This window comes from Aythya marila, assembly GCF_965140915.1.
Source record: "Aythya marila genome assembly, chromosome: 2".
In the NCBI taxonomy this organism is placed as follows: domain Eukaryota; kingdom Metazoa; phylum Chordata; class Aves; order Anseriformes; family Anatidae; genus Aythya; species Aythya marila.
Genome location: NC_139043.1, coordinates 81,376,842 through 81,661,004, shown reverse-complemented (window position 1 = coordinate 81,661,004; position 284,163 = coordinate 81,376,842). Strand labels below are relative to the sequence as shown.

General features: G+C 39.5%; 2 protein-coding genes across 3 annotated transcripts; one reads left to right on the top strand and one right to left on the bottom strand.

The window, feature by feature from the left end:
- Positions 1-16,990: 16,990 nt before the first annotated feature.
- IRF4 (interferon regulatory factor 4) lies at positions 16,991-30,855 on the top strand (the record flags this gene model as incomplete). The annotated part of the gene is given in 10 exon segments (XM_082754426.1): positions 16,991-17,069; positions 17,072-17,181; positions 18,443-18,736; positions 19,019-19,205; positions 19,917-20,005; positions 20,573-20,714; positions 22,513-22,620; positions 23,821-24,174; positions 27,084-27,196; positions 29,000-30,855. Coding segments are annotated over 10 exon segments (1,620 nt in total). The 3' UTR covers positions 29,144-30,855.
- A 25,010-nt stretch (positions 30,856-55,865) lies between these two features.
- Positions 55,866-188,203, bottom strand: EXOC2 (exocyst complex component 2). 2 transcript variants are annotated; one of them, XM_082753103.1, is made up of 28 exons: positions 188,108-188,203; positions 174,672-174,827; positions 170,222-170,398; positions 168,665-168,791; positions 158,567-158,680; positions 154,180-154,304; positions 142,344-142,424; positions 138,303-138,448; positions 138,118-138,199; positions 137,503-137,605; positions 134,244-134,362; positions 123,077-123,202; positions 118,722-118,846; positions 114,509-114,577; positions 114,072-114,229; positions 110,888-111,009; positions 107,340-107,401; positions 103,679-103,759; positions 102,605-102,664; positions 101,699-101,760; positions 100,726-100,792; positions 98,511-98,627; positions 93,618-93,759; positions 67,795-67,850; positions 64,478-64,600; positions 61,890-61,951; positions 59,988-60,047; positions 55,866-57,801 (listed from the first exon to the last, which is right to left on the bottom strand). In XM_082753103.1, exons 2-28 carry the CDS (start codon positions 174,787-174,789, stop codon positions 57,708-57,710), a joined length of 2,778 nt encoding a protein of 925 aa, XP_082609229.1. In that variant the 5' UTR covers positions 174,790-174,827; positions 188,108-188,203; the 3' UTR covers positions 55,866-57,707. The 2 variants fall into 2 exon arrangements, with proteins under 2 accessions (XP_082609229.1, XP_082609230.1); XM_082753104.1 differs by lacking the exon at positions 188,108-188,203 and adding an exon at positions 186,885-187,366.
- Positions 188,204-284,163: the final 95,960 nt, after the last annotated feature.

Sequence of the window (284,163 nt, the reverse complement as noted above, 5' to 3'; positions counted from 1 at the left end):
CTCAGGCACAATGGGTTTGGGCCCTCTCCTCCCCTGGCCAGCTCCTGCTAGTTTATAGACTGCTGGGAGGCTGGATGTTTCCTCAGGGATTTCAGGGGTCCAACCAACTAAAAATATTCTCCACTAGAATAAAGTTTTAAGGGGTCTGTAGATAGCTTCAAAGGTACAAGATTCACCTTTTTCTTAACACGTTTCAGTTCCAGTTCTTCAGTGTAAGCGGGGTGGCTCGGACTTCATCAAAGGTTTTCAATCCTTGTATTTTCCTGTAAGACTTCAAATGCAGTGCAGCCTGTTATTTATAGCTCATAGTATAGTATATAGCTACAGTTAGCCTGTTACTTTTAGTTTAATTATCTTGTTTCTCCTATGCTATCTGTAGCAATGTCTTAGAAATACGTACTGTAGCACTGATGAGACAGAAAATGTTTAAACTGTAATCCCTTGTGAATTATGAAAATTTCTGAAGTTTTAGAGGAGGCTTCCCACCACCCCAAGGGACAACAGGTTTCCAGATGAAAAACGTGCTGTTGCTTTGGCTTCCTTTTGACCATTAACACCTCTCAATGGCAATTTCTATCCAAATTAGACGTAAAAGTTAATTGTGGTGTGGCTGTGGTGCCATACTATGGTTCCCAGATGTGTACACTGTCGTGTTCAATGTTATATGTAACCGTAATGAGTTCTGATTTGGTTCGTGTCGTCTTGTCCCTCCTTGCAGGGAAGCAGAGAGCAGCACCACGTGTACTCAGATGTGCTCAGAACCAGGCTAAGGGGAAATCAGGAAAAAGAGTCCTTGCATCACGTCGGGGTGAACGTATTGGTGGAGGGAAAATGATGGTCTCTAGAACGTAGGCAGTGTGAGGAAGGTGATCTTACACCTTAGAGTGTTTCTGTGGAAACCCCTGGAGACATAACATGGGGCAGAAACAGCAATTTTCACACTTTGTTCTCAGTAGAACTCAAAAGGTCCCTCTGATTTTCCATCTCTTCTATGTTTGACTGTTTCATTGCTACATTTAGTAGCTCTCCAGTGTTTTCTGCCCTCACCCAGGGAAGAAACTTTTGTTTAAATGTGTTTGAGCACATACAGGCTTAGCTTTGCTGTTGGTTTAGTGAATTATTCAAACTGCTGTTATATCAAGAGTGAGCAGCTTGTGGGTAGCAAGATGGCTTCCTGGAGTTTCCATGTAGTTTTTAGTGTAGTTTTTAGGAGTAGGCATCTAATGAAGACACTGAAGTGTTTTTAGGTTGTTCATTCGCTTGGTCGTCCATTGCACAGGCATTAACAAAGTAGAGCTTTGCTTCTGCGCAGATGCATTTACAAACAGACCCTCTAAGAGTCCCCTCTCAACTTTCTCTGAAAGCAGGTGAGTTCTTATTTAATTTGGCAGATACAGGGGATAGGATTTTTGTTACACTTTTTCTTGAAGAATCTCTTCACACCCTTCCTCCCATTTCCTTTATTTCTGTCATTAAAGATGTTTTTTTTGGTACTAACTGGTATTTATCCCAGAACTCTTGAGCCAGGATAAGCGTCAACGTGTGGCCTGCAAACAATTTACTTGTGTAAATGTGTGTCAATAAAAGAGCTTATGTTAAAGCCTGCTGACTTAACCGTGTTAATACAATTCTGCTGTTCATGTATCTATCCTGATGCAGTGGTGGTGTTGGCTGAGCCGGCCGTGATTTCCTCTAGATGTTGGTGCCTTTTTGTGCCAAGCTGTTGGTGGCTCTCAAACAGCACCGGGTGTTTTGGAGAAGTAACGCTGACCTAGGACACAGCTGTGTGGAACCTGTCACTGGAAAAATTAAACACATTTAACTTGTATTCTTTCGTCAAAAAGCGATGCTCCCTGATGGACCAGCATCACGTGGAGGTTATCGATTAGTGTTTGGACTGTTTCTCACTTTTTAAGGCAAGGTGGGACTTTGCTGAAGGCATGTAAGTAGGGGAAAACTCTACCCTGTGTTGAAGGAAAGTATGTGTTGGAGATGCCAGAATAACAGCTGGGTTTATGCATGGTCACTGCAGATTTTCACAATGGTTGCCATCTGGAAATCTTGCAAGTAAGTTAAGTGTGCAGCACGTAATTTTACCTGCAAAGCTGCTGAGATAATCCCCGGATAACTTTAAATAAATAAAAGGGGAGGGGGAGGTGGTGGTGTACAAGCTTCGGTCAAATCCTCAGATTTTAGAGATGAGATTCATTGGTTCTTAAGTAGCTTCTTTACTTGATAATGTCTGGTTTACAATAAGATTCTCATTCAATTTGATTAAGATCTCTATCCCTCTGGAAGATAGGGTATGCCACACAACGATTTCTGCCATCTGAGTAGTAAGGCCCTATTTTTGCAGAAGCCAGTGACCAGGGCCCATCTGCAAGGTGCTGAAGGTGCCTCTGTTGTATACAAGAGAAGTGGTTGGGCTTTTACTGACTGATGCTGCCATTTACCCCAGGAAAAAAAAAATGCTGCTTGTTTGAGAACACTGCAAACCATTTATGCTTCTGCAGATCTTGGAGGCTGTGTAAGGATGTCTGTCTTATCTCAGCTGTGTAGGGCTGTATGGCTCTAAAAATACTCAATAATAAGTTTGGAGGAGTATGGAGAGCTGCGGCATGATACGAAGACCATCAAGGTGTTTTATAGTGGGGCACCAATTCATTGCAAGTGGACTCTGGACTTTGCTGTCAGTAGAAGGATCTTAAATGTCACATTTGCTTTCTTAACCATATTTTTTCTTGCAAGGAATAGGGGTGAGCTTGTAGCATGTTTAGCATTGACTTTATTTTCCCCAGGCTGGTCACCTTACATAAAGTTGATTGCACTGGAGGAAATGTTTGTCTCATGAAAACCAACTTATTTCTAGTTGGACTCTGCTTCTTAAAATTTTTCAGCCCCGATAGGCACATAAATGCAGTAAGACAGGCTAAGAAGTTCAATAGTCCCTTTTCACCTAAAAATGTTGTAGTCTGAGCTTATCAAGAAGGCGTACCGGGAGACTGCCACCTCTCTTCAATCCACGAAATACAGGACTGAGAAGCATTTGGGTTTCTGTTCCCAAATCTCTTAGAGTCTGCTGTGTGACTGGGCAGCTTGCTTCATTTCCCCAGTAAAACAGGGGAGAAGGAAGCGTCAGGGCTCTCCTGGTACAGCTCTGTGAAACCACGGGTGAGAAGCACTGCATGAGTGCTGGTTGTGCACGGTTAAACCCGGTGTCTGCTCTAGATCTAGGTGTTGAAATACCTTTTGCAGGAGAGATTCTGGAGCAGCGCATGGAGCTGTGGTGCCTTCTTGCTAGTTCTCAGCACCTCAGAACTGCACCTCAGTCTGCCTGCAAGGGAAGTGCTGTGCTGCTGGGAACAGGGAAAAATCAAAGTCTGATTCCCTAGGTGTTGTTCCCCAGGTTGCTGCATTTCAATGTGAATTGCATAAAATGCAGATGTTATTTTTATGTGGAAGAGGGAGTGAAAAGGAAGAGCTGCAAAACGATTCTGGTTATGACTGCCCTAGATGAAATTCATCCCACAGGCGCATCTGCTGAACATGAAATCTCAGGTAAAAATGAAATAGTAGGAATATGCAATATGCCCGTGATGTCAAGCATGATAGGACTGAGTGGAGGAGGAATAGCACATAGAAAACAAAACCACCAGAGTACCTGAAGGTAATATGGGAAGGATCTGTGATACATGTGCTGAGATATGTTCTGTGCACTGCAGGAAAGAGTCTGCAGATGGAGGGAAAAAAATAAAAATCGAAAGGGAATCTCTGCTATTTCCTATACTCTGTATATATGGTTAATACGTTAGAAAAAGTGGTGTCCTGATTTTCCCCTAGTGTTTTTTTTTGTGGAAAGAAAGTGCATATGGAGAGTACGTCTAATAAAAGCCGTTCTGGCAGATGAGAGCTGGAGGAGGAACAAAAATAGCATCTCCTTGGGCAGGCCGCAGCTGCTGCTTTTGGACGGCTTCATGGAAGGCATGAATTTGATTCATTTCCAAAGACAACTTGGAAACTCCAGGCAGCAGAGAAAGGGACTCCCCCTTGACTTAGCTGTTTTTCTCTGAATGTATTGCACTTGTGTGAAATGCAGTCAGCGCCGCTTCTCAGGTCATTTCGGGGGGGACGCTGGTGGGTAGGGATTGACCCTCTGCTCCTCGGTTCAAGAGTTTTGGGAGCATTGGTGCCTCGGAACACATCGAGTTTCAAGAGGGGTCGGGGAATTTGCAGCGCCTGCTGCGGGCACCTCAGTGGAAAAGGAAATTTCCCTCGAACTTCAAACCGAAGTCGATGTGAAGCCTCTCTCTGTACTGATGGCCACCATCTCCTTTGTCTGCCTCTGGTTACCTCCAGCACTGATGAGGACTGTCTTAGTCCCTCTACACCCCTCTCCGTCCTCCCAAACTGAATGAAGATGGTACCCAAACTCTTTGCTCTTTCGTTCAACAAAGTCACGTTTTACCCGATTTTAATTCGACCACCCTAGTATATGAGCTTTGGGAGCTAACAGACAATTTACCTCACTGAAAGCAACCTGTGTGAGGGCTGGGCTGCAGAAAGAGCCTAGGTAAGTGTAGGGAGAGCACGGTTTGGTGATTTCTCTGAGCATAATTTGCCAGCTCTGATGGGAAACAATAATGGGGAGGAAGAGACGGTAATCAATGAATCAATCCGCACGGCTCACTTAAAAATACCTCCTTTTTTGTGGCTTTGGTTACAAGAATGCTTTGTGGGCCACGGCAGAGAGACATTAGCCGTTGTTTTAGACTGTATTCTAATTTCTTGCTTTATGAAGTCTCATCAACCACTAAGCAGCAGAATTTCCACCGCTGTACATACCGGGGGGAGAGGGAGAGCAAAGGGACAGTAGATATTTTAAGCTGTTGCAGCTGAAGTGATCAGGAGCTTCTGTAGCTAGCAGTAGGCTGCGGTTCGGGAGTGCATTTGCTTGAGAAGGGACAGGATGAGACACCCGAAAACCTGCTTCAATAGGAGCCACTGAAATGGCCCTTGAAGGAAATGCTTGGCCGTGAGGTTGCACGTAACAGCCGCCTTCTCCTGACTAACCCACGGCAGTCTGGTTGTTCCTCCATCATCTGGGATAAAACCTGCACAGCAAGGAGTGCCTGCTTGTGCATCCCAATGCACGACACATTGACGCGCTGCATGCCCTGGCGTCCCAGAGGGCTCCTCAGCTCACTCACAGCAAAGCCCAAGTAAGAGAGGTATTATTTATTTTAATGAGCCCACTGATGATGTGGATCTAAATCTTAAGGTTTCAAAAGAGCTTCCACCAACTTGGTGTGCCTAAACTCCTCCTGGCATCTGCTGACTTGACCGACACACAGAACAGTTGGACTTAAGCAGACATCCACTGCAGTTGCCTTTGGAAGTAGCACACACAATGCAGGGGAAAAGAAAAGATCACAGTTGCTGTCTGGGTTGTCATTAAATTTCTTTTTTCTTTCACTAAGCTCTTCCAGTTTGCACCAACAATTCTCAGTTTGTGTCATTATTGGTGTCTTGGACAGTCGCAGTTCATGGCTGTTAAGACTCTGAAGGTGAAGAGTGGTAACAGATAATGGGATCTCAATGAGGCTTCTGGTGGCCTGGCTCATGAAGGTAAGGGAAAAGCATGATCATGTTTTCAGAGGGAAGCCAAGCAGGGCTTTGATTTTGGTCTGTCGATTTCCTGCTGCTTTAGTGCAGGAGGAAAAGCAGTACAAGCAAACAGCGGCACCTGTGGGAACTGGATGGAAAACTTGGAGGAGCTTTCGGGAGCTGCACCAATTTCTTGAGAAAGATAATGAGGCGTGGCTGCGTTTTGTTCTAGATTTTCTGCGGTGGGAGAAAAGACAGTAAATACTGCATGCAAATGAAAAAAAGGGGGTGGGGGAGGGGCTCTTAAAAAAAGATAAAATAAAATTGCTGTACATCAGTGTGCCAAACGATGAAAACAAGCTGACTAATCAAACTGATGCTTTTAGCCCGAAGCTAAAAACCTAATTCCTGCAGGTGCAACAGCGGTTCCTTTGTGCAGGTTAGTGGCACCAGCATTCATCCTCATCACAAGGCACTGAGGGCACCTACATTTGTTGCTGTGTCCTGTAGGTGCGTTGTGCATTCATAAACTGAAGTAGGAGGTGACTACGTATCACTTCTCCATGCTGGGACAGCCCTGTTCTGCCATACAGACCTTCCTTGCACGGTCTCTGTGAGTTAATATTTTGAAGTGTGAAGTCATATCGGGAATTCCCAAAGGGATCCTTTCAAGCTCCGTTGAGCATCAAAACTATGGGAACCTGGCTCAAGGGGACCTTTTAGAGGAAAGATGTGGGCTCTAGTAGAACTGGAGGGGTCCTTGCAATACAGGTTCCCACATGAGCCTCAAGCAACAATAATGAAATTGTCAAGTTCCCAGTCCATTCTGACCTTTTTTTTTTTTCCCCTAATGAAGTCAGCTTGTACTGCTGCTTCTCCAGCAGTATGTTATGGCCTGTATTTATCGCTGCACAGATTAAACAACCGTCCTCAAAGGTTTCCCAGTCCTTAGTAGGGAGGAAGGACTTTATCTGGCTGTCTCCAGTGTGGAAATGCACACCCACCCCAAGCAGGATTGCCAGAGTATCCAGACTCTGCTTTCTATAACTTATTGAGACACGTTAAAAACATATTGCACTAGGTTTCAGGCCAGAGTTGAGGTAGATAAGGAACATCACCGGAACTGTATCCTGGGGCTGCTGTTGGCAATGTGGTTACAGAGGCTAGGAGGTAACAACACGAGGGGAGTCTTCACCTGAAAGGTGCCTCAGGGGCCCCAGCACGGGGGTGATTTAATGCATTTACCATTACTTGGGAACCAGCGTGCCAGTAGGGATGCCACTAGGCATAGACATCAGTCTGTGCCCCTCCAAGGGCTGCTGTCTGCCCTTTTCCCTGCGTCTTTGCAAAAGTCATTGCCTTGCAGCTGGGGAGGGACACCTCATGGTTCACAGCTTTTTGGGCATCACAGGACTGGGGCTCTGTCTCTGTGCACCAGTTTGCTCAGTGCCCTGGCACTTTGCCCCCATAAAGCCAGTGGGGAAAGTCCTCCTGAGATCAGTGACAACGGGATCAGTCTCTCAGTGCTTTGAGTAACAGTTTAAGGCCACCAAGTGGCCATTTCTTTCTTACTTTTTTTTTTTTTTTTTTTTTTTTTTCCAAGGCAGGCAGAGGCAGCACCAGCCTCTCAGAAAGGCTAGCATAGTAATAAAGAGATGTAACGGGGTTTTGCCTTCCATAAGACAACCACATCACTTCGGTGCTTCTCATACCACTGTGCTATCACAAATTCTCATATCTGCAAGGAAAAAAAGGATCTGTGAAGGAAATGGGTTACAGCAATTTTGATGATACGCTCTTTACAGCAAACACTGCCAGCTAGTTGTATGCTTTTCAAGGACTGAGAGCCAGGGAGCACTACAGACAAAATTTGGTGGCCTTTGTAAGTCTGTCAGGTCTGGATATCCAGATATAAAGAGGAAGGAGCTGACCTGTGATGGGGCTGTGGTGCTGCAGGGTAGCCAGTCATTTATCCGTGGTCGGCCTCTTGCTCTGCCCAGCAGCCCATGGTACCTTCCCGCTCAGTCACAGCCAGAATTGCATTTACTATAAACAAGCACAGTGGCCAGTTCTGTGCTTTTTTTTTTTTTTTTTTTTTTTTTTTTTTTTTAAGCAGGCAATGTATTTTTTGACCCAATCCACAGCAAAAAGAAAAAAAAAAAAAAAAAAAAAAAAAAAGAAAAATTATGCAACCAAATGAGTAATGCGAAGTGGGTGAGGGAATTTCTTGGTGTTTTCTAGCATGCACAGCCTTCAGTAGAAGCGTGTGTGGCTAAGTTTGCATCACCGGCAATGTGAAAAACTTTATTTTGCTTCTGAAGAGAAGCATTCGCCCATGCTAGTAAGTCACCCTTCAGAGTATCCTTCCTGTTCATGCTAACCAAGGGTAGCCATGCATGCAGAGGTCTCTATTTTTTTATTTTTTTTTTTACCCTTAGAAAAGATCAGCTTGGTGCTGAAGTTAATGAAATAGGCCATCCAGCCTGCATCAGCTGCCAACAGCCAACAGTTGCAGCTGTTAACTCATCAGAAGTTACCGTGGGGCAGCATCAACCACCAGACAGGATTCGGAGGCTGTTCACAACCTGTCTGAGAGAAATGGAAACGAAGCGAGGGGGATGCTGTGCTTTAGGAGGGGAGTTTTGCCATGTCACTAGAAGCAAGCAGCACTTCGCTGCCACTGGAAACATCCCTTCCTACCTTTGCAAATCGCTCCTTGGTGTTGTGCTTTCTTTCAGCCCCTGAGAAGTGAGCTTAAAACCAAATGCTGGCCATAGGAAACCCTCTGTCTGAACACAGGCTTCCCCAGCTCTTCTGGCAGCAGCTCCGGTGTGCTTTGTAAGGTTTTCCACCCCAAATTCACAGAGTCCCAAATGTTATTCTACTGAGGAGATGGTTCTGGGCTGCCCTTCCTCACACAGCAATATCAAAAGCTGCGGTGATCTGGAGTGGAGAAAGGCAGGAGGTGGCCCAGCAACATATTCTTACTGTAATTTAGCATAATCACTGCTTCGGAAGATGTTTCCAAAAGCAGCCAGGTCTCTTTTTCCAAAGTAGCCACAGCATTATGAAGTTTCCTGCTGAATTCTGATGGCATTTTGGCTCTTTGTTACATGTGGTACTTTTATCCCACATCACCTAGGTGTCTCTTCGTTCTTTATCAATGATGGTGTGCTCTCAGCACCTTTGGAAACAAGACTTGGCTAGCATTGTGCCCCTGGAGGAAGGAGCACTTACAAAGGTACCTGGCAAGCCAGCCTGCTCCAGCAGCGTGTGCTGCCCTGTGCTCTGCTCGCTGGCTTGAACCTGCTGAGGATCCAGTGGTTCACCTGGCTCTGTGCTGCAAAATGAAGTTTAATTGTGTTTTGTGGTGCAGCTGATGAAGGTGTTTTGTGTTTCTGAAAACCCTCAGAAAGCCTTGGCTGATTTATGTACTTGCTAGACTGCTAATTGATAGCAGGAGAAACTCTGACTGGATGTACTTGCTACTCTCCATTCTTGCCCCCCACCGAAATCTGTGTTTACAAAGACTTGTTTCTTTTTAAATCATTCCTCTGCGCACCTAATAGGGCTGACTCGCTTCTTTTCGAAGTGAAATACCACTGCACATTCATTTGGGTTGCACATTCACTCCCTCTAGAAAACAGCCAACCTCTTGCATTGTGCTGGTGTGAATGAAGAGAGTCAGATCTCTACTCAACAGAACAATGCTGGCATGGTGTTTGTGTTGCTGCTGAAGAAAGAACAATTAATAAGTGGATTTTTTTTTTCTTTAAGTTAAGTAATAACCTTCCTTGCTCAGTATATATTTTTCCTTCGGGGCTGTGAGTTCCTCTTTTGTCTATCAAAAAGAAGAAGGTAGCACAAACTGCTAGACCATCAACACCACCTCCTTCTCTCAACCATCTGCAACTCATCAGCATCTGCTCAGTAAGTCCAGGCCGAGGGTTTACCCCTCACTAATTAAGATAGGAGGAAACAAAATCATTTTAAATTGTGCAGGCCATACTCTACCTATGGTCTCTGAAATATTTCCTTCCAAAGGGATGCGTGTACTGCAAGTGACTTCTGAGCCCAAATGGCCACAGACAAGAAGAGAGCCTTCCAGTTTCTTTAAGGCAGGGAAATGTCAGTGTCAGTGGCATCTACATTATAAGTGAAAATTCACAAAGCTCCCTTCATTCTGAGTCCTTATCTCTACCATTTAAATTCCTGCTTTGCATTGCTTTTCTCAAAGATGCTTCCATAAAAAAGACAGAAATACCAGACAGTTTTATGTTTAATTGAACATCGTAGTAGGTAGTGGGAACAGAATGGTCAATACTTATGTAATATACATCTTGTGAATTTTTTTAACGTCGAGTGTTTAGCTTTCAGAATCTTTCATTCTTCTGTCACACTGATCTCTTCCCTCTCCAAGTCATTTTCTGATTTAATTGAGCTCCTTGCAGCCCATTTTCTTTGAAGTGGAACCTCAAACACAAAATGCACAAAACCAAGCTGATCTTTTGAACCCAGGAAATGGTGTGGGTTTGAAGTTAGACACAGACAAGCCCAAGCACAATACTCACCCTATGCTGGTGTGAAAGCAGGCAATGATTAGTTAAAGCAAAAATACTCGAAGTGGTCCCACAACGTACCGGGAAGTCCACCGGTTGGCACGTTACCCAGCCGCAGACCCTTGGCAAGCTCCAAACCTACTGGGAATTGATCAAGATGCTAGCCACAGCTCAGTATTCTCTAAATCCCTGGATGTTCACTTTCACCTCCCTTCTTGCTGGAAGAAAGGACTCAAGAAAGTGACCCCAGGGGGTCCCACCGCAGCCCATGTCCCCAGTCCCACCTTGTCACCAGCTGCATCCTCGTCCCACTCCTGCAACAGCCAGCATGACCCTTTCCTTGCATGTCTCACAATACGAAAATACACTCCAAAAGAAGTTTTCCTGAAGGAATTAATTCATCCTCTACCTTGTTCATTATTATAATAAATCATATTTAGATTGGGTGCCATTGAATGGTCCTGCTTCTCCACTCTGGTGAGATATCAACCCCAGCTTGGTTTACCCATGCCTATAATCAAGATCCAAGAAGTGGTTTTAGTTAGTGTTAGCTGTTTGGGATGTCTTCATTTGAAAATTACATTTCTGAGCAATGCTCTGAGGGCACAACTTAGCTGAAGAAATTTGGCCAGGTGGGCTGATGGTCTGAAATCTCAACTGCTGTCCACCCAGGCTTTTTATGCCAAACAAAGAACGTTGGATATGGACAAACCAACAATATTCCTAGATGATACCCTCTGCCCCTACAGGATAAAGCTCAGCATGAGCTCCCAGAAAGGAGTGGGACAGACGGGTCACTCGAGGAGTGGGGGATGCACGGCCATGCCATGGAGATGCAAGTCTCAAATTATTTGAGTTAGCGGAGAGGTTGCTGCCAGCATCTTGTGGCCAGCACCACGACGTGAGACAGAGCAGGCTGGATTGTTTCCTGGCGGTCAGTAGAAAATGAATCCTTTTGCACTTAAAAGCAGAAAGACTGCAAAGCACCAAAATCAAATTTGACAGAACATCGTCTGCAAATAAAAATATAACTTTTACAGACCCTCTGAAAGAGAATGAAGAGATTTTTTTTTTTTTTTTCCCCAAACAATGAGCGTGTTGGGTTTTGAGCTTTCATATGAAAATTAGCAATTTTTTTATAATTGTTTTTCTAAAAAAGAAGTTCTTCGTTCTTTCTTAAAACTAGCTGGGAAAGAGAGTTGGCTTTTTTCTTGGCCTGCTCTCTGTGCTGCAGCGAGTCTTGCCCCCAGCATGGGTGCTCCCCTGGGGCCAGGGGTCCACATGGTCGCTGTCACTTGTATGGGATGGGCTTTGGCAGCTGGGAGAGTGACAGCGAGCAGTGGGTTGGCTGCCATGCCACCAGGGGAGTGTGTCTTTACTACATCAAACTGGGAAAAAACCCACCATGGAGTCAAAGTCCAGGTGTATGCACCACCACATTCCTAGTAGATCCCCAAGCTGACTGTAGGTAAAACAAGACCACCATCGTTATTTTAATGTATGCTTTACAAAGCTGGTCAAATGCTTTTTTCAGTGATGTCAACCAATTCTTTCTTTATTTTTCACATTGAACCTACTTGCATTTTGTTTCCATTAACAATTAGACAAATAACTGGTGCTTGCTGGTGAGAGTGGCTGGACCATCACAGGTTGAGCTCCTCCGGGAAGATGAAAAGGGAGGACAACACTGTATTCAGAAAAAGGGCCAACAGAGAAAGAGAGAATGGGAAAAGACTCGCTCTGGAGTACACTTCTGCACTTCAAATCCAGCCTCAGCCTGCACCGAGCCCAATTTCTCGCTCATTCAGCAAAAAGCTCCCTTGTTATTGTTTTTGTTCATAATGTTGGATGATGTGATTAGCCACACTGCTCATTCATGTTTTCATTTCCTCAACGTGGTGGAATCATTAGATTCATGTATCCAGCACAAATATGACTGCAGGGGTTTTTCATGTGTCAGAGATCTTCACCTTTTCTCACTGTGATTGCTGACAAATGAGGAGTGATATGGAGCTGCCTTGTGGCTTCTCAAGGACTGCAGAGCGACCTTTAAAAAAAATGTTGGCAATGTTACCAGTACCCCACAAAATGCAGGCACGTGCACAAATACACACAAACTTACAAAATCCAAGCTTTTTGCTCCCTTATGAACTAACGAAATATACAGCATCTCAGGAGTAAAGCCCTCTCCTCCTACTAGTTTTGTACTGGAAATGTTAAGGCTTTTGGTTCTAGATGGCTACACCAGGCAGCTTGGTTGCTGGAGGAGTTTCCAAGTCCTATCCTTCACACTCCTCTTTACTCCTCTAGTTTCCAAAAGGCAAAATCCTTTTTTTTTTTTTTTTGCCTTGCTATTTCCTCGCATTCTCCCAGGGCACTTGGCATTTTCCTCAGATGGCAGTATTAATAACCTATTGTACTGCAATAAAGAAAAATACATACTAGCATAAACAAATGCATACAACAGCTCTAGCAGCTGTCGCCCTCAAGCATATGCAATCTAAAAATGCCTGTTTTCATGTAGTACCAACTTTCATGCATTTCTGCATAGTGATAAAAAAAATCAATAAATCTGAACATTGGTTATTCCTCATTTCAAAAATCTGTTCAGAAGACATACTGCAGAGCTGGACTTGCATCTCCTTTCCCAGCCAACGTGGGCAGCGTCCGAAGGCATCAGGAGGAGTTCAGGAATGAGATGTCCCATTAGATGTGAACTCATTGATTGTGTTATTTCCAAACCAGCCTTCATCAGGCAGCAAAACGGCATTGCTCGAGGTGGAGCCCTCCCTTCTAGAAGCCCTGTGCTGACCACGTAGCCTTTTCCTTCGGATGCCCAAAGGGGACCTGGGCATTTGGGGCACAGCTGGTGGGCTCCCGGGGTGCTGATGCTTCACAGGGCTGAGGCCTTGCACCCCCTGCTTCCAAGAGCACAGCCAGCCTGACAATGCCTGAAGGAAGTCCTCAAAAGCTTTGCTGTTGGCTTGTAGGGGAAGGCATCAACCCAGGGCTTCTGAGCTGAGTCCTGGTCCTTCTGCCCCGTGTCAGAGGGTGGGCACGCCACGCTTCCCTCTTCAAAATAAAGTTGCTTCAGGTGTCATGACACGTGGTGAAAGGCTATTTTAGTCCCAGACACAAGCTGATGTATGGAGACATGAAGGCAGCCGTATGAAAGGCGGTTTGAAATATTCTTGTCTTTGAAGCGGAGGGGGAAGTACACGAAAAGGAAACAAAATGTACACCAAATCCACCAAAAATAATGACAAGCGGACCGTGAGACTTTTCTGCTTAAAAGTACAGAGACATGGCTGTGCTGGCTGCTTTGCTTTGTTTCTGATGATCTAACGTGAATGTTTAATTAATAATACAGAGGATTATATGTGATAGACTAACATTGTTCTAGAAGTCACTATTTTAAATGTGGGAACTGCAGACACTATCCTGAAATGAGAGGGGAGTGCCTATGACACAAGAAGTCACCACAACAGAGGATGCTTAAAATCACCTGCGGCGACTGCAGGTGCTTTACTGGAGTTAGTCAAAGCAATTGGGAACCCGGTCCAGATTTCCACCGTGTCTTCGCCTTCTCTCGATGCCTTACACGGAGACCTTTCTTCTCATGACATGGTAACTCAGCCATCGACTGAAGTGCGGGGTGGTCAGACTTTAGGGGTGCTGTTTACTTTGTGTCTGAATTCTGCCGCTGCTTTGGGCAGCTCAGGGCATCATCTCAGATGCAGAGATAGGGATTTGTGGGGACTTCTGTAGGAAGGAGACACCCAGTGGAAACCGGCGCCAATAACGAGGCATTAAGCCCTTGAAACGCCCCTGTCTCAGGAAAGGGATCTTGGAGCAGGTAAAGGTGTGCTTTTCACACCCACCTTCAGGGCCTTAATCCACTTCTGACAATGCATTTGCTGATGTTGTTTCTCAAGGGCTTCAGTACCAGCTTTGTTGGGCTCCAGGAGACCTGTGAAGCCTGGTCTGTGTGTGGCAGTGTCTGTTCCCACTGGGGTGGCCCTGATGCTGGGTGACAGAGCAACAGAGAGCCCTGTGCTCCCTCCTGCTTCCTGGGCCAAGGGAGATGTGCACCAGCGTGGCCAGATGATGTGCAGGGCCATGAGCATCAAGGCAGGACAGAAAGCAAGGAGAGATTCCTGGCTGACAGCACACATTGGGTGTCTATTGCCTTCATCCAAGGCCAGAAGGTGATTCCCAAGGCTGGGAACCAGGCCGTGGGCCCTGCCACCACAGGCACATTCACCCCGGTGCCGCATGACGTGCCATGCAGCCAGCGTGGCCCTCTCAGCCCGGCAAGAGCAACGCCAGGGTGAGCTCAGCCTGCGCCCCCCAGGCAGGTTCCTCTTCTGCACCCAGGGGATTTCATGGTCTCCAGTGTGGGGAGAGCCCCTGAATGAGCAGCAGTCCTCAAAGGGCCCCTTCGGTGTGGCATAGTGCTGCTGGCATAGCTCCGGTGGGTCCTTCTGGCTCATGCATGGGGCTCACCACACGCCTCTGCGAGAGGCAGACCAGCTTTGCCCCGGGGAAGCGGCAAGGAAACCTTTCTGTAGGATTGCCTAGGCAGTGTGAGGAGCCAGCTCTGGAGTCACAGGCGAGCCTTCGAGCCCAGCACTCAACCCTTCCTCGGGCACCAGCCTCACACGGCTCCTGGTGGCTGCTCTGAGCCTGTGCCTCCTGGCTCGTCGTTCTGCCTCGGGTGCAATTCCCACGTGAGTCAGCTGGAACTTCAGAGGTTTTTGGTGAAAGCAGAAGCCAGCTTTCTATGCATCGAGCGACTGTTGAGAAGAAACAGTCACTTTTCCTGGCATGCCTTTAGTCAGTGTGACCTTCAGAGTGTGAATAACAGGGGGCCTGGTGGTGAACGCAGTGGTTAAACAGCAGCAAGAGCGTTTCACAAGAGGACTTCAATTCAGTCATTGACACAGAAAACTTCCATGTAGACAGCGGGGCTTTTGGGCAAAGTTTGAAGAGTTAGGTGCTTGCAGTGGTGTGGAAATCACTAGAAAAGTCGAACAGGCTGTGAGGTGCTGTAACTGTTCAGATCAGGAGCAAGACCAGTTAGGGAGTAATCGTCTCAACATATGCAAAAAGGACACTACGAAAGTCTACTGGCGTGCTGCTGCAGCATTTGATGCAGATAACACAGTTGCGTTATTGATCAGAGTTTTCTACTTTGCAGACTGAAATGGTGGTCCTAATTTTTTTTTCCCATCTAAATTGAAATGGCTGATGTCCAGAAACCCCAAGCAATGAAGTCAGCAAAATGAATGACACTGTCATGGCTTACTCACGAGAAGACTTACTTGCAGGGGCCAAGTGTGCACTTGAGAGTCTGGCTTTAAGCATCCGAAGATTTGGGCAAGTGCAGATAGTTTTCTGGCAGAATTTTATTATTTTTTTTTTTTGCACAAAGACAGCAACCAACCACCCAGCCAGAGAATTTCCCAAGCAATCTACTGTCTTTTTTTTTTTTTTTTTTTTTTTTTTTTGGTAAAAGCTTATGATTGTCTTTGCCTTCTCTTAAAGCTTTCTTAATGTGTAACTCACCTAACTCTCTACCATGAATTGCATTGGACAAGAACAAGTATTTTTTTTCAAGGTATTCTCCAGAAGTTGAGAAAGACGTTATTTTATCCTGAAGGCTTGGATCTAATGCAGATCAAATCTGCATGTTTCACACTGGTTCAGACTTAAAAAAGCTGTCTTAAAAACTGCAAAAAAAAGATGTGGTAGTAGAAATCTTCATTTTACAGAGATGTGTGTCGAGCTGTTTTCGGGCTTGGTGAAACCACAGTCGGTGCCCTGAGTGCCACCCATACCTGCCTCTGGGAATCGCACCTTGGATTTTTGGGAAGCCTTTCTGATGCCTTCTGGTAGAGCTGCGGTTGCTCGTCTTGATTTAAGGTGGCTGTCACCTGCAATCTCAAAGGCGTGCCCTACTCTTTTAACGGTGCCTTAGCTCGTGACTGAAGAGATTTCTGGTGGGCTCTGCCAATTCTTTTTCGAGAGGATGGCGTGTCATAAACCCAACACCTAAAAATGGCTGCGCTTCTCACTTCCCCCTCAAAACGTGGCGATAATTGCATTTAAATTTCAGAAGATGGCGTTGAAGATTTGCAATTAATATCCTAAACTCTGCGGGTACCCTCCGCGCCGGCGGCCTGCCAGCGCAGGGCGCGATGACTGGGTTTTTCGATCTGACACGTTACGGCAGAAAGGATGTGGATGTGTTGGAAACGTTAAAACAGAACAACAACACGAAAGCAAGCGGCGCGGCATGGGACACGGGGGTTAGAAACCTGAAAGGCGCTCAGCCAGATTTTGGGGCCAGCCCGGACCCCCAGCTTCTGTACTTTGCGCATGGGGGCTGCTGGAGACGAGCACGGGATGGGGTGGGGGACAGCGGCCCCATGGGGCTGCGGACAGCCGGGATGAGCCGTGCTAAGGGAGAAAACCCCTCCGGCCGTGGAGGGCGGCTCCCGGCCCCCGCTTGTCGCCCTGCGAGCCCCGGGGCGGTGGCTGCGGGGGGCTCCTCGTTGGCCGCCCCGGCCGGCGCCGTCTGGGCCGTTTCTGGTGGGTGTAGCGAGCCGGCTCTCTTACAGTAAAACCCAGCCGGCTCTCACAGGTAGGAGTTTCCCCGTGCTATTTCTAGCCGCGCGTGTGTCTGTCTGCACAGATTGAAAGAAAAAAAAAAAAAAAAACACGCGCGGACGCCCCGAGGGCGCCGAGCCGCGGCCCCCTTCCCCCCCTCCCCGCCCTCCCCGCGGCTGGTGTTTACCAGCAATGGGCATGTGTCACTGCCTCAGATGTTTTCCAGCTCGCAAAGTCCCCGCTCCCCTCTGCCGGCTCCACCTCCGGGCCGGGGCCCGCCTCCCCCCCCGCCCGGCCCGGGGCCCTCCATCATATAAAGAAACTTCCCGGGGCAGCCGGCCCAGTCGCGCTGCGCCCCGTCCGAGGCAGCCGCCGGCCCCAGCCCGCTCCCAGCGCCGCCACAGAGGTAAGCGGCGGCCACCCCGGCCCCCCGGGTCCCCCTCGGTCCCCTACTGCCACCCCCGGTCCCCCACTGCCACCCCCGGACCCCCGGTCCCCGGCCCCGGGGCTGCCGGTGCGCCCCGACGGGTGGGCGCTGCGGGCACCGCGCCGTGAGTCCCCCGCTCGCCAGGTGCTGGTGGCACCGCGATTTTCTTCTAAAAAAAATGTATTTTTTTTCCCCATCTTTTTCCCCTTTTCTTTATAATTTAAAGAAAATTAATACCCGTCCCGTTTTGTGCTCCCGAGGTGAAGGCGTGCACCGCGCTTCTTGCTGCTCGGGGTAAAAGGGTGGGCTCCGTGCCGGGGGACGAGCGCTTTTGGGGCGAGAAGCACTTTTGGGGGGCTTTGCAATTGATCCTGCGGGCACGGTTTGGGGAGCCGCAGCCTCCGGGACCGCGCTGGGTGCCCGCGGGATGCTGCCACCTGAGGAGGGCTGTGAGGGATGCGGTGCTGCCTGCACATGCTGGCTGTAACTGTAAGGCAGCGACCCAAGGCAAGCTTTAGGGGACACGACCGCTTTTGTAGGTCGAGGGGACAAAGTTAGTGCCCGGTCCCCTGCCACCCGTGGTCTCCTCACCTGAGGAGCCCACGGCCGCGCTGCGGGGCGAGTGCGGGCACCTCCGGGGCTGCCCGCGGTGGGACAGCGGGAAGCTGGCCACCCCTTGGGATCTTCCCACTTTTCGGGACTTGGAAAGTGTGGATCCGAAGGCTGTAATGCGTGCGTGTTGGGGGCAGTTGGAGGGGAGGTGTGCGTGGGACATCACGCGTTCAGATGTGCCCTGCTTACGGGGAGCTACTTTGGTGTTACGGTGAAGCGCGGCGCAAAGCATAAGCGCACGCGGAGCCCTCCAGTTTGTGTGCATGTGTCTGCCCTTGCATATGTCCTCTGCCATGTGCAAACGCACTTTTATGATTTTATTTATTTATTTATTTTGGTTAAAAAATAAATAAATAAATAAATAAATAAATGAGATGTAACTCAGAGCCGGACAGGGGTTTGTGCCTGAAGTCACTTGCACTGAGGGTTTCAGCCACCCGTGTATGCTCATTCAAAACAGCACCGGGCTGGGGGAGAGCCTGCCAAAACCTGCAGCCTGAGCAGTGCCCGGGGAGGGGTGTGAGGGGCTCTGTCCCATTTGCTCATGCTTCCCGGGCCCTCTTGGCACGCTGCATCTGACCCCTGTGTTTCCCTCACCCCGTCCCGTCCCTCTCGCCCTCCTCCGCAGCCCCCCGAGAGCTGGTGCTTGGGTGCGCAGTGCGGTGGGCTCCGTGACGCACCCCGAAACCCCCCCCCCCACCCGACCGACGTGAGTGGCATGAACTTGGAGCCGGGCGAGTGCGGGATGAACTCGGTGAGCTGCGGCAACGGGAAACTCCGCCAGTGGCTGATCGACCAGATAGATAGCGGCAAGTACCCGGGGCTGGTGTGGGAGAACGACGAGAAGAGCATCTTCCGCATCCCCTGGAAGCACGCCGGCAAGCAGGACTACAACCGCGAGGAGGATGCTGCTCTCTTCAAGGTAGGGCTGCCTGCCCTCTCCCCCTTCCCCGTGTCAGAGCTAAGTGGGGCGGCAGCACGTCGATTGCCTCCACGTCCGTGCCGGGCACTGTTTTAACTTGCCACGCTGCTTTTTTTTCTCAGCCTGAACCTGTAGGGAGTAAATTCTTGCACGTATAAGCACAGACATATATGCTGTTGTAAGCGTTGTGAACTTTGTAACTTGTAGTTGATTCTTTTTCTTTCTTTCTTTTTTTTTTTTTTTTTTTCTCCTTGCTCTTTTGATTACCTGAAATGTTTCCAGGCTTGGGCTCTTTTTAAAGGAAAGTTCAGAGAGGGCATTGATAAACCAGATCCCCCTACCTGGAAGACAAGATTAAGGTGTGCTTTGAACAAGAGCAATGACTTTGAAGAGCTGGTGGAGAGGAGCCAGCTGGACATCTCAGATCCCTATAAAGTGTACAGAATAGTGCCAGAAGGAGCTAAAAAAGGTAAAACATCTTAAATTCTCTGTGAACAGAGTGCAAAGATCTGTCTTACTGTAAGCACATGAGGACTGAGGTGTGCTTGTCTGGAATGGCCACGCAGTCTTTTTAGGTGTAGGAGCCAAAGCACAGGGCTCAGGTACATCTTACTCTGACAACTCACGCAGGGGGCTCCGTCTGCAGGGGGGCTGCTGGCACCCGAGTCAGAGCACGGCAGGGGAGCCCTTGCAGAAGGTGCAGACGGGCTCCCTGCACGTGGAAAAAAAAATAAATCAACAACCCGAACCCATCCTGCTGGATGTAGGCTTTAAATACAGGGGGGAGCAGAAGTGTTTTGAGGCAGGCATTCGGTTGCTGCTGGGGGCCAGGGATGCTCAGCCTGCAGCTCCAGGCAGATGCCCCTGGTGCCAGGCAGGGTTCGGAGGAGGCAGAGGTTTGGCAGGGTGCTGGAGGGTGTTGTCGTGAGGGCATCGTGGTTTTGGGGTTATGGGCAGCGCTTTTGGGGTTTGGCTCTGGGGAGCCCTGTGGGACAGGCTGGTGGCTGGAGCCACCTGTGAGGGAGGGCTGGGAATCCTTCCCCCAGCGGGCGCTGAAGCGCGTTTTGGTCCTCTGTTTGATCAAAGGCAGGTTGCATGGACTTGTCCTCAGCGCGCTGCTCTCAGATTTCCTTCAGATGTGGTTGATATCCTTTATTTTCATTCCCTCTGCTGAACATAGGTGCAAAACAGATCAGCATGGAGGAGCAGCCATTAATGATGAACCATCCCTTCCCAATAACGTCTCCTTACACTTCACTACCATCCCAGGTACGGCATCCGTTGTGTGTTTGGTGCTGGGAGATTGGGCAGCATCGTTTTTGTGCTCTGCAGTCTGTCTTTCTTTGCTGGCCTGGCTCTCTTGAGTTCTCTCTGAGAAAAAGAAAACTTTATTATGAAAACTGAGAAATTGAGAAGCAACTTTCCTAATGTCATATGAGGCCACAGGGCAGTCGATTTCCTTTGGTGTTGTTTATCCCTGAGTAATAGCTCTTCTCGGTTCGGCGATAGATATTAGTGTACTGCCATCCTCTTGGAGCCAGAATGTAAGCACCCGATGAAGCATTGCTGTTCCAAGCAGACATTTACCAGCAATGCTTTGACTGCCTTTTGTTATTCCACCCGGCTTGTTATTTACACCAGTGGTGAGAAGTTCATTTGAAAGCCTCATTGGTGGCGGTGGCGAAGTGCCATTCATGTAGCCTGTGCAATGCTCAGACCTCCGCGAGCTTTGGCAGGGCAAATAATGCCAGGGAGCCGAGCTGTGAAAGCTGATGCAATGCACAGCATCGCTTCTGACAGCTGCCGGGTAAAAGAATATCTCGTTAAATTGAATAGGTACCGAACTACATGGTGCCCCATGAGCGCAACTGGAGAGAATTCGCCCCGGAGCAGCCGCACCCCGATATTCCCTACCAGTGCGCCAGCGTCCCCTTCACAGCTCGCGGTCACCACTGGCAGGCACCCGGCTGTGAAAATGGTAAGACATCCATCCCACTCGGTGCTGATGGCTGGAAGGGAGGACGCACGGCCACCCAGAAGAACTGCAGGGTTTGCGTTTCCCATTCACGGCTTTCAGTGGCGTTAACAAAAGTGCCCATCCAGGAGCGTGGGGCTTCCTTCGGGGGGGACCCTCGCCCACCTTTGCCCTCTCCTTTACATTTGCTGCCAGTGTAGGAGCCGTGTGTGGGCTGCACAGTGCTCTGAGCCGATGCTCAAAAGGCAGCCCCCAAAAGTCCCGAGCTGTCTTGAAAGCCCTGGGCAGTAAGAAGGGAACCAGCCCCCCAAGCTCCCCAGATGGGAGCTTGTGTTCTTCAGCTTCGCTTCCTGATTTCGGGCCTTTTGAGGCACACATTAGTGAGGTTTTTCCCTCTAGCCCTGTGGAGTGGAATGGTATTGTTCTCCCAAGAGGGAAGCTGAAATTATGGCTTCTTTTTAGTACTGTGACGATGGGACAACTTGTCATGGATTGAGTATCTCCTGGGGCTGGCACAGCAGAAACAGAGTAAAGGGACGTTCCCTTCCCCGAAGATCTTACAGGATTAGAGCCCAGCATAATCGTAGCTTTCCAAGCTCTGCATCCTTAGAAAGAATCCTGAATAGTCAAAATTGGCAACGCTGAAGTCTGCAGGGGATAAAACACAGGAGAAAGAAAGGGAGCCGTGTGTCATTGGTACTTGCAGGACAGCTCACCTGGGTATATGGGCATTTGCTTGATGAGGAGAAGGAGATGGCTCAGAAGGGCAGACAGGGATGGGAATTGAGGAGGGACTTCTGAGAACAGATACTGAACTGTCAGGGGACAGATCTCTGGAGGCTTTCGTGCAGAGAAATAAACTTCTTATTCTCTACGTCTGCTAAATAGTAACTGCTCAGTGCACTGCAACTTTTGCTGCTGGTGTTAGAATTATTAAGCCAAAACATTTGCTTTTAGTTGAGCTATTTGCTAATAATAATAGACCCATCAAGCAGAATAAACAGTGCCCTGAAGTAAATCCCCTGCAGCTGTTAAGCACACGCGTGGCCACTTTGCTGTTTTTGGAGGCAGTGGTTAGTGGCTGGTGCTGGGTTTGTCACTGGGCTCCAAGGCTTGTCAGGAGGTGTGGGGGTTTTGTACCTGCATCGCTCCAGCTCCTGATCGTGGTGGGTTCCACCATGGGGAAGGGTAGTGCGTGCTTGTCTGCAAGGCACTTGCATCATCCTCCAGAGACTCTTACTGACATTAAGAAACTGAGGAAAACATCAATTGCCCATGTGATAATCTATGTACTGAAAGGCATCTCTTGGACTACAAGTAGTCCTGGTAATAAGAACCCAATAATCTCCTCCTGCACAATTTTCTTTCCCAACTTTTACAGCAGTGCTAATTCCAGCTTTGTTGTTATACCTGTCTCTGATAAAATTCCTTAGACTGAATGGATTGTTTTATGCCGGCAGCTTTTAAGAGCACTGTGGTGTAGTTAATACTACAAGTTATTTCTATAACAGAATAACAGATTCTTGTTAGGTAAGGAAAAAGTAAAAAGGGTAGTACTGCTATGCTGAAGGAGTATTTCTCAGGGACCCAAATAGAATTATAGTCCAGATAACATCTCAAGAGATTTGTAGAGTTGGCATATTCAAAAAATGGGAAATAAAACTGTGTTAAGAAGGAGGGGGAAGAGAGAGAGTTCCTGGTGGGGCCCAGAAAAACACTCACTTTTGCAAAGCTGTGATCTCTGCCCAAGCTTTTCTCTTAGGGTTTAGGTAGCTGACACTGACTTTTGTTTGTGAAACAGGTTGTCAGGTGACAGGAACCTTTTATGCTTGCGCCCCTCCCGAGTCCCAGACTCCTGGCATCCCGATTGAGCCAAGCATAAGGTCTGGTGAAGCCCTCGCCCTGTCAGGTAAGGTCTGCAACTCCCTGGGGTCTATGGGGAGCCTGACAAGGGGGTCCCACTCCTGACTTGCCTTGGCACTGATGAAATAAATAAATAATAATAGTAAAAAAACAATAAAGCACCCTTTTCAGTGAATGAATTTGGTAATTTGGTGTATGGGCTTAAGCCTCTGTTTGCCAGGATGTTGAAACACTTGTAGGCTTTCCCATGGGAGTTTGGAAATGTTGAAAGGGTCAGGAATGATGAGCTCGGTTTTTATCAGGGAGGAGCCCCACAAAGACTGGCATTTTCTGGGCACCTTGCTATGCTCCTGCTGGTGCCGCAAGGCTTGGCTCCGTCTTACTATTCGTGGAAATAAATTCTTCTTTTCCTTTGGGAAAGAAGAAGGGAGGAGCTGTCTCAGTCAGGTTTGCAGACATCCAGATGCCAGGGGACTTTCTAAATAACTCTACGAAAAGATGCAGGAATGTATTTTTCACAAAAATAGTGGATAAACCTATGACATGATGCCTGACATGTTTCTTGATTTGTCTGAATCAGGGTCTTGTGTGTGTATATATACATATATATATGCACGTATGTATACATAGGTGTATATATATACACACATACATTCAGTGCTGTGTGAGCACTTAGCAGGCAGCCAAGCTGACCGAATGGCCATCTGAAAGTGAGGTTTGGGATTTCAAGTACAGCCCTGCTGGAGCCGAAGCCAGCAGCTGCTTCTCTTCAGGCAGCTAAGTGCAAGTTTGCAGGTCCCCTGTGCAGGAGCCTCTTTTATGCAAAATCTGGGGAGAAACGCAGCTACTTCCTGATTAAATCTGAGGAAGTGTACTGAGCCAGTGGGTTTAATTGTGATGTGAGCCTGGAAAATGTGACAAACAACAACTTTTCTCATGCAAACTTTTCCTGTTAAATAGGAACAAGAGGTTTTCTGGGCATTAATTCCTCCTGAATTCCCACACCAGTAGCCCTACTTAATAAAATGAGAGGGCATTAATGTTAACGTACCCCAGATACTTTAGTATTTGTATTCTTTATATGATTTTTGCTAATGTGAGCATGTCTTTTGGGTGGTGGTGACTGTCTGTAGTTACAGAAGTACAGAAGTCTCATGCAAATACATCTCTTGGCCTTAACACAACTCTGAAGCATAAAACATCTGTACAAATATATCATGGTGACTCTTTATTTTTCTTCTTGTAGATTGTCGACTCCACATCTGCTTATATTACCGTGAAATACTGGTAAAGGAGGTGACAACTTCTAGTCCTGAAGGCTGTAGGATATCCCAGGGCCAAAGTTATGAGGTCAGCAGCCTGGAGCAAGTCATCTTCCCTTATCCAGAGGATAACGGCCAGAGGAAGAACATAGAAAAGCTACTGAGCCACTTGGAGCGGGGAGTAATACTGTGGATGGCACCTGATGGCCTCTATGCTAAGAGACTTTGCCAAAGCAGGATCTACTGGGACGGGCCTCTGGCGCTCTGCAGTGACCGACCCAACAAGCTGGAGCGGGATCAAACATGCAAGCTCTTTGATACTCAGCAGTTTTTAGCAGGTAATTCCCTCCGTGGCTTTGGTATCCTTTCTGGAGAGGTCACCCGCTCACTCTCCCTGTCAGCTGTATGGGAGTGCTCTTTTTATGTTAGGAATTACCCCACACTGCTACTTAAGCTATCATAGCCAAGGAGCAGTTGTGAACAATTCTGCTCTCCATGCACATGGAGTGCCACTGCACAAACAGGCAGGACTGACCCCCAAACCCCACATCTGTTCATGAAGCGTGAGGAGGAACCTGACAAAACAGTCTTTCCAAATGCTGGGTGGCAGAGGAAAGCAGGTCCTGGCCTTGGAGCTGCTCCTCTTAAGTTGTAGGTAGCCCTGAGATCTGCAGTCACGCTGCTCTCAACCTGACCCTGAGATCTGGTGTAGGGTATTTAAACACTGGCATGGATTTCAGCAGAAAGCTGCCTTTTCTGTCTGTATCCTGTCCCACTTGCACTCTCTCCATTGCTCTATAAGGTCTCACTTTTCTCAGGGCACTTGTGAGCAGCAGTACAGGGGGAGCAACAACACGGGTCGGGTCTGTCCTTTCTCCTTGCAGCCCTAAAGCCTCTGTCCCACTTTGAGAACTCCTGGGCAGTTTCCCCACCTGGAGAAACTGGTGGGAGCCTGGCGTTGCCTGGACATCAAAGGGCAACTTGGGCAGCAGGAGTGCAGGTGGCCCCTTGTTGAAGATGTGTGGCCTGGCTGCAGGTGAACTGCATGGCTGCCCACTGGAACAGGGCATCTGCACTGGCAGGAGGCTCTTAGAGGAAAAATGCCTTCCAAAAAAAAATAAATATAATAATAATAAAACAAAGAAACAAACAACAAGCCCAAAGCACCAGCTTCTGCACACTTTATATTCCAGGGTTGAGGCACCATCCTAGCAAAATGGCCAAGCAGGAAATGCGTATAAAGAGAGAGATCTCATATGGATATGAAAATTGACAGTTAGAAAGGGGAATTTGAGGTCAGGGTGCTGGCTTGCACTTCAATCACATGCTAATTTAAAGACACATAATTCTGCCTGTGATGATGGTTTTGGAAATCCCTTTCCCTTTTCTCAGATGGTTTTTCAGATGTACTCTGGGTTCGTCCAGACAGTTGACAGTACATCTCTTTTTAGAAGCCTAACCCCAAAGATAAGTTAAAAAAATAGGTATTTTTCCCCCTCCTAAATTACTTATGCACCAGTGCCTGTGCAAACCCAAGCACGTGGTTGTAGCCATAGTCTGTGGTGTGTGCAAAGTGAGGTTTTGCATGCGTTGATGCTCAGCTAGGTTTGTAAGTGACTTCTCATGGGCATATCCTATCTGCAAGTTGGTTGAAATTACTGGGGTCCCAGACTACAGGCTTAGGATTTCCCTCGTTGCGAAACTGGTCCTTCCTTGGGAAGAGACACAGGAGGCTACTACCAGGAGAGGTAGTACAGGGCAGCAGAGAAAGGTCTCTGAAGAGCACTGCGTGATAAATGCAGTAGACCAGGGCCAGGGGGAGGGTGGGAGGATGCAGAAGGAAGATTTGGGAGCATGGTGATGGCAGCTGAAGGAGGGCTGGCTCGCCAGAAGGCCAAGAAGCCGGAGCTGGAGCAGCAGGACTGAGGAGTGGTCTGGGAAACGTGGTGGGACTGCAGCACGGGGAGGCACCTGGGCATGGAAAGGCAGACGAAGCAGGTGGAGGGCTTTGGAGAAATGCAAGGCCAACCTCCATCATGAGTAAAATGGGGGGAAGAGAAAGATGGGAGGAGTTCTCCATTAGCAGCACTGAGTTGGATGGGCCATGGGTGGATCATCCTGCCCTGTCCTGTGGAAAGCAGGGTCCCATGGAAAATCTCTCCTCTCTCCTCACATATCACCAGAAGGCTCACAGCACTTTCAGGGGTTTTGCTGTGTTTTAAGTGAACTGTCCATTATTTTTCTCTCCAAGTAAGAGCAGTATTCCCAAGCTAGGGCTGGGGCACTGTTGGGGCAGCTGCTGAATTCATACCTTGCTCTGAACAGCTTGCAGTCAGAGTAGAAATGGCAGGTGTGTAGCAAAGGAAATGCTGCACTTGTCATGCCAGGTTCAAAGACTCCTTTCCCTATAGAGCAGGGAGTACTTCTTTATAAGACATTGGTTTCAATATTAATTGCCTTTGCAACTTTTCTGCAGAAAGCACAAACTGGGCTATAAATTAAAATGAACTCTCTATCGATCAGCTACATAGAAATAATTCACATAAAGCAGATTTTAAGGAGGATTTTGTATTAGATGCAGTTTTCTGTTTTGTGGAAGGAAATAGTTTCTAAAGCACAACACAGTGATTTTGATCTCTCTTATAAAAGCCTCCCCAGCTCTCTGTTGGTGGTGACACTTTGTCTGTTGGTGTAATGCTAGGATTTGACCTTTTGCCTTTATACAAGGTGTGGATTAGTGAAGAGAGTACAGGCAGGCAGAAGACACAATCTCCTTTGCTGGCTTGGTGCATGGCTTAAATAAGATCCTGTGCCTCCCTGTCCACCACACAGAACAGTGGTGCCAGTGGCTCCATGACGGTGTCTAGGTGAGGTTGAATTTGTGCCTGGCAGCACTTTGGCTCTACCAAGCCATTGGTTTCAGTGCTGCTGTTGGACGTCCTCTTGAGTGGGTCCGGGCTACCTCTGGCATCTGCTCCAGGAGGTTCTGCTGCCAAGGCCAAATAAAATTATTTGTTGGAAGACATCCCGGTTTGTGCATACGAGATGAGTTATGAGGCAAGGAAAACAGGAAGATTGCAGTGTTACAACGAGCTTCTCCTGATCTGCAGGAAAGGCTTCAAACTCAGTTTCTTCTCCTTACCTCTTGTCTTTCTCCTGACCTCTCTCATCCTCCCCTGGAGTTACTTCACTCTCTCCCACTCAGCCATCCACAAAGCCTTCTTAACAGCCCTTTCTCTCTTCCCAGAGCTTCAAGCCTTTGCTCATCATGGACGTCCACTGCCCAGATACCAGGTTGCTCTGTGCTTTGGGGAGGAATTTCCGGATCCACAGAGGCAGCGGAAACTAATTACAGCCCATGTAAGTAGGACTTGTGCCTTTGCTGAACGAAACGTGTTCCTTGGAGGAAATGAATCTGCCAGACAGGCTTTTCTGCCTTCTGAGGGAGATGATAAGTTCTTGACAATGCAGGACCATCAAGACTGGGGTTGAGTCCTCAGATCTGCCAAGGACTGCCTGGTGGCCAGAGGGCTCAGAGCACCCAATTTCCCCCTCTGTAAAGAATTAAAGGTGATCATGATCTCTTTCACAAAGCCCTTCGGGGCCTAAAGGGCACCCCGGAAGAGCTGGGCAGGGCTCTTATTGCAGGTCCCATGGTGCTGCCAAGCCACTGCAGGACACAGTGCTTTCACAGCTGCTGCACCTAGGGGTGCTCCAGAGGCCCAGCCTGCATCTCAGAGACCTCAGCACCAAGCATGGTGCAGGGACTGCTTGTGCAGCTCCAGCATGGGGGTAGCTGGCGAGCTCCTGAGCTGACTGACCACAGTTCGCACACACTCAAAGCTCGTGTTTCAGGATGTCTGAGAGAGGGTGATGATAGAGACTGAGACCAGGTACTTTCTAAATGGGCTGTATTGGCCCGTAAAACCACAAGAGAGAGAATGATGCACACGCTAGAGGTAGGGCTTAGCTTAGTGCATCTTTGGGAAGAAAACTGGTGTCTGTTTTAATCTTTCAAAAGCCCCTGGGTAGCAAGGGTCCCTAGTCAGGCTTGTGTCATAAACCTGGACTCTTAGCTGTGCAGCTTCTGTACTGCCACACTGCTGCTTAGTAGCTGTTTGGAGCAGAAGGTGGGAAGCTCACAAACCTGTCCTGAGCTGGTGAGGGTAGTGCTCCATCCCTGTTTCTCCTCAAACTCTTTGCCATTTTAGCTTTCCAGCTTCCCTTTCTAGATCCCCCTTCCCAGCCCCTCCTCCATCTCCTGCCCCACCAACTTCCCTGGGAATCTTCTGCCCTTTCAGGAGCTTTGCTTTCCCGTTACTGGTTGTTCCTCACCCTGCTCAGCTTCTCAGGCTGTCCCACCTTGTGGAGATGCTTCAGTGCAGAGCTCCCTGCCCAATCTGTCCCTGTCTGCTGGGCTGACCCGCAGCAAGTGTATTTTTCCACACGATTGGTGCCCGTGTCCTAATGTGGAGGAGCTGGCTGACTGGGAGAAGAGGGCTGTGTTGAAAAGTCTTCCAAGCCATCCAGTCCTGGAGAGTAAAGTTCAGGTTTTAGTGCTTAGTGTGCAAGTTAAATATTGCAACTGGTGCCCTAAGGCCTGGAGGGAATAGTGGTTTCTGAGCAGGCAGACGTGAAGGCAGTGTTAAATCATACAAATCCCTCCTGGCGGTGATCACTGGCTGAATAGATTCCTCAACAGAGCTTGAGGGGAAAAAAAATAAGAGTCACCTCGCAGTTAGATTGAAGTCTAATTCAAAAGGCAGTGATTTTGTGACATACCTAAGCACACCTGAGAGCTCCAGCATTTCAATCTAAGTCCTCAGAGTTCTTGAGAACAAAGATGAGTAGCCACAGACATGTCTGGTCTCTAGGCATCGCTCATGGGTGCAAGTCCAAGTACCCCATTTGTGTCACTGGTAACGTGCACCATAAGGTGTGTGTGCAGGTAAGGGGTGTGTGTGATTAGCAGAGCTCTTGTCATCAGAGCAGGCAAACACTGTCTTAAAAGAGATGTTAGTGGGAACAGGGAAGTCTTCCCATTCAGGTAAGCAGAACCATTTTGTCCTGCCCTGTTTTTTAATTTAAAAGCGCTTTAGATAATTAACACGAGGAAGATGAAATTTTGTCACGTGTCTGATTAACATTTTGTCTGTTCTTAAGGTTGAACCAATGTTTGCCAGGCAGCTGTATTACTTTGCTCAACAAAACAGTGGACATCTTCTGAGAGGCTATGATTTGCCAGAACTTGTGACTAGTCCAGAGGATTATCACAGATCTATTCGCCATTCCTCTATTCAAGAATAAGATCCTCAGAATGAGTGTTTTTAAAGGCACTGTAAAGATTGTGCAGAGTGGAGGAGCAGATCTGGATAGCAATTTGGAGATCCAAATCACAGCTGGATGTGTTCAGGGGAATCAAGGGTTCAATGATAGGAAAGTGAACTGGGACAACTATATTGTATGATACAAATGACGGGTCTTCAACGTTTGGATGCTACATCTCACATAGATTCCACTGTTGCTGGGAATAACTCAAAACTGACGAAATGATTGCTATGTTTACGTTTGCTTAATGTTCTCCTTGGGTTTTGAGGACTGACGCTTACTGAAGACTTAAATCCAGAGTTTACACTGTTACATTTGCAGGGCTATTTATTTTGGATTACTGATCTCAGGGAAGGTACATAAATTTGCGGTGTTCCCAGTTTGAAACTGTAGCTACTATAGGTGGGTAGCGAATGTAGACGGTTTATCGAGAATAGCTATAAATGTAAGTCGTTATAAATTTAGACTGGTAAGTGTGACGCCTATATTCCTGTGTAGAATTTTTTTAAAAACAATGCAAATCTTCAGAGACCTATTTTTTTAATGCCTGACTGACATTTTTCCTTACGATGAATTTTATTGCTGCCACTGTTGTTATTGGATTAGGCCCCGTAATAGCAGTTCCTAAGGTGATGAATTGATGGTACTGTGTTGGAAAAGTGACCGCTTAACCCACATTACCTGTGCATTTAGTGAATTAACCACTAAAATTCTAGAGTCACGGAGAGCAGGTTTGAAAAGAAATTACATGTTTTTCTTATAATTGTAAGCTACTATGCATTATATATATATATATATGCATTAGAATTAAGTTGGCAGACTTTGAGAAGAGCGCAGAAGTGGTCCTGCTAGCCTTTGTTCATGTGGCATGCAGGAGCCAAGCTGAAGTAGCCACCACTTCTGGCTTGCACCGAGCCAAACTCTGCTCTTCGTGTGCACTCACAGCTTCCTTCCATTGGTACTGAAATGAATGCGGAGGGAGAGTTCGAGCAGAGCAGAACTTAGCCTCTCATACTAAGGCAGTCAAGGAAATACTTGTTTTAACTTTCATTTTCAAAAACTTCACAGAAGTATCATTTCATGCAATTTGCAGCTTTTCATGCTAGGGTGCCATTATAAAGACGAAGCGAAGGGGTCTGTGGGGTCTGCATGGCAGTGAAACTTCCTCGCTGTTATGCTGGAGATCAGACTATGCGATCTCCCTGGTTTCAGCTCCAGAACATGACCTCCCTGTGATTAACATACATACTTCACTTGAATTTCTAAATGAGGAAGAAAAAAAAAATGGTACTTGGTCTGGCAGCAGACTTGTTTTCTAGGGACTTGTGATTTATACATCTTAGAGATGCATACTCTTTTGGGATATATTATCCCCCTCCTGCTCCACAGTGCCAAGCAGAACCAATCAATCATTTTTACTTTTGTGTTCTTTGTTACCTGAAGTGTTTTCCTCGCTATAAGATTTTTGTAGGGGTGACCTCTTTCATAGACATTAAAAGCACTGTTTTAGGGGACCTTCAGAGCTTCTGCATATGCTTTTTGCCTGTGCATACATTTTACTGAAAGGGCCTTCTGTGTTCAAACTGAACTGGTACAATATGATATTTGATGTGTTTTTCACTTTTTTCTAGTGGTCGTTGCTTCATATGCTCATTGCTTCAGCTCACATCTTAGAATAAAGTCCTTATTCCCTACCAATGTGATTTGTATGTGTTGTTTTCAGTAGTGGGGCAAATCTAATGGGCTCAGTACTGCACTGCTAACCTGGGCAACACTGCTGGCTAAGCCAATGGGGAATCTGTTTTAAGCTAAAAGGGCAGGGAAAGGTCAAAAGGTAAGGATTTTTTATTTTTATTCTTATTTACTTGTGAAAATGTCTGCCATACCAGCTCAGCAAGAGAGAAAAGAGCACGGAGGGTGCCCTTTGGCTCGTGCCCCCGGGCTCAGCCCAGCACCCTGACCTGCTCTGATGAAACTTCATGAGGTTTGTGAACTGTCAGAAGAAGGGGAGCATCTTTCTCTTTATGTGGAGTATTGAGGTGCATTATCATTTCTGCCTTTGGAATGAGCTTTTCATTATTTTCCTCGAAGAAGCACAATTCAAAATCGGCTGTGAAGAGGAAGGGCGAAGAATGCTGTCTAGCTCCCAGCCAAGCACAGCTTGCTCAGTTTTAGTGGTTAGATCCAGGCAAAAGGCTTACTGTAAGTAAGCAAAGGGTCTGAGGGCTGGGACAGGGGAGGATGGAAGAAAAATCAAAGTGTTGATTATTTTGCATGTGCGGACTTTCAAGGTGTGCTTGACTTTTGGAACAATCTTTTCAAAATAACTAATGGATGCGTAAAGTGGAAAAAAAAAAAAGGCAAACAAGAAAAACCCTGAAAACATTTTCTCCTTTTAGTATCTTTCTACAGTCACTACGTGAAAACATTTGAAGTACTTCCTACTTCTGTTAACTTCTGTTTATAGTTTCTGAGGTCTACTTCCTTCCTGTTATGATTTCAGTGGCGTTATAAATGACATGCTTTACTCCTGTCAACACCGAAGGCATAGCTGGTGTTTTTCAAACAATTTCAGTGTGTGATTTGTCTCAGCATTGGTTTTTCTTATTTTAATACGGCCACAGTTGGAGCTGCTTCATGAAAAGTTTCCTGCCGGAGTTCTGCAGCTGAAGTACGTGTCTCCAAAACTTGGTTCTGCTAAGTGGTTTTGCTCACTACTGTAAACTGTGTGAGCCTTAACGGGATTGTAGGTTAACCAGAAAGGAGGAGATGTATTTTAAGCTGAAATACAACGTAACAGGCTTTGTGGAAAAAACACAGGATTCACGTGAAAACCCCCGTGGCCTTTCAGGCGGGCATATGCTGTTTACATCAGCGTTTGTCAGCAGCGTGGAGGTGGGGAAACACCACCTTCGCGGAGAGCTTTCAGGAAAAAGCAGCATTTTCTCTTGCATGCTCACAGATCATTGTCTGTGTGTACATGCAGAGAGGCAGAGGGAGAGAGAGTACTTAAAAAAAAAAAAAAAAAAAAAGAGCAGAGTAGACTAGTTTGAAACAATCGTAGTATCTTATTTCCCAGGCAGAGTTATACATCAAGATCATTTGAACCAGGACGGCATGATTTTAGAGATTGCTAGGGTGTTTTTTATCTGAATGCAGAGGCTGCTGTGGCTCATGGGACTCTCAGGGTTTGCTCTTTGGATGTGAGTTTGGCCAGCTCTGAGGACAGGTTGAGAGCTCCCTGTGACTTGGAGCTGGCTGCAGTGGACACCCAGGTGGATAAATTTTGGGAGTCACCAAGAGCAAGCACCTGTATTCAAAGAGGAGCTAAAAAACCAGGTCAGATCCCTTGGTTCTGGGCTTGGATTTGGTTTTCCACTCTGCACTGGCAGAGTTTGACCCGAAAGCTGCAGTCCAGCTGAGCCTGCACGGGTTGGTGGATCATGAAAACAAAATAGTCAAGAAAGGGTAGAGCTCTGTCCATTTTTTTTTTTTTTCAGCTTTTAGATGTGAGTAGACCCATGCCTTGGAAAACAATGGGGATGAAACACAGGACTACATTTTGCAAACGCATTTTTATTGTTTCTGCAGCGCTGGCGCAGTGCAGCTGTCTCACATACATGCCCCTGCGGGCCAGCTGGCACTCTCCTGCCACTTCAGTGACAGTGTTGCTGGCTGAGCCCAGACTGGGGACCGCACACTGGTCACTCTTCTGAAATCAGTCTTCCAGGCTTTGGCTATCATTTCTTGCTCCCTTCAAAAACAAACAAACAAACAACAACAAAAAAAAACAGATCGGGCATTATGCACAAATTCTGTCTCTCAAGCCAAGAAAAGACAGATGTAGGTGACTTCTTTCCCACAAACCACAGGTGATGTGTGTTCTCCCTATTCCTGGGAAGTGTTTTCATTTTTGACCCCTGGGTTTGCTCTGTTTTCTTTTGAAGACTGCCTTCTGCATTCTTGCTCTGGAAAGGTCTGAAATCCAGAAACTTGTGGACTCGGGTTGGCCTGACTGTTCTCCCTGGCTTTTAATCTCTTTCCTGGCCAGGCAGAATTGATGTCCATGTAGCATCATTGGATCTCCACATATCCCTCTCAGAGCAGCATGTCCTGTCAACATGCAAATAAATATGGTGAGGAGCTTAGAGCATGTACATGTACCTTAGCAGCAGAAATATACTTACCAGTATCTCTCTGCTGTATCAGTGTTAGTGACACTAACTTTCTTCATGAAGAGCAGATGTTTAAATCTGAATCAGTCAGAGGGATGCCCCGATTTGTTCAGTCCTCCAAGATGTGGACTCTATGCTATTGGCTTGACTGAGCTGGGGATGGCACAGGCAGAGGTAAGACACTTTCCAGGGCAAGCACTTGGAAGTCCTTGAACTTTCTTTGACTTTGTCTCCGTAATTCATTAGTGTATCTCTATCCATAGGTAAATCCTACTCATATGTCAGGGGATTGTCTGTCTCATGTAGTCTTACGCCTTCTCCTCCTGATTTGTTATAGGTACCAGCTCTGGTACTTGCTCATCAAGAAATTTCCTTCTTTACTGGAGTCTGCAGCCATCTAGTAATGCTGTCCATTACCAAATACTTTGCTGTGTGTCTAGTTAATGCTTTTGTCTCCCTCTTGGGTCTCCTCTCAATCTTTCTTTGTGTTGACAGCAAGACCCAAAGGTAGGGAGCACTTCTTACGTATTTGCACAGTGCCAAGCACGATGGGCAATACCTTTGAAGGTAAGGCTCTGGACCACACCAGAATTGCTGTAATTGTGAGAAGGGTGTCCTTGGGTCTTGCCAGTTATGATTCTTACTCTAGAAACCACAAAGTGCTCAGCAGAATATAATCGTGGCAATCATTTATGCTAGGCTTTCCCATAGGAAGCTGGCGTGCAGCTTAATTCCGCATGAGACACCACATTCAAATTACTTTTTCTCAAGGAGGTGATTGAATCAATTGTTTCTCACGCTTATCTCAGAGCCATTCATAATTTTCTTACAAAAGGGAAGGCTGAGCATTTCCAGCCTCTAGCCTAGAGCATCTCAGTTCAGATGAAATCATTGTAGAGCTCGATGCCCTACCTTTTTGGTAGGTATTCCTTTCAAATTTCTCCTGGAGGTCAGGATTTGTATATCCTCAGAAACAAAAGTTATGGGTCAGGTCTAGCTACATCTCCAACAACTCATTTTCATTTCCTCTTTTCACACATGATCAAGAGGTTTAGCCTTCTTCATGACTGTCCCCTCCCACAGAAAAACCCATGCGAGTAGTGAGAGAGAAAGACTTCAAAAACAGGGTAAGTGACATCATCATGTATCTACTGTAGAGACGTCAGTCTCCAAGAAATAGGAAAGGTCAGAGCTGTTTAGAGCAAGGGGTTTTCACAAAACGGCTGAAAAACCCAGACCAGGTCTGAAGAAATCATGCCATCCTTTCCCTCTATCTTATCTTTCCCCCAAATATATGAAGACCCTCTGCTCAGAGGTTTGCAGCTGTGTGATTTTTTTTAATGTTGATCACCATCCTGAAGCTCAAGTTGGTCATGGTAGCCTTCACCAGGCTTGAGCTAAGTAGGAAATAACACGGGCTTTCCAGAAGAAAACTGTGGAACAAGTGACAGATATTTGCATGGGAACAGAGCAAAATGCTTTTTTTCCTTCCAAACGAAACACTTTTTTTTTTTTTTTTTTTTTTTTTTAACCCCATAGAGCTTCCCCTACCCCACCCCCAAAATAGCTAAATCCTGAGTGTTTTCATTGCACCACCTGAACAACTGCTGCCCTCTGGACTAATAACCACGGATTGTTGCTGGACTTTGCTCCACGTCTCCCGGCCATTCCACCAGCGGTGGGGCACCCGGGGTGGGCAGGATTGATGGAGGAGCAACGTGGTGCCCCCGCTCATCACTGCTTCATCACACCTGGGCTTCCTTCGTTTCGCCGGGTGGGAGCAGGCCGATGTGACCTCTGTCATGGAGGTGAGGCAGGGAGGTGGAGGACAGGGCAGCTTCCCCAGGAGAAGGTTTGGGAGGGGGTTTGCCTGGCGTCCTGACAGCCACCCATGGAGCGGATGCTGGGCACACAAGCACGAGACAGCGGCAGCCCAAAGGGTGACTCTGAAGTCTCACTTTCCTTTAAAACCATCGCTGTGCGAATAAAATGGCTCACCTACAATCCCCACAGATACAGGCCCTGTTTAAATATAGCAAGCCTTGATGTCTATCTGTAAATTACAAGGAAATGAATAAATCGAGGCAACGCAGACCGCAAAAAGGAAGTTTGAGATCAGCCCCAGGCTTTGGTTGGTCGGCTCCCGCCGAGGGAACCTGCCTAACCTTCACGATCCGCTACGGCAGCGGCACAGCCACTGAACCAAGCCCACGGCTCCCGATCCCCCGCTGCCTGCCCCCAGTCCTGAAGCTACCCGCAGCTTCGCACGCCTGCCCGCCTGCGCTCCCGGGGGCCTGGACCACGTGCGGTGGTCCGGGCAAGTGTCACGGGGGGGGCACGGAAATGCTGAACGAGCCCCTGCCGCCCAGTTTCTCAGGATCCCGGCCTTTTCTGCAAAACTACGAGCTCATTTTGGGCAGGCAGTGGGGGTGCGCAAGGGGTTGTGAAGAGGATCTGCACAGGAAGTTGGGGGGAAAGGTTTTGTTTCTTCTATTTCCTTTTTAATTTTTTTTTCTATTATTTTTTTTTCTTCCTTTTATTTATTTATTTATTTATTTCTTAAATTTAAAGCAAAGCTCCTGTGCTGCTTGCCATCCCACAGCCTGCTAGGCAGGCACAGATACTTGGCCAAGGGTATTTGGCTCAGCTTCACTTTTATTACGAGGGCTGATTTTTTTTTGTTTTGTTTTTATTTTTCTGCAAAGTTTAAAGCGAAGCCAAAATTGTTAAGGAAAAAAAAAAAAAAAAAAAAAAAGAAGATTTTTGCATACAGCATGTGTGTCTGCAGCTAGCAGGTCGTCCCCACCCCCCCCTAAAACAGCATTTCATATGATTGGCCTGTTTTGTTCCCATAGGACTGAAGGAAATGGTGCTAATGAGGTCCTAGAAGTTTTATGAAAATACTGAGATAGGGAGAGGAGACAGAAACAAGGATCACAAGGACACGTGTGAATGGAAGCCTGCTGCAGGCTCTCAAGATGTATCAGACACTCAATGTTTTACACTCCATCCAGGGGCAAGTGCCCATCGGTGCCTTAAACCTTATTAAACCACGCAGCCGGAGCTGCAGGGCACAGCAAGCAGGCCTCACTGACCGTGCTGCTCCTAAGCTCCGTGTTTCTCACAAGGTCTTGCAGAAAACAAACCACAACGTCCACATATTTGCTGCTCCTACAACAAAGGCTTTGATAGCCTAGTTTCTCCTTCTTCCACATGCTTGGTGCTCACAGAACAAAGGCAGTAACTCTGGCACCGCCAAAACTTCTTTACTTCTCACCGTGCAGGTGACTGAGCCCTGGCACAGGTTGCACAGGGACTTGGCGACATCTCCACTCTTGGAGATCTTCAGAAGCAGCCTGGACGTGGCCCTGGTGTGGTGCTGAGCAGCAAGAAAAGGCACGTCTGGCAGGCTGTAGGGTCTGTCAGCATTGCTCTTTACGGCTCAGCGGTGGCTGCAGGAGCGGAGCCGGGGGATAGGAGGGAAGCTGGCAGAGGACAGCTCATCTGCCATGTGTCCTTGAGCTGGGGATCATTAGGGCCATTTTGTGCATGCTGCCAGGGTGAGTGTGCCTTGCCTCTTGCAAGGGAAGGGGGGAGCAGTTCTGGAGTGGAGAAGTGGGTTTTGGCCAGGAGGAGAAGTCAGCTATTTCTCAGAAATAAGGCAGCACATACAGGCGTGGGGAGCAGGAAAGGCATGAAAAAAAAAAAATAATCAATGCATAATGTCAGCGCTCCCCCCTCCGCTTGCCTCCACCAAAAAAAGAAAAAAAGGAAGAGAGAAGCTAAAAATGGCCGAACAGAAAAGAGGAGGGGAGGTGTGAGCTGCTGCCTGTGGCTGCAGGGGGAAAGGGGGCTTGTGGGGCAGGGAGGATGGGGTCAGCTGCCCGGGGATGGGAGCAGGAGGGGGGCTGCAAGAGAATTGGGGTGGGACAGGTGAGCAGGGCAGCCCCAGGCCAGGAGGAAGCCTGGAGGCAACCCCAGGGCGAGTGGAGAAGAGGACAGGGAGCGAGAGGACTCCAAAGGGCAGCAGTGGCCTTAGCCAAGGAAGGCTGGGACGGGTGCCAACTGGAGGTGTAGGCAGAGGGAGAATTTGGGGATGCAGCCAGATTTGGGGAGAGAGCTTGAGGAAAGGGCTGGAGGGAGGGGAAGGGGAGAAGGTACAGCAGGAGGGATGATGCAGGCACTGTCTCTCTGTCAAGAAGGTTGAAGGGAGGACGGGGAAGAGGAATAGGATGGTGATGGTTGGAAGTTCATGGCTTGTTGTGTTTTGAGGGTTCAGTGTTGTAAGGCAAGATCTATAGGAGCCAGAGAAGAATGTTCTTGGAGGGCCTTGTCAGAAGGCTTTCGGTCACACTGGGAGAATGGGAAAAAGCAGATCTTGAACTGGGATAGAGGTTCCCAGAACAGACACGATGCCTGAGGGAGAGGAAGGCAGGGGACGCCGAGTTGTCAGAGGGGTCCTGGAGTTCAGCTGTGCAGAGAGTCACGGGGAGGCTGAAAACAGCAGAGGAGCCACAGCCAGTGATGCAGCTGAGGTCATGGAAAGGCCATGCAGAGACAAGAAGATGATGCTGAGGGAGAGGAGAGGGTGGTCATAGAGAAGGAACTGAGAGCCCAGAGATCAGATAAGGAGCAGCCTGTAGACTGAAGAACTTTTCTGAGAGGAGCAAAAGTTAACAAGTGGTCCTGATGTGGTGAAGCCTTAGTGAAAGTGGGATGTTGAATAATTCCTCAGTTCCTCAACAAAGTCAAGTGGAGCTTCCTTGGCTTCATGTAAGCATCTCCCCACAGCTACTCACGTGCTCCTGCCCAGCTCTCAGAAGCGCCTTGTTTGGAGAGAGAAGGCAAAAAGTATTATTTTTGGAGCAAAGACAGCAATTCCTGCTCAGTACACCATGGGCTCTCATCAAGACCCCAAAAGGTTTAATGGTCCAGGAAGGCTGATTTTCAGTAGCAATCAGTCCAATTAAGCATTAACTGTATTGCTAATGACACAAGGGTACTAGCTAGAATTACAGGTCAACACTTCTTTTCTTGGGAAGCATCAGCTCACTGGACTGGCAATGCCATGGCCTTGCTCCCAGCAGAAGACATCCCCGTGAGCTACACGGGTGCAAGGAAGTGCATGTGCCTAGCACAAACAGCACTGTGGTGCCTATAAAAACCTCTCCAAGCTCACAGCCCCTCTATTTTGGGTCTTGAGCAAGCATGAGTCAAGGGCCTCTGCCTAGCAAGAGCAACAACGAGGAAGGTTATAAGGTTATACTGCAGTCTGTGCACAGGGAAATGCTTGGTGATGTTGGACAAGGGGCAGACAGAAGTCTACAGTGGGTCCAGAGTAAACCCATGACCAGGGGTTACCCAAAGCCACCTGTGTGTTCCTGGAGCGTGTCTATCTGCAGGAACTTACCCAGACCTGCTTTTAAACGCACTGGGAGCAGGCGAGTGTTCAGCTAAACACAGAAAGCACAAGTGCCTTTTATCGCTTCTCACGCTGACGATTAAAGCAAAGGTTTTCTTTTCTCTCTGAGGAATATTGTGAGCTGTGCTCAGTCGTGTTGACAACAGCAGTAACAACAACGGCAATAAGTACTATTTCAGTGGGAGCAGAGGTGTTCATGTGATGCTTATAGGCTAAGAAGACGGAGTGGGGCAGGGCTGGGGGGGCTTGAAATCCTGACTTGCCTGGCTTTGTGGGCTGAGATTTCACCCCCAGGTGACAGTGAAGATTTAAACAATTGAGATGAGATAGTCACCTGGGAGCGGGTTTGTGATGTTACTTAACTTGTAGAGGCCATCCCATGAACCTCACGGCTTGTGAGCGGGGCCGCCTGTGTTGTGATGGCCAATTTCTAACCAAAGTGAGTTCTGTGGTGGAAATAATTATCTCATTGTCTGATTTAGTCACTTCGGCAAGGTGCTTGCAGAACGTAGTGGCTTTGTATAGGATAACAGAAAAGCAATGGGCTGGCTAATTTAATTAAAAGCGAATAGCTACAGTCTAGGCACTGACAGCATGTGGGAGGAAGTGGTGTTGTTTCCACTGTGACTGGCAGTGAACGACTAGCAAAAACAAGGTGGTTTGAGGAACGCTTGCGTGTTAATGGCATTTCCCTGTTCTGTTTGTCAAGCAAAGGTGGGAATATAGAGTCAGAACTTACTTGAATCAGTTCTTTTACAAGAAAAGACCAGGGGCCGCCATGGGAACGACGCCGAGCACCTGGCTGCCGCTGTGCGCAGGCAGCACTTGTGCTGCAGGGGCTTGGGCTCGGGCTTCTGTGGGTGAAACAGAAAAAAAAAAAGGCCCTTGTGCATGGGGTGCCGGGGGGTGACGGGCTGGGCTGTCTGCTGGGAGCACCCAGCGGTGTGTGGTGCCAGCGGGGCCTCACACCAGGGGGAAGGCAGCGGGCGCAGGGCATGCGGCGATGGCAGGCCCGCCTTGTGGCAGGAGGGTCTCCAGAAGTGAATCAGACACACTGTGCCTGACAGCCCCATTACGGCTTGGCAGAGCATCTTCCTCTCCCTGCCTCTGCCTGCATTCAGCTTCACCTCGTTACTGAGCTGAGCAGGGCCCTGGCAGTGGTGGTTGGCACACCACTGGGTCACCTTTAGGCTGCTAATCCCCTTCTGACCGCCTTGTCAAGTAGCCTTAAAATAAAGTTACTCTCCTCAAAATAAAGTTATAATTAATTCCAGAGTTTCAGTGACTTAACTATTCAGCCAGCATCTAGGGAAAGAGACTTTTACCACAGAGGCCCCATGGAAGCAGCACAAGGGGACTCGAGGCTGTAGCTGCCTCCCCTCCTCATCTGCTGAGAGCTGAGAGTATGTGTGCAGGGAGGGGGCCAGAGCTTTGCCGCATGGAAATTTGGCCTGTCTTTATTTGATGAGGCACTAACTAATGAGTACGTGGTGCCTGTAGGATGCAGGGACCCGCTGTGGGTGTGCATTCCCACCTGCAGCGCTGGTCCTGCAGCCACCACCCCACACCAGTACCGGGCACCTTGCTGCAGGTCAGTCTCTGCTTTCTGAGGGATCTCTTCTCTCCGCTATATAACAGCAAAAAATAAAATGAATACATCAGATATGCCACTGTCATTTCAAAGATTACAGGGGCATAAATCTGGAAAATGACATCAGGTTACTCTCCTCTTCCTATCCCCTAAGCACACCCCTGCCATAGTGGCAGCCGCTCCTTTGTGACTCAGGATAAAGCCAGCTAAATTTTTTAGCCCTGACAGAGCTGCGCCACTTGGAGCCTCCTGCCCTCCCCCTGCCTGTCTTGCTCTGTTCCAGCTTGTTTGGTAATATTACTTTATTTTCATCGTGTTACAAATCATAATCCTTGAATATGCCCAAAGCAGAGCCAGGCCATGCGATGCATGGGGCCATAACACACTGCTCCAGCTGGCCTGGGACTTCAGTCCCACAGTGCCCAGCAACAACTGCAGCTGAAATCTGAAATGGTTTTCGTCTGCTTCCCACTCTTGGGAAGTAACGGGGCTGGCATGAGCTGGGAATTGCAGTGGTGGGACCGGCATGTGTCACCTGCAGGTACAGCGCTGTACCTGCTGCGTGCCGGCCGCACTGTGGCGGCAGCTACTTGACCGTGCTCGCTCACATAAAAAAGCAGTTCCTTCTGTTCTGTGGTTGGCATCAGGAACTCCACACCAGTGATTTTTTTGTTTTCAAAAAGTCGTTGTCTTGTGGGGAGGAAGTGCAGCGCAAGGGTGCAGCCCCACAGCCCCTTGCCCCTGTCCTTGCAATCCCGCTGGACTGCCACAAGTCAGGAAACACCAAATGGACCCCAATACTTGGAAGCAAAATTGAAAGTGCACTGTTAGATGCTGGAGGTGGAACTTTTATTTATTTTATAATTTCTGAGGAGCACGAGGGGTTAGGGCCACCCCGAACCAATGAGCTGGCTGTGGGACACTGCAGCTGGGTGGCCCCACGCTCCCTGGCACCTTGCAGCCCTGTGGCCTGAGCCACGCTCATGGCAGCAGCAGCATTCTTGGGATTTGAGCTGCATCCCATGTAGGAGGGTGTTTATGTTTTTTTTTTTTTTTCTCTCGTTTTCTTTTTTTTTTTTTTTCTTTTTCCACTGCCGTCACAGGTCTGTCTGCTTTGCTTCTGCCTGTCAATAAGTCAGGGATGCTGGACAATAAGAACTCTGTTTTGAAGAAGAAGTGAGTTTTCTGACATTTGGGGGTTTGGGGCTTTCTCTTTTATTATTTTTTTTTGAACGAGAGGCTAGAAAAGAAAAATTTCTTTAAAATTTCCATTAAAATTTCCTGTGGAAAAAACATGCAACAAACAAGAAAATAAATATTAAAAAAATAATAATGAAAAACAAACAAAAACACATCAAAGATCAGCCACTCCCAGGCAAAGGCCACTGCTCCACACCAGCTGCCTCAGCCCGGTCTCGCCAGTCACCCTCCTGTGCATCACTGCAGGTGGCCCACCAGGGGCAGGGGGACACCTCTGTCCAACAAAAAGCCACCAGTGGCCAAAGATGAGCTGGGGCCACCTGCAAGGGGAGGTGTGAGCCCTGCTCCCCTGCAGTTTGGAGGCTCAGAGCTGCTGCTCCTTGCCAGCATCCGCAGGGAAAGCTGAGCCTGTGGCAAGAGCGTGGCAGTGCAGGGCAGGCTGGAGCAGCGCTGGTGCGCCTAACCCTGTTTTTCTAAAAACAGAAGGCTTACTCAGAAGCAGAATTGAGGTGCCACTCGTCTTCACTCCAGCCCTTTTTATATATAGTCCCCATTGCTCCTGATCTTACTGCAGCAGTCACCATATGAATTGCAGTGCAGAAGTGGTGGGAGGGAGGGAGGGGTCGGGGTGAGCTCACCCTGGGTGGGGGAGCTGCTGGACCCGGGGAGCCAGCGGCTGGGGAGTCCCCGCTGCAGGGCCTGCTCCAAAGAGCAGCCTTTGCCCTTCAGACTCTTGGTACGTTTTGTTGTTGTTGTTATCTTAAATGAAACCCATGTCTCTTCTTTTTCCCCCAGGGACAAAACATCAGTGTTTTCATTAATGTTTTCCTTCCTGTTTTGTTATTTCTTCTTTTTTTTTTTTTTCCTTTTTCCTTTTTTTTTTCTTTTTTTTTTTTTTTTTTTTTCCTTTTCATTTTCCTTTTACAGAGACAAGCTGCAAAATGAAGAGCTTTATTTTCCTACAACACAGAATATGCTGAGCATTTGCAATATGGGTGTGGATTAGTCTCAGGCCTTTTCAAGAGAGGTGCTTGAGGTCACCTCCATGAACTGGATTGACCTAGAACCTACACTCAAAGTGAGGGAAAGAGAGGTGCTTTGACCTTCCCTTTAGGCATCTTGGCATTGGAGACGGCAATATGCTTGCTTTCAGTTTGTCTATGACTTAGAAGATCCCCAGAACCATTAACAAAACGTCTTGAGGAACCACATATGCCTCATGATGATGCAAGCTGGAGTTGCATTTACTTCAGCGATTCCCAAACTGATGAATCAAGCTCTCTGCTTATGACAGCAATTCAAAATGAATATTACTAGGAGGCCAGTCTCTTTCAGTCTTGGCGTTTTTACAAAGCTATGGCAACATAAACAGAGATTCATAACAGCCAAAACAGAGATCACTCAAGCAGCCTGAAGTATTTTCCTAGAAAATAGTCCCATATGCATGAATCTTTGGCCCAGATGGCTATAAGCAGAGATAAACAGCAAATGCTCTTTTTGGACACTTCTTAGGCTGCTCTGCTCAGAGTAGGAGAATTTGAAAGCGAGGACCTCTTTCCATACTGGTCACTTGAATTGACCTATTTTTTCTTTTTCCAGTGGTACCAAGCAACTTCTGAAAAAAAGCAGCATGTCTCTTTCTGCAGTTTCCTACTTCATTTAACAGAAGTGGTGCATGATCAGCATGGGCGCGCACACAAATCAGGTCATCTGCATGTTGGAGCCCAAATAATAATCATAAACATCCCTCCAAAGCACCAGAGCAATGCCAGCCTTCCAAAAACTCCAAGACTTGACTTTACCTTTGGCGAAGGCGGCTGTGAAACTGTTGAGCAGATCTTTCTAATATTTGGGCGCTCGGTTTTTATTAACATTGTCCTCTACATTGCTGTCTAGACACCAAACCAAAATGAGGTTACCCAGTGTAGTAGCATGTAATAAGGGACGTTTCTTGTCCTCTGAAGCTTCCTGTCTACATCAATGAGGCAAGTGGCAGGAGAATGGAAGCATTACTAAATAGATCCCTCCTCCACCACCACCTTTAAAAAAAAATTACGCACAGAAAGGGCTGACAACGAAAAAGATCTAGGCTTTGATAAAAAGAAAAAAAGCGGCTCAAAATGTAGATGGCATTTCTCAAATGGAGTCATACGCCTAGCAGTACTGGAAATGGCACCCTTTGGCAGCCTTAGGCACCAGACCTGCATCTCTTTGATTGAAGGATGCTGCAACCAGCTGCCTGGGTAGCTGGTCACAGGCAGCCCCATTGGGAAGGCTCCATAACTCCTCCTTGTGGGCTTACAGCTGCAGTCGGTGTCCTTGCCCAAGCGCTGCTGTCCTTCATGGAGCATTTCCAGGAGCAGGCCCTGCCTTTGCTCCTTGCTTGTCCACTCTCATAGGCAGATGAGAAAGGGGGTGGGTGGTGATGCATGTAGCTGCAGAAGGGCTGGTGGGACGCTTTTCCAGCCCTGTAGTTGCTGACACCACGTATAGACATGGAGAGTTGGCAGAACCTGCTTACAACCTGGGCCTTTCCCACAGGCCTGGCTGGCCCGCTGGTGGGATGGCACCATGCGGTTGTGTGGTGTCAGTAGGGTGTGGGGCAGGCTCAGGGTTGTCTTAGGAGTTGCATTTGAATGTGTTGAGCAATTCACTACTGGTCACGGGAGAACTATTAGTTAAGCTGGGGATTAAAGCAAGATCCCTTGTATCCTTTTAGTGCCATAGGAGGAAGGTTTCTGCACTACTCGTTGGCGAGGTGGGACCAGGATGGTGCTGGTGATGATGAAAACGTACCTTTCACCAAGTAAAATGAACCAATCGAAAACCCCAACAACCTGTTTTTATGAGCAGTTTTGTCCATTACCTGAAATAAAGGGGAAATCCCAGAATTCTGGGAAAGGACTGGGCCTGAGTGGGCTGGGGGCATTACCCACCGTCTCCTGCCGGTGGCAGATACCTCAGTGGGTGCAAAAGGAGGTGAAAAGAATTGAGGAATACAACTGCAGCACATGAAATGTGTCTCAGTAGAGCTAGAAAAGAAGAGCTGATGTAAGGAATATTCTTGGCACAGGTCTTAGGGTTTAGAAAGCCCTAACGGGCTGTGACTCAAAGGTGCTGGCCACCAATGTGGCTCTGTCTGACACGGTGGGTATTGAGTTTGATACACAGGCAACTCTATTTACAAACCCACTCATTGCTTACAAACCCACATATTTACAAAGCCTGCTGATGAAAGCGTCTCTTCTTGAACTTTTGTAGGAAGTCTCTTTAATCACAAACGTTTCAGATCTCTTACTTGCTTTGGGTTAGTTTTAATTTTTTATTTATTTTGCATTTCATGTGCAATATTATAGAGGATAAAATGATGAAAGCTACTTACTTAAGAGTTAAGAACAACATTGGCCTTCTCTGTGTGGGGTTTGCATACCTGAGTAGGCTGTTTCCTTACCTTAAGGTGACAGAAATGGGAGACAGAAAACTAAAGCAACAAAATGTGATGATGTTATATCAGACCCTTTGGCTGTAGCCTCCTGCTTTAGCCCATAGAGATACTCTAAGTTGGCATCCTAATTGAGTCCCCATACAGTCCCCCATGTGCTCCAGGCCTTTGGTCCTTCGTTGCTCTTTGGCTCCTCCTGAGTCTCATTCCCTCTCCTTTTTCTTGTGTCCTTGTTTCTCTCAGCTCCCTTGAAACCAGTCTCACACCCTCCCATCTCCAGTCCACCAGTTGGTGAGGGGATGGGGGGCCATTTCCCTCAATGACTTCAATTTTTGCTCAGGTGCAGACCTCTGAGGGCTCATGTGCAGCTGTGAGACCAAACTAAAGATAGGGAAGATTTATTTTTTTTTAATCTGTCTGGATTTAGTGAGTGCTCGTGAGTGAGATGATTTTTCTCTTCAGAGGCATATTACTTGGCAAAATTTGGATGGAGGGTTTTCACAGGCAAGCAACACATTCCTGATGCACAAGCCAAAATCCTGCCACATTTCAAGTTCTTTTTCCAAAGCCTGGGGGCATGAAGAAAAGGTCACCAAATTTCTAGAAACACGGGGGGAAAAATAAGTGCATATTTTCTTCCAGCTAAGTGATCAGCAACCACTTAAAATTTCCAGGCAGAGAAAATGTACTGGGGCAGACTCCAACCTGGAATATTCCAGCCCAAGCAGCTGTCATTTGACAGCGTTACAAGCAACTGCAATTAGGAAGCAACAGGCAACTGCTGGACTTGCTGGTGCCCCCGTTAAAACATGCTTTTGAAAACATTTTTTAAGGATTGAAAATTTCTGTGCAGGTGTATTTGCTATGGCTAGGGAGAGGTAGCACTCTGTTTCCCTTCCACCTCCCCCCACCTCCTTTTTTTTTTTTTTTTTTTTTGTTCTGAATGAAAGTGTTTTACAAATGAAAAATGAGGTTTCCTGAAATGAAGGGGCTGCCTTTTATTCTGAGCTGGCTTCCATGAAATTGAGAACCTCCCATGCTTATCTCTGAACTTGTTTTGGGGTGATGAGCCCCTGTCCAAGTTGTCTTGGCTGCCTGCGTGGCTGGGCTGGAGGCTGAGCGGTGAAGGATGCGGGCTCTGGTGAGCCTTGTGGAGCACCTGAGAAGGTTCTAGGCAGCTGCAGGAAAAGAGACGGTCACACTTTTTGTTGCCTACCATCACCCAGATTTAAACTAAACTCAAAGTCACTCAGCTTCTCCTTGGGGCTGGTGGGGTGCCCTGGTTGATGCTGGCTGCAGGAGGTGAGCCTCCCCCTGGCATCGTGGAGCTGCGAGCAGCCCCCTGCTCCAGGCATGCCTCTGAGAGTGTAGCAGCAAGGATGCTCTACCGACTGCCAGGTCCTCGTCTGAGTGCATTTAGGGAGAGGCTGGAGGATGCAGAAAGGAACTGGGTGCCACTAAAGGGTCCCCTTCCCCCAGCCCAAGCAGGGATGCTGTCTGCAGACCTCTCACATCAGTGACCTCCACTTACCCCCAGAGCTGCTGGCAGACTGGCCTCCCCCACACTTTCTGACTCATCTCCATCACTTCACTCCAAGCCCTTTATCTCTCCCCCCCTCTTTCCCTCCCTCCCCAAAAGCCCCTCTTTGTGGCCTCATCCTTCTTTCACCCTCATTGCTACTGCCTGGAGCACTGCCGTGAAGGACAGGACGCAGCAAGGATGCGCACCAAGTCCCTTCCCCACTGGAAAGGGAATGCACAGGCTCCTGAAATACAGCCTGACATGCATCATGGCCACGGGCAAGATAGAAAGAGAGGAAGATGCAGGCATAAATGGGAGGCCATGGACCAAAGCCTCTGTTGCTTTATCTAGAAATAATTGATACACATTGAGGGAGGCTCTGGTATGGGGATGACAGTACCTCAGTACGCGTAGCAGTGCTAGGTTATATAGTGAGCACCAAAGCTACCCCACACAGGCAAAAAGCTTTGTTCTTGCACGTGACAAACTGCTACTTGCAGTTACGGCTCTTTGCATATATTAGGATAATATGCAAATGAAAGATTTGCATACTATTATTATTGCACAAGGGAAAGATTTGCAGGAGGTAGCTCTGGTAGCTCTTCAGCTCTTCAATCTCTAATGTTACCCTATGGGCTTGCTGCCACAAAGTACTGATGAAGCAACAGCTCAACAGAAAAGTTGAGCCCGTGATAATTCAGCCCCTTCCCCCTTGTCTTCGGGGCTGCTGGGAAAAGAGCATAACAGTGCAGCACAGGAAAAAAAAAATGCAATTTTGTTCAGATATTACATACTGCAGGGCTGCAGTAATGAAGTACTGCTCCTTGAGCCCACCAGGTATGTAGGAAGGATGGCATAAGGCTGGAGCACTTGTTCCTCCTCATGCTCAGGGAGTCACTGTGCTTTCTAGAGCTGTGCTTCCCTGAGTTTTCACTCTGGGGGGGCAACCATAAGAGGTAAAGAGTGTGTGCTGCTGGCCTGTGAGCAGGGAACAGGTCTGAGGAGCCTGAGTCCCCTCTCTGCTCCCATCTCTTCTCAGCATCACTGTCGCTGTGTCGCTGAACGTCCTCTTCTATCCTGGGGTCAAAACAGCAAAATTTCTTATCTTACATAGCAGATCACATAAAACACATTCTCTTTGGCCAGAGAGAAAATCTTTGTAATGCTGAAGTTAAAATTGAAATCATATACTGGTGGGAAGTGCAATTTGGAAAAAAAAAAAAAAAAAAAAAAAAAAAGAAACATCTTTGCCAGTGCAAAATACTCCTCAAGTAGCACCCCTCTCCAACAGATCAAATACATGATCTTGCCAATAAAAATTCAAGCAATCAGACCAAACTGAAAACAAAAGAACTATAAAACCCAAAAGGACTGACCAGCCCCAAAACTCTGACAAAAGACCAGAAATCGTGTTTCACTGGAACTTGGTGAATTTAGTAGATGAAAATCCAAACAAAACACAGATATGGAAAGTGGGAAAAACAAACAAACAAACAAACAAACAGACAGAAAAACAAGATGAAGACCAGAAGGAAGTGGATGCCTGGGGCATTGCTCCCCAAATCCTAATGTTTTGCGGTGTGGCAAGTCACTTCAGATGATCGCCCAGCAGCCCTGCAGAGCTTTGCTCCCCTCCCCGCTCGCTGCAGCTCGATGAAAGAACAGGAAGGATGTTCGACTGCAGATTGGCCAGCAGCCACTTTCAAAGGGGAGTCATTTAGTGAGATTCACTCATACTTGTATAAGCTCGAGCAAAAAAATGAACAACATTGGTAAAGCAACGAGACCCATCTTGCAAACACACTTCATCTTGGACCCAACTGATGGGAAAAACACTCTGTTGTACAGAATGTAACATTACGAATACTGATAACACCTCCCAGCAAGCCTCAAACACCTATTTCCAGATGACTGTTTACCACCACGTGGTCAGCCAGGGCTGACCATAATGTGTGCAAGTCTGATTATTACAGCCCTGGTGCTGCATTGGTTTTACTTTCCTTTAAGTAGAGGCATGTATGGAGATGTTTTTGACTACTCCTTTATTTCTGTAACAGACTGGAGCTGTTGTGCTTAGACCAAAATCTGTGAGCTGTTCAACCTGAAGTGGTCAAACTGACTAAAAAGGCTCCCCAGAAAGGCTGAACCATTTTTAACAGTGAATATTTATCAGTTACTATCCTTGATAAAAGCTAGTCAGCCAGCCTTGAGGTTGTAAAGAGAGAAACCACAATGCTTCTTCAGTTAGTTTAGCCATATACTGCTCCCAGAACTGTTGAGAATGCTTTTCAAGCTTAGATCATATTTCATTCATGAGAAATTGATTTTTTTTTTTTTTTGGTCCCTTTACGCCCATTTCACAGATAAAACTCGACAGAGTTCACCACCAGCAGGAAACTTTGGAGGGTGTGGTCTGCTGGGTCGAGCAGAGGCTCAGGGCTTGTGTGTCTCACTGCCATCCCTGCTGCTGGCACTGACTCACCGGGTGGGTGGCCGGGGCTGAGGTGAGTCACCTCCCCTCTGCGGTGACATACCTGGTGGGACAGCTCTGCTGTTGAAGCCAGCAAGCACCAGGCATGTGGCTTAGGGACTACTGAGGCCAATGGGTCGTTTCCCTCAGCTTTCACGGGTTCTGATGCTCATCCCTGTGAGACAAATTGAGTCAAATGCCCAGGGTGCTGGTGGAAGATACTTTGGATTTGCAAACCATGTTCTCCATATGCCGTGGGGGTACTGCTTGTACAATACTGCCTTCTCTGAAGTGTCAAACGCTTGCCACAGATTAGCCATCCAGAAGTATGGCCCTCCTAAAGGAGGACTTCATGGGTCCAGGTTTGTCTACAGGCGAGGAACCAAGGCTGACCTCATGCCAGGAGCCTTGGGGCACTTTGTCCCACCCCCAGCAGGGCTGCTCGTGGCTCTTCCAGCCCTGGACTGTATGTCCCTGCCCGCTTCCTTACTCAAGCCTTTGTGCTTCGGCAACCATCTTCTCAGCAAGCTGAGATGCAATTGATGATGAATTCGAGGCCATGGTAGAGAGCCAGGTCAGGGTGGTGATGGGGCAGCCTCACACTCCTTTGAGCCATGTGTTGGAGCATTGCGTGAGACTTCACAACATCTGAGCCCTGTAGAAGAACCCATTCCTAACATCTTAAGCAAAGCTCCTTAACAAGGTGTCTCGAGAGCACATAGATGGCATGGAGAGTCAACTACATTAGCCATTAGGAGAAATGAGGAGTTTGTTTTTAACCATGCCTTAGCCACGAGACTTCATCAGTCTTCACACCTGAAATGTGGAGCTTTCCCTGTCCTTGGTGATCGCCTTAGGCAATGAAACACCACTTTGCTACTTCTTTCTGACCAAAGACATCTTGAATTCTTTCAGCTTACACCATGGCTGTAGAGGGGGCACAGTATGAATTCAGCTCTGGGCTTGCAATTGCATTTGAATTCAAGGCATGAGAAAGATGCCCTTAGCTGATCAGTGCATACACACACACACACACACACACACACACACACAACAAATGTAGTGGTAAGCAGACCATAATTACCATGTTAGGCATTGCAGGCACAGATGAGGAGATTCAGTGTCACGCTCCTGCTCTTCAGCAGTTGTTTTTTGCCTACATCCCACCAAAATCTGGGATGGGAGCACTGTAAAAGTAAACAGAGGAGCTGTGATGTGCTGTGAAAAGCCAAGTACCTTCAGGAGATCGGAGTGAAATATGATAGGATTAGCACAGTTCAGATGGGCACTCAGGAGGCTAAAAATACATACAGAATGTATTGTGCTGGCACAAAGGACTCTGAAGGAGTGGAGGTTACGGAGGTTCAGAAAGAGATTCAGTGTGTGTTTGGACGGGACCCTCAGTAAAACTGTATTTTGCTTACAAACGGGAACCATATGTGTTTGTCAAGGAGCCACTCAAGGCAAGAGCTAGAAATCAACTTTCCCTTTCAACATAACGTTATGTAAAAGGACAACCTGGATGCTGCTGCTTCATGGCACAATGGTAAAACATGCCTACATAGACACCTTCCTCAGAGGTTTAGCCATGCTTAGCCCAAGTGTGTTGCTAGCTTTTCGATTTTCAAAAACATAGCACAGACTTTACCCTTGTGAGACAGAGAAATTTCCTGGGGCTTGCCTTACTCAGTTTTGTAGCATTTCAGTTAACACAGAGAAGCATCTTGCATTCTGCACCACGGTATCACCTGCTGCTGCTCTCCAGCACGGGCAGGTGGAAACGTCTCAAGAGACATGGAGGGACGTCTTCCCTGGGCAGGCTGCAGAGAAGAGGGTTACAACAGGTGTCTGCCAACGTTTTTACCACAATGGTTGAGAGCACTCTGGTCTATTAATTTATTTTCAAATCTATGTCTACCCATATTTATGTCGGGTTCTAAAAATAAGTAGCACCGTTAACATTTTGAATTTTAATTATCTCCTGAATATCTAAAAAGATAAGCTAGCAGGGAAAACCCCTCTGTGAGCAGAAGTACCATCTAGTTACATGAGTGAAATTTATCAGAAAAAGTGAGTAATGAGCAGTGAGGAAGACTGTCTCATTTTGCAAATTTTACTTTATAAATTATCTGATTTGACATTCTGCACTAAAAATCTGCTTATGAGCCAAGAAGAGCAAGGGACATACTCCTCTTGGCTGAAGCAGAATCTGTGGACAGAGTTTTTTTTTGCTGCTTTAGTACAGACCACCCCCTGCCACTGAGATGAAGACTCACAATGTTGTTTCTAGATCACCACATATCTAGAAATAGATAGGTACGCTGGGCTTTGGGTTTGAGTCCACACACACAGCCTCCTGGTTTTCTGCATTCAATCAAAACTGCATTAATTACACTGCAGAGGTGTCATCCATGCACAGAAACACACAGCCCAGAAGTGCCAACCAAAGTTGTCCTCCCTACCTGCGCACCCGAGTCCACCCCAGGAGTGAAAGAGATAACGCTTAATCCTTAACCTAATAAAATAATTCTTAATCTGTAACTTTTATTTCATACATTTTTAATGGACTGCATCAAGACTATCAACCCATGTTATTTAGGAGCATTTGCCTGGGACTGGCAGTGAATATTTTACACTGAAGTTATTTCACAAGAAAGAGGCGAAATGGTGCCAAGATAGGCTATAAAACTAAGCATGTGTTAATAGCATCTGTTACAAATAAGGCTGGATTCCACTTTCCATTGTCTTACTCCTTTTTCCTCAAGTTGTTTAAATTTTCCAATTCAAAAGGAATTTGGCTGAAGATCTTCCTTACTTGGGCTTGACCTAAAGAAGGACTGCTTGCAGAAGGGTCGTACAAAAATCTATTACAAGCCTTTAAATAGTGAGAGCACGAGGGAAAAGGAACACAAACTTCTCCTTGGACATTCAGACTAGAAAAAATAATCAGGTGCAATAAATGAACCCCTCCAGTCTCTCACTGTCTGAGCCCAAAAATAAACTGTAGCAGCTCTGTTTGTACTGCTAATCCAAATGCAGCATGTGCCTCCCTGTTCCTAATGAAAGATGCTGCAAAGTGTGTTGTTTAAGTTACTCACCAACACACATTACTTTAAAGGACTTACTCTCTGGAGCCATCAAGTAATACTGGAAGGAGTATATAATTTACTTGCTCAACACCTTACTTGGGAATAAATCTACCATTTTGGACATGCTCTCTTAGTATTCCCATTAGAGACAAGCTTTTAGAGCTCTAAAACTCAAACAGCCCCAAAAGAAGAGGAGCTGAATTCTACAGATCTCTTCAACCTGTGGCAGCACTAAATAAAAACAGAAAAAAGGCAAAGACAGAAATGGCTATCATGTTCCCTAATGAAACTGGGCACCCCATTATTACCAATTTTCCCCCTTCTACTCTGTGGGGAAAAAAAAATAAAAATTAAAATTAAAAAAAAAAGTAGATACTGCAAATTCAGAAAATAAGCTATCACCACATGAAGCCAAAATACCCTAAAAAGTTTGTGTAAAAGTACTTTACCTATAATTACCCATGTAGCATTTTTATAGTCTCCTTCAACAACCTTAAAAGAATGTCAGGAGTTAACACTGCAGAAACACTCGGGAGTCTACAAACATGCTAATAACATGCACGCTTAGTACTAGCATCTAATCCTGAAGAATATGAAAGCTGCTCATGAGGATACAGCCGGTAAATTGAACCATCTCTTCAGCAGAATATGGTCAGGCTGCAATGTAAGGGGTGATGCATGTTCAAGCAGAATTTGTGTTTTTTTTTTTTTTTTTTTTTTTTTTTCTTGAGTTGTAAAATAACCAGATTCTCTCCTAAAGTTTTTAAAACTAATTTGCATTATACAGTGACTTATTTTCCTTTTGATTTTGAGTAAGGGTCAGCACCCAAAGCTCCTCTAGGTACCTGGTTAGGCCCAAAATGCCAAAAGACTCAGGACCAACCTCCTAACTGAACACATTTAACAAATCCCAAAGTATTTCCAAGCTACCTGGAAACTTAATTCAAAACACCCTAATTTCTTACTAGTTAAATATGCCCAGGTGGCACAACATACATGTATGCATGCGCTGTTGCCTGCTTTTACAGTAGTCAGAGGCTATTACTGATTCCTGACTGATGCTAAAATCATTAGTGCCATGCAAAAACTACAATTCCTAACAGTAAGAATGAGATTGCTGTGATTTACCTACTGGGTCCCTCTTTTTGTCAGGACAAGACGCACATGACCAACCGGATCTTAGCAAGCAAGCGCTTTACCAGTGTTAAAGATCCAGATCTGAGTTTTGGAGCTCAGGCTTCCGCAGGAGCACTTCACTGTTTTTTCATTTTCAGAGTATTCTGATGTAGTTAGGGATCTTTCCTTTCTACGATAAATTTTTCTCTCCAAAGAACAAAGCAGCAGCACATTTATAGTGCTGAAAACGTGTAAAACCTCTCCTTGCTAGCAAGGGTCCAGAAACCTATTTGGGCACAAAAATCAGCATTTGCATCCACCAGTGTAATCAATATTGTAACAATCACTATTTGCAGGAAAATCACAATGCTTCATATATATTTGAGCAGGACAGGGCCAAAGAAGTTGGCTGGAATTGACTGAAATACTGTCTGGCAGCAGGTTTGGAAGTGTAAATCCCCTGCGTAGCATTGTCTCAGATGTAGCCATGGCAAAAGATTCTCGGCTCAGTGCTCCTTTTCTTCACAAGGCCAAAAGAGTATCTAGGAAACTGCGGTTTACTACCTTCTCTTGGATTATAAACTGAAAATATCACTGCTTTCAAAATCAAGGAGTTAAGTGAGTAATTTTCATGATTTTGGAGGCCTTTTCCTAGCTAAATGTTAGATGTTTGCAGGCAAGGGACACCATGCTTGTCATTCAGTGTGGGCTCAGCAAAGAGTTTCACAGATTTTCTTGTACTATAACCTATGTGTCCCCCCTCCCCCCTTTTTTTTAATATTAATTGCCATTACACCTTCTTTTATATGAACAATCAATTGTTCTTTTTTTTTCTTTTTTCTTTCTCTAAACATGTAAGTATTTAACTTGAGCAGAATCTTAATAAACAATGACTAAGTTTATCTTTAGTATTTTTTTAGCACCATGCTCTGTACAATGTTATGCCAGCTTTTATGGATCTGTTTTTATCTGCATCTCCCTACTTACCAATAGAGCCAGAGAAACATGCTATTAGTTCATAAATGCTTCTTTATTTCTGGAAGACAAAAGACTGTCTGCACCGAAGACAAAAGCCTCTCACCTTCAACATGAAGTACCCTCTCTTCAGGGAGATGCCATAGCTTTGGCTGAGGCTGGCAGACGACCTGCTTTTACAAGCCAACAGTCACACATCACTGCTCCAGCCAGAAGCGCCCCTACAAAGCACAACCCTGCAGCAGTCCAAGCACAGATTTCTCATTTCCTTCTCCGCTGTCACACAGTGAAATTCAAATGGTTTGAGCCTCACTTGTTTTTATGCAACTGGAGGAAGATGCAAGGGGTTTAAGGCACAGAATACATCTTCCCTGATCCTCAAATGCTGGGCGTTTGTGTTAAACATTTGAAGGAGGTCAGAGCAAGAAGTCTCACATCTATTCATGGGCTTGAAATTCAGCACATGCATGAAACTTAGCAGGACTGCAGTTGTTTTTAAGTTCTCTAAATTGCTTGTTAAAAGTTTTAAGAAAGTGTTTAACTTGGACAACGATGCACTATCAGTACATTCCATAAACATCTTTTCCAAACAATATCAGTTAAAACAAAGAAAGGTTGTGTGAGTGAAAAGCGGCAGTATTTTTTTCATTTCTTTATGCTACTTATTTTATCTGTTTCATTAAGTTACCATCCAGGTATGGAATGTAATGAATTTTCCTCTATTTTTTCTATCATTTTGCTGATGGATTTAAGTATTTTCTCTGTTGCCATCTTCTCCCTCCCCCTCCCCATTTCATTACATTGATACTGCATTTGTTTTTTATTACTTCTTTGCTTACATCCTGAACGCCTCATGACTACTCAAAATAAATGTTCAAAAATACAGTAACAGGAGAATGCCTCAACATCTCCAGAGGCTGAATATCTCAACACAATATATTGTGGTTGAATTTTCCCATAAGGCTTTACCTATTTTTAGCAAGACATGTTTTACAACCTTATTACTTCCTAAGTTTTTCTTTTAAATGAGAAATAAAGCTTTCCAGGTTTCCATTTCAGTGTCTTTTTTTTTTTTTTTTCCCCAGTATGAATTGGTGTTAGATTTTCTAGAGGTTCAAAGTTCATGTAATAATTCACTTTCTCTTGTACTGTTTTCGGCACTTACCTTTGCTTTAAATGTCAGAGCCTTTCACTTCTGTTACTTTAATTTCCTTGCTGCCTCCCTTTTCTCTGCGAGCCCTCATCATGTATTTTAGTGTGGTCTCCCTATCTTTTTCCACTTCCAATACTATTTTTTTAAACCTTATTGTATCTTTGATTTTTTTTTTTTTTTTGCAAAGCCACACTGACCACTTCTTGTTTTTTTTTTTTTTTTTTTTTTTTTTTTGTAATCCCTTTAGAGGAACTGTAGCATGCTGTACCTCAGCTTTGAAGTCTTGGCAGTCCCAACTCCCCTTCCACACAAATGGACTTCAACACGTTCTGTTGCTGCATGATCCTCACTGACTTACTTAATTCCTCCAGCTGGATTAATGGAACCCAGTGCTCTGGCTTGACTGTCGGCATTTATCTCATATCAGGCTGAATTTGAGTGTTTGATCCCTTATACATTGTTCTTGTTTGGTTATCAATGACACGTTCTGAAGCATTATTCAAGAAAAGCAACTAAACACAAACACATGACTTACATATTTCAGGTTTTAAAGGCAAGAAACAAACTGTTGCAACAGAAGACAGTGTTACAGTAAATAAATGCCTGAACATCTATTATGTCAGTACAGGCAATAAATTAAGTTTTTGATACTTATGAACATGTCTGATACAAATGTAGAAAATGTAGATGCTGGCAAAATTCATTAGAAAATCACATCTCTTGGAAAGCAAGGAATTCAAGAAAAAATTATGAACATATTTTTCTTAATATTTTATTATTCTGAAGCTAACTCCTTTACAGACTGAACTAACTGGATGATTATTTCAGTTAGTATCAGAAGCTGAGACTACGACAAGCTTGGAATTGACAACATTAAACAAAACAACATTGCTGAGATGTTTAACAACTTTCTCTCTTAAGCCAATAATGACATGCACTTGCACTTTTAAACTTCTATTCAACACACTATTACTATGTGCCCACAATACATGTGCATTGAATTATTTCTTGTAGTAATTACTGGAACTGTATGTTATATTTTTAAAGCACATAACTGGACTAGCAAAAGCAAAAAGCTGACAAAAAATGTTTGAAAATTGAATGCACAATTTCAAAAAGTCACACCCCAAATGGCTGCAAGTACAGAAAGAATACATCATTACTGCATGATTTACTGAATGTGTGGTTTTCAGGTATAAAATCAAACCCATCCCTTACCCGCCAAAATAAGACCACTTTATATTAGTTGCTCTCTCTTACAGCTTCCCACAGTTTTTATTAAGTCCCCAAATGAAAGTCACAGTCAAGTCTGGTCTTGACTGTTCATTGGGAAGACAGCTCTTGACTTTTGTGTAATGATAAAGTAATGGCAGCAAAACTGTTCTTCGCCTCCTGAACCCCTATTCACTTCCAAACAAATTTAATGGTGGTGACAAGAGGACTGACTAACAAGAGAGAAGAAGACAGTAAGACGGTAAGAATGATGAAAGACGAGAAGAGTGAGAAAGAAGCAACAAAATCAACGGCAAATTGTGCTCTTCTTTAGCCTCGCACATAGTCAGAAGTAGTTACTGTTCTGTTCCTTAATGCCGAAGGATATTTAGCTTAAACATACTTTTAAAGCATCTACTAACCTCAAACTCAGAGCACTTTTAATTAATTGTTAATTGCCAATGAAAGGAAAGCTTATTTCTATTGTGAAGGGTTTAACACCAATACTCAAATGAAGGGAGAAACTAAAGGGACAGGAAGATCTTCTCAGTTATCAAAGAAATAAGAAAATAAAAGCCTCCCAAATATCAGATTTAATGAACACTAAAATTGTAGATCATATCAGAAAAAAAAAATTAAATGCAGAGAAAGTAGTGTCCTTCAGCACATTGTATATGAATACTTAGGCATCTGTAGGTAGTAATGTTTATTGCATAATTCTCAATAGTTTACAGAAGCTGGGTCTTCCAGTTAATTCAGCATTGATCTACATCTAGAAAGAAACTGATACATGTGTATGTACTTAAATTTAAGGCAACAGTTGCTAAAAATATATTTCAACGTATTTTTAACAAATGAAACTGAGATTGCAGCACATAAATAAATATTTTTTCACAAACATATAGCCAAGAAGAATGTATGTAAACGAAACTGGCTTAGTCCCCTCCACAGAATGAAATACAGTAGACAGAAAAACATTTTGTCAAGATATTTACAACCAGAACTCTCACTCAGCAGGATACCTCTTATCATTACTCAGAGAGTTGGATCTCATAACTTCTTTTTCAATGAAATTCCTTTTGATTTCCTCAGTCCTCAAAGGAACTGACGAAGTACAGAAAAATGGGTGACGTCTATCGGCATTCATCTATCGAGTTGCCTGCATTGCGTCGATGTCTATGTTTTCATCATCGCTGATGAAGAAGCTTGAAAACAGGTCAGCTGCAAGTGCATGCTGCTTTTAAATTTGTTTAGCAGTTCTTCTAATAACCTGTGAAAGGAAAATATTTACAATTTTGGCAGATTCTGAAAAGGGAACAATTACCAGAAGTTTTGGTTATTCTGTCTGTGACTTCAAATACATTGCCTGCATAAATAAAGAGCCTAAAATTAGATCTAGTTTAAATATCTGAACCTTATAGATATTTAGAAATACACCAACTGTGTTGGGATGATCTGTGGTGAGAGAAGGACTTAGCCACAGAGATCTTATCAACATTATAAAATAGGCCTTTATATGCCTTTCCTTCCATATAAACACCATTTTCCTTACAGAAACATAAATGCTAAACACAATGGCAAAAGGACTGGTAGAGAGGGTCATAAGATACTGCTGTAAGGCAACTTTCAGACTGTGCCATAAAACCGGTATCCCTTATCAAGGCTACGGCATTTAGCTTGCAGCTGAATTCAGAATGTGAGTTCTCAAACTTGTCTTTGAGAGGTATTCCATAGTTTTCTCTTAAAGATTATGGCTAAAGGATCAGAAATAAAACATCTGTTCCAGGAGAAATATTAGTTCACTGGCAAGCATATGTTTTTGTCCTTTATAGATAACTAAGAAAGTATGAGCTCAATTTGTAGCATAGCAATAGTTGGATAATTGGTGCAATGGATGATATTTATTATAAACCTAACTGCAGGTTTAGGACCAACGATGTCAATAGTTCTATTGTAGGAGACATTTATTGTAGCAGTGGAGATGCAACACAAAGTTTTACAGTCTTTCCTGTATGCTTTATGTTCCTTCTATTCTAGGAAAGAACATGTTCTCCAAACTTTCTGCTCTATTTCAAAAACAAGCTGGATAGGGCAGACATGCATCACTGCAACTTTTTTGGCAAACTGTGATTATTGAACAGCCAGTAACAGAAGAAATTATACTTGAACGTTAAAAAAAATACCACGAACAACAACTTGAACCACAAAATCAGTATCTGCTTCCTCAGCAAGCCCTCTGGAAGATGCCTATGGCCACATTCATCATTTAATATCACAGTAATGACTGAATAAACTGAAACAAACGTCTCTAAATTAGTGCATAAATGTGTGTTATTTTAAAACAAATATATATTATGGCCAGTGTGGAATGATGACAATTGTCATATAGAAACCTGAGAAACAGAACAAATATTATGCTGTCTAAGGCTCAGAACTCTGAGATAGATGTAAAAATGATGCAGTTCTTGATTCTCATCTGTCCTACAAAAGCTCACACACTTGTGACCAAGTCAAAAAAAAACCCAACCCTACAGGTGTTTCGGAAAGTCTGAGTTGAAAGAGCTATCTCAAAACTGATTCCTATCTTTAATAAAGCAAGAGACCCAAGTAAGTCAAGGGGGTATCTTGAGACTTCTTGTGGCTGGTGAAGAGTAGGTTTGAACAGAGAAAAGACAATTAGTATGGGCTGCACAAACAGGCTCTACTTTTGTCTACGGAATATTCTAAATTCTGAATGTTAAGTGCAGGCTGATTTGATGCAGTTCAGTTCCTAAAAGCACCTTAATAGCAACCTCAAGTTCAAAAAAGCTATATTTATACTAATATATTCATTACAAATCTGTCCGTGTTTTACCGTACCAGCTCTTTATTAAGCTATGCTTATAAAATAGACCACCAAATACTAGGTTCAATGCAGCACAGCAGCTTGGTTGTCAAAGTTTGCTATGGTGGAGAAGAAAGAACCCCAAAGGCCTCCTCCTGATGTTAAGAAAGGACAACAGAAACTTCTTGATTTTAAAATGAAACAAGCCAGTTTTGAGAATTACCCAAATATCAGCTGACAAAAACTTGGACTTTGTTCCTTGGTCATTTTCTTTACTGCTGCTAAATTCACTAAGACAAGACAATGGACCTCACAGAAACTAAGATTAGCATGGAAGGCTAAAATGGACTGAAATTATAAAATAAATACAAAGCGATTTAGAACTGATAAGGCTAGAATGGGAGAGACATATGCCACAAAGTCATCAGCTCAGTTCCTCTGTGTAACTTAATAGGCCACAAGGAATAGGGGTTTATATTATTCTTGACTCTGTCCAAAGAGGCTTCTACTTTGTAATTTTAAAAGGTCAAATATAGCAAAAGTTAACCCTCTTCTAGCAAAGCTCAGATAGAAGAGTAAAAAGCAATGGCTCCTTAGAGCATAAGAAGAACAAGAAGCTGCAGTGTACTCACTTTTTGTCAGTTCCACTCGAGAGCTGAGGCAAGGCTTCCAAAGCTTGCTTAAAGCTTGAGCTGTAAGGAAAACAAAAATACTCATATTCCCCCGGTACAAGTCTCAACTTTCAGCTTCTCTCTATAATTTTCATAGAAATGTACAATATTTTAGCCATGCTTCTTATTTCAATAAATTAACAAAATGTTAACTTGACACCTGACATTCACGTGCAAATTATACAGAAAGTGGCCAAAGGCCCATGTAGGTCTCTCAACACTCCTGATGCGATGTACAACATACACCAACAAGAAATGTTCGATCCGCTGATTTAAGACTGAGTCTGATGTTCTGGACCCTCCAAGAATTTGAGGTAGTTGGCCAGCCTGCCTTCTGCCTAGAACTAAGTGAGCATCAGAGTGTGAAGCACAGATATAATGTTGATTTTGGCTTCCTGTGGTCAGTTGATAAGTCACTGCACTCTCCCCTAGAGAAGGGATCCTACAGAGATTTGCATTGTGCTAACACAGAATCATAGCATAATTGAGGTTGAAAGGGACCTCTGGAGGTCTTCTGGTACAACCCCCATCTCAAACTAGGGACAACTCTGAGGTTATTGAAGGTTTCTTGGGGACAAGTCAAGTTTTGAGTATCTCCAAGGATGGGGGTTGCACACCTCTCTGGGCAACATGGAACAGCCATGCAGAGAATGATGCAACTCCTGCACCGATGGGTACAACCTTCTCTCAGCAGAATTAATATTAATTTGGTAGCTTGTGGCATCTACTGCTAGTGAAGGGACCAGGAATAAAAAGGCATCTGTGAAGCTCCAGCTTCCATGGTTCACTCTGATTCGCTCCCATTCTGCTCAGAAACAATAGCACTTTCATTTTATCCAATATAAGCTGGTGCCAAATAGTTCACATTTAGGTCTTCATCACTATCAGACGCACAGTACAAAGAAGCAAATCTTGAAACTGAATGCAGTGACACCACAGAATACCATCAGCAGTGACGTGAAGACACATCAGCGCCTCAAGCCCTGCAATGTCTCCTGCAAAATATTGGTCAGTTTAGAGAGAGTTAAGACCAAATCGCAACCTGTGGGAATGGGTAATGCCAATCCTAACAAAAGTGTAGGTAATCAAAAATAGTGAATGGACACACCCAGTCCTGCATATACTCAACTAGAAATTTCAATCAATGAACTTTACTCAAAACTGCTGACAGCTACCACAGTTTGTGTTTTTACGTGTCTTGACTACACCAACCACTGATGCTGCCAACGTTTTTCTTTCTCCCCTTATATTAGCATATGCATGAGCACGTCCCCCACTGTTTAGCTCTGGTCTTTCACCTCCCTAAGAAATGATGCACTGCTGAAAGCTTTTCATTCTAATAGACAGAGTAAAGCTGAATTCACTCTCCTCAATGAGGTGTGTGGAAAAGGAGTAGGGTAATGTACAAGCTTGTGGAGAACCCTAATTCTCCATATGTTCCATTAAGGGGATCCTGCTGGTGTCTGGTTCTGTAGCCTCTTTGAAGTCTCTGGCAGACTCTCTGTGGTGTGCTTTATGGGACCTCTGTAAAAAAATGGATGAAACTCAGTGGCAACTGCTTTTGCCTTAGCAACATTTTCCTCAGTAGCTGAAGTAAGAGTCATCATCCCTCCACCTCTTCCTTTGGTAAGAATGAAGAGTATCTAGTCTTTGTCATCAATTACAAAAAACAAAACAAAACAAAACACAAATTCTTTCAAATGATAAAGCCATAGTAGTATCAATTTCCCACATATATATGTAATACATTACATATTCTATTTGTATCAATCTCTTGAAAATCCTTAATTTACACCATGTGTTTTTGCATGTTTACCAAGGACTCCACTACATGGAAATGACAGAAAATACAGCACAACTTACTTGCTCTCAGGTGTTAGGTATATGGCCACTGTATCCCTCAATGCACATATTTCAAGTCTCGCCTAAAGAGAGAAATACAAATACTGAAACAGAGACAATTTCCTTTGATCAGAATACCAGTATCCCAAAGCTTCATCTTTTTTAGAAGCAAATGCTACTGCATGCTTCAGTGGTAAGCAGCCTTGACTTCTAACAGTTTGTTTCCTGTATTTTTGGTTGCCATGCTGCTGTATCAGTTAAGAGAGTGCTAGAAGGAACAATTTCACATTTTTCATACTTTCATACAAGTCAAACTGTTTGCACAGTCACTATGTAGCAGTCTGAAAACATTGTTTTGTCTCTCAGTAACAGTAATAAAACTCTAATTCTGCTCCATCTTTTCTGTTCTGTTATAGACAGAGAAAGGGATGCTACCTTGATAGGGTATGCTTCTTTTTTATTTATTTTTTTTTAATAGTGAGCTTGACTTCTTACAGCCTGGCTTGCCCAGGAAGGAAGGAAACACAAGAGTACAAAAGTCTCTCAATACACATTTTATTCTTGGTTTTGCTGTTGAATTTATTTTTTTTCCATCAAATGAGGAAGTAAAATGGTCGTGCTCTGCTTCTTGTCTGTCACCTGGTGGGCACACAAGCTTGGGGATTTGACTCCTGCACGGTACTGTATGTCTAGGTATTGATTTTCCCCTAGTTCATTCTCTACCATACATAAGAGCGGAGAATGAACTCAAGGATTAAACCAAGTTCACAAATCTTCCTTCAGTCTTTGAAAAATATTCACTCAGATTTTTCATGTGAAACAAGCATTCCGAACGTGATCAATATTATAGCTATTTCATTTGAATTATAAATTGAACTTCATCCAAATTCAGATTCAGTTCTTATTCATCAAGGTACAATTTAATCCAGCTAGTCATTACAGAAAGTGATCTACATTTAGAACAAATTAATGTGACATTACTTTTCCAAAACAAAACTTTTTATAATATAGCATAGACATCTAATTCTGATTCCAATGAAAGCATTTGGCTTTTATGTCTTCTCCTTATCTCTCCCCTAGGTAGGAAGCCAGCAGAGACTAATAAATCTTTTTTTTTGTACCAGAAATCTCACACAGAATAGGACCTAGCTACCCACCAATTCCATACCCATAAGGAATGCCTTTCTCACCACAGAATGTTTCACCTTTTCTGTATGGTGCTCCAAACTATCTGGGAGTTCTTGAAGGTCCACATATAAGGTTCTGTAGTTTTCCCTACATGTTAGGAAGCAGCAGCAGAATATCCCAAATTGGAAGGGACCCACAAAGATCACTAAATCCAACTCCAGTACCATGTGACAGTGTCACATTCTCAGGCATCACAGCCTAAATAAACATAGTGTAAAGGCAAACATTGTGAAAGTATGGGCCATCTGATGTGGGTGTACAGATTTAGGCTTCTCTTAGGAAACAGGTCTCTTGTAAACAGACAGACACAGGCCCAGATCACTCTTATACTGCTGTTTCCTGCCTTGTGTGACACAGGGTTTTCTGTGCTCAGAGGAACAGAAAAGGATAATGAGTGAGAAATTTGCAGAAGGGAGAGAAAATCCTTCCAGTTATGGGTTTAGGCAGCAAGTTCATAGAGCGGGTCATCCAGTCAAATAAAAATAATTTACAGGTAGCTTTGTTGCTGTTCATTGATTTGGTTTTAAGCTGGCAGCCAATCTTATTTGGTTGTGATCTTCCTATATTAATTATCTGTCATGTGCAATTACTAATAGCAATTGGAAAATAAAGCTTGCATTTGGATATTTATTTTCCCATGATAATGCAAGAATGTTATCACAGACAATGAAAAATGAAGGTTGCCTCTTCCTGCCTGTTACAGCCATAGCAATCATTAGGTCAATGGAATTTGTTTTTTAACATATGTAGCTCTTCTTCTATAAACTCCTTTAAAACTTTTTCAGCAGAAAAGACAACTACTGGTGCAATCACAAATGAAGAGGGCATTGTAAAAGTATCTGTTGCATCTGTGTTATGACAGAGTGCTAACACAGAAATAGCACAACAGGCATGTGACCAGTTCTGTAAAGACTTACAAGATCCTACAATATCACGTTTTCAAGATTTTAAACCTCTAAATATTATAAAACTTTTTTTTTTTTCTTTTCTTTTAATGTATTTTTTTTTTTGTGACAGGACAATGATAGTTTAACAACAACTTAAACAGATACCGTTGTGATGGTTTAGGCAACCTTATTTAATGACTGATGTCCCTGCTCATTGCAGGGGGGTTAGAACTAGATCATCTTTAAAGGACCCTTCCTAACCAAACTGTTTTATGATTCTATGATGCTTTTTAACTCATAGGATAAGGGTAACCTTTTATGCACTTACACAACGACAACGCTAAAATATGATCAACCCAAGGACTAGTATCCCAAAGGGTATTCATCCATAAATACGAGAAAGAGATTGTATACTAATCCTTTTAACCTCCTTGTTTTCACTGCTATAGTAAATCTAACAAATACACGTTATACCTCTCTGTTATTCTAAGTTTTATAAACTCAGATGTTTGACAGTACAAATGATTCATCTACCTGTAAAGCTCCATTTCTGCTGAAGGATGAAACACACTGCATCAGTCGACTCAATTCTTCAGAGACTGCTTCCACAATCCTTGACATTACCCGAGGAACTAGGTCTTTGGAAATGGTAAACACCTGATTTTTATAAAATAAGAATCATGAGCACAATGCCTATATATTGACATAAGTATTTTATAAAGTAACATTTTGGTAAAAAGCATTAAACGCTTTGATTGAAAGGGCCATTGTATTTTTAACAATGGACAAAGAAATTCATGGCAGCTGGAACCTGAAGAATCCTTTGACGCTTGCCCTGTGCTTTGGCCAATCACCTCTGCTAACCACAGTGCTTGCTACCCGACATGTGATGCTTACAGCTTTCTTGCAATGCCTAAAAGAAAAGTATCTGCTCTCGCCTGATGCGTGCAGGTGGTCAGGTGGCTGTACATAAACTGCTGTTTTGTGGATAGCACCTTTTAAATTCAGGATTATGTCACTGACTGACCTAATTATGCATTCAGCCACATTTTACCCAAGCATTTTGCAATTTCTTTTAGAACCTTTCATATGTGGCAGAGGCTCTGCTGCACACTTGCCTCATCACTGTCAAATGGCAAGTGTCTTTATGCTTTCTGTGGAGAAGAGTCTTAAAAAGGGTTTGAGACTATGGTGGCATAATGGATTTTCATTTAGATTTTTCCCTTACTGCAATTTGTTAGCTCCTGCGCTTTACATTACATTACATTACATCTTACTGTTTTTTCCATGCATCAAGACTAGTTTTTAAACCATTTATTTGTACAACTGTTCAAAGTGGTCACATCCTCCACCTGAGATTCAGAGCAGCAACTGCGACCTACCACCACCACAGAATTAAACATTAGATCTATGCCTAAAGGAAAGCATGAAGTAACCAGTCTTCCCTAAAGCTCACTTTAAGGAAGTGAGAAACTGTTGGTGAATTGAAAAAAAATAAAGTATGGTGTTCTACACAGAATTGGGGAAAATGCAGACCAAGAGGCTGGATATAGGAGGAAGTGAGACTATAGGCTAGACAGATCAAAACTGTGTCATGACTTAAAGGTGATGATAAAGCTGCACTAAAACTGCATGAGGTTGGGGAAAAAAGATGACACAAGGAACTGAAGATAATGTGACTAGAGTGGTGCAAGAAGGAAAATGAACTGGATAGAGTTTGTAAAAAATGTTTCCCCTGATTTCCTCTTTAAAATGACCTAGAGAATTAAGTAGTTGAAATTTTGCTAGAATAGAGTCTGACAAGGAAAAGTAGATAGAGATAACAGAAGATACTCATACGTGTACGTGAAAATAAATTAAAGGGAACAAAAATGAATGTAGGATTCTTACCCACATTCCAGTGCTTGAAGAAATGAATTATAATCAGGGATCCCATAAAGCTGACCATTCAAACAGGCAAGTTTGCTTCACAGACTAAGTACACTGACCACATAGGTACATGCCAGCTATCAGTTTTTATCATTGACAAGTCGAACATGCAGCCTTTGCATGTACTTTGACTGTTTTGACCCACAAAAGCTATGTAACTGACATACTTAGCTTTACAGTAAAGAAAAAGTAATTTATGCATGGGTCATCTTATTCAGCAGCAAATATTGCTGAGCAATTCAACACAAACATACCAGGAACACACAAAAAATCTTCTACTGAGAAAAGAGTATTTGTGCCCATAACAAGCACTCTTGATGTTACTATACAGAATCCAAGAAAAAAAAGTTCTCAGCAATGGTGAATCATCACAAATTTGCAATACGATGCCCTTATTTTGATTTCAGTTGAATTTGAATTCAAAGGTAGTTTTCTTTCCATGTTCATTGTTCAGCTGATTGATAATTTTTGCTGTTTCAAACTACAGAAACTTGCAGCTTTGCTAACTAAACTTAAATCTGACCCAGCTTAGAGAATTTCAGCAGAAAACAGTGCAAATGGGAGTTTCGTCTTGACACATTTTCACATTTCTGCAATATTTCACATGTAAAAATTCATGATGCAACACGCTATTTGGGCCAAAATTAGTATCAGTCTCAATGAAGTCAGAAGCTAGTGCACCTTTCTGCAGGAGAATTTTAATAAGTATGCCTTTTATCAGGATTAGCTAAAGAAGTCAAAAATGCCTTTGAATCTTTTAATGCCCAAGCCCTCGTTTTCATTTTTATTAATTTCAACTACACTGAAAAACTGCAAAAACAAATGAATGTCATGTTGGTATCTAGTTTTGTTTACTCCCTCATTCTGAAGAATTTGGTAAAATAATCAATGCTAGTGTGAAAACTGCTGTAAGCATATATTGAAATCCAAACAGTAACATTGCAACTGATAGAACAATTTTTTTTGAAGATACTACATTTTGATTTATATGAAGCTTTGTAATTCATGGAGGAGTAAAATAAAAAGGAACCTCAGATGAATCTTATCAGGCTTTAAATAGATTAATAAATAGATGTTAATACGTAGAGCAGCTATACTAGTGATATTTTGAAAGGTATTTCTGATAATACAAAGGTGTATATGCTGGTAATACTATTACCAGCATATACACCAGGAGCAATAGTAATCTGATAACACTCTCAGTACTCAGAAGGAAGGAACTTGTAGAGCTAGTTGTAATTTGAAGTACTATAGAAAATTCCTGTATATTACCACAAGAGGCCAAATAACTGTAGCTCTGCAACCCGTTAATAATACTTAAATTTTAATATAGACTCTCTGTCATAAGCCATTGCCTACCCAAGTATTTCAAATGCTATTTGTGCCATATAGAAACTACAAAAAATTCTGTGTTTAGCTTTTCATTTTTTATCCTATGTAGAAGAATATGATATATATATTGCCTTTTCACTACAAAGGGCATATATCAAATATTTGTTTTAAATAAAGTTGAGCACAAGCTTGTTTCTATATGCTGTGGAAAATAAAGTTAAACAGAGAAAGTGAGCATCATCATCATCTTGCTTCCCCCTCCCTCCCCCCACTTTGTAAGGAAAGGGAAGAATTCAGCTTTAGACTTTGGCTTTCTTTTTCATCAGACAGTGGAAAGAAAAAGGCACTCCAAAACATGTAACAAAGTGTTACTGAGGATAAACAGGAACCGTTCATCTCTTTCTGCCTTTAAAAAAGTTAGCAGTTTCATACTTGGTTGGCTAAACCTAACCCAAAGCACCAACATCTATAATGAACACACTTCAACAGAGCTACAGTTTTCAGGGGTATGAAAGCCAGAATTTACTGAGCAAAATACACTGAAATTATTCATTTGAATGTAAGCATTGAACAATCTGAAGTTTTCTCACCTCTGCATGCACAGCAATGATATTCACTAATGCTTCTTTCAAATAGTTTCTGACACCTGAAAGAAAACAAAAAAGGGTAAATAATTACTTTCATTCTATCATCTCAACAAGGCCATAGTATTCTACAGTTCAATACTGTACTTTTTCTTTTCATTTCTTTCACTAGCACTTTTGCAATCAGAGGCAGAAAGAGAAAGTTCCATAGCCACACCACCAGTCTATTTCCTTTTTCAAATCAAATGGAGAAAGGCACATTTCCTTACAGCAAAAGGTTAAAAAAGCCAGCAGGTTCCTGTTTCAGTATTCTTCTCTGGCAACCCAATTTTACCAGCTTTGCCATTTAATAAAAGCTTCGCATTAAAAAAAAAACAATCAAACAAAACAAACAAACAAACAAAAAAACACTTCAGGATGTCTTGCTGGAATGCACTTACCATGGCACAGAACAAGCACTACAACTTGGTAAGTTATAAGGAAACAGAGAATACAAGGGAACGCTTATATACCACAGCCTTCAAGAAGGCCTTGCTACTTTATCAGCTTATCTAACTGTATATTATTATTATAGATGGAAATAGCAAGGATTCTTTTTTCTCTGAAAGTGGTTCAGAAGGTATTACTCATGACAATTTATACGGAGATGTCATGTCTTAGTAAAAATTTCCTCCTGGGGAAGGTGAAGAAGTTAAGCAAGCACTTTATTTACCAAGAAGTGAAATAATTGTCAATTTATACTATGCCCTAAACAGAAGGACATTCAGCAGGGTATGTTTTACAGTTAGGACAGGCTCTCAGTCCCCTGCACTGCTGTGGATCTGGAATAACTTCAGAGGACTGGGCAGGAAGGATCTGGAAGATCTAAGATACGGTAGTGAATAGTGTCGTGAATAGAGACAGCAATGTCTCGCAACTGCCATCTCAGCTGTGGTTAAATTTGCTTTATGAAGTGAACGCTGTTCCCACAGCCTACCCCAAGATCTAAAAAGGAGATACTTGCTCTTTCCTAGACAATCCTTATGGACAAAAACTTTATGAGAGTAGGACAAAAGGAAGACGGGATCCCCTTGCATGAGATACAAACACGTTTTTGCCTACGTCTACGCCGTGTGACACTACGCCGTGCAGCCTAGAGTTCAGATTGAAGGGTGCTTCCTGAAGCACCCCCGCAGGTCTCCTGGGGGAAAACAAGGGCATTTAGGGGAAAGTGGAGGGAGAGATGCTGAACAAGGAGCCCTTTCCAACACGTAGCCAGGATGTCGCTAAGCTCTGCACCCAAACCCGTGCACAGGCCATCTCCGTTTCAGAAGTTCATGGCGAAGAGGCACACGTCAAAGATGACTTAACAGCTCTCACTAAAAGCACTTTGGTTTCTAAACATACAGAAGAATAATGATCTTTACAGAAATAATGTTCTATTTTCACTTTGGAAGAAATGCAAATTAATGAAAAAGGTAAAGAATAAAACAAGCATTTCAGATATATTCCAAAACATCTCTAATACCTTTTGTTGCTATCTTTATTCTTTTCCTTGAAAAATTTGTCATTCTTTCCATTTAAACTAGACCAACAACAAATCAAACAACATAGTATACTAGTATGCAAGCATATAATTTCTTGTTATCTTAGTGATTTTTTTGCAACAAGGAAGGAAGGGAGGGAGGAATAGAGCAATATCAGAAATTTTATGAAACTTTTTTTTTTTTTTTCTCTCTCCTCTGTAACCTGCAAAACAAAGTAAGGATGCTACACACCAGAACTCGAACCACACCAAAAGATCACAGGTATGTGTGGAAATGCAACACCCCCTTCCTTTTTCCTCTTCTGCTGCTCTCCTCCTGCCTCACTCTGCCCCAGTTTAAATCCCCCCCCCCCCCGGGCTTCATATCACAGAGGACAAAATTTGTACCACCTCCCACAGTCATATAGACCTTGACAAGGCACCAAACGGTGGTATGCAAATCACATCAAGAGGTACAGGGCAGATTTGGGAGCTGGTTTACAGTTAACCTCAGGGTGCAAAGCGTTGATTTCAGTCTGCAAACCTATGCGGTATTCAGCTCTTGGCTGTCTACTGGCCTCATCTTGTGACAGGAGGATCTTTCATGTGGAAACTGTGTGCTTTTACGTTTGCACAAATGCCATTCAACGTTAGGACTTATATGGTCCCTTATGGATGCTTGAGCACTGTCAGAGCATGTTCATTAATCAGTCAAAGTTATAAACAGAGAGGGCAGGTGTCTGCCCTAAAAAGAGGAGGCCAGCTGGCTGAGCTGGGAAGAAGCGTTATTTGGGAGGTGAGTGAAATGCTGGGATGCATACAGGCTGACCTAGGTGGGTTGTATGAGAGAGTGATGTGGTTTGACGGAAGATTCCTCATCTTCCACCCATCCCACCAGAGCTCCTGAGATAGCGTGTCTCTTCAGGTGCTTTTAAACAGGTTGGTTCAGCACAGGAGCTGCTAATTCTGTCTGCTGCTGCTGTGAGAACATCCAAATTAAGCTGCTTTTGGCTGTTGATAATAAAAAAAAGGTTGGCTATCATCTCTGTCTGAAGAAACCTTGCATGACAAAATTCTTAAAAAATACAGCCACTTGGTTAGGGTTTACAACCAGGTAATGTCACTTTGAACGAACATGAAATACTAATGTCAGCAAAATCAGCACCAGGTTTTAAGCACCACTGCCTAAGACAGACCACATAAATGACCATTTTCACCTTGCACCCTTGCCCATAAGAGCTTACAGGAGACTGTTTCTTTGCTGCAATTCCAGCAGCTAGCACTAATGAGATGTTCCTGTGGTTCTGTTATGACTGCAGAATCAGAGGACTCAGCACAAGCTCAAATATTTCCTCAGTTTCTTAGGCTTTGCAATTTAACACCAAAGAATTCAGCACAAACTGAGCTAATATTAGTAGCAAAGCTATGCAGCTTAGAGGCAGTCCACGCATATAAAACTGTAGTTGCCTTAATTACAGCATCTAAGAGTCTGAAAGACCTTGACTTGGTAAGCTAAACTAACCAAAGGTGGAGAGAGGATGCGACTGCACTCCAAAAAGGCCAGTAAGTAGAGGCAGTCAGGGAGAAAAGAGAGAACTAGTTGAGCTTAAGAACAATATTGGCACACCAAAGAAAGATAGAAATTAATTGTCCATCAGTAAATTTAGGCTGGAAATTAAAAGTAACCATGTAACAGGTTTGATCTCACACTGCTGTTGAATATGTAGTGGTGTGAAAACCATTGCTGCCTGGGAGTCAGTTTCCTATCATGAACAGTACATAAAAAAGGTAAAAAGGGTATTTCCCCCCCCCCCCAGCCCTTCTCTTCTTTTTCTATGAAGGATTTTAGTTTTTTGCATGTGGAGACAAAGCCAAGCATATCTGAATGTCAGGACCTGCAGGCATAGTTAATGACTATACTATATTTTGAACAACTACAATTAAAAAATATCCAATTTCTGATTTATATCACTGCACTGTTTGTGGCAGGCTTTGTTGAAGCAAAGTATTACTCTTCTGGAGTATGATTCAGTGGAAATACAAGCAGTGGCATCCAACTGTGAATTTGTTGTGAAATTCATTTCAAAATGAAAAAATTCTGTCTAGAATAGAATTTTTGTGCAGCTTTCTCTACAACTGTTCAGCAGCCCACGCAATTACAGTTTTTGGGACACCATGCTGCCAGTCCTATTATATAGCACTGAAAGCTAATGCAGCATATAACTGTAGGTTGCAACTATTAGGCTAATCAAGTGAAACATAACATTCTTAAGTCTAAAATACCTCTTATTTAGCATATTGAAGCGCAAATACAATACCTTTCCATAGCTTCTGACAGAAACGTGTTAAAGAAAGTCTCAACAAGCCCTTGCAATTTCTCTCAAGAAAATGTTATTATTTTGTTACAGCATAAATGCATTCCACTCCCACTCTATTCTTAACACCAAAGAATCTGACTTACTGGAATTCTAGCTTCCACTAACAAAGCCCCACGAACGCTCTAAAGAAAATGGATGGGAAGACTTGAGACATATAAATGAAGGACAGTTTCAGCCATCAACTATCACAATGGCTGACAGAAACTTTAAAATAGCATCTTCCAATTTGGGCCCTCCACTGTACTTTTTACCAGTAAAAAAAAATCTAGCAAGATTATCCATTAAATTTAATTTCCAGTCTATATCACCTATTAACATTTTTACAAATGAAATCCGTCAGAAAGTCTACATCTACGAGCAATTTTAACGATACTACAAAGCCGTAGCAAGGATGACTGTGTGAACTATGGGAAAAGGAGAACGGAAAAAGATTTGTGGTTCTGAGGATTAGCAGAAACTGATCTCGTAGCCTGACAATGCAGGAGTCATTCAGGAGATGTTCGGAGGGGGTAGTGCTACCAGTTGTCCCACATGTGGTTCTAAGAGCTATGTTTCCCCCAAGTACATAGATGACAGCATTCTACTAGGAAACCTCCAAAGTGACTGAATAAGCATGCAGAAGTTGGAACTGCAATACCGTATGTGTAATTCTAAGATGCAAAGAAGCTACAAAAACTTGCAGGCACAAATAGAACAAAACTTACACATGCTACAACTGAACTCAACAGGATGAATTTTTTTCCGAAGCCAACAAAGTTTTTCAAATGATCCCAGTCATTCAAGAGTAAGAAAAGAGGATATGAGTAAACTTTTTTTTTTTTTTTAACCTATTCTGCAGAGTAGAAAACACAAGTTCAAAGAATGAGTAGTAGTTCTGCTAGGACAACACAAACACACAGGAAATGTTATCCCCAGCAGCTTGGGTTTGACATATTTTAAACTCTTGTGAAATTGGGGTCTCATTTGAAATGGACAGACCTAGGAGGCCTGGGAAGCTAATTTCGCTGCTGTTTCTTGCTAAACAATCCTTTCAGCCTGCCGATTGTGTGAAAAGGAGGAGGGCGGGATAAAAGCATACAACTGTTTAGAAAAAGTGGATGGTGTCAGCAGTTACCTCAATTCACTGTCAATAAGCCGCACAAGTGATGAGGATTAGAGGATACAAGGGACAGAAAGAAAGAAGGGTCCAAGGTCAACTCACAGTCAAATAAAACCAGGCAGGAGCATTAAAAGCTGCAGCTCTTCTGTGGAGGAGCGAGAAAAGCCATTAACTAACTAGACGCTCTACAGTTCAACAGCTGTCACTCAATTTTAGCCTTTTTTTTTTTTTTTTTGAAAAGCAAAGTTTTCACCAAAGAGGAAAAGCACGGTTCTTCACACACTGACCAAGTGACCATCCCTGTTTCAAGTGCGACTTGACCTAAACTCTGAGGGACTGAAACAAAAATGAGCCTTCGGCAGGCACAGAGCCACCAACTGAGGGAGCAACAGGGAGCTTTTTGGCCTCTGTAGGAGGCCAGTACTTGCTTCGGCAAGCAATTGCTGCTGAGGGGAGCAATTCTTAGTGCCTCTGAAAAGCAAGCACTGAATTTGCTGGCCTTGAGGCTTGAGCATGACTTGGTCGAGCTAGGAAAATTGATGCCCGAGAGTCTGAAATTTCAACTTTTAAGCTCATCCAGTTGTATGCAATGTTTGTACAATTTATTGTTCCGTTCAGTGAGTTATGCCAGTGACAGTCAATCAGTCTGAAACTTTTTTTTTTTTGCCTGATTACTTCTTGATAAAAACTTTCCTTAAAAGTAACATGAGACAGACTATGGTGATCCAGAGACATGAATGGTTTTCATACCTAGCTGCACTTAATATTTGATGTCTTGTTTGCTCTGCTGACAGTGAATATAGAAATAACAACACATAAAGGAGGATAAATGAAAAAAAAATGATTTCATCTGCTCTGTTTTAAGGAAGATACCCGCTTTTTAAATACCTTAATATATATTCTTAATTACATTATATCCTATTGACAGATTTAATTGAATCGATATTAGAAATGTTCATCTCCAAGCTTCAGAAATGTAGTACTTTCCAGCTGTCACGCAGTGTTTTGAACTGTCAGTTAAACTCCTGCAGCTCTTCTCTAAGTTTTTTTACTTTGCTATACGAAACTGCTGGAAAAAAAAAAAAAAAAAACCTGCACACATCTTTTGCAAGTCGTTAATCAGTGCTGCGCAGTGCACATTAAAAAAGAAACTCATCAATGGCATCCACAAAGCCATGTAACTTCTTTAAACAGTCTGATTTTAACTGTTGAATTTCCTCTAGATTCTGGCTGTGCTGTAGCTGAGGCAACAGCAATATTATTTAACAACTGCTTTAACTGCAGTTACTCTAGCATCATTTCCAGTGTGGTTAGGACGTGTTTTTTTTTCCCTCCAAGAAACACCGTGTTACAAAAACAGCAATAAGGGCTAGCAGGATACCCTACCCTGTAGGATCACAGCCTGTTTGTATTTTGGCGGTTCTTGGAACCCCAGATCACACTTTGCAACATGCCAAGCAATAACTGTCCTGCCTGGAGAAGCCTTCTTGGGAACTGGACGATTCAATGGAAGCCTCCTGACAAAGCCCGCTGCCCGATTGCCCAGCACACACCACAGAATTTCACTTTCCAACCCAACCTAACCCATAACTTCCGACTCAAAGCAAGTAACCTCTTCTTAAAAAACTAAAAATATAAACAGGTAAGACAGAATGGGTGGGAGGGGGAAGAGGCATTAAAAAGTGAAACACCATCTGAGGTCACAGCAGGTCAGCAAAGAGGTTGGTGTCTGCATGCAGAAGTTGCTAGAAGGATTTAAAAAAATAAATCAGTGCAAACACGACTCGGTACACAAACCTTAAGAGAGCTGCAGAACAGCTGTAGGCTTCCCTAACTTACAGACAACTGCCTGGCACCTTGAGCAGATCGAAGCTCTAACCATCAACTACTTTATTCTATGAATCAAACGAGAGGTAGCACAGAAGAAAAGTGGAAAGAAAAACGAATGACAAAACTTTTTTTAGCGTGCAGCATTCTGAATAAACCTGGTTTATAACACACCTTACACACAAAATATTTCAGAGATGAGCTAGAGATTCTATACCAAGGCTGCGTAGCAAAAATCATTTTATGATTTATTCTATACAAAATGCATTTGAATCAAGGTGTTTTCCCCACAAACTATTTAGAAATCTAATATTTACGATCAGAGAAAATTTGACAGTCTGTTTAATTCAAACATACTATTAACTGAAAGAATTAAAATTCCATTACAGCCAAAAACTTTTTAAGTTTCTAGAACAACAAACTCTACTCGCCTCATTAGCAAATGCCCTAACTGGTTTATTATTTCTGGAAAATAATTTTAATAGCTAGCTACTATTTCCAATTACTGCGGTGAATACAATACCTCATTTAGAAAATTAATATTTTAATTTCCAAGAAGCCAGTACCTTTCAAGATAGTCTCCTAACTGTGGAATAGAAAGAAACCTAACTTGTTTGCAGACATGAGTCTTTCATGAACTATAGCACTTGTATGTGAGTATGTCATGCTGTTTTACTGAAGTGTCCCCACCCACACAGTGTTATCATCTAACCCAACACCCTGCAGATGTTAAAAAGAAAGAAAAAAAAAGTAGATACGTGACTTGGAATTTCCCCATGGACAAAACAAAGCAGCTCACCTTTACTCTTTACAACAGCACACAGGTTTCTGCCTTCAAAGACAGTTGATAGGAAATCAGCTTCAAATTCTGTTACTTCCAGTGGCCTGTTTTCTAAATTAAAGTAGCTAGACAAGCCTGTTTCTTTCTAATTACTATAAATTTATCATCACACTTTGTTGTTTTCCCTGCATAAAAAACATTTCTAGTACACTGCAGGATCCCAACAGCAGGACACTGATGTCTGACAGTAATTCTAAAAACAGAAGAACTCCATCAGGTCACAGACTTTACCGCAACTAAAGCTGCTTCATTTATTATACTCACTCTTCCTTTTGACTCAAATAAATTAAACAAACAAACAAAAACCTAATAATTAGTTCCATTCAAAAAAAAAAAAAACAAAACACACAAATAAGGAGCAGAGCAAAGAATGGCTTTCACTTGCATGTTATTGCTTCTGCTCTCCTCAAAATAAGAAACACAAACAATACCTCTTTGGGAATTATATGGATGTCATTATCATGTTCGATACATTTTCTGCTTCACGGTAAGACTTACCCAGTCTGATTCATAAAACTACTTTTGCTACCTCCAAACATGATTTTATATCTAATACCAAAAATATGTGCATAGTATATTAACTAACAAGCACAATCCCATGTAAAAGAAAAAGGTAAAGTTGGAGGAAAGTCACTGTTTTAAAAGGAATCTAGAAGTGAGGTTACAATGACAGTGTTCAAAGCCTTTTATGGATTCATTTCATAACACCCAAACCAACCGAAATGCAATAGAAGTGCTCCAATGTTATTAAAGCCGAGAAAAACACAGACAGTGACTCCAGAGCCTCATTTGAATTTAACAAAGATTGTAAAACTTTTCTCTAGGCCACTTCCTGCTATTGCTGGAAACATTCCCTCTTTTAAGCAGAGATGGATTTCAAGGTACTGTACTTGGTGTTGTTTTGAGAGTGTATTCAGAAGAAAATGTGAACGTGTAGGCAAACTGGAAACTCTCTGGAGAGATTACCCGCTTACTTAACCACATTTCCTGTTTTTTTAACCCGTTTGTCCTAAGTCAGTCCTTAGACTACTGACAAAAATAGATACAAGCTGCTATAAATAGTTCATTAGCAGGTCTTTCTTGGTAAGACTGAAAATGTTTTGATAAACCTATTGTTCATAGGAGCTCCATTCTAATTAAACGGTGAATAGGATTAATGTTTACTTGAAATTCTCCTCTGCATAGGTCACCATCCCTGGAGGTCTTTAAGAAACGTCTAGATTTACAACTTATGATGATCTTAGAGGTCTTCTCCAACCTGGATGATTCTATGCTTATCACAAACATACAACACATTAGGAATTGTAGGAAAAGTGGGAAGAACTAAAACTGACCTAAAAATAGCTATTAAAAATTGAAGTTTAATGAATTAAGAATTACTTGTGATCTATCTAGGAAAATGCTTTTAAAAGCACAGTTCTGACACAAGACAGGGCAAAATCTAATTGCTGAGAGTCAGTCTGGCCAAATACTTTGAGAACTGAAGGCCAGAGCACTGCATTTTTGAATTACTTGCCTTGTTCTTATTTTCAGCCATGACACTATCTTGTTGTAGCAGTGAATGTCACTTGAAAGACTTGATACAGGTAGCCACAAAACTACTTTCCAAAAACATTAAACATGAAGGCTTTCAAGTCTTACATTACTTGTACTTTTTGAACTATTTTAATTCAAACAACAGAAGTTATGTCATAATATTCAAAGAACCTGAAAGTTTCTGTGTTTCAGCTGGCTGGGAGTAGCAAGAGCTCTAAAGACTGCCAATGCTGTGATTAATATCTTCATCTACGCATAGGCTTCAGTCTACAAGAAGAGGACGCTGAGAGAATTATACTGAGCCCTTGTGCATAGCCCAAACTAAGATGTTTTTAACAAAGCTGCTGCTGACATTGTGAACTGTCTGCTACTCCATCAAACCCGGATCTGAGGGACAGCTGAAGAAGCCTGCAGTTGAGAATATTTGCTGCTTTCCAATCCTTACTGCTCACATTAAAATCCACTGCTTTCTGGGAGAGAATATAGTCTGCTTTATTATTCAAAAGGTAAGCAGAAAAGCCTGTAAAGGCCAAAGGCTACAACAGGAAATACAGTCTAATAGTGCTTCACTTGGGAAGAAGAGATCTTTGCTAGCATCTAATGCTTAAAAGATGTGCAGGTAGCTGAAGGCCAGTTCAATATGTCAAAATTTTGTTAACAGATTTTGTTAGGAGATGGATTTACTTTCATTTCTTTTACCAGACACAGTAACATAAAATGTAAAGGGCATTTTACCAACCCAGACCTGAAGGTCATGAGCTAAGGATGCTACATACCACACTCAGAACTGAAACACAAAGACTTTCAAATTACTTTAATTATTGCAGAATAAACCAAATTTCAACCCATTAATCAGGCAATAAGAGATATAAATGGCAAAAGACATACAACAGAAACAATCAAAAAGCTCTACACCAAACAAAATGCCTATGCACTAATTAAAAAACAATAACAGAACACCAACAACTTAATTTGGAGCTTATAGCTATCCACACATCATCATCAAAAACATACACAGGCATCAGTTCACCCAAATCCCTCCTGTGAACAAATATATCAATAATCCTTAGCAGAGCACAGTGCTTGAGATACATGACCCATGGAAACTTGACTTTTTGTTGTCATTTAGCTATTAACAACATTGCCTGGTATGCACCAGGCAATTAACTCATGAACATAACCTTGATACCGAATAAGAATACAAACACTTCACAGCCAACAGTGTGTTCCCATACAGATTTAGCAGCCCATCAAATAAATAAATAAATAAATAAATAAATAAATAAATAAATAAATCTTACTGCATCTACTTCAGTAGTAAGTGCTGGGGTTGTTAGGTCTTTTTTTGTCTGAATATAAGTGGCTGTGTGATTTAAGAGGAAACTCAACAGTATAAAATAATCAAAGCATCAGATATTTTAAAGTAGCTCGTTTGAGGTAGATGAAAAAATTGTGCTGTGAGAGAAGACATCTCACCCAACTACAACATGACATAAGCTACCCAAAACAAAACCATTGTTCTCCCTGAGTGGGAAAAATAGGCTCTGAAGAATGAAATTCACGTACAAGTTTCTTAAATATAACAAACCCTCCTTCTTTATATAAATACATCTAATCACGCCTCAGCATTATCTGAACTTCTTCTATTAGCAATCCATTAGAGATATAGGACATCTTCTTAAGCAAATACAGTTTTATTCTCCACAAGAAAAAAATCTTAACTTTTACACAAATTCCCTCCCTATGCCTCTCTATCATTTTCAACACATTGCATTATGTATGTAAGTCCTATTATCACTAGATTTCCACCCAAAGAACAGTGTGTTTCTTTAAGTGCTGGAGCCTTTTCTTTTGATAAAGCAGAGAGTATTAATAACTAATATGTAAGGTGATGAAAAATCAGCAGAACGCACATCCCTGGTATGACTAGGTTCCCAGTGATTTCAGCAGTTTGTAAGGCAAGACTGAGATGCTTCTGTCCAAGAAAATGACATTTGACCATGTGGAAAGTGAATGGGTGTTTCCTGTCTGCAGAACATCCTTAAGTTTCCAGTGTCTGTGAGCAAGAGAAACAAGACGTGATATTGTACAGAAGAGGGCACAGACTGCTTAGCATATAGATTTGATAGACACTGCACGCATTTTCAAAAGTGCCATCTGCATCAACACATCTCATAAAATAAAGTTAGAGCAACTGACCAGGAAACTACACTGCTGCTTAAAAATTCTCTCTTGTTTTTTTTCAGACTTCAGAAAAATCAAGAAACTGCAGAACAGAGCATCTGGGGGGCAGTGGACATACTAAATTATCATCATCTTCTAAAACTAGTACCTATGTTCATTAGAAACCTGGTACCCTCACAGTTTCCAGTGCTGTGCCCGGCTCATCGTTGACCTAGAGGCTTTTCAAAATTCTTGACAAGTGAACCATTTAGGAAAAAAAGAAACCAATCGCACCCCTCTCATCTCACAATTTAGACAAAGGGTTCCAAAACCCTCTGTGTTACAACTCATCACGTTCAAGGGTCCTTGCCAAGCTGAAACACACCTCTCAATCTACAGATACTTGTGTTAACACCTGGGTGCTAACGTGACAGTGACAAGAGATGTCAGTGAGGGGTCGAAGCCAGCAAGATAAACCAACCCTTCACACTGCCACCCTATGTCCCAGTGCAGGAGGATTTATGCAGTGGCGAGAGATGACAGTTTAAGAAGATGTGTTTCACAGATAAAAAGAGCTATATGCACCATTAAGATACCAGATGACCAGTTCAATGGCAAAAGCAAGTCATTTTGTTAACCGTAAAGTATGCTAAAAATCAACATCTCTATCAAAACTGAGAACAGTTGAATCCAAAAATCTCAAGCAATATTTCCTTTCATTAACACAAACCAAGCATAGTCTGCAAGAATATTCATTTATTTCTTTCAAACACATCATTTTTAAGGCACCCTGAAGGTGTCCTTTCATGATTTTATAAAACCTAAAATTATTAAAACCTTTCAAAACAGACTCGCTCAGGAAACTGTGTGTTCTTCTCAATTCCTGAAGTCACTGTTACTGTAATAATAGCCTGTCATATGCAAAATGACAGCAATTTCATAAACGAAGAATGGGTTTAGAGATATACTATGTTTATGAATTTACTTTGCTTGTCACTCAAACATTATTATTATAAGAAATCAGAAAACTGAAGCCGATTGATCCAAAAGAGACCAATGTCACGTCAAAGTACTCAGAACAATACAGACACTAAAATTTTAGTGTCCAGTTATGTCCTGCATCCATCTGACCTTCAAGTTACAGGAAAAAAAATAATCACCCATCAACATATCCATATATCTTATGCTTATTACACTGACTTCAGACAGATATACTTTGGTAAGTACATCAGAAAGCAAACACAGAAAATGAAAGTAGAGCATGGACTTCTAAAAAGTGACTTTAAATAAGAAAAGCGATGTTTTGAGAAACAGGATTACTAGCAGCAATAAGATATACTTTTTTTTTCTGTCTTTTACTGCATAGTTTTGTTAGCAATTTAAAAAAATAATTGTACTATTGCTATTGAATTGTACCTGTAGCAAAATTGTAACAGGCAGGTCAAAGTAACTTTTTCTATGATGGGGCATGGATATAACATACAACCCCATACTTTTGTATATCAATTCTGCAAAGGTCTGTGAATGTTAACTCAAAAATATGCAAGCCATTGCCACACAGAACTAAACCACAAAACTGACTGTTAATATTTCTACATACTTTCTTCCAAACTGCCTGTGCATTTGTCAATACACAGGATTTTTATTTGTCCTTATTAATTAAATTCAGTAAACCAGCAACCAAATTAATGCCAGGGTTTTAGCTTACAGGCAAACATAGATAGGCAGCAATATTCTGCAGGCATGGTGGAAGTACAGAGTCATGGGAAAGACCTAAAGGAAGAAAGGGACTTTGGTTGCATACAGATCTAGTGTATTCCCTGGAAGATGTACAAAGGAAAATTCTCAGATTCAGTTTCTATGGTAAAATGTACTTTCTTTTTCACAGATGTGATAACCTGTGATGACTGAAGAGGTAGTCATCATTTTGACTTTCAGACAGTCCTTACTTCTACCAATGTAGGTATTGAAGACTGCAGCATCTACTGAAGTCTAAGGCCTGTGGATCGGTAAATCAACTACTCACAAGAGTATACTTTAAATTTATGACCAAACAATGCCATAAGCTGGACTTAGTGTAGAATGTTATTTATCTGTGTGTTTACATATGCAGTGACTTGGAACCATACCACAGCAGCTTTTAGAGATATTACTGCAGTAAAAAACAAACAAACGAACAAACAAAAAGCACTCACTGCCCTCTACTCTGCAAGGAAAAAGAAAACAGAAAAAAAAGATAAAAAAATTTGCTAGGCACACAGCAACCTAGTGAGATTGCATATTCATCCTATTTATTAGAGTGAAGGTGAGAACTCTCCCTGGCTTCCAAACTTACTATTTCATAGTTTTTCACTTCCAAGTTTCACTGAATCCAAACTGCATTTTGAAAAGGGCAAGAGTTTGAAATGAAGAATGTCTTTGCATGACCTGAACAATAGATCCGTAAAAATTGTTCAAGTCCAAATTTAACATTTGGAAGCTATCCGGACTCAGGAGTGACCCACAATAACTGGAAAGCTTAAGATTTTTCACAGTTCAAAGTAAAGGATTTTAATAATTTTGAATTACTTCAACCACTGAACAAGTCCAGCACTATAATTTCATCCAAACATCAATAAAGTTTAAGTGTTTCATTAAATTTAAATTGCTATTCGTTGTGTAAAGAAATTTTAAGCTAATGAAATGCTTTTTATTACAACAGATCTGCTGTACTGTTAGAAGTCTATCATATTTTCCCACTTAAAAAGTAAGAGTTCAAGGGCTTGATAACTTGGCTATACGGAGAATATGCTCTAGGGTGAATTTTGTATAGAATTTTTGTATAGAAAGCTGAGACTAAAATTTTTAACATAAAAACATACCCCAGGGCAGAAAGTGTTACCGAAGCTTGGAGTAGGCAACTATTTTCCCACTCTGCTAGCTTATTTAGCTGTCAAAAGTAACAAGGTACATTTTGGAGACGGTATTTTCATCCGTGTTTTTAAAATATTAAGAACTAAACATCCTTAGCTACAGTACACATTCAGGGATTAGAAAATGTTCGTCTTTATCACACCTTTTTTGTCCTGAATTCAGTACTTGTTTTACTGACCACAATCCCCATTTGCAGCATTTCAAGCTGTAACCAGAACACGAAGTGACCGATATCTTTACTAAATATGTCAATGCTTTTGGACCTTCCCTGATGAATCATCTTGGGCAACTTTCAGATATTTTTACATGATTCTCTGCATCTGCACAGGTGGTATAGGAACTACTGCATCACTATATATCCGTACAGCTCTTGAAGGATCCCCACAACAAGTCACTAAGCATCATTATCAGGGGGGAACGCACAGTGCTGTGGACTGTTTTTAACTAGTACCTACATGCCAAAGGTTAACATGACAAAACTATTCTTTAAGCACAAGTATCATGTATAGGAACCATATAGGAAGACTGAGTAACGTTTGTCATCATTCTGGCAGCTCTCTGCTAAGACAAGTATAGCAGTTTTGACACAGTTTAGTTTACCTAGAACAAAAGCAAGCTTTTAACTTGGGACTTTAAAGGCAAAATTTGGAACCCTTGTAATTTCAGTTAGAGGACTATGACTTAGGTAGAAGCAGCAGCAGGCACAAACCTCTACTACAGATCAGCCATTAACAGAAACGAGAGCCACAGTCACCTATGAGTAACAATAACACTCTGAAGTTTCCCAAATATTGAGACCTGTAAATGCTTCTTCACTTCAAAGTGCTCCCGTGCACACACACGTCTAAAACTGTGAGCATGGCCTTCATATGATCTGCTAAACTGTTCCCCAGTTTCTACTGCATTAGTTTCTATAGCATAGGCTGTCTTGAGCCCAACTTTCAGAACAGATGTCTTTATTTCAACAGGATTTTGTCTGCAGCACTGACAGCCTCAAAATGGGAAATCGAATTGTGTGCTGATACAATATGAAAAAATGCAACTGTTCCAAAAGAGCAAATGCATTTAAATATAATATAGCAGAAAAGAGATATCTCACTAACATTTCTGAAATGTATATAGCCAAATGCTATAGAGTAAAAAATTAGTTACATCAATACAAAAGACCATGGCACACAGACTAACTGATAGCCAAGCAGCGGCAGTGCAAGCAGGAATGCCTTTGGATTCCAGTTAGAGATTGCCAAAGGGACTTTCACATAGTTCCAGAATACAAGAAGAGAATGGTCCCAAGCTCTTTATAGCAGCAAGAATTACTCTGCTAAATATTACTGCAGAGATAGCAAAGCATCTACAGTGAGCACACCTGAGGAAAGAGATCTTTGTAGGATGAGAGTAAGCCCAAAGTAAAAAGCCTAACTGAGGAGTCTGGGACAACCCAATACAGTTTGAGACTACAAACAGTTTTTGCATGTAGCTTTCTTTCCCTCTGATTGTTTCATTACACCTCAGACTGTTGTAGTAGTTACTTCTGTAGTTACTATTGCAGAAGTTACATTGAGCATTATCAAGAAAATAATACAAATCTAGCCTCTAAGGGTAACTATTAAAGGAGCAGTCTAACACCCATTCAAACACCTCATTCAGAACCAAGGCAAGATTTTATCTTATTTTTTTTCTTATAATCAAACTCGTAATCAAATAAAAACAAGTATGAGTAACAGTAATTATTTACTTGGAGTTCTAAGCTTTTGCCTTTTTGTACAAGCAGTCATCATACCTCCCTTACCTTCCTGGTCTTCAGCTATGGCTCCCAAACCCACCTGAAATATTGACAACTTCTTCCACTCCCACCCCTCCCATTCATTCATTCCAAAAATTAGTCATTTGCCCAACCCACAAACCCAACCTGCCCATGCTCCAAAAGTTTTTCCTCCCTCGTTACAGTGACATGGGGCTACCCAAATGATATGGAGGGGAAGCATCCAGGAAAAAGCTGGATTTGAATAAAGGTCTGACTTTTCCTACAAAAGATCCTCTCCTCCATTCCCAGCAGGTTTTCTTCATGCCCCCAGAATGATTTCCAAGAAAGAGAGCTCTAGCTTTGGAAATATTTACTAGTTCATTTAATTATGTCAAGCATTTTCTAAAACCAACATGTGAAGAGCAGTTACTGGTTAATTAAAGGAGATAATCTAAATGACCCTCTTCTCTTAGATGAGTATTTCACCAGCAAAGAAAAAGACAACTTTAAAGGGATCAAACTGACAAAAATGTTTGCTCTTATGAAAGCAACCTACCATATCTGACCTTCATATCAGAAAAAAATCACATAAAATCCCTTAAATTAACTTCTAAACTCCCTTTAAAAAGTGAAAATAATGTGCTTACAAACACATGAAGCTAAACTATGCTTGATATCTTTTAGCAAATAAATACCTATTACACTTTGAAGATCATAGCTCGTATCTGATACATTAGCTTCCAAACATTTAAAATGCCTAAAAATTGGAAGATACAGAACCCAAAAGAAAGTATTCAGGAAGCTGTCTGATTTCACAATGCCTCTTTCTTCAGCGAAGGCAGTTTCCTTGATGGATTTTCAGTAGGAAATGTTTTGGTGCTCTCAGAAGTTCAAAGCCAGCTCCAGTATAGTGTGTTATTATGCAAAGACAAGGCTTTGCATACACGTATTTCTTTCTTCTCTTCTGGGAAGGCAGGTGTATAAATAGGGTGAAAAAATCTAGTTGTTCTAGCTATCACAAATTTGTTCTCAACAAAGACGTGCAAGTCAATAATAAATAATATGTTGGTTTTTGAATCTGGAGGGAAAAAAAAACAAACGAAAGCTGGCTGTCTAGTTACAAACAGTTGCAATGGTGAAAGAAAAAGTCCTTTTGCCCCTCAATAGAAAATACAGACTTTCTAGAGCTTATATTACACAAAGATGCGGTACCTGTCCGTGTTTGGTAATAAGCTCACCTTATTGAAAACAGCTTTGAACTCTTCAGTCAAATGCAGGTCTACATAAACAGTCATAATTTGCTGAATGTTGGAATTCTAAGACTCGGTGACATATTATGGGAAAATGGACACAAAGAGATTATTATCTGAAGTCTGGATTCTGCAAACACTGAAGGTCATGCTAAATTTATAGGATGAAACTATCCCCATATTCTACTAAAATCAAAGTGTCTGCAAAGGCTAAATTAGATCTCAGGCCAAAATAATTAGTGCAGCCCATAAGCTAAGAAAACAGAATAGAGGGAATAATGGTAAAAAAAAAAAAAAAAAAAAAAAAAAAAAAGAAGGCATTTGCCTGTCAAATGCCAGGTTAATGTGAAAGCATTCACTATGCCAAGGAGTTAGACGACTGAGAATCACTCTTGTGATGACAAGATTTATTATTACTCATGCTACGTTGAATGGGCTGGGGCATTATAAACCTTTGTGGTATCACCTCATTTGTGCATGTACTAGGAGGTGGTGGAAGAGGAGAAAAGATGTTTGGTCTTTCTCCTCTCTGCATTACCACAGATTCCAATTTCCAGTTTTCTACTTCAAACAAGGCACAGATCAGACGTTACTATCACTGACATATCTGAAGTTGTGATAACAATCATCTCATTTAGGTATTTACAGTGACTTCTATCACCATCAACTAAAAGGTTACATGAACAGAAAATTCTCAATCTACAAGACCAGGTTACAGTCTGATCAAAGAATCACAGTAAGATCCCTTTTTTGATATACAATCTTGTGCTCCTTCTGTTCCTCAAGCAATATACATGAAGCCTGTCTTACACCTTAAAAATTTGCACGTGAAAAATGTTTATACTGTTTTTCTTTTCAAAATACTCCTGCTTTAAAAATAAAATACGATTTACTGGCCACAAAATTTTGCAGTTTGTCTAAGAAGAATGCAGGTTCTCCAACTTTTAAACATGAGCTCTAAAGATAAAGTGGTTTTGGAGCCTGATTCCCAAGTCACAGTCTTCAGCTGAGCTGTGACAGAAATGCCACAAGACATTGCAGGAATGGGTCTGACAGGTAAAGCCAAAGTGAAGTTGGGACAGAAATGGATGACAGTCTAGTACATAACTACTAGCAGTCTTACTGGAAGAAAACGTTATAAAACAGAACTGTGAGTAAAGAAAGACATGTGCAAAGCATGACGAAACATAAGAAGTAACCTTGTTAAATTGCAGATGAAGTCCTACTGCATTCCTGCACACCTAGAGTCAGGAGTCTCCTGAGAGCAGCCAACAAGAAGCTTGACTAAAAGTCTTTAGGAGCAGAAAAATTTTCATTTAAGATGTGTGCAGAGGCACAAGAAGATACCTAATGCAGTCTACATGCAAGTGCAACTCACTGTGTAGCAGGTGAAGACATGGAGAATGAAATGTCTATCCAGGATGGATACTGGGATTTCTATAGTAGCTAGAAATCAAAGAAATGTCCTGGCAGAAGCTACAGGAAACTGGAGAAACAGATGTTTCTTTTGTTCTCACTTTTTGTAACTGTTCCCTATGACTGAGAAGGTATGATGTCCACTCCATTTCCCCAGCTCGAATGACCTTTAATATTAATAATTCAGTCACGAACGTAATATGTTAAAGAAATCTCACTGTTGCCAGAAGTAAGAAATGTAATGAAAAGTGAAGGTCTGAAAGTGAAATTGAAGAAAAATCTGAGGTTAAAATGAAATTACACAAATGAAGGTATTTTGAAACATGCATTAAAGTTTGTGCTTATGTATCAAGAAGCAAATTATTATTCTATTTTATTATTATTTTTTACAAAATGAGTTTAACAGGTATGGTATGAATACCGCTGACTTTGAGGTTTTAGTACACCATTCTACTCTGTCAAGAATTATGTGTAATATGCCAGATGAAGAAAGAGCAGTCATGCAACACATGGAGTATCATATGTGCTGACATGTCATTTAAGGATTTTGAATTCAACTCATTCTAGTAAGATTTTGATTGTTGATGCATCGTTAATATTTCTTCACTATAATGATAAAACATCAGTTTATTAATGTATGTTGTAAATGCAGTTAGTTTGAATCAAAACCAGCATAACAGCACATAAGAATAACAATAACAGCACATAAGAAGTACTGTGTATAAGAACATTAGTGTTCAAAAAAGTTTCTTCACAAACACACAGCATATCTACATATGCAATTTTTTTTTTCAAATGCTTTTGTGCAGCCCTGTTTTTTTCCCTTCACACTTCCAAGATGAGCTGGCAGCAGCTCAGTTCTTCCAGGACTTAGAAAAAAGACCCAACTATACTTAACTGCTGGATAAAAAAGAAAAAAAAAATCACTTGCTGCTGCAGTTGCTAGCAGTTAAAGGTAAGTTCCCTTTTCAGTTACCAATGTTGGCACTCTCACTGACCCTGAACACCCTGTACTTTCTGAAATGCAACTTAAACGCTGCAGTAAAACGAAATACAAACATGAAGCACAAAGTGCAAGAATGGGCAAACTGTAAGGCACGTAAGGCTTCAGCCTGCACCCTCTGCTTTTAGTCCATGAGCTGGATGAAAATAAATAACTAATGGAATATATCCATGACTGCATCACAAACAGGTAACAAGCATTTTGTAACAACAAAAAAAGCATAACTGACAAGTCCTTTTGCAGCTTTATTTGCCAATGCATAAGACATTTTTTAAACGTTAGATAATCTATTTTGTATATGTAACAGAACTGCAAAAAACACCACTGTTTTCTCTCTGTTTAACCCTGCAATGAAATAGCAGAATTTGGCTTTATTAAGAACAAAAAGAAAGACAATTCCTAAACCCAGGGCATCACTAGTTTGATCTGTGAGAATTCAAAATCATCTAAACCGAGTAAGATTAATTCTGAAACCATTCATTTGATATGTTAGAAGCAATCTAAAGGGTTACAGAGATTTAAGACCAAACTATTTTGTGCATTTCAGTCAAAAAGTAATTGCCTATTTCTCAAAAAAAAAAAAAATCTACTATATCCAAATGTTTTTTAGATGTAAATGCACTTGTCATCTTAAATGTAAGCAGGGTGCTGGTGCCCCAAATTAAACAAAAGAAGAAAAGTTCGGGTTGACAAGTATGTCGCTGTGTAAGTACAAATTAAATATGCCTTTTGATATTTCATTTTTAACTGTTGAGTACCTTTTCATCAGGCTATTGCCATTAGAAATTTTTTATTAGATTTTTAAATTAGACAAATAACAGATAAGAGATGTGACAAGTATATCAAATCTGATTTAGCAGATCTGACGCACTTAATCTTTTACTGTAAGAGTGGCATTTAATATATTTGAAATGTTTCAAACAATTCTCCATTACCGTGACAAATAAAACTCAGATTTAACTCTACTATACTCAGTTTATGCCAAGTACAGAACGAATTTCTAAAAAACCACAAACAACCAACTTCCATATGAAAGTGTGAGATTACCTGAAACTTTCAATGCAATGTAAAATTTTAAATACTACAAAAAATGCCAGTGAAACACAGAAGATACATATTTTAAGATTGGTAGACTAACCTCTGCAACTCTGTATACTGTGAATCTTGAATGAATGTTGCCTAGACTGCACAGCAGGCCAGCATTTCATAAATAATGAAGGATCACTGTACTTGAATTCCTTAGAAAAATAAACAAGTACAGTGTGGTAAGTACAGCCACACTGACTATAGTCTCAAATGTATGTAGTAGTTGTATATAAGCAAATAAAATATAATTAACCTTACCACATTATTAAAAATTATTTGACATTTGCATGCATACCACATATTGATCATCTAAAAGATTGAAGGCCCCTATACTACAAATACTTTTGCTTGTACTGCACAAACTTCAGTGCACAGAAATCTTTTCTATCCAAATTCAAAATAATACAACTTCTTCGTTAACCTTCCAAGAGGCCCTAGGCTTGGAATCCAGAACAGATTAGAGTCTGATTTTACTTGTCAGGTGACTGAGATGAAATATATGCATTTTAAATTAAATTAAAAACCAACCAACCAAACAAAACAAAACACAATGAAATAAGAACAAAAAAGATTGAACGTAGAGGGGAAAAAACCTGTACGACAAACTAGATGATTGACCTCTATACACAAAACAAAAAATAATCAAAAAACATACCTGGCAACTGTTTAACACTATGTTTCTCATTATCACCTACATCTCTCTTAATTCTGTCAGAAACATACATTAAATTAGAACAATGTTTCAAGCAAAAAAAAGATTTCATTGTTATTGCGTGTTAAAATTGAAGACTTTGTTGTAAAGACTCAGAAGTTGAAATTGAAATTATAATGAAAATTTAAATGAAGTTATTTATTAACAATAAATAAGTTAATCATGCTGCCTTTTACCACCAGCAGTGAGTTACTCCTTAGATCAAAATAAAGGGACAAATGTATAATTGCATTGTGTACAAGTTCTTACTGACATTCAGAACTTTCATATTGAAAAGGGCATATATATTGAAAAACTAAGTAATAAAAGTTTTAGCACACAGGCTAAATTAAAATTTGCCCAATGCAAACAATTTGCCCTCCCTTATATTTAAAACTGTAACAAAAAACATATGTATAAGTAAATATCTAATAATTACAGGACAACTACCTAACAGAGCAGGCCATATGCTTTTCCCACACTGAGAGAAGCAGGGTATAAAACTTCAGTATTAAACGTTTTTCCATATTTACAAAAAAGATGGGTTTCTTAATTTCATTCTAATTTCTTCTTCATAACTGTTCATTTATTACAGTATTTCCCATTCTTACATTTTCCCATGAATTATGTGATGTAAGGAAATAGTGTCTCCATACTTGCAGACAAATTACTGGAAGGGCATCAATGACGTAAAGTATAGACTATGAAGATTTTTGGTAGGATTTTTCTGAATAGTTGATATATTACAAGACTTCAGGCAAGTATATTAAATATGAATGTTCAAATAGACAGGATTCAAAGCAGGCATTTTACAAATAAAGACAAAAACGCTCAACTGAGTTAACAACAAAAAACAGAAAAACCCTGCACAGGCAGGGACACAATCCTGCCTCCACCATTTTTTCCTCCCATTTAATGCCTCATTGATTTTTCAAAATCTGTTACAGCTGAGGGTAGATTTTTTGCCTGTAACAGATCCAGTTAATTTAAAATCAATTTTTATCTTCAAAACAGCCTCCATTTTGTGAAGCAAGTCCCATGTGAAGAAGTACCCATGTTGGAAATAATGTTATTATTTGGAAACTAAATTATACTTGACTGTCTTTGTGTGTGCTTTCTGCAAAAAACTCTTACTGGCTTTTTTAAAAAAAGCTAGCAGAAAAACAGAATGGAAAACACGAAATTTGCCTTTTTATTTGCATTTCATTTCAGGGCTGTCTGTTGCTTGCAGCATCCCTTTTTATCTGTATATATATATATATATGTAGATATAGATATAGCTGTATATATATGTTCCTGTCTTAATTCTATTTCTAAACGCTACCCTAATTTATGTTTACCTTGCTTAGCCAGGCCTATTTTCTCCCTTTTTCCCACTTTCATTCCCTGGTTGATCTCAGTCTTTATCACAATCTTTCTGTTCCACTCTGTTGCTTCCACTTCAGGCACCCTACTTTCTATCCACTTTTATATTCTCCCCATGAACAATTCCATCTACCCAAAACCATTATCTTCCTAGATAATCCAGATTTGGTTCTCTGCATTTGAATTCAAGCTTCCAGTTTCTTCCTTTTGCTAGGTAACAGCAGGGGGAGCATCAAGAACAGAGTACTTGCTAGTGTTTGACCAACACAATTGTTCAGAACAGTTGCAGGATTTAAGTTGTGGGCTGGATTACCACATTATCAGGAAATTCTTAAACGTTATTTCTAACCAATTCCTGAGATTTTTCATAGTTACATTTTTTTCCAAAATGTCCTTTGCATTGATCCATGGCATCAATAGGCCCCAACTCTGGTCAAGTTTTCAGTCTCCAGATGGAATGCTTGAAAGTTTCAGACTATAACAGTGAAGTTATTTACATTCTTACCTTATCTTTTAAACATGGGCAAGTTGATGTCTTCTCCCACTGCTTACTTTTAAAATCAGAGCTGTTACTGTCAAAACTTACCCTCATCCTACAACGAGCGTATTTGAAAGCTAATACAAAATTGAAAGCTAATACACCATACAAAAAACTTCAGTGCAAACTATCATGGCTTGGCTATCAAGACTAGTTTTATCCACTAATGAACACCAAATAACTTTGTCTATGCAATACTACATACCATTTATAGCACCCCTCAGGAACACAACTGACACCTAAATGTTTTGCCTTGCCAACACCATCAACACTTTCCTTTTTTAAAATCAAGGCTACAAAAATCAAGATCTAAACCGGCCAAATGACTCAAATCAAATTTTTAAGTTTTGCAGCCATAAAGACTACCGAAACACAGATGCTAACTTCCACTAGATACATGCATTTTTTTCATCACCAAACTATTGTGTTGATCTTTTAATGAGTCCTTGAGTATGCTCGACTTGGTTATGACCATTCCCAGTCATCTGTATCCTATTTTAGTTTAATAATGTCGACACTTTTCATGTTATACTTAAAGATTAATTCTAGTTTTTTTTCTTTTTTCATTTTCCTCTCAAGGAAAAAAAAAGATGGCATGTCAGTACTGCAATGTACTGCATCTTTTAGATTATATAAGGGTACATTTTCTCAAATATAATTTTGCTGTACAATTTCATTTTGTTTATGACAAAAAGTTTATTGTAAAAATCAGCTATATGATTGCTGATCTATTTTTTTTTGGTTGAGTACAAGATTAAGTCAGATTTGCATGTGCCCCATGAAGAGGTTGTTTGTTTTTAGTCCTCTTCAATAATTAAGTCCATTTACCTCATCCAAAAGGAAGGTTTTCCCAGTCACTAACTTTATCTTCAGATCCCCACATATTTTCAAGATCATATAATTATGGCAAAAGGCAGACAAACTGAAGCTAAAGTCACACTTGTTATACCAATATTCAATACAGTACAACTGACAGGATTTATCCATCTGAAAGATGGATCATCAAGGTGAAGTTTGTAAAGAAGTGACTACATGTTCTTCTTAACACCTTTACTTTGTGGATTAACAGAAAAACTTTTTTATCACTTTAAATTGACACCTGTTGTGCAACACTACGACATGCACAGAAGGCTAATATACACCACCTTCACTTTGAATTTTGGGAAAAAGATGCAGATAAAGTATGTAAAACCAACAACGATCTGGAAAATAAACGGACCAAGGCACACCTCTAATAGAAGTTTGGTATTCTCTTTAAATGAAAAAAATACTACAAAACAATCCTAAAGGTAGTGTGAGTCGCATAAGTAGATCCCAATGCACTGAATCGGGAACTGAGCACGTAAAAAGCTGACAAAACTTTCTCATTGCTTTTGGGAATACAATCACGTCAAGCAAAAACACACTTCAAGCACAATGAGAAATTATGCATTATTCATATATAAATTGGAATGAACAAAATGAAATTTTAAGTTATTTCTGCTGTATATTGTATTAGAGCATATACATGTATTCCAAGCACAAAAGTAACAGCGAAAGATCAAAGAGATATTTTTCTCAAAAGTAACAAACCCTACGTTTTTTGCGTATTTACAGCCCAGTGAACAAGCACTGCAGCTCTTGATTCACAGATTACAAGTGTGCTTCTTGTAATTACCTCCCTATCAAAGTACCACAGAATTTCTACTAAGCTTGCTATATGCAACTCTGAGAAACAATCAAACCAAGAAAGTACAAATTGTCACGTCAATCACTGATTTATTGAAAATTAATAGTAGATCACCTCCAAACTTCCAAGTACTGTTACTAAAACTAATTTCAACTTCGTATTAGCTAGACATTCATATGGTGATTTAGCTGGATTAGTTTTAGAAATGACAAATACGATGTTCAAAGGACCTAAATGTTAACGTGCACAGTATTCACTGCTGAAAAAAATCAGATTCATATTATGCTTCCTTAAAATGGAGGTTCTTAAAGCACCTAAATAAATGACTAACATCTCAGTCATTCTAAATACCATATTCCTGCCCTTCTTCAATGGTTTAACAATTGTTGCTGAACTACTTTTATAGTATGCATTTGCTCATAATTTTACCTTTTCAGAACTGTAATTATGTCTATTACCAAAGTGGCCAGATTCTTTGGAAAAAAATTCCAAACAATCTCAATGAATTTCATAAGAAAATAGCAAAGATGTCTCTTATAATAATTTCTATTATATATAAGCAATGAAGCAAAATAATCACAAAAAACAACCATTAAAGATATTATCAATGATAAAAGCTGCTTTAATCATTCAGGGGTATTTCAAAAATTATTTAGGAACTAAGTAAAATCTGTGAGAAAAACTTATAATAAGAACTTGTCAAAAGTTAAAAACAGACTAGAGAAAAGTTTTTAATTGTACAGTATATTTTAATTCCTATCAATCACTGTTAAAATAATTTCAGAGTTTAATAAGCAGATATTTACCTGCTGGAACAAGACAATCTTTCCAGTCAAAATATCCTGCGTAAATGCCAGGTTCTAATGACCCAACTATAGGATCTGCCTTGGATTCAATGTACATTTCAAACAGTCTCTGATCCAGCTCTTTCAAGGATTCCATACTAACCTAAAACCAAACAATCAAAACATATATAGTCATTAATTATATGAATTAAATTACATACGCAAAAATGTTAGAATATCGTCTTTAATTTTCAGTAGAGAGTAGCAATTACTTACACTTTTCAGTTCATAAATACCTATTAAAAAAAGAAAAGTAGGAAATTCCATATCCTCTGTCCATCCTAGCCACTATAAAATCTTTCCTGATGGTGCTCAGCAACAAGTTTTTTTGGGAAAGGTCCATGAAATATCAAAGCAGGCAGATCATTCTATAACTGTCTGCTGGCATGATTTTCTTCTGCCTGTCCAGAGGTCTTGATCTTCCACCAAGTAAACAACTGAATTTTGCCAATGTTTTAAAATATGTCGATAATAATTATTTTCATAAAACATGAAGATTTTCTTAGGATACTTAAAATCTACCAACTGTAGCGTTACAATTTCTCATTATCAGCTGTGTACTTGAAAATGCATACATTAAGGAGCTTCTGACTTCTGAAACCATGCACGTGAACTTCCTGACTCCAAGGCATCTCCATGCAACAGATGCATAAGCTGCAGCTCACGAACACCTGCAGAATTCTATTTAACAGCTCTCAATGCATTTTTTAGTACTTCACAACACTTAGCCACACTGAAAGCTAAAGGGGTATGTACAATTTGTTCGTTGTACATGAACAGCTTTAGATTTTATACAGAATCACAGAATCACAGAATTTCTAGGTTGGAAGAGACCTCAAGGTCATCGAGTCCAACCTCTGACCTAACACTAACAGTCCCCACTAAACCATATCTCTAAGCTCTACATCTAAACATCTTTTAAAGACTTCTATGGATGGTGACTCCACCACTTCCCTGGGCAGCCTGTTCCAATGTCTAACAACCCTTTCGGTAAAGAAGTTCTTCCTAAGATCCAACCTAAAACTCCCCTGGCACAACTTAAGCCCATTCCCCCTCGTCCTGTCACCAGGCACGTGGGAGAACAGACCAATATACAATGCTATTTTATTAAACATAGTTTTAAACATAGTTACCCTTCTATAGCTACAGCTTCTAAAGCAATTCTGGAACACAACCCATATCATAAAATGTTAAAGTAGAAAGTCAGTATCTTAGTACGGCAATGTATGCTAAATAACACAATACACTGAAAATATCATGTGAGTTCTGGTTAAATGTATTTATGTTTATGTGTAAGAGCTTAAGAAATAGAAAAGCAAAGCTTTAAACTACTGCTCATTTTCCTCAACCAGTATGGAAAAAGGCAGATTTATATAATAGGATAATTTGCAGAAACAACAGGGTTGTAAATATGAGGACGCAGAGCAGGGCTCTAGACAAAAGTGGGAATTCAGAAGGAGAAAGAAAGAAAAGAACACCAACTTCTTATCATTCTTTTCTCTGTGAAGAACAGACAAAAGGTTTAATGCTACAAGCTGCAGAATTAAGGATAAAGCTTCTTCATTGCATGGATGTTTCTAAACTGTGTTCTCCTTTGGCACACCTGTATATTGCCAAATGAGGAGAAAAGTAACGTGCAATTTCTGAGTCAGGAATAGACAGACAGATAAGCCTTCAGGAATGAGCTCATGAGTGCATGGGAAAGTAGAGGTATTAATGAGATCAAAGAATCTGCTGGGTTCAGCAAAGTTGGGGTGGAGAAGTTAGTGATCAGAAGTAACAGAGATCACCACTTTCCTGGTTTTCTATCTGATGAACCTCCTCTAATATGTCACAAGAAGATCTATATATCCTGAGCACAGGATTTTCATAAAGCACTGAGAATTTGGCTCCAAGCAAGGAATCAAGACTACCTTCTCCTACTTCCTTTTCTACCTCACAGCCTGTTGACACTTAAGACTTGAAAAAGAAAACATTCAAAAATGCACTGCAATCTCACTAAACCCTATTTTAAACCCCTTACACAAAACTGCAGAAATGTAAACCTGGAATGAGTTTCAAAAGATATTTCACTCCAATTTCTTATGATTAAGGAGAGTACGAATCTGTAGACTATTTCAGCTTAGGTATGAGTCAAGGGTGGAAGGATACAACTTCCAGTGGGAAGTTCCCATCAACATTCACCATTCAAAGGACCTGTGGAACTGCTTTGAATGAAGTGTTCTAGAATTAAATGATGCCACCTTCTACTTCTGCAGTCACTCAATAAAAAGAGCATATGTATGTTCACTACAGGTTCTTTTTTCTCTCCTTTTTCCTCTTCTCTTCTCTTCTCTTCTCTTCTCTTCTCTTCTCTTCTCTTCTCTTCTCTTCTCTTCTCTTCTCTTCTCTTCTCTTCTCTTCTCTTCTCTTCTCTTCTCTTCTCTTCTCTTCTCTTCTCTTCTCTTCTCTTCTCTTCTCTTCTCTTCTCTTCTCTTCTCTTCTCTTCTCTTCTCTTCTCTTCTCTTCTCTTCTCTTCTCCCTTCCCTTCTCCCTTCCCTTCCCTTCTCCCTTCCCTTCCCTTCTCCCTTCCCTTCCCTTCCCTTCCCTTCCCTTCCCTTCCCTTCCCTTCCCTTCCCTTCCCTTCCCTTCCCTTCCCTTCCCTTCCCTTCCCTTCCCTTCCCTTCCCTTCCCTCTTCCCTCTTCCCTCTTCCCTTCTCTTCCCTTCTCATTAGTTCACTTCAACCTGTTTCATATTCAGTGCACAATTAAGATAATGGAGGGTAACCTTGTTTTTCAGCTGCTGGAAAGGTTACAAGATAGAACAATTCATCTGAATGTTATTTTGCGCCCTGGATGGAGTGTGAAGGGGAGGAGATGTCCTCAACAACATTCATTGTGTATACTCATTTTCCTGACTCCCAAGTAGGGGGAGTAAAATATAAAATGTATTTTTATAAAAATGCACAATTCTCTTATTGATTTATTTCTGCTGTGAACTTCTATTTCAATTTTTGTATTAAAGCCATTTTGAGCCTTTATCTTAGTAACTACTCTACACAATCTGAACACCAGAACTTTGGAGAGAATTATATTCAGAAGCTTAATCAAGAAGCTGTGATAACTATCTTGGGATGCACACATTTTATTCCAGTTGCTACCTGAATAAACTGATGAGAAAATCACCACGGAAGAGCAATTGTAAAACAGCTATGTAGAAATTAAATAAAATTACTGGTGAATGTTCTAAGTATGTGCAAAGATGGCATGCATTAAAACAAAGGGCCATTTGGCCATTCTTATATAACTTAGCTATTTGCACCTGTGGAAATCAAAAAAAAAAAAAAAAAAAAAAAAGAGATAAATACGTAGAATGTAAGAAAATGTCCTTGATTATCACTTTACTTTTTTTTTTTCTCTTCAAAATATGGGATAATAATGATTTCCCTTCTAATTGGAAAAAAACCCACAACCTAACAAATAGTTTTTTCCAACATAAAATACAAAGTTCAATTTAATTTACAAAATTTAAAAATTTCAATTTACAAAGCTAATAAGTGAAATATATAGTTTTGTTTCAAGTCTCCTCAGATAACAGCAAATTATATCTTTCAAGAAAATGCCAATTCCTTGCTGTATTTTTTTTAACCTAATAAATAATTAATAAACTAAGAGACAGAGAAAGCTAAGTGGCATAACAAAAAAACTGAAAAAAGCATCCAATCCTCCTAAACCTCTGTGAACTTATAACATCTCTTAAAATTAATGAAGGTTTCAACAATTGCCATCTTAAGATGATACTATTTGATTATCCAAACCCTGCAAGATAGCATTATCGCCTGATTTGTACCAGATATTCAGGACTGCATCAGTCCGTGTTTTCCAAGGGCTAAAATAAATTTGAAATTAATCTGTGACTTCAAAATTTGAATTTTGTTATTTGGAAACCTACCAGATATTTAAAGGCAATACTGTGATGTGGCTGTACAAGACAGAGTATTGAATACATAGCACGTCTCATTTGCCTATATTGTCAACATTGTTTGTAGCTCAACTCTTGATTGTCTCAGCATCAAAGAATGATGATATCCAGAGTAATTTCATATACTGCATTATCAATACAAATCATATCAGCCACGCTTAAATGCTATTCAAAATAACTTCAGCCACAAAAAATCAAACATTCAGACAGAAGAGGACTAGGGATGTACTATATAGTAGAAACATCAGTTCAAGTGAAATATTTTACTCTATACTGGAAGAGATAACATTTTACTTCCAATCAACAAATGTTTCTGGAAATACACCAACTTTATGGTCCTAAGGATTAAGTCACAACATTTCTCATAAAAAATGATTAATCTTTACAAAAAGGCAGGAAAATGAGACAGCTACTGCCGCCCACTTTGACATTTTCGTTCTTTGAAAAAGAAAAAAACACACACACAAAAAAAAACACACAACAAAAAACCTGAACTAGTTTATGAACAACAGCTATCAGTAATGTAGATTGCCAGATGAAATAATCTATCAAGTGTATTTCTGTGATAATGATCTTTTATCCTCTGCATTAAGAAAACACTGTGACATTAAACAGCTTTACTGAGAAATCTGATAAGCTTTGCCCGTGAACATACAAATCTTGAATAAGAAGTCGTATTTTCTACACTAGCTACCTAAGCCTTATAAGAATGCATACAACCATATGATCATTATTGTTGTGTCCATGAACTAACTGATGTTTGGAGTCCCACTCAGATGTAGAAGGCTCACTCAAGAGAAATTGGAACATTTGCAGTTAATTCCCACAGAAAATAAAACAAGTGCAAACGTTTCCTTCAAGCAATGACACTTCATTCCAGTGTTCTCACTTACTTGAGTTATTTTTTCAACACCTTGAAAGCCATGTTTCTCAAAATGTTCAGCTATATTTAGGAAGGTATGACGTTCCAGATAGCGGCAGTTACTGAGTGCAATTAAAACTCTTTGTTCCTAAAAATTTGTTTTAAAAGAGAAAGAGTATAACAATTAGAAAAGAAAAACAAACAAACAAACAAACAAACAAAAAAACAACCCAAAACCAGAAGTATCAGCATGACCAAAATTTTAGCACGACTAAATGTGTAGTATCTTATTGACTCTGTGTGTGATAGACATGCTGATAAATAAAGCAGAGTTTAGTAATATTTTTGTGAATAAAACTGAGTAAATATAAGGCATGATGACTGAACATCTATGCTTTTTCTTATAGGATCCGGAGCATTCACTGGAATAACTGTGACTAATACAGAACTGTGGTTAAGATTTCTGTACAAAAATTAGGTTTGGACAATTTTCCAGGAAGCTGTTTCTGGCTTTTACTTTGTTTCAAGAAATACGCTAAGAATTATGACCATCATAAAATGTAATTGAAGATCATCTTCACCTTTACATGAAGGTGGCTAAAACAAGAGAAATAAAACAGGTATGGCACAGATATACCCACCCATTCTAAAATAACGGAAAGTTCTGAAGTACCCAATGAAATTTGAAAAATTCTAGATGGTTATAACTTATCTCTGTTCTTCTATGACTTTTTTTTTTTTTTTTTTTTTACAAGAAGATCAAATATGCTCTGGTGTTGAGATATCAGAATTGCTTTTCCCTGACCTTGGTGCAACAAGGTATAGTTTCCAATGAGGAGACAACTAAAGATATAGAACTACTTTAATAGATTTGTTTTTCCCTCTTCCCTTTTCTTTCCACTAATGGAAAAATATTTTCAACCTCAGATGGGGGTTCAGAATCAACAATGACAAATATTTTGCAAACAGAATTATTTGGCAATGAAATCAGCATAATCATAGTTGAGATCTGATTAAAAATGATGTTGACTTTCAGACTCAGAAAAATTCCGGACAGTTTTGTCTTCTAGCAATATGATGATGAGTACTGAGATGTACAGTTGCCTACTACGTTAAACGCTCACGTGTTGGTATATATAATATTGACAAATAAGCATATTACAAATAGTGACAAATCTTAGAATGGTCACTCACTTTTTCTGTTCTTGTTAATCATAACAGAAATGACAGTGTTCTGTGATTTATAGAAGAAAATAAATATGAAACCATGGAAATCAAATATTTTCTAAAATATATATATATTTTTTTAATGTAAAATGGTCATACCCATGACACGTGGCAGAAAGGCCGGAACAATCACAAGAAATTATTTTGTCAACAATCAATATCGAAATCCATGTGTTGTAAGAATGAAAGATAAAGACTATAAATCAGTACAGTCTGCAATTCAGATATTGGATTTTGCAACCTGTGATTGTTTATTGTAGTGGGAACAATCATTGCTCCGCTCTTGTAAAGGAGGGAACGCCAGGATTCTGACAACATTTAAACCTGCACCAAGTAGCATTAACCTGAAAAGAGCTCCTTACTAGGTTTCTTCGAGGTAACAAGGACATTTTTTTTCTATCTGAAAAAAATGTCATCATCCCCTCTAGAAAAAATTATATTAAGCAAAGTGAAAGTACAATTTTTCAATTTCTTAAAACTGCAACAACAAACAAACAAGTTACAGAAATAATCAATACTTACACTCAGCAATGTAAGTTTTTTGGGAAAAACTACATTACTGACTATCCATATCTCTATGTATTTTTAAAAATAACTAATAACCAGACCAGTTCTTAGCATTTAAAACATGGTAATAAGTCAAAAGTTAAAGCGTCAGATGTTTTAATGCTAGTGCTATTTTCACGGATTTTAATGGTGCCATTTCTGAGGAGGGCCTGGTTTCAAAAATTGTCTTCATTACTTACTTTAAGATAGTATACTAAGATATCATACACGGTGCTTTTAAAAAATACCCTTATGCTCAAGCCTTGTAATCTTACATTCTTGTAAATATATTTCTTAATGTATATGTTAGAAAATGCCTCTATAATGCCGTCTTACTCTCTAAAAAAGAAACCTCAAAAATCTGAAACAATAAATTTAAAAAAAAAGAATAAAAGAATAAAAACACCGCCTTCCTGGAACTTTGAGAATTATTAAGTTTCACATCAGCTTTTAAAAACAGAAGTCAAACTTACTGAAGAAAGACTCGAGTCCTCATGAATGCTTCCAAACAAATCTGGAGATGAAACATCAACTGAAAGACTGGGAATATTGTTTAAATTGTGAGTAGTGCAGTGATTTTAGCTATTTGATACATGAATAATGAGTTCAAATAAACAGTTGGAACAAAAGACTAGAATTTTGTGTCAACACCCCAGCATCACCCCCTGCCTCACACAAGATAATAAAGTAGCCCACATTAAGATGTCCAGAAAGCCCGCAAGAGCTTTGTGGACAGACAGTACTGCAGACCTTTCTTTAAAGCATTTTCAATGTCTTCAAGTTCTCTGGCTTGCTCTATTTGATTCTGCTCTATTTTTACACCTATCTAGCCATCAAAGTCATCCAAATAGCAAATAAAAATAGTATTGGGAACACAGTTAATTGGCCTCATTCTAATGCATATTGTGGGTAGTAATATTTGCCAACTCTCCAACATTTCACAAAAATTATTTGTGCTCTGAAAACCCAGGCTATTCTGACTGCTTTGGTCTCCAAAATAACTGGCTGGTGAGCAATTATGGAACAACCTTTCAAGAATTTAGCAGAAATACCAATATCTAGTTGAAATGGAAGAGAAGAAAAAAAAAGGCAGTGGCTATGTCTCCATGAGTAGGTATTACTTAGTGACAAGGATAATTCATTCCACGTCAGGTCATGTAAAAAAACAACATACTTGCTTCTACAGCATACTACAAAGCCTGTCACTGAAAAAAATGATATAACAAATACCATATTAATTATCTTGTACAATATTTATTACTTTATATCACTCAATTTTTAGCATAAAAAGTATCTAATCGTAGTGTAAGCAACACTAGCCAGAGGCAAAAGTATTAATATGAAATATGTAACACCAGAGGGATAAAGTCACCACCACCACCAAAATGTGAGACCTGCACCCACAATTTCAGAATGCTACAGTTGGGTCATGTTTATTTTACTTACTGTGCTGTATCTATGTCACCATCAGGTTTGGTACTCAATAGTTCCAAACAGTCTATGAAAACCTAGGAAACAAAATACGATCCATATTTTCTGTCAGAACTGAAAAATAATCTCAAATTCACTTTTACTACAGTCAATAGAAGCAGAACGATCATCAACAACTTTCACTGTCTTAAACCTCATATACATTAGTAGAGTAGCTAAACATTTTATATGGATCACACTCTTTACTTGTGGCAAAAAAATAGGTGGTTTTCATCCAACTAAGTGATTTACATCAAGTATGGCTAAAATTCTATGATGATAAAAATCTATGATTTGCAAAGAAGGCATTGCTAATAATTTTTGTGTTCAATCTGAAGAGTTGTATTTAAGTAAACATCACAGAAGCATCACTAAAATCCAGTTTTTGCTTTTACTCAAGATTTCTTGTCTGAGAATACTATAAAAATGTTTTGGAAGCCTAAAGCATGCTATTACCTGATTTCAAATATATATGGTTTTAAAATACCAAATTTTAATATGAAGAATATTGGTTTCCAACAACAACAACAAAAAAGAATCTAGATCCTCAGCTGATGAAAATCAGCATTGCTCCTTTTATGGCAGTATATCAATGCTAGTTGACATCAGCTCAGCAAGTATCTCGATCACAATGATGGTGGTTCAGTAAAATATTAGAACACGTCAATAGCCCACACACTCAGGATTTGATATCATCAGATTCAGCTAGGAACATCTACATACTTCTCAAGTCAAACATTTGGCACGATCCCAGAGTGTATTAGAGGAACAACATACTGTCATCAACTTAAGCTACCCTTTGGAAGTTGGGAAGTATGCAAAGCACACCTTTTTGTTGTTCACTTACATTCACAATTTCATACCTCAAAACATTTGAGTTACCTGCATGATCCCAATGCTTAGCTGGCACACATCCTCCTGCGTTTTCTGTTGCTGGAACACCTGAAGATGCAAGCACATTATTTCAATGGAGCAGCTTCACAAAGCTTTATTCTCAAAGAAGGCCTGAGTGATGTGTCCCTTCAGAGACAACACAATTATGTGAATGACTGCTTGGACACAATGCTTTCTCACAGATCAACTTCAGTTTTTCCCCACCCTAAAAATGGGGAAAAAGCATGTAAGACCAAATAAGCAGCTTGACAAGCATGAGGTGTTAAAACACTAAAGGTAAGGAAGTCCTAGTAACTAGTACACATGACGCGTACTGCTGTCGGAGAATAGAATTGCAGCTAAATCTAGGATATTCAAAGATCTCTGCACCCTAACAAGAAGGATTCACCATGCACAGCATATTCTTATAAATAAGAAAACTGGACAAGCTAGTCATAAACAATGAAATAAGACAGGAGATAGAAACAATACTCATACAGAAGGTCGCAAGGGGCTTTGGAAAAGTATTAAACTTCCTCAGAAGTTTCCTCAGATCACTGAGGAAACCTGAAAGAAGATATCAGTATGACGTTCAATCATGGCCTCAATAAACTAAGTGGATGTGGATAGGCACGACTCCTGGTTTAGAATAAAGTTTGCAGAAGTAAAAAGCTGAATTAATGTTCTGCTAGTAGTTCAGATGCAACACTGAGTTAAGAGTAACTCCTGGGAATAAATATATATGTATACATATACGCATATGCATACATACACACATATGTATATGTCACATCTATGGTAACCTGAAAAGTACATTAGTAGCATTTTTCTAAAAGTACAGCTTCAAAAATTTAAATATAGGTCTATCTGCCCCATATACATACCATTAACCTTAGCCGAAGGAAATAAACAAAATATAAATGATAATAATAAAAAGCTAGCAGCAGTGAAAAGGGTGCAAGTTAAAAAGAAAAAAAAAAGGAAAAGTTAGAATCCTGTATCATTCTTTGAAAGTTCTTGTTCTGAAATGTAATAGTGATTTACATAAAAAGAAGGAAATCAGAAATATAAATCAAAACTTACACTGGCCTCTCCAGGTTTGCAGTCCAGCACAATTTTTAGAGATTGCAAGGAATGGACAATGCACTGTTCAAACTGGGATGGCTGTAAGGCAAAGGACTCTTTAGATTCTAGATAAGCATTCCATGTAAAATAAATACTACACAAGCAAATGCATAAAAATTCCATTCCATATGGCAAACTCTTTACTCGGGATAAGGAGAAAAATCACAATTCATATATTACTAGAAGATACTTTTGAAATGATGTGATTATCTACAAAACTATTACAACAGATAACGAGCATTTTTCTCTGGGAGACTTATCCACTGAATAGCCCCCTCTAGAAGGGTCATAAAAGAATTTTATGGCAATTCTTTGTGGTAGCATATACATTACATTATAGAGGCCTATGACACATCCCCTTGATCTAAGCTGGGACATAATTTCACCTTGGATATCTGTTATTTCTGCATTTAATTTCAGCAAAATATTTCTAAGAAAAGTGGACTGAAATTGCTTTCACACAGAAGAAAAATAAAGACTGGTTTGGAGGACTACTTTTTTTTTAAACCTCCAGGGTTTCCAAATCTGAAGCACGAATGTCTTGATGTATGTACCAATTTCACTATGAAAGTGCAAATGAGTTCACCGCATCACAGTCATTAGTCAGTTTTTCCTCATCTTTCTCTCTTCCCTGTTAAAGTCACTTTTTTTCTCTGAGACTGCTGGCTTGGTATGAGGCAGGAAGCTGCAGAGAGGTGTCACTGTTCTATGAAAGAGGGACATCATTCATTTGGATACGGGTCAGAGACACGGATGAAAAAGCTAAGCCATGTAAATTTGTGTTTTTCTGTTTTTTAAATCAGTAAATAGTTTATGACATGCCACCCACTTAATGCTGAGGAGTAATCTGTATTTCTGTAAATGCTAGGGTGGATGTGGAATACACGTGACGCCTGCACGGCAACCTGAAAAGCATGAAGGAAGGGCCACTCAGACTCTATTATTTTTGGATTGGCTCAGAAAAACAACAACAGTAAACTGCTGCTGTTATATTTTGTTTCTGTATCATAAAATACCACACCGTAGGAGAAGAAAGCCATTCAGATACATTATCCTTTGCGTATCATGAAACTGAGGAAAGCTGTTTTTCTGTCTTAGTGTATCTCTTACCTGGAATATGAATGCTAAAGGGGTTGTTATTAACCAGTATTTCCTACCTACTTAAAATACAGTTTCTGTATTAAGCCGAAGGTGTCTCCAAAGACACTGCGTGGCCCTTGTTTATGCTCGTTATTTTTTATTACAATATTACCACAATGAACTCTACTTCAGTAGGCAGCTAATCTCATTATGACAAAACATAATCAACTGCCACCAATAAGATCTGGCATGGCTCAACCACTGCCTCAAAAGGGGGAATCTAGGAAAACACTGTACACAAGGAATTTATGGGTGACTTCTAAATACACAAAAGGTTGTTAAGCATTTATTAACAAAGATGCTGTAAGGATACAGCCAAAGCATAAAGTAACAGAAGCTGTTGCAGTAGATCTTTTCTCCCCCCTCCATTTTGCAGATGAATAAAGTGAAAAACAGAAATGTTAAGGGACTTGCCCAAGTCAGTGGCAACCGAAACCAAGATCAGAAGCTATAAATCTGGTTATAATACCCGAATTGCCCAACAACACTCCTTCCTACAGTATGTATGTTGTGACTGCTTCATGCCCTCCTACTCAACTTCAAACATATTTATAGAAGCAAATAAGAAAAACTAAAAAAGGCGGTGGAGCATTCCCTTAGCTAATATATACAAAGCAATTCTCCCTCCCACAGGCCCTTTCTGCTTTCGCAGATTGTTTTTAAGTCACACCTACAATGCGCTTGCTGTGTTTTAGCCATTACTCACTACTGTTTATTTCCAGAAAGCATCTCACTAGTTTATCTGAATTTGGTTTCAAGCCATTTGTTGTTTGTGTGTAGGCAATCTCCTAAATTAGTTGCTTTTCAGTTCAATTTCTCGTTATAACAGATAAGTGACCTATTTATTCAGCTACAGACCAATTCCATGGTAGTATGCCTACTAAGTTATGAAGCATTTTGATGTGAACTGAACTTGTGACCTCAAAAAAAAAATTCTTTACTTCGGTAAACTATTCCTAAAATAAGTTGCTTAACAATTAAAGCTATTATTGTTTATTTCAGCAAAAATCATACTAAAGGTCAGCACTAATTATTCTGACACATTTGAATAACCCTACTTAAAAAAAAAGTCATGCTACCGATCTTTATTCCCAATTCTTGTCTCTCGATACATGGCACAAATTTACAAACCTTTTATTTATACTTTTTAAAAAATTAGTTTTCCCCCCATAAGTCAATGAACAGAAGAGGCTGGATAGGGAAAAAAAAAAAGTCCTATATCTATGTTTAATATATTTTAGAGCATATATTTTAATTCATCATTAACTGGAATATACTGCACTGATTTTTTAAAAAGGAATATTATAAATAGAGAACTCGTTCTGGAAGCCTACTTAAAAATCCTGGGAAAGAAAATACTAGTTATTTCCTTAAAAATATTAAAATGCAAGGTTTCATAAGGTAAGAGTTACTAAGGTATGTTTTATTTTGTTTGTTTGTTTGCTTCTTTAACATGTATAAAATACACAGAAATGAAAATAAACTGTACTTATGTAGAAAGCAATTTCTGAAAGAACCATTTTATCCCATTAGTGGTGGGTATTTGGTTATGGGCAGTTTCAGAAATAAGCAGTTCCATTGGACAGCTCACCCTAGAGCTGCAAAGTTTTATCCATTTTGATCCTAAGTTTCACTCACAGGAAATGGGGGTCACTCAAGGAGTTTGTCAATATGAACCTTGCATGCACAGAGTTAGGTACCATCAGTCTAAGAAAAAATATTGATACTGTTCAATAGGTGAAGTGGCAAAATCTCCGTGTTAATGGTAACTGATTAGATTATAGGCATCAAAGAACTTAAGTCATACCTCCACCTCTGAAAACATTTGTCGTAATAAGGAATGTTAGAAAGCATTCTTTTTATGTTAGAACTACTCCCACGTGAGAAAGGGCTGGTTTAGAAAGACAAGAAACTTATCCATCTCACAGACTTAAGACCAAGCTGTGTTCCCTATTCATGCCACCTGTGGAAGAAATGAGGTACTAGGATATGAAAATGCAGCTTTCATTTTGTTGGTCACATGTCAATATTGAACATTTATCTCAAACTAACTTCCTTTGTGATAATCCTAGCACAGTTAAGAAGCTACTTTATCTTACTACTAAGTTCACAATTTCTTTTGCACTTCAGAAAATACTGTTACCTAGTAGTACAATTATCACTTAATGTTAAAATTACTTCAAACAGAACAATTTAAGAAGTACAAATAAATGTCTTGGTAAAGACAAAAAAATAATGTTGTGTTTTGTGATGGGATCTGTTAAGAAAGCCCTAAGTAACTACACCAATAAATTCTTTTGGATTTTTAATCTTCCTGTATTTTAATACTTTAATAAAACTGTAGACACCAGTATGCACACACATAGACAAAGTCCAAAGTAATTCAATTTCTCTGGAGAACATGCAAACCAGTTTATTTGCACTTCTTAAAAAATAAATAAATCCAAAGACACTGCCTGTAACACACAAGTATACCCACCAACGATGTCAAACCTTCATTGTCAACAACCCAGTCTTCCTTTTCAGCTAGCCTCTTTATATCTGTAAGACACAGAAAGAAAAAAAAAAAAAAAAAAAGAGGTATTCATTTTCATTATTAAAAACTCCTTGAACTTGAAAAGATAAACCACAGACATTGGGACTGCAATGACTAGACATACAAGCAAATAGCACTAAAAGCTTCAAAGCTTTCAGCCTTCTCAAATGACTAAGAACGGAACACGTACATGGTATGCTGGTGACACCACACTGAGAAGCATATCTGTGATACATGGCAAGAGCTGCATGAAGCCCACCTTTTACTGGAAAGCTTAATATTAAAGGAATATTGTCAAGGCTCTGGGTTTGTTTCTATTTTCTAAGTTCTTAATCAGAATATAAAATAATTCATTGAAGAACTGAAGTCACTGATCTATTATACTCCAGCTCTTAATTAAAAATGAAAGACCAACTGCTTAGTATTTTAGCAAAGATAAAAAGGACAGCATATAATTCATAATTAATAACTATAAAGAAGGCTTAGAGACACCACTTAGTGTCAAGGGTCCATGGTGCTAGACCATTCATGAAAATGCTTGAAAGCATATGCAAAAAACTATCTTCTACTACCCAAAAGGTTTCAATTTCTACAGGTTTACTGAAGCTAAGAGGAGCCAAGACAGGATGTGAATCCAAACCTGTTGTTCTGTGAACAAAATTCTTCTGTGGATGCACTTATTCAGCAACACTTTTTTTTTTTTCTTTTTTTTTCCTTTTTTTCTTAGTTGACAAACATGAATGAGATAAACTGTGTGCACTTCATGGGGGCTTTGGCATACATTCTCTCACATAAATTGCTCTTCAGAACTGTCTGTATATCATGAAACTCTCTTTTAAATGGGAAATGATTTTGGTGAATTTCTCTCCCGAGCCCAAGAAAAGAGGGTAACTAATGCATGCTGAATGTATCTACACTACTCTTGGTGCTCTAATTAGCTAGATGAAGAAGCTTGAGCACGGTGTTATACCCTGCAATTCTACATCTCATGGAAATGGTCTTATTGATGAAAAAAGGTATTAGGGGACTGCACAGAATAAATACTCTGTTCATTTCCCTATTTAGTAAAGCTCTTATTGAACTGATATTCTTGCAGGCCTTTAGATCATGCCTCTGCATGTTTTTGTGGCCGTTCATTTTTGCAGCCTGTTCTGAGCTAGCACAAATACTAAAACAAACAAACCAAACCAAAATAAATAAATAAATAAAACCCAAAAAACTAATTTCACTGAAACCCTCCATCAAATTCCAGTCAAATGCATTGATGTAAACCCCCTGTCTGGTCTGGCAGTCACATACATGTATTCTGGCTCTCATGACCTTTATGACCAGTGATCACGCAATAAGAGGGAAAGAACAGAGATCGCTTCTCAGGGCCAGCATGAGTACACTGCATTTATCTGAAGACAACAAGAAAAACCTGTGTGTGGGCAGATTTGTCCTATTTAAATAGCTAATGGTAGTGTGCTCTATTAAAAATTTTAACTGATCTGAATGCCTCTACCAACTTACAACGTGTAGTAAGAGATGAGACTGAGCTTTACATTGCCAGTCTACGGAGCTCACATTTCAGAGAGATTATAGAGGGGGATTCAAGTCCGGCGGGAACCTCTTTCATTAATATAATACAGATATAAATATATCTGACATCCATTTACATAACTCCATGAAAATATCTATTAATTGTTCTTTTGCTGGTTCCCTAAAGACAACAGTTTCTTCAAGGGCCCAATTAATCCAGTCCTGTCCAGAAAAATGATCTAAACACACTTAACATAAGCAATTTTGCTTAGACTGGTAAAGAACAAAAAAGGCACCCGTAGATAAGGTACACAGTGCAAGAATCTGAAATGAGAGTTGTAATAGAGGCAGGTATCTTCACTCTTTCTCTGGTTGATGCTCTGGCAAATGCATAGGACTGTTTCACTAACAGGGAATATGAGAAGCAATCAAGAAAGGCAGTTATAATTGGCTAGATAAAAAAAAGATACATTAGCCAGCCAATATAAAATACCAAATGTTAAGGGATCTGATCTCTTTTAATTCAAGACACGGAAGGATGAATAAAGATGTTTAGACCAAACAGAGAATCATTCCTACACAGATTGGTGAATCTGCTTTATCAAAAATCTAAGTTAGAGACTACCGCTAGAATTATTCCTCCGTTGAACTTATGTGGCCAGCAATCAGGACATAAACAGAAATACTGTATCCGAACAAAGGACTGGGCTACTCTGATGATGCAATAAGTAGGCAAAACTAGTAAGACAACAGGCTTTTCGACTTAGAGCTACATGATTACTCACATATCCGAGTTCTCTATAGAGACTATAGAGAACTGATTTCTTCGTATATCAAGCAAAAGCTGCGGTAAATCCTTTCTGTACAGAGTTATAAAGAGACAAGACAATCTGTGCACTTGTATGGACAACACAACAAGCTGGGTATTAATGCAGGAAAATTAATGTTAATGCTGAAATGGGATTTAATCAAAGAATTAATAGACAAGAATACAATTCATATCGACATTATATCAAATAAACAACAAAGACTTTGTCATTTGTTGTCAATGAAAGTTTAAAAACTTAATTAATGTAGCCACCTACATTTAACACACTTAAGGCTTGAGTAAAATACTTAGCTTCATGTCAGCCCACAAAATAATGATGAATCATATCAAAGATTAAAAAATGATTAAACTGAAAGAGGCACTTTTTTTTATTATTTATATTGAGAGCAATTAGTCTTTTTGGGGAAAAACAGAACTATTGAACTTCCCTGACTTTTAAGAGGGAGAATTATTTCTGGAAGATTTACTTCATTCAAATTCAAGTTTTAGGATATGGTAAGATGAATGGCCTCTGATGCACACAGAATCACGTTAGGTTTAGAGAATGTGCTATTGGCCTTTACAATCCAGACATTTTTGGGAAAAGCTATGTACACAGAAGGAGGCACAAGGATAACAGTGTTAGCAAAAGGCCTTGGAAAAACAAAATAAAACAAAACACACAACTAAAATATTCCATAAAGGGTTGTTGGCATTTCTGGGGAAGTGGTGTGAAGTGTTGGGGATTTTGGTGTGAGGGGTATTGCCAATTTAATTCGTCACTTCACAGAAGAACTCAAAAAAGAAAAGCTACATGATGAGATAAATCACTGTTTCAACCAAGAGAAGATGGATCTAAACTGCTGTAACAGTTACGATTAAGGGAAGAAAAGATTCAGAATACAGAATGATCTCTGAACCATGAAATGTTTCAGTAATTCTTGGGAGATATACTACAGAACTCAGAGGAGTCCACTGTCCCTTCAATATCTTAAACATCATTAACATCCAGAACATGGTTTGGCATAGTTGGAGAGGAGAGGAAAGAGAGGAAAGGAGAGAAGAGGAGAGAAATGAGAGAAAAAAAAAAAAAACAAAAAAGGAAAAAACAAAGCAAAACAACAAACAAACAAGAACAGAAAGATCTGCAGCCTTTTATTACCTTCAGCTGTATGTTGTAAGGTCACTATAATGCAACGTACACGAAGATCCAAAATAAGATCCTGGATGATCTGAAGCATATCATTGGGTATCTCAAGTGCAGTAAGAGACTCAGAACTAAGCCTGAAAAGAATTAAAAAAATAAACAACTGAATTTTAAATCTGTGTAAGTTTTTTTAGCAGATAAACTACATTAAATTTTTGTAAAACCTTCTCAATATGTGAATACAGTAGCTTCATCCACAGTAAGTCTTTGACAACTGGTTACCCTGATGAGAAAAGTTTACTTATTTCCTTAATTCAGAGGCATGCAAATACATACTTTTTTTTTTTTTTTTTCTGTAATGTTACAATAATGTCATCATACAAACATGCCTACTTTTCCCACTGTCCTCTTGCACTTTCCTATCTGCCTTCCTTCATCCATCTTATCTTATAATCTAAAAGTAATCCTTCTGGAGCAGAGGCAGCTCTTTTGCTGTGTTTATATGAATATCTAGATCAATGCCCAGGTCTACAACTGGGTTTATGAGGCATCGTCTACCTGTATTAAAGAACAAAGTGCAATAAAAAGTTATGTGGCCATGTGTCAGATCTCAATGGTACACATGTTTAAGGGACCAAAAATACAGCTACTGCTGAGCAACGAATCAATTTGTTGACTGTTTTGTTCTGAACCAGGACTGGGCTTAATCACCAAGTTTTGTAGCAGAGGATGGAAAGATTCATTTCTACTTTCCCCTTTAGAAACAGCAACACAATAGCTGCTTAGAAGGAATTTCATTTCAGCTTTTAACTAAAAGATTGTTGTTATTCAGACTAGTTAGGGGCACAAAGTGAGGTTTATTGCTTGTTTCCATCCTCTTGAATACATAAGCAAAGACAATTCAAATGCAGCCATTGCTGTTTCCTGTACTGCTAATACTGAGCAAAGCACAGGTACCAGAAATTGCCAAAGAACAGCAGTAGGAAGGCACAAACAAATATGTTCGAGTAATAAGTGGAACACTTCCAGCCATCCACCTGCAAACTCTAGTTTTTTACTCCTGGTGTTGGTCATAATCCATAAAAGCAGCACCATTAATTGCTAACTACATTCCAACTCCACAGTTTTAACTCTGAAAATGTTATTCAGATCCTGACTGCTATCAGCTCAGCATAACTACTGAATCAATAGATTACATAAATCTGCATTATCTCAGTCATGCAGAAAATACAGGACATAAACAGCCATCTGTGAGAAATTTAAGTGACTTCAGGCTGCATAAAAGTCCTGTACTTGGAGTCGACTGCATTCCCAAAAGAGCGTACAGCTTTTCCTCACACAACTTATCCTAACATACACACCTTTCTAATCCCTACCATGAGGCCAAAATCTTGCAGGAGATGGCTTCACTTTATTGCTGAGCTCTCATTTATCCTTTGGAACCTACTGCTTACACCAGGCAATGACAGAGTGGGATACAAGGCAAAAAAGCATGTAACCACCTCACTGTAAGCTGTCTTATATATATAAACAAAAAGAAAAATTAAGATACAAGCACTAATTTGGGAAATGACTGATCCCATCATGTGCTTCTTGATGATTAGATGTTGGGAATTACAAAAATAAGACCTAAGTCATCATATAACTTTGCGACAAGTAAAGTTTATATGTAATGTGTAGACTATTCGTGAGAGCACTCCAACTTCTTTACTGGTGAGAGTCACAAGAATTAATTAGATTGTCAAAGAACGCCGGAGCTTGAAAAGAAGACCTGCAGTACTTGCAAAAATTTAAGATTTGGTCATCACTGGTAGGTACCATATCGTGGTATGTTTAGTCCCTCTTCTCCAGATTGCTCCTCTTCTTGACTTTTGACTGCTTTGCATTAAGCCCTAGCTCACTCCTGTTAAGAGCACTAACGACATGAGGTGGTGAAAAGAATGGGAAGAAGAGACAGTTTCCCAGATTTCAGTTCTGGTACTCATTACCAGGGCAGTAGCCAGAAAGAATGATAAGAATACCTAGAATAGAGTCATCACGTATCTTATAACCTTATACTGGATCATATCTCAGATGGCAGGACTCTGACACACAACCAACCTTCAGACAATCTGTTGGTCAAATTGCCAAGCCAGTGCAAGTGATAAATACTAGATTTTTATAATTTGAGTGTAATTGGATTATTTTTCATAAATTGGCAACACGCGTGCTGAAGCCTGTTCCCTCACCCCCCTTTATGTATTTTTCATCCAATGCCAAGTCCATTCCTTCTTAAACTGGAAGCTTTCCATAAACTTCAGCCAGAGTAATAAACTTCAACCATCCAGAAAAAAAATAAATAAATCCATGTGAAATTCAGATAATGTAACTGACAACAGACTTCTGGAAAGTGTTAAACAGACTTAACAACAGGTGCATATCATTGTTAGCTCCATCTGCAGTAAGAGTTAACTACATGTGAATTAACATATGAATAGGAGTTAACTACACCCTTTCTCTTCATCGCCTGTGTTTTGCTTGTTATTTACTTTGAAACCTGCAAGTAAGAAGTATGCTATCAAATCCACGTTATTACTTGAATTTCCAAATGATAATGATGATGCATATACCCTCCATGGACAAATGGAAGGAAATTCCATGTATTTATTGAGACATTTTGTAACTGACGACGTGCACATCACTCAGTTTATAAACAAACATAATTATAAGCAAAATGACATTATAAGCAGGAACATCACCTTTTGTAAAACAACTGCGAAAGCAAACTGTGATTTGAAAATGATACTATACTGAGAGGCATGTTATTTTTATCTATTTTGGCAGAGATGGGAAGATATGCAGTAAATGAAGCTAATAATAGCAAAGCTGCCTACCTAATTTTACCCTAAAGAATCAAATTCCATTTCATTCATGGAGCTTCTATGCTGTGCCATGCAAATCATTTATTCAACCCTTTCCTAAGGTGGTCTAGGAAAAAATGAATATATCATTTGTAATAAGCACGTGTCATGAGACATCACAAATTAAACTTGCTTACAGAATCCTAAATCTGCCCTAAGCTATTTTTCATGATCGTATTTTTGAAAGCATTAACATTCTCAGTACTCAAGAGTATTTAATGAAACAAACAAAACAATTTGTGTTAGAACATACGCATTCCAGGAATAGCATCATATTGTAGGTCAACAGCTTCATTTACCTTACTGTCTGGATAACATGTGTTAGCCACTGGCCAGAAAGTTCAGTTTTCATCTCCCAGCCACCATACTGCCTTGATTCTCCTTCTCTGAGACTGAATGGAAGCAAAGCTCCACGGATAAGTTTCACCAGAGAGTGCATCACTTCTTGAATCATTTTCTGAATCAGAATAAGGAAAAGAAAAATCAAGCTCTATCAGTATGCTTAAGAAGTTAAACTATATATTTGCTATACTTGCTATACACTTGCTATACTTGCTAGACACAACATCTTGTAACGTATGATTTACAGGAGGTTCCACATGACAGAGAGCATGGAAGGATGAGGTATAAGGGCACAAAGATGATTTAAGAAATCTGATTTTCAAGGTGGTGATCCTAAAACATCCTGGTATGAAAGGCAACTGAAAGAAAGCGATGTTTACTCCCCATAACTTACCTTGAAATCATTTTGTCTTTGCCTAGCGTTTTTCTTCGATCTTTCCATTTGGCCAGATTTTTCAGCAGTCTTGTGAAAATGAGAAAATTGAAAAGTGTAAGTATCTCATAACCACTGTTAAAATAATTCTGAAAAAGGGGGGTTTCAAAGTGAAGAAGTGAAAACCGAACACTGAGTTTATGATGTAATTATAAAAACTAACTCATGCCATCTGAATAGGCAGACTATATATATCAATAAACTTTCCTTACAGTAGATCAGTGTGCAAACGTTTTATTCTGAGGAACAATATGTATTTAAGACAAAGCTGGAGACAAATGTAAGAGTAGCTCAAATAATATCAACTTCATTAAGTCAACGTATTCTCATTACAATGTTAATGAGAGCTAAAACATATATAGTCTAATTGTGCATCAAGTTTGTATGAAGAAACTATTTTCTCAGTGTGGAAGGTGTCCAAAGAAAGGCATCAATATGAAGTGACAGACACTTTTTGGAATGAGTGCAATTTGGAATTACAACATGGATAGGGGATTTTTTTTTATTATTATTATTGTTATTATTATTATTTTATTTTATTTTATTTTGTGTGCGTGTGGTTTTAAGAGCAGCATTTTGTTGAAAAAGCCCTTGAAATAATTCAACTAACTGTAAAAGAGAGTCTGCAAAATAATCATCAGCTTAATGGACAGTTCACATTTTTGAGAACTGAGGAACGTGAGTACACTTTGCATGAGACAGTTACAGTTGAAGAAAAACATGGTTTGACTAATAGTCTTCCTGTTTGTAGTTCCAACCTTCTGTGGAGTCTACTGAGAACACAAAGCAAATTGTACCGAAAAAAGTTATTTAAAATACTGTGTTAAGCGCAGATAATAGAATTTTATAGTTAGAAAATCTGTTTAATGTATGTACAGCAACATCTACTGGACAAGAAGTGCAATAACATGACAACAGTTTATTCTCAGAGACTACGTTTACTTTCAAATCATTAACTTGAAATGCTGTATTTTTTTAATTCCATCTCTAGCAAAAGTGTTTCACATTTTTAGGATAAAATACGTCTCTTGAAATGATCACAACTTAGAAAAAGAACTAAAACTGCTCAGCCATTCTGGAAAATAGATAGCTATGAAACTGATGTACTTTAAAGCTGACTTGTAGAGTTTCAGACAAGGAGAACAAAACTTTAGAATTACTTCTATGTATAATAACCACTTCTCTCTTTAATGCCTTAAAAAAGAAAAGAAGCAGTATTCCTTTAAACCTCAGGTATCAAGTTAAAATTCACACCGTTTTGCAGCTGGATTAAAGAACAAAAAAAAGTTCAGAGATCTTTGATATCTTTCTTTTCTTAGTGGTTTTGCTGAAGACCAATCTTAAACCTTTCCTGCACAGACAGACCAAAACTATTTTGTGGTAAAACCAACGGTTACTACTCACATATGCTACTTCACCTAGAGTGATTCAAAGAACTACACTTTTTAAACTGTTGAAAATATCACGTAAATCTTTAACTGACAATATTTTAAGGCATAGAAGCTAACCTTTCAGAAGCAAAAAGAACACCCCCCCCCCCAAACCCAAAAAACCCTACAAACCGAACAAGAAAAAATAAATACAGCTTGTTATTTATAAGTGGGGATTTTCTTTCCCCATTTTTACAATGCCTTGTGCACTTGCTCAAGTTAACTGAAATGACTGTCTATGCCATTTTCACAGGACTTTTCTCACAAAACAGTAGCGTGTCACTTTGCTTCCAGAATGACAACAAACAGCAAGTAACACAGTTGATAAATTTCTTACAGGTCAAATAAAATCTGTATGGTTTCTTATAGAAAAACATACACATCTTGAACGTATAAATCTAAAACATATGAAGCTTTGAATAAGACGTGGTGACACATTCTTGGGTGCTCTAGAAGTTTTCTAGCTTGTGCCACACTGTCCCCTCTGTTACTGTCTGTTGATTTATGCCATGCAGACACTCAAAAGGACACAGTTCCTCCTCTCTTCCCTAAGAACTTGGAGGGTCTTCCATACTGATCAACAGACCAGAAGATACCAAGCATATGGGGGGTGAATTTCTTACAAGCTTAGTATCTGTCCCAACAGAAGAAAAGTACCTTGCAGACTAATGGGAAAACTACCTCCTCCTTTTCTTTTTTCTCTTTTTATTTTTTTTTTTAAATAATTAATATGGAAACAATGTTTTGATTAGACCCAACATAAGATCACTGCATTTTCCACTTGCAGTCACTCTCAAGAGCATAATTTCCTCAACCTCATTTACAATTCAAGTCTCAGTTTCTCTAGAAACTGCTTTCCTTTTCATTGTAGTCAGAGAAAGAAAATCACAATAACTTAAATTTGTAAAGTCTAATTTCCAATAGTACTGTGATCAAACATGAAAGCTGTCATTTCCCTTACAAAATAACTTTTGTGAAAGCTAACAGTACCAAGATTTATTCTTGATTCTACCTCCTTCACAGAATGGCATGAGTAAATGTAATATCTTTGTTTTGATTTTAGCATGTGAAATGAAGATTATGAATAGAATCTATTTCACTAGGGCTGCTAGGAGCTGTATATTGTGTTTGACATAGTACCTATAGTACCTATCGGTATCATCATATGAAAACATTGCACTGGATATCAGACAGTGACAACAAATAGAACTGACAGCTTGAGAAATTAATTCTTCAGTTAGAGAAAAGGGAAAACAGCAAAACAAGCATCTAAATTGCCTTTACCCAATTTGTTTTGTTTTCTACTAAATCTGCAAAGAATAGTAGTTAGCTGTCACTGTAGTTCTATTTCAGGGATTATTTTCTAGTGGAATAGTGTAACTGTGATGACTTAGGGTTGTAAGCATAGCAGGACACTGTAAGCATGACAAGATTTTATCTAAACTGATGAAACGATATTGCCACCATTAAACAGAGAAGTTTTAGATGCACAAACCTTTACGCTTAACTATAGAAATACAGAAACTTTAATAAAGAGAAGCTGATATGAATAATACATGTTGAAAAGCTTGCTTATTTTCCGCCTGTTTCATAGTAACCCAACTGACGCTACATCTACTTGCAGACCTTGCCTTCAGAGTTTTCTAGGATCCAGAATGAGCACGTTCAATCTGCAGCCACAAGACTTTGCAGTGATTAAGTGTGAATTAGTGCCTTGTAATCTGTTGATGGAACAGAGTACTACCTCTCACTGTGCTTAAATCATGTGTTTGTCTTTGTCAGATTCGCACCTCGGGAAAATCCCATCACTACAGATCTCCTTCTGGAGAAAGAACAGCACAGCTTGAAGACCAGAAGCAAACTCTCTATAAAACATATTCTGTGACCAACTTTTAACAACAACACAAAAACAAAAGGTATTATATTCATCTGTTAGTGATTATGATGGTAAACGGCATACTACCCATACCAAGTTAATTATGAAATGTGTCCTTTTCAAATGTGTTAATAGTGTGCACATAGAAATGGCACATGATGGCATGAATTGTTACTTTTTTTTCATTTGTTTAATACTTTCTGCATGTTGTAGTATCAACATTCTATTTACAGAATTTGTAGAAAACAGATCACTTCAGCAAAGACTAGGAACACAGGTGACTGCAGCTGACTACTTTCAGACTAGACTCCCTGTAGCATTTCTGTGTACACTGCTCGTCTTGGTCATTTTACAACTCTGGTGTTGAACCTATCTTCACTTCCAAATTCTTAAAGCTCAAGAAATGAGTACTTCCGTTCCAAAGAAATGAAGCTTTTTTTTTTTTTTTCCTCTATGACTTTGTCTCTTACATATCTCTATCCTTCGGCCAATTTGCTATTTCTTCAAGATCACCGAAGAAGGGCAGCTGGTGACCTACAATCAAGAGGTGAAACTACACAGATGTTGACTCCAGCATCTGGAACACACACACAGGCAGAATTCTAAGTAATTCCAGTGTATGCTTTTATTCTTTTAAAAATAAAGAACCTCACTTCTATACGCTAGTATTACCAGACAAGCTACATGTCACCATTTGTAATAGACCAAAGGTAGCATCTCTCAAATGTGTAAAAGTTTACAAATTGTTTTATAAACCCCTCAGATTAAAAAAAAATCCAGTCACGTCTTCCAGTGAAATATAACACTTCAAACCTAATTATTATGGAACTTTGTTATTTAGAAGTCATTTATATACAAGAATCCATACCTCACTGAATAAACTTCCATTCACATAAGAAATCCAGAGCTTCCAGAAGTTGGGCAGCTGACTCACAACAAGTTTTGTCAACTTTTCAACAAACACAACTTGCTGAGGTGCTTTGTATCGCCAGGCTAAAAAGGGGGAAAAATAAAGGGGGGAGGGGGGAGAGGGGAAGCAAAAAAAAAAAAAATTTGCATTAATAATAAAATAGATAAAATAATAAAATAGGTTTGCTGTTGCCTTGTATTACACAAATGATTATACAGTATGGATATAAAACCTTTCAGGTAGGAGTGGAAAAATTTAACAGCCTGGTCCATATATATGTGAATAACTGGTACACATGCAAGTTCTTTCTTATTTTCTCATATGCTTACAAGGTGCCAGCACTATGACAGAATGTACAGACAATTCACCAAACAATCCATTCAACTGGTCTTCTGTCTTCAAACCACTAAACGTTACGGTATCATAAAAGCAATCAAGACCTTCGAAGTTTCAGATGATGAGGTGGTGATGCTAAAGAATTAGGGCTGCTAGGACGGGTTTGGTAAAGGTAAACAATGGGAATGGGAAGATCTGCTTTATTTCTAGCTCAAAGAATTTTCCATTGTGGCCTGAGGAAAGTTGCCAACCTCTCATCTTCATTTCCATTTGTTTGGTAAAATCTTTTCTCTGGAAAACAGGGAAGATTCCAATACTGTTGTTCAAACTTAATAAACGTAGCACTAAGTATATACTGAGAGTCTTGGATGAAGAACGCAATCAGAATTATCATATAACACTGCCACATCTCTCACTTCACCAACCTACTTACAGCCCTGCTGCACTGGCTATTAAAACAAAATAGCTTACATTTTGGCAGCAGATAACATTTCTCAGTTTCCTATCAAATGGGCAAAAGAGACTGGCAGAAGGAAAGTAAAGAGAAAGCTGAAAATGGGCAGAAGAAAAGTGCAGATTAATATGAAAACCAAAGGAAACTGAAATATTTCTGTAAATCCACCTTCTCCACAGAACCTTTCTTGATAATGATGTTTTTAGCAAACCAGGATATACAGGCAATTCTTACATGCTAAAAGACTGTTTTATTTCACCTTATTAACTACAGTCTACTTTAGAATGTTGGGAAAATAAACAGATTTTGGAAAAGACCATTTAAAGAGTTTTTTTATTATTATTTTTTTGCTGTTGTTATTATTTTTTAAACAAACTGTGATCTTTTATAAACAAAAAAATTAAAAACATGATATTACCCTACATAACTCTGGAAATGCAGATTTTTTTTTTTTTGCCTTTAACCTGCCAGAGAATATCATCCATCCATAGGAGTTCACCATTTAGGCCAAAACAGGTGCCTAATAGCACATTAGGTAACCAGCACACATTACCAGAGCCTCACTATTTTATCGTGTTAGTATCTGGTTTTGAATCTCCTTGAAGCACAGCATGCCTTCAGCAGCATCCATCACTAGAGGTGCAGGTCAAGTATTGGTCCACTTGTTTACTGGGTGGATAAACATCTCTACTAACCAAAGCATTCTTTTTCATCACAGCGAAAAAGTCTAGAGACTGTGGGTGAGTATTCAAGAACCCAAAATCACACTGGAAGCCCAAATTTAGAGAGACTCTTTAGAGAGAGACTCTGACATAACTGAAGTGTAACACTCAACTCATAGCGCTGTTCCCGTTAAGAAGCACAAAAACACTGAAGTTCAAACAGCAAAACTTGTACCGTGGACACACAGATGTCACAGCTGCGCTTTTGCCAGCTTAGTTTATGACAGTCAGAGAACTGGTCTAGACCCAGTAGCAGAAAAAGCCTTCTTACTAACATTGGCTGTGACTGTGCCAGGAAGCCGGGCCAACACTGCTATAGCAACAGAGGCTCTGTAATGCCAACAAACCAACTTCTAACCAAAAGATTTTAATTTCTCCTGGAAACCAGATCATCTTTGCCAAAAGCTCCAGTGCCAACCTAAGGTTATGACCAGGGATGTCTGTTCCTAACTATAAACACAAAATTTACTTTACGTATGATACTCTTTCCTTCCAGGAAGAATACTTCAGGCCTATTTCAGAGGCTGTCTTAGTCTCAAGTCTACAGACAGCAGATACTTCTAGAGTAAGTTACCGCATATCACGGCAAAAGGACATTCAGGCCATAAGTAACAGTATATTTGGACTTCGTTGCTAGAGAAAGCTCCAATCTATATTAAAGATTTTCTTAAAATTTGATGAAACATTTTCTTTCATTCTATTTATTCTATTATAATCTGTGCTATAACATCCTAGTGATGAAACTAGATGAAACTAGATTTCTTGTTCAAACATTCTTGCAAACATGCACTCTAGCCAGAGCTGAATTGTATTTGAATACTGCAGTTTCAAATTCAAAGCAATTTGTTCAAAAAAAAGAGTCATGTACAATGACTGTCAATTACATTGTGGAGTAAAACCAAATGAAACCAAAAAACTATGCCATTCCTCAAATTTTCTGAAAAATAAAAGGGTGTACATGCTGCCTGAAAAGAGAGTAAGTACATAATGGCATATTTGGAATGGCATCTTGTGCACAGGTATCATAAATTATTTATTTGCTTTGGATCTCCGCTCTGAGAACAGCAAGACAGCAAAGCCCTCAGCTCTTCCTAAGCATGCACTGGGCACGAGCACCTAGGTAGCAATGAACTTAAGTCAGAGGCAACTCATTCAGACTCTAGGGTTTGTGCTGGATTAGACTCCTAAGGTATTGTGGTGTTCTGATCCTCCAATTTTCCTTTGAAATTTGGTTTGAACTGCTGGTTACAGAATCTGAAAAACTTGCTGAAGACACGTCTTTTCCAGGTTGTGAAAGGTTATGAATCCATAACCAAGGATCTGAAGACAAATATAATCAATGAAACTGAAATTGCCTTCACTAAATGTAACTATTTAAGTTGAGAGAAATGCTAAAGAAATTAAATAAAGGAAAAAAAAAAAAAAAAGAAACTGGACTAACTATGCTGCTTTGATACATTGTCTGGCATGTGTATTGATAGTGTTGCAGAAACCACTTCAAAACATGCAAGTACTACATAGAAACCAAGAACTTGTATTAATGGTGGCACAGAACAATCAGCAATTCACTGTTTTGGTCTGTAAATACCAGGCTCTGGGCTGAGAAAGGACAAAGTTAACAGCAATACAGTAATGCAATTACTCAGTATACACATATATTTTGAAATACAAACGTTCAGTTTCAAATCACAAAGTAATTTAATTTTCTCACTTGTAAAGTTACACTGTGGCACCACAAGAATGTACAATTCTTTCATTATTCTTCACTATGCTCTTGAGAGATTCCCTTCATTCTTCTTTGTGCTCGAAAAGATCAGATATTTATAGATGTTTTTTCAAGTAAGCCCACAGAGTTGGGAGAAGAGCAACATCAAAGCAGAACAAAGCCAGAAAGTTCTTCATAAAAAACTGCTTTCTGCATAGCTTCAAGAACTAAACAAAACAAAATATCACACCCCCAACTGGTGTGAATGCTGAACTTTCTGAAATAAAACTATTAAAGCATTTATGTCAAAACTTATGCTTCAAAGTTTCAAGCAGCTTGGTAAGAAATGACCTCTCCTGTGAAATGCATGTTTTCTGACTCCTGTGATTTTACTATTAAAAGACTCCTGTTGTTTGGACAAGGTGCACTGAAGACACTCTTGACACACAAGGGTTCTGTTGGTTGTGGACACACTGCTCAAGCTAAGTCATACACTTTTGTTTCTCCTTCTAGGTTCAGAAAATAAGGGACCCAGAACTGGATATATGAAGTCACAGGAGGAGCAAAATACAAGATCTGTCTCAAACGCACACAAAAGATGTAACAACAGCAATGGGAAAGTAGGTGGTTATGTAAAGGGGGGAAAAAAATCTGATACTGTGGAAAAAAAATTACAAAGATTTTAGTTATGAACTGCTTTTTACTTCTGGAAAAAAAAGCAAACAAACAAACAAAAAAAAAACACACACAAGAAACAGAAGACCCCCTTGATAAGCAACGGTAATACACAAGAAGAACACAGTTCCTAACATTAAAAACAAAAAACAAAACAAAACAAAACAAAAAATAAACAAACAAAAAACAACATTTGAGTGAAGTTTCAAAATTCACCTCTAAGACTTTGTCTTCACAGAGATCTAAGATAATCTATAGCAGCACATAATGTTAGTAATGGTGACTGGAGAGATTTGCTGTCTACCAACAAACCAAAACAATAAACACACAGAATCTAGGTTTCTGTTTGTTTTTCTGACTGCGCAGCACACTGGATATAGAGAATTACAGATTTGTGTTTCCAAACAAAACAGATGCCTACCATCATCACGGCCAGACTGAAAACTGCTGCCTCTTTTCAATGAAGCAGTTTGACTGAGGTGGCCAATTGGAGATGGACGCATGTCACTGTCCAGGTCTAACATTGGGCTGTGGATCAATGAGGTGCCTATGGAGGGGGAAAAAGAGTAGTAATAATGATTTTGCACATCAATTGACATGAAAATGCATATGGATTCAGAATTAGTTTGGAAGTGATACAAGACTAAAGTTATCTATCAAAAACATTCTTAATCTTATTTAGACTGTTTGTTCATCCACACAAATGCTATTCAAAAACACGGCTATTGACACCCACAACAAACCCAAAACCACTCATCACGTGAAAAATGTTCTTTGGTCTGTATTTCTCAGCTTTTACAATTAAGACCCTACAATTATTTGCTTGAAAGCCATGGATAAATATGTATTTATACCATTAATGACGTGACACACACTGGCATATGACTGAATATACTTTTCAACTGCAAAGGCTTCTTGTGTCTCCAACTGAAGCAGTAAAGGGCAGAGTATTCTACTACTTCTTAGATGCTTGACCTACACAGAATTCAGGTAGTAAGAATCCACCCATCGTGAAGCAGGTGAACTAATTGCTCCATATTCCTGTGCATGTCTATAAATCACACCCTACGTACACATAGTTCAAAACACAGAATATATTTTGCAAAGAACCAGTTACTGTTTTCAAATAATTATATTTTCTTTGAGTGTTTGTCCCTATGTAGATCACTATAAGCAAGCCCTAAACAATGATCTAACTTGGTGGAGATGTGTACTTTGGGTCTAATAAACGTTCTGGAAAACAATTTCATAATGAGAAGACCATGACGATTTTTTATTTCTGTTTTTAAATATACTAAAGCGCTGCTGGTATTTCTCTTGAAGTCTACAATGATGGTTTATGCATCTCACTTTACAGATATATTTCTGAAAGTAACCACCAAAAAGGGTATCAGCACTGGCCAAGTGAGCTGTAACACATCTGAACTTGAATTAATCACAATTCATAAGGAATTTTGTAGTGAGAATCTCGGAGTTTGAGTTTATATTGCTTGATCTTTTCCATCAATACCTGCATTCACTTAAAATAACAGGAAAGCCACACAGTAAGAGCACTAATTCTAACATGACTGTATACAGGAACAAGAGTAACACAAAATAAAAAGGACTTGAAGTATGTTTCTTCTGAATTTATGTTTCTGTCAGACCAGTGTTGTAGTAAAGATACACCTAGTCACTTTACTTCAACAGCCAGGATTTAAAGAACAATATTAAACACTGTGAAAATCACTGCAAACTTCCAATAGATGACAGCATTGTTTTTTGCTTCTTTTTGAAAATAGTTTTTCCTCACATAATTTTTAATGGCTTTTAAACAGATTTTCCTGCGGCCTCAAGGAGGCACTGTCTTTACAGAGCTGTCAGTTCCCTGCTTCATGTTACTACCGTTCACACTATAAAATACCTAAATAAATACATGTAGATCTATTTGCTACATAGTGAAAAACTGCAATGGATACATTGTGTTAATTGACTATATTTGACCTGCATTATGAATATGTTGACTATTCAACTTCTACACCACTTATTAAAACTGGCTTATATTTATTACACCTTGAAAATTAATGAATTTTCAGCTATACGGAATCTGCTGCAATGGGCAAGTAGCACCATGGTCAATTTCTACTATAAGTTGATTTGGGAAAAGACTTCTCCCTCTGAATTAACTAAAAATACGAGAAAGGAAAAAAAATAAAGCTATCAGAAGTTTTTAGAGTAGGTATGGATGCTACAAATAGTTAATTATGAACATGTACTATGCAACTGCCCATATAACAGAGATCTGTTTAAGGTCACATATCTTCTGCATTCAGGAATTAAATGCCTTTGACTTTTAAAACATATCTTAAATGTTGTAAATTTGCAATAATTAACTTGTGTGAAAACATTCCTTCCAGCAACCGTGCAGAAAAAAGTAAAACAATGTCTTTTTTGATTAAAAAAAAAAAAAAAAAAAAGATATGAGATGCATTTGGTACCTTGCAGAGATTCTACTCAAAATAAAAAGAAAATTGCATAAAAGGTTTTAAGAACTTTTACGTGTCTCCCATAGTTCTTTGGTTTCCACAAAAAATTGTCTCTGAGATTCATATCTGCCTTTTATTTGGTTGAAAATAAATACACGCCCAAAAATACAAATCAGAACTGTCAGGCATTGCTAGTTAAAAAGCACATATATTTCATACATAAAAATAAAAATGCTATTTCCACAAAAACTACATTTAGAAAAAGGCATGATACACCAAAATTTCCCTCTTTGATGTCTTCGTGTAGGAGTTATGCTCTCACCCTTCAAACACCTTGTTAATATGGGGAATTTCTTGTAAACAGATGGTATCTAAAAATGACAGTGCCAATTAAACCTCAGAATTAAGAAAAACAGACACACTTACCAAAACATCTTAATGTGAATTAGTTCAATTAAAGCCATTTGCCTGAGGTAGCTGAAAAGCTAAAAATTCTGTATTGCTGATGATATACTAACCCCACGTCGTCCAAATGGTTTATATATTCACCAGTAACAGAAAACACGTAAAGAATACTCTCTTGTTCCACCAGAAAAACCACATCATCAGTTTGCAGCCGTACCAGGAAAAGAAAGTTTAACATGAACTAATTTCTTAATTGGTTGTCTAGCATTACAAGCAAGTATAACACAGCAGCAGGGAACTACAACAGCACATATACCCTCAGGACTAATAAACATCTGGATTACATTAGCAATGCTGATCTTGCTTGCAGCCGACCAGAAGATAGCGCTTGAAGACTGCATACTAATGCATATATCTTGTGTTAAAAAAAAAAAAAAAGAGAAAAAAAAAAGAAAAGAAAAAAAAGAAAGAAAAAAAAAGGAGTAAACTTAACAAACAATTTTTCTCCCATCCCAATTCATTCCCTCCCTGGAGCCATGAGCTTAATTTTAGCAGCATAATGTAATACAATGAATTAATATTAGTATGAACTGTAGACAATAATATTTATAAAACTAAATAAACTACCAAAATAATAATTTACTGCTTATTCATTATCTGATTTTATACTATTTCTACATTCTTAGATCCTGAATATCACATAGCAAAAATCTCAATTTTTTAAGAAATTAACTTTCTACCTTGCTAACAGTTTTTTAGATATTGTATAAGCAAACGGTACGAAAAATAGATTCCTGGCAGACATCCGTTTTTTAACAAACGTACTGCATCTTTGAAGTCACACAAATATTTTTTTCCCCCAAAATACAGCATTTACATGGAACATATCTGTCAGTGACTACAGTGCCAAGTGTATATTTAACCAAGGAAACACAGGAAAAATAAATGTACTACATTCTCCACTTCTACCTCGTCATGACAAGTAAGTACAAGAAGTATAATTAAATCCTTCTTACATTTACAACTGTGAAATCATGAGATCAAACAAGTTTTGAGGACCTTAATAATTGCTTTAATTTTTTCTTTTTAAAATATTTTATTGGGTTTCAACTTTTTGCACATATATTTTAAAGGTATGCAGAAAAAAATTGAGGTTATTCAGATACCGTGTGAAATACAAACAATGCAGTGTCTTTTTTTGCAGACCTCCCTGTCCTAGTGAAGTAAGATATCACCACAATAAGGATTTTAATAAAAAACAATACAAGCACGCTGCTTTTTGAGGTCATTTACTTTATTTGGGTTTTCACTTTTCTCCAAATTTATCAGCACTAGAGTTGCTATAGGGTACATATATGCCTATAGTATTTATGGCTGATGTACATACACTTTGACTCCAGCTTTTGTGCACATCATTGTCTGCATGCTCGTGGCACGTAGCACGTTGCAGCCCCAGTGTAAAAGATGACTAGCGTGAAATTTGCTTAAAATACGATTTTTCCATGATCAACGATTTAAGCTTTTAAAAGCAGCTCGACGTTTGTATTTCAAACCCATTACAAAACCGAGTGCAAGACCCATCCTTTGTGCCACAGCCCTGCTTGCTGTGTCCCCCTGCCTCCTAGCGGAGTGAGGCTCCTGGCGGGCGTCAGGCCCACCTCACCTCCCGGCTGCCACCAGGCCTCGGCCGCAGCTCTGTCAGCCTGTCTCAGCGTTAATGTCCCGCTGAAGCTTTATAAAAGGCTTTTTGCAAAAGATACCGAGTGACCTGAGGATAACGCAGGCCTGGTGTTTTTTGCAGCGACAAAGAAAAATGTTTACAAGTGGCCAGCCTCGGGCTGAGTAGTTTTTCAGTGTGATCCCCCATGGCAAGTCAAACGCCAGTCATTACACAGACTAAATGCACAACCAGGGCATGTATATGAGCATGAGGGGGAAAGAAAACGACTGTACAGATGTGCAACCAGGTGAATACAGTCACTGTATTCTTTCATCCATTATGTATCTCGCAGCGAATTTTCTCACAGGCTACAATGGCGAGGGAGCGCTGATCTATAGCCTCCGGACGCTCTGAAGGGCGGCAGACTTCCTTACCACCCTTAAACACCTTTGAACATTTTTTCCTGCGCACAGCGGGCCCTTGTCCTGTGCTACAGCCTGACCACCCACTGTTGCTTGTTGACCAAACACACGGTGCCTGGAGCCTGCACTGACACGACCAGGATAAGATTCCTTTCAAGGACGCCGCAGAGAGAATTTCAATTTGTCTGGGCAAAAAAAAAAAAAAAAAAAAAAAAAAAAAAAAAAATAGGCAAGCAGAAGAAATTACCTAAAAATTAACCTGCTCAGCAAATGAATGATTGCATTTTATTCTTTTGCTTGAGTACTCTTTTTGTTCTAACTTTACATAAACATTTATTTGGAATCTGACAGGTTTAAAAGATCAACACGAAAATGGGTTGTATTTCTAGCAAAGAGATGAGTGCTAAAGATTAAAATTGCTGCACTTTAGGGAAAGCACATTTTCTGAATACATTTTCAAATGTACTCCCCCCTCACCCCTCCTAACTTAAGGTCAGTCTTTGTTATCCTAAATGTATAATGAAATGATTTCTTTGGTTTACCACAAAAAAGGCAATTGGGCCTACTCTTATTTTGAGTGGTGTTCTAAGTATTTCACATCACAATCTACGGGTAAGCCTTACTGTCAGTTCTGCAGGCCAAAAAGCACTGAAGCAAAAGCCAAATACTCCAAGTTCGGCACATAAACAAAAATGATGTCATTTTACTAGCGTGAGCTCCAGCGGACACTGAGATCTTCAGCAACTTTGAGATCAGTCCACTTCCACTAAGTATCCTGCATAGTGATTTAAAAGACTCAGGAAGACACTGAGGTAAAATTCAAGCCACAAAGAGTTTCTTTTATCTTCAGTAATACCGGTCCTTCTCAGTTTTGATTTTATACTACCTGTGCCTCTTTTTAATCACGGTATTTACTGTCTGTGGGATGGATTCTTATGTAAAATTTTATTTTTATTCAAACAATGCCCCCTCCATTTCCCAACAAGAGTCTAAACATCAGCAAAGTTACAGATACAGGTGGTTAAAGGAAAACAAATCCAGCGTCAAATTTTGTACTGATTAATTTTTTTTTTCAATTAATAACCCATTAAGGGTTTGCTTGACGACTGCTGTCAAGAGAGTATTTCTGCTACGGACAGGGGATGTGGTTTAGACATGAAATGGTTCCCAGCTGTAAGAAGTCTTCTTCCAGATGTACAGTAAGCAAAGGCAATGGAAGAGAACCAGCTGCTAGGATAACAAATTGAAAAGGCCCTTTTGACACAAGCCTTGCTGGCCTGTCTGATCTAACAAAGATAGATCATTCATTGCAAGGTGAACAGAATCTCAGTGTGGCACAGAAGACAGACCAATGTGGTCTAAGTAACCGTCTCTCTCCTTCATGCTATACACAGCTGCTGTTAATCTAGCACAAAATTTTTTTATTTTTTTTTTATGATATCTGCACCATATTCTGAGTGCTGCAAAGACTATTTTTTTAGCAGTTTGAACTGCTGAAACTGACTGAACTAGTATACTTGTGTATTGAGAACTGTCTCCATCTTGGGAACGTTAAGAGGCTGTATATTTTGCAGCCAGAAGGGTTGCAGAAAGATCACACCACCACTTCATTAGTGTTTCCATTTACAATTTCAATTTCTAGAAGGTATTAACAGATAGCTTATTTGCACTAATATTACTTATATCTCAAAAAGGCCTGTTAGAAGATGTTTAGTCACTTTTAAGATAACTTGATTGAAGTCCCTATGCATTTTAGCTCATAGCATCATGAAAACTGCCTAGCAAATTCAAAGTCTAAGCAATAACCACTGGCCACACAGAAAATAGTCTTAATCACCATAGCTTCTTTCCCCAATAGTTACATTGCTTAATTCGTTTTGGCTACCTGCCCAGTGCCACAGGCAAATTTTAAACTAAACCTCATTTATTTACATTTATTTTCATGTCATTTTACGTCACTATATCCCCCATGTTTCCTGTACTCCAAGTCTGGGAAGCAGAAACCATACTTAAAAATCTAAAATTATGTCCTAATAGTAGGGGAATTATCAAGTAAAGTTAAAAAATACAAATATTTAAAAGTTTTAGTTGAAGGAAACAGCATAGCATCCAGAAAGCAGGTCCAAAAGCCTCCAGACTTCTTCAAATTCTGAGTTCAAAGTTCAGAAGAATCAACTCAGACTAGCCAATACAAGGCACAAAATACCAGCACAATGAAGTTTGTCATTCAGGTATTGTTTACGAAACATTTTAGAAATACTACTTTGACTGAGCATAGTGCTTTTCTATGTTAAATTTTATATTCATAGTAATCAAAAATATTTTTCCTGTCCTAGTCTCACACATTTCTATCTCCCTAACATGTATCTACATACTAAATAACAGCAGCAAACTAGCTTTACCTACTTTAGGTCCTTCCAGTGGGCAGCAATAGCATTTTGCAGTCAGAGCTATAAATAGAATCTATTGGTGCTTCAGGAAATTACTTCATGACCATAAAAAAATAAGTTTCAAAAACAATAAAAGAGCACAAAAGTGTCTATTCCATTAGTAAAAGACAGATATTAAATACAGAACAAAAAGTTAATAAATCTGTTTATTTCCAAGCATCACAACATTGTAGAGGTAGAGCACAAGGCAGCTGCAGATGGGTCCCGTGTCCATAGGGGCATCTTTTATGAAAGACTCTGAGTATCAGAGAAGTGGGAGGATGGCTTTATGAAAGGACACTACCATTCAAGTTTTCTGATCTGAGCATCCCCTGTACTGCCTAATGCTTCCATGATGGCTTTGACTATGCTGTTGAGTCTCTCTCTCTGTCCTGGCTTCTCATACGTCTGAGCAGAAGAAATTTTAATCTGCTGTCATAGATGCATATTCGCTCTTTCCTTTCAACTTATGGGCTTGGATCTCAACAGTTTCTCATCTTCTGTCCTAGGTTAAAGGCTGGACTAGATGATCTTAGAGGTCTTTTCCTACCTAAATGATTCTAGGACTCTATGATTCTGCCTGCATTATTTACCTCACAAATGAGAAGGTCAGTTATGGTTATACAGCGTAAGAGAGCTAGGATGAAAGCAAAGTTGTGAAAGTAACAACTGCCGTATCGGAGTATGTAAAGAAGTCCACATAACTTGAGACTAATCAGCAAACCAGTAGGGTTTAAGACTGAGAGGAAATGGTATGTTAATACACATACATAGATATTCCTCAAGGGAAATTAAATTCTCTCCAAAATGCTAGCACTGCCATAAAGGAGTTTGTACACAGGACTTTATAAAATTCAAATCCTACTTGCACCCTTTGAAATGAACACAACCAAATAGCTAATGATAAGATTGCTGTATGCTTTACAATTAATAATTGCCTATTTAAATCAGAGAAGACATCTGATTGAATAATTCGCTGTTGGTAGTTAACTGTCTTTAAGACACACTGCCAAATCATCTGCCAAAGTTTAGTACAGCCTGACACACCTTTCAATTTTTGGAAATAATATTAATACAAGCAGGATTAACTGAAAACAGATAGTACTCGAAACACAAAGAACTTCTGCTAACCACAGAAACACAGTCCAAGAGCGAACTCCAAGACTATTACAGCACTGTAAATTTGCCACATATTTCAAGCTCCATCAGAGTTTGTACTATACTGTGATATTTTGCAGTTCTTTGGACATACAACTGCAGAGTATTTTTACAAAAAGGAGCTAATCTCTAATAATAGTAAAGCACTGAGGCTATTCTATTCTTGTTTTACTTTACATATGGAAGTGCTGCTGAGTGTGAAGGATTCACACTTAGATATAAAAATAAAATATATGTGTATGAAAATATATCTCTAATTTGTGGTTCTGTGATAGCACTTTCAATCACCTCTGCATGTACATTAGTTAACTACACTCTTCAAATATGCTTCAGATAGTCTTGAAAGTACAGCCACTTACAATGTTAACCTTCTCTTCCCAAATGCATCATGGCCCCACAAACAAATTACATGTATTTGAGGATGCTTGGTTTTTGACAATTAGCTACAAACCTTCTGAGCAGGAATGTCAGTAGAGTTTTTACCAAAAACTTTTCCAGATAAGAAAAGCAAAGTTTTTTTTGGTCTAATTCCAAATCCATTTCACATAGTAAAAAAATGGATCACGTTTAACAACTCAGAGCTCTAATGTGCTTTGAGAACTACTAAATCATCAGCAAAATACTTTTGCACAAACTCAGTTGAAAGTTGAAAAATACGTGCACAAATGCATAAATAGATACAATCTGCTATAAAGATTTAAGTTAACTACACTCAAGTGTTTTGAGTCAGTCAGTTTGAAGCCACAGATTCACGGTCTGCAGAAAAACGGCTAATGATTGCCAGAAACTGTTGGTATATTCAAGGTGGAATTGTAATCTCTGTTTGTATAATCTAGCATATGCCATCTGCTAGAAACAATACATATTATCTCTGTTAAAAAGAGAAACCTAGAAAAACATCTAATGCACTTTCAAGAGACTATCAGCATTATGACCTACCTCTTCCTCCAAACATTTGATACGCAAAATCTTTTCTGGAAGAATGTTTCAAACTCCAGTTTGAAAATTTATTACTATTCTCTCTTAAAAATACCCTCTGAAACTATGAACATAGAAACAACATTTCTGACTTCAGGTTGATTTGATTTCTCAAAATCATGCGTAACTAATTTGATATCTGAGTGAAAAAGCACACTTTTCCTGTCAGAAAAGCATACATCAAAGAAAGTATATTAAAATAAATTCCATGTCTCTGATCACAATCAGCACTGTTCTGCTTGGCAGTTAATACCAATTCTGAGTTTTCTCTTTGCCTTCTCCCATCTGGTGTATGCTAAAATTAAAGATGTATGGAAATGAGAAACTAAGTTTAGCAACTTTTGCCCAACTAGATACTAAATGGGGAATTCCATCAACCAGGATCAATACTTGAGTATTTTACAGACTGTGCAAAAATTGTATCAACAAGGACCATATAAAAGAAAAAAGAAAGCTATTTAAATTAGATTGGCTCTTTTTAATGGAAGTCATAATATATCACCACTTTTTTCATGCAAATATTAACCATTCATACATGCATTTACTGGGCAGTCAAGTTATGTAAATTCCTCCTTCTGTCAGCCAAACAAAGCTGTTAACATAAAAAGTCCCTTTGATATTAAGGCTGAGGTAAGCAGAATCGTTGCAAGAAAAACATCACATTGGTTGAGATTTTCAAGACAAGCCAAGGAATTTAGGCTCATTTTCAATATTTTACTGGAGCACGCATATCAAAATTATACAGACCAGTACAACAAAAAACTCTCAAGGATTTAATGTCTTTATGATCCTATTTTTCTTGCTGAGAAGCTGAGAGATGGCATTTTGCAGTGGAAAAGAGAAAAAGAAAGCTTAGAATCATTAATGGCAGCTGTTTTTTTCAAGCTGGTGTTGCCCTTGACAGGTGTGTTGCAAGGTAGGGTATCTCAATTTTCTGGGGAGCACAGGAGATGGGGAGGTTATGGAAATGTTCTGAATTTTGACCAAGAGGCCAAGAAACCAACCTGGCATTCCAACTCATCCCATAGCACTCAATAAAGTGTTGTAGAACAAAGATGGTCTGCGCATGCTAACAGCTAAAACTTATTGTCATACGTGAAGCACCATGTGAACCCTACACCTGTTGCCGCAACCTCTGCTAAAGAAGAAAATTTAAGCATCCTGCAGCAACTTCACAGCACTTATCTGCAGCAGTTTTTACTCAGTAAAATTCTTGTGCCTTCTCATAAGAAAACACCTTACTTGGTTTGGGATACACACACAGCAACACTGAACATGGGTGTTACCCAGAAGCCAAGAGAAGTTAGGTGCCAATATATCTACTCATTTCAGAAATATCAGCAATCCTGCTAAGACTCCTTGAGAAACAAGACACTACTTGTCATTTTCTAATACAGTTTTCAGATTTTACTAGAAATGACAGGCCAATAGCTTTCCACCTATGCCCTTTTGAAAATACGTTGATGCGATAGATTATGTTTACCAGTAGCTAAGTTGCTGCTACACCTGAAAGCAATACCTATGAGGGTGCATTTCTTCAGGGAGTAATACTGGCAAAAACATACAGGACACAAATAAGTATTTGTATAGTTCTTAATACAACATGGACAAATGGGATATTTAGCCAGTCTCACAGGTCTGTGCATCATTCACAGCATATCAAGAAATTACAATTTATTCCACTATACCCTTATGTCCTGCATATTCATACACTACCAGCATACCCTGTGAAATGAAATCGAAATAGACTCAAACAATCTAAATTTAATGTGGCCTCCAAGACATATTTCTAGAGGACAGTAAACTTCAGATATATGATTGAAATTCAATGCTTTTCCCATGTAAAGAGCTTAAAAGTTCTAAGTTAAACAAAAATAAAATTCCAATTGCTGTTTTGTTTTCATAAGAATAAAGAAAACAATACATTTCAGTATTCAATGCTGTAAAAAACTACCAAAATTAAATGGAGAAAAGTATCATTTTTACACTAAATCTTGTCAAATAAAAGGCAATGCCAAATTCCTAAGTGTCAAACATATATATGTATATACAACAAAAAATATATCCTTGCCTTTTTGTTCTTTAACATAGTTCTCCTTGCAGTTGTGCATGAGCTTTAGAATCCACTGATGTTGAGCACCAATGCACTGCCAAGCAGGGTCCCCAGGCGCATGAAGATCAGAAAGATATCTGTAAAACCCAGTCCAAAAATCACAGTTCTGACTTGACACACTGAAGGCCTCATTAAAACAGACCAAAGATGTACCACAAAATATATATATATATTAAAATCATTTTAAAAATTCAAGAAGAATAGTTAAGATACCCTCATACCCAATGCAAACACAAACTTTGCATTCTTCCTTCCTAATTTACTGAAGCAAAAGTCAGTTTAAAAAAAAGTGTAATAATAAACAAAAAACACACATATATCACATATATATAACACATTAACATTTATTTTCTGTTTAGCCTCTAGAAACGTACCCTGGAAATCAAGCTCTTTATCTGCCAAAATTGCAAATAGTACTTCATGTTTTACATGAAATCTGTGATGGCATATCAAGCACATGAAATATGATATTTTTCTTCCCACTTTAAAAGTCCCAATCGTGTCATCATGCAACTGTAACAGGCAAATGCAGATGGAATTAATTTTTAGTGGTTCATTAATTTTAGCACAGGCATGCACAAGTGAATGTAAACTAAGCTCCTGTTTTGTTTCTTTTTGCTTGTTTTTATTTGTTTTGCATTAGGATGCGCACACAGTTCTTAAAATTTAATTTATATGTATATATTTATTATTCCATCTATACATAGGGTAATGAAAAAAATGAACAGATTGCCCTGAGAGGTGGTGGAGTCTCCCTTCTTGGAGATTTTCAAAAAAGGAGGTGGTCCTGGGCATCCTGCTCCTTGTAGTCCCACTTGAGCAGGAGGGTTGGACCAGGTGACCTCCAGAGGTCCCTTCCCACCTCAACCCTTCTATGATTCTCTGAGTGGGGCTTTCAATTAGTGAAAGTAAAAAAAAAACATGTCTTTGGGGAGGAAGGAGTATTGGAAGCCAACTGCTGTGATTCCTAAGAGAACAAAAAAGCATAGTCTAATGTACAGGATTCATGACTACATGACAATGGTACTCTCAAAAGAAAATTTTCATAAAGCAGTAGCTTCTCTACTATTTAACGTGCTCCATTATGCTCTTTGTTTAGAGACATGGGACAAATTCAAAAATTCAAGGTGTTCAAGATGAAGTATGCTGATTTATTATCTTAAGATGTACAGGGAGGGCATGTCCAAGTCTTTCACAAAAGCTATTTTACTACAATATGCCTAATGCTAGTTAGGACTGCATTGCTAAATTCTGTCTTCCTTGAGAACTGTCTGCAGTACACGAACAAGCAAAAACTGTCAAAGTAGGATTGGTGGGATGGATGAGAACATTACACAACCAACCATTTTGACAGGGTGATATTTATAAATTATGAGCTCAAGTTTTACCTCAGCATTCAGGGGACTTTTAGTATTTGTTTAGACACAAAATTGAAAAAAAATTAATTCTGCTGGTCTTGAAAAAAATACGCCCCCTTGCCTGTTAAGTGATATGGTAAAGTTTCTGAGCAGTATAAATTATTATCAGTGTAAAGAATGTAATAAAATAAGGGGAAAATGTGAATTTGGGAAAATATGAATTGAAGCTTAATTATAAAGACTGAATACATACATTAAATATCTGAGTGGGGAGAGTATGGTATTTCAAATCCTGCTCTGTCTTAAGACATTGGAGACATACAAAACAAACATATCAAGGAAGATAAAAAACTCTTAAAAGTAGCAGTTCCTATGCAAATCATTTTACAGTTAGGATTTTATTAATTTCCACTTAACTGAAGTGCTCTGAAGAAAGCTTTCTTTGCACCTCTCCTCCAGGAATTTTACACTAGTATTAACCACATCAGCATACCTAGACTAGTGAAATTCATTTAATGGATTTGTATGTCGGACTTTTGTTAATTCTTTATCACAAAATTATTCCAGATTTGTGCAATCCTGCTCTCCTTCATGATACTATTCTACATGTGGAATACATCTGTCACTTACATTAACAGTCTGTTTTAATGTAGAAAGGGATAATCTTAGGGATTCAACCTACCTCAAGGTAAGGGGTTGGAAAAAAAAAAAAGCAACAAAAAATGAACAACCACCACCACAATCAAACACCCACAAAAATGCAAACATATACAACTCTGATTCTTCCGAGGAATCTTTAGAAGAGTTCATAAGACTTGGCCTAGATAAAGAAGTTCTTCTTTAAGGTTTTCAAGACTGAAATAGAAAGAAGGAAATAGCAATGTCTTCTTCAAGAGACATGCTTAACTACTCACCTTAAAATGAAATCTTAGTAAATATGCAATATTTACATGGCTTCCAGAAGAATGAGAAGCACTCTACATAATTGTACATTCTTCACATAAACTAACATAAATTAAATGGACCTAAGACTCCAAGGCTGTAGTTTGTCCTGTGCAACTTGGTCTGGTGAGCATACAAAACATCAAAGACCTCACACAGGTGTCAGAGTTTTTAGAATGTCCCACACAGACCATTTGGTCTACATCTTTAAAGATAACTGAAAAAAGCACTAAGTACATTAAGAAACACTAGGAGTCCTACTAACATCTGAGACTCAAAAGCCTTCAAAGTAAAGCTGTCATACGTTTCAGAGCACTCTCAAGTCTGGCTCCAAAGAATATAAAAAGCAGGCTCAGGTCTATGGTATAAGAAGGTCCAACCAACTCATGTTAGTATTCCTTCAACAGGCTTTGACATAAGCCTCAGTAATGACAGAAAACAGAGGAATTCCAATGAAAACCGGGAATCTGGTATATGTTCATTAAATGTAAAGGAAATTATTATTTAGAATGAATAGTAAAATAGCCAAAACCAAATTTAAACAAAAGTCTGGATTAAAACCTTTCTACTATCTGAATCAAGATGATTCCATTTCAACACCAAGTCAAGCCGAAATAAATGACAAGTTCATGAGCAATCTGTAAATGATCATTTCAGATGTAACTTGCAATATCATGGTTTAGAGGAAGCAACAACTTTAAACGTAACAAAGACTTTTAAAAATGATATTCAAACCACTCAATAAATAATCAAGTACCAATGTAATGCTATTATTTATATATTCACAAAGCTGCCACTTGCAGTTTTCCAATCAGTATATAAACTACCATAAAAATAGTCACTCTCCTATTCAGGAAACAGTTTAAAATACAAATCTAACACCATATGTCTGAAAAAGACAGTAATCAAATGATTACCTTATATAACGTTTCTGATCATGCAATGTTGATGGAGTTTCAAGGAGTTTATCTAACAGAAGTTCTCTTAAAGCTTCAATTCTGGTTTCAACTTCAGCATAATCTATGAGTGGGGAGAGGAAATAAATCCAGTGTGTGTCTTCAGCAGTAATATGAACTTAAAATCACATTATTTTTCTAGGACATCAATCACTTCTGAACTTATTATGGAAATCAGTTATTCATTTTATAACAAGCACCTGAAAATTTCATACACAACAGTGCGACAAAAAAGATTGGACTCTAAAATCTTTCCAATAATATACCATCCAGAAATAGCCAAAGCCATATTTTTAGTTACCATAACTGTTTTTTAAAAATGTCCATTAATACCTGGTCTTAATAAATAAATGAAACGCGCTGTGATTTCACATTTTGAAGAATATACCTTTCTTAAAAATCTTGCCACACATATTGCTTACAGTAATTGCTTCTACAAATCTGTAATTTTTATGGATTAAAATCCACATAAACCTCTTTAAAATACTGTATGTTTTTTAGCCTTTAAGTTAAAAAAAAAAAAAAAACACAACAGGAAAAAAAATAAATAGAAGCTAATAATAGAATACATCTTACATTTTTTGAATACTTGAACCTCTGTCTTTCCAAAGAGTGACTTGGCTTTTTCGTAGTCATTAATAACCACATCATAATCACCCTTAAAAACAACAACAACAAAACAACAATAAACATTTTTATTTCTGAAGAAAATGTAACTGAGTAATTTCAGCAAAAAGAAAAGTATTTTTAAAGAATTATACCTTCTGGATATTTCTTTCAATATTCAAAGGAAGGTTGAAAAGAAATTTAAAACGTTGAAGAACATTAAGTGCATTTCTTGTTGAATCTGCTTTATCTTTACGGCCCAGCACCTCTTGGAATAAGGTATCTGCTGTGTTACTGGCTCCTATTTTAAAAAGGATAAATAAGAAAAAGTAGAGTAAGTAATCAGTTCAAACTGAATACAAATTTTCCTCATTTTAATGAATGGCATGGTCATCCAAATTTGTTAGAGCAAATGAGTAATTATTGCTAAGTTTTTATTCAGTTTTTGTTCAACAGTTTTAACATTTTACAACTGATGAAATACTATTTCAAAGTGAACCACTTAGCATTTTAATGTGGTAAGACCCCTGTGCAATTAAAACAATCACTATTTCCTATTTCAAATGCTTAACTTCGCTGCAGATATTTTATAGTTTGCTTTGGCTCCAAATCTACATTTTACAACTAAATTATGCATCTCAGGATATAGAGAAAGTCATAGAAGGTTTTCTCTTTTAGAAAAGTATAATTTCATTATGTTAATTAAGGTCACAGCTTCAAGAGCTATCAGTGAATTTTGCAAACAACTTTTCTAACATTGCCAAATTCTGTCTTAAATATGAATAATAATGTCTGGTATTTAAATGAGTCACTTTTAAAACTACTGATGAGTAAATCATAGACAGTGGCATGACTGAAAATCTAACTAGCTGGTCATTGTAACAGAACAAATATAAATTGTCTTCATATTGCATTAAAACTCTGGCTTCTTTGCATACAGGATCAAGCCTTGGTTAACAATTTCAAGCAATTACATTTCTCCATTAACTGTGAATACATAAATCCTTAGAATCCTTCCTATTCAGAGTAAAAATAGCATTCTATTTTGTGCTAAAGTTTCTTCATATTTTCCTGAGAGAATAACAGAATTCCATTTATATTTTCATGTGAATATTTGCATTTTTCAACTTGTGACTTATTTTTAATTAACCAAAAAAAAAAAAAAAAAGAGTCAAAATAGTGGAACTGTTTTAGCCTTTTTGATCGTTGCGTGTAGGAGTTTCTACATTATCTGGTCTAGTGACTATACTTTAAGCAAAGATGAAAAAAATTACATCAGTCTCGCTGGGTGGCTTGCATGCCATTTTCTCTAGTCAACACTGTGGGTGGCCTGCTCATGTTAAAAGTAGTCTTTGTAAAATAATTGTTATATCTAAATAATGTTTAAACTTTGCTGAATTTTTGAAGCCCTGATGTAAAAAAATGTTTTGTCAGGATAGCTATTTGTACTACATACTATTTAGCGTAAAATACTTTAATCCATTAAGGAGAAATACACAATGAAAGCAGCTAGCTGGACATTTAAATACAGATCACTGATAAAGTTTGATTTTCTTTCCTCTTGAGGTTATAATAAATGCCAGTGTTGTAAATTCTTTGAGTAAATTAGTTTGTTTTGTTTGAATTCATATATTTCTGGTCCATTCTGTTAACAGCCAAGAAGGAACATACTATATTTGGGAAGTTATATTCACACAGCATTTTTTTTAATTCAATGCAAGTGTTTTTAAAAGGTAATTGGCAACTGCAGGAATTGCACAAAGATAGGTTTTAGTTTAAAACTACATCTTTTTATAATTCACTGTGAAGTCCTCAAATTAAGTAAATTATTTTACATTTTTCTATGGATACATTTTCTGTTTTGCTTAGAAAATTAAACATGTCAAATGATTGAAGTGCCTTGATCACATTCAATATTTTGTTCAGAACAGGTTTTTCTTTTTAGACTTAAAAACCATTGTAAAATTTCTTCCTTTCTCTTGCCTCCCCAAATCCTGTTATTAATCTCTCTCTTGATTAGTAATGAATAATCTAAACCTAAATAATAAAATTAATGAATAAAGATTCAGGTCCTATATAGCCTGACAATGATTAAAAATAGTTAAAAGTAGACGATTCATCTACTGTGTGCAAATTTTTTTTACCTAAAAAAAACCAAACCTCTAGTTACTCAACAGTTGTCTTTCATAGAGCCTGACAAAAACACTACAAAATAGAATTTGATTGGCCTCCTTTAAGAAGCATTTTTTTGTGAAATTCGTTTCAGCAATATGCCTTTATAAACATATATTTAATAGCTTATTTAACAATTAAACTTAATCTATTAAAAACTCTGAACACTTACGATTCCACCTATAACAACAGATTCTACTTTTACCATCCTATGATATTTCAAAGCAATAATTTTTCGCACTCTCTTAATATGTTCATCTGCTGTTGTAAACACCGTTTGTCTCAGGTGTTTGCATCAAGCTCACATCAATTCTCTCTCAAGATATGCACCTACTGTCTATAAAATGTGAAATCCAAATGAAGATTTGAAGTCATTTTTGAAGGCAGACCCTGTAACTCACGGATTACGGAAGTACTTGAAAGCCTATTCTTTGCAGAGTAATAACTAAGGACACTTTTGAATGGTCAGACAAGAAACAAACCTTTGATCCTAAACTACTTTGCATAATATTATTTACTCTTTTTAAATCCTTGTATTCCTACCCCCCTGCCTCCCACCCATCATGACTTGCAAAGTATCAGGAGGAAAAGCAGCCAATTCTTTTCACAGCAGAGCCAAACTTAATATACTCTGAAGTGGCTGGCACAAGTTCCTCTACAGATCCAGTTTGAAAAATAATGTCTGCATTATCTGCATACAGATTTCAGCTGCCACTTAGCAAGTGAAAAAATGCTTATATACTACAGTTGGGTTTGTCTCGTATTAAAGCATGGAAGAAAATATTATGAACCTCAAAATTTGATGGCTTATGCTTTTCATGTTAAAATCTGTCACATAATTTTGTCAAAGGGAAAGTGCTGTCTGCAGGATCTGTGCTAAGTGTGTGACATGTCATAAACACAGAACACTTGGAATAGCATTGGCAATTCCAGCAAATGTTTTTTTCTCCTACCCTATATGTATCAGATATTTGGCACACAAGCCATTCAAGACTGCACACTATATTTTGCACGCACACATTGTCTTGTTTATAGCATGTGTCTGCATGCACAGAGGGCTTTTTTTTTCATTCCTGTCAAGAAGATAGGGCAATAATTATGTTCAAACCACATCTTTATTTTGAGCGTGAACGTATGTCTACAGAAAAAAAAAGCTAAAATTGTGCAGGAAAAAAAAAAAAAAACAAAAACAAAACTGCTTTATTTGTGCTCCATACAAAAGCACACATACAGTCACCGCTTTCTTCATGCAAGAGAACAAAAACAGTGAACTTCCATGTCACTTTCTTGATTTCATAAAACACACTCAGACTTTCCAGCACTGAGTCAGCTATCTGCATGTCATTCCTGCTTATTGATACAGCACTAAGGGAAACATCCCTTCCTCTGTGAAAAAAATCACAATGAAACAAAGTAAAATTATCTTGGCAGAAGTCCCAGAATTAAAAAAGTAACTTTTTGATCTGCTGAAACGCATACCAAACTGCAGTGAATTCAAGCCACCTCTCTCAATGCAATCGTACAGCTAATAGAGAAACAGAGAAAAGAAAGTACCAAGAGTTTTTCAAAGTTTCTAAAAATAATGCTCATTTTAAGTAGTTCAAGTGATAACACATCAAGTGAGAAAGATTCTGTTAGTAACCTTGTTACTGCAAACAATTTGTATTTTTAGCCCTCAAAACATCTTACAATCCTGGTACTTAGCTTTGCTCGTTCTTGTACATCTCCATCGCATCTCCTGTTTTCTTTGTATGCTCAAAATTGAGATATCACCAAAATTAGCTTAATGTTACAGACATCCTTTATTTTGATACTTATTCTCTTTGTTATCACAAACACCGCTGATGGTCATGACAGAAGCTGCTACTTCTTCAAGAAGCATACTAAGATCGTTGCCATCACACAGGAAGTGTCAAGAGAGTCCGTACTGTTTTCTACTTTCTACCATATTCCAAGGAATAAGTTAAAGCTTGTTAGAAAGCCCAAAGTCCATAAATAGGTGCTGCTGGAAGGACAAAACTTACTGTTCAGTACATTCTCCAGTTTTTGCGTCATGGATCCTTCTACTTTTTCCGTTCCATCCGCTTCCAGTTTTTGATGGATTGCTGGAATAAAGTGTCTAGTTAAAATGTAGAACATTTTAATAGGTGGGAATACGTTACATCAAAGTGACACTTTTAAACATTTTTAAAATTTAACATAAAGTGTTATTTTTCTTGTTAGACATTAAAAAATACAAACATGCTTCATGGCAGCAGAGTCTAGTGGAGGATAGGGCTTCGAGCCAGACACTGCAGAATTTTAACCATTTCTTTAACACAGACTTCCTGTATGTTCTTGAACAAGACATTAATGCTCAAGAAAAACAAAAACAAAACAAACAAAAATGTGAGGAAACTAATTGCAACTAGCTATGTTGTAATAAAATTATTAATTGTTCGGTATTTTGAAAAGTAAGCATCATTCAAGCACAAAATGATTTTGGTTTGCATGTCAAAACTTTTACACTTATCTCACTGAAATGGCATTGCCAATAATTAAAGGGTAGAAAAAGTCACAAGGAATCAGAGTGACCCTGATATCAAGTGCTAGGACCCCACCACATCCATTGTCTTTGTCCACAAAAATGCACTCTCAAAACACACAATTTAAATGTACCTTGTAGCAACACACTGCTTTAATTATTATACAAAAGCGTTGTAATGTTTTTGCTCAAGAGTACAGGAAAATGGAGAATGAGACGGGCTCGTTTTATTTTTTGAAGAAGCTATTTTTCCTCTTGCCCTAAAACATCCCCATCCCAGATTCCATGTGGTGTTACTAATGGATGTGGAAGTAGGTAGTATCAACACCAGCTTGCTGTCTTATTATACTTCCTTTCAGAGGAAGAGACGGATTTACCACCATGCTCTGACTATACTGTGGCACTCTGGCAATACAAGCAGTGAATGGACTGTAGATACTGCTTTCTTCTACTTCCCCTCTCATACACTGCCTTCCTTTCCTCTACCTCTGTTCAGTACAGCTGAAAAACAGAAAAACAGATTACTGTTTTTCTCTTTTTTTAAAGTTAGTATTCATATATGTATATATTCATGCAGCATACATAAAACAATTGCTTAAAAATATAATTTCCCTTTAAAAATTGTAATCTGTTAAACTACGTAAAATCACCTCTATCAAACAGCCATCAGTTCCTATTGGTTTAGATAAAATTAAGGCTTCTAAAAAACCTCCTACTGCTTCCTGCTAGTTCTCAGTAGAGTGAACTGAAGCTAAGCAAGTCTTTAAAATGGTGACGCTGCTCACTGTTTCAAGAGAATTATGATATATTTTAGTACAGAACATAAAGGCAATTTTGGAAACAATCTCCCAATTGTCCCAACCTATCTTGCTTCAGTTTCCATGCTGGGGTCCATCAGGTGGATGCTTTGAAGATGAAACCCATCTAGAACAAGCACTCTATGCCTGATGTGCTCCAGCAGATACCTGGAATTCAATCCAAAGGGTGACCTCAAGTTTGTCTGAAATAGAAATCCAAACTGCCTAACTGCGTATGACATGCACATCAAGCTGTCCTTATCAACTGTTTTCCTCTACAGCTCCATCCCTACTTGCCTGTGCTTTGTAGACACAGACCAAGACAGCACATACATAAAGTACCCTCGGTAAGGCAACCCTGTGGCCTTCAGTCCTACTGTAAGCAGAGAGGGTAGCTATTCTGAAACAGGTTAGCTGTGTACGAGTCTCAAGACTTGTTCAATGGAAGAAGTTTAATTTTAAAAGGGGAAGAAGATGGAAAAAAAAATAAAGAGTGAAAATTCCATTTATCTCAGATGTATAAATCTGACTCTTCAAATGGATCCTACAAAGAATTGCAGTAAGCTTTGCTTTCATGAAAATGCAATAGCACTTCTTCATTTTGGTTGTTTCAGGAAATGAAAATTTAATTTAGGATGGCATATATCTTAAGACAATCAACACCTGAATAAAGTGAACTAACAGATTCTTGCCTATTTTAAGGAACACAATTCTATCGTGAAGACTGTGTATTCTTAACAGTAGCACATATTTTATATATGACATAGATCTCACTTAGCTGTAAGAATATCTCTACGATTTTATAACAAAAACATTAAAGGTTGTAATGACATTATTCCATTTATATACATCAGTTCTGGTCATGGGTAGCCAATGACAGTACTACTGAAAAGTAAGTTCATCAGAACAGCAACCACAACACTAGCAGATAATTTAAAGCCAAATGTTGCAAGTATGACTGGAACTGTATCAAAGTGTAATGACAGTTTAAATATTTTGAAATCATTCTATGAAAATAAATTTTTGAAAATGAAATTTTCAAAATGCATCTTCCCCAAAGCAGTCGTCTTTCACAGTTCTTTCAAGTGCAACACAATTCCCTTCTCTTCTTTTTAAAATGAACGTAACATTTTCACCACTGGTAGCATTTAAAGCTAGCAGTTAGACCTAAAGTATTTGAGATTCTTAGTTCCAAAATATTGATGTTTTAAACAGAGGAAAAACTGTCACATTAAGGCAATTCATAGGTGTGTTCAGACAGAAAAGAAATATGCCAGTGGGAAAAAACAAAGGAAACTACAAAACCCACAAACAAACAAAAAAACCCACAGGGCATTAAGTTCCAGAGAGGCTGAAAGCACCGTGGAGCACAGACAAGGGTATATTAAACATATGTAACAGGTAAACTGAGAGTTTTGGATCACTGTCTTAAATAAGGTATATTAGAACATATTGAAAAAATATGTAGACCTACGTAAATTGTGTACATACAAGGAGAATTGCTATATTTCTTTTTATATATTTAATGTGCTACTATTTTCTTTATGTACTGAAGCTATTTTTACACACTGTATTCAGATTTAGCAATAAGCCCATTCATATGTATGGCAAAGTAGAGTTACAAAAAAAAAAAAAAAAAAAAAGTTTTAAGTTTTCAGAGTAAAGACCATCATGAAAAACACTTTATAAGAATGTCTAGGTTTCCTTTGCTTTGCTTGCATCGACTAACTTTAAAAAGTTAAGTACACGTTCCTTCCATGGGGATCAGATAAAATGTTTCCGAATTAGACGTTCAGACAAGCAAAACTATATGCAGTCAAAAAAAAATAAATCTGTAGACCAAATCTGACTAGAAGAAATACAGAGGTGATCAAATTATTCATTTTTCTTAGACTACCAAATCCATGTGATGGTGGGCTGCTGCCTTCTGGGACAGTCTCCCTTCTCTTCACCACTTGCACCCACATGCTTCCTTTTGCTGGATCTGGCAATCAAACAGCTGCAAGGCAGGAGCAGTGAGATGACTTGATAGAAAACTAACTCTGTATAGAAGAAAATTTTCCTTATTGATTAGCAAGCTTGCCTAAACCTTGCCGTAGCTGCACCATTGTCATACCAGCAAAGGGGAAGGTGGTCATGGCTGACAAGTGGCTCCCACAGCTGCCACTTCAATTTCAACTTCATAGTGCAGCCAGTGTTTAGACAGTAAGAAGGGTTCTCTTTGAAGGCCTGAAAAAAAAGGGATGGAGAGGACTTTTTGTCTTGAATTGCCACTCACTTTTGGCTTACCTGATATGAACCATAAAAGTTGGAAACCTAGGACAGGCTGTTTACCTTTATTAGTAAGCTTTACTGTGAGGAACAGCAAAAATGAGGAAAGGATTTGGTCCAGATGTTTTAACATTAATTGTACTTTGTATTTTCTTTGCCAGTAAGTGCTCAGGTTGCCCAGTTAAGTTGGAATATCTAAAGGCTTGCAGGTTTCATAGCCACGGTGATATAATAATTTAAAACAGTGAAGAGCTGAAGTTTAGAGCCTTGAAATTTAGAGTCTTGAAATTGTGAAGAAATTCTGCAGGACTGGTTATTTTTGTCAAAACATATGCAAAGTTCAATCTGGCAAATAAACCATAGTACAGGCCCTGTGGTAAAATAAACTGCAATTAATTTATTGCTGCTTGTGTTGAAAACAATTTTATTTACTCTAAAGAAGGATAAGGTTTCCTACTTGGCAATCATATCTCTGTAATGAATTAAACCACACTTCAAAGGTTATGCAGGTTTGACTTGCAAATTTCATTCTTGATTTACTCATTAGATATTCTCAAAACATATTTAGAGATAAGCACCAAGGGTGGTGCTTATTTTCCAAACTTCCTCAGCTTAACAGCTCAAAGTTGAGTTATATAAATATATGCAACTTTTCTACCATTTTCTGATGAGCAGAGGGCTACACTTGCATTTAGTGTATCTGGAAATCTAGCCCATTAGCACAAAAACATGGTTATAGAAGAACCCAAAACATATCAAGACTTTTCTTGTCAGATGGACAAAAAAAAAAAAAAAAAAAAGGAAAGAAAAAAAAGGGAAAAAAGTGACAAATTGACAAAAAGGAAAGACTGACAGTGCAGAGTACCTCTGAAGATCTCATGTGCTAACTATAAACAACTTGGCACCAAAAAAAAGTAACGGAGGAACGAAGAACACAGATTAACATGCTTCCAAAATTCATGCCAATGCCTGAATAAAAATGTCTTTGGTTTCTTTTTTAAAAAAAAAAAAAAAAAAAAGATTTAAGGATTTTCTGTAATTTGAATTAAACAGAAGGTTATTGATAAGGACAGCTCCCCTACACAGGGTAAAAACTCCTCTGAATGGATTCAACAGGAGTGCATAGCTGTATATAATGCATAAGGCAATACGTAAAGACAACATATCATGAACAGTGTTGACAAAACATCACAATATGTAAAGCCCCCCAAAGTAAAGTTTGTTACTATGGCCAGTAGTCTGTACTGCTATGAATAATTTTTTTTTCCAGAGATTTCCGGATATTTTTGTGAACTGCAGGGCAAACTTGGCTTTATTTTGATAAACATTGCTAAGCCAAGACAAAATCACAAAATATGGAAGTAAACGTAGTATTCTCTTTAATTGCTTTTTTGTGTTTTGTTTCTCTAGCATTTAATTTTCAAGTTTATTTACTCAACACGGTGGGAAAAAAAAAAAAAGAAAGAAAGAAAGAAAATGGCCAGACTTAAGATGGAAAAAAAAAAAAAAATCAAAACAGCACAGTGCTAGAAGGAGAATTTTTACGCAAATAGGAGACCAAACATCGCAGTCTAACAACATTGTGATCCCTGATAAATATAACCTATGTGAGAACAAAGTTAAGCAAGTGTGACATTTCCAGGGAACGATCTCAGAAACAGATATAGAAGCATGGTTTACTGCTCTTCTTATAGATTTACTACAGTTCCAGGACTGGACCAAGGCCCATGCCAGGATACTTGAGAATCTTGGAGCATGGAAAATGCTATTTCTCTTTTTACTGACACAGCATTAACCTTCCTGCATCTGTGAAAACTAATGCTAGAAATAAAAGCAGCTTTTAAATGTTGCATGTACAGCTAAAAGCTGTACTGGAATCAGAATGGAACGATGCAAGATGAAATTAAGCTGTTTAGATGGCCTGTAGGTCTGGCCAATTTTAATCATGGGTCATTTTTGCACACTTTTTACCAACTGCAATGTTTACTACTTGAAAACTGCAGTGCAAAACTAATCTTTCTTTTTGATTCCTTGTATTTTTCAAATGAAAAAAAAAATCATTTACCTGAAAAAAAAACAATTTAATAGAACATAATAGCCAGACAGTAGCTAAAAGCCATCATTACAATTCCCGCTGTTTCTCATTTTTTCTCAGAATCACAGAGTAGTTTGGGTTGGAAGGGACCTTAAAGACCACCTGGTTCCACCCCCCTGCCATGGGCAGGGAAACTCCCCACCAGCCCAGGTTGCCCAAAGCCCCATCCAGCCTGGCTTTGAGCACTTCCAGGGATGGGGCATCCACAGCTCCTCTGGGCAGCCTGTTCCCGTGCCTCACCACCCTCATACATAGTAAAGAGTTTCTTCCTTATATTTAATCTAAACCTACCCTCTTTTAGTTTAAAGCCATTCACCCTTGTCCTATCTCTATACTCCCTTACAGAGTCCCTCCCCAGCTTTCCTGTAGGCAAATCAGACCACCTCTTTCTTGAGAAAGAAGAAAAAATCCCTAGAAAACACTATGCTAGAACCTGTATGAAGGGAAAGTTTCAGTCTCTTTTTCAAACATGGTCAGTAAATTTTGCTTTTCTAAAGTTGCATTAAAATAATAATTGGTCTGCTACGGAAATTGATTGTTGCCTTTGTATAGAGAGGTAGCATCCACCTGAGACTAAACTACTTATCACAACATACATATTTTACCCGCAATCCTTTATCAGGTCGTCTCTATCTCAGTATATATTGCACATTGCAAGCTCCTGTTCTTATTATTTCTAGCATTACCATACCAGAACGTAAGTTTTCAACACAGAAACTTAAATCAGAAAGCAATTCTTCATTTCCCCTCTGAGCCTACCTGTGAAGGCCCAAAAAGCAATTAGAAGCAATTGCACTGTCATTGCTTCATATTTTGCCCTTATTCAGCACATGAATAATGTCACACAAGGATACCCTAAACCTTCAGACATCAACATCCTTGGGAAAGCCACACCGTGAACTTAAAAGCACATCAGCTACTGCTTCATGGTTACGAAGAGGCACAATCTTAATTCGTTAATAAGCTGCACCTACTGTGAGGCACAAGCATGCATGTAAACTGTAACTTTGAAGTGGCTTACTTGCTATCAGATACATGCCAGATAGAGAAATGCAGTAGCCTAGTTTATTCCGGGCAGCTTGCTTCCATAGCCCCGTTCTTTCTTGACATCCATGAACCTCTATATTTAAAATTAGTAGCAATAACCTTACACTGTTCTTACCTTCTGAAGACTACATGTTACTGCTGAAAGCAGGACGACAAAAATAACATTAACAGACATTTGCCACACCAAAAGCACTCAATGTAGACCTATTCTAGCTATAACAAGTCAGCTGCATAGGACTCAAGATACTCATAATGTGTTTGAATTTGGTTTAATGAAATGCACGTGTCTAAGAAAATCATGCCATTTGGGAAAATGTATATGAGACTGAAGTAGATCGAAAATGCAATATGCAATAAAATGTGAATTACATGTAGATGTTACAAAACAGGAACATGACAACAGCAAAATCTGGTGTAACAGTCTGATGCTGTAACACTCAACAAAACCAGTCATGGACTAGCATTTAGTTGGACAAAATAGAAGAGTGAACTGAGATAAGAAGTTAGTGATGTAAAAAACACTTCAACATTAGTCAGTCAGTATAATTAATTTGCCAACAGAATCACTAATGAAAAATTGGCTGTAGGGACTCTTTTCACATGACACAACTCCTCATTCCTTCCAGTACCTCAGAGTTCAAAAAATGTGAATGATCAAGTCCTGCTTCTGAAGAACACTTTAAAAAACAGAAGCAAAGAGATACATATATGACAGATAAACAGTTCTTAGTTTCCCAAATTCCCAGTCTGACTCAGAATTGAATATAGATGTGGTTGTTTCTTTTGTTTTAGTTTCAGAAGAGTTGTATTAAGCAGACATAACGCCAACAGAATATGCTTATTCACACTGAATCAGATCCCGCATCACTGACATTCTCATCCTCAAATGGGCCGTATGCACTGAAATGCAAAAATATTTCTATAGGAAGAAATCAAGAGGCACTGACCAGATACATAGGATCATTTCAGACAGGTAAGCATTACCCCAGCTTACATATTAGGTAAGATATTAGACAGAAGGACACTTATGGTCCAAGTATCCCATCAAATAGTCTTTCCCACAGGCCAAGTATCTGAACAGGAGAGGAAAGGGGAAAAATGGAATACAGCTGTGGTAGCCAGCAGTGTTTTGTCTCTCGTGAAATTTTTGTAGTTGTAATTGCACCAGAATTGTTGCCATGACAAACTAGAGCATCAAAACTAGACCTCAAATTTGTTCAATAAATCTGTGTTTCAAAGAAAATACAGTGACATCCTTGCTTGCCAATATGGGTGTCATACTTGCATGTTTTTGAATAAATGAGCAACTCAAGTGGCCGTTTCCGTATTTTCCTCCTGTCACTTAAATGAGAAGAAACTGTGGAGCCTAGGGTTTCTAAGGAGCACTTCTGAAAAAGTATATTAATAAATTATTTTTCTAGCTTTCCAGAGACTTCTGTGTGGTACGTGATTTGCTCATGACAACAAAACATTACGTCTTTCCAAGCATATAAATAATAGCCCCTTTAGGAATGCTGCTTTCTAGGTTGTGGTTAGACTTACGGGAGATAAATCAGCTGAACTCCCTGATGCTGACAAATGGATCGAGTTGAGGTAAGCCCAGTTCCCCTTGGCTCCCTTCGGCTGACGAAATAAACTTCCTGTTGAACATCTCCTCTGTGACAAAGTCACTGTCAAACTGTCAGCCAAGCTAACAGACAACGAGACGCGTAGATCTGATAAGGCAATTCTGTTTTTCAAGAAATCAGACCAAGGGTTCTGGCCTATCTGACCTCTTATTTTCTTAGTAAACGCTTTCAACTTGCACGGTATAATAAGCATCCTGGCATAACGTTTAATGGGTTTCATTGCATGCTTGTGAAAATATTAAAACTAACGTGAACGGGTAATGCAGTCTGATGGCACACCAAAAATCAGTCTGATCTCACTGATCCCTGCTATTGAAAAAAGCTACACTAAAAGTGAGCGATTCACTGATCAATTGCTCAAAAAGGGAGTAATTTCCTTGATCAATTTCATATATTTGCAGTAAACGTTAACAGAGTATGAGTTCTAAAAGCATGTATAAATATATAAAAGATGTGCAAATAGATGAATATGAAACACTTGGTAAAGCAAGTGTTACACTTTTTAAAATCATCTTCCTACAAAAAAGTTACATCTTGTACCAATTCAGGGAGAACTAGGAGAAACAACCATACTCGGAAAGCTCTGATACACAATGACAAAATCCCACAGAGAAATGAAGCTGACCTAAGGTTTATAAAGCATAATCATTGGGGTTGGAAAAAGTGTTCTATGATATTTAGAGAGGAAAATCAAGTGCCTAAGTTTCTCCCCACCGACAAAAATGTATTTTCAGAAAACACATGAGATTTTAGAATATCTTCCCTAAAGAAGTGAATTAAAAAGCCAAATATTACAAAAAACCACACACCCCCAAAAATCCCAAACCAAGCAGCTCAGGACATTTCAACTACCCTGGAAGACTCATATAGATATAATTAATAATGATCTTCCCTTCAGTCACTTTTCATCCGTAACAGTCGCATGCTCAGCAACAAACAACGAAAGTTCACAGATCCAAGGCTGCGTCCCTAAGAGTTTGTGCTGAAGCCAGCTTTCAGCTTTCAAACAAACTATTCTTGATGTAGCTTTGTTTACATGCATACAAATTCTAGTTGCATCTTTCTAGAGCAGAAAATAAAACATACAAATTCACCATTGTACAGGCAGGAAAACAGCATGATATCGTCTCATACGACTGCTGTCAAGCCAGAGTATAATAGGACTTTTAATTTTCTCCTGTTAAAGAGCTTGAATTTCTTAATTGCATACCTAGAATTAATTTTGATTACTTTTTTTTCTTCTTTTTTTTTTTTTAATTTTGCATCAGAGCTGTTTCTTCAGAGCAACGTTAATAATGCTTATGCTGAATTCTCTTCAGGTTTCCTTTGAGGAAAATGCAGTGACCAAATGTTTTGGAGAAAAGCCTTGACATCTGGCAGGAGGGCTGGGTGATGGTGTCAGTGATATCCCTTATTTTCTTGCTGCCACTGGAATGCTCTCCTCATCCAACTTAGCTATTGCCTTTAACTCTCACAGGTACAACTCTCTCAAAAGATATGCATTTTTTCCAGCTAGACTCCCTCAAAAGCATTCTTTTTTTTTTAGACTGAAAAGAATCCAACCCCTTTCTGCATGGGCAATTAATGGAAAAATTCAAAAGAGAAATGCATATTAAAATACTTTAGAAGGAAGCTGTGACCTGTAATGCATCCTCATTAAGAATGTGGTCTCAGAAGTTGAGAACTAAATATTATATTGATTTTAAAGTTCCCTGAACTCCAGCGTTTTAACTGTGAACGTGTAAGGGATTAAGACTTCAAGTCTCTAAATTTCTTCTACAACAACATCAAGGTCATTCTCTTAGCACTATTTTAACACACTGTTTATAACAACACAAGATACAAGTCTGCTTCCTTTTGAATACTTCAGGGAGATCACTATGAGAAAGACAAAACAAGCCGTTTTGGTTACAGACATAAAGTGGCACCAAGAACCACGAGTCATCCCGTTTTGAGTGCATAATTCATCTGAAGGACTGCATGGATGAAATCTAATTTTAGATAAATTAAACGCTGTTACAGATGAGAGATGCAAAACAGTATTAAATCTATTGCCATTGTAAAAATTCAGAACAAAGCATTTCCAGTGAAATAAATGAGATTGCTTTCCCTATCATTTTATTATTGTTTTTTATATTCCAGCTACCTCTCTGGCCTCTCAATTTTTCAGGCAATCAGTTTCCAGAGGCAAGAAGCCTACATTTTAAAAATGGGACAAGAAAAAAACACACACTAATTTGCTCTTTCTAAAAAGTCACAACACTTATGGTTTGCATTAGCTTTCTGTAAATCCTACTAAGCCTTTGCTAGTCCAGAAAATAATCTTACAAGGTAACACGTATGCCCACCAGCACTTCTCTTTTTTCCCATAGCAGTAACTGTTGGGAAATAGAACTCTGAACCTTAGAGTATGTAATAGCTTTATATGTTACGCAGATTTGGTTGGAAAAAAAAAAGTCACATTTCAGTATTTGTTCAAGATTATTTATGTTTTTGAACTATTTTTTAAAAATCGCATTTCAGATTATCAAGATATTGAAGACTACTCCAAAAAAAATTGCCTACTACCAATGGGCATTCTTAGAATTTAATAAAAATTTGGTTGAAAAGAGCTAGCTAGAGAATGCAGTACAATGATTTCCCTTCTCCCTGAAAGTCAAAAGTGGCTATCAGATGGTTAGCGAGTGGTCTATAAGTGGCTCAACAGAAAACCAGTGCTTATCCAAAGCAGGGCTCCCAAACCCAACAGAAGTGCTAGCTTGGCTGAGGCTATGAGTAGATCGATCCAAATTCACTCATTCCACGGTACCCTTAACACAGGATCACAAGTGGTAATCCTGAAATACAAAGCAGTTGTACTGTATACACGCATACAGCGTAATAGTAAATGTCAAACCTACCAGGGATAGCCCTGCACAGACAATTTCTTAGCCAACACAATCCTTAGTCCACAGACATTTTATACCTTAAGTAAACACACAAGTTTATATATATATGTATATATATATATATATATATATGTATATGTATATAAATAAAATGGCACAGAAAACTAATGTAATCTCACTACAGAGCTGCATTTTCCCCTACAGTAAGCAGAATATACAGGCCGATTTCCTAAATCTGAGTGCACTGAATATGTATATAAATATTACAATTAACAATAAGGCAACACGAAACAGAAACTTTTATGTTGCTGTAGTTTGTAAATCATCTTAGTATCATATCTGGTTCCGTATTTCCCCACTTTTCTGGATTTGTGGGACATACAGCTTCAACAAAAGCCTCTAATTCCTATCAAATACTTTTGGCACGGTTATTTGCAAATACACCACAACAATAAACTAGTCAGTCCAAGCTTGTGACCAAAATAACACAGATTTCGGACTCATACACTTTCAGAAAAAATTGCAAAGAACGGTATTTTTAATGTTAAATCCAACTATATGTGTAGTTACTATCTTCTCTCTTATAGCATGCTTAGTAAGTACAATTTACCTGACAGAGCATCTTGTGCTTCAAAAAATGTGCTGAGACCTCCTTTCACATAAGCCAGACTTCCCTCATTTTTCTTATTAGCTTGTTTCTTCAAGTTCACAACTGCCGTTTTGAGCTGATCAAAACTGAAAACAAACAAAAAACCACCATGACATTCAAGAAACAACTAAGGTCACCTAATGAATAAATAGAACAAGTTACTTAGAAAATAAAGACAGCTATTGTTGCATAAACTATTAAAAAGAGTAATTACTAATTCTCGGGAAGTTTACTTCCCGAGAATGACAGTTTACTGGTAGTCTGTATCTTTTTGTGCCTTTTAAAAAAATTTTAATCCTAAAAGCAATTCCTACTGCTTATGATGTAATAGTCTTCTCTATGGTACAAATTAGTTAAGAAATTCTTCTAAATATGCAGTATTGCTCTTAGCTAACTGCTTTTTTTACATTAAATATGCAATAGTAAATCACTACACTTCGTATACTAGACCAACTACTGCAATGTTTTAAGTCTCTTTAATAATGACATGTTTAACTCTGCAGTTCAGTCCAAATCTTTTCACTTCCAGTTTCTGAAGTCCTTCAATATTTTTATTTCTGGTTTCCAAATGAAGTTCAGAATTGAACAGAATATTGATGAAAAAAATAAAGAAAAACTGAAACAAACTTCTGCTTTATGAAATTCTGTTTTCATTTGTAGTCCACTTTTTTTTTTTTGAAGGATGCTTTGAAGTAGAATATTAATATCCGATTTATCATTGTTATTTATACAGTATGTTTCTTTTTGTCTTGGTTTCTTAATGTTTCTAGATTATTACCAGTTTACATTTGATTTCAAATTTGTATTTCTTGCAAGCAGGTGCAATATGATCTCATTAGTTACATTGATGGGACTCATAAAAACACCACAACAAAGAAGCTCATAAATACAAATTCATGATTTTCATTCTTAAAAAAGTATTTTCTCTTAACTGCAGGACAAACCCGTCTCCCTAAGACAAAAGAGTCACATGAAAATGTGCACCATACCTCTGAATGTAGAGGAAAAGAAACAATTAAGGAAAGAAATAAAGATATAAAACAATTGCACTGATTTTGTCTGTTTTAAGCCGTGTTAGAAAAAGATATATATTGCAAGCACAAAACAAGCTTTAGATCAGGCAGCAAGAAGGCTGTCACCACCTGCTGGGAGACAAAAACACTGGTGCACTTACAGGCATTTTACTTTTCATACCTACAACGTCACATCATTTTACTTTATTTCCTGTTTCCATCTGCTGGTCAGAAATCACATTACCCAACAGCTGGATTAGCCTACTTGGGCAGACAAGAAGTACTTACCAGCAGCATTTTCAAAGTAACAAAAATCTGCATAGTCCTCTTTTTAAGCACTATTTCACGTTATCTGATGATCTAATAGTATGTCTAAATAGTTTATTTATATTTGTCAGGCTGTTGCCGGGGAGGGGAAAAAAAAAAGATGTTATTTTGATTGCTTAAAAAAGAACTTCCTTCAAGGAAAAAACATACATAAGCTAACCAAAACATCAGCACACCACACATTTAGCACTCCTAATACCTGAGGTTACACAGAGGACGAGAACTAAACCGTTGCTGTGTATTTCTGGAACAACGGCACAAATCACACGGGCAAGATAATTCAACAATTAATAGCAACAGAACAGAATACATCTAAAACTAGACATTCTGAAGTGGGGAAAAAAACAATTTTGCTTCTTAAAATAAAATTATAATTAGATTCAATGCATGATTAGATTCATCCTACCCTTTGAGTCATTCTTTCTGTTGACAGTTTTTCACGGCTTTTGGACCTTCGACACTAAGACTTAAATTTAAATTATCTAAATCAATGTGAACCTTTTTATTCCACTAGAGCAAGGGGAACATGACTTGAATCTGTTGATATTCGAAGACTTTTCTTTGCCCAGAAAGATTAAGAACTTAAACTGATACTGGAAAAAAATATTACAAATATTTCTTAACAGGAAGCCTCACATTTACATGAGAACAGATTTTGAGGCATTGAACCACTGTCATAGTACAAGGTAAAAAGGGGTCATACGAGCTAACATATCAGTTCATAGTACTGATGACCAGAAAAAATAGGCATTTTTTGCTGACATCTTTTCATATTACAGATATAACCACCACATTGTGCTTTTCTACATATTCCATGGTAGTAAGAGTCATTTAATCAATTCTAAAAAAATCATTTAATTCACTTTTTGGATCGAAGGCATCCTTAAAGGTACCTTAGTCACCTCTGACAGGCACCCATCAAAGCAAATCTCATCAGCCTCCAGTGATGGTGATTCTTTAGCTTTCCAAGTTACTTGGTTCCAGGTCTTATGCAATCTAATATCATTTTTAACCTGTATCTAACCTAGATCTCCCTTGTTGCAAATGGAGCCAGCTGTTCTATTCTTAGCAAACCAAGAACAATTGATGTCTACTCTTGAACTGCCCACTACGTCTTTCAGAACCGGCACTCTGTATTAATTCTTTCTTTTCTACCAGCACTAAATTCATTCAAGCTATGTACCCACAGACATTTATATACTTTTATTTTTGTGATCAGCTACCACCTTTCGTAACGCAGTGGCCAAAACTGGGCAGAGCACTTCAACTGCTGCTAAAATAATACCAAGCAGAATAATTATCCCCGTATCTTACATAACCCTGCCTTGCTGATACACCCCAGAAGATGATTTGTACGGGGACTGCCAACTGGTATTTACGGCATGTTACAAACACCAGATCCTTGTCTGTGCTGCTGTTGCCTAACCCAGGGTTCCAAGAACTCTCCACAAGCTTCCTGGACTGCTTGAATCCTGCAACGTTACTCTTCCAGCAAATACTAGGGATGTTAAAATCTTCTCCAAGGAGACACATACACATAGCACTCTGTACCTTCAGTTGACTGCAAGATATGACCACTGTCCCCTAATATACCTAAGTGAAAGTCCTTGTCACCAAGTTGCAACCCTGCTGGCAAAAATGTTCCTACTCCATTTCTTCAGTTGAATCCCATTTCTCACTGAAGGTTTTTATTCTTTAAAGAAAGATCCATGACTACCGAAGCAAAACATGCTGCCTCTGAAAACAGTCCTACAGCCAGCTGTGAACCTACAGGATGCATCCACTACTACCTGAACCGTTCCACTTCACCTGTAATTAAAAGGAAATACCTCGGTTCCCATGTTCTTCACATTTGTATCCAGAACTTTGTAATCACTCTTGATCTGTCATTCATCTCTCCAGGCAGTGTCACTGGTGCCCAAACGAATGAGCACCAAAAGGGCCAAGATTCAGGCAAACTTCTTAAACACAGTTATATCAAAAGTTGTCTGTTCTTTCTTAATTTGTCTCCCAAACTTTTTAAAAACCTAATGGATGCTGAAGAAGTTACCAGGTTGTGGTAAATATAGTAAATTTTGAATTCTTCTTCTTGTAGTTACCTGATTTCAAAAGATGCTATCATTGTGCTATCATGTATTTATCAGTAACGGTCTCTTGCTGTTGTTTTGGCTCCACTATTTATTGCTTTGAGAACAAATTATTTCCCAGGCATATTAATGAATACATTTTTGAGGTCTTAAAGCAAAAAACTCTCCTCCCCCCCAAAAAGGAACAACAACAGCACACATTTGTTTCTACCATTATGAGAAAATATTAAATAAATTTGCAGTTTTACTTCTTTTCAAAACACTAATCACAAGCAGAAAGAACTCATCCTCCCTAGTAAAAATGGCTTCAAATATTATCTGAACACCATCAGACAAATTTCAGAACTCATACGTGCAAAAGTATGCATATGTAATCTATCCTTGTAAGCACACATTATTATGAAATAGACATAAAAATGAAGAATCATCAATATTTTAAGACTTTCCCCAAAGATTTACTCACTTGTCCATCTTCTTTCTGCAGTAGAATTTTCTATAGGAGTTGACTGAAAGCTAACTGATATCACTAAGAGTTTTACTCTTAATCTGTTCAGTGCCCTCATCCTGACCCTTTAGTCATAGTCATGACTGAAGATAACACCTGGAGTTTCCACTTAAGGCCATGCTTCTTGACTTCTTGGTTCATAAAGAGATTTAGCCTGAAGCAAGACAACTGCCATCTTACACAGAAAAAAATTAAGCCACAAATTAATTCTGGTTAAAACTGAAGTTCTTCTCCTATCCACACTGAGAGAATTGGCTTTGTTGATTCAAGTCCCTACCCACACAGAAATACCACAGGCAGTACAGACTACAGGCCTATTCCTTTAATGTCAATCATCAATGACACATCTACTTTACAATGAAAATGCAAATCTGCTTGATGTTATTAAAACAATAATTTATATAATAGCAACAAACCTTGTTGTTGAATGATTCTCAATCAGGTACCAGGCAGCAGAGAAGTTTTCGCTTGTGAAATCAGCACTCATCCCAGGGAACAGTGCCTCTAAATCTTTCTGAGGAAATCTGCCTCTGAAAAATGAATATTTATTTCTTCAGTGAGACTTATTCTGGTAAACAGCTCACAATTTAAAAAGTCGCATAAAATAACAGCTCATGTTCCAGCAAAATGTAAATATAAATTTGCAACTCACTGTGAAAATAAATCCGGTATTACAGACATAATGTGACCAGGAAATAAAAGATTGAAATCTAATCTAAGTAAAATTAGTTGTATCATTTTGATTTCACCACTGTGCATATGTAAGAAAGCGTTGTCTATACAAAAAGTTTCTAAAGAAAGAGAACTGCTGTCTTGAGAAAATGGGACAGACTCTCTATACTACTACTAATATTCAAACACAGAACCATTTATGCTGAATGTATGCTAAGTTAACTCTATCCTTTAAAAGGGGAAATCACTGCATCAAGTAGAGTAAAGTAGAGAATATTCTCTATAATCCATGATACAGAGACCCTTATGTCTGTCTAACTAAAACCACAGGACACCACCAGGTTGACAGCTTGTAAGTGATCTTGCACCATCTCTTGCCTATAGGCCCATTTGCAGCAGAAGTCCAATGGACATGTGAAGGATGACACAGCATAGTTCCAGCATATAAAAATCCTTGGTTAAAATTATCCTCTTGCAAAACAGAATACACTGATCTGTCTGTTGATAGTATACAAAACACGAAGGAGAAGTGGGCATGTGTCAAGTGAAAAATAGCATGATCTGTTTATTTTTCTTCAGTCTTATGCTGCATGGAGAAAGCATGTGAGCCAATTCCTTGTGAAAGCAGATTCTCTGCAATGGCATTTTTGAAACTACAAGTAGTTTCTAAGATACTCTAACAGAAAATGTATTCCATTCATTTTAAGTCAGTGAAAAAAAAAAAAAAAGTTAAATCACTTTTTGATGACAACATGACAAAATTCTTCTCTCAGTCCAGACACACATTTAACACTTGGCCCATATTCAGTCCTAATAAGTCACCAGGTACATGCACCGCTGTTCTTTACCACCAGCTGCATTCCATCTTCAGAAACTAATCATGCCAACGTAGTATAAAAATGCATTACTTAATTTGGAGATCACAAAGTGAAACTCAAAAATCAATAAAATCCCTCTCTGATGTTCACAGGTTTGGTGAACTCTGCTATACAAAGAATGTCAAACACAAACGCAAACTTGTGGTACCCTGCATTTAGGACCAAACTTGGCAAATGGTATCAGGTACTGGAAATTAATTTAAAATGTACGAAAAGCCATTTGAATGGACATTGAAGCGATGATTTGTTAGAAAGATGTCTAGATTACAGAAAAAACAAACTTATTTCACAATGGCTAAAGCTGTTTTTATAACAAAAAGCAAACAGCAAATTAAATGAAGTAAATCTAAAGGCAGGCACATTGAAAAGTACAATTATACAGAAATAGAAGTTGTTTTCTCTAAGTTTCTATTCATACCCAAATGGCCACTAATACAAGCAGGTACAAAGGACCACATACGTAAGGGCATGGCACAGAAATCATCACTAGCACCTGATTACAGCAAGGCCTTGAAAACTCTTTTCCCCACATTAAAGAAAAAAAAAAAAGGTCAAATGAGACACAAGGATAAGCAACGACAGATATGAGAATTAGGGAGACAGGGAAAACTGTGTAAAACAAACACACTAGCTAACAATGAAGGTCCTAATATTTCTCCAAGCTCAATGAAAAAAAGCAATAATGCAATATAAAATTATAAGCATAAGCAGTGAGATTAAAGATTATCAATGACCTTGACTTTCATTAATACCAGTTAGTGAGCAGAAAATGTTCACTAGAAGAAAACTTTAATTTATTCTTCCCTGATATTCATTTTAGGACAATATCTTATTTTTTAAAGTACTCAAAAGTGCTACAGGGCACAAGAATTTACAGTACGATATTTCACATGTGATATATCCCATGGCTGCCCAAAAAATCTTTTATATCAAATCCATATGTGGTACATTTTTAAAATGCTAAAAACAAAATCAAGAACAAGAAGAACAAAAGAACAGTTGCTTTGAGACTCAGAACTCTTCTGCAAGTACCACATAAATGCACATGCACAATACAGAAGCAGAATTTTGCTCAATTTTTCAGACCTTCAATATATTTCCTCAGAAACCAACAGAAATAGATATAACACAAAAAGAACAGCCACTCAACAAATATATTGTCACCAAACGCTACTTATTACTACGAGATTGCAAGACATATGCATGACAGTTTAAGCTTAAACATAAGCTATATAACTCCTCGGAAAGAAAAAAAAAAAAGTAAGTAAGTTGAGATAAAGATCACTTATTTAGCTAGGGATGTAATAAATTCCTGCAAATGAGTTTTGCCCACAGAATGTCCGAGAGAAACAAAGTTTTTTTTCAGTTTGATGTTTGACTGCATTGAAAAGTTATTGGGAGCTTTTTTCCAGCAGATGTATTTGTGTAGAACCATAAATTAGCAATGCATTTATGGGTGCTTTTATCTGTCTGGACATATTTTAGACATAGTCACAACAGAGTAGAAACATGAACGTGAATGTGTGTGGTACGTTAACAATACGTTATACTCTATAGCATGTTACACTTATTTTCAATCATAAATTTTACCAGTAGTTTTTCCACTAACAGATATGGGTAGCTTGAAATGACTTGCTACAGCTGTCTTCACAACAAGCTGCTCACTATGAAGTTCAAACTGAAAGCGACTGTATTTCTACAATGTCTGGCCAGATGCATCTGAAAAGAGACTGACTCCATACACACACAAGTTTGTTTCATTAACTTCCATTAGCAAATTAAATAAATAAGTCCTTGGAAGTTGTTCTCATGAAAATTTGCTTACCATTTACTTATAAACAAGCACATATGTGACTTGGAAAAGTATTTCTGTTTTACTCATTTCAACATCATGGAGTGAACATGAACTAGTAGCAAAAGCTGAGTTCATGCTAGCACGCAAAGAAATTGTTTATCGTTTTTGGTGGATTTGCTAGTTCTACAGAAGTCAATTCAGGAAGCAACTCTTAATACTCTATCATTGATTAAAAAGCAATAACTGTAAAAGGAATTACAACCAGAGAATAAATCCAGAAAAAAAAAAAAAAAAAAAGGAAAGAAGAGGTAAGTTTACCATCTTTGAAGACTACACATTTCCCTACCTTTAGAGTTTCAGCAAGGGTAAACATATTGGATTTATATACTTTCTGCTAGGCAGATTATTTTACTTAAAGCAAAACCGGATCTGGTAATAAAGTTCTAGCTAACATTTTAAAGTAGTCTTATTTATCCATCAGAACTATTAGGAAACAATTTAAAATACAAAAGAAATTAAAACTTTACGTACTATTGATATTCATGAGATAATTGTAATAAAAAAAATGGTTTCAAGCCACTGTATACTTTTACATTCCTCAAACTAATTTTGGCTATACCTAATACTGCCATGCAGTACCCCAAAACGGTCCTTGCTTCCACATAAAGGGCACGCAGATGTAGTTTGGATTCAAACTTCAGAAGGCACAACCAATTCCCTTCTGTCACACCTACCCAACAATACAAGTCCCTCCCTCCATGACCCCAAACTTAGGTTCTGTATAGCCTAGTACTCGGTAATTCAACATCACAGCATATATCAGGTCTTACAAATTTTACTACAGAAGTTGTGCGTATACAGAACGTTTATAGTCTCCAGCGGTTTAAGATCAGCTGTGATCTCAGCAGATAAATCACAGCCCAGACCAGTCACAATTTAATAGCAGAATTCTTGAGTAAATGGATACAAATGAACAGAGCTTGACGATGAATGCGACTGAGCAAACTGTAAGTTTTCTGTAAAGATTTTTTGCTCCCAGGGTCTCACAGTATGTTTTCCAGCATGCGTGGCAACGTACACAGATTAAAGGCAGGTCCAAGAACAGGATACAGCCACCAAAAGGTAACTTGAACCTCAGTTCCACAGGAGTTTATAGGTCAAAAGGAGCAACTTTAAATAAACACAGATTCTGAATACCAACCAGCATAAACAAGCTCAAAGTAGGGCTGTTGTGCACTCCCCCTCTGTCTGGTACCAGCCAGACTCCTCGAAGCAGGCTAAGGACCAGCTGTGCTGCGTTAATCATACATGCAAGAAGGCCAGCATAGAGGACACTGGAGTAGACTAAACACGATGAATCAAAAGGTGTTAACAAGGGTCTCTCCGACAGCAAAGAGACAAGGATGCGCACCAGCAGTGACTCTCTAGCAGTGCTGGGTTTATCAGAAATATGACAGCAAAATGACAAGCGTATCTGAGTAATGGCAGAATGTGAAGAGAAAAACCTACGAAGAAATTAATAAGTAGGTAGCTGAAACTGATGCATCAGCCTTATAAGCAGTAAGTGTTACTCTACTTTTAGCGTCATAACAGTGTGACACATATCCTGCATCTCTCTCCTAGTTCCCACATTTTTTTCCTCTGGTGTCGCTGTGATGAAAAGTTTCCACGAGCCCCTTACATTCAAGGATGAAATTGCTGAGTTTCCGTACGCTCCATTTAAAAACAAATACATTATCCTAGCCTCCAGAAAGTCTTTTCCCCTCTCATGGCAGCACGCTGATGCTCGCCGTTAGGTGGCAGCGTAAGATCATCTCTTCCTCCTGCCAGACGAGCTGTTTTGGAAGCTGGCGTGGGAAGAGGGAAGCATCTGTATTGAGTGGGTGGATGTAGAAGTATGTGGAATGTACTTAGCATGTCAGCGTTTGCTTTCATGTGTGAGATGGATCCACCATAATGACCTCTGCTACATGCAAAACAACAAACAATGCTCAAAATTTTTTCAAACTACCGCCAGGTCTGCCTGCAGTTACTTAGTCTGACAAGAGTAGGTAGGGGAAGCAGGGAACCTTTCACATAAACAAGGCCTTGCCGTGCAAGAGGGTAAACGTGTATGCAACAGCAGTTCATTCACAAATCTTACACAGTTCTTTATTTTCCACCAACTGATTTCACCCAGTGCTCTTAGGAAGCAGGTCTCGTGTATTGTCTCCCAGAACTGCTCAAAATCCTCGTCGGGACGCGGCCTACCAGCCCCGTCCTGTAACCATCCCAAACTGTGAGCACCAACCCAAGCACTGCAACATAGCTGTTACTGTTAGTATTTTCATGCCAACTTTCCACACTTCTTAGATTGAGGTCACTATTCGGTGTACAATTTTTCTTACTGCAAGCTATTTAAGTCTTCTGTAAGGATGTCTGGCTACATCTCCCTAACACCACAGCCAGGAATATTCCTTGGGGTGGAGGGTGGCAGAGACCTGCTTTGCACTTAAAGCCAGATGGCAATAGAAAACTAAGGCTCTAAGTCCTTAATACACCCTGAAAATTAATAAACTAGAACTCAAAGATTACATATTTTAAATACCTGTTTTCTTTTGTGAAGGAAGTACTTCACAGCATGCACACAATGTGCACTAACTGATAGCAGTGTAACAAAACTTCATCAAATTGGATCAGTTCTTTGTTCTAGGCTATGAATTATACAACCATGGACAAAGTGTACAGGACAATAACGTGTGCAAACACTCTTCTATTAACACATTTGTGACTTGATTACATTTCAATGGTGATTTGTAAACAGCAAGATATAGTTTCATTAAAATATGATTCATTTCGTTTTTTAGCAACTGATATTCCTTTTCTTCCCCTTCATTTTTTTTCAAGTTATTTTTGTGGCACAGCAACAGGAATTAGGTCTTGTAAAACATGAAGGGCTTATTGGGTAGAAATTATTAATACTTAGTACTTGTTAAACTCGCAAGCTGAAAGATGATGCTGTGTATGCATTCAATTCCAGTCACTCAAAATTAAACTCCAACCTTATGCCTACTGAGCTAGAATAAAGTTTTTGTCCCCATGAACACCTAACAGTTTAATGAGATGTTCTACTAAGCACTTCTGTTATGGAACTTCTTTTCTAGTATTTCAGTGTCCCATTTGCAAAACCTTGAAAAGTAAGTACCCAGCTGTGTAATTCACACACTATGATTAAATTTTAAATGCATTTTAATTGGATTGAGTATCATAAACATTTAAAAGCCCACAAACGCAACTTCTAGAACTGAGCACAATCTATGTTAAAAACAAAATAAACCTCACAGGACAGGTGATCTAACACTTTCTGGGATGTCTTTTCTGTATCATTTGCTGATGACTGACAACCACTTTCTGGAAAGACTTCTTTCTCTCTCTGTGTAGGCTACTCACTTCCTGCCTGCTCCTCAGCGTGCTCCCCTCTAGCTTTTTCCTATCCCAGTTTCTTAGGTCTGTTGTTCACTGTTTTTCTCTCTGATCCTTTCCTTAAGTACTTCTTTTGTTTACCATGTCTGTATGACCAATACATGGCACTCCTTTCCTTATCAGCCACCAGGCTGCAAGGCAGGGGGTTGCAAACCTTACCAAGTCAGCCCAATGCCAAACACTTCAGCTTCAAAAGGGAAGTACATCCCAATTTGCACACATTAAAAAAATAGTTTAAAGAAGCCAAAGGTATTATCAAAGGAGAAATCCCCTATACTATAGAGTCCAATCTCCTTTTATACACAACTATTCTTTATCATATTAGGCTTTTATTTTAAAGCATCCCAAGCTTCTAAGAATTTTTATCACTCCTAGGGATAAACTATTCCCATGCCTAGTAATGGTTAATGCTAATAGCCTACTTATAAACTTCCCTAATTTATAATTGCATTTTTTTCACTACCTTGTAAAATATTTCTCCCTCCTCACCCATCCTCTAATTCAAGTACTTGCAAACATGTTTAACTAAACAATGTGGTATTAAAGATTATTTTATGAAAGTAAACACTGTATTGCTCCAATTTTTCAAAAAATTATGAAAAAAATCAATTGGGGAAACACTTAAAGTTACATGCAGATGTTCCATCTATATATATATAGTATTTACTATTAACACTACGCTGTTACCCACAGAACATGAGCAGCCCAGGCTTTTCATATCTTTCCCGCCTCCATGATCTAATTCTCATTCCCTCTCCACAACTATTCGTAATATTGACTAGTGTTTCTTCTCTCAAACCGGTCATTTTCAACAGCAGTGCTTGCCATAATCTTCATGTTTCACCTCCAGTGAACTTGAAGGTGAATAAACAAGGAACAAGGCTTGATGTAATGCTTCCCCAAGTATTTCTTTATCCCGCTCCACCCTAACCCCACTCCAGAGTTCTTATTTTCTACCTGTATTTACATACTTCTGACTTCCTTTTCGTATTTCTTTTTCATGCAAAACCTGAGGTTTCATTAACATGCTTATTCCCTAATGCTTCCAGATAAAACTTCTAAAACATGGTATTTTTCTTTTCCTGTTTAACAAACGTCCAAACTAATGACTATGAATTAAACTAATCCTCAACTGATTCTCTTCAGTTTTCTGGGAGATAATTCTTAATCTATCAAATTCATACTGTCATGACTGTAAGAACTGTTAATTTTGGTTATCTAGTTGAGTACTACATTAAAAGTTTTCTTAAAACAAGCAGAACTTGTCATATCCAATGCATTTACAGAAAGAATTCTTGTGAGAAACACATAGATAGAGGACTGATGCAACAGAACCAACTTAAAGTTACCTTGACTTAAATTCCAGATAAAATAACAGAAAAGCTGTTACAGGGCTTTCAACAAACAGAAAATTAAAGAGGAGAAAAATAGTTTTAATGTCAGTCATAAATGTTTCATACAATATTTGAAAAAATATCATACAGGCTTTAAGATTAAGTGCTTCACTGAAAAATATGAGACGTGACATGCTAGTGTTTGGCAATGCCAACAGAATGTATCACATGGATTAAAGAACTAGCTAAGTATGAAACAAAAAAAAAAAAACACACCAGTAACATCAAGAAGCAAATCAAGCAGTGGAGAAGCAAACCTGAGAAAATCCATAGGTAAAGCTTTACTATAGCCCATGTTACTTTTTCATTTGTATTTGCATCATTTGCTAACTTTATCACCAACATTTTTTTATTATTATTTGGTGATAATGTTAAGTAAAGAAAGACTCTGTCATCTGGATTGAGAAGACCAATTTGTCTAGGAAGCAACAAACAAAGCAGTGTCAAATGTAAAAAGATACAGCTAAGATAAAAGAATCCAGATCATGCCTACACAGTAATGAGTGGCCATGACAGTAGCAGAAATAGCAACTTCAGAGAATTAGCTAACAAATACTTCATTGCTATTTCCCCATGCAGCACTGTGTTAAAAAAAGGATTATTTCATTTCTTGAATTTACAAACAGGGGACAGAGGGTGGGGGCAGACACAAGAAGCCTTCCCGTAAGGCTCTGGAATACTGTCCAGTTCTAGAGTCCCCATTTTAACAGGGCTGTAAAACAAGAGGAGATGAAAGAAGCGTCTGTAAGAAGCTACGCCAAGAGGCTGTTGAGAAAGACAAGAGACAACATCTTCAGCTTATTAGAAAAAAAAAAGACTTAGCACTTTGAAAAGAAAAATATGTATTTTAAGTAGGAAAGAAATGCATAACCAGAGTCTAGAAGATGATGACAGATTCACTATAAATCCTATACAGATTTTGAAAAAAGGGCAATTTCCCCTCAGAACAATGTTAATGATGGACACTGGATTTTCTTCAATGTGATGCCCTCAAATCAAGACCGGATACCTTCTGAGAAAGCAGTAAAACAATCACAAATCGTTGGATTGATGCAAAAATAACTGAAGTTTAAAAAAAGACTGGGCTGGGAAGACTTTGGATCAAATATTTTAACAATTTCCCTAGCCTTCAGTACCATGAATCTCTTCACACGGTTGTTGCCACTGGGTACAAATAAGCGTAAGAACAAAAAGCAAGAAATTCACGTGTCCTGAACTTCTTGGAGTCTGCCATGCTGCTTCACGAATTCAGACTCAAATCTGTAACTGTCAAGATTTCAAAAGGGCCATGATTCAGGCATTACACAGATCTGGGGACAACTGAGCTCAGTTACTAAGAACAAAATAGAAGATTTTGTCTACTGTGTTAAGTAGTAAGAGACAGTGTTTGAATAAGATTACAAAGAGTTATTAATAGAGACATTGGCAAACCTCGGACATCACAAATTATACCAGGAGTTTCTTACAACAGAAGTACACAATTACACTACCCCACCCTTGTGAAAAAGAAATTATTCTGAAATCATTCACAGCCTCCACCATAGGAGAAGACAGATAAATGAAATCGCAGATTCCCTCCTCCTCATAAACAGGCTATTTAGAGGACCAGAGCCTTAGTAACAGTGTAATTTTAAATCTATTTTGGTTTTGGTAGAGGTCATATCTCTATCAAGAGAAATACAATAATCTTGATGCTATTTCTATGAGCTGGTCAGGTCTAGAGCCCTAGCAGTGTCTTTTTCTAAGCCCTCTGATTCTGTTTATCGCTTATTAGAAAGTTTCTATTTCAGAAAAAAAAAAGTCATAAAGTTCACCATACTTACGAACAAAAGTAAAGGAGTCTGTGGGTTGGAAAACAGTATTAATATTTCAATAAAATAAACCAGTTGCTGTGGTATAATAAATCACATTTTACAGTGCAATTTTAGCAACAGATAGCAATCTAAACATCCCTAAAAGCCCCATGAAACTCAGATGCAACAGTAAGTATTCCATAACTACAATGTATAAATCCAAAGCCTTAGGTTATTTACCAATCCTTGTAACTCAACATCACTGCAGTTCAATATATCAGGCTTTTAGATTATCTACAGTTTTAATTGATGATCCAAAATATGGATTATGAAGCGGGACATTGTTGCTCATCAACTCTTCTGAGTCCCAAATATACCATCAGCTATACACACATGTTTTTTTTAAATCTCTCCCTGTCTCATAAACCATTAAAACTTTTCTGGAATTTACAGAGGCATATATAGAGAAAAATGCCAAAAAAAAAAAAAAAAAAGTGTATTAAAGGCATTTGGTACTCACTTGTCTATCTCAATACCAAGCGGATTAGCTGGACGTAGAGACAAGGGGGGAATCCCTTTATTCCTATCAGTGCGCATGTCATAATAGTTCATTTCATCCACCCAGACAGCAGACTGATCCAAGATACCTAGAGAAAACAAAGCACATATCCTTAAAACAACAGTGGCTGTCCAGCACTATCAAATTCTAACATACTGAATTAATTTGAAAAATCCTGATAAATGTAAAATGCATGCCTAGGTAATATATTGGAAGATACATGACAAAGCAACCTGGATACAATTATGTTTTTATTTTTTTATAGCTACTGAAAAGTTATTAATGACTGAAAATCAAACATTACCTCCTAGAGTATGCAGAGGTCCAGGTAAATTAAGAGCATTTTCCTGATAACAGTGTATTAGTATTTTTCATTTTGCTACCTGTCCACGCCTTGTCATCTACTGCTTTCAAAAGCAGCATTGACCCAGATGTTTTCTTATTTGCATAATTTAGGAAAGATCCCTTTTCTGCGTCACTCATTAACAAAAATGTAAGTCTACTTTGGCCACATGACAAAATGGATGACTTAACATCTCAGTGAACACAGGACTGGCCTTGTTTCCAAAGCTTTATACCACAGACAACAGAAAAAGGTAAAAAACAATGGTTGTTTGGCCCTGGTCAAAATTGTGGCCAGTCATAGTTTTCATCATCCCCTTCTTTTCACCCATCAGATACTCAATGTCAGAAATTACCCAGTTCCCAAACTTTGGTGTGGTTTTTTCTTTTTGAATACTGATTTTCCTTTCCACCACCAAAAGCTTCACCATCACCACTCTCATGTTTCCTCTTTCTGTTGGTAAGATCTTAGCACGGACTGAAAGAAAATAGGCTTTATTTAACTCTCAGTGAACTGCAGAGAGCAGAAGCCTAATATAGTTACTCTTGTGTGAACCCCTACGTTATAAAAGATGACAATCCAGCTTCATCAATGAGGTGTTCTGAAAGGAACACTTAAAATCAAGGATGTATTTAGGCTGGATTCTAGATAAAGCAGAGTTCCTAGACTGCCTGACAACATCATTTTGATGATTAAACGTCACACCAAAAATACTTCATACTTTCCATCTTGCAGGATGGTTTGAATTACAAATAAGAAATGGCATCAAGGACTCAGCTTTCATTTAAAGATCAACAGGCAGCTCAGGATTTAGGTGTAAAGCTTACAAACTGGTTTATCTTGAATTTATCTAGTAAGCTTCAAAGCAATATGAATAATTACTGGATGTTATGAACTTTTTGAAAATTTTAGAATTTCAGTGCTCCTGCTTACAAATAAAAAGGGACGCTTCATTAGTCATTGAGGACTTTTATCAGGATATTGAGAAAGCAGGATTAATTTCACAAGTTACCACAAACTTATACATATTTACACGGTGTATTGATTACAGTATGTTTTTTCTAGACAACTGAAGACTGTCCTGAGGTGGATCCATTTTAAACATATATTTTATTTAAAGTCACTCAGTCATACGTTTGTTTAGCAAATAAAATAGTTGTGAGTTTGAACAATACCTATTTTTTCAGGTTTCAGCAGTTTGAAGGAAACAGTTGAAGTTCCTTTGCCGCCAGACTTTGTAGTGACGATAATATCTCCCTTGTCATTTTTAGCCTGTCCGACTCGACACACGATTTTACTGGCAGACATCCATTCGGCAGTTAGCAGACAGTTGTGCCCACATATTGTTAAACCTGGGGAAAACAAAACAAAACAACACAACCTACCATGAATAAAATTATCTTCCGAAATTCTTCAGGGCAAATACGTTTATGATGCTTCACATATTTTAAACACACCCACCCATGATGCTTTTCCAGTCCCATGTTGGCAACTACAGCAAGAGTCACAAATACATTTTTCAGATGTTCCTTCAGCTTTAGTGTTAAATTTAGTGTTAGCATTTAGTTTGGTGTTTATCATTTTAGAACACCTCTTAACACTTAAAAGTCAAGTTACACCTTAATATGAGGTCAGGCTTCCTGGGGCTTCATGTATCTCTGGCAGTGAGACTAATTTGACCAACTGACCAATAAGTCTGGCCAGATAAGGGCTCTGGATGCTGGAACAGATGGATCGTTTTCTCAGATCTGAAAGAATTCAACATTCCCAGTTCGAGTTTTCTTGTTGTGAGGAACTAGCAAGATCCTAATTTCTATAGTATTAATACAGGAAAGTCCCTAGAAGATTTGATCCGTAGAGCAACTTCATTAGTTTCCTCTTAACTAAATAAATTAGTTTCCTCCTCTATTACCTAGAAATACTTTACCTCATGTTCAAATGGACAAGACCGTACTATTCTGTTGGCTGTACTGGAATATAAGTTAGTCAGGCATAGCAGTTCTTCCCCTGTTGGCTTGGCTTTTGTTTTGAATTTCTAAAAAGCTCTGACCAATTTAACAAATACTTACAGACAGAAAAGGGTCAGCATATGTGGCTCAGCACCAAAGCTTCACACTTACTTTTTCTCACAATTTAAACCTCTGACATTACACAGCAGACAAATTTGGCAGTTTTCATGGTTTTGTCAGACATAAAAATGCCTTACTCCCTGCCAAAACCTATTTTGAAAACAAAAACCAAAATATAAAAACCAGAAAGGCCTTGAATCTATTACAACTGAAGGTAATTTTCCTTGAGAAATGACAGTAGATAAGTTTCTTTAAAATGCCTGGAGGAGGAGAGGGGGCAAAACCAAAAGCAACCAAACAGAAGTATTTTAAATTAAAAAATATTTTGGTTGTTCTCTTTTTTTTTTTCTCTTTTTTTTTTTTTTCAACGTTTTAACTAGGCCAGAGTTTTTGTTTTTCAGAGGGGGAAAAAGCCCACACATTTATGATGCATATGTTTTAACCTTAGACTATGCTAAGCCTTTTCTGTTGTTATGCTAGACATCTCTCTGATGAAAAAAAAAGACTACAGCACAAAATAAGACTGATAGAGTTTGTCCAAATCATTCGTAAGGACAGGTTTTCACCCCAGAGTTTAAAAGGTTTGAATTCATACTTAAATTAGTACTTTAATATCAAGACCTGAGCTTGAGCAATTTAGTAGGGTAGAAATTTTTCAATAACTATGATCTTTTTGAAGATACTTGTATCAATTATTTTTTACTCATTGGAGGTTCCTAAAGCTAGCAAAAGAACATGATCACACGATCCAACACTTTTTAAATGGAGGGAAACTACCTTTATCTGTATCTTAAAAATGCCAAAGTCTCGATTAACATTTCATATGCCTCACTAAGTACAGTAATGGCGCAAGACAATTTCTGGGGGAGGAAAAAAAATCATGTTCAGGGAGATAGTAAAAATAAACCTTTTTTTTTTTTTCCTCCAAAAATGAAAGAACTTCCCTTTCAGTAAAATTTAATTTTAATCTGCTGCACAGTATGAGGATCTTTGAAAATGTCATACTGGGGGTCTAGTTTTTATAGGGTATTTTGGAGAGTCCAATCCACTGCCTATTTCAATAAATAGGCACAAGTAATTCTCATGAGACTTTCCAATTTGGGCTAAGCTTATAAATTGACAATTTTACAATGCCTACAAAAATACAGCTGCAAATGTCTTAGAAGACAAACTAAACCTTGAGAGCATAAATGTTGCGTGCATCTCCTGGATTTGACTTTTTGTACCATGAGCTATAGAGTTACAAATAAAAAGTTTATTTAGTTTCAAAGATACAAATAGATTACAAGAAGGCTCTCTTTTAAATGAAACCAAAAGGCATATTCTCCTATTATGTGATATTCCGTTTATATAAAAAAATAGTTTCTTGCTTTTCATTTTACTTTAATGCATCTCAAGTAGCAGATTATAAACTTTGTAAAACCCTCACTCAAACTTGCTTAAATCGCATGCCTACAAAGACTCACTTTTGCAAGTATTTCCATTCAAGTCACAGGGACTATTTACATGCCTAATTTAACCATGAAAAGAAATCTTTACGTGTCTGGGGCCTTAGTCACTTACTGGAAAAAGATGATAATCAAATGAGCTAAGGGGGAAAAAAAATACAGCAACCCTTTTTTTTATAACCTTAAAACGTCAGACTATTAGCAGCTATATGTTATAAGAGTTACTCTGAGAAAAACAAAACCCAAAAACCTTAGCAATCAGCTGTAATACTGAGACACGGTTTAGGAGATGTCTTCCTTCCAAGAACCTAGCACTGATCACTTACAAAGAGATTATACCAATGAACTAATGAGGTTATTGAGATCCATGAACCATACAAATACAGAAAAATATACTTACCTATAACACTATCAGTTTTTGAGTATTTCTCAATAAAGATTCTTTAGCGTACCGCAATCTTGTCTAGCAGCTCAGCAAAATACTACTTCCTCTCCAAAAGAGGCAGCAAATTGAAATGAAGGGGAAAATTGTAGTAGCTTATGCTTGGCCATAAAGTTCCTTGTGGTGGCCAAGAATGGAATTTGGAAATCTTGGTTTACAGCCATGAAGTGAAGTATTGCTTCTAGCAAAGCCAAACAAAATTCCAATGGACTTCAGAGGAGTCATGATTCCACAACAAATTAGACAGATTGTCTCTAGCATGAATGCTGAAGTACACATATGCTTAACTTAGAGAAGGAATATGGGAAATTCCAGTAGTTATAAGTTAGCTTGGGTTTCAAAAAGATTTTACAAAGTCCTTCGCAAAAGGCTTAAGAATATTAAGCATTCACTGGATATGATTCTCAAATGGATAAATGGCTTGCTAAAAGACGGAAACAGGGCTACAGCAAATGGTGTGTCTTCACTGAGGAAAATTTCCACAGGGCATGCGATGGGAGCTCTGCTGCTCACTGTATTTGTAAATGACTAGATAAAGAGGTTACAAAGTTTGCTGATGATATGAATTTATTGGGAACATAAAACAGTAAAAGCTAGAACAAAATGCAGAACTGATGAAACTGAGTGGTGCTATAAAACAGCAGCTGAAATTCAATGAACAAAGAGATGATGCACACATGCAAAATCAATGTTAAATTCACAGATGACAGGCGCTGAACTGACTATTAACCCTCAAACATTGTATCATGGGACTACAGTAGGCAAATAAATGAAAAAAATCAGCTTGGTGCTTAGTGGTAATTATATGGAAAACAGAAGCCTATGAAAGAAACACCAAACACCAACGAGAGTAAAGTATTATGCTACAGTGCATTCATATCCTGAACACTGACTGCATGTATCCAAAATGTTGTTCACCCAACTCAAGATATCAGTAAGAAAACTGAAAACGATTCACTGAAGCAGAAGAAGGGTCAAAAATACAGGCAGAGAAATTAAATATATTAGGACTACTTAGCCTGAAAAAGAAGCAACTGAAAGCAATGGTGGTCGAGACTGCTACAGTCAGAAGAATCACAAAGAAACTGTTTGTTCCCTCTTCCAATGCAAGAACTATGACGGTAACTTCCAAAGAATTTAACATGTTAAAATTAAAACAGCGAAGGTGAGAGTTCTTCACGCAATGCGTGTAGCTAAATTGCTGAATCCACTTTGTCACAGACTGTTGCAGGCGCACTAATTGACTTTTACACTAATTCAGGGAATAGTAATGCTCAATGACTTTCTTAATACACTAATAACACTCCTGATAGAATAGTCCTCTTGCTGTAAAACCTTAATGCCTGCGTAAGTAGCAAAGTAGAGAGTTGCACTACACCTATTCTCTTCTCGTACACTCCCACAGGCATTCACTCTTAGCCAGTGCTCGGCACAGGATGCTGAGTCAGGCTAACAGGCTGTCTAACAGAGTATGTATGATTTGCTAGGTGTGGACTTGGGGATTCAAGTGCATAGTTGTGAAAAAGGTCATTTCTCATAACATGCAACATTGACTTCACCATGTTATTTGCAAAGGAAACACATCCCTAATCATATCCTAAATGTGACATTCTACAAATGTGATGTCCTACAGTCTCAAAAGCACTAAGCTTTCTTTTCAACTTACCTATGAGATCTGTAGGCCCAGTTCCCAAATTTTCTCCTCGAATTGTCACTTTTGTCCATGAGATGCCCTCATTGGGAGAGATGCCAGTTACAAGTGGGGGCTGCCGTGCTCGAGACATGATGTCAACTTACTTACTGGAAACCGAGTGACTTGTATCTGTTCAGAAAGAAACAATAATTAAAAAAAAAATATATATATAATGTAAAAAAATATTTTAAAACCTGTTTTTCTTCTGATATGATAGAAACAAAATATTAACGTACATGTGAAACACCAATCTCAAGGCCCTTTTTGCCACAGTTATCAAACAATAAGGAATACCTACACCTTCTTTACACTTACATTTTTTTTATAATAGGTGTAGCCCTAGTTCTGAATTGAAAAGGAAAAATAAATTCATAAAAATCATAAATCCTCAAAATGCTTAATAGACTCCAAATCACTTAGATCAGAATTCTTCGGTCTTCCATTAGAAAGCTATCACTGCACTCCCTTGAAAGTTTAGAATTGCTAAGCTAAGTAATGGACTATGGTTACACATTTGCTGTGCTTTTTCCCCATCAAAAGTTGACTGACTTGCAAAGACACTCTCATAGGGAGGAATCCCCAGCACTAATTTGTATTAAGCAGCACCATTTAGACAATCTGAGAAAGTTAAAACATTACTACAGATACTACACTAGCAGAGAACATCAATAAAGCACATAATATCCCAAGAGATAAACAAATGCACACAGAATTATCAAAAAAGCATTTCCATAAGAGTATTCAATTGCATCAGAAACACCGCTATGGCACCCATGTCATGCAGCCTAAATTCAGTTTATTATCAGACTGATCATGAATTCCTACTGCTTATTAGCACTTCGCCTTGTGCAGCTTTGCAACTGTAAGAAGCAGGTAGGGATAACCAGAAGCACCTTAGTTCCCAAATTCTCCACATTTACAACTTATACATAGAGCCTAGCCTCCCCACACGTATACAGGTCCTACAGAAGCCCTAAGACAGGCAAAACATTTAAGGACTTCCACGCATCAACTTTGTATCACCTGTTCCATTTCATCATTTCTGAATTCTGCCACTGAGACAACAGCATCCTTAACAGTCCAAGTGAAAAAATAAAACAAAAATAAAAAATCTCATTTGGGATCATAAAGTTATCTATAATCAATTTCTAATATGAATTTATCTGCAGTGGGAAGGTAAAAAACAAAAATAACCTATGGGGGGAAAAAAAATACTTTTTTTAAAAATCCAAGAATGATGAAAGAGTTCAGTATTAAAAAAAATCTTAGGTACACATACAGAACACTTCAGCATAGATGATTTTAAAAGTTCAGGTTGGTCAGAAACACATGGAACAAGTCAAGCTTCACAACACATCTTTTATTACATTTTATGTATTTTTACCTTGGATTAAAGCATATTTTCCTATTTTTACTTGCAATAGTCACAACACCCAGAAACTCTGTAAATCATCCTTAAAAATAATAAACTACTATACACTTGCAGTTGCTAAGCAATTAGGAAATATCCAAATGAATAAAGTTATCTTGGTCTCTGCCACTTTTGCATAGACAAAATACATTTGCTGTATGAGCTTACGCTATGCTTCTATAGAACTTCACCAAGCTTTTCAGAGTTACTGGATAGATCTTCCATGAGGAAGAAAAGCACCCATAGCAGGATATTTTCTTCATTTTCTGAAGGTGCACACTGAAAATGAAGACAGAAATCAGAAAGGCAGAAATCTCTGGAGAGGAAGCTCCCATGGTTAAAGTAGTAATAAAGTAGTACTGCCCCTGGAACAGGATCCTGTCTCTATCTATACCACAGATGCACAGCAAATCACTTATAATAAAACTTTACAGTAATATTTTTTTCTTCTCAGTTTCTCAACTTCAGAGCCCACAGCCACACCTGAAATCAGTAGGAAACACATACTGAACATAAGAAATGCTACACAATGCTCCAAAATATTCAAGACCTAAATAATCATCTCAGATCTGTAACACCACACAGACACCACGAATACCACAAAATCAGTATTTTCAGAGACGTTTTTGAGACTGCCATTGAAGAAGAGCGTGCAATTAATAAGACCGAGATTTCTGTTGGACAAGCAGAAATTTAGAAAGTTGCTGCATGTGGGCCATGCCCAGTGCATGAAGGATGCCTGGTAAGCGTCCAGGATTAGCACACGAAAAGTGCATCTGGAACTAAGGTGTTTTGTTTTAAGCAGCAAACCTCTGAACAACTGAGTGGTTGACTTCACAACACTCAAAATTACATTACGTTTTTAATATAACATTAATTTCCCAGGTTTTTGCAAGCAGGAAACTGATGAAAAAGGAATTCAACAATGCAGTGTCACGGACCCTCTTGTAAGTTGGTATGTAAAATGCTTGAACCTTTCATATCCAACATGGAGCTACTTATGGAAGTCATCAAAGAACGTGGTCTATAACCTGGTGGCTGAAATGTCACTGCAGGACAGGAGGACAGTCTCAGCAGACTCCAAAGAAGTCTGCTGACAGTAATCTCCAGGTACAAAAGAGAAGGCTGCTCAGAGCCCTTCTCTCCTGCTCCCCTATGCCCACAAGGCCAATACCCCAATGCTCTGTTCAAATCCTGACACCTTGATAACTCCTCTTCTTACCCCCATCCTTCTCGTCCAGATAGCTGACCTGAACTACTTTTGAAGCGCTTCCTTGCCAGAGGTGAAAATGACAGTCCCGATCTGCTGCCACGACTCCTGCTCCTGGAGCTGCACTGCTTGCCTAGCTCTTGGCCCACCTGTACTGGATGCAAAGCTTCCTTTGCTACATCACCAAGGCATCACCCAACAAAACAACAGGCAGCAGAATAGAAACAAGCTTCCCAGATCCCATTTCAAACCCTAATCCTACCTGGAGCAATCAGAAACTGAAAATGCAGGGAAAGTCTTGTTTGTTCCTATACGATTAGAAGGTGCACAGGCACAGAAGCTCCGACCTTTCAATATATCAGGTCTCCTCTGGGGTGATGTGCAAAGAGGCATTAGAAAAGAATCAGGTGCATAAATTTATCTAGAACAAGAATAAACTACATGTATCCCTCACAATCTTATCTGCATAGACTTTGCAGCTTTCTTCACACACCCTGAACAGAGGTCAAAGAAATGTAACAGCTACACAGAAAGAGTGGGGCTACGTCTCCACATACACACTTAGTCACCTTCCCTAGGAAGCAGCGTATGTCTAGGAATCGGTGACACATTGTAAAACACCTCTTTTACCTCTGAGCAATGTCTTTAAATGATTTATATAGAAGATTAATCAGTAACACAGATGTAAAAAAAAAAAAAAAAAAAAAAAAAAAAAGCCATCTTCCAGAACTCAGTGGTAATATGGAGAGAAAAATCTTGAGGAAAAAAAGTAAAATTGAAGGTATTTTGGTATTATTTGGTTGATTTCCATCCTCCCCCTAATGTCACGATTCCCTTGCGTTGCAGCTATCATTTTGTTCAAAATACCTAGGCATACAGGTAATTGGCTTGTATCAACACCAAAACACAAAAGTAATATTACAACGTATTTTTCCGGATTTCAGAAATTGGCATTATGTCTCTCTTCATGATGAGCTGAATAAATGCAATAAAGATGCTGAGCCTCCTGAAGTCTAGTATTTCTTCTAAATTATTTCCATACTTATTGCAGAATTGTTTTAAAATACCCCACTGGATGAGAAGACCACAGTAAATCTCAACACATTACAAAGCACTACAGTACTGAGATGGTCTATTATTTTATTTTATTTTTTTAAATAGCAATTGGTTTCATTTCTTTCAAAGAGTAAATGGTGGACATTATGGAATCTGTCCTTGCTACAGAGATCAAACAAATCCTTGGGATCACTGAGAATATATTCCTTCCTTCTTTTGACTCACGTGTCAATAGTCAAAATGACTGAACTGCTTATTGGGAAGCATACTCCTATGACCCAAAAGCAAGTTTCTAATTTTTTGAAAAAATCTTTAAGGCAAAACTTGAAAAAAAAAATGCATTTTAGTTTCAAGAAATCATATGTTAGGTAGTCTAACCAAGAACTATGATTGCAGTTCTATAATTGCCCTTATATATTCTAAAAAAAAATAAATAAATAAATAATTCAATCTTCCTTCCTACTGAAAGAGTAGTTCTCATACAGAGTAGGGGCGATTGCACAAAGACAGTTTTCTACATTTCTTCTGAGTAGCTAGACTTACTGAAGAAGTGTTAGAAAGACTAATTTTTTGCTACGGACAATCTTCTTTTACACTATATTTACAGAGGTCTCCCCCTGCGCTGTGCCCATTTCTTTTTAAACTTCATTTCCTCACAATAGCTCCTCAACGTTTTAACATGGATGACATCTGTTTGACTGCTCCCATGATCTTGCCCATATTATTCCCTCTATTATTCTGTCATAATTCTTGTTATGAAGTGCAAGGAGTTAGAAAGCCTCTGCAAAGACCACCTACTACAAAGCCATCTTAAAAAATGCCTTTCGTAAACATCATCTTCATCTTTACATGAGCTGCTCAAATAAACTGTCCTCTCACAAAGATTTGGTTCAGAAAAAAAAATCAGCCTGTTATGAACATTGCAAGCTTGCTAAAGATGGGACATCTCCACTCTCTAAAGCCACTTTAAAAACAAAATAAGTTTTTAGTGAAAAAGGAGCTCACCAATGCCTACCATAACTGTTCTGTAGCGCAGAGTGCTGCTCACTGCTCTGGAAGAAATACCAAAATACAAAATAAGTGAACGACAAAAGCTCAGGCTTTATGGATACTAAACTGGCCAGCATGTTCAAATCGCAACGTGAAACTACAAACACAATGAAGGCATGCAACTTCAGAAGATGAGTGACAACCAGATGCACCTTATAAATTTCACCAATAAAAAAAAAATTAGCAGTTGAGACGTTTTAAAAAGGTGTTTCTGACTTCTAAAGGAAGAGAGCAAGTTGATTCCTGTGATTGAAAATTCATTTAAGTAAAGGTTTCAGCAGTACTTTGTCACAGACACTGAACTTAAAAGACTCTTTGGAAGGAAGACAGCATCAAGGTCAACCAAGTGCCATGGTCATCTAGCAAAGGGAATCTAAGTTGTCAAGAAGGGAAGAAAGAAAAAGCCTATTTGTCATCTCTGAGAAAGTCTAAGCTGCATGCAAGCTTAAAATGAGATACACATAGAATGAAAGTCTTCAGGTACCAAATATTTATTTGTTCTAGATCGTATGTGATAAAGGTGACCGAATATCCTTTAAAAAGTTTTGAGGCAGATACAGCTGGAACGAAAGCATCTCCCATGCTCAAATCACAGTGTGACTGAGATGTTGTTGTTTACTTACAAAAAATAAAAAAATAATTTAAAAAAGCAAACAAACCAGTATGTTTTGGAACTCTTACCACACTGACATCACAGCATTAAATGCACTCTGAATGAACAGATTTATGAAACACCCGTTTTTAAACAAACAATAAATGCTCTGCTTCTAGAACTTAGGTGACGGCCTTTTAACTTTGAAGTACACGAACTTGTGCTTCTATTAAATAAATCTAGTAATTTGTTTTCACTAGAAAACCCGAAGAGTCCACCGAGTCCAACACACTAAACAGCATGACCGAAAGAATATGGCAAATGACCCTAAGAAGGACGGCAACGCAACAAGTTTCCTACATGTTTGCATTCAAAACCATTACGAAATGATGAAAAACACCACGGCAACCTTTTCTGCGCTTTATCTTCCCACCAATATAAATTCAGACAGACAATCTCCATAAACTAAGATTTAAAAGCATTCAAAAAGCAGCACTGTGAAAATAACTGACATTTATTAACCCCTCTGGAGATCTTCAGTGCCCCAGAATTTCCACAGCCTTCAACACTGCATTAATAATACAAAGTCCATTCCTGCGAGCCTGCCAGGAAAGACTGGGAAGTGAATAAGCTAAACAATGCTGAAATTCCAAGTGATATTAAGAATCTATGCGTGTTTATTTAAATAATAAAAGAAGACTTGTCAATTTAAACAAGAAGTGCTCACAAATCTTACATTTTTGGGGGGGGACCCTTCAAAACACCACTAAGCTACTTATAATGAAAAGATGAACAAACATAAAAAAAAAAGGGGGGGGGGGGATTTTACCATCACACAGAAAATAACAAAGCCTCATTTGTCTTGGTCTGTCATATCCGGCATGTTGATTCAAGCCAATATTAACACTGACAAACATGTTAACCTACAGGACAGCGCTCCATGCCAAAATCAATTCCCACTTGGGAAGATGTGCATGTTTTGAGACGGAGAGGGCAAGCTACGAGAAAGAAAAGATTTAGAGTATTAAATGACATAATATGATACCCTTCTCTATTTAGAAGGGCTACTGAATGTTCCAGTCAGTCACCAAGCCCGTGCTGGAGGTTTTAGTTCGGAGATAGCCAAGCGCCAAGCGCAAGCGCTTTGTTTCCACAGTGGCTCTGCCTGCACGTTTCATCCCCAGCTTCTACTTTACTTAACCCAGAGGGGTACATCTCCCGAGCTAGCCGTCTTGCCACAGCGAAAGCAAAGTGATCGGAGCACTCGGCGATGCCATGCACATTTCTGAGGCCCAGGGGATTAAAAGGCTGGACCCACGGCAGATGCTGGGAGGGCGCTGGGTGGAGGAGCCCGGCGCATATTTCAGGCCGGGCCGCAGCTGCGAGGGATTGACACCGCTAACTGTGGAATCAAGCTCAGGAGAAACTCCGGGCACAGTTCCGGCATCCGAAATAAATTAAAGTAAACAGTGTTGCTCTCTCTCATCCACCCTGTTAGCAGCCTCTCGGTCGAGCTGGAGACCACACACCCAGACCACACAGCACCAGCTGAACTCACTCGCACGCAACATCTAGAAGCTGTCACTCTGCTGAGGTATGGGGAGGAAAAAGAGGGGGCAGGAGTGCAAGAGAGTGTGTCTGTGTGTGTGTGTCTGTGTGTGTGCGTGTGTGTGTTTAGAAAAGCTGCTTGCTCTCTCCTCCTATCATTACAGCTGGTTATGTTTTGTGCGGTTGGGAAGGAGGGAAAGAAGGGAGGGATATTAAAAAAAAAAAAAAAAAAGACCTATAAACCTCACTAAGAAAACACACTGGTCTTGGCCTTTTGTAGTAATGATTTGCACTCCTCCTGTACTGGTTTAGGAGCTGATAAAGGTCTAACAAAGCATCCATTTAACATCAATTAACCTTCTATCTATCACGTGTCAAAAAAAAAAATCGAGACCTGTATAAATCCATTTCACTGCACCTATTAAATGACAGCATCGTACCAGTTACAACACCCAGCACACCTATACACTGCCGTATTTTTAATTCAGGAATTGTGATAGGCTATTTATTCAGGGAGGGACTCCCCACAAAGGCCACTTAATAATACAATGGTTACGATGTCAAAATGCTGAATTTTTCCACAGACATCTCAAAACGAAATTTTGTTCATTAGGATCCTATCCCATAAACAACCCGAGAGAAATGAATGAGCCTACATATAACACTCAGCTTATGATCCATCACCAAGAAGGAACAATATTGAATTCTAAAAATAGATTTAAAAGAAGATTAGCCTGTATTACAATGAACAGAGGCTTCTAAAACGGTAGTCTTGGGGAGGGGATTCCCTCGTTCCTTTTAGTTCAGAAAATCATTTAATTGGTCATTTATATTGCCTGTTGAAACAGAAAAAGCTGAATTAGCCACATGAACACTACTCTTTAAAGATGAAACGTTTCCCTTCCCTTCACTCTGCCACCACAAATGCACGTACCTAATCCACAAAGCTCACCACCACACATATTTAATTTAATCCACTTACATATTCTAACAGCTCAGAACCACAGCCACATTTTCACCTCTTTCCAAAAAAATAATCTATTTACTTAAATGACAACAATCTCCACGTGCCACTATTAAACAAAATCAGCAAAATCTACAATAATCCAAACGTCAATACTAGCCCTATTAACCTGGATTCGGACATTTTCATTGCAGAAAACCTTAAGAAAAAAATCCTAAGAACGTCACCTTATGAAATACATTTCCAAAAACAATTAGCTTTACAGTTCTATAATTTCACGCTGAAAACAAATTATCCCTCCGATTTATTAAGTACATGCTACATGCTGTTTCATGCCAGTTCCTGAATGAATACTTTTGCTGTTAGAGCCAGTTACAGCACCTATGCATTACCAAGTCCCAAGTCAAACCAATTTAAATTTTCTGAATGTCTGCTCTTCCGGTCATGCTAAGTTGGCTAGAGAAGAGCAGTAGCTTAGAAGAAAATGTAATTCAAGAAAGCCCGAACACAGATGTTTCTCCCCAAAATTTCCGCTCTTTACGTTATAAATTGCATTACAACTCCACAGAATTTAAGACATCTACTTGTTAAAAGCTTCTGTATTTATTATGTGACACATCACTATAATCTAGCAACGTTGTGAAGAAAAGCCTTAAACATATATATATATAAACATATATAGAGAAAAAAGTCAACTCAGCTTTACACAAAACCATATCACAGATGGCCATAAATCTCCCATTCGTTTCTAAATTCTCAAAGCACATGTTTCTCTACATCTGCTTCTACCTCCAAAATCCAGTAAGTTTGCTTCATATAGAAGTCATTCCCCTTACTGTCTTCGAGCTAAACCATTCATCCCTCTTTCCTTCTGAGCTTCTAAAGTTATTCATAATTTTCTGAGCATTATTTTAGTTATCAGAAGAATGGTAAAGAATCTGAATACCTTCATCATCTATCTTACGTTATTCATAGGCAGAAATTAGAAATCAATGCTGCCAGAATCAGAAACTTTCAAATATGTTTACTCAAATGCATTCAAAAAGATTCAGAAGTTCAAAAAAATAAACTAAATAAATCCCAATGGGATGGGATTTATTTTTTTTTTAATAGAGAAAAGAAACAAGACACCACAGATTTTTCCTAAGCCCTGTAACTATACACAATATTCTTTATAAAAACACTATATAACCACTGTAATTACACAGTTCACATCACTGAAGATTTAGCTTGTGCTCTTATAGTTAGGACTGCTACAGTAAATTTGACATTTGCCGTGTGACTTTTTTTTGGCAGTTTCTTTTGCTTCAAAAAATATTTAAAAGATGATGGGACGCGCGCTTCTGTTTCTGAGGTTCCCCTATTTTTCATGTTGTCTCCCAGACATCCTGCTCTGTCCCTACTCAGCAGAGTACCCAAGCCATCTGCTGAATAGCATCCTTCTCTACTCACATGGTTGAACACATGTACCTGTCTGAGAGCCTGCATGCCCAGGTATTTTATTACATATTTCAGCCTGCTTCTACCTCATGTACTCTCAATCTCCATTTCCACTCCTCCACCTAAAATCCCGTCTCCTGTACGGCACTAGAATGCTTTCAGAGCAGTGAAGTTATTTTGCGGGAAACAGGAGCTCCGCTGCCTTCCATGCTGATGAAAAGGAAACAAGAGAAAAACACGTCGTCTTCCGATGTAACCCCTTAACTCTTTGCCAAAATAGTAATATTCAGTTTCCCAGCAAGAAACAACGCATACACGTCAAAAACACAGTGATGTTCAAAGTGCCACCGTGCTCTCAGAATTTGAAAACACAGCATTTAAAGCCATCTCTTTTTTAACTGAGAGGTTTTAGGATTAGCTTAAAAATTCAGTTTGACTCCAATAAAAAAGTTGCCATTTAAAAGGCACTCTTGCTCAGCATAATCCTAACTCTCAAACTCCTAAAGACTTTTAGATGCTTTACGGGAACTCCTGAATAAAGGGTACCTTTGGCATACTCATAGAGTAAAAGATAAAATGCAGAACGTAACCTAAAAATCACTGATTTATATTGTCATCTAATCCACAGGCACTTTTACACTGACAGAGTTTCCACTGGCTTCCGCGTAATATAGCTGCAGGTCTGCCTTTGAAAATTTGACCGAAAATTCAGCAGGCTGTTGTTGCCTTATGGTCAAGGGAAAAACAGACCTTGAGGGGCTTGGTGTCTCCGAACTGTTTTCCTTAAAAATAAAACAAACAAATACAGAAAGGAAACACAGGCTTTCACACCCATCACTGAGTGCAATCAGAGTATTTGCTACTGAAAATACTGAACATAGCGTCTGCACTGATTAATAACAACTGGTGTCAAAAAAAAAAAAAAGCTACACGTCAATTTCCTTTTGAAGAAAAAGCACTAAACGCTTCTGAAATAACATAAAAAAGGTATCGTCACATGCACAGAACATGAGAGGACAGGAGACATTTGATTCAGTTTTGTTTTAAATATGAAATACCTAGCTTACCTTTCCCTAATCAAAAAAACACAACTTCCTAATCACACAATTAATCCTCATTTTCAGGCACTTATCTCACTACTCAATGTCTGGGAAAACTGCCTCAGGTTTATTTTTTTTCAGAAGATCACAAAAACGACGCTCTCCCCCCACCCTCCCAACTTTTGACACTGGGAGGATAAGCAGCAGTCCAACAGCTTTTGAAATGAAATACTGTCAGGAATTCTGTCGCTTAAAAATCATTTTCAGGTTAAGGTACAAAATATTCTTTTATCAGCTTTATGTTTAAATTGATCCTTTGCAAGTTGTGAACGTAGACTTTAATCTTTGTGTCCTGTGCAAAAGATGAAACACCGATCTGAGGTGGCTGCCCTGCCTAATCACCCCTCATCCTACAAGCACCTTTACAAACAAAATTTCCCCGTTACCAAGCACCATTTCCCTCCCTTGGGAAAAGTAATCTGAAAGACAATTCTGCATAATACAAATTTATAGAAAGCAGGTGGTCTCAGACAAAAGGTTAAGCTGAAGCACTAGTGTCTGACTTCTGCTAAAAGATATTCATTTAGCTATTTTCAGATTTCAAACCTTCAAGCCTACGTGTAAGTACAGCAGCAGATTCCACTCATACTGAAAAGCTCCCACTGAAGCTAAATCCACTGTAGCACGTACAGTCTTGGGAGCATTGTTCTCAGCGTCCTTGAATTTGAACTGAAGGACTATTGATTACTTTTGTTGAAGATGTTTGTCTTTGTTTGCATAACTGAAGCAATGCACAGCTGTTCAGAATACACACAGGTAGAGCCCATCTGTGCTTCAGAGGCCCATTTTGTCCTGGAGTACTAAACTATACTTTACATCACATCTTCTTTCAGTAGCTGTCCAAACCCACGTTTTCAAAACCACCTTCTATATTCAGTCTTCTGTCACCATCCTATCAAGGTAGCATTCCCTACCCTGCTTTCCCCCTCCCTCAGGTGGATTTGGGGTGAAGTAGAAATGCCCAGAAGAACAGAATTAAAGTAACTCACGTGTGATGATTACTTTCAAGTACGGTGCTTGAGACCTACTGGATTTACAGCTAACCATATCAGTAGTAGACAGAAAGTTAAGTACAGTCTAACGTAACATATCTCAAGTTTTCATCGCTAACAGAGGCTTTTCTACTCTCCCCACTTATTCCCCTTTAGTGCGGCTCCACTGTGAGGAGCAGCGTAATAATGAACAGACTGTATCAGTGGATACAGTTCCTTTTTAATGGGACTCTGGGAAAAATACTGGTGAATTATATATTTTAACATCTTTATTATCTGTTTTTGCCTCTAATGCTCTCAATGGCTGGCAGAAAAAAATGCTGCTTGTATTCACAGGAAAACCTACAACTCAACACAGTAAGATTCAAATACTGTACAATCCAAAAACACTCGGTGAGCATTACCTTTTGTACTAAAGATAAAATGCCTTCTCCATACAACACCACCCACTGCTTAAAAGGCAAGGTATTGAACATTTTATTAAAAAGGAATTTGAGTGTTTTGTTTGTTTGTTTCCCCCCTTTAGTTCATGACTACAACTTTTTTTTGCACTGAATTCTAAAAATGTTCATTAACGTAGGACTGTTATTCAGCACTAATTTCTGACAAAGCAAATACAGCATTAAAAGAATTATTGGGCCTAAAAAAAAGTAACTTATTGAACCAAGGCCATGAAAACACAAGAAAACTTTACGTTAACAACAACAACAAAAAAGCACAAGTTTGATCACTAACATGCTTTTAAATAGTTAAATAATTAATCATTTTCACCTCTGACATATATTAAGAAAAGTTAGGCTTTCCACAATGAAAAAAGCCTTACCACTAAAATGTAAATTAGCGTTTTCACAGAGATAAATCACACCAGTACGATGAAAATCACTGCATCCAAAATATTTAACATGACGTTTAAGACACCAGAAACCCCATCTAAGTAAAAATACTGTTGTCCGAGGGTGGGCATAAATCACACAAGCCATAAACTAAGCTATCCACGGGAAGGAAAAGCAGCAGCAGGGCCTGCCTTTGGCTGCTTCTTGCTGGGTCAGGGCAAGCTGTGACAGACGCCACCGCCAACAGGGAGTTAAAAAATTACAGAGCTCAGCTTCAGGTGGCCAGAAGACGATGCAAGGAGACAGACCTGATTTAAGCGACAAGCTTGTTCGCTTGCAGTTTAGAAAAGAAAGAAAAACAAGGAAAGAAACAAGGAAAGAAACAAGGAAAGACCTGATTTAAGTGACAAACTTGTTCGCTTGCAGTTTAGAAAGAAAAACAAGGAAAGAAACAAGGAAAGAAACCAGGAAAGACCTGATTTAAGTGACAAACTTGTTCGTTTACAGTTTAGAAAAGAAAGAGAAACAAGGAAAGAAACAAGGAAAGAAACAAAATAAATAGGCTCTTTTACTGGGTTGACAAATTTATTTATTGCTTTTGACGGTTTGCGGCAGTGAAATGCATGCAACTCGTTAAAGGACAAAAGGAAGCGTCTTCTTGTTTTGAGAATGATCAGAAAAGGAGCGATGGAAAGTAAAAGTGAGATTACAATTTTAAGCAATAGCGTAAAGAATGGGTAGCAATAGTTGAGGTTTCATCTATGTTCTGCCAGAGCTAAATGGCTTAATATTCTCTGGCTTTCCACTCAATGCTTTTGAGCACAAGGCTGGAAGCTGAGAACGCAACAAAGAGAAAACAAGCCGAGAGCAGCAAAAATTAATAGTTTATTAGCGAAGCTGTGAAACAGAGCAAGACACCAGGCTCCCCGTTGGCACTGGGACACCCCTTGCCAGTGCAAGCTCCCTCCCAGGCTCCCAGTTCAGCTACTGGAGAGGGAAGGGGGGGACGGCGCCTGCTGCCCCTGCCGCAGCCCCAGCCCCAGCCCCAGCCCCAGCCCCGCAGCCCCCGGCGGGGCGGGAGCGGCCTAAGATGGCGGACGGCGGGGGGGGGGGGGGAGGGGGGGGCAGGAGCCGGGGCTGCCCCGGCGGGAGCCGGCCCCGCGCAGCGCGGAGCGGGGCCGAGCGGAGCGCGAGGCCGCGCCGTGTCACTCACCGGCCACCGTCGCCGCCGCCGCCGCCTTTGTAGCCGGCACCTGGGGCCGCGCCGCTCCCAGCAGCGCCTCGGCGGCCGGCGCTCGCAGGCAGCGGCAGCCGCGGCCCGAGGGAGTCGATGGAGCGCGGAGAGATCGAGGGGAGCCCGCCCCCTTAAAGGGGCTCTATGGCAGCATCGAGACGTGAACACAAAATCATAAATAAATGTTAATACATCCAATAGTAATCAATAAACAGTCATAAAACTGAAAGGCTTCGTGATTTCTCATAGTGCTCATATGCAGGGCAGAAACCCACCGCCAGCACCTGCAACATGGCGGCCTGTGGCCAGACATGGTGGGCTGTGTGTGGAAGGAGGGGGAGCAGCCCCGTGCCTGTGGGGCAGGCAGCCGGTCCTCTCAGATTTTGGCCAGGAGCCCCGGCTGCGTCCTGCGTTGCAGGGGACAACCATGGTGGTGCCCACAAAGTGTTGCCACACCAAGCCCATGGCCACGGTGCAGAGGGCTCGACGTTATTTACGTGCTCCCCTTTGGGAAACTGCTGTTAGGTGTGTGGGATAAAACGCACCTGCAGCTGGGACCCTGTAGGACTGTCCCCTGCTGCCCCTCAAGTGGGCTGGGGCTTCCTCACCTACCAGGCTCGCTGTGGGGTGTGGGGCGATAGCAAGGTTTTTCAGGTCATCTGTACAAAAAAAAAAAAAAAAAAAAAAAAAAAAAAAAAAAAAAATCCTCAGAAGTGGATGGGGAAAACCTGTGAAAGTCCTTTTCTTGGGGAAGTTTCTTTTTCCCCAGCAGCCCGACCCCCCGGGCAGTGGCTTTCCGGCACCGCCGTGGAACTGGACAGAAACAGGACACAGCTGCCGCAGGAGATGGTGTGCGGGCGGGCATTGCAGCCACAGCTTAGTCGTGCAAATCAGCCCTGGTTTCCCAACAAAATTGCCAGAACACATCTTACACCATCTGTCTACCTAAGGCACCTCTGAACAGGGGCTCTTCTTCCTTTTGGAAAGGGCCAGGAGATGTCCTTTTTTCCCATTCTGCTGGGATTGTTTGGAGTTTGGTTGCGAAAGCCAAGTGCAGATGAAATCTTAATGGAAAGCAGAGGGAAAATAATGAGAGAGAAAACAGAAGGGAGAATCAGTTGCTCAGTTTTGCCAAACCAGACCTAAAGTGGGACATTAGTGGGAAAATAAATTATCTTTCATAAAACCTCAAAGAACTTGAGCACCATAAAAAGCATTATGGCAAAGAAATGTCATTTCCCTCACTGTTTTTCCAGAAGTGAGAGCTGCCCAAGTTATATTAGTAGGCTGTAATATCTCAGTACGTGAATAAACAACTCATTTCTGACTCTTTCCTCTGGCTTCTTTAAATCATCACACGGCATCTGCCTGGGGAACAATGAGAGCCTTTGGTGCCACTCTTTTCTCTAATTACCTCCAAAGTTGTTGCTGGTGACTGAGCAGTTTTCTGTTAATACCTGATGCAGAAAGAGAGCTCGCTTGTCCATCCTCCATGAAAAGTAAAGTTGGCATCACATTAAAAAAAAAAAAAAAAAAAAAAAAAGTATAACCCGCTGCCACCCATTTCAAGATGATGTTTTTCCTTCATGACAGCTTGTTTGCATTTTCTCATTAAAAGCCTGTCATCAGATGTGCCAAATAAAACCACTACTTTGAAAGGTTTGGTTGATACTGAAGACCCCACCCAGCACTCCACATACCTGGGTGAAGCCTTGCCAGATGCTCTCTCTGAGCGGGTACCTATGCCTAAAAAGCCCATTGACTTTAAGAGATGCATAAAGGGAGATGTTTTTCTGGAATATTTTGTAATAAACAACCCTGAATTTAGATTTAGATAAATGACAAACTTCAGAGTCGGGCTGAAGTTTTGTTGTGGAGCTGACTGCATCTTCTACATCCTCTGCTGTAAATACAAATACTGTAAAAATGTGAATCAATATCAAGAGAGGATCTGAACTTCAGAAGAGACAACACCCCAGTGTCAGCCAACATAAGAAAAGGCTGCAAGACCTTTGGAAACATCACCTAGACTCCCCATCTAGGGTTTTAAACCATCTGCTTGGCAGTGTTTTCGTGCTGATCTTGGTCCTAGGGAACCTGTCAGAACAGCACAACCAGACTAAACTCTGTGACAGCAGGAGCCTGAGGGATGGTGTATGTGGGTTCATCCACAGGCATCCGCGTACACAAATCTTGCTGTTGCCAAGAGTGGCACCCAGGACCCTTGTGATCTGCAGGAGCCCTGGATAATATTGTCAGTGAAGGGCTTCCTGTGTGCAGCACTTTGTTGAATCTATTGTGGGTGGTTTTCCCAGCTGATGTGCAGTGACCATGTGGTAACCATCACCTACCCCTTCAGCGACTCCAGAACAAAGCTGACAGTGACTGACTACAGATTTGACCCACTGGAGAACAGAAACACTGCCCCACACATCCCTTTAGAACAAAAGGAGGAAAACTAGTGCTGTCATATATATAACCATATATGTAGCTTATAGTATGTATATACCGTAGTATATAGTATATATTTGCTGTCATACATAATGCTGCTAATATAAATATATTACTCCATGGAACTCCAGATGCCATTAAAGAGATTAATCTATGCTGTTAAAACTGAGGAAAGAAATGACAAGTTGTAATATAATGACCTGGTAAATAGTAAGTATTATACCTCATAGAGGTCACAAAAGTAATTGCTCATTCATGCCTTTTTCTAATCCATTTATGCAGATTTGACAGTGATCTGTAAACATTACATCTCTCCACAAAGTTGGGTAAACAGATATGAAAGCCAAGAGAGATTATTATGATCATCTTGTCTAACCTGAATATTGAAAGCTGTAGAATTTCCTCCAGCCATTCCCACATCAAGCTCTTTGTGAAGCTGCTTCTTAGAGAGACATTTTCATCTTATTTTAGGGAGTTGGAGAAATTGTGAATGCATCGCTGCACTTCTGAGGATTTCTCAGCAGTTACCCTAACACGTACCATGCTACCCTACCGTGTGAAAAATAACTGATAGAAATACAAATTTTATTTGAAAAGGTAAATCCATCTAGCTGCAGCATCTGTCCATTGCAAGCCTGCTTCTTGTTAACAGAAGTATCTTCCTTTTGAAGATGTTTATAAAATACAGCTTTACTCCTTCACCTGCTCTTGGATTAAACTTTGATTCTGCACTGTATAATTGCCTTTCCAGGATTGTTCTCCTTTCTGAATCCTTTCAAGCTTACAGCTATTGCCCTTCTTTTTTGACACATGGACATCAAAATTAGGCCTCTCCCTCTTTCTGTTTGAGCTTGTGAGGTGAATATTATAAACAGGGAAATCTAAAGAAGAGAAAAAAACTAAGAAGCACAAGGCTGAAAATCACTTTAAGAATCACCTTTCTTCTCCCTTTCCGTGCCCCAACACAGGATCAGCTATTCTTTTGCTATAACGTAACCACTTTTTCAATCTTGTTCTTAAAGACTTCCCAGCATGGTGCTTTTACCATCTCCTCAGGCAATATTTCCCAGTGTTTTAATACCCTTATCATTAAAGGCGATTTTCTTAATGTGTGCTCTAAGTATTCCCTGCTGAAATTTCAGTCTGTTTGTGAAAGATCTGTCCTTACTGGGTCCAGAGAAATGATTGTTTGCTCCCTCCCTTTAACAGCCTTTCGCAAATTTTAAGGCTCTGTCTCCATTATGTTCTTTTATTCATTAAACAAAACAGCCCCGTTAGCAGCCTGATGTTCTACGCTTTCAGGACTGGTCATCAAGCCTGATCTCTGCTCTACATTTCTCCAGTCACTTAACGTCATTCTGGAAGAGCAATGCCCCAAATCTGGCTTGTTCCAGGTGAAAAACATTTTAAAAAGGATAAACTCCAATTGCAGTCACACTATGGCTTGGCAGAACAAGATGATTGCTTTGCCTGTTTTGCGCACTATCTTCCCGTTCCTACACCCTCATATGGCAATTTGCCTTTTTACAACAGCATAACAATGTTGACTCGTGTTTAGCCTGTGATTCACTCTACATTTTTCCTGTGCAACTGTAATCCTGTTTACTTTTCCCCTTCCTGTATCCGGGGAACTGATGATTCCATGTCTAATACAGTTGCACCTATTGAATACTCTCTTTGTAAAATTTCTTTAAAAAATTCTAAAATTTCTGAATTCTAATTCTGTTCTCTAACATGTTTCTAGCTGCTCCCTTCTTCCTGCTCTCCCCAGATATAGCAAGCTTAAGTCTATATTCCATTCTTCAGATAGTTAACAAGCAGTGATAATTAATATCAGATTCAGGACAGACCCTTGAGGAACCTCTTCCAATCCATCCTTCCATTTTGATATTAGGCCATTTTGCTAACGCTTCCCCAGCCATTCCTCTAACCTCATGGGATTTTCAATCTGGACCATATTGTCTTTGCTTATTCTTGAGGAACGTTGCCAATTTTTTTTTCCTAAAAGGAAGACACATGAAGTTTCACTGCTTCTTTCCTTTGTATAACACCTATTACCTTACTGTAAAACAAAATCAGGTTGGTTTAAAAGGATTTGTTCTTGAAAAATCCATGTTAGTTTTTAGTCATATTATTTTCTTCTAATGCTTACAGGTGGTTTGTTTGATCATTTCCACAAACCAAAGCTACCTGACGCATAAATTCACCAACTCCTTTTTTTTTTTTTTTTTCTATGTTTAATTAACTTTAAGTCTGATTGAAATCGAGAGGGCTACTTTCATGTGAGAGGTGCCTTCTGAGGCAGAGATCAGAGATCTGAACCAGGAGCAAACCCAACCTTTCCCTGTCTGCTCTAACAAATCTAACATATTTTTTTTCTTCATTTTGATAAGTAAGTACAGAAAGAAGTTCTTTGACCTTTGCAGCCTTTTGATCATTATCTAGGAGTTTCAGCTAGAAACCCTCATTATATATATATTCATCGTTGCTGAAAGGCAAGAGAGAAAGAAACAACGGACTGATCATTGTTTGCCCCCAGATGATTTCTGGTATGTCTCAAGAGAAAAAAACATACAAATTAATGCACACAATATTTTGAGTTTTCTTCCAGAACACGTACAGTCAGTTTTTCCACATCAAACAAAAAATACAGTCTTTTGCACTTTCAACGATTTCCAACAGTACACAAAATTCTGTCACTGGTTTACTTTCTTGGCTAACACCACCCTAATTCTTCCCTTTCAAGGCTTATCCAAGGAATCTGTGCACTACTGACCCAGAGGCATTGTTTCTCTAAACAGCACCAATGAAACAAATTATTACTCTACTTTGTGCAGCTAAAAATACTGAATGCTGTATACTACAGCTCTGTCAAGGGTGTCACAACTAAGTTGCATCAGTTTGAATCTTTCTTGGGACCAACCTTTATCTTCTGTGTGTATTTTTAAATGACAGATACAAAAAAAAAAAAAAAAAAAAAAAAAGGAAGTTGAAACCTAAAGCAACATAAAATTATGCCACATTTTTATTTATTTATTTTTTAGCTTTGATAAAAAGATAATTCAAAGACCATTTTGCATTTTCTTTCCCTGGAGGTCCAGGAGAAATTCCAAAATTCTATCCCACTTTTCCACAAGAGCAAACTGTGGTGCAACTGCTGTCATTTCCTGGCTTTTGGGAACAAGCAGAGAAAAGCCGTTCATCAGATATTTCTCTCTGACTTCCGAGATCGTGTCGAGTGAGGGCAGAGATCAGCTCTCACGTCCTGCTGCCCACCCACCCCAGCTCTCCTCCAGGGGTGGCAAGCATACCTCTGCTTTGGTAGCAGTCAGCACATCCTGGTGTGCCCTAGTGAAAGCCAGATAGCATAGTAAAGACCTCTTTTTTAATAACCAAGCTCATTTTGATGAAATCCAGTGGGAAACACGTGCTTCCCATACTTGCCCCATTCCAAGGCTCTGGTGGCACATGTCTGTGGAGAGAGGATGTGACAAGCAGCCTGAGGTCACCTAGGGTTTTGCTACTGCCATTGTTTGCTCACCATTGTGCCTATCATTTTGTAATTTCATGGGCACGTGCAATGTCTTGCAGGCACATGGACATATTTTGTGAGCACTTTGGGGCCAGATCCATTTTGTTCCGTATGTAGTACAATGGGGACTGTTATTTGACAACCGATACATAATAGTAAATAAACAAAGGCTGATTACACAATAGATGTATCTCATACACTTTTGCAAAAACACATTTATTTTTAAAGGAAATGATATGGTTGCCTTTTTTTTTTTTTTTTTTTTTTTTTGGTATGCATTTAATGACGTAAATAAGCATTCCATCTATTTCTAAAACCCTTCTTGGCTGTATCTTTTTCCTGCCTAAGTTTCCCTCTCTCTTCTGTCTTATTCCTCCATGTCATTATCTTCTTCCTGACCTGTCATGGTCCTATGGTGAAAAAGGGAGGGAAAATGAAAAAAAAATAAGGCTGGGCAAAAGGGAACAAGAAAGACAAAGTGGTTAGCTACAGTATGCTATCTGGGCCAAGGAGAATTGTTCTTCCAAAAATTACCTTCTGATAATTATGTTCAGATTAATATCACAACTCTATGCCACTAACAGGAGGTTGCATTTTACATCAATTAGGTATAATTATGGAATTTCTTTTAGAGATAAAAAGTTGTTTTAACATATCAGACAAGCAATTAATATTAAAATGTAGATTTTGATCCATGCCATAAATGCACAATCAAAGGTACCAGATCAGACAGCTTGATCTGAAACCCAGATACCTGACAATATTTTACTTTAATGAACTACAGTTCTAGTCTTCGGCATTTCTTATTGTCACTTATTTTTAGACACGGAAGACTATCAGGAGAAGTGCATTTACATGAGAGGGGTGTTTGGCCTGGACTTCAGATCTACAGCAATTTCCACAGAAATTTTTGAAAAGAACACTGGTTAGCATTTAAAAACACAGGGCCCTAAATTTAGACTGTTAAATCTGTATTTAGCCCTGCAATGTGCTGAGCACTCTGGCTGCGATCCAAGAAAGCACTTACGCATTCCCATTAACTTTAAAACACGCTCAGGTCTATTATTCACTTTACCAAAAGAACTAAACTCAAATACTTAAACTAAGCATGCACTTCAGTGAGCGGTTGGACTGAGCCTTATTTAACCCCCATTTTGCCCACTGTTAAGACCCCAACTCACGTTATTTGCATGACTTTCCCTGCTGTAGCAGCAGGACTAGTCATAGCAATGAAGCTCCTTGAGCATCTCACAGATTTCAAGGCTGTTTTTCCAAAAGGGCCAGGTGCCTATCACACTTTCAGAACCTACCACGAAACACACATTTCAAAACATACATTTTGGCCAATATCTGAATACAATTATAGAAAATATTCTGTCCTGTTCCTACTGGATATTATATTGTGTTTTGCACATCCAAATCTAACTTTTGTGCACTATTCACATGCTTCTGATGGCCTGATAAAGTCCCACTGCAGTGGTTAAGAGCCAGTTTTCAATATCTGTGAGGGATGGTACAATAAGCAGGATACTATAGCAAAGAACATTCAGGTCAGACCTTAGGAAGAACTGCAACACTAGAAACAATGAAATACTGGGACAGGTTATTTGGGAAATGGGATGAACCTCCTTTACTGGAAGCCTTGAAGAAGCCGTTAAATAAGTGCCTACCAGAAATGATGCTATTTGTGGTGCTACAGTCAGTCCTTCTTTACACAGGCTGGATGCACTTAGGCAAGTTCAAAAGGTGCCTTACAGCCTCTGTGAAAACATTAATTGTAGCAGTACTTTTATCAAGATACACTGAGTCCATCTTGCTATTTACTGCCTAGCCTTTCACATTGGTATCTTTGCATTTGCCCATAAGAACCATGTCACAATTCGGTTATCAGCAAACAGCAATATTAGACAAATTCGCAAGAAAGAAGGGTGGCTTTTTTTTTTTTTTTTTTTTTTTTTTTTTAAGCAGTTTCTAGCAACAGAAGGAAAAAAAAAAAAAAAAAAGAAAAAAAAAAAAGACGGTATGTGAAAACTGGCTAGAAACATTTCCATTAGATTAAATTCCAAAAGTTATCAGATGTAGTTAAAGACAACATCCGTCACAATCTACCAAAAATTCTGGTATTTTCTGAAAAGGGGTATTTGCAGGAAAAATATGAAAACAATGCTCATTTGTGAATGTGATAGCCAGCAGCTAGTTACTGTTCAGGACTGTATCTTGCAGCTAAAATGCGTGCTCTCTCCTCCAGTGCATAACCACTAAGCCCCAACAACCCTGGTGTTGCCTTCACCAACAGTAAAGGAACAAGCAGAAGATCTTCTAAAGCATGTGATGCTCTGGAGATTATGCAACATAATTTTTCTCTGTGGGCAGCAGACCAAGTTTTAAAAGTGCCCATTGTGCCTGCTATACATTCCCTGCCTTCCTGTGAAGTGCCAACGCCAAAGCGATGGGGTGGCTGTATCCTTGACAAGGCACAGAAACGCTCAGTGAGGAGAGATGGGGCTGGGGGAGCACCCATCTTCCATTTAAACCCTATTATTGATTACTGCTCACACCTGCAAGGCAAAATTAACCAGCTGTAAATATAAAGGTTCGTTTAATCCCTTTTGTAACATCCAGCTGAAAGAGAAGTCACCATGAATTGTGACAGGGCACACACAAAATACACTCAGATAGGTTGTTCCTCTACCACTAGCTTGGGGGCATTTTTTTAAACTACAAAAATCAACCTTTTTTTCCCTGGGAAGTGGACAGGGAGGAAGTTTGGAAATAGCACTGGAACCGGCTGGAGAGGTCCACTCCAGGTCAGAACTTCCCCAGCGTGGATATCTAGAATTTCTAAAGAATTAAGTGGAAACGGAGGAATAATAAGGGATGACTTTTTGGTTTCAGACTTTCTCTATTTAAAAACAACAACAACACCCTGCTTATATTGGTGTTTTACTCGTTTACAAGAAAATGTTTGGTGCTTGACTAAAAAATCTCCAAATTTCAGTTGTAGATGAAACCACAAAGTGGCATCCTGATTATGCAGAAATAGGAACAGACATTTCCTTAAAAAAAAAATAAATAAAAAATTTTCCTTTTGGACACTAGTTTTGTCTCCATTCTGTAATGTCTACAAATTCAAATAGTTTGGTAACCTTGAAAGCATGTGCCTGTAGGTAAGAACTGCGTCCATCTTCAATTCATTCTTCCTCTGAATAATTTCTAAGATACAAATCAGCATCCTAATGGCAAATTTCTCATTACAGATTTCTTTATATCTGCGTTCCAGGTATCAAAGCATGATTCCCCAAAATTTCAATAGTTGCAGTTAGTGTACTGAGGAGAAAAGCAATACAAAACAAAAAACAAGCAGGATGCTATTTGTTAATGTTGACCTTCTTGCACTAACCTTAATTTCTTGAGCAAAAAAAATGCAATAAAGCAAAATACTTAAGCAACAAGAGAAGAACGATGGAGGGCCGCAATTCTGGGGAGGGGCTGGGGAAAACATTTGAAGAATCTTAAAATCTAAGGCAGGCACACATAGGCAAGCACGTGCACCTACGAGCACAAAGGTAGGGATGACGCAGTGACCCTGGCTGCCGTGGGATTACATTCCTGCAGCGGTGCAGGGAGGCACAGCATAGCGCCAGGGCCGAGCCTACATGCCGGTGGAGCTGGAATTTGCCTGGAGAGGGCAGGGGGGGCTTCTTCTCTCCTCCCTCCACACGCATTGTGTAGCGATTGAACTCTGCCAGACTTGCAAAGAATACACGTTCTATTATCTTTTCATTTCCATGGCATCTGTGCGTTTAAACTTTCATGCCTCATTCTGCCTGCGTGTGATCGTCTTGTACATGTATTTAAGTTGCTGCTCTTGCCTCTGATCTTGAGGGACAAAAGCAACAGCGAATTCTTTTTCCATTATATATTTTTACAAAAGAACTACTGTAAAAATTAATCAAAGGTATGCCGGTTTTTATCGTTATTTTTTTAATTTCGGGGGGTACTTCTCTTCATATTGCAGCGGTTTTGAAATTGAAACGTTGCACTGCTGAGAAAGTGCCATGAAAATATAACCCACTACATTCCATGAAAATAAATAAGCAAGGCCACCCAAATTTTCAATTAGTGCTAGTGCAGTGTGCAGGAAATGGCTCGGGAACTGTCAAAGGCAGCCTTAGGCTGGGTCGTGGATACGGAACAGTGACAGGAAGGTTTGAGGCAGGAATACAGGCTCAGTGTGAAGATGGCTCCTCTCCAAGGAAAACGGCATGCTAATAGGTTAATACTGATTTCCTGAAACATACAGCCTGGGTATTACACAGTGGAATTTACATTCTGACAAAGGCAATTGCGGAGCCTCGAGACTTTGCTTTTTTGGTGATGAAATAACACTAGAAAATTCAAGCTGCATTATATATTTTATGTTTTAAGCTTATTAAACATTCAAAGTACAAACTGTGCACATATTTTTAAGCCACCTGAAATAGCAACAGCCTCACAAGTTTGGGAAGCTGGTATGAGAATCGTTACATTTCAACAAGTGATGCCACCGAGAGATACTGACCAGGGTGGAGTTAGGCCACTTTCAGAGCTGATCTGCCCTGAATCCAGAAATATTGCCCAATCAAACAGACCTGTACAGAACTGGGGAATGAGACACTTTTTTTTTTTTTTTCTTTTTTTTAAAAAAAACCCACAACCTTCACAGCCAAAGAGGTATATTGAATATAACCCATGACTGAGTCAGACAAAGGTTGGACAAAGGACTTTGGAAACTGAAAAGCTAAAAGCATGAAACTGGACAACGCATACCTTCCTGCAAGTCAGAGGAAGGGTTCCAGTTGACAGCAGAAGGAGCTGCACCAGACCTTAATCCTGAAAGCAAGTGCCCAAAACATGAAGAACAAAATGAAAAAAGGAAGAAACCGAATGGGAGAGAAAGCCCCATCTAGAAAAAACATCCAGCCAACCTTTCTCTGTCAGCTGCTGCCTTTTTCCCTCTACCCAAGTGGTTGAGTGCTGGCCAGCTGTGGGTGGCACTACAGTGTCACAGGAGGCCCTCATCACTGGGAATTCTGCCCAGGTAGAGCCTGGAAAAGCCGAGCCACACAAAAAGCCCCTCATTGCTTCTGCCTCGTAATGCGATCTCATTGCAGTCCCAGCCTCTTCCATAGGAAAACTTCTGTGGGACCGAATGCACAGAAAACGAGCTGGGACCCAAAACATGCCTGCTGATAAGAATGCGCTTTTCAACTCTTCTAGGGGATGCTATTTTAAATAAGGTTTGTAAAAATTTCAATCAGCGCAGAATACTTGAAGTTCCAAGTACCTTACCTCCCCTGGAACCTCTCTAGGTTAAAGTCAAGAGTTGTGCTGCTTGCCTGTGAAAGAGCAATTAACATAGCAAGGAAGGAAGTGGGGAGAACTTTGGGGGCGAGGGGGAGGAGGGTTAATTTGTTTTCACACATCGTGGTACATTTTTTTGGTCATACGTGATAATTATTTAATCAAATGGAATTTGCTTGGTGGTATTTCACATGACACCACTGCCAATCACTCCAAAGCAAACAAACCCTTCAGATGGTAAAGGGAGAGATTCCTCATCTGTCTTCTGGCAAACTGCTTGCTGTGAACTCTGAATGGCACATCTAATATTGCTGGAGTGATTCATGGGCAGCTACTTGGAATAGGCTTCAATTCAGGGAAGTATTTGCCTGTTTAGAGAACTTTGAACAGCTTTTGCAGAACTTGTCAGGCTCAGTCATTGTCCTGAATCAAGATGCTCTGCTGAACTGAGGCCACAGCTTTTATGAAAAGGTACTGCTTCCCTATAGGAATAGAAAGCCTCATTTCCTTTCCACGTGAACACTTGATCCATGATAAATGTTTATAAAGTTCCCCTTCACCAAGTTTCTTAACTGCTGAAGAATAAATATTTGAAGAATCACAAATACTATAATCAAAACCACGTAAGATGCTACAAGAGTGTTCCCTATTGTACGAAAAAACAAAGGAGCTGAAGCTTGCAGAAAACTTCATTTTCCTGGTTTGAAAGCTGATCTACTGTAGGATACAGTATGTATTATCTTTGTGCAATATTTTTAAAACAATGCCTTAAATGCCATTGGCTTAATTCTTACCATATTACTATAACAAAACTATGGAAGCCCTGCAGAAGACCAATGAAGAAGAGGGTTGGGAGTCCCACCTGCAGGGTACTGAGTGCTTTAAGCTTCTATTCAGTGGAGTCTTGGGGATTAGACCCGTGTTTAAGGTTAAGGACATACCCAAGTGCCTTGATGGATGGCAGCCAGAATGTTCAGCACCTTCCAGGACTGAGCCCTTTGCTGGCGCTTGGGATAGAGACTTTCATTATTGAACAAATTCCTTAGCTGGAGTAAAAGTTATGGTTAAAACAAAAAGGCACATTTCCCAATTAAAGTCTGTAACACTTGCATACTTACCCCAGGAAGCACTGCGTCACTTGATGGAAACTACTCACAGATTTTAGAAATGTAACTGTACACATAGAGTTGAACAAGACTTTTAGTTTAGTTATTAAGGTTAAAATCCTTGTTCCATGGAACAAAATGGGAGTACCACCATTTTTGTCAAGGGGCTTAGATTTTGCTCATCTTTTATTGTGTGACACAGCCTGATGTGGAGCCTCCTCCTGCCTCCAAATTTGACTGTAATATTAAATTAAATGGCAATTTTCTATGGCTAGTGGCCAAATTATCCAACAATGTCTTTTTAATACAAACAAAATTTAAAAAATGTAGAAGTAATGTTACTTTAATGCAAGTGATGTTTCCTGAATTATAATCAAATGGGATACAAGGATAAAATTAGACATAAAATTACAGTGATTCAAGGCTGTTTGGAACACAAACCTACACCTCTGCACAGGTCGAATTATTTCTCAAGTCTTAGTTTCCTCCCCTTCTTTCCCTCCCTACAATTTTTACATATATCAAATACAATGGAAACAGCTTTTCTGTCTTGGAAGGTAATAAGGTCTATAGGAAGTTTAACCATGATAACTCTGGACTTATGCAGATAAAGGATAGTTCCCCGTTTTCCTCTCCAGGTTGGCATGCAACCAGTCTGGAAAAAAAGTCCTATCGTTTCATCATAGTGAAGAGTGAGGGTGCTGTCCCTCTGGGCTGTGCAGAGACATTTCTGGGCTCTCATCACCACCAGGCTGCCCATGCACTCCAGCAGTGGCAGATAAACAATGAGCATCTGAGCGAGCATCACGGCTGTGGTGTTTGGGCTTCAGCCCCATGCGCATGCCGGAGTTGCAATTGCAGCCAGCATCAGACTGCCCACAGGCCAGCACTGACTTCTGCAGAAGCAGAACGTGATTAGAGCAATTTTCACCTTGCATGTTCTGTATGTTTGTAATTAGCGGTGAATTAATGCAGAACATTCCTATGGGAGTTCTCCTTTCACCAGCAACAGGCATGTCCACGTATTGGAGCCAGGGCAGAAAGAGAAATGTATTGAAAAACATTCTCCTTTTTGTGTCCTTGTCAGCCTCCAGGTATAAATAATATTTATAAGTGAAATCTTTATCTCCATTTATGTTATCATTAATTTGCACAGCAACTGCCAAGAAAAAAAAGTGGTGATATCTTTTTCTAAGGAAATAGCCACAGAGTCCATTCAAATCTGGCACAGTATTACAAGGAAGTGAAGAACTAATACGCACATTTTGCTGGTGAAACTGTTAATGAAACAATCTCAGCAGAATTACCTTCCTCATTGCTGTGTGATAGATCAGTATGCATTTCTCCTCTCTCAAGATATAGCAATAAAATGTCACGATAAAAGCAGGTGACAGCTGGAGAAAGAATCAGGTGTGCAACCTTCTGTAAACATTTAACAGCTTCTTATGCACAACACTACTGCTTTTTTGAGTAATGTTATATAAATGTCTGTGCACGCTGACAAGCTTTTCCTCTACTGATTTTCTGGTTTTCAAACACCACCAGAGGGAGCCCACAACCTCTCATAAGTACATGCGTGGTGGGGTTGACATTGAAAAAATGAAATAAGAATTAAGCTGCCTTTATGTTTCAAAGAAATATATGAATATCTGATTCAATGAGATCTACATAGATACAAAGTTCTGGACAGTGACATGTGATGTACATAAACCAGCTAAAACAATGGAGAGAGAAGGGATTCGGTGCTTTGTTGCTGTTTTCGTGTAATGGGCACTACTTTTAAAAATTCTATCCATGCTGAGTTTGCGTTAAGAAATAATATTCAAGCAAACTGAGGAAAACAAGGCTGTGTGCAATTACTTAGGGTATTTTATATTCCACAAGTAGAACTATTGTGGAAGACCCTTTTAAATTTTGGTCATTAATACAATTCACGAGAGTTCTAGTATGCTAGAAGATAAATTTTGGAGATGTGAACAAAATGGTTTAAGCAGCCAAATACCATATGGTATTTAGGAACATACTTTTAAATGCCACTGTTGCCTCTGTGTAACACCATCACATGCACGAAAACATAACTTGTTATTTACAACCTGGCATTAGGGGCTGCTTCATACAGCCACCAGGGTCTACTCCCTTGTAAGTGCTGATGCTGGACAATGGTAATCACTGAAAAAAGGCTATTTGGATGGAAGCATGAGGAGCACAATGCCATGAAGAACTGAGGTCTACAAGTGTCTACACCTTACATATTAGTGATCGTAGTGGCTGTCATGAAGAAGACCTTCCAAATCTGGGCTGACTTGCTGTATGACTTGCTACCAATTTGGCCATCAGTTGGTCACTGGTCTAATTAAATTTTACCTTGACTAGAATACAAAGAAAGTACTTACCTGTGCAGACAGTCCAAATAGACTTAGCAGACTGAATGATTAGGCACTTTTACCAGAAAAGGCTAAAAATACCAAGTATAAATCATGATCCCTTACCATGAGTTACCTGTTGTAAAGATTGTTCCAGAAGTTCAACAAGGCTCTGACCAAAACAAAAGTAGACACTAGGAAATGCTCAAGAAGTTTGGCGTAATGATACAGCGGATAATATATGTAATTTGTTTGCACTTGCCTAGGTCAGTATCTTCAGGAACCAAGTCTTGGTTTTATAGGAGAAAACAAAAAGCTTAAAGTACACAAAAGCCTAAGATGAAGATGGTCAAAAGGTAATGTATGATAGCAGGACCTGATGCATAAAACCACTGTTTCTTTAATCAGCTGAATAAAATTAATTGAGATTAGATAAGCTCCAAGTTGCTGTAGCCAAGAACTGGATTTTAGCTCTTGCTAACTGTTGGGGAAGGCTCTATAACACATGGCTCTTTTTCTGGGTGCAGAAGAAAAAACACATTGCATACATCCTTCCCTTGATGAATAGTCACAGGCTTTAATTACAAGACTTTTCAAATCAAGCTTCAACTTATAACTGGCTAAGGCTCTCTGTAAGAAAATGTGTGTCTTTGTGATGCTTTAGTTCTGGTGGACACACAAACTGATTACCTACGGCTTTTGCAGATTGTAAAGCATTATTTTCAGTTTTTGCACTGAGCTCTTGCCATTTGTTTTAATTCCACTGCTGTGACCTCAGCGATGGAGGAAATCATTCTTTCCCAGTTCTGGCTCTGTAGTTCTCTGGGGAAGAAGGTGCTTTAAACAATGCCTGAAATGCTGAACTAATATGCAATTCTCTTTATACACACATTACAAGTAGACTAGTCAATGCCACAGAGCACAAGCCAGGAAAACAGATTGGTAGTAGTTGTGCAGCACACATCTCAATGACAGCGGGGACTGAGTCCTGTAACACTGTGAGTCCTGATCTCAGCACAAAAGGGTCTAATTCAACATTCAGAAAAAGCACTTTCATCTGATCTACCTTACTTGGCCCATAGGACAACTCATGAAAAGTAAATAAATAAAAGGAACTAAAGGTAACATTATGTTATTTCTGTCCTCACTTCCTCCCTAGGAGACACAGCAAACTTGTAGCCAGTTTATTATTTAGATCAAGTAGAGATCAGCTAATTAAAAAAAAAAAAAAAAAAAAAAAAAAAAGATATTATTAGAACATCATAATTAAGGGTGGAAATTATTTGAAAGCCAGGAAATTCCTCGTTTAGTTTTCACAAAGTCCTGACCATTAGGGCTTTCTCATTAGGAGAGAAATCTCATTCTCACAGAGGCTGCACAGATTACAACCACCTAGGTGCAGAAGATGATGCAGGGAAAGAGTTCAAGACTGGGTCAGATAAAAAGGGCATCCTGCAGGTGGAGAAGGGTCTACCCTCCCAGAGGAACTCTGCAAAGGGCTGGTGCAAAAGTCCCAGAGGCGACTCTCATGTCACATCTCTCATGAACCCTCATAAAATCCAACCCACGTCTGCTTTTAGTGCTTTAAAACAATGAAAGATGGCTGTTCACAAAACGTAAAGCGAGGACAAAAACCTCTTGTTCTTCACCCAAATTGCAGTTACTATTGCGGCCTGGCTTGGAGGGCAGCCAGAGTCCCTCCAGGCGTGCCAGCACCCAGCCACAGCGCTGCTCCAAGGAGATGGCTGCAGGGGACGTGTGACAACCCCTGCGGCCAGGGGGCAAGCACAGGGCCACAGCCACAGCCAAAGTCCATCTCCTCCAGCCCTAGGCTCCTTCCTTGCCCCGCTTCCCACGGCGCTACACAGTCGGGGATCGCGCCTGCAGCCTCCCTCGGCTGCCCATCTCTCTTTGAGCCCGTGAGTCACTTCCTCTGCTCAGATCCCACCTTTCAAAACTTCCTTTTTCCTCCTCGGGGGTACGTCTAGAAACCCTCTTCTGAAGGCGGGTGTTCGGCTTGCTTTATCCGCAGACCGAGGTGCGGCTGGGAAGCGGCACGTTCTGGTGCCTGGTGACACCCAGCCAAGAGCGCGAGCCAGCTTGTCCCACTACGCCGTGCTTGCAGCTCTACCCCGGCCTCCACTTCCCCACGCTGTCTGTGGCTATGGGGTGGTGATAGGGGCTTCTCACCCCCTCCCCTGCCCACAGGTGTGGGGCAGGCAAGGGGAGGATGAAAGGATGGAGAGGCCCATCTCACCCTAGTGCTGCTTGCCTGCCCTTTTTGCAATGCTCCCTGCCTCTCGTGAGAGCAGGATTTCACCCTTTTGTGCCCCTCGAAACACCAGGAAAGATACAGGGGGAGGAGATGGGGTTGTGATGGGGGGGAGGACCTGTCAAGGTCTGAGTGGTGGTGCAGGCACAACTTGTTCTCCGGGAGGTCTCTGTGTTTTATCAGCAAGATAATCACACCAGTTGAAGACTTATTCTGCAGGCATGGAGGCCAGATTTGCCTGTGCTCAGCAATTTAACTTGAAGCTATTAGTTAACTCTCCTATCTATATATTTTAGAGATTAGGTTGTTGGATCAGCGTGCTTTGACATCTCTAGCCTTCAAGCTGCTTGGGAGGCTGTGCTTTCTGCTATCAGACCTCTGAGACCTTACGACCTAGCATTCTGCCTACCTGTAAGGCTGTTATCACTTCCTTACAGGGCAGCACTGTTAGATCAGGAAGCATAACGTTACGGGGGCCAAATTCTCAGCTGCTGCAAAACAGCATCTGGAAAGTGTATAACCTACACAGATTGATGCTAGCCAAGAATTTAGCCTGTTGAAGTTATTGCAAGAATGTGCTTATGGAAGAGATCAGTTGTTTGATTGCTTTACAGCAGGGAGCTGTCATCTTTCACGTTAATTTTAGGCCACGCTAATTAAGCCATTGGGCAGACAAGTGCAGTATTTAAATTAAGCTTGTGAATCAATGTGGTGTTGAAAGGTACTGCTTCATTGGTATCTTCCATTCTCAAACATGATGGTATTTTTTTTTTATGGGCAAATAAACCCACACAAGAGAAAGGGAACGTGGAGAGAATAAAACCCACGTGCAGGTTCCTACGTGTCACCATCCTGCAGCTACAGAACTGCATTCCTTTTGGTCAGCGGGTTGTGCTCCTTTCCAGCCTGACATCCCTTTGGATGCACTGACTGGTAGATACGCTGACATGAGAGTCCACTGACATCTTCACTCTCTTAGTTATCCAAGAACAATGACAGAAAACCACTGGTTAAAGAACACCATCTCTATCTTCTCCAAAGCTAACAGGATGGAGGGAATGCAAAAAAAGAACTAGTTTCACCCTGCATTCCACAGCATGCATGAGAAGTGGTCTGTGCCCCACAGTTTCTCCTTCTTAAAGCCCACTCAAACCGAAGAGGAACTTATGCAGTTCCAGTTTATTTTCCAACCATAAAAATACAGACAACAGCGCTCAACTGTACAGCCCTGAGCAGTCACTGAGGGTATGTGCTCTTCCACCGCTGCTAAAGGGAACACCCTGGAAATCAGCTGTCTTCCCTGTTCTGAATTATCCCCAGAGGAAAAAGAGAGCAGCGGCCAAACTAGACAGAGAGGATGAATTAGTAACACAACATTCCCACCAAGGCCTTGTATGCCAAGCCATCTATGATCTGTGCTTTTTCCACAACACAGAGCCCTTCTACCCATGGACCACATTCCCCATGTAGGACAAGCTGGTCATTTTATTCCCATCTTATCCTCATAAGAATAAGAGAAAATCCCCCAAATTGCTGAATTTTGGGAGATTACCTGGTGGTAACAGCATGATCTCGCCTCGCTGAAAACTTTGCATGATACATTTGGGTCACTATATGTAGTTTTTTTTTATAAAGCAGCAAATTAATCTGTCAGACAAAAACTGCATGACCTGTTCTAGGCAGGAATCAAAAAGTTGCAATAATCAATGCTTGCTATCCACTGACATTGGGTAGGTGACAGTAAATAGACACAGGAGCAAAATTTTCTGGGTGAAGAAGCTACAGTTTTTCATAGAATAATTAATAAGCGACCATAAAGTAAATTAGGAACATAACCCCACCATTACCACTTTAAAAACATATTTATGTTCACAAGGTTTTTATACAAAAGACAAATACAAGCCACATCTTACCACTAAATCTCAAGTAGCATTTATTTTTCAGAGGGATTATTTTCCAACAACGTGTCACTCTAGATTTCTTATCAAGAAGTGACAAAGAAAGGGATTTTTCATTTCAAATCAAGAGAGCAGCTTTGGTAATGCCTGTACTCATTCAGCTTTTCATTCCAAACATCATCCATCATGCTGTACGTCCCTCGCACTGGACTGCAGAAAACATACCACAAATTCTACTTCGAATAGCAATGCATCTTGAACAAAGCTGACTAAACTCAAAATTAAGTTTTCAACAACTGTGTTAAAAAGAAAATCAATGAAAGAAAAACAGCGAGCTCTACTGAACAAACATCCTGCAGTTTAAAAAAAAAATGTTTTGATTGATGAGGGAAAAAGCCATGACATTTTAGGTGGCCTAAAAGAAATTTCAAGGATCTTATTAAAAAGAAAGCTGGCATTGTATTAAAACATAATTATGTCGAGGGATAACTAGAATATACTGGAAAAGCAAGACATAGACTGGCTTCACTCTTTTCTCAAAGCACTTGATTAAATCTCGCTTTCTTTATCTCATGTCCCCAAGTAGGGGTGTTTACCTTCAGAATCATCAACTTTCTGGGTTGTGAAGCAGCTCTAATCCACTTCCTTGATCCTCCTGCAATCAGTTAATGCCTTGCTAATCCTGTCCTGTCCATGCACAGTGTGGAAAACTAAATGCGTTACATTATCAACAAAGAAAGTATTCGGGAGACTAGGTCTGAATCCAAGACACTTTTACCTTTGTAGGAAGGTCAAGACAAAATACTCAATAAGATTTACTGAGCTGCAATATCTCCAAAACCAGCAAGGTAAGCTCTAAGGAGCAGCAAAATCTTTCATCAGATCAACTGATATAGCTGGAAAAAGAAGGCAACCTTTCAGGCACAGAGACCCAGTGCAGCTATGGGCAACATCCAAAGTTTAATTTAAAGTTTAATGCCCTGCAGTGGAAACAAGCCTTTTGGTGATGGAAATTTACATAATTAACACTTTCTCTTTCTCTCTCTCTTTTTCTTTTTTTTTTTTTTTTTTTTTTTCTCATAATGGAAAACATTTTCATGGTGTAATTAGAAGTTCCCAGCTTTTATTTTAATGACGCTAAAATCCCAAGTACTTCCATAGGATCTCATATGTTAGGACTATTAATACAAATGCATTTGCTAAAATTAGCCATAATTTTAGTATTGGAAACCTCAGTCCAGTTTCACAAATTCTCAGTCTAAACACGCTGATTCCAGAGAATGGACAGTTCTTTTCCAGTAGCTTGATTTCTATCCTTACAAGCAATATGCATTACATATTTTCATGAAAAAGTGTAGGTCAGTGAAATTACTATGCAAAATGCAACTTCCTTTTGAGTGAACTTGCCAAGTGAATGTCTTCAGTTACATATTTTGGATGCTACTCCTTGCAAAGCAATACCACTTTGGTAAAAGGAAGCAAAAACTCTTCTTTCTTGCACACGTGTAGGCTTGTTTATCTATTCCCAGCCAGTTACACAGGCAACAAGATGGCACAGGTGTTCCCCATGGGCAAATCCTTTTTACCTACACCATCCTTGTGGAGACAAAACTGCTCTGAGAATAAGGTTCCAAATTCCCAATTCTCCTGTGCATTGTCAGTGGGATTCTTTAATGGAAGTTCAAGAATTTGACAATACTAATTTCCAGTTGGCTACAGCTGTGCAAATTCACAGCCAGCTCATCTTCCATGTACAGTAGCTGTCATTAATATACTAGCTTCTATTTTATTTCCCTTTCAGATATAGGAACAGCAGAACAATGTAAAATCATGGAAACAAAAACTCCCAACAAACGAAAAGGCCATCATAAAGAAAACCAAAGAGCGTGCTGCATTTGTATTCTCTTGTCTACAGACAGCCTTGCCAGCACAAAGGAAACGAGGTGTACTCACGCTGAAAAGAAACAGGCCCCTTCTCCATGGCTGGGGCCCCTTGACTTCTGCCGTGGAGGCAGCTGGTAGTCATAGCTTGGGCTCTGAAGGAAAACCACTGGGATCTTCTTGCTTTTCCTCCCTTCTGGGCAAGCGCAGCTTCCTCCTCTCTGGGTGGTCTTTCCAGTGATGGAGGTCTTGTCCTTCTGCTCCTGGTGTGACCCAGGAATGAACTGAGCTCATTAAATGTGCTTACCTTTCCTTTGAAAAAAGAAAAAGGGTGGTAATTGGAAGATTCAGTTTATGATTTTACATTTCTATTAAAATTAAAAAGATGGCGTACTTTCCACTTTCTGGAGAAATCAATAGTATTTCACCCATGTGATGCATCTCTCTTCAGAGACCAGAGCAATTGTCAGATCAAGCATTTCAGGACGAGTCGTTTCCAGAAGAGAGGAGTTAGACACACTCTTGATCGTGTGCTTCTGTTTATTCTGTGTAAGGGATCTAGGACACCTGTGTTAGTTTTAAAGCTACTACATGTACAGCACTTGACTGCTATATTTTGGCAAGTCCCAGCTGTTATTTCACATGTGTGAACTAAGAAAATACCCAAGGTAAACACAGATTTCGAAGAAGTACCAAAAACATTTACAATAAAGTGCAAGTATGGCCCAGTATGTTAACCTGCTAATATATACAGTGTGCTGGCCACTTTCTATTTTCTTTTAGAGAGGCAAAGGAAAAGAGACGTAACAAAGCCTGGTTTAAACATCACAACTGGTTACCAGTCATTTCTCCTAAAGCACCAGTAAAAAAATCGCTCATCTAATATTTTTCTTTACTTACAGTTGTTACCAGCCAACCTTACCCAAATGTGGGCAACGCAGCACAGAAACATTTTTTTTCCTATTCATTTTGTGCATCTGACAGCATTTAATCTAAAATCAGTTTAAATACAGATTACTTACATGTGTGCAAATGCTCACACTCCCCCTCTATACACACAGTGTTAAAAGGACATTACTGATGATCATTTATTTTTCTCTGCTCTTGCTGCATTTTATAATATCCCTTCTCTCCTGAAATGCTGCCAGACAAGATTGTCTTTAATACACTTCAGTGGCGTCAAAAGAGCCTCAGGAAATGAGGACTGAGGTGAACCTAAGGTCCACTCTATGCCACCAGCACTCTGATTATACTGCTTTGTACAGGAGGTAAAGATCTGCACTCCTGATGTCCTGCCTTCAGAAACCAATATTCAGTTCACTTTCCATCTGCTCTAATTAAAGCCAATTACTTTGACCTGCTTGGTTTCTCCTCCGTAAGTTATATTCTATTATTACCTTCTCTTGCCCACAATCAGGTTTGAGTTATGCCTCAGATACTCTTAGATTTCACTAGAAATGAGTTTTGTTGGAAAAACAGGGTTTCTTTATCTCCGTGATTTCCTGTATATAGGTCATCATTTCAAGTACGATCACCAGCTCTGTAAATACTACCCTTAGGTGTAAGCTTTCCAGCTGCTGCCTGACACATCCCAGTATAACCACCCAGTCTGTGAGCCATCGCTTTTTTGGGGCAAAGACATAAAGAAATGAGAATTCAAATTCAAGGGGTTAAATAAGTTATTTCCAGGCAGCAACCTGAGCAGAGAATAATGTTTCCTGAGACTGATTCCATCAGAGCGGAGCCTAGCAGATATTAAAAGCTTTAGGAGAAAAGGGTCACTTCTTGGTTAGTAACATGAACAACATTTTGTAATGGCATGGCACTGTGGGACTAAGGTCAACCCAGGCTGTGTAGGAAAGTTTCACAATGCTTTAATTCTCACTTGCCAGTTCAGCCCTGATGTAAGCGAGCCCTGTTCTGCTGGAGCTATACAATGGGTGAATTAGCTTGCTGTGTAAGAACCACATGCCATTTTGTAATTAACTAATTTCTCACTCAGAAGCTTTCAGTACTTAAAGACGAATATCATATTTGTCCCATGTATGACATTGAAATGTTCAGTCAAATTATCATGTCCCTCTAATTACAGGCGCTTCAGACTCAATGTTTTGCTTACATCAGTCACTGATCATTCACTACTCCCATTCATCATAATCCTGGATTGCTGTAGTTCACTCAGCAGTGATTCTAGTTGGCTTTCATCATTCACATAGAAAACATATACCAACAATTAAATCTCTCAGCAGAAGGAATCAACCTCATTTGAAGGTTTATAAAAGCACTGAGAGAAAAAAGCATGTATATATTTATGCGATCAATAGGATTGAATAAGCATTTAAATCTCTGATAACAGTACAGACCTTCTTGTCAATAGCGAAACATTAATTTGATGAATTCAGCTATTTTATCTTTCTGACACCAGACAGTGCAATGTATTTGTCCTGGTTTCAGTTAGAATAGAATTTTCTTCCTAGTAGCTGGTGGAATGCTGTGTTTTGGCTTGGGATAAGAAGAGTGCTGATAACACCCCGATGTTTTAATTGTTGCAGAGCAGTGCTTATACCAAGCCAAGGACATCTCAGCCTTTTGCTCTGTCCTGCCAACAGGCAGGCTGGGGGTGCAGTAAGAGCTGGGAGGGGACAGACCCAGGACAGGTGACCCAAACTAGCCAAAGGGGTATTCCATACCATCTGACGTCATGCTAAACAATATATAGGGGTGGCTAGCTGGGGGGAGGGGGCCGGACTGCTCGGGGTTAGGCTGGGCATCGATCAGCAGGTGGTGAGCAATTGCATTGTGCATCACTTGTTTGTACATATTATTAGTAGTAGTACTATTGTCACCATTGTATTATTATTATTACTTTTGTTATTATTATTTTCCTGTCTTATTAAACTGTCTTTATCTCAACTCATGGGCTTCACTTTCCATTTCTCTCCCCCGTCCCAGAGAGGGAGGGGGAGGGGGAGCGAATGGCTGCGTGGTGTTTAGCTGCTGGCCGGGTTAAACCACGACAGCATTTTAGAGTAATAGGTTTAGAGATCCTTGAGATCTTCATGGATAACTAGGAAAGAAGTTGGGGGGAAGAAGAGATGAGGAAAAGACAAACAGTTGTCTAAAGAAGTTCATATAAAGTCGCCAATACAGGGCAATCTAGAAAACATTTGTATACTATAATGATATAACCATGAGATAGTTACATATCATCTTCAGAAACAGCAAAGTACATCCCATTACTTTAAGACAGTGAGAGTGGTTGCCCAAGGCAGAGAACATTTTGCTTTTCATTTCTTACCCTCACAGAGTTTATGCATACTGAACTCAGCTGTCTGTCCAGCTCCACCAGCTCTGATGACTTGTTTGAAGTCCTGCAGGAAATCTGTGTGAGGGCAAGGAATGAAGCAAGCTCTTCTGTCTTCTTACTGCATACGGTATACAAAGGACTGCCATCCTATATGGGAGCCAGAAGATATCGCAATATCATGTGAAAGGCACTTCTACATCTTTCCATATGTTTTAGCCAAAATAGTTTTTCAAGACTAGAGGATAAGCAGTGAGTGTAATGGTTTGAGGGTCGATGGCTCTAGCAAAGAAATATTTACATCATGTTGATACTGTCTTTATTTGGTCTTTTATAGCTGCCATTATGATGATTTATAAGTCCTTCAAAATCCTGAAAGAAAGAAATGAGCCTTAACATTAGCTTTCTAAAGATACTCTTATGTTTTTATAGAGAAAGAGCATAACTGGCAGATAGCTGTCTACGCATAGAGAATGTTAGCTCTGAAAAATTGCAAAAGGTGCTCATTTTGTGTATACAACTTGTAGTAAAAGGAATAAGAGAAAAGAAGACATGAGAAACTGCAGAAGCTGTGATAGCTGTAAGACTTGAAAAACATTCTGTAATGGGGATCACGCATGATAAAATAGTGAAATGGGATTTGATGAAGCTGATGCCCAGGCCACAGTCCCGTAGGCTGCTGAAGAAAAACAATTCTGCATTATGTAGAGTGTCCATAACCTGAAATTTTTTGTAACTCACCAATATTTCAAAAAGACACTATGGTATAGGAAGAGCATACTTAGAATCACTGAATAATTTAGTTGGGAAGAGGTCTTTGAAGGCAGGACTAATATTAGGTCAGACCTGATGATCGTGCTTGGAGTTCATAAACCAAGAAATACAGAATTTTTAAGATTCAACCCTTTGGTCAACCATCAGTGCTTTGGCTACAGCATAAACATCAGCCTAACCCAGAGACATCCCATTTATTCTGTAGGCTTGGTTTAGACCCGTGCACCCAAACTATAGACTGTTTCAGAGATCAGTTTCAGTGCCTTCAGAACACCTGTCTTTGTGCTCTCATGGAAACCTGTTCTGCGACAAAGCATCCTTAACCTCCACCAACTTCCTATTACTTCCATCACTGACCAGAAGCACTGAACAGTTTTGGGCTTCCTGACAAATGCTATGGTGTTTGAGAGAGCAGCCACTATTATATTATATATATACTATAATATATATACTATATATAATATATTAATAATATATATAATATATTAATAATATATATAATATGTATATAATTATATAATATATAAGATCCACACTTCATGTGTGGATCTTTAATAGGACATTCTCACAGAACCAGCTCTGGTAGCAGGAAGAGTTGTTTCCATCCACATCTCCCAGTGTCACGCCTGGTGCATATTCATTATGTATACTTCATTTCAGTCCAGATGAAAATTTGTCTCTGCCACAGAACCTGCAAAACAACTGAAAACGAGTAAACAGCTTGGTCCTCTCTGGACATCCAGTGGTCTTTCTGTTGACTTCAAGAATTGTTTATCATTTGCTCCTCCTAACACTGCAACGTTAATGCAGTTAATACTATTCCTAATGCTGTCAATATTTGCTTCATGCATGCCTTGGTCCTCCAAGCTCACAGACATAACGGTTGAGTGTACTAAGGAGGGGAATTGACTTTAATTCTTCACTTTGCATGACATGACAAGAAAGATTCATCCAAGAACAAGCAGGTACCAAGAGAAAGCAGTTCTGGAGTTACAAAGCCTTATAAGGACCCTTTCAAGGAGTCAGACCCCTACAGAACTATCAGTGCTGTGACAGATTAGTACTACGAGTTAGGAAAAGAAATTGACTGCATCATCTTAAAAGAAACAATCTATCTTTATTGCCTTTTAAACCAATTAGGGATCAGACCACCAGCATTTCTACCTTCTGTTTTTGCTCATGGTACTCATGGATTATAAAAAATGTTGACATTTCACTTCAACTTTATAAGGAAATTATGCCTGTCTTCTAATGGATGTGTTATTTTTTAAATGCATTACATTTTATAAGTAGCGTTGCTGTAGTTATGATGGTCTAAGGATATAACCAAGGCCATATTTGCAGACAAAGACAATGTCTTTCATTAGACTAGCTGAAATGGTTGAAGAAATTGGCAAGATTTAGCGCACACAAACTCTCTTTGGGTATAGAGAATTAACTGTCCTTAATTGCATCATGTTAAACTGTGGAAAATGCTGAACTACATGTCAAGGTTACAATTACTGACCCTCTAGAACAGGCCTGCTGGTAGAGGGAGGTGCAAAACCTGCCCATCATCTGCACTGCACAAGAGGAGTCCCTACTTATGATTCCTGATTCTGAAGAAATTTGGGGATTGCTATCCCCAGAGACCAAAGAGGACAGGATTTTTTTTTTTTTTCTCTTTTCTGAGTGCCATGTACAAAAGTATTTTTGATAGGATTTTCACTCCTCATAGAAAGTTAGGCAGCAGACATCTTGTTGGTCAATACACATTTGCATGGCATCTAATTCATCTGTTGGCAAACAGGGTCTTCTCACTGCAGCCTCACTACTTACTTCTTTGACTGGCAGGTAGTCATGTTTAAGTCAATGGGACTGAGCTCCCAGTAAAGTTTAGGATGGATTTAAGTCTCTGAAGAATGGAGACCCAAAAGAACAAAACCACTGTCTTTAGAAAGCCTGCAGATGGCATTGCTCAAGCAAGCATATTTATTCATGAAAAGAAAAATATATCTGACTAAGAAATATCCAAGCAAAAAAAGCTCCTAACAGCTGTTGCCTTCTACTTTTCAGCATATTTTACCTTAGATTCAGCTGCACTCAAGAACTTTATATAAAAGAAAGCTTTGGGTCCTGAAGCCTAACTGTGTATCCTTGCTCTGTAAAAGCAAGTAAATAAATAAACACTAACAAAATCTCAGAATTTATATGAGGGTCTGAGATAAGAATTTAGATGAAATTCAACAAATGCTATTAAGGTACCATTTTTGAAGAATAAATGTCCACAGTTTTGAGGCTATTCTGCTTTCATTCTAATGCAATTATGGAACCCAGTGTTAGAGTTGCGTTCACGAGTATTTCACTATAAATTCTTGTGCACTAATCTGGCCAGGCAACAGAAACAGTGCTCTCAGCTGGCCAAATACAATGAATGAAATAGAATATAAAATTCTGTGCATTTGAAATCGATGCTGAAATGTAAATTTTTGTAAAACATTCCAACCTTCAACAGCCTGGAAATATGTGGACAAAAAGGAATTAAAGCTATAAATATTCTTTTTATTTATTTATTATTATTATTTTTTGTCATGGATTAATACAGCACTAATACACTGGAATGCCTAACTTAAAAAGGGATGGCATTTTACAGATGCTGACAATACTGATTATGTTAAAACAGCCTTTTTTTAAAAAAACAAAACAAAACAAAACAAAACTATTAATCTTGTATTAGACTAGCAACATGCACAGGATATTAGAGAAACCAGAAGCAGCGTGGGAGATGAGAACAGACACACACCTCCGATTCTGGGGTCCATTCTACAAGTAGTGAACATTCACACTGATATGACAATATGCTTGCACTTAGATAGTGCAGCAAATGAGAAAGACTGAATGACCCTTTGAAAAGGGTAAGATATTTCTCAAATTTGTTTCATATATGGAAAAATGTCTTAATTCTCCTCTGATTCCTTGGATAGTTGCTCAGCAAAGATTCAGCTGATTAAAAAGTTCTTGAGAACTTTTTACGCACATCATATCCACAAAGAAATGGACATCTACATTTGCTCCACAGTGGTGAAGAGGACTCAGAAACAAAAACCAACAAGTTTCCTTAAGGATTAAGCTTAGGTCTCTAAGTTTTGTGGATTTGGTTTTGTTTTGTTTGATTGTTCAAAAAATCTTTAGGTAGATAATATTAGCAAGATTTTTTTTTCAGTTTATCCTATAGTCTGCATGTATGTGTGAATACAGGCATATATGAATATGAATGTAAATTTACTATACAATTTATATGAAGAAACAGGGTTTTTGCCTTGATAAGTTCTCTAAAGAGGTCTTGTATGAAACCATAAAACCCTGAAAGAGGAGGTGGAACAACACTGTATGATCCAGACAAGGTTTGGTCCTTCTTGACTTCTGCCTTTTCTATGGCCCACTTTACCTTGGTTCAGTTATCACAGAATGGTCGAGGTTGGAAGGAACCTCCAGAGATCATCTAGTCCAACTCCTCTGCTCAAGCAGAGTCATGTAGAGCATGCTACACAGGATCACATCCAGGCGGGCTTTGAATATCTCCAAAGAAGATGACTCCACAAGCTAATGTTAGCTTTAATGGAGGTACTATTATGCAACTGTATATAAATTAGTAGGGGATAAACTGAGACTCTTCAGCATCCTGAACATAAGGACCAGATTTAATCTCCACCTACCCACATGCTTGAAATTGATGTGGGCCTTCTACATTGCCTGCAATGAAATTGTTGGTTTCTCTCTTTGAGTTGCAAAACACAATTGCAGTGAAAATACAAGCAAAAGCTAGGTTGATGCTCTGTGGGAAAACGAGACTCTGAAAACACATACCTTTTGCAAACTAGGAGATTCCACTGATCTATAAAAGACTTGTAGCATTAGTACAAGTTTGTCTTACCGTCAGCTGTTTGTATGAACGTGGACAAGATACCTTGATATAGACCATTTACTGAGTGCAGGCATATCTTTATGAAGAAGTCATTCTATGATCTGCTAGATTTCATAGTCACTGACAGGTTAATGCTGCTGCTGGTCAGCAAAGGGCTTACGATGATCTCTCCTAATTTCTACTTTCCCAAAAGCTTCTAAAGTGTGGAGTAGTCACAGGACTGCAGGGAGAAGGGTAAGCACATAACCAGTGAGACAAGGGATGTGGGATGTATGTGCAGTCCCATGATAAATGTGTGCGTATTCATGCTATATCATGTGAGGTTGAGAGGGAATGGTGCCAGGCCCTCAAGTCATTCTGCAATACAACAGGCAGATTGCTCTAATAGAAAAAATGTAAACCACGATAAATGAGAGCAGATTTTAGTTATGATAGTCCATGTAGCCTTCAATGCATGAATTAATTCTTTGATGAAAGTCTGAGCTATTTTTATTGTTGATGGATACATTTCTGTTCATCCCATAGTTTTATAAAAATTTACAATATAAAATAATAATAAAAAAAAGGATAGCTTAGCTAGTTTGTCTTTATTCTCCAGTTGAGATTCTTTTAAATGAAACATTTCAAGAGGTCAAAATACTGTGTTCTGATTAAAAAACACCGAAATGTTCAGTTCCAGCTGGAAAAAAAAAGGCTCAAGTCTGAGATATTTAAAATATCCAAGATTTTAAATATCTAAGTTTTATTCAATTTGTTCATTCTTTAAAGAGACACAAAACAAAAGCAACCTCAAATATCCTAACTCAGAAAATCCACAAAAGAATAGGATATGATCATCTTTTAGTGAGTTAATAAATTGTCAACAAAATCATGTGTTTTCTATGTACATAGGTCTTTCTTGTGATAGTTCCAGTTTTGCAGTGTAGGGCCACCTGGAATAACAATGGAACCACTACACAATCAAGCCACAATTATGTTGTGCATATACAGCCAGGACTGGTCCTACCTACACACAAAAAAAGCTTTTTAAGATGTTCTCAACTTTTATGAATAGCATTGGTCACAATGCAAAAGCTTGAGTTCTATCTCAAGTCCGTTTGGTGCAAACCTACTGTAATTGACTGGTACTCTTGATTAAATCTGCATGACGGGGAAACCCTGTAAAAAAGTCTGTCTGTAGAAATCCAGCTAAATGGTAGAATTTTATATGTATTCCTTACTCTAGCCTCCAGTAGAAATCACATTCTTTGAGTTATGGATAGTTCCCAAAGTTGAAGAGAGCCAGATTTCTGTCTTCCATTACCCAATGGGAAATAGGAAAACACAAATGTATACTAAGTGGTGCAGTTAGCCAACATCACATCTGACCCCTTTACAGTAATTCAAAAGAAAGATTGAGGGGAGGGAATTGATACGGAAAACACTACGATACAAAGCATTCTGCGAATGTTTTACAAGAGCATCACCCGCTGAATGATGAAACGATAATTGAAATTGACAGATAGCTGGCAGCAATGTTAAGTGTAACTATTTAAATACCTATAACCTTCACAAAGATTCCCAACTCACCCGCTTTTTTTTTTCTCCTTACACTCCTTATAGTGGCAATGCCACCTTTTTACATATAAAAATGACATACAAAATGTTCATTTCAAGCCTTCCAAAGTCTTTTTTTCCTACTTTTTAATATGATTAATAACTCTAACAGGTATTCTCCAAGCCAAACAGCTGGCTGGGTTATTGCTGGAGAAACAGCTGTTTCATTGCTAAATATATCCTTACTTCACCAGCCATCAGCTTGCTGAAACTTTGCTGGTTACTTGCCTTTAAACATTTGCTGATAGCGAGCAAGTCCTCATACTTAATCATAGCAAGTGCTACGAAAGCCGGAGCTACTTTGAAAAAATAATACACAGAAGAACATTGGCAGAAGGCTTTTTGATTTGAGGGTGGGGAGATTTTTTATTTTTATATTTTTTTTGTTTCAGTGCCACACATTAGGTTGCAACCAGATGTGCACATTATAGATCCTGCCTGGATTAAAAAAAAAAAGAAAAAAAAACAAAACAAAAAACCCTTTTTATTCAAAAATGTCAATATCGTTTAACAGCAAATGTAATATAATTACAGTATTCCATAAACATTTAACAAGACACAGACATTTTCTGCAGGAAAATATTACCAGAGTGAGCCTTTTAGCAGTTTAGCAGTTAAATTAGTAATTTCTTTTATAACATCTGGTGAGCAGTCTCTAATTTCTAAAGTTTTGGAACAAAAAGACATCGGGCAGATTTTGAGTTATGAATAATTTGCCAGTTGTTTACCTTTATGCCAATCTAATTCTCCCCTGCATAGATGCAATCGAATATGTTACAAATGTGTTTTCCATAAAAATCCCTATAACGCAGGAGGGGGAAGGTAGAGAATGAGTTCAAGCAACTCTTGCCATTCACAGGCGCTGCCATGTTTGTCACCATCCTCCCTATGGCTCTTGACACCTGATGGAAGCCCAGGGACCTGCTCTGAACTCCTGAAGTTCAAGAGTGCCTCCGTGCAGTGACTCAGGCCAAAGCAGTTGACCTTAGCAGGAATTTTTCCATAAACTCTGTGGATTTAGGATCAAGTCCAACAAGAAGCCCTTATGGCAAGAGGAATCTCTCTGGAAGCAGCAGAACAGTGAGGGACCATCCGGGTGGAGGAGTACAGTCCCAGCCACCTGCTGACGTGCCTCAGGGCACCCTGGGGACATGGCCTTTGGGGAGGAGGAGGCTCCTTCCTCAAGCTGCATCACTGAGAGGATGCCAGAACACTAACCCTGTTCCTGTTCTGAGAGCTTTCTCTGCATAGGGTTCCTCCCTAACATACCAACACTTCTCGCTCCGTGTTTTTCCAAACTTGGCTGAAGATCTCAGATCTGTTTGTAGCTACCACTTCCTCTTCAAAGATCAAGCACTGCTCTCCACTGCAGTCAGGGCTGCAACAGTTGTAGTGATAGCCTTCATGACAGAAGGTGTATCAGTCCACCATATCTGCTCCTATCTCCTACAGAGCTAGATCAGTCCTTTTTGCGACTGGAATTAGTACTGGAGCCCCTGTAATCCTGTGCATTTAGCAAAGACCACCAGCATGACAGAGAATTATTATACAACTAGCGCTCCACAAACCACATGTTGGAAACTCTGATAAATTTTTCTGTAACTTGTGGATTTCCAGAATGTTGTTAATTTATTACCATTTATCTTGAATGGGTGATAAAGTTAATAAAATTTACAATTTGTCATCATGTCATCTGTCAGTACGCAACAGATACAAGATTTTTGTTCTTCTTAGATGAAATGTTTAATTATTAGCCTATTTCTAAATGCCATAATGTTTATTCTTTAATCCCAAAAAATAAAGCTGCAAGATTTTTTAACATCTCGTTAACAGTATATATTCCATGTATGCTTTTAAGCTTGTAATACTTCTGAAAAATATTTCCAAACCATCCAAAAAAGGGCTTTCAGAAAATCCTTCCTGTTTTTCTAAAGTATCAACATTGAAAGATCCTTTAAACACCCAATAAGGAATACTCATTTAAAAATCATGGGGTTATTGCACAGAACAGGATCTCTTCTTGGGGATGCTTTTACTGTACAGTATGACAAAGCATGGCCAGATTTTCATCTGCTGGGTGTTCTCTGCTCATTAAAATTATCTGAAACTGGTGCAATTGCTGGCCAGATGGCATCTAGTGTAAAAGCACTGTAGTGATCCTTCCCTTTCTCTAACCTCCTTCCCCACCCCTCTTCCCTCCCACCCAAAAAAAAAAAGTTCAGAGGAGACACAGATAAAGCAGGTGGATATTTGTGTGTGTGTGTGCCTTGCTAGATCAGCTAGGGCATTTCCAAGTCCTCTGCAGTTCATGGAAACAGAAATCATCCTAAAAGAGGAAAGAGAGAAGAGACAAGCTTTGCTTTTCTCTCAGTAACTCCCTTTTCCACATGTGGGAAGTAAGCTAGATAATTTCTTCTATAGACTACACCGCCAGCAGCAATTATATCATGGAATGAAGTAACATAATATCAAATGCCAAGCAGTATCAGGAATTGGAGGTAGCACAAACCACTTCCTCTTCTGGAAACTAAAGCAATTTGGATCAGGAAGAAAGAGCACCCAGAATCCAAAATCTAAGACACAAGTGGACTTGTAACAGGGAAGGATCTGTTATCTGCCAGTGATAAAAGTGCACAGTCAGTTCACAGCCAGAATTGCCTTCACTTCAAGCCTTTCTTGCTCTGATGGCTGTGAACGGGCCTTCTGCCCACTGCAGCTACTAGGCCTCAGCATTCTCTGGCCTACAGGAGCATACCCATTGCTCCTTGCTGGAGGAATTAGATCAAGTTTAGGATAAATAATTCTGTAAGATAGGAGATGTTTTAATGGAAGAGGTGAGCATATTTATTTTTTTCTCGTTTGGCATTTCTCTGCAGCTTCTTAAAGCAGAGCATATCTGGGATGTGATGCCCTGTGGTAAGTGCTCCATCCAGCTGCAATATAAACAGAGCTTTTTGCTGCACATTCTAAAGCTGTAACATTAAGGAGAATAATGGACGATGCCTTTTGATATCTTTGTGTAAACAAAGAATTTTATTACAGTGAATTACCATGTTAATTTATGAAAAGTAAACAAAACCAAGTGCAAAACTGATTCAATGTATAACCTAACTTTCCTGGTGCCTAATGAGGTGACAGTGATGAAATCAAAACAAATATCTTTATGTTTCATAAATGTAGGGAAAAATACTTCTGTGTTTAATCACTGCCTGAGTCACTGACAATGCTGGCACACCAACACCACAGGTTTTAAAGTAAATAAAGGTCACTTTGTCTAGTGGCTGAGGATACAGGCAAACTCCCTGTAGACCACCATGGGTTGTAGGATAACAAGGATGCAGGGAAACATCAGATAACGCTCAGAAACGAGTGTTTGCACCAGTCTACACTTAGGTAGCATACCTTCTACATCACTATTCTGATTTCTACATTAATTTTTAAGCTTGTGCAGAAACAAAACCAAGCTAAACACTTCATATCAAATGCCTCCCTTGGGCCAAAGATTCCCTTTGGCTTCCAAGATTATTATTATTAATATTTTCCTAGGGGAAGACAATGAAGCCTTTTCCTATGGATGACAAAGAGCTACAACTACCACTGACACAGGTTCTTCCTCAAGTTGGCAAATTTCTTCCCAGGCTAGTATGATTATCAGGGGACCCACATCTGGTTCAGATCTTTCCAAAAACTGTGTGAACACAAGAAACACAGGTAACCTTGGGTTTGTGGAAATGGCTGTAACCCCCAGATCTATTAAACTTATGTACAGTCTGATTCTGCACAGCCTCAAAGCAGTTCATCTCAGAAGGCTCCCTGGGCTGTCAAGAGCTGTTGGACAGTGTCTGAAAGAGATTAATCTTTAACAGGAATGTAATCCATACCTCTCTGGAACAACCTGGGTGGATCTGTTGCTTTCCCTTTATTCTCTCTCTCTCTGACACTCGAGAAGTGGATGTATATTGCAAACACAGAGTTGGTGTTTGAGCACCCACTACAGTGTAATCAGCAGGCTAGAGTGTTAGAGGAAGAGATTACACCACAGAGGCATGCTAGAGTGAGGTTCTGCACATGGGTAGGGCTAGCAAGCTCGGTTCTCCAAAACCAGGGCCAGTCCAAGTCACCCTGATGAACAATCATACAGTATGAAAAGCAATGCCATACCAACTTGTAAACTGCAGCTGGTTACATTTATTACGTGTCTGAGAGACATACTGTGAAACTGGTTTAGTTGTTGTGTCTGTGGATTGGACTATTACATTCTTTAAAATTGTCTAGAGAGAAGATATTTTTGTCCTCTATCTCCTACGAACTCTTTCTCAGAAAGTGGACAGAATGTACAGCCTCCCTTTAAAACTCTCCTCTCTTTTTCCTCTTATTTCACAATAGAAATATTTGCAGTCAAAGTAACTTTTTATGTGGAAACAGAGAAGCTTGTGGACCCCTGGTACTGTTGGGTATGGTAACTCCAATACCCTTCTACACAGACAAAGATGAATAACATACCACAAACTGTCAGTTGCAGCAGTGACAAAAATAAAGTTGGTTAAGAGTCCACGTGTCACTGTCCATACAATCCTTAAACTGATTAAGAATCCAGGGGGTTGGCTGGACATCAGCAAACAGCCAGGCCCTTGGACTCAGGCTCTTTTGGTTCTGCCAAGATATAATCGTTCTAACCCTGCCTCCTTTTTAATAAGCTCCCATTTAGGGGAGCATTTATAGATAAAATAAAGGAAAAATTATTGAGCTCACTTTATATTCCTGAAGAAGGAAAAAGCAAAGTAAATTAAGTCCAATTTGCATGGACTTTTGAACACGCACAGATTTGGATATAAACTATGGAGCAGACATAGAATGTTGTAGCCTTTATAGTATATATTTTATTAAATTTTTCCTTGTAAATGTTGCTGTGTCTTTATTGCATTCACTCAATAATAGGAGAGCTTTCCTATAGCTAATTCTATGCCTTAAAGTTTCCCTTCTTGTTAACCTGTGAGCACAGTCTAATGGATAGAGTGTCTGCCATACAATACGGTAAGGGTAGATTCAGGTACCAAGGTGACTGTATTTTTTATTAAAATACCTTTTTATATGCTCAGTTTTAAACTGATGACTGCATTTGCAACACCTAATTGCCACCAGTATCCGCAAATATTTTGCATTTAATGAAAATATCAAATCAAGTCCATTATTTCAGCTGAAGCAGCAGGTTGTATTATGCGGTATAAAATCCCATTTTATGAAATTTCACAGAAATACAGATCTAAGTTTGCACTCTCCATTCTTATTTGAACTTTATAGTCTTTATATTGCGGGGCTTTATTAATTTTTTTCATCGTAAGTCTCAAAATATTTCTGTTGCATCAGGGAACTAGGCAGCCCCATTGTGGTTAATTTAACACCTGTAAATTGCCATGGCTACCAACCAAACACTTGCTGGCTTTATAAGGTAAGTATCTATTTCGTGTTTTAAAACAGTGGTGAGTTCAGTTCCAGGGATCGTAGTTTTTATTAAAATTCTCTTAACTTCATTCATCAACACCATCAGGGATCACTATGAGCGCACGATTTCTCACACTTCTTAAGACCAGGAGGGAATTACCTTAGTCAGCCAAGGCTGACCTTCATACTGTATCTCATAGACCCTCACCTAATATTGTCTAAATTAAATTTTTTTAAAGGATCCCCTTACAAGAGCGAACCAGAAAAAACAGTTAAACTATTTGAAGACTTGGCTATAACAAGGAGCAGAGAGAACTGCATCATCTTTGATTCTGTCCTTCATTCCATTTTCCTCAATGCAGAGCTTCAGACACAGCTTTTGTAAACAAAGGACCTGAAAACAACTGAAGTTCATTTTTCTTTTGTGCAGCTATGTTCTATGCTGCTCAAATGTCCTGCTAATGCAGCTTTAAATTTTCTTTTTTCTTAAGAGAAAAAGTCTTGCCTGCATCAGGTATGAAATGGCATAGTTTCTATAGCCTAACAAGGTACAAGTCATGGATTTTAGTTTATAAACCAAAATTAAGTCATCACAATTTGAATAAAAGGTAGTAATTCTTTCAACTTAAAGGACAGAAAGATACCACAAAAAGTAATGGTTTTAGTGCCCAAAGCTATCATTTATATCTGTGTAATATGAATGTGACACCCCATAAGCATTGCCTGAGATAAGAGGCAGAGATAAGAGGTCCCTTTTCTACAGGGACTGAGCTGGGACCTAACAACTGTTGGACATGGTCTTGGTTTCATCCTTATTCAGCACAAATTATATCATGAGAAGACAGTGAAGCTCCATAACTTGCAAGAACTGAGAATTTGTCTCCATCCTTTAAGGAAATTAAAAAAAAAAAAAAAAGAAAGAAAGAAGTACAAGCCACAGTTGCCAATAAATAAGCTTTTCTATGTTAGCCATTTAAATAGTTTTGCACCAAATTCTGGATCACATCTAGATTACACTACTGATTGAGTTCATTACTACACAGATGCATTACTACACAGATGTCAAGAACTGGTGAGAAGGCATGAAGAATGGAAGAAAGACGTGAAGAATGACAAAAGAATTACAAGAAGAAAGCCACCAACTTTGGCACAAGGCAGTGGGAGTCTCCTAGGGTGTATTTAAAACATCCTAGAGCACCTCAGCCAGAGAATATGTAATAAGCGGTTAACGCTTCTTACAGGAACATGTGCCTAGCACCTCAAACTTTCCAACAGCATTAGCTAGGTGGTGAAAAGTTGACTTGGGCTTACACATTCTGAGAAAGCATGGTTCTGGATCAAAGTCTGTGGCTTAAACCCATCACTGCATTGCTGTAATTACTTCTCTGTCAAACAAAATTGTGGCAGCATGAAAACTCAGCACAGAAATCAAGTAACTTTGATGTTGCAGTTCTAACACAATTAGAAGTTATGTATGAAAAATGCAGAAATTTTGCAAATCACTAGGAGAAGGTTGTAACATAGCTAGATTCATTCACTTCATCCTCCTGATTTAGTGGGAACTGGTCAGAAAGGTCACAGGAAAATATACAACACTTTCAGATTTTTAAAAAAATAAAGGAAAAGAAAAAAAGAGCTTGGAATACATTGAAAGGAGAAGTAAGAATGTGGGAATACAACTGCAATGAGCTCTTTGATCATGAATCCAGTAGGGATGTTACTTATCTTTAAACTTGTGACAAGGCTGTGGGATTTCCTTTTCAGCAAGCTCCTTCAAAAATAGAGGAAAACAGCGATATAACAAATTTGGCTTTGCTAATTCAGATGAGGAAGACTTCCTTACACATAGTGTAAGGAAGTACATATCTTTGCAACCCCAAGTAGAAATCAAAGAAAGAAAGGGGAGATGCTTTTCACAGGACACATCACATGCTGCTGTTGAGCTCAGCAATGTAAATCTACTGTTATTCCACTGGCTTTGGTTACATTCTACAGATTTTCTCTATTAAAAACAAAACTAAACAAAAGACCTAATTCCCCTTTCATTTATACACACATCATGTAGGTTACTTGGTAAATCCACTGAAGCTAAAGTATGCAAGACAAAAAACAAGCATTATGCACATAAGATGTGTTCACATCCCAGGTATCAGAACAGCACTGGATCTGCAGTCATTTGTATAATGTCAGTACTGTTTAACGCAGGGTAATTCCATTCATTCCTGATTCACACAGGCAAAAAAGATTCAGATCCTAAAAAGTCATTTCTTTAGATTTGGTCAGAATACATCTGTTGAGCAGATCACTTCTTTCTCCACACTTTATTTTTTATTATATATATTCTTTTTAAATTTATTCTTCCTTGTTCTAAGTATTCTTCTGCCTCCTCCTTTTCTGGGCAGCAAGTGCCTGACTGTTTCAAGGAGCTTGCAGTGATTTGGACTTCTTGAAAAAACTGATTGCTTTGTTAGGGCAAATTTTTCAAGAGAAAGTTTCCTTTGTGTTTTTTATAAAAACCAAGCCCAATACCTGTTGCAAACCCGAAAGACTTATGCATCAAGAGTAAAAAAAAAAAAAAATAAATAAATAAATGGTTAGCCATGCTGAAAGTGAGTGACTGTTGGGGTTTGTTTTACTTTCAGAGAACACCTGAGAGATAGCAATGATAAAATTTACGTAAGTTTTCAGATTCCATCACCAGCTTCCCAGTGACAGAGTGGAGAGAGACTGATTTCTTTAAGTTTGCATAGATTGAAGCTACCTTTTGAGAGAGAAATCTTCAAACTCATGTTTAAAAAACATGCATAAAGAAAAAAATAACAAACCAACCAGCCACAGCTGTTTCTGTTTCCGTGGGGACAAGCCTAAGGATTGAACGTCTCCATCCCTGAGCTCTTCCCGGTTGGGGGCGGCCGCCGCCGGCAGGGGTCACGGTCGCCCCGCCGCCGCTGCAGCGCTGCTGGCAGCCGGTCCCCAAGCCGGAAAATTTGGTCGGCGTGTGCGACACGTACTTCTCGGACAGTGGTGTACGAGGACACGCCGTAACAGAACAGGCGGAGGGAGAGCTTTTTTTTTTTTTTTTTTTTAATTCTCTCCTGCGTTTACGTGGGAGGTAAATGAGCGCAGCGTACGGAGGACAAGGGTTGCGGCGCAGCGTGATTGCAGCCTGATCCAGAAAGGATTACGAATTGCACTTTCTATTTTCAAACTCCCATGAAAGATGCATTTCAGGCTATTTTGCCCATCAAGCTTTCGCCAGACTCTGGCCAAGTGGGGGACTAAAGCAACCCCAGCAGCTAGCAAACAGGTTTGGTGGGGAGGGGGATGCATCTCCATGTCCAAGAAATTATCAAGAAATTATGGATAAAGTGAGTCTCAAAGTGTTTGGTAGCAGGCTACAAATTTTACCTTCTTTTAATTCAGTTCATGTACAGCTTGCTTTGTTTCAGATCAAATGCCTCACCGAACGTGAAAATAAAAGAGAAACACAGCTAGCCAAACAGCCCAAGATCACAGCCCTACAAAAACAACCCAGGACACTCACACAATAGAAAAGAAAAACTTCTCCAGCAGCAAGGAAACAGACTTCAGCCTCAAGCTTCCAGGGGGGTTAAAACAACAGCAAGTTAAACGTGCAACTTTGCATAATATGAAAATATCTTGGTCTTACATTCTCTCATTGAAGCTGAAGAATCAGAGATGGGGTATGGTAACAGAACCTGCGTTATGAACCTTGGGTTTCTTTGCATGTGGAGACAAGATTTTTTCTAATGCTAGTTCAAGGAGAGGGGAAGAAATTGGGAAGAATGCTTATGCACACACACTGGAACACAGGAAAGTCCCTAAGACTGAAAAAAATGAATCAACATGTGATTAAACACTTTTTTGAATCAGGGCCAATGTCTGTGGTAATAATTGGAGCATTTTAATAATCAGTATGTTTTAATTAATATTCAGTTGGTTGTCTTTTTATGTAAAGAAAATATATGCATGTACACATACCCCCCATATATTTTTATATATTACATAAATAGTTTAGAGGAGGAGGAATTTCTCTTCTAACAATCTTAAGAATAATTAAGAAGAATAAATACAGTAATGTAGTTAATACTTGTGATATCGTAGCACACTGAAAAAAATAATCCAAAGGAACAACAAAAAAAGATTTTTCTAATTTACTGACCAGTTCTAGAATTCCTTGCACTTGGAAAAAGCATTTTACTTGCAAGTTTTACCATAATTTAGAACATTTAAATATTCCCTCCCGCTGTGATACAAACTTCTTATTATTAAATACAACAGCACTGTGAGCATTATAGGACATTTGCAATATAATGAACTTTCCCACACTCAACCTTTTTTTCATGCTCTCAATTACAATAACTACTTATTACTCAGAAAATAACACCACTTACTGTACAGTTTGTCTGTGCGGGGTGAAGCAATATCATATCTACCTAAACCATGGTTATAGCTTTTTTCAGTCTCAACTAGAAATTCAGCCATATAATTGTAGAGCTATTTACTCCAATTTGGAGAAAATCTGAAGGTCATTTATTATTAGTAAAATGTGTCTTTGTGAGTGCTTGCAAATGGTTATAATTCAGAAAAATTTCTACCTCTTCCCCAGGAGTGGTGGTTGTGATCTAAGATTGAGCCAGCCTATAAGGGAGATTATGTCTGGAATTTCTCAACATGCAGAAGATTGGAGAAAATTCGCATTGATGTTCTATCAATATAACAGCTTTCATTGTAAAGACAAGGCTAATTGGATCAGGAACTGACCTGCATAAATTGCAGGTTGGGCATAAAGTTATTCATTGGGCATAAATTCAAAGCTAAAGTAGATTACAGTAATCTAGGTAGAAACACTAGGTAGATTAAAGGACGGTGGCAATATCACTCACAGAAGTTATGCCTCACTGTAACATCTACAAATTAAAATTTCAACATCCATTTCCCATTTGACATGTCTGTACGTACACGTGGACATTTGCCGACCACATAGCTACAGAAGCGAAGGCAGTGAATAACTCCTAGCAAGTTTCCAGATGAACATGATCTCTAAGTTTCTTGACCCCTGCAGAGAATATAATCATCTCATGCTCTTCCAGACAAAACTCTGAAACGCTGCCTCTCCCGTTTTTTCTAATATCAGTGGAGCACTGCTAATAAATCTCTGATTGCTGAGAGAAATGGTGAGGAACCAAGTTCAAGGTTACTTCTTCCCAGAAGAGGCTAAGCCAGTTCAGTGTATTTGTGCCGATTAATATTAGCACATGGTTTGCCTCAAATATGTTCCTAATCAGACTTTTTTTTTTTTTTTTTTTTAAATACAGCCATAGCCTTTTTCCAAAGGCAGGGGACATGACCAGAATACTTTTAGAAGGATGTGTTTCATGGGAAGTTTCAAAACTTTATTGGGAATCATTGTTTGCATAAGAAATTGCTCAAAATCGAGGAACTTTTCAAATAAAATTAAGCAGTTTGTATTTTGGAGCACTACAGCCAGACTAGAAACTTGTGTCAGAGCAAGATTTCAACAAGGCTCCTGCATACAGGCTTAGTAACGGGGCTCGGAGGCAGTTAAATGGTTGAAGAACAAAGTTTGTTTTTCTTATTTTAACTGCTTGGTCGCAGCAGCGCAATGAGGGTAGAGCACATTCTATCTACTGCCTGCTGCCATGTCCTTGTATTTCCAAACACGATGCAAGACACATCAGTCATTACTGGCAAAAACTGTGAGATTTTTCTTTTGCTGGAGAACTCGGCTGGCTCTTCTCCATGCTGCTGTGCTTCCAAGTCCCTTGCACCTTCTCTCTCAGACCTCAGCTCCCTTAACCCTTTCTTCCACACCCCGCACTGCTCCTGTTCTTTGTACTATTCCCCCTCCTTACGGCTGGTTGCAGACAGGAGGTGGTGAGGAAGGAGAAGCTAGAAAGCTTTAGAGATGAGTTTGTAAGATGAAAGTAAGATGAAAGAAACAAACAAAAAAAATCTGAGAAGGTGAAAATTTTGCCCAAATGAAGAAACCCTCTCTCTGTGGCTGCCCAGAGTTGGGGAAAAGAGCTGTGCCTTTGTCCGGCAATCTGGACTTAGAAGAGGGAAGAGACACTAAGTGTCAGAAGATCCCATCAGTAGGGCTGCGGCGTGAGTTCCCACCAAAGAGGACACGGCACTATGTACGTGGTGACTGCTGAGGCCTTTTTTGCATTAAAGCTGCTGCCCAAGAATCCTGAGGAGAGGTCTGCATTTCTACAAAGAACTAGAAAATGACCAAGAGCTAAGCTATGAGGATCAAAGGCAAACAGCATCCATGTGAGCGTGGTTGCTCAGACCAAGAACAGCAAAGCTGTGCTGCTACTGGAGCATGAAGCAACTCCAAAGGGACTTAACAGCTGTCAGTGCAACAGGCTGGGAGGTTCTGCCAGGCAGCCAGATGTTGTTGTTGGGGAAAATGTGTCCAGCACAGCCCAGCATCTGGGACCCACGGTTACCACTGAAATGGTGGAAAGCACTGGGATGTGGTGGACAAAAGGCTTTCAGAGCTGTACCCCAGCCTTCTTTTCAACTAGCTGAGAACATTTTGTGGAAAGTTGGGGTGCTAAAAAGGGCAAGTCTTAAAACATGACTGAAGAATAACTTAAGCACGTTATTTTTATATTTACCAAAACATGTGCCTCTTATTAAAACTTTTTATCCTTGTTTCTTATGAGACCATTGTTTGAAAGCTGGGAAATATATACTGAAATTAAACCACTCACTAATATTTATATTATGATGTATATGTGTGTGGGGTGCTGGTGGTGGGGTGACAAATCTGTGCCCAAACCTGTTCTCAGTTAAATCCAGGCAAAACCCCCACTAACATTAACAGGAGAAGAACCTGACCTGGTGAGGGTCAGCAAGACTTCCCCTGAGCTCAGCAGGCCCTGAGTCAAATCCAAACGATGACTGGGCTGACAGAAGCTCATTCAAACACACTTTGTCTGAAGATGGTGATAAATCATTTGCTATACTAAGTGAACCTTAGGGGAACTTGTACATTTTGTGATTATTTTTGGCTGGCTGAAATCTGAGGCATTGTGTTGGTACGTGAGGGTTGGAGTTGGTTAGATTTCTTTTTTTTTTTCCAGTTTCTGTTTTACACATTGAAGTCAGATGCTGTCAGAAATGCCAACTTATTTTTGCTGTTTTCTGGGAAAAATCTGATTTTGAAAGCATTCTGCATTTGCCATCCCTACTGAATCTACCTGTGAGGAGGAGTGCTTGGTAGCTCTAAAAGGCTCTCAGTCTAAGACTGAACAGACCAAGTAGGAGGTACCTATATGCTTCTGTAAAAACAACAACAAAAAACATCCACAGAAAACAACAGCCTAATTAAACAAAGTTCACAACCACATCTGAAATCTCTGTAATCTGTCCCTGTTCACCTGTGTACTTGAGTACACTTTGAAGCGTGCTGCCGGGGGTTGGGTGTGCTAAGACTATGCGTGGTGTGTAATGGTGCATCGGTGGTGGATGCCCAGGCTGAGCACCCAGAACTTTCCAAGGAGGGCATGGTACCGTGCCTAGATCCCCAGACTCAATTCCTGAATGATACTGCAAATACTACTGAACTAGCAAAAACATTTAGTATTTTTTCACCCCAATGTTATGAGGAACCATGCAAAGCCGGACAAACCATACCAGAAAGCCCTCTTCTCCAATTTGAACTTTGAATAGATGCCTGCAACAGCGCTGAATGGCTAAAAAACATTGTTCAGAGCCACAGCAGTGAATTCCACTGTGCTGGCATTTCCAATGCTTTCGTAGAGGTGGTAAATTATGGCATAGAGTGCAACAGTTCATATCAGCAATGATGAGCACAGATTTGCTGGGGAGGCAGGAAGGAGAAGGAGGAAAACAAGAGTCTGTGGCCAGAGCCTGTGCCCTGACTAGATGGAGCCAGCCAGAGCAAAGTTCACGCTGTGTGATGCAGTTACCTGCCCAGCCCCTGTTAAAAAGAGAAAGCTGAGCTTGCAGGTATGACTGCAAGGAGTTCTGCAGCACAACAACTGTGCAGCAAGTTTTCTACCCTGATACATTTAATTTTGTACTAACTTAAACAAAGCAGGGTTATACATTTTAAAAAAATAGAGCTATGTCACGGTAGAAAAAAGTTTGTTTGTTTATTTTAATTTTATTTTAACCTTACCCAAGACAAGTTTTATTAATTACAACAGCCAGGGTCTTTATTATTTGAGAGCTGAAATGAGACTGGGCATACACCTTCATTTCAGAGGGTTACAACTGCACAGTAAAGGCAGTACTTGGTTATAACTATCTTAAATAAGAAACAGGAACATAGTACTAAGATATTGGCTAAGGCACTTGCCATGGATATCTAGACAGCCAATATCTCATATCATGGACAGGTAGAAATTATTGCAGGTAGAAACAGATCATTTAGACCTGCTGTCCTTGAGATTTTATGTTATAGCCCCTGAACTGCTAGGTTTTTATGAAGCACCATGGGTTCTAGGTTGGGCTTCAGATAAAATGTTTGTGCTTTCTGAAGAGTTGCCTTTTCTGCTAAGGCTCCCTTACTGAAATGTGAAAAGTAGTAGTATTAGTCTACCATAGAGGATGCATATTCCATATCTACAGCCCTGTATACATTTGAGATCTTGAAGGCATCCTCCTTTTTAACTGCAACTAGAGGGGCATGCACTAAAATAACCATAAAAGCTGAATTCATTATTTTAACATTTTTCTCGAATTGGCACACTGAAAATTCTGTCTCATATCTTACTTAAGCTAGCAGAATGCTTTACATAGCTGCTCTTCAAGATTTTATGATTGCAATTCCAGACTACCCAAAATTACTTTTCCGACTCATGAATTTCAAGGAAAGCTTGAGTGGCAAGAAGAAGGAATTTAAAATAGTGCCTTTCAGAGACATTGAAATATTTTAGAGTTATTAAAAAAAAAAAAAAAAAGGCAGTGAGTTTTTTAAGTTGTGCCTTTAGACATCGATGTATCTTGGCCCCTCTAATGGTTTCTACACAATGTTTAACAAGGTTTCAAATTATTGGAATCTGAATTGAGAGCAACTTCAAAGTATTGTGTGCAATAGACTCTATAACGTATATTAGCTCTTTTTTTTTCCTCCTCCTCCTACCCTAGAAATGTTTTTGGCCTCCATAATCATGCTTGGAAAACATTTGGGGCAAGACACACTTGGCTCACTTTATAGCCACGTATTGTACAAGCAGACACTACACTTACAAGCCAATCATGTATAGCCAGAACTTATAATAATAGCCTTCTCCTTTCAACACACTAACCTCAACACAAGGAGCTAAAGGAGCTGTACTGAGCATGCAGTCAAGTCCAGGGAACATACTAGAAACACTCAGGAACAGCTTTGGTACGTTCCTGCTTCTAGACTTCAACAGCACAGATAAACACATTCAACCTTCCTAATGATGGACATGCAAGTTTGGGATCCTCATTGATGGAGACAGAAGGTGGTATATACGTATAGTTTTGGGGAAAGAAGAAGCAACACTGAAGTATGATTCTGATGATTAGGGAAAGAGTCACGTTACTGGAATCAGTAGTGACACTTGTACTGTGATCTCATGACAGCTGAATTCCAACAGACTTATTTTTCTCATCCACCCTCGTTCAAAGGAAACTCAGCATACACATTTTAGTGGAGCAGCTGGTCTTAGTGCACACCTGTGCCCTCCATTAAATGGAGGCATGTTTGAGGACACCCCCAAAATTATTTTTATTTATGGTTTTGTTTCCTATTTTTCGAGGTGTTCATGTACAAGAACTAGTGTCATACAGACCCTAGTTTGAATGGATGAGGGGTTGAATCAAGCCAGAAAAATAGGCAATGCTTCCAGAGCATTTTCCCTGTTCATATAGGCAGTAGTCCTTGTTTCAGAGCTTGTTTAAAAAACAGCTGAAGCAAAGCGGTGGAGTTGATATAGCACATAGAATTTTGATATATCACAGAAATCCCACCAAATAAGCAGTTCTTAAATTGCTGTGGCCAACTCAGAGTATGACAGTAAGTTGTTAGCTTTTCTGCCTTTAGTCACTCTATGACAAAAATGGTACATTTTTTTTTAAGCAGTAGAGCAGCTACTGCCTTAAGTTCAGCCCATAAGAAATCCTCTCTGTTGACCTAATCCTGCTTCCACCAAAGCTGAGGGAAGTCTTTTGTGGACTTCAGAGTCATCAGAACAAAGCTAAACACGAGTTTAGCCTCTAAAAATCCCATTCATTATGACCACATTTCACAAAAAAAGATTTTGCTCTTTCAGCAGAGGCATCTGCACAGAGCTTAGGGAATCCAATACTGGACAAGCTGAAACACATTTATTTTATTTATATTACATCTACTACATAACATCTGGGCTTAATGTAAAAGTACATCATAGCAGACTAAAACACTGCAATCACAAAATGGCCCCTAATCTAACCTAGCACCTTCTCTACACATAAATAGATTTGCCATTTAAAAAAAAAAAAAAAAAAAAGTCCAGGTTAGAGAAGTGGGTGCAAGTGCCCTACGTTGCATTTGTCAAGCTGAAACTTTTAAAAGGCTTTGAAATTTTGCAGCCAGGGGGCAATGCTATATGATTAGCCACGCTGCCTTCCTGCACAAATGTGAGCCCCAGGAACATGAGCCCAAGAACTCCTCAGTTCTTGTGGGAAATGTAATAACACGTGGTGGAAGTAGAGAGTTTAAAACACTGCAGCGACTAATTCTACTGCTAAAGACATACTTACACTTCCTTTGAGTTGCAGATACAAAACAAAGAAACTGCATTATGGATTCAGAGAGACTTTACATTCTTTCTTTTCTCATCTTTGTTTTCAGTTTATCACCTTTTGGACAATTACGATTGACCAGATTGAAAAGTACACTGATAAAAAAAACATACCTACTGTGCCAGACAACAGTATAAGGTCTTTTTGAAAAATATAAAAAAGCTTTCTACCAGCTCTTCTTAAATATTCGTACTTATAAGGGAAAAATTTTAAACAAGAAGTACTTTGCCACTTCTCATTTGCAATTTTCTGTCTCCAAAACATTTTTGGTGAGAAATTAATTTTACTGTACATTTTCTCAGACAGAAAAATAAAGTCTTTGATTTACATATTCCACAGATGGTATGTTGTAATCACTGATACTATTCTTTGTAAAATTATAGACTGCTTTTAAACCTTAATGTGCTTTAGTGATCTTGACTTTAAAAAGTCCCTTTGTGTAAAAATTACTAGTGTTAAACTAATACACAGTAAGAAAATGTTTTCTTGTGCTTTGTTGAACTCGTGTCTGTTTTTGTTTTTTGTTGTGTTTTTTTTTTCTTTCTTTTTTTTCTGAAACATATTAGTTAATAGAAATAAATTTAAATAACAAAGAAGCAATAGAAGTATAACTGAAATTTACACACTGATTCAAGTCAAGCGTGTTTGCCTCAGTGGTAAATGGAAACCGATGATTTCAAGTTGATTTCAAGACTGAATTCTGTGGAATTAGAATCTTTAATGACAAGATCCAAACTTTAATTTACTTTAATTCCTTTATAAATTGCTAGAGTTTCCTTAAAGTATATTTCAAGTCTCATTTTTTTATTTTATTTTCTCCAGTAGAGGTTCTTTGTTTTCATTAAGCATTCCTTATGGGAATGCCAAACCTCAAATTATACCCCAAATCAGCTGGCGCAGGAAGCTTTTCAACATTTCTTTGGGCCCATGTCTACAAAGTCCTCAGCATTTCTCTACATCTCACTCTCTGAGGGCTTCATTAACCAGATGGGGGGGAGCACCAAAAGATCGAACATAGCATCAAACCTAAACGCGTTATTTCTGGTACAGTGAAGCAGAAGGCAGGCTTTAAACCCAAAATGGTGAAAACATGTTTCAGGAAGCTACAGGGCTATTTTGGGCAAAAGGATGAGGAAGTTCTATAACACCAGCCTATTTTACAATATCCCATTAGATCGTGCAACCTTTCTGGCTTCTAAGAACAAACCCACAGAAAAGAATCTCAATTACCTTCAGATGCACATGAGTAATGCATTGGTTCCAATACGTACCAAGTCTGTGCATGTGTTTTTGAGGGCTGTAGTTATGAATATATTACCAGCTAATATGCTGGCAGATTTATGTGCTGAATGCAATTCTGCCTCTTGTTACAAGGTGGAGATGAGCGTCTCAGATCTTGGAAACAGCAGCTATTCTGTTAGCACAGAAACAGCTTTTCTCAAGATGCTTTCTGAATAATAGGGAGAAACCTCAGATCTGTAACACTCCCTATTTTCCATTATGAAAAGTGCATTCATTGTAACCTATATATCAATCACATGACAGCTATGCTTTACCTAAATGATGAAAGACGACTGATATTTTTAAAATACATGTTAATAGAGTGAAATTGCTATAGGGTTTCTTGAAGTTTTAATATATGTCTGAATTGAGATCTTAATAACACTCTGGCAATGCCAGTGGGAAAAAAGATAGATAAACATGAAAAGACTATTTTATCATTCCAGCTCAAGTGACGTTGAAATTCACTCTTTTTATTACTTAAATATTAGGAAAATATTAATAAAATATTTAATATCAAACAAACTATTGCAAGCACTTAATAATGGAAATTTGACAAGTTAAACTGCATGGTTGAAAGAGATGGAGGTTAATTGTTGTTTTACATTAACTCTGTTTCATTTTCCCCTAGATTTCTACAAAGGCCTGCTGGCATGACACAGAGGGATTTTTAACAGCCTAAAGAAATCAGATAAAATAATGTCATTTTTTACAGTAAAGCTTTAACATAGAATGAACCTATTTGTTCTGGATTGTAAAGTTATATCAAGATGGGTATATAAAAGAGGACCAGGAAGTATTCCTGGCCTGGAGGCCAAGTGGCCCATTCTGGCTGCGTTCACTGTAGTTGGCCTTGGTCTCTCCCACCACCCCACCTTCATCCTTCACGTTGTGTTACGGTGGCCCTATGACATAATTACTATTCCCCCCCCTCCCCAGTTCAGTATGCCTGTGAAATAACATGTTGGCCCATCAGAATGGTATTTTCATCATATAAGCACGTATTGTATGAGGATGCAGAGATGTTGGAAGGTGCAAAGCCTGCTAGACCTGGAGGTCTGTGCTGACAAGAAGGATCTAGGCTTGGTTCAGTCTTATCTATTTTCACTCTTGGAAATAGTTTCTGCTCTATGCTTTCACTGTGACAGGCCTAAGTATTGTCTTAGACAGCACCACTTGGCAAGTGCCAAAATTTTGGGAACATACCCAAATTTAAGCAGCACAGATGTTTGGCTGTCAGTGCTTGAAAGCATTCTGGCCCAGCTTCATTTAGCAACAGACACAGCCCAAATGATTAAAGGAACTTTACTAAACCCTAAAGAACTGAGTTATAATAAAGGTCAAAATACCATTTACACTATGCAAATCTGGCTTTGTCTGCAATTTTGTTATTATTATGGTCCACCTCCAAGGGAGACAGCCAGCTGTGTGTGAAGGAGGATGTGCATTCAGGGGCAAGGAGAAAGAAGGGGGTTACCACCCATTATGTTCTGCTGCAGAGCAAGGGCAGAGCCAAGAAACTGGCACAGGTAGATACAATTTCTTCCCATGCAAACACAGCTAATGATGCTTTCTCACAAAAACAGATAAGAGACTGGGACAGTAAGTAGTGCCCCATCAAATACTCATAGGAACATGCTTCTATCTTCCCCTATTTCTTCCCTTTAGGGCTTTTCTAATACAATTCTTTTGGGAGAAACAAGGTGGGGTCAACAGGTGATGGCCAGGGTGGAAGCTAGGGCTGCAGACTGGTCCTCATCATGCACTTTTGACTAATTTATACTAGCAGCTTAGCAAGCACCTCTTTTAGGTTAAGAACACTGTCAAGAATTTGCTTTACATGAGTGTTGTAATTACTAAGTGTCTTGGCTTTTGCATTCATGCATAGAGCAGCCTATTGTCTCCAGGGGTAGAGGGGAACCAGAAGGTGCACATTATAATGATCCTTTTTTATTTTTATATGCCTATGCCTTTATTAATCATATAACATGCAAATCTCATTTTTGAGCCAGTATTGTCTTGCCAAAAGAGCTATTCTTTTCTATTATACCTCTTCTGTGTGAAAATGCTTCAGCACCTAGCAGGTATTAAAACAGATAGAACAAAATTTGAAAACTCAGATGGGAAGAGACACCAACAGAAGAAAGTGAACAAGTATCTTCAGAGTTAATTTTTATTGTGCAACTAAAACCAAGTCACCTTGGTTAAACATTTTGAAGGGTATTTAAACTCCAATCAAAAGCAGTAGATTCAAAATAAATTCCTTCAAAAATTAGGACTCACATCCAACTAAATGCAGATCCCAAGTTCAGATATGAGTTCTAAAATAAGTCTTGATCTCTTCTCCCTCCCCCCCCCCCCAATATTAACATGAGTTATTCCACTGCAAACAATGAAACTTCATGCAAAAATTCTGTATATTGTGGTTAAATCCACAGTTATTCCCTAAAATTAAGGGTAATTCCTCACAATGAATAACATCTACAAGGAAGTAGAAAGGCAGATGCTTCTTAAAAAGAAGTCAGAGGTGAATAATTCTTAGTACTGGCAAAGCATAATGTTAGAAGTCCTTTATCCCATTGACTCTATAGGTTTTTCAACTTTAAGAAGTGGTTAAGAGTACAACCTTGGCTACTATTACATCTTTTCATTTTATGCGGAAATACCCTTTACGCCAGTTACTCAAACTTATAAACACAAAGTGTTTGGAGTGTCTGTTTCTTTCAATGAGCATTGGAGAAGGCTGAGGAAGGGTTCAGCAGTTTTATCACCCACAAACTCAATGCAGCTCTTCTAAGAACCCTTTTATTTTTTCCCCTCCCAAATGTAGACAGTTCTGGTGGGGGGGCAATCTGGAGGAGTTTGACCTTCAGATTTTCTGGGAATCTAGATGTTTGATTTCCTGAGCTCCTCCTGTTGGAAGAAATAAGTTCCTTGTAGGCTCCATAAATAGCGAAAAATACACCTTCTGCAAACTTTCACTATAATACAGGCCATTAGGGACATAGACATACCTCTATACTTCTGATGTCTGAGTAGGTGGAAAGAGGACCATGAACCTGACTGTCCTTGGATTGCCCTTCGGCGCAGGTATATTCTGCCAAGTTACAGGCTGGTGTGGACATACATGCCTGCAGCAACTGATGGGATAAGCCATGCTTGAGCATTGCCTCCTTCCCAGCTACCCAATGGTGCAACAGTTCCTCCCTCCAGCAGGTTTATCCAGAGAGGTCAGGAACTTCCTTCAAAGAAATAAATGCTGAAGCCTTTTTCTACCACCCAAGGAGCATAATGCATACTACCTGACTCATCACTTAGCCAAAACATTTATTTAGCTTTTAAGTGGTACAACCAGAGCTAAGAATGTTACCTTTGAACTGTGAGATAAATTAGTTGTAAGACAATTTATCAGGGTTGTATTTAAAAAAAATAAATCACTTTTTCATTTTAAGACAACAATAAGAAATCTTCTAGTAGTTCAAACTTCTTCCTTTGAATCCTGCGAATTGTTCTCTTGCCCTCCTTCTATGAATGACCAAACAGGAGCACTGGATTTTATTTATATTACTGCCTCTTGTTGTTTTATATACCTCCAGTTGCTACCTTTTTATGTTTAAGTGAGACCATATTTTCACTATTCCTTTTCACATGGAAGATAAACCAAGTCTCAGAAAATTTTGGGAGGATCAAGGGTTGCCCACCTACAGAAATCCTTCAGGAGGAATGTGGCAGAACAAATTTTGACAATACAGTGAAAAAGCTGTAAACATATATTGACCTAAACCAGTCAAAAAATAGTTTCATTTCACAACTGTTACAACTTCATTGTCTTAGGGTTGCAAAACATCACAAAATATTCCTTTGTCAACAGGCTGATTACTTAAAGCATTTTGATTCTGACACTACACCTTTCACAGCACTTTTAATTCTTAGACAACAGTTAATATTAAAAATATATATTGTGCTATTTTTAAAACCTCCCTCTTCATTAGACAAATAGCCCTGTAAAAATTAAGAGTATTAATGTCTATGAGTCTGAATTCTCATAACTACATTTTAAACATTGTTCCTCTAATTCCTTTACAAATTTCTGCATGTTTCTGTGTAATTAGAAGTTTGACTCTTTTGATCAGAATTTTAGTATGTGCTTTCTCTAACATTCGTCTGTAACTATGGCCATTATTCATCCGTAACTATGGCCATTATTCAAAGCACTTTTTAAAAAGATACACTTCAGGGAATGAGGAAGCATTATACACAGAACATACTACTGTTCAAGTTCCCTTAATTTTCCAATTTTACTGGTGTTCCTGCTTCTATGTGTTACTAAATTTATAACAATGATAAAACATTTTAAAACTCCCTAGATACATTTCTCTCAGAGGAAACTATTTTTTTAAATGGGTAAACATCTGAATGTAAGCTGAATTTTTAAGAGAGCACTTCAAAAGAAAGAAAACATATGTTGTGACTGGCCTTTGTTATCCAGTTAATGAAGAAACTAATTCATTGTTTGGACAGGCCATTGAGGAAAAAGTAGCTGAATTTTTGGGGGGAGATCAAGTGCTTAATACAACATATGATCTGTATTGGCTTTGATTTGTTGGAAACACAGAGAATCCAAAATAATTTCAAAGTATATTAGAAAGCTTATGGAGACCGTCAAAAAGATTTTTAAAAAGTGCATAGCTACTGTTGCTCCCAAACATTACATGAAAATTTCAGCTACTTCAAGCACACAAAATGTTGAAAATAAAGATGTTCTTTCTTGAAGAAAGAATAATGAATTCTGGAAAGTAAGACCTAGAGTCTATACCATGGGAGGAGAAACTGAAGTTTCAGTTTTACTGCTAGTTTGCACAGAACTGTATTTTACTTAAGACAAAGGTCAACTGTGAGGCAGAAAACCAAAAACAATGTATTTAATATGCACACTAATGGATTTTTATTTATTTATTTATTGCTTGAAGAGGTGTACATGGTGGTGCCACCCTTTCTCAGCCCTGGTTTAGGTGGAGGTCTCAGCCACATCTCCAGGCTTGATGTTTTTAGCTCCCCTTGGGACTCAGACCATTCTGGGTGGGGGAGCATCACCTGCCTCAGCCAGAAGCACGATCCTCAGCCCCCTGAGCAAGAACTGCCAGGATCATGGGGACAGGGAGCCCATGGAAAGGGAATCTGTATCATCTGCAAGGTCAGAAGGGATGTCCCAGGGTCCTTTCAAAGTGACAAAGGAGCAATAGTGGTCTAGAGGCCTATTTTAAAAATTCAAGATACAGAAACCCTACAGAATAAAAATCAGGTAGTCATTCTAAGGAACGGATTACATCCCAGTACATTTAACTAGTCTAAAAAGCTAAAAAGCATACAGAAAGCGATGATTGATAAGTTCTTTATGAAAAAGAAACTATGAAAATTTATTTTTCAAACATAAGAAGCAATGCTAAGTTATACAAGCAGCGTAAGTGATGAGAGGAAGTTAAACCACACTTAAAATCTTTAGTTTTGGATATCTAGCTGTCAGCAGCCAGAGATGACAGAAAACAATTTGAATTCTTAAAATAATAATTTTGTTTTGGAAATAACTTTTGGAGCCAAATTTGGTTACCCTCCAATGTAACCACGTAGCTTGTAATTTCTAAAGCAAAGAGACTGCTTGCAGCTCAGCAGCAAATCATTAACCAATTACTCAAATAGATAGCAAACAGTTCCCCAAAATGATATCTGTACTATCAAAACAAAGTGACGTGTACAAAAGCACAAGTAGGTTTACCATGTCTAGATTTCAAAAGCCCAAATAATGAGACCTGCTTAATCATTGGGAAATATTGCCGAAGTCATAGACGACAGGAAGTGATTGTGCTTGTCTTTAACTTTCTCAATCTTTATTCCCTCATCAGGTTTTGGGAAGGCCGGTGGAACTGGGTCCAGTGCCCTGGTTTATAATGAGAAGAAAAATTTTCATGAGCAATAGTATCCACTAGACAACATGGAGTTCCCTAGGCAGAGTTACTACAAACCAGATTAACTGATCCGTGCTGCAGAAGGAAATTTGAATCAGCTTTCCAGGATATCCAAGTTTACAGATGAACTGAGAAATTACTCTGACATTTGGCAAAACTGAAGCTCAAACCTGAAAAAAGTCCAGCCTACCCGTGAAGCACTGAGAAAATTAACAGCAATAAGCGAGTGCACTAAGCATAAAAGCAGTAATTTTATATAGATGAGGCTAACAGATCTGAGTTACTACAGTCAGATTCACCACCAGTAGTCAATATTGGTATGTCATGACTCTTTCCACATGACAGCATTGTGTATTTGGCTAAAACTATAATTGTTCTCAGATGAGGAAACCTAAAGTGAGGATGAATGAAACTATGAAAACTGCAGAATGCTTTCAAGAGTTGCCAAACAGATCAATGTCATAAGAAGTGATTGATTTAGACAACAAGATTAACACCAAGAACCATGAACCACTGTATCTCACATCCAAATGAAGAAATGGTAGATTTAGCAAAACAAATAACTGGAGAAATCTGCACTTACTGACCAAGTTAGTGTACACAAGCAAAAATAATTGATACTAACAAAGTTCTATATCAAGATTCAATTTACCAATTAAAGAAATGCAGCACAGACCCCAACGTCAAACTATGGAGCCTTCTTTCATTGCTCATTTGGCTTTGCCATCAGTGTCACAAAGACGACAAAGTGCAGATGAATGCAACACAAGTATTGCGTGATTTGGTAATGTTACACCAGGATACTCAGAGAAATAGTATAATAATATATAGCTTATATGCATGTAAACCATGTTGTCAAGCAAATACAGGCAAAGATTTTTTGCCAGGGTTGCAAAACAGAATCAAAATATTTTTGGAAAAAAAATGATCTGCTATAATCTCCACACACCCCACCCCAAAAGAAGAATCTAAGACCCACAGCAGTTCCTAGTTCCAGCCTATGTAAGAAGTGAAAATGAGTGAAATTAAGCTAGAAAAATGGAAGGAATTTCAGTGTCATACAACATAACAACTGCATTTACAACAATAAACTAAATTTGTTAATCACAACTCTGTATCTTAAGAACCAAACTACAGATTTTCAACTTTATTTCCATGTTAATACATGGAAATGGAGGCTGGAAATGCATTAAAAAAAAAAAAACAAACAGATGCCTATATACTTCTTTAAGGAAATATTTAGGCACATAATGGAACAAACCTCTATCAAGTATCAGGACAAATTTGGTAGCTCCACAACCAAAATTTATTCAAAAAAGCATAAGAAAACTTCCAGGATGTGTGTTAAGAATGATGATAGAGCATCTGCTGTGATAGAGTTATACAGGGTAGAAGGACAAAAACACTATTCAGTACAGGAAAAAAATGCCATTGACCAAAAATTGCAGCTCTCATCTTTGTCCAGCCCTTTTGCTGCACCTCTTGCCATTACTGTTTCAATGCCCTTGCTATGCATGGTCAAATCTCACAGTGTGAAAGCTCATTTCTGCTCCCTTCCTCAGAGAGGGGTGTAAAGTTGTGTGAACATGTAATAAACAAAACAAGCATTTCAATTATTAACCATACTGCTTGCTAGCAATATCCCTTTGCAGTGCACCAGCTTACTTGCATGCAAGTCATCATTGGTTAAGGAGAGGGCATTTCCAAGGGGGGAAAAAAAAAAAAGTAACAATCTGGCTGCTCTTAGCAGCTATTTTTGCAGGACTTTTATTATGAAGCAGGAGGGAAGACGGTGTTCATTTCCAATTCTCTTTGAAAAAGAAAAAAATACACTGCTGCAGCTATACTTCCGTACAACATAATGGAACAAGCAACCCCTTACTGCCCCACGGAAAACATTCCCAGGCTGTGCTTTTTAGTGCGCTGACCACTGCTGCTCAGGAGCATCCTACTTTTGTGACTCTTGACCTCAGCTTCATTCTAACCATCTATCATAATACAGTGGTGCAGTTACATAAACCATATCCTGGAGTTCCCCGAGGCAACACAAATGACAAATATGCTCTGTTCTATCCATTTGGAAGAGTGTAATCACATCAAGTGAAGTAATTAGATGTTCTAGATCATCCCTCAGATTATGCCCAGAGATTGCCCCCCCCCCCCTTTTTCTTTTTTTTTTTTTTTTTTTTTTTTTTGAGTGATGACTCCCTTATTTACATGGAAATTTAGGACAACTAAATGCAAATGAGTTTGTAAAACATACTAATTGTTTAGTTCATAACTCTGAGTGAAGGAGTGAAGTCTACCAATATGATTGCAAAAGAATAACCCATCCGAATTTTCCTTTCAAGGACCTGCATTCTCATTATGGCCTGAGAACTAAGGTGACCAAGGAAAAGCTGAGGTATTGTTTCACTTTGAAACTAATTCTCCATGCCACTCACAAACTAACAGAAAAAAAAGTCTCTCTGCAGGCACTGCATAGGTTCCTGCCCATGTTATTTACATGCTAAACTGGGATTATCACTCCTGCACTTCTATGTTGGGGGACCAAGTAAATCCCTCCACTGTCTTATTTTTACTGGGACTGACCTCCAAACAGAACAGGAAATCTCTTTGTAAGCAAATTCCCATAACCAGTCCCTTTGCTGTTTAGTCTGCATTGGATTAAGCAGTGACTTGCTTGCTTCTTTGATTGGCAACTATAGTACTATAAAAACAAATGTACAGAGCAAGTCTCACCAGAAAAGCCTCCCAATCTGCAGACCCTTTCAGCTTTATTTGGACTGAAACTTGATGATAGCTCCACTAGACAGGAAACACTCACCCCTCCTTTCTAATATGGCACTACCAGGACGACACATTTTCTCACAGATCAAGCAGCAGAGCAGGGAGGGGGGTGAGAGAGCAGGGACACCAGAGACCTTCTATAATACGTGTCTCAAAATCAGATGGTTGTAAGACACAGAAGCTGACAACACTGCTTATTTATCCTAAAGTAAATTCTTTGATTGATAAAAAATATCATTTACAGATGCTTGAAACTGAGTAAGATATGGAAAAAGCAAAGCACCCCAGACATTTTAAACCCACTATCCTGTGCAATATGAAGGGATTAAACACTTGAGCAGTGAAGCATTTTGCTTGTTTTCTCACTGGATATAGCATGCTGCTTGTTGATGACCCTTTGTCATACTATAAGGAAGCCCCCCAGGTGGCTAGGGCTCTTAGGGCTCTAGCCTTTGCAGGTGCTATTCACGTGGCAGATACACAGAAGGAGCACTCCAGCACACAGTACTGACATAAAATCTTTAGGTACATGAAACAGCAAAGGGGTTATTCTGCTGTTCTGTAGCACATCTATTAAGACACAGTGTTTAGGTATCCATAGCTGAGGACAAGATATATCATGTTATTTACTGAATGTCACCCAGCAAACAGGTGGGTATGGAAAACCCATGCAGAACAACTTTTCTGTGAGCTATTCTGTATGAATCTGCACTCTGGCCAGTGTCAGTGAAGTATTTGCTTGCCATTATAATATTGGCTGTAGGATGCAGCCTGAAGTTGGAGGACCCAATTGTGTGAAGCTTTATCAGGGAGCAGCTGCTCCTTACAGGTCAGGGAAGCAGCAGCCAAAGGCAAGTGCAGGGCAGGGAGTGCCCTCGCTGATGGGCACCATCCCTCAGGGAGAGCACCAGAGCTGAGTGCTGTAATTAGGTCCATGGACAGCCCCAGGAAAGGCAAGAGATTTGCCAAGGCCAAGGTGCGTTATCAGGTGGCAGTGAGGGAACAGGGACAGAAGCAGGGCTGGAGACATGGCTGCAGCACATGTATGAGGGGTTCATTCTGGACACAAGTAACATGCAAAGTGGGGCCCAAGGTCCATCCAGGGGCTGAGCTGGAGACCAGCCCTGCTGCAGCATCCCTGGGGCAAGGACTGGAAGCATGGGGTCCTGAGACAGGTGCAGGGGAGCCCTGGAAGAAATATTAGGGACTGATAGTGCCTTCTGAGCCTAGACAGGCTTGCTTTGTGGGGTCTGAGGGCTGGAGATAAATACATTTCCTTAGCACTTTAAGTCTGGTCTGTAAGGAAAAAAAAAAAAAAAAAAAAAAAAAAAAAAGAATACCACAACACATTCTTAATTACCACAAGCTTGTCCTAATTAGCAATCTTGGCAGATTGGACCACAGACTGAAGAGTCAAAAGGATGAAATATTTCTTTTTGAGGCTAAATAAGAGATGTCATGTAGCCAAACTGGCATTGAGCAAAAGAGAGACTGGCAGGTGTGAGGCATAAGCCCTGCCTTCCTTATGCTCTCTAACTTAAAGCTTGCTAGCTCTGCTAACCAATTGCCCTATTTGCTTGCCCAAACATCAGCTTTACTATGTTCTTGATACTGGGATATCTGCTGGAAAGATGTGGATTCACCTCCTACTTCTACCAGTGTAACCATAGCCAAGAAATACATTAACAAACTGGAGCCTCCATAGACAGGCACACATATGAGCACAGTTCAGCCAAGTCTGGATGGCCACAAAAAAAATTTCTCCTGCATTTTGCCACTGAGATAAAAGATGGATTAGATACAGATTTGAAATCATAAAATCACCTACCTCTGCATGACAGCACACCTCTGAAGAATCCTGGTGCTTTGAGGGATGCGAGTCTCAGCACCACATCTGAGTCAGTAAGGCATTTGAGCTCAGCACTGAATGCTGGTGCTCACCTATACCTGACCACGCTAGACAAGGTCCAGACTGAGGTATTTCTACCAAATAGTCCATCAGGAAGGACATTGGTCTGTTATGAGATTCTCTGACTTGTTTAACTAGAGAAGCTAGAGGTACTCATAGCAGTAGGGTGTTAAATCCAGGAAGCTGCTGGAAACACAGCCACCTGGAGAACCAGAGGCTCTTCCTTCTCCCTCTTAGTCTTACCAATGCTTTAACTCACTTTCCTTCTGCTGGGTCTCCCACTTGTTACATTTAGCATTCACTGCGTTATTGATCTCCATAGTTTCCTATGACAGACTGAAAAGGCAGAAGAGGAAAATGCATCCCTTTTACATGATTTGAAGCATAGTCGCATCACCTGCTTTCATTCAACTCACCTGAAGGCAGTTAATAAACCAGTAGACAATGTAATGTGTGTGTCTGAAAGGAATCACCCTCCTTCTTGCCTTTGTTGGCAATGAAATAGCTGTCTCCTGTTGGCCTGTACTTTTCTTGGTGTAGAGTACAATTCAGCACCTTCACATGAACACGAACTCCTACACATAATGGTCAAACGCTGATTTTACATGCCAGCAATTGAACTGCTTCTGGAAAAAAAAAAAAAAAAAAAAAAAAAAAAAAAAAAAAAGTTAGGTGGAACAAAAATAAGATCACTTAAGAGTTTTTCTCATTTGCAATGGAAATAATTCTGGTGGTGCACTGAGTACATCCCATGAGAGGATGTGTGGGTCTGATGTCTGAAGAAAGGCTTTGCTTGCGCTGCCAATAACTTATGGCTGCTCGTGTGCTTTCTCTGAGCCAGCTGTGGGGATCACTGGATCCCTTCACAGGATGACATAACTCCTGAAACCAGAATGAAGTTATACCTGCAAAAAGGAGGCGGGGGGGGAAAAGTCCTTCTGGTGTTTTCAGGAAGTTGAATTGCCTCAGCAGAGGCCAATGCATGCCAGAACTACCACAGGGGAGAGCAGGGCCTTGTGACCAAGAGGCATGGGATGAGGGAGCCAGGCTTTCCCTTTTTGGCAGCAGGAAGGGATCACGTTGGCTGGGTTTCCTGTGGAAGTCCAGCCCAAGCCTCCTGCCAAATGCTCAATCACCAGGCTGGAAGCAAGGTGAGGTCCCTGGGCTCCTCAGGCTGGAGCTGGCACCTTGCCTGGCACCCCAGGCCATTCCCTGGACAGAGGGGAATGTGGGCAGCAGGGTGCATGCAGCAGGGCTGACCTCTCTTATAACTTGGAGAGTCAGGTCCATGCAGCAGAATGTCAAACTTGGCAGGGCCAGAGAGCCTTCATGACGCTCTAGCCTAGCTAACCTTCTTTGTGTTCTGCTTGGACCACAGCAGTATAGCCATCTATGCCCTCTCTGGCAGAGGGAGAATGTGAACTTGTGTCTCCTGCCACCATGGAGGGGTCAACTGAGGCTAAACTAAGACTTCCTCCAGCTGCACTACGTATTTTTATGATCAGGAGACAATCAGGCCTTCTCAAAGGGTGTTTCTCAGAGACCTCATTTGTGGATGCCATCAGGGGTTAAACATGAGCTGGGTGTCTACTTACTGAGCACAGGGAGGGATGGAAAAAAAAAAAAAAAAAGAAAGAAAAAAAAAAAAAAGAAAGAAAAGCTAAAGGCAGTTCCAGGCATGCCCAGGAGCAGACCTTTGGGCACCTCAGGAATTTTCCTGGCAGGAGTGTAGGCACTTGCAGACTTCAGACGCCTCCAGGGTTAGGCAGTAGCTGAACAGGGGTTTTGAGGATCTAAATTTTGGCCGCAGATACCTACAGAGGCAGTTAGGCAGAGCTTACGTGCCTAAACCTTTTTTGTGGCTCAAGCCCTAAACTAATATTATGGAAAATACCAGCAATTATTAGGGACTTCTTATCAGATTGGATACATATTCCCTTTGCATAACTTTACCATGGCCTCATTCATGTGGTGCTTAAAGAGGATGAATACCTGTTCTGCATGAGTAATTATGCCAAAGGCTCATGTGAGGGAGGTCGTTTATGACCGCTGAACAAGGCCAGCTATGTTTACCTACAGAGCTTCATCACTTAAACTAAAAATTGTTCTTACCGCTAAGTCTCCCTTGCCACTTCGTTTGCCTGATTGCAAACAGATTCTGAGTATGTAGTTGTGCTAAGATGATTGATGCCAAGATGCTGCACTGAACGGGAAATATTCTTTTAAGTGTTATCACGTCCATGAGCATAAGCAAAGCCGTGTCACATGACAAAATGTAAATAGAGCATTTCTTAGAAAAGCCATTTATTTGCCTCCGTGATTTATTATTCAGTGACATGTAGGCTATTTTTTCTTTGTTATTGGCACTCACATTCATAATAACAAGGTACTTGACTTGAAGGTATTTGGCCAACCTTTCCAAAGTGCTATGTAAGCAGTAATCAGAGAGAGCTAAGTTCGTGAGTCAACAAATTGCTCTCCCATGCTGATCAAACAGTCTTGGCATCTCTATTAAAAAAAAATACAAAAACAGATTTTGGACTAGCCTACCCAGTTCTCTCTCTAAAATTATTTATTGTATTTGCATTTGGCAGAGTTGAGGCTTAAAATAACCAAAGGTGCTGGTTGTTTTATTAATAATATTTTACATGTGATTTTCATTTACATTTAGAAGGATAAATGAGATATCCAGTTAGCCTCATGTTTTTTCTTGCCATAAACTCTGTTTCATTTACTCGACCTAGGGACAGATGCTTCTCTCATTTTACGCCATGCCCCCACGGCCTGTCATGGAAAGCAGCCTAATACTCGGGTCAAAGCTAGTCAGGTCAGTAGAGCTGAGGTTTATTGTGGAAAGCTTTCATTCCATCCCACACAGGGTTGTTATTATTAAAGCAAGTAACAATCAGATATAACGCACAAGCTCCAGGCTTTAACAGGAGAAGGAACTCAAATAAATCTAAGTGGAATTTGTACTCATTTTCTATCATCCATGTCCATTGTATGTGCTCACAAATCCAGGCCCTGAATCTGAAACATATATTCCCATGCTTAGTCTTGCTACTTCACTGTGTAAACGAATGCCTTAAAATGAAATATATGTATTTGTGTAACTCATTGCTACCGTGTGCAAAGTGCATAGGGCTGCATGAATAATTGCATTTATTTTCAGCACAACTGCCAACTGGGAAACATTTTGGAAGCTTGGATTAAACTGAAATAACTTCCGCCCTCATTTCTTACATGAAATAAAAAACAAGAAAATGTCATTTTGAACTGAAAAGCTCCTTCTGACCCCCAAAATGAAACACTTCATTTTTGGACACATGTAGTAAAAACAAAGGAAATTAAAGGGCTAGATTTCACAAAGCAAGAAGTGATGTTCTGTCTTTTTTTTTTTTTTTCTTTTCAGTAACCTGTACAAAAGATAACTCTTTCAGCTTCATGGGGTGTCTGAAGTCGTTGTCTCTCCTCCCTGAGGATGCCACTCACTGTCCCTGAAGTTAAGGGAGACAACCAGACTGTGGCTTTCCAAGCTGCCTGCCAGCTGCTTAGCTTTCCTCCATGCCATCTGTTTTGTGCTGTCCTGAAGATGGAAGTGATATGTGGGGAAATAAGGTGAAGAATGGCACCAGAGCCTGAACTGCTGCCTCCAAAGGAGCATGTAACCCTGCTGTAGATGCTCTCCTGATGTACAGCAGTGGGGGTGGAAGCAGTTTCAAGCCATCTTCCTTTTGCTGCCGTTCCATTTGGTCTGTATAATTAAATGTTCCCTGAACCCAAGGGTTGCTATTTCTTGGGGAGAGAGTCCTTACCATCAGGCTACACAGTTAAGCCACTTTTTAAGGAAAGGGTTGCTTCAGCATTTGGTTTCTACCAAAGTGCTGTTAAAATAGTTTCACTTATTGCAGGACCACAAACATCTGTTAATTACGGGTCCAGGTTTTATTTCTTTCTTTATTTTAATAGCTAGGTCTTATTGACCTTCACTTAAGCACTTTTGAAAATTTTACCCCAAATAAAGACTGCTGTGTTGAAAAGTGCAAGCAATTGCCATCATGGGAGTCTTGGTTTCAAAGACAGCTTGCAGACCTCATTAAGCCAATGAGCTTGCCAAGTACACTCTTCTCAATTCAGTGCAAGCAACAGTTAAGCCCCTACATACAGCAAAACAGCTGCTAAGCAGAGGCTGTCTGACATGGGCAGAGAGAACTAAGCTCACCCAAGCAGACTTCTCTGTTTTGATATCAGAAGATCACGGCTTACACTGGTAACAGTGGGAGCTGTGAGAGGAACCCTAAAAAGAAGCAGAACAGGACTGCTTCAACTTGGGGCTGATCAGTGAAGCAGAGCCAGGATCTCTGAGCCATTAAAAGGTTCCTAACTGTCCTTTGTCCCAGAACTTCTGTATAGTCTTTGTCAAGAAACATGGTTACAGTGAGAAATCTTGACTGATGCAAAACAAGTGATGGGCTAGCATGCCAGAAGGTCTGCATTATGCCATTGAGAGATCTTGTCTTGTGTGCAGGACAAAAACAGATTTTTGAGACATTTTGAGAAAGCAAGATAAGCAGAACCAACTCTCCAAAGAGTGGTAAGATGCTCCAGGCATTCAACAAATCCCCAAAACAGACTACATATTTGCATACTAAACATGGAGGGAGGAAAATGCCTCAGGTTAAACAGTGTTTCTATGCACATAATGCTTTCCAGCTGTTTGTGTGAAGGATACACTACAGGCACCCAGCTACACCAGTCTGAGGGGAGCAGATCCACCTTACATTATCATGGTGATATTCACAAAGCAAGAGTAGCTTAAAAATCTTCCAGTCTAAAAAAGCAAGACAGATCATATTAGTGGCATTGGTATTTCAACTCAAAAAAGTAAAGGGCAACACACAGACTCACAAAAGTATTGAGGCTACTGAGTTCAGCACAATATAGGTACTTTATACCCATGAGGGAAAATCCATGATGGGTCTCCTGATTCCAAGGCCAGTGCTGTCCACAAAATCCATCCTTCCTCTTGGCTAAATCATCCTTAGCACAGGATGTTTTCAAAAATAAGAGTATTTTCTAAGGGCAAGTGCCCTTTCCAATCTATTTGCAGTGAAGTTGCTAACATGATCCCTCAATTCTAACTCAGCACAGCCCCTCAGGACATGTTTGGCTAAAAAAACTCTTAGATTTAGGAATATCCCTACACTTTTATTCAGCCATAAACCCTTGCAAGCACCAATCCAGGATAAGAGCCAGAAGCTGCCCAAATACAGTTCCCAAGAAGTGAGATATAAGTGAATATCTCACAGTGGCACCACCATTAACAAGTGTTATAGCAAAAAGAAAATAAATAAAGATTTTCTCTGGAACACAAATGCATGATAAAATCCCCAAGTGAACAGATTTGAGACCTTGTTTTTCACATTTAATTTACAGTTTCCAAGTCTTTATCACTTCAGGTGGGATTTTACATATTGACCATAAGTAGAACACACCCCGTTTTATAATTCCCTTATCTTACCTAAACAGGAGACAGATAATGACTTCTATACCTCCTTACACTTTGATAATAGAAAGCAGTGATGTATTGAAAGTTTCCTTATCACCTTCAGTTCCCACACAGGTGTTCTGGGTGATAAACTACTGAATGATATAAACAATGATTTCGGGTTAAAAGTAACAATTGATCGGTTAGAAAGGAACAAAAAAAAAAAATTAAACATTTTCTGAGGGAGAGTTGGCACTGAAATTACCCAAATACAGGAGCATAAATGTGAATTTTGTCACTGGCCATGAAGCAAAAATATTGAGAACTTCTCTGCAGTAATGCTTGATCTCACATCTCACAACTTGCACACATCTTCTCTTGAATTTTACATTAATCTTGAGAGACTCACAGATATGATAGGAGTAGTATGTTATTCCCTCTCTTTTTAGCCAATGATATGAAAATTAGAACAAAATATTCATTTGTTCACTGACAAGTCTGTCTCCAAGGGATGTTATTATAGTACAGCATTTCTGCAGCTATTCCTGAACAACTGTGTGGGTGAACTTTACTGAAGTTTTACTGTGAGGGCAGTGAGGCCCTGGCCCAGGCTGCCCAGAGAAGCTGTGGGTGCCCCATCCCTGGAGGTGTTCAAGGCCAGGCTGGATGGGGCATTGGGCAGCCTGGTTTGGTGAGAGGTGTCCTTGCCCATGGCAGGGGGTTGGAACTGCATTATCCTTCAGGGTCTCCTCCAAGCCAAACGATTCTATGAATTGCAATAAGAAAGCAATTTTGTAAGAAGAAAACTCCATTATGAGTTAGTGTTATCAATTTTTTCAGCTAAACTCTTTATTTTCCTGTACCTGTTTTTCTGTTTGTTTAAGATGCAATAGAGAACATATAAATGTATTTTAACCATCTTTTCTTGGTGAAAGAAACTGAACTTAAAAGTCTTCAAGGCTTTATCTTATAGTCTTACCTGTGTTGCTGCCATTGTCCAATGAATCACCCCAGTTACACAGAGAATTATAAGAATTTATGCTCTATGTTGCCTTTGAGTATTTTAATTTTAGTACTCTGAGGAAAACTAGTATTATCAAACCCAGACAGACCACTAGAAGTCTGATAAAAATCAAATGCACACCCGCTGTTCTAAAAGTGCATGGCCAAATCTTTGCTCCTCTAAAGGCCACAGCTTTCTTGCAAGTGTTCTCTCTGGTCATTGGGGACAAAGCTAGAAACTACAGCATGTGATGGTGTTTTTGAAACTGCACCCTCTGGCACATTTCCACCATCTGCACTTATTATTCAATACTAGGATCCACTAAGATAAGTAATACACAGAAACATTTACAAAATATCAGGGAATAGAATACCATTTTAACAGAAAGGGGAATTCAAACATATTTTTAATTTCACAAGAAACATTCCAAGATTTTCTCTAGGACTTTGTCTAGAGCAACACAATCTCATGCTACCCTCCAGGGCAGGGCTCTGGCTTGATGTTTATTCATGTGGCACCAATGGGCTTTGGTGGATACACGCAGCCAGTTATACCCTTCATCTAAAGAACAGCATTGTCATTCTCCTATCAATTTCCTGTCAAGTTTCTGCCAACTTATAAGGAATAAAAGGTATTTCCAACAAGGAAGTAGTTAGGGGAGAAAAAGAGTTCTTTACTCAGTGGCTTATTGATTATTTCTATCCAGTAATTGAGTCCTATTAAATAAGGAAGTCCCTCTTAAATTTTAGAGATAACTTTTCTTTAAAAACAAACAAACAACAATAACAAAAACCACCAAAGATATATCAATTTTTCTCTTATATCTGCATCACAGGCTTTCTGTATTTGTTTTATACCACAGTCTGCCTCCAGGTGGAAAATGCCTTGACATACTTTTCCATAATCACCTGTCTTTCACATTTAGTTGTCTCTCTAATTTCTGAAACTTGGAGTGAGACAACTGGTTAATAAATTGGTTTTACTAGTGAGAGGAAAGTGAAAGGGTTAGATTCTCTGCCTTCCTGTTATCAAAGCCACTGTTCTTAACTAACAGTTTAAAAACTTGGATATTTTCTATAAGGTAAAGTCTTGTCTAAATAGGTTTCTTTCTGCATCTACAAGAGTAACCAAGGCAGTGGTTTCCAAGCCTTAAGTGTATGATTTATTAATCATCGGATTCAGTAGACCTCCGTTTCCCAATGCTTTCTGTTTCTCCACATGATATGCACAGTACCAGTACAAAGGTGCAGTGTGCCGCTACACAACCTAACAGCACCATCCTTACAACATCTACTTAGCAAGAATTGCATTCTCAAACTCTCTCATGGAGTGTTCTTCACTCAAGGTGGATAAGATAGGTGTTTAGATTAACAGAATTGCTGGCAGAACAGTTATTTCAACAGCAACTGTATCAAATATCTCTTGATTATTCCTAAGCCTTCTTTGTAAGCATCATAAGTGCTTAACACTTCTCAAGAAATCTCTTCATAGAATCGGCACCCCATAGATATAACCTAACATGCATTAACCAAAATAGAGTAGAGCTCTTGAAGTGTCTCTGTGTTATTTTTATCTGGAGTTGCCACAAGCAGTCACACAATTATTTTTCACTCTTGCTGCAGTTCTTGTAACGTGAGTGTTGGCTGTGGATTTTGCCTCACACTCCAGCACCACTGCTGCTGTCTCATGTCATTGGCTCTTTCTTGCTTTGCTCAGTCAGAGTCCAGTAGGATGCCACCATCTGTCAGAGCCTACAAGAAGGCACGGGGATTAAGAGTGGATTCTCGTGAGAAAGACAGCAATGTGAACAGGAAGTGGCCCACCAGGAATCCTTTCTTGGGACGGGCTCCTGTGGAAAAGAACAAACCTTTATTGTCACTATTGCAGTTTTAACTTTATATTCTTGTGCTCATCCTTTGATTCATTCGCTCTCCCCCCACTCTATTCCCATCCTTCGGGTGGGAAACAGGATATTTTGTGAAATTCTTTCCTTCCTGTGTGGGTCCACATGACATCTTTAATTAGCAACTTGCTGCAATGTAAGTGAAAAAATAAAAAGCACAACTGTCCTGCTGAGGAGCCTGCAATAAAATTGTTTTTTTGAACAGGTATTTAAGGCACTTTGTGCTATTTGTTAAGACACTTGTTGTTAATATTTAATAATATTGCCAAAACAAAACAAACAAACAAACAAAAAAACTCAAAAATTAAAACATAACTTTCCTGCTGAATGGGTGTCCATGAAGAACTTTACAAACATCATCCCTCTTTGTGTCTCTTTGGAGAAGCCAAAGAGTGATGTGAGGGAGACCTCTGGGCCAGCTGCCAACTGCCATTGCACCTAGGCTGAGTGGAAATGCTTATTTCATTAATTTCACCCTGGGAGCTGATCAGAGCTAGGTAGCTTTCTGTGGACAACCCTTGTGGCTGCAAGGCCTTTTCTGAGGGTGAGATTTGATGTTACAGAGGCACACACAGCAGCACTGGCTTGGAATGAGATAAAAAACAGGGACAAGACTGGCAAGCTCAGAGGATCTGGCCCTGATCCTTCACCGCTTTTTCACTCTGTATAATGTTAACTATAAAATGCTATTAAGAGTTATCTGTTTAGCATCTTTGTCAGCAACATGCACACTGGGATTGAGTGCCCTCTCAGCAAGTTTTCTGATGACACCAAGCTGTGTGGTGCAGGGATGTCGTCGAGAGGGACCTGGACAGGCTTGAGAAGTGGGCCCGTGCAAACCTCATGAGGTTCAACAAGGCCAACTGCAAGGTCCTACACCTGGGTTGGGGCAATCCCAAGCACAAATACAGGCTGGGCAGAGAATGGATTGACAGCAGGGTTTAGAAGGACCTGGGGATGTTGGTTGATGAGAAGCTCAGCATGAGCTGGCAAGGTGCACTTGCAGCCCAGAAAGCCAGCTGTATCCTGGGCTGCATCAAGAGAAACATGGCCAGCAGGGTGAGGGAGGTGATTCTGTCTCTCTGATCTGCTCTCGTGAGACCCCACCTGAAGACCTTGTTTCAGCTCTGGGGCCCCCAGCACCAGAAGGACACAGACATGTTAGAGTGAGCCAACAGGAGGACAGTGAAGACCATCACAGGGCTGGAGCACAGACTGAAGGGAGGCTGAGGGAGCTGGGGTTGTTCAGTCTGGAAAAGAGAAGGCTCCATGGTCTCTAAGGTCTCTAGAGGCCTTCCAGTACCTAAAGGGGACCTGCAGTAAAGCTGGGGAGGGACTCTTTGTCAGAGAGTGTAGTGATAGGACAAGGGGAAATGGCCTTAAACTAAAAGAAGGTAGATTTAGACTAGATATAAGGAAGAAATTCTTCACTCAGAGGGTGATGAGGCACTGGTACAGGCTGCCCAGAGAAGCTGTGGATGCCCCATCCCTGGAGGTGTTCAAGGCCAGGTTGGATGGGGCCTTGAGCAACCTGGTCTGGTGGGAGGTGTCCCTGCCCATGGCAGGGGAGTTGGAACCAAGAGATCCTTCAGGGTCCCTTCTAACCCAAACCATTCTGTGATTCTATAATTATTAAGGTTATCCTTAAACACCAGCAGTCCAAGTGACTGCCCCGACTTATGGATCTCTTATAGGATTGGCCTATTCCTCTCTCCAAGATTCATTGAGCTGAAATTTCCTTTTCTAAAGATCTCCAGGCTGCTAGTAGGGCTGCAAAGCCCCAGGAGACATTAAGATGATTATGTTTTCTGATTATTTTTTTTTCCTTTTTTTTCCTTTGGTTTGATTCTCTGATGTTTACCGGCATCTGGTAAAAATTATTTACACCACTACAGAGCAGCCTGCACTCACTTTGTGAAAACAAACAGTAACCACACAAGAAGCCAGAGTGGGGAAAAAACAGGCTGTGTGTGCCAATATGACATTCCTTCATCACCAAAAGTGCGAGGGTGTGAACCAAGAGAACTGCAGAGTGAAGTACAGGGTTGTGCTCATGGCAGTGTGTTTGTCATACCCCAAATGTGCCTGAAGGTGCAAAGCAATTGAGGATCTCACCAGACAGTACATCACATCTGAGAAGTCTCACAGAAAAAAATGTTCGAGACATTTTCATGCGGTGTTTGTGCACCAGATCTCTCAGCTGCTCTCCTGCATTGTCCCATTGATGTGTTTGTCCATAGCTACTTCATAGCACAAAGTAACTGGAGTCAATTCCTCCTGATTTTCATACAGATCTAATCATGGAACAAGAATGTGCTTGGTCACATTCGTACTGGAACTGCATGTACAAAGTAAAGTTTGCACACCCTAATCAATTGGCTTGCAGCAGAAAATAGAAACTGCTATTGGTAATGGCTGAACCCATAACTCTGAGCAAAGATTACTAGTGTGTGAATATTACTAATGACATTAAGTGTCTTTATCGTATCTTGTAAAGTGTTATCAGTCAAACTACAGGTGTTAAGCAGGTAAAGTCTGTAGCTTGAGGCAATAGATAAGAACTTTTCCCTTGGATCTTAAGCACTGTTCCCTACCAGAGCTTTCCTTAGAGAAAGTGTCAGAGTATCAAAGGAAAAAAAAAAAAAGAAGAAGAAGAAAAAAAAAGGAAAGATTTTTTTTAGGGCTTGGGGCAGAAGAATGAGGGGATTTTGTAGATAGTTTTAGGGCAAGCATTATAAACCTCTCAGAATGACTTTCAATGCCAATCTCCTTCCCAATCACAACCAGATGTTGCTTGTATTTACAAAAGAATCTGCATTTTAAAAAAAATAATAATAAAAATAAAAATTCTGGTGTTAATAACAAGTATGTCTTGTGAACTTGTGAAATATATGGAAAGACAGTCAAGAATATGTGAGCCATGGGAGCTTGTCATACACAAGAGGCATCCAGAATAATATGTGCAGCAACATTACAGTGAAACGTCTTAGCTGAACTGGGACCTAACGCACATCACTTGGCTTGCTCTGGTCCTGTGCCTAACACAACACAGCTAGTGTTACGAATATTTAATACACAGAAGGTAAAGAAATCAATTGCAATGCTATAACTGAAAGCCACTACAAAATTCTACTATTACTGCTGTGCTGTAAATTACATATGTTATTGATTCCTCTATCCTCTTTTATAAGTAAGGTGACTTGGTGGGTTGGGGCCTCAGCCTTTAATCTGCTTTTGGACCCTGCTTGACTTTCAGAGTGAAAATTAATCCGGTAGCCTTACTCTAAGCTTTCATTTAGGTATGTTATTAAGCCACCAGCCTGCTCAGAGCTCCTGCGAAAGTGGGCTCTGCAGAACAGTGCTGATGTACCTCCACAGAGTGGCACAATGAAACCCTCAGAGCTGGGCCCACTTTCTCTCTTAAAAATGTGTGTGTTTCTTTCTGCAAGACCAGAAACAGCTGCACACATACCAAGGAAAAAGATCATACCAATGCCCAGCTGTAGTTTGAACCACAAGTTTGAATTTTTGAAAGATGAAAACTTGTAATTCGTAGTAAACATTATTGTTATTGTTATTATTGTTAACCACAATTTTTTTCTTAAGTAGCTTTCTTTATACATTCTCCTTACTCCAAGAAAGAAAAGAAATTACCAAAAGGAAAAGCTTAAGAGGCATAGGTCTAAAGCAGCCTAAAACAGGTGGAAAAGTAAAAGCCCTTTTCACTTCCATAGTCAGTCAAAGGCTTCAACTCATTTTTAAGATGGGCACAAGTTTTGATAGTTGTGTTACTGGCTGGGAAGAAGGGCAGAGATGCATGAAAGGAACTTGCTTAAGGCTGGTACCAGAAAGCAAAGACCAGAAAATTGGCTCCATATCTCCTTGCTACCAAACCTAAATTCTGAAACCATGGAAAATGCAAGTCAAAGCCAGTTGTGAAATTTGCTCTGCCAGAAAAAGGCTCTGCAAAATTTTCTACTTATAAACTGATATCAGAACTACCTACATCCTAAAACAAACCATTGCAGATGAAACAAATTAAACTTCCTCACACACAGATACATCTTTAAATGAGTTGATTTTGTCAGCATTTGAGCTAGCACCTGAGTATCCTGATGGTTCAGTTAAGATATTTTTAATATCTTTTATCACAGTGAAACTCTACTGTAGCCTCTCAGCTATCATGAAGACTCACACACTATGTATATACAAATCCAATAGCATAACCCTATTCATAAAGACAATGACCCTGTAAAGGTGAGAATTGCTTTGTGCCCAAACTGGTGGTGTCTCAAAATTCATACCCTTACTCTGAGCCTTTTAGATGCTGGAGACAACAGCCTTGGAATTGTGAGCTCAGGTTATAGCTACCTCTGTGGTCCAGATATGGATGAGCTAGCTGTCTAGATGCCTAGCCACAGCATTAACAAATATGTAAGTTAATTTACCCCACTTACTACTCTAATCTAATAGTAGGAGATCAGCCCCTGATCAGCCCCAATCCCACTTACTAAGAATGACTAATTTGAGTAATTGAAGTGATCTTACTTAACATTTGCCTTAAATGATCTGGCAGTCTGATTCAGATAAGGTTTCAAACAGTCTCTGTGCTTTTGATCTCAAATTAGCTTCAAAATTAACACAGGCTTGGCTCAGATGCAGTCCAAAATCCCTTAAGTATATCCTTCACTGTAACCACGTTCAAGCCCTCTTCCTGATTCCACGAACTTAACTAAATCTCATCTCAACCTCATGCATCTCTATTGCAAAGAGGTGCTAGGGATGGTCTGAACTGTAGGGTAATGCTGGAGAGCTGAGCTGAGCAGCAACACAGCACTTTCAGAAACTCCTGTTGCTAAAAAGTACGGGAAGGGAGGAAGGAGGGAGATCTCTCTGCCTCTTTCTTTTAAGTGCTGTGATTTGATGGAATCTTTCTTATCTCTCTGATATATAAAAAAACTGCCTGTGAGCAATAAGATCAAGAGCCAACATATCCTTTCAGCACAATTGACACTAAATTAATTTATATAAGACACGGTTAAAAAAAAATATTTCTACAAGTGAAGCTCAAAGCGAGTCAGTGCCTTTAAGGAGTTTTCCTTCTGCCTTATGTTGACTTCAGAGCACTGCTTCAGAGAGAAGAGCTGCTAACATTAGAAGGCACACTACACATGACATACCATTTCTTTTATCATAAAAAGCCTTCTTTAGCTGTAAGTACTTGCTTTTAACAACTATTCCTTTGTGCTTCCATTTACCAGGTCCAGTAAAGTTACCTCAGAACAACTCTAAAGACGGTATTTTCAATGGTGACTTAGAACCCTAACTACCAGATGTGGAGGTTTATCTCACTGGTTTTCTAAATAGCATTCCCCCTAAGTACGCAGACAGATGCCTGGTAGGATATTTCAAGTTACTTCTACAACTCATACCAAAAAAAAAAAAAAAAAAAAAAAACAGAAAACCACACACACCTTTCTCAGGCACCTTACTTACAACCTGATGTAACATTATACCTTTAAAAATTGCTTTCTAAAGATATTTTGGCTCACATTTCTCTGCTCATGCTTAGGTGTTTCAGTGTTAATTCCCAGTTTTAAAAGCAAGGGAGCTAAGCTCAGGCTTTTCAAAGTACATAGGTGCAAATAGCTGTTGAAGTGCACCCAGGCACCTAAGGCCTATTGAAAGTAGCATCTATAATTTGCAGCTCTGTCTTTATCATTTACCCTTTACTTCTGTTGAAAGCAAAGATTCAAAAATCTTGTTGTATGTAGTGAAGTAACTTCAGAAGGTGAGACTGAGGTGCTTTACTCCCTTAGAAATGCTCTACTTCGTTAACCTCAGGTCTACAGAAGTGTTTGTATGTTACCTAAACCACAAAGCCTGATTCTGATTAGGCTGTGTGTACCACTACTGGGTTATTATTCTAAGATAGCATCATGGAAAAACTTCAGTTATAACTTAATTGATTTAAACACTGTCATTACTTTTGAAGGGAAGCATTTTATCCAAGCAAAGGATCACCCCAAATGGCTATATTTGTACTGCAGAATACACAGGGCTCTAGGGTTCAGCTAAGGTCTGCAGTCAAAGTTATTGTATTAACACTTGGGTTACACTGCTGCCTACAGGCCCATATTTAAAGTTAGGGTGTAATGCTATCTTGTGTTTAAACAAGGCTCCCATCCCAAACCTTATAAAATAAGCAAGATAAGAAAGGTATGGGAGAAGGTGCCTCGCTGAACCCATTTCAACTTTCACGGTTATGTTTGTAATTAAATGTATCTCTTCCACTGCCGTGAAGCCACTACAGAAGGGGCTGTTTTCTCAGTAGAACTGCATGTGGATAAGCAAGTTAAAAGGAAGAAAATAATGAAGGTTGGGCCTGTGCTAGGGGTACTATGGAAGAAAGCACAGAAATACTATGAATGGTAGCCCTCCACACAAAAGGCAGGTATCTGCTGAACTTTGCTAAGGTGTTTGTAGCAACCTGTGATTTCCACTTGTGGAAAAGTGCAAATTTTCTAAAGCAAACACAGACATATTTTGAAATTCTCACATATGTAGGTTGTGCACAGAATATATAAACTTTCTTTTCCTAATTTGTGGTCTACAGATCCCTTACAAATAGCACAAAGACACCAAGGTCTTCTCGTGTTGTAGCTCACTACATTAAGAAAAAAACAGCATGGCACATATCAGCCAAATAAAAACATAATTCTTGGGAATGCTGGGATAAAGAGGGGATAGTTTTCCGCTTCAGTTCATATTCACAGGTGTTTGGTGTTTTTTTTTTTGGTAACTGCCTCTAATTGCCACAAACATATTTTGGATTTTAAAATATTTTTCGAGTACTGGAAGAAGAGATTTCAGCTTAGTATCTGTAGAGGAGCAAGGCACTTCTCTAGGCACTCCTTCTCCTCCTTACGTGAATGATTTTGACAATCCAGGATACCAATGAAGTCAGCTAAAGCCAATGGCAGCTAAAATGCTGTTCCTTGGTATGCAACAGAGCTTTTTTTTTTTTTTTTTTTTTTCCCAAAAGGAGACCCCCTTATTTGAGCTATTAGCAAACTGCCATCACATAAGATCATATAAATTAATAGAAATGTTAGCATTTAGTTTTCAACATCCTCTGCACCCTGGAGGCTAGATAAGGTATTAGTTATCTCTAATTAACATCGTCTAATGCTAGGCAGTTTCCAGTGACTGCCACTATACAATTGCTTATGTAATGATTGGTCAATTTGTTGCAATATCTCATCAGGATTACTGAATTATTGGTCATAATTACAATTGCAGAGTCAATAGCAGTGTCACAGCAAGGGTAAGTAAACACCACAAAATTATGAGGGATGGGAATACCTTTCTAACAGCTATAGCATGTTAGTAGCACAGAGACCACCCACAGTAACAGCTAAGCATGATGATAAATTCCTACTTTGAGAAGGTGGAAATTGGTATTTTCCCCTTAATGAACTGCAGTCAACTTGGTGACATCCCCTTAAAGCACCTTGCAGGTTTCCACCCACCAGCTGTGGAGCATGTGTGTTGCTTGGTTTAAGCTAGTTAAAAACCATCCACCTTGCCAGATTCGATATTACGGACAACATTGGGAAACCATTCACACTTCAATCACTCCAATTCCTGGTTTCAGAATTGGTCCGATCAGGAGCCCACCTTCCACAGCCCGTCAGAAGGATGCATATGCTTCATTCTCCAAAGCCCAGATCCTCAAACACTGACTAGACATTTGACTTCAGGTATTGTTGACAGGTTGTGTGACATCTTGGAGAGTACACATATTCCTGACAACAGCAGCACAAGGTCCTCTATGGAAGAAGAGTTTGATAGAAGTGACTGCTGCTCTTCATTATACTTTTCAAAGAACAGAGTATTTGCTCATAATACTCATGGGAAAAAAAAAAAAAAAAAAAAAAAAAAAAAAAAAAAGTCTCTTTATCAAGTTTAGTACTTTCAAGGAATCAAAACAAAAACTGTTTCAGATAAGATATTTCAGGTTTCACTCTAAATTCAAGGTGTTGGGAAATGGCCAGAGAGTTCAGTGAGTGGAAACATGACCAGCAAAGTCCAGCATATACTGCAAGAACCAAAGTCTAATCAGGGGAGTTGCTGAGGTTTTTATATTATCTAGCTAATGCCCAACCACAGCCTCATAGGTTGAAAATGTGATTTCATCTCTTTAAACCAAGAAACAAATCATTAAAATTCAGTCAGCACAACTAAAGTTACTCTCATTTAACAAAACAAGATATATATATATATACATATATATATATATATATGTCCACATCAGAGACATTTATAGAAACTGCACACTTGACTACCTATCTTCCTCCATTGGTTTCAAATGAAACAGGCACAGAGGCTTTCTTTGACACAGCCTAAGCCTGTTCAACCAGCTGCGGGTTTCAATCAAGTCACTCTTTTAGAGGAATTTGAAGTCAAACATTTCTAATTATTGTTATTATTATCATTTTAGAGCTGCCACAAAAGCCAAAAATCTGGGTAGGCCTCAGCAGTCACGGTGCTGAAGCCAGCTGGGCCTGATGCAGCAGCCACCCAGAGCCAACAGAGTCACAGGCCCGCAGTCTGCTCTGACAGACCTTGCTCAGGCTGCCTTGGTGGGAAAGAAGAAGTGTGCTCACACCTCAGCTAGAGTGGAAGTGACAGGTAATTTCTGAGGAACAAAACTGTGGCTGTAGCCCCACACCCTTTCTTGGAAATCTGGCACAGCCATTTCTGGGAGAGAAGGTCTCGGTCTGAGCTGGCTGGGTGACAGTGGAATAAGTTGATTTCAAAACTTTGTAGGTATTCCAGTTTTGTCTATGGTCTTGAAATGAAAACAAAAGCTTTTCAGCTGGAAGGGTGTTGAAACATCTATTTCTGGGTTAGATGGATCAAGTTTTCAGTCAGGCTTTCAGATCAGACATGACCAGAGACCTCATCCTGGGGTACTGAAAACCCACATTCATCAACACCAGCTTCTCTGCAAAATGTTTTGGCGGCCAAGCAGTGGCATATTTCAGTTAAAATATATTTAATCAAATATGTTCTGACCAATTCCAATCTTGAGATTATGTCACCAGTTTGTGGAAAGATCAGTATTAAAGAAACCTCATAAAAATAGAGGACTGGAAAAGAAGTAGAGGAGCTACCAGTCGGTTAAAAGACATTTTTCAGCAAAATTAAATATAGGTGCAGGCATATTCTGTTTCATCACATACTGTTCCTTCTAGGGGTGAAGCACTTAAAGTCATTTCTCTATTTTGGAATAAGACTGTAAGACAAACATTTTATCTTCATCTTGGGAAAAGAAAGTTACATTCATGTCCATCAAGACAAAAGCAGTGCAAAACAGAAAATATTAGAATTTAAATAGTGTTTCTTCAGCTGTGTGCAAACTAATTTTTAATTTTTTATTTTTTTTTCCCACAGGTTGTAACTGAATATCAGTGCCTTGATGGAAAAGTTCTTAGTAATCTGGAAAACACAAACCCATGTATACGCACACATATGTAGTATGTAGGACCTATACATATGTAGGTAGGACCTATACATATATATGTTTGTGTGTACACACACAGACACACCCCACATCTGGAGTTCCATTCCCACCTCCTTAATAACCACAATTACAGTAATCAATTTCCCTAGAAGGAAGAGGACAGGGCTAAGCTCAGCAGTCTCTAATCACCACTATTTGTACAAGGTAATTTTACATTTCATTTGCACTAGAGATGACAATCAAGTTAGAACTTTTCCTCATAAGAATTTTTCCAGAAGAATGTTTTAAACGTTGAAAGATTTTCCCAAAGAAAGGTTCAGGGAATAAATGTGAACTTATTTATCTTTTTAAATATCTTTTCAAGTTGGAAAATAGGGAAAAAATTAGGAATGTGTCTCCTCACACTATTGTGTTATCATGCTACAATGAGGTCTGTATTGAATTCTTTCTCATAAAAGAAAAAATGAAAAAAAAAATCAGAGAGAGCATAGTGTTTAAAAGCCAATCCCCTAATCAGCGGAAACATTACTGTTTTCCATTTTAAGAATCTTACCATCTTCTTAGAGGAAGGTGAATTGAAATGTGATGCACATTTTCCACTGAATTTGAAACAATATTTTTAAAACACCCTTCTTTCCATGAGATTTTATAATTTGTTCTTTTATTTATTTTGAAACAAATTTCAGCCTATTCTACTTTGCATTTTGGATTCTCTCAAAATTGAAATTCAAAACTTCAAAGCAAGCCATCTCCACAGCCATTACTTTTGCATGATTTTGATCAAAGCCATGGAAATTCCTGGTTCCACCCCGGAATAATGAACCAGTCCAGGTTTCATTTGAAATCCAGCTCTGAGGAGCTGACTTACCTGTCTGGTTTGCAAGAATCCCGCTGTCTTCACCTGACCCGAGAGCATCTCCTCAGAACAAAGCTCTCCTCCAACTGGAGGATGTCCATGCAACATAGTCCCCATCCCCACTATGTGGGGGGGCACCAAGGTTTTGCTGTCAGCCTGTAGTTTACCAATCTCCTCCAAGTTCAGAAAGCTCCTTCCTTCCGTGTCTTGAAGATCAAGGATTTTTAGCAATTCACTCACTAGCTGTGTTTGCCTGAAGAGACCCTCCCACTGCTCTGTTATCCTCTGAAGGCAGGCCAATTTTCAGCTACAGCCTGATGGTTGCCTGGGTTAACCTCTGCCTTGTTTCATGAGGCTTAGAAGCCCCAATACACCATTCAAATAGCGTGTCTGATCACACTCCCCTGGCAAATAAACAGAAAATTAGAATTAGCTTCTTTAGGAAAGTGCCAGCATGAAGCTGCTGTCATCTTCCGGGGGGGAATACCCAGCAGGCAGGCACGCAGGTAACCCTTCTTTTATATTTAGAGATCAATTGCAATGGGGACACAGAAAAGACAGCTCTGCAAAAGCACTGTAACAACACTATTTCAATATATGTGTGAGGCAAGGCCATGGCATTGTGTAAATGCAATGTTTACTCCTACAGGGACTTTGAGATAAGCATCTCAGTAGCACTTTTTAGCCCTTAGATACTGTGTGTATGACACTAGGGTGGCTATTCAAGATGAAGGCCACCCCTAATTTTCTCCACATACTTCATATTCAGGTATTCTAGATTGGAATCTCCATTTTTCAGTTCAAGGCCTTGTGTCCTGTAGGTCATCCTATTTGTAAGAATTTTTCCATCACACTGGAAGCCTTTTCCTCTTCTCTCGTTAACAGTGACTGCACGTTGAAGCCCTATCTAATGGCACAGGCAACAAGACATGACTTACTTCAACTTATTTTTCACCGTCTGTACTTTAGTAAGGGGGGGTGGGAGGTATCTGTAAGCAGGTCCAGGTTCAAATGCAAACTTCACTGCAAAGGAAAAGTGAGGTCTCGTGGTTGGTTTAGACTGCAGTCAACATTTAAATTATCCCTGGTGGGAGTGGTGTCAATGCAGAGCAGCCCTCCAGGCAGCTCTAGCTGACTCTGGGGATCTAATCCATCCTCTAGACATCCAGAATTCCTGGGGGACTTTAACCTTCCTTAACCTGGATGTTGCCAAAATGAGTGGAATTTTAAAAATACATTTTTTTACTTCATTGTTTTAAGTGCTTTCTTTCTTTTTCTTTCATTTTATTATTATTATTATTATTATTATTATTATTATTATTATTATTTAATTTGAAAAACTATGGAGCTCAGTATTCATCATGAAATTCCATCTCCTTAGGACTCCATTCTCTCCTATGCATTTCACTGATTTCCCCCAAATCCTAAACATACATTTAACCATCTCCTGCTAAGGTCAATGGGATTTACTTGAATCCTCGTTCCCCATGAAACACAGAGAAACCCAGCTCCCCTGTGCTTATAGCACCTAAGCTTCTCAGATTCATTCCACAGCGTGGCCTGGGAGAGAAATTGTTTCAAGGTGTGCACAGCAACTGCTGGTGTCAGTGAAGTAAAACCACCAAGGAGCTGCTGCCAAGGGAAGGAAAAAAAAAATAAATAAAAATCCCTGGGGCAAAAAGGAACACACAGGAGGAGAAAAGGGAGCAGGCTGGAGGTGCAGGGTGCCCCTCAGATGCAGCCCTCCTTTCAAAATCACAGAGCTCACCATGGGCACAGGGTTTGGCTGAGTTCTGTACCTGCCTGCATGTATCTGTCTGAGACCTCACAAAGGTCTTTTAAAAACAGCAGCTTTTACATTACTTCCTGCATTTAATTACCCAATGGTGTGTCAAGTGAGGGCACCCAAAACTGCTCACTGTTTAGAAATGAGGGAGCCAGTGCAGAAGCACCAGAAAATGTCCTCCTGAAGACACCTGCATGGCTGGGAGAGGGAGGGGAAAGAGGTAAAGGTGTGTCACTTATTCACAACTTGAAACACACTGAAATGTTTTCTCACCCACATTGATTTGTTGATATCCATTTACAGTGCAAGAAATTGGATTTACAGACCTGGAGGCAACAATGTTAAAATCTATACAACCACTCCATGGAGCCAAATCTTCTTGGAATGCACTGCAACAGATTCGAAAAGGAGGGAAGCCAGGCACAGGAGGGAAAGCGTGAAATGGAGGGAAAGAGCTAAGGGAAAGGCCTGCAGCCTGTTAGTCCTTCCCTTGATCCTGAGTCTTAATTTTTCTATTGTACATGCTGTCTGCCCAGACCAGTTTTCTCCGATTGACATGACAAGTATACAAGTACACAGCTCTCACAAAGCAGCACGATACATTAACATGAATCAAGTCCAAATCCAACTGTCAGAGCTTTAAAAAATAAAGCAATAAAATGACTGGATAAGCAAACTTATTTTTCTTCACTTGTTTTGGGGTCACATATATATGAAAGATGTTACAGGAGAGAAAGTTTCATGGTCTGCAGCAGAAGCATCCTCCACACAACCTCAGTGATAAAACAGTTTTGTCCTTTCTAACAACGCCACAGCTTTGAGTGGGTGCCTAAAACAGGTGTTTTGTCTCTTAATTCATCTTCCCCCCCCCCACTATGCTTTGAAAACACATTACACCTTCCGAAGTCTGGAACTGATTATCAGAATAGGATATTCCTTAACAGAAGCTTTTACAATTCCTTTCAGGATACAGCAGACAACAAATGACAATCCCTTATCCATTTTATTTCACTGATTTTTTCAAACTATTTTAATGGAGGTTTTGCCCCAGAAAAACAGTTGGATCCAAACCTCAATTTTATACAACAAAGCTCACCAAAAGACAGAACAAATGTCATTAAGGCAGTGGTTGGTTTACACACTAAGCATATTTTCCAACTAAGTTCTGTTTGATCTAATAATGCGGTGCTTTGTTTCAAAGCAAGTTCTACCACTACTACTCAAAAAACATTCCCCTATGTCACAGTGAGAGCATATTTCTCAAATATTAATTCACAGCATTTATTTTGAGGACATGTTTATAGAGGCTGTAAGGAAGTTCAGATAAAGTTGATGCATTGTGGCAGTACGTGAAACAAATTGTTTTAATAGGGAAGAAGTTTAAGATAATCTCTCAGATCTGTTTCCTTTACTGGTTAAAACCCTTTTGGTCGTGTCTGTGAAAGTAATGCTGGCCACTTTTGTTTATTTCTCTTTAATTGAAAGTTTTTAACCCTGAAAGTGAAGCTGAAAATAAAGATGCTAGTTTGAGGGGCATCATGCTCCCCCAGTGTGTGTCCTTGTTTCCAGTTGCAGATGTCTTAGTATGTAAGTGAAGAGATTATTTTTGCCTTTTTCCCTGAGTGTGTGGTCCATTTGTCGTAACTACCATCTGCAAAAAGGAGCTTGGCTTTGCTGAGTGCCAATTCTAGGTATGCTAGGGAGCTGCACAAAAAGGGGATGTAAATACAGCTAGCTGTAAAATTTGCAAAGTTGGTAGAAACAGGACAGACTCTGACAAGCAAAGGGGAAATCCTCAGATGTGTCTTACTGTAGGACAGGAAACTGGACATGAAGAAGTTATACAACTCAAATGCAATACTACCTTCTTGAACCGTAGTATAACAACTAGGATTTTGCTGGTGAAGTCCAAGTGGAGGTCTGAAATCCAGAGGCTCCTCTCAACAATTTCTGTGATCCTGTGGCCTTACTCAGTTAAGAAAATATTTCTAATTCCTGGCAGATTGCCAAAGTTATCTTTCTCCTCTGATACTGTTTTTTTTTTTTTTGTTTGTTTGTTTGTTTCCTTTTTTTATTTTATTTTTTATTAATATGTGTGGGTTTTTTTCCCCACCAACAAAGAGGGCTAGACAATTACACATACAGTTACTTAAGGAATTTCTCATATATTTGAAGAAAAAAAAAGGGGGGAGGAGGCTAAACAGACAAAACCAAGTCACTATTGTTCCTTTCTCTAACAGACTAGAAAACAGGGACTTTTTCCAGCAGTCTTGGGTATGTTTGTCTAGATCTCACCTCTCTCCAGTCCAGGGCAGAGATCCAAGGACCCTGTGTCCCATGCAAGTGTTCTGTGAAGCAGGACTGACAACTCTGAGCAGAAGCTTGACTAATGCAGCCTCATTGCATCCGGGGTCTGAGTAGTGCTTTGCCTTGCTGGGCAGCTATACCAGCAGGCCTGGAGCTCATCCAAATACTTCTAGGTCAGCCTTGAAGTGGACACCTAACTAATATGCCCTACCTTCAGCTCTACAGAAAGGCACTGGCAACAGGTGCCCATCTGTCCTCGGCATCTGTCCTCTGTCATCGCTCAGTGAGTACACCAGGTCACCCTCTGATTAGTGAGAGATCCTTGTGTTGTCCAAGGCCTTCCACTTAGACCACATGTGGGCCAGTGACGAAGCACCTACCTTTCCCCAGAGACTGTTTCCTATCTCAGACATAGGAAAATATTACTTGTTCAGCTATAGGTAAACAAATCTGACCCAATGGCTTTCTGCTAATTTTTCTGTACCAGGCAGCCTCTGCCAGACCAGCCACAATCAACACCCAATCAACCACAAAGCCTACAACTCATGATGCAGTTGAGCATAACAAAAGCATTTCAACACTGGATTAGTTATATCCATCTGGCTCTCAAGGAACCTTTGCAGACTTCAATAGGGTTTAGGGTAACACTTAACAAGCAAGCAAGCAAGCAAACAAACAAACAAAAAAAAAAAACAGCAACAAAACACCCATGACTCCATTTCCCATTATCAGCAAGAAGATTGCCTACAACACGCGATCAAGCCACACTTGATCAAGGCAACATGCTCATTTCTGCATTGCCTGGTAATCAGGTGATTTTTACTGAGATAATTTTTCTCAAGACCACAGTCATGGCTAGTTCTGCAATTGAATTAATTTTAATGTAAGTGAAAAATATCTTGGTATTAAGATATTACAGAGAACTAGATGTACTTCTTTGCCAAACAAAGGGACAGCATATGTCCCCAAATATGAGACTGACTTTTCTGATTTTTTTTATTTTTTTTTATTTTCCCCAGAAAGCACTATAGACAGAAAGCGGGGCAGGCAGATTTTCCATTCAAGTGGACACTTTTTGCAAAGGTTTAACTTCCTTGTTTAAATTACCTGAGTGGCTGAGTGGCAGGAGGGTGGAGCACCTTAATAATTTGCTTTTCTCTTTTACTACTGAATTAAATATTTAAAATATCTGAGGGTGTTGGGAGAGCGGTCGCTCTTATTGCATTCCTTTGCAGGCGGCATTGCTTTTGCAAGACACCTGTCTGCATGAAACTCTGTAAACGCTTCTTAACAGGTCCCCAGGTAGCAGAAAGAACACAGCTGCTAAAGAGCGTTAATGGCAAGACAGCTGCTTGGCTGACAGAATTGGAACTGGCGCGATGCATGTGCTGGGACTGTAAACAGGAATGAATTTTCCTAAAAGCTTTATAAGTAAAAATGTTTATTTTTGGAATATTAGCAAAATAAAAGGAGTTACAATGTTCCTTTAATTTTAAGTCAAAACATAACGACATGCAGCTTTTAAGAAGGTTTATTTTATAGAAAAATCTTAAATTGAAACAAGGTGACTTAGAAACAACTTCAGAAATACCAGGGATTTCTTCTATATGTATATATAAAACACACTTGGGCATTTTTTTGCCCTTAATGCATAGTAAAATTGGTCATGAAATCCTTCTTTCCATAAACCACACATCAGGTATTGGGGAACACTTCTCTGGCTGCCAAATCTGCCATTGATGGAAAATGCTTTGTGTGTGGTGCAAAGAGATATTACAAAGTGGGTGCAACAGGTTATTGTTCACATGCTAAGATGGTGAAATAGAGGTCTTCTGTTTCAAGGACAGGCACTGAAATGAATACTCTTGCTTACTAGTCTTCACTCAGCCACATCCTTCCCCTCTGAGCCAGAGAAACTCATTCAATACCTAAAAAGTGCCCTGTTTTGGTGGACACAACCTAGGCACAGACTCACCACTGCAATTATGAACCCAGCTGGACAGCCAGCATTGGATTGGTTGCAAACAACTGACATCCCTGTGGAATCTCGTGGACCTCTTGCTCAGGTCAGTGTTGCCTTCTGGGCTTTAGCTTTCACATGTGTAAGATGGAGATAGCACTATTTACAAAGTTTACATCGCCAGCTGCTGCAGTGATTTAGGAATGTTTAGAAAGTCTTCAATCTTCTTTGAAGGAAGACAGAGCATAATTTGTGTTGGTAAAAAGCCCTATTTGCTTTGGAAAGTTCATTTCAGGACAGCAGAACTTAAACCCCCAGCAAGTGCTACGAGGGGAGTAGCAACACAGCACTCTAATCTTTACAATGTGAGCAGTACGCACCTTGTCCTCTTGAAATGCCATCACTTCCTTGTTAGGATCAACAGAGACCTTTAAAAACCTGCAGAGACTTCATCATATTTCTTAAAGTCACTCAAAGGCATTTTCCAACATCCCTACTCCACGGCCACAAAACTGTTAGTGTGCTGCATGAAGGGATGGAGACAGCGGGTCTGTTACCTCTACATAGCTGTTTACAGCTTCTCATCTGGGGCTCAGTTTAGAGTTATTAATTGCCTTTTTCACAGCTGGCACCAGAAGCCTCACATGTTGACTCAAAGCATGATGTGATAATTAGGCAGGGTGAGGAATCTTTATAGGTTTTGCTCTTTGGTACTATTTTGCCTTTGATCTTCTCTGCTCTCCTTTCCAGGAGCATTATAGGACGCCAGCAGGAGCTGGGGCTGGGCCTTTCATCAACCTGGGGGGAAAACTTCCTCCCGTGCCCCACAGCAATCTGCTCTCTGTCCTAAACTTCCCATTTGGTTAACTTCTCTGTGCTAGCTGGAGCGCCTGTGAGGTGCCTGTAGTCAGAAGAGTACATATGGTGCACCTTCCACCAAAACACAGATCAAATCAACACATTAAAAGAGAAGCAGGAACAGAGTTCAGTAACAAAATGCACAGGCTTTTACTAATGCCTTCTCTACATTAACTTGGTTGAAAACTTGTATTTTGCTTTGCAGGTTAGGAAGGGTGGAGGCACATTGACCATAAAACATTCTTCAAAAAAACAATGGACCTTTCTCGCTTGGGCTTCAAAGCTCCCCTTACTGCAAACTTGTAGAGACATTTAACTTATTCGTTTTGCTGTTATTTATTGGATATTTACAAACAGAAGGTATGGAAATAATTATGAATATTAAGGAATAAGTCCTACAGCATTTATAGTTTTCTGAATGAATCGTTTTCCCAAATGCTCATTCTTGGGCTATTATCTCTTATCATTCCTTCCATATCTGGCCTATTTGTTGCACCCTACCCCTCTCCAGACCTGGTCTGACATGTAACACAGAGGCAGCAGGCAGGTCTGAATTTCACAAATTGTCCCCCTGCCACTCTGCAAGGCTTTTAGAAACACAGCATAGCAAAAAGAAGAAAAGCATCTGCCCTCAGAAGCGTAACTGGTGAGAGTTTGGCAATATGCACAGAATAAATGAATGAGAGAAGAGTTTGTGTAGCTATTAGCTTTTTCTCCCCTGCAAGGGAAACAGAGATTGATGTTAATTAGGAAACAGAGCACACAGTACAATTACCTGTTACTCTGGGATGTGTGCTGAACTAAATCCTAGAGCTGCTTTGAAAATGTCACTAGAAATTAGACATGGCAAAGATGCCTGTGAGACAGGTACGTAACTACAGACACGACAATGAAGTTGCTACCAAAGCATGTATACATTAAGAAATCAACAACTGTATGATATGCTACACATAACAAGTAACTCTTTCCAAGATGATATCCTCACAATCTCATCTGGTCCTTCCAAACTGGTGAAAGTGCAAGTGTATCAGCCTGTTAGAAGGTTTAGCATGTTGCCATGACTGTTTAAACTGTGCTAATATAGAGGTATTGCACATCTTCTGGGCAAATGAACAGAAATTTCCTTAGGAGACTTAATGTGGGTGCTCAGGAACTGAAGCGGGAACAGGAGCAGATATCTGGCTGTTACATCTTATCTGATGGCTAACATGTTGCTGCTCTTACCCCAGAGGTAGTTCAAAGGAGTAATCCCCTCTAGGGATATTAGACCTCCCTTTCACACACACAGCAGGCTGAGCTGTGGCATTTTTTGCCCTCTCATACCGCTCTGCCTTCCCCTACTTCCAACTTCTGTGCTGTGCTCCTGGCAGCACCTGGCCAAGGCTGACATTAAGGAGCAAGGACACAAACCAGCCGCTCACATGTTGCTGTTAAACAGCCATAGCAATGCACTACAGAGGTGGAAAAGGACAAAGAAAAAACACCCTCTATTTTTTTTTATTTTTTTTTTTTTCTCTGGACTGGACCAAAGAGGTGGCCCAATTCTGAGAAAGGAAGAAGGCAACACAGTCCTCTGCCATGTAAGCATTGGACTGTAACAAGTCAATCCTTGTTTTTTCATGGCTTAAGCTTCTGCAGGAATTTTTAAAATCTGCATTCCTAAGGTTGCTTCTTACAGAGTCTCTTCCGTATAGACAGGAAGCAGTCATGGGAGTGAGACAAGCAATAAACTGAGCTAGATATGACCTACCTCTGGTCTGCGATGACCACTTACATCATTGATTCCTGATTCATTCCTGATGAAGTTAAAGATGCTATTCTACATGTAAAGCACACCTCAGACTTAACTGAAATACCAGGCACAGCTTCCTGGCTCACCATGGTAAGCTTTCTTTATGACATCTCCAAATTAGTTCTACTCCACAAGTACTATCAGTCATTGGACTGATTTTTGTGCCTTCAGCAGGTGGAGCTTAAACCATTCCTTTTGTTACTGAAGCTTTTGTCTTTACACTTTGAGTTTTCCAGGAGGGGTCTGTCTGGGCTTCAGTCAGACTCATGTTATGAGCATCCAGATGGAACCAGACCTAGAAATAAAAGGCTCATCTCTTCCACGTCCAAATTTAAGCACCTAATGATCACTGAACTTTGAGTGCTATACATATGAAAGACGTAAGACAATATATTGGTGGGAAAATGGCACACCCAGAAGCTCCATTGGAGCTGAATCTCTTTGAGGTTATACTAAATTGGAATGATACAGCAAGTTGTTTATTTTGAGTCTGAGATCCCAGATGTTAGGAAAAAATATAAACAGAGCATCTTCTTGTTTCTGACAACAGTGGGTTCTGAAGCTGTTGACAGGTTTTTACAGTCTTTAGTTAATCCAGACAGAAAGAAGAAAAAGTGAAATCCCATTACAAAAATTTGAAGCCTGCTATATTCCAGGGAAAAAATGAAATGTGATAGCAGCTCCTCAACAGAGACTACAAACAGAAATAATAATAAAATTGGATATTTGCAAATGAACTTAGGCTGCAGAACCCTGCAGTCTTTGTGAAGGGAAAAATGCTGAAAGAGAGACACACACACACAACAGAGGCAAAGAGCTCCAAGGCAGACCACTGGAGGACAAACAGACCTTGACAAAATACTCAGGATCACCCAGATGAAGAAACCCACTGGATTTACCTGAGAAAATCCAAAAGATGATCCAAAATGACAAAAGACTGGTGGCAATAAGACAGTTTAATTTGGAACCCAGCAACAGATGACCCACATAACTCATGGCATTATGACAGCTAATGCTTACCACAGTAATGCCCAACAAGTCTGGACAGATACAGCACTTTAAGTGACGTTACTTCCTTAAAATGCATTTGGGTTGATTTCAAGACACAAAAGTTACATCAGAATACACAAAGGCTTAAATTGCCGAAGTCTACAATAGGCATTAGATCAACAGAGGCAGCATTTTCTGTCTATGGGAAAACCAGTGGAAGAATACGATTAGAGCCTCATGGTAAAGGGAAAAAGAAAAAACATATGCTATATCTAGACTGACACTAACAAGAAAAACTTCATGTAAGGGGAGAAAGCATCTATGGCAAAAAGGACAACACAGAAAAGGGTACTTCAGTTGAGATCCAATCCCAAAAGACAAAAAAGGAACACAAAGATAATCCAGAATAACAAACTATATATTGAGAAAATTGTGGCTTATTGATCTGGTGGAGCAGGAACAGCGTAAAAAGATGGAGCAATGGAAGAATTAAAGATGGCTCAGAACTCCCTATATATCAGAAAGCATAACATTCGAATCACCCAAGAAAGTTGCTTTTTTCAGTTTCTGAGAGCAAAATCCAGTCAAAACTGACAACTGATGCCTTGAAACATTAACAGCTCCAGCAGTGAGAGAAGACAGCTGTAATTCTTAGCTGTTGATAGAAAAGGGTTGAAATCTTTACTGACAGGAGTCTGTATTAGCTTGTTTAACTATCATCTCTTCTCTGTTTGTGCCAAAAAGGACCTGGCAAACATTTTGAAAAAAGTGCAGTAATATTTATTTTTTTCCCATCTACCAAATATATGATCTGCAAAACAAATTTAACTGAGGCTCATGCTGCAGGCATACACATTTCAGCCTTCAAGGAAAGTCTAGGACAGAACACTAAATTTGATAGAAGTCAATCTGATTTTAAAAGCCCTGTTGAAGCAGAATACAGACCATGAAATCTTTTCTTGCTAGAACAACTGCTTGGGATGTGACCCCACTGAGAGAGCATAACAATCTATAGTTTGTTTTACAGATACTTGGTTGCTATTTCTCCACTGAGAGAAAAAAAGAAAAGAAAAGAAAAAAAAAAATCCTGAGAACAGTGAACAGTGTCTTAAACCCTTAAGCTACACAGAGACTTAAGGGCTGAGTTGGGACTCTGAAGCTCTTATCAGCATTAGGCACAGCCAGTTGGGATGCAGTAAAATGTAGTTCTTGTATGTATGCACTAGGTGATCCCTGAATGCCATGCTGCTCCCTCTGAATCAGTGCTTTATTATTCAACTCCAGTGGCTTCCTACCAACTGAAGCAGTATTAAGCTTAGCACAGGACTTTATTAATGAACTTGTACATCCACTTGAGTTTAACATATCCTAAGCTTGTATTGCCATTGGAATCATAAATTAATCAAAACTTTGAACATCAGGATTATTGCTACTGCCTGGTCTATACTTTCTGTCTGAAGGCCAAAGTCTTGTGATGCTGGTTCTGCTCAAGATTACACTACTGACCCAAAGCATGTCCTTGGGAAGTCCTTTTTGTATACTTCAGGTTCAACATCTGTAAACCTCAGAAAATGCACTGAGCTCCAAAGAGAAATCATGTGAAACTACTAATATCTGTCAAAAATCAGCAAAGAAATTGCTTTGAAATATCTTCCGGTATAAAGTCCATCAAATGCAAAAAGTGGCTGCCTACAATAAGTTTGGGATCAGGCCTTGGGAGAAAGCTATGTTACTACTGACTGAATAGTGCAAATAAGTTTTTAAAACTGTTTCCTAATGTATCACTATACTAAGATGCCACAATTTTGAAACCAAACTGTGGGACAAGAAAGCTGTTTCTTGCCCAGTTCTAGCCATTGTAATGTCAGACACCCAGCTTCACAAGCACAGGAGTACGACTTCTGACTCTTAACCTGCTGCGGTCAGAGAGGATATGAGTATTCACCTTGGAAAACTGAAGATGAGTGTTGAGCTCCTTTGGAATGGCACAGGTAAGCTGGAGCTAAGTGCTTGTTCTCATAAAGTTAAAGAATCTGCTTGCAAGTTAAAGAAAAAAAGGAAAGCAGAAAATTCAGAAATCGTGAACCCATAACTGCTTTCTGAATCGATTCCTTTTTTTAAGAATTTGAATAGGACAAAGGAAGGAAAGTTACATACTGCTGTGTGTAACAAAGCAAGCAGGAAATATGGCTTAGCAGTCAAAAGAACACACGATAAAGCTCACCCAAGTTCACACACAAGAACAATATTTATCTCCTCTTCCCACCGCTATTAGAAAAATAGAGTCCCATATAGTGTCTCCATGAGCAAAGTGCTCAGATAGGAAGGGATCAGAAAAAGTAAGACAGGAAACAAAAATCTGAAGAAGCGGAGGCAGAAGAATGTGGTACCACAAATCAAGGAGAGAACAATGTGAACCTGAGATGAAAAAGAAAAGGAGATCTACTTTGTAGTAGCTAAATAGAGTGGGGTACAAGCCTCAAAATCAAAATGAATGTTTCAAACACCTACACTGAACTATCAGCTCAGCAGTTCTAAAGACAGAGGTTAGGCTATACTCTTTATGTTTAAATGAAATATATGTGTATCTAATACACGGCAGTCTCTGAGCCCCAGTCTTACCGAGAAGATGCTCTCTTGTGTTGCTGGAGATGCAACATGAGAGAATTGCATATAACGAAGGTGGAGATTTCAAACGGCCTCAAAGTTTAAAAATATCTAGGGGACAGCATCTGTTTTGGACCCAACTATAATAAGCAAAGATGAACCAAAGTTGCATTGAAGGAGTAATCAGCCTGAATCTGTATCACAGATTATTTGAAACCCACATTACTTTTTCAAGTAAGAAGTCTGCCTATCCTATGCCTATTGTACCAGTTACTGTACCTTTGTAATTAGGTTTCTGTCCCTTTTTATATATATATACACAACATATACATACATATACATATATACACAAATATATATATAATCCCTACACTTCCTGGCTTTAACTGGCTGAAGAAATGCTGACATAGCATGAAAAAGTATTCCTTTCAAAATGTCTCCAATGCAGCCAAATGCTGTCTGTACCAGAAATCTTTCAAGAAAATTTGTTCTTATCTTATTTTCAGCTGGACTATATCCAATTCCAAAAGTATTTGTTGATGGTGTGAGAAGTGTCTGGATATGGATAGTTATTTGAATTGAGCTTCTGGATTTTGGATTCTGGATAAAACCAATACTAGAACAACCAGAGATAAGTAGTAAGAAGCCACACTGAGGACAGTAAGACAAGGGGAGCAGTGAGTTGAGATAGCTCCCTCTCCTGAGGAAAGGCCGCCCGGTTTCCCTGGTCCTGCTGTTAGTGCTATTACCGTTTCACAGGTGCTCCCCTGCACTTCCCAGACTTATTCTTCTGTCACCTCCATTATTCTCACTGTCAAAGGCAGCAGCTCATAACTACAGCCTCCCCTACCCACTTTCTAGGTGTTTCATCAACACACACCTTTCTCTTTTCTTCTTTCTTTGAAAAAAAAAAATGTCCATGAACACCTGCACAGATCTCCTCTATATCCCTCAAAATGTCTTGTAAAATTCTCCTGTCATGACACCTAAAAAAAAAAAAAAAAAAAAGAGAAGAGGCTGCTGGGGTACCAACACACCACCTAAGCAATGCCGATGCACAACCTAAATACTGATCAGTGTAGCTGTAGTGTTTTCCCATGTTCCCTCATATCTTGGTAGGTACCTATTTGGCAAGCCTTCAGGAGGCTGTCTTTTCGCTCTGTTTATACAACAATGAGTTTCTTATCTGTGGCTAGGACTCCTTGATCCTATCATCACACAAATAACAACAGGTAATGATTCAAAAGAAGTGCCAAGCAAAACATACAGTTGAGTTGTTTGAATTACTTTCACAATGTTGGAAAAAAAAATAATAAAATCATTATTTGATAGTAACAGAAATGACTGAATCATGCATTGTTTGTTGTTGTTGTTGCTCTTTTCTTAAGTGCTGTGTTTTTCCAAGGTTTTTGTCAACAGTCATTGTCAGTTCTAATTCTCCAAACAGCCAAAAATCTCAGTGGAAATCCTGGCTCCACTGAAATCAAGTGCCAAATTTCCATTGGCCCCCACAGGCCTGGAATTCACCCGGTCACAACCTAGAGGAAGAATATTTGTAGTAGCAAGCCAAATAAATATATCCATGTTTTTCTATGAAAAAAAAAAAAAAAATCAAATCTAGACCCTTTTTTCCTGGCACAACTAGCCCGGAGTTACACACAGCGATATAATATGAGATATGGCAGTGCTTAGAATAGGAAATGACTGCGGACACATTGTCAGGACAGTGCTATGCTATGCCAATAACTGAAGCAGAGAAAACTCCTAAGAACTTCTTAAAATGTTCCAGGAAATAAAATAAAATGAAGTAAAAAACAAACCCAGAAATAAAACTGAATGCACAATGAAAATACCACAGTTGAAATTGCTGTGAGATTAAGATGAGACAAAGAGATAGTAAACTGTTTTGAAAGAAAAACAGCGTTGCATATTGGTTGCTGATAAGGTGACAGATGTTGCCCTTTGCAAGAGAGTGAAAGCACCCTGAGAGAGCTTTTCAAGAACTACATCAAGTAGCAACACAACCGAGTACCTTAGGAAGTAATAACCCTCCCAAACGCATGTCTTGATACAGAAATTGGTGATGGAATGGAACCAATTCATTACATATTCAAAAAGCAACTTTCCTTTTCAATAGAATTAACATCAGCTGAAGCATATTGTGTGTACTCAACAGATCACACAAAACAGAAAATGACTTTTTCATGGATTATTAACAACTCATGTCTAAACAGGTGCAACTCATCCCTAAAGACTAGGATGCCTATGCAGAAATACTAAGAACGAAACATCACTGTCAATCAAAGGACATTAAAAATGCTTTCTACATCAGATGTCTATGATACTTTCAAATATCTAATAATTTTGCTTAAGGGAACACTTACTCATTGCATTAAGTCAGCATATTATATAGCAGTGAGTATAATTATTCAGTGAAGGAAGAAACAGCCCAGAAACGGAAAAAATCTGTGTGCAAAATGAGTGACTTGGTGTCTCAATGTGCCTAGAGGCACACTGTAATAGACACACCAGTTCAGTATTTTGGGGAGGTGACTGATCACTTTCTTTCCTGATAACTGATCACTTCATGAAAATATTTATCTCATTCATTTTTTCAAAATTATAAAATTAGTCTATTTTCCCCTCACTGAAAATACAGACTTTTTGCAGTAGTTCTGGAGTAATACAGACAAAATCTGCAGCTTTCAGGTGAATAATTTAATAATAAAATTTGAGAGAATTGCTACTGGAACACCAAGTTGCAAAGGAAATGGTGAATTCCCACAATGATTTCAAGTCATTACTGGAACATGAGACACATTTTTGGAACATGATCCACTGCAATACACAGTTTATTTGGCATAATAAAGGATATTTTTATGCGAGCATAAGAACATCATCAAAATCAAGCATTTCTTCAAAAGCTTAACTGGCAAAGCTCCAAATTGCATTGAAATTGATGATCATTTATAACATATCAGTCATGTCCTGCTAGTAAATTGTATTGAAATTGATGATCATTTATAACATATCAGTCATGTCCTGCTAGTAAAATGTTTCTACACTGCAGTACATGTTGCACGACTCAAAATTACATGCACTCCAACGTACTGCATAATCAATTTCAATGTTTTAATAGTTCCTTACTTGTTGTAGATGAGGTACCACTAAATAGTTTCCATGTATATACTTCTAACTCTTAAAATCATTCTTTAATGCATTTGATGTGAACATCCAGCAGGGGGTTTTGCTGTCAGGAACTGGATCTTTGGGCACAGACTCAATGGCCAGAGGCAAGTTGTAAATGCACTCAGACCAGTCCTGTGAGGGAAGCAAACGCTATACAGGTGTACTCCACTCACCCATATCAGCCCACATCAGCACTTGAGATGCAAGTGGATCTGCCACATATATGGACCAGAATAATGTGTTTTTTTTTTTTTGTTGTTGTTGTTTTTTTTTTTTTATATACTATCTTTTCACTGAATTTTGCTCCATTTCTCTGTGACTCATACACTTAGATCTTCAGACTTGCTTGAACCCCAGAAGATGCAAGTTTTCTTGCTATCCAAAGAGTGAACTCCATTTTTTTTTAATTATATTTTGAAACACATATTTTTTCTTCAAAATATTTTGTAGTAATACAAAAGAGTTTGTGAAACAGGGTCACTTCCGACTCACAGATGCAGGACAACAGCTGCACTGAACTATTGTGGTTAGAGAGCTTCTCTTTGTCTCCTTTCTTACTCATGTTAACACTCCCCTGCAGCTCCACCTCACAGTCCCCAGCTCTCCAAATTGTGTAAGATGAAGATGGCTGGAGCAGTATTTTCACGTTATAGATGGATGTGCATTGTCCATTCTATGCCAAGTTTTTATACTTGTAATAATATTTTAATTTTCCCACTATACTCTTTCTTTGTCCTCTCTTTAACTAGGCCAAAGGGGGTGGTTTGTGTGTGTTTGGAGCAGGGAAAAAGGGGGACAATCACAATATGGACTTTAAAAAATTTTAATATTATTAAAAATAATAAAAAATAAATGGAAGAATGAAATAAGAGCTCGTGGAAACAATTTCCCTTTTCTCCTTCCTTTTTATCTTCACAACACAGTTTTCCTTGATTCAAACCACTGTTATATGACAAACTTATTTGACATCCTGGCAGTGACAAAGGTTATAAAGAGGTAGGTCCAATGACAAAGATAGCTCTGCTATTATCTGTGATACACAAGCAGTTTTATTTGCACATTGGGTGTTTTGCCTTCCTTTATTTTAATAAAGGGAAGAGAAGCAAAAATAAATCATACAAACAAAAATGCCATTTTGCTACTATGTGCCTTAGTCATATCAGAAAGAAATGCTCCTCTGGCAATGAACTTCTCAGGGTTATTTCAGCCCAGTCCAGGCAGAAAGATGACCTTAGACAGTAAATGCAATTTGTTTTTATTAAATGTATCTGTTGCTCATTTTCTAAATGCAAATTTAATGTTATACATAAGCTATAGTGATATCAGTAGGAGGAGGTCTATAATCAAGAATTAGTTCCACATCCAGGAATTTTAAGCATGTGCTCCCATCTTCTAGATTACTATTCCACAGTGCATGGAATGGGGGGTTACTTCATCATCTAAAGCAACAAAGCTGAACTGAGATCTCACAGCAATGATATGTATTATATTCATTGAGCATGCAACAACAGCACGGCTCTTAATGAAGCGAAGAAAGATGAAAGAATACATTTGAACAGAAAGACCAAGCCAACAGAGGCAGAAGTGAGATAATTCCACAAGAATAAACCTCACAATATTGATATAGTTCAGCACTTTCTGCATTTGGTATAAAACTGGAGCAGTTCTAGGGCAGAAGGAAGTTACTTGAGGAATCATGCCAGTTATGTGGTAGAAATGAGACATATGTCAAAACAGCTTTGTTGGAGCAAACAATGCACATTGTACAAGTGTGTAAAGGCAGATGTGACTTTTCAGGTCTAGAAAGCACAACAAAGGAGCACACAATAGTGGGTACAATGATTAGAAGCCAGATGTCTCACAGGCATGAACCTTTGTTTTGGTTGAGGGAAAGAAGTATTTTCAGTTTGAAGGGCCCCAGTATACAACATCACGGGCACTCAGCCACAGAAATAAGCTATTTCAGTGAGTAGAATAGCAGGGGACAACATAAATGAAGTATGAGCTAATGGAGAATAACTGAATTCCAAAAAAAAAAATCCAGTCTAAAAAGCCTTAATAGTCTGACATTGGAAGAGACATTCTGTTAGAAGCTGTTTCAAGTCCTTTCTTCTTCACTATTTGCTTAGGTGTTTTGCCCTCACTTTAGATGGTTTCTTTACCTCTATTATTCCTTTGGGAACAATGAAAGCATATCCCTGGCAATTGATTTTCTTTATTTTTTTTTTTTTTCTGCAGGATAAATAGATGAGTAAAGCTGTTCCTTTAGGCAACCCTAACTACTCTTTGGATGGGCTTGCTTAGATACTGTGCACTAGAAATTGTCTTTACAACAGAGGCAAATTCCTAAGTGACAAGAAAATAAAGATCCACTTATGTTACCACATTTCACACTGAAGTCCCCTAGCCCCATGTATACCATCAACATGTTTATAAACATCACACCATTTTAATTTACTTGCTGGGTATTTAAGCTTACATATCAGCAAAAGAGAATAAAGTTGTAAGACACAGCAATTTGGAACCCTTCCCACACAGCAATCGCAGAATCAGAGTGAAGTCCGATCACGTATGAAGCCTGTGTTACAAAGTATAAAAGAAATTATTTTAAAATAACACACTGGTCTTGAGCAGAGCTCAGGAAATGTGTTAAAAATATACCCAGCAGTTTTCTCATTGGGTCTGCAGAATGAGAAATCAGGAGTCATTTTCAACAATGACCATGCCGTGACTGCATACACAGAATGCAACAAGATAATACATGAATACATGAACGCATGAATCTTGAACATGCAAGATAATGAAAAAAAAAAAAAAAAGTCCAGCAAACAGAGAACTGCTGACCAAACAGTGTTTTGAGAACTTTTTTTTTAATATCAAATACAATAATGATAGGCAGGTTAACAATATATGAAGAGAAAATAGTTAATGTCTTAGAGGCATCAATATTTTATTAAGACCTAGATTAGATAACAGCTTGTTCACAGTTTGTTTGTTAGCAGAACTTGTTTTGCCCCCAGCATCACCACGGATAAGCTATGGCAGAATGAGCATCAAGACCTTGTAAAGAACCTAGTTACCCAACTATTTTATTGTTCCCCTTAAAGCAATACTTGTTGTTTTCT

Excerpts from the sequence above, each read along its gene's own strand:
- EXOC2 (XM_082753103.1), bottom strand. The coding sequence starts at position 174,789 with ATGTCTCGAGCACGGCAGCCCCCACTTGTAACTGGCATCTCTCCCAAT. Across the intron at positions 138,200-138,302 it reads TTGAAAGAAATATCCAGAAG|GGTGATTATGATGTGGTTAT; the intron begins GTATAATTCTTT and ends GTTGTTTTTAAG. Across the intron at positions 100,793-101,698 it reads GGTGACATAGATACAGCACA|TCTTTCAGTTGATGTTTCAT; the intron begins GTAAGTAAAATA and ends CAATATTCCCAG.